At 45.4% G+C, this 243,808-nt stretch overlaps 2 protein-coding genes and 1 long non-coding RNA gene across 10 annotated transcripts; 2 read left to right on the forward strand and 1 right to left on the reverse strand.

The window, feature by feature from the left end:
• The first annotated feature begins 470 nt into the window (after nucleotides 1–470).
• GATM (glycine amidinotransferase) lies at nucleotides 471–36,179 on the forward strand. 2 transcript variants are annotated; one of them, XM_083475926.1, is made up of 10 exons: nucleotides 471–628; nucleotides 12,346–12,570; nucleotides 18,753–18,948; nucleotides 20,448–20,638; nucleotides 23,153–23,290; nucleotides 24,096–24,260; nucleotides 28,643–28,706; nucleotides 28,820–28,936; nucleotides 31,714–34,321; nucleotides 34,562–36,179. In XM_083475926.1, the coding sequence occupies exons 1-9, from the start codon at nucleotides 560–562 to the stop codon at nucleotides 31,824–31,826; spliced, it is 1,278 nt and encodes a 425-aa protein (XP_083332052.1). In that variant the 5' UTR covers nucleotides 471–559; the 3' UTR covers nucleotides 31,827–34,321; nucleotides 34,562–36,179. The 2 variants fall into 2 exon arrangements, with proteins under 2 accessions (XP_083332052.1, XP_083332053.1); XM_083475927.1 differs by having other exon boundaries at nucleotides 34,607–36,179.
• Nucleotides 36,180–54,516: 18,337 nt separating this feature from the next.
• PDE8A (phosphodiesterase 8A) lies at nucleotides 54,517–233,255 on the forward strand. Of its 7 annotated transcripts, XR_014519198.1 has the most exons (25): nucleotides 87,906–90,003; nucleotides 186,464–186,520; nucleotides 189,251–189,441; nucleotides 190,481–190,537; nucleotides 191,296–191,353; nucleotides 193,284–193,372; nucleotides 195,155–195,233; nucleotides 196,150–196,287; nucleotides 201,473–201,561; nucleotides 202,260–202,311; nucleotides 202,611–202,653; nucleotides 206,435–206,512; nucleotides 207,804–207,874; nucleotides 209,155–209,319; nucleotides 212,993–213,041; nucleotides 214,329–214,464; nucleotides 216,386–216,584; nucleotides 219,941–220,158; nucleotides 221,357–221,489; nucleotides 225,038–225,205; nucleotides 226,289–226,418; nucleotides 227,072–227,599; nucleotides 229,853–229,987; nucleotides 231,598–231,660; nucleotides 233,168–233,255. XR_014519198.1 is itself a non-coding variant. In XM_083475682.1 (23 exons), the coding sequence occupies exons 2-23, from the start codon at nucleotides 89,758–89,760 to the stop codon at nucleotides 227,176–227,178; spliced, it is 2,553 nt and encodes an 850-aa protein (XP_083331808.1). In that variant the 5' UTR covers nucleotides 87,962–88,734; nucleotides 88,836–89,757; the 3' UTR covers nucleotides 227,179–228,137. The 7 variants fall into 7 exon arrangements, 4 of the variants coding, with proteins under 4 accessions (XP_083331809.1, XP_083331807.1, XP_083331808.1 ...); XR_014519199.1 differs by lacking the exon at nucleotides 231,598–231,660; XR_014519200.1 differs by lacking the exons at nucleotides 231,598–231,660; nucleotides 233,168–233,255 and having other exon boundaries at nucleotides 229,853–230,064.
• LOC310693714 lies at nucleotides 157,000–163,486 on the reverse strand. Its single transcript, XR_014519356.1, has 3 exons — nucleotides 163,218–163,486; nucleotides 163,037–163,114; nucleotides 157,000–160,606 (listed from the first exon to the last, which is right to left on the reverse strand). It is a non-coding gene; the product is annotated as an uncharacterized lncRNA (long non-coding RNA).
• Nucleotides 233,256–243,808: the final 10,553 nt, after the last annotated feature.

Below are 243,808 nucleotides of genomic sequence, written 5' to 3' on the forward strand. Positions count from 1 at the left end.
CTATTAAAGGGGCTTATATTCCCGGGCACAGGCCAGCAGACTCCCTCATCCATTTTTAAGTGGGGAAACATTCCAGAGAATTGCATCCTCCATGTGGAGTCTGAAGTGGTGCAGTCCGGGGGTGGAGGGGGGGCGAGTGGGGGGGTGCTCTACCACTTCCTTTTGCTGCACGGTGCAACAGATCCAGCCACGGAAAACAAGAGACCTCCCCGTACCCCACACCCCCGTGGCTTTCTTAGAAAAGAGTGAGGGGCGGATCTGAATGGTCGTCTTTAACCCTCTCCCCCATTCATCCCTGCCAGAGAGGCGCCCCTGGAGGCTATAAAAGGCAACGGAGGCGCCTTGGCCGGACGCCGCTTGCTAATTTGGGGCTCTCGCCCACCGCCTCCCTCCGCCCCATCGCTTTGGGCCAGCCAATCGAGAGGCGGCAGCTGCTATAAAGGGTCGCGGCCGCCCCACTGCCTCTCGCTTTTCGCTGTTTAGGTTAGGCGTGCTGTGTGTTCCCCGGAGGGGACGAGAGAGGGATCATTCCTGTCGCCAGAGCCGCGGAGAGAGAGGGATGCTGCGCGTCCGGTGCTTGCGAGGAGGGAGCCGGGGAGCCGAAGCCGTGCATTACATCGGGTCCAGGGTAGGTGCGGAGACCCCGGTGCGCGCGATCTTAAACCCAGAATGACCTGGGCGCTCGGATGGCTCGCTCTGGGCAAGGGGAGGAAAGAACAGTTCTCCAAGGATCGAGGCCGTGCGCTCTATTTATATGGGTGCAACTTTAACGAAAGTATATTTTTAAAATATTTTTTTCTTTAAAAACAACCCCGCCTCACTTTGCGCCATGAAAACGTGCTAGAATTTGCAATGAAATGTTTCTCTCACTTGGGACGGTGTTAATAAATTAACATTCGACTCCTTTCTAGGCAAGGCAAGCCCCCTAAACAGTATTTTAAACCAGAACTTAATTTGGGAGGAAGAAGGACATGATTGGCGGGGAAGTGAATCTGTGCATGTGCAGAGTGCATTCCTCTCGCCGCTGGACGCTTCTTGCTCATCAGAGCAGGACTTACGGAGTAAGAGCGTGACTTTGCTGAGGCTTGGAGACGCTCTTGTCTTCTCCTTTTCGGAAAGGGGCCGGGCTAAGATTAACAGCTTCTCTTAATTCTTCTTTCTAGGGACTGGAAGGAGTGTGCGTGTCTTGAGAGAAAAGTGGAATCTGGCAAAAAGTCAGGACTGAATGTTTGGAATTTCCAACGCAAGCACATTCTTGCTTTTGAAATTTGCATTGGAGAGCTACCCTTGCTGAATATGAATTTTTAAGACCATATATTTAACTTTCGGGTTTAAATGCCTTAAAAAGACCCAAGGCAATGCTTCCATTTTTATAGAACTATTTCCATAACTCAACTTCTCCAACATTCCATAATTTGGGGATGTGTGTGAATTGTTTAAATTAAAATATTGCTTACAAGTTTGGGAAGCAAATCCAAATTCACTTGAAACTCTTCCCCTCCCCCGTCCCATTGTCCAAATTGCTTCCAGCTATTAATTTACTCATCTCTGGCCCTTTGTAGGGTATAAAATATATATTTTTTAACCTGATGCTTATGTGTGCATAAAAGAAAAAACAGCTTGTGAAGATTGCCTAATTTCTTCTTCTTGAGCTGATGATCACATTGCACTAACCTTAACCGAGCCAGTCTCTGCTCGCACTGCAATCCTTGCAATAATCATAATTGCAAGAGTCGGAGCTTCATATTCTGTGGAGTTGTGTATATGTCCGGATTGCATATGCAGGGCAGGTGAGAGAGACAGAGGGGCTGCAGGTGTGTTTTAAAGCGGCTGATTGGGCATGGGGTTCGGTACCAGCTGAACAGCATCATGTATGCTACTTTTACAAAATAATGCATACCCTTTGTGTGCATATATGTACCATTTCACAATGTCAGGGACTGTAAGCTTTAAAAATGGTCAAAGTGGTGGAAAGGGGTGGTCCTCATACAGGCTTAGATATATGCTTCCTGGCTGCATCTGAGGAATTAATACTTTTTGTGGTTGGTTGGTTGGTTGGATGGATGGATGGATGATTCCAGTATGAAAGTGTGACCATGTGCTGTATCCAAATACACAAATTTGTGGCAAGAGCATTCCCATTCCCATGCATGCAGGAGGTGAGAGGGGGAAATGTGTACAGTGGTACCTTGGGTTAAGTACTTAATTCGTTCCGGAGGTCCGTTCTTAACCTGAAACTGTGCTTAACCTGAAGCACCACTTTAGCTAATGGGGCCTCCTGCTGCCGCCACGCCGCTGGAGCCCAATTTCTGTTCTTATCCTGAAGCAAAGTTCTTAACCTCAAGCACTATTTCTGGGTTAGTGGAGTGTGTAACCTGAAGCGTATGTAACCTGAGGTACCACTGTACTGATAAATTGGGGAGAAAACTTACCGCATTTTTCGCTCTATAACACGCACCCGACCATAACACGCACATAATTTTTAGAGGAGGAAAATCCATAGGCATGCCACCCGTAGGCATTCCCTCCATAACACGCACAGACATTTCCCCTTACTTTCTAGGAGGAAAAAAGTGAGTGTTATGGTGCAAAAAATACAGTACCTTTCTCTGGATTGCTAGGTTTCTCACACAATTACTGCAAACAAGCATCTTGCATATCCTTAAAGAAAGCAACATAATCCCGGTATTATCAACCCAGCAGCGGACCCTGGGGTCTTAAACTTCAGCGGCAAAATTCAGTGCCCCCCCCATTCTACATCATAGTTGCGGCACCCCCCCCAAGTCCCCATGCCTCGTGCAATCGAACTGCTCACGCTCCCCTAAATCTGTGTCTGATCAACCCCTTTCCATACCGCTTCCTCGTGGGAAAACCTGCATTGCTAAACAGTAATTTGCTAATGAAGTGCGTGTGTTGTTGGACCCCCGAAAGCAAACCTTTATTTCAGCGGTGGTGGAGTCTGTCTTGATTGAAATATGGAGGAGGGAGGATTAAACTATCGAATGGAGCTGTGAAATGGTGGGTGTGACACAGAGGGTGCTGAAATGGAGAGGGAAAGGTTGGGAAGCCACCCTGAATATATATAATATACAGTAAAGGTTCGTTTCCTCCTGGCTGCAACTCAGTGGTACAGAATCTGCTTTGCACACATGTTCACCTCCTAGTATCTCCAGGTAGAGCTGGGAGAGAATCTTGTTTGAAACCCTTGATTGGCTACTGCCAATCAACATAGACAATGTTGAGCAAGGCGGACCCAATGGCCTGACAGCTTCCTGTGTTCCACTGTTGCTTCCTAGGCCCCTCTCTTGTCATGTAGAATTATAGAATTGTAGAGCTGGTAAAGGTAAAGTGACCCCTGACCATTAGGTCCAGTCGTGGCCGACTTTGGGGTTGTGGCACTCATCTCGCTTTATTGGCCGAGGGAGCCGGCGTACAGCTTCCGGGTCATGTGGCCAGCATGACTAATCCGCTTCTGGCGAACCAGAGCAGCGCATGGAAACGCCGTTTACCTTCCCGCTGGAGCAGTACCTATTTATCTACTTGCACTTTGATGTGCTTTCAAACTGCTAGGTTGGCAGGAGCAGGGACTGAGCAACAGGAGCTCACCCCGTTGTGGGGATTCGAACCCCCGACCTTCTGATCAGCAAATCCTAGGCTCTGTGGAAGCCTCGCTGGAAGCGACCCCAAATGTCATCTAGTCCAACCCCCTGCAGAGCAGGAATCTCAACTAGAACATACATGGCAGGTGGCCATCTTGGTAAAGCTGCTTTGGGAAAGGCAGGTATGAATCTTTTCAAATAAGCAAAGCAATGATGGGTGTTATTTTGTAAGTCCGATTTGACTAAGAATGCCCAGTAGGTACGTGATGTGAACACGCTCAACTGTCTCCTTCTGCGCTTTTGTGTGTACAGTGGTACCTTCGGTTCCTGAACGGCTTAGTTGTCAAACAACTCAGCTCCTGAACACCACAAACCCGGAAGTAAGTGTTTCAGTTTGCGAAAGTTTTTTGGAAGCCCAACGTCCAACGTGGCTTCCGACTGAGTGCAGGAAGCTCCTGCAGCCAATTGGAAGCCGCGCCTTGGTTTTCGAACGGTTTCCGGAGTCGAACGGACTCCCAGAACGGATTAAGTTTGAGAACCAAGGTACCACTGTAATCTGTTGTGAGCGAGTTAACTGAAAGAAGGTTCCGCCTTGTCAACAGGACTTAAATTCAAGTCCTGGAATGTGCACTTTAGCATTGTGGACTATCAGGTAAGAAGTTAGCCCCCAACACGCCTTGTCTTACCAGGGAGGTGTCAAAGTTCAAGGTGTGCCATTCTTCTCAGATTGACACACAGCAGTTGTGTTGACAGCTGTAAGAGATTTCTTCCTCTCCTGCCCCAGACTGTCCATGTCTGCTAGTTGTGAAGTTGGCTATGTATTTCCTGTGGTAAGCAGAGGCGATATGCATCTGAATACCGCTTGCTGGAACATACATTTAGGGAGGCTGCTGTTGCGCTCCTGTCCTGCTGCCTTATACAGTGGTACCTCGGGTTAAGTACTTAATTCGTTCTGGAGGTCCATTCTTAACCTGAAACTGTTCTTAACCTGAAGCACCACTTTAGCTAATGGTGCCTCCTGCTGCCGCCACGCCGCCGGAGCAGGATTTCTGTTCTCATCCTGAAGCAAAGTTCTTAACCTGAGGTACTATTTCTGGGTTAGCAGAGTCTGTAACCTGAAGCATCTGTAACCTGAAGTGTATATAACCTGAGGTACCACTGTACTGAGCTGCTTTATACAGTGGTAGCTCGGGTTAAGAACTTAATTTGTTCTGGAGGTCCATTCTTAACTAGCAACAGCTTGTCTCCCAGCCCCACCTGGAGATGGTCCGGAATGAACCTGGAATCTTCTGCATGCAAGGGAGATGCTACGTGCACTGGGCTGCAGCCCCTCCTAAAAAGCCCAATCAAAGGCGACTCTGGGGTTGTGGCGCTCATCTTGCTTTCAGGCTGAGGGAGCCGGCATTTGTCCACAGACAGCTTTCCGGGTCATGTGGCCAGCAGGACTAAACCACTTCTGGTGCAACGGAACACCTTGACAGAAACCAGAGCGCATGGAAACACCATTTACCTTCCCGCAGCAGTGGTACCTATTTATCTACTTGCACTGGCGTGCTTTCGAACTGCTAGGTTGGCAGGAGCTGGGACAGAGCAACGGGAGCTCACCCCATCACGGGGATTCGAACCTCCAACCTTCTGATCGGCAAGCCCAAGAGGTTCAGTGGTTTAGAACACAGAGCCAACCGCATCCCTCCTAACGTCTGGCTGGCTGCAGAATGCAAGACCAGAGAGGATGTTGGTATGATCTAGAAGAGTTTGTATGTTCCTTAAAGTACAATTACAGCTAACATATTGGCCACATCTGGCCACATGACCTGGAAGTTGTATGCCAGCTCCCTCAGCCAATAAAGCAAGATGAGCGCCACTACCCCAGAGTCGTCCACGACTGGACCTAACGGTCAGGGGTCCCTTTACCCTTTCCCTTTCTTACTGTAGATGCTGCTGATGTCTTCTTGTGTTAGAGCCAAGATCTGATCTGTCTTGGGCGGGGCGGGGGAGGCAACACTTTCAATTGTGTGGCTCCCTTTGCATCTGCCAGCACACCTCACATAAAGGTAAAGGGACCCCTGACCATTAGTTCCAGTCGTGGCTGTCTCTGGGGTTGCGGCAATCATCTTGCTTTATTGGCCAAGGGAGCCAGCGTACAGCTTCCGGGTCATGTAGCCAACATGACTAAGCCGCTTCTGGCGAACCAGAGCAGCACACGGAAACGCCGTTTACCTTCACGCCGGAGCGGTACCTATTTATCTACTTGCACTGTGACGTGCTTTCAAACTGCTAGGTTGGCAGGAGCAGGGACCGAGCAACGGGAGCTCACCCCGTCGCGGGGATTCGAACCGCCGACCTTCTGATTGGCAAGTCCTAGGCTTTGCGGTTTAACCCACAGCGCCACCCGTGTCCCATGCCTCACATAGGGAAGGGTTATTTCCCTCCCGCCGTTCCCTCTCTTTTGCTGAGCCAGCAGTCATGCATACCCCTCCCATATTGGGTCGGGGAATGTTGATCATTAACAGTCTGCAACAGGATAGGGCATATTTGCTCATCCGCAGCTTCGCTGTCTAGCCTTTCCCAACAGCTGGTGTGGAACAACTGCAACCAGCTTCTTTTAAGTGGCTTGGAATGCTCAGCTTTGCAGAGCAGGGAGAAATTGCCCTTAAGCCTGATCCAGTTATTCCAGAGCAGGTTTTTTTGGGGGGGGGAGGGGAGCAAGCCAAGTGTATATCCCTATATGTTGTGCCTTGCATGGAGGTAGATGCCCCAGCTACAGAAAAGTGCCTTTCACTGTGTACACATGGCACTGGAGAACTGAAGCCAGTCCTCTCTCCCTTATATTCTACATTCTGAGTAGGAAGATAAGCCCCTGCAATGTGGCCCTCCAAGCCCCCTATCCGGCCCTTCCCAGCTGCACCCCACTCTCCGCAGGCAGTGTTAGAAACTCAGATATATAAGCTAGGCACCAAATGGCTCCTTAAACCACGGTCAGTGTTGCCAAAACGGAATGCCTAGTTGCCATTTCTGGGCCAAACGGCTCGAAAGTCATATTTTTCAGTGTGACTTTTTGGTTCCTGAAATTCATTCTGATTGTGCAGATGAAATATAATGGGTAGAAAATTCTGCAGGATGTGTTGCTGATGTGTGTGAAGACAGTCAAGGGAAGTTTTTAATGACTGATGTTTTAATGTATTTTTAATCTTTTGTTGGAAGCCGCCCAGAGTGGCTGGGGAAACCCAGCCAGATGGGTGGGGTATTATTTATTTATTTATTTATTTATTTATTTATTTATTTATTTATTTATTTATTTATTTTTAAGATCTCCAGGGACATACCTCCAGATGGTGGAGACATTAGGCCAGGGGTCAACAGACTTTTTCAGCGGGCAGCTGGTCCACTGTCCCTCAGACCTTGGGGGGGGGGGGCGGACTATATTTTGAAAAAAAATATGAACAAATTCCTATGCCCCACAAATAACCCAGAGATTCATTTTAAATAAGATCACACATTCTACTCATGTGAAAACACCAGGCAGGCCCCACAAATAACCCAGAGATACATTTTAAATACTGTAAATAGATTTATATATTTTAAATAAAAGGACACATTCTACTCATGTAAAAACACACTGATTCCTGGACTGTCCAAGGGCCGAATTTAGAAGGCGGTTGGGCTGGATCCGGCCCCCAGGCCTTAGTTTGCCTACCCATGCATTAGGCAGCATTCTGCCCCCCCCCAGGGCATTTTAACTTGGTTGCAAGTGGCCAAAAACCAGGTGCAAAACATGCCTGGTGAATTTCAAACTTTGCACCCTGCTTGTGTGATTTTGCCTGGCTGGAATGAGTCCTTGAGCTGTGACCAGAGGGGATGCATGAGCGTGTCTAGAAACCAGCCTCGTACAAAAGATATTATTTATGTTTTTTTCTGATGACTGTTGCCTCCTTCCACTGCTGACGTGTGGTACCCAGAAGGTTGCCCAGAATGGAACTTGGCCCATGGGCTGCAAGAGTTTCTCCACCCCTTGAGACAAGGTGAAGCAGCCTGGATGAAGAGCAGTGCAAGACAACCGTGGCTGCAATCCTCAGGCAGCGAAGGGAGTTCCAGACCAGTCCAGCATCACTACATAAACATCAGGGGGGATTGTGCCAGACAATTTCCTGCATGTCTCATGTTAATTGGAACAGACCCTCCAGAGTGGCTGGGGAAACCCAGTCAAATGGGTGGGGTATAAATAAATTATTCGTATTCTTATTCTTATTATCCAGGTGTCCCTCTATTCCAGGGACAGTCCCAAATATCCAGGGATAGTCCCAGATTTACAGAAGCCATCCCGGTTTCTAATTTGATCCCGGAATGTCCCACTTTTCCTTAGGACATCCCTATTTTCATCAGAGAAATGAGTTATCCAACTCCATAGCCATCTGAAGGCAGCCCTGTATAGGGAAGTTTTAAAATGTTTAGTTATGTTTTTATATATGTTGTAAGCTGCCCAGAGTGGTTGGGGCAGCCCAGTCAAATGGGTGGGGTAAAAAGAGTAAAATAATAATAATAATAATTAATAATAATAATAATAATAATAATAATAATAATAATAATAATAATAATATTTATACCCCACCCATCTGGCTGGGTTTCCCCAGCCACTCTGGGCGGCTTCCAACTGAATATTAAAAACAATACAGCATTAGACATTAAAAACTTCCCTAAAGAGGGCTGCCTTCAGTTGTCTTTTAAAAGTAAAATAGTTGTTTATTGCCTTGACATCTGCTGGGAGGGCGTTCCACAGGGCAGGCGCCACTACCGAGAAGGCCCTCTGCCTGGTTCCCTGTAGCCTTACTTCTCGCAATGAGGGAATTGCCAGAAGGCCCTTGGCGCTGGATCTCAGTGTCCGGGCTGAAGGATGGACACTGAGTGACTAGTGGGGTGCCACAGGGTTCTGTCTTGGGCCCAGTCTTATTCAACATCTTTATCAACGACTTGGATGATGGACTCAAGGGCATCCTGATCAAATTTGCAGATGACACCTGTCAGGGCTGCCTCAGGTCTCAGCTCACAAAAGACCAACGCCAAGTTCTTCTTATATACAAGGATGTTTATTGCAGTTCATTATTGGTTCCACAACCGAGGCGCGCAGCCCCGTGTCTGTTAGCCTTAGACCTTTGAAGTCCCCTCTGAGTCGGTCCCTCCCCTGCACCAGTTTAAGAAGCTTGCGTTGCTCCACCTCTTCCTTTCTCTCCTCTTCCGCAGGGTCTTCCTGCCCGCCGGGGTTTCGCCCCTCCTGGATTCCCCTGACGCTGAATCCCCAGACTGCTCTCCCTCCCTCCTGCGGGCTTTGGGACCTGGCTCCTCCTCCGGGCTCCCTGTTCTTCCGCGCGCCTGCACATTTGAACTTGGCGCGCGCACCCAACTTCTAACCTTTCTTTTGACAGTTACGCTACTCCCTTCACTACTCCCCTCCCCTTCCAGGAGGACGGCTTGCTCTGACCTCCCCTCCTTTTCTGCTGCCGAAGCTGCTTCCCCCGTCACACTGGAACCTCCTCCCCCTTCGCTGCGCTCTGGCGGGGAAGCTGGTCCTGACTCCCAGCTGCCACTTTGGGATTCCCTGCTGGCCCCTTGCCCTCGCTGCGTCCCCCCTGGGACTCCCCTTGCTCTGACCACAGGCGCCCCCTCCTGGGAATCCTCAGATTCGCTGGAGAGGCTCATGGAATCCTCTGACCCACTGTCATCCTCTTCCTCGCTGTCCTGGGATTCCTCCCCATCGCTCTCCATCTCCTGCCTCCCCTGTCCCTCTGTCCCTGAACCCCTGACAACACCAAACTGGGAGGGGTGGCTAACACCCCAGAGGACAGGATCACACTTCAAAATGACCTTGACAGATTAGAGAACTGGGCCAAAACAAACAAGATGAACTTTAACAGGGAGAAATGTAAAGTATTGCACTTGGGCAAAAAAATTGAGAGGCACAAATACAAGATGGGTGACACCTGGTTTGAGAGCAGTACATGTGAAAAGGATCTAGGAGTCTTGGTTGACCACAAACTTGACATGAGCCAACAGTATGACACGGCAGCTAAAAAAGCCAATGCAATTCTGGGCCTCATCAATAGGAGTATAGCATCTAGATCAAGGGAAGTAATAGTGCCACTGTATTCTGCTCTGGTCAGACCTCACCTGGAGTACTGTGTCCAGTTCTGGGCACCACAATTCAAGAAGGACACTGACAAACTGGAACGTGTCCAGAGGAGGGCAACCAAAATGGTCAAAGGCCTGGAAACGATGCCTTATGAGGAACGGCTAAGGGAGCTGGGCATGTTTAGCCTGGAGAAGAGGAGGTTAAGGGGTGATATGATAGCCATGTTCAAATATATAAAAGGATGTCACATAGAGGCGGGAGAAAGGTTGTTTTCTGCTGCTCCAGAGAAGCGGACACGGAGCAATGGATCCAAACTACAAGAAAGAAGATTCCACCTAAACATTAGGAAGAACTTCCTGACAGTAAGAGCTGTTCGACAGTGGAATTTGCTGCCAAGGAGTGTGGTGGAGTCTCCTACTTTGGAGGTCTTTAAGCAGAGGCTTGACAACCATATGTCAGGAGTGCTCTGATGGTGTTTCCTGCTTGGCAGGGGGTTGGACTCGATGGCCCTTGTGGTCTCTTCCAACTCTATGATTCTATGATGGGGGTGGAGACGCTCCTTCAGGTATATAGGACCGGTATACAGGTATAATAATAATATTAATAATAACGACATAGGACGTCCCTATTTTCATCGGAGAAATGTTGGAGCGTATGTTGGAAGTATGGGGAGAGCCGTGGCTCTGTAGCAGACCATCTTTTGTAAAGATCCCTCTCCCCGGTGAGGTGTGTTGTGTCATGTCCTGGGGCTTGGATACGTTTACAGTAGCAGCTTTTGTTGACTGCTCACTTCCGGTGCTGAAATTCTTACTGCTTGCTGTCCAATTCATGAAGCGCCAGCTGCTGGCCCCGCTCCACCGAATGTTTTCTGGTGATATAGGGCAGTCGGCACAGTTGCTCCCCTTCCTCGAGCGCTTTGCGTTTACTCTCCCTCTGCAAATAGACCCTGCGCAGCTGCCCAGGATCTTGCATGCAACACAGCCCCTCCTGCGGAGCTGCTGAGAGGGTTTGTGGGGCCCAGAGCAAAGCCAAATCGGGTCCCATGCTTCTGGTCTGGGGTGTTGGGGACGGGACTTGTGTAAGCTTTTGTGCCTGCACCTGATTTCACTTACTGCATTTTCAGAAAAACATAAAGTTTCTTGGGGACTTTTTATGAGAACAAGAAGGCAGCAGTGAGAGCCAGTGTGGTGTAGTGGTTAAGAGCGGTAGTCACGTAATCTGGGGAACCGGGTTCGCTTCCCCGCTCCTCCACATGCAGCTGCTGGGTGACCTTGGGCCAGTCACACTTCTTTGAAGTCTCTCAGCCCCACTCACCTCACAGAGTGTTTGTTGTGGGGGAGGAAGGGAAAGGAGAATGTTAGCCGCTTTGAGACTCCTGAAGGGGAGTGAAAGGCGGGATATCAAATCCAAACTCTTCTTCTCTTCTTCAGTGCTTGAGCTCGTTCCTTTTTCCTAAGCTGGGTTTCCTGAACTGGGTCTTTGTGCTTTGAGGCTTGAGAGTTCTCTTCAAGCACAGGAAAATAAATTGCGCTGTTCAGCATTAGTCTTCCGATTTTTGTGCAACTAGCATGAAGGGCTGAAGGCTTTTAAAAAGTGTCTTTGACTGAACGTGCTTTGAAACCTCCCTTCGAACCGGTTCCCTTTCTTTGCTAATTGTAGATCTGAAGAGCAGCTGGAAGACATTTTGGAGGGGGTGGGGGCTTGCAGGCATGCCCACCCCCCACTTTTACTCATTGTGCATTCAGGTGAATGTTCAAGCACTTGCGATGTTCCTGCTCACAGGGAAAAGAAATCACGATTCTGCACATTGCTGGTGCAAGCAATCTCACACACGAGGAGTTCATTTGCACAGATCATGCATGAACCTGCTTGCAAGTGGGTGAGGCGCTAAAATTTACTTTCTTTTTTAAAAAAGAATCTTTCCCCACACAAAAACAAAGATCACTACAGCCAATCACAAACAAACAACTACACCCTAGGCCAACCCCAACCTCTCTCACCACCAAAGAAACACAAATGTACAGCAGAGAACCTGCACGAGCAACGCTGACACCAAACCCTACATACATTAAGCAAAATAGAGCTTAAGCTTTTAATGTTTAATAGATTATTGTATTTTAGTGTTTCGTTGGAAGTCGCCCAGAGTGGCTGGGGAAACCCAGCCAGATGGGCGGGGTATAAATTATAAATTATTATTATTATTATTATTATTATTATTATTATTCATTATTATTATTATCGCCACCCGACCCCCCCCGCACCCATCTCCCCCCCCCCCCAATGTCTCAACAAATGAAACTGATTTGTAAAAATGTTACATGGAAAAAATACAAGAGACATTACACATACTTCTGTAAAACAAGAACATATTTAATAATAATAATAATAATAATAATAATAAAGAATCTTGCCATTCAAAATACTCGTGGCAAATGAAATGGAGAACCTTTGTCTTGGCCGCTGTGAGGATGGAGATTCTTGGATGTATGTGTGTCTCTCTGTGTGTGTGTGTGCTGTCGAGATCATGAGGCCTAGCCCCTTGGCTCCTCGCTTAGCAGAATGATGTTTAAACAATCTAAATTAATGAAGTGACCTCCTCCCCTTTTTGTTTTTTCATTAAAGCTTGGACGCGTCTTCACAGGATGGGTGCAGCGAACTTTCCAGAGCACCCACGCAGCTGCAGCCTCCCAGGCGACCTGTGCTGTTGCTGATGAAAATAACAAGGCCCCTGACCCTGTTCCCGAGGACTGCCCTGTTTGCTCATACAACGAATGGGACCCGCTGGAGGAAGTCATTGTGGGGAGAGCCGAAAATGCCTGCGTTCCTCCTTTCTCTGTGGAGGTCAAGGTAAACCATGTGCTGTTTGCGTCGCAAGACTTTATGCATGCTCTTTGCCAGTGGTGTAGCGTGGGTTGTCAGCACCCGGGGCAAGGCAGGTAATTTGCGCCCCCTAACCCGTGGATTTGCGCCCCCTAACCCTAACCCCCAGATGTTGCGCCCGGTGTGGCCGGCCCCCCCTGCACCCCCCACGCTACGCCACTGCTCTTTGCAGCTTGCCACTTCTGCAAACGCTGAAGAGGTTTTGCAATAACAGGCTTTTACAATTACAGGTAGGTAGCCGTGTTGGTCTGCCATAGTCAAAATAAAAAAATTCCTTCCAGTAGTACCTTAAAGACCAACTAAGTTAGTTCTTGGTATGAGCTTTCGTGTGCATGCACACTTCTTCAGATAAGTGTGCATGCACACGAAAGCTCATACCAAGAACTAACTTAGTTGGTCTTTAAGGTACTACTGGAAGGAATTTTTTTATTTAGGCTTTTACAATGTCTGTTTTGTTATGAGTACCGAAGACTTTTAATAGCATTTGCGGGCTTCTTTCTGTCTGGGTGCCTGCCTGCTATCCCCAATCAACTTGTAAATAAAAGTTATTGCAAGGAAAAAAATGGCTTGCTTCCAATTTCGTAGCTCTTACAAGGAGGGAATTGCAAGCTCAGACAGACAGTCTGCATCTAGAGTAGAAGCCTATGTATCATTCATAGAGTCCTGAGTCGTTTAAGGCTTTATAGGTCAAAACCAGCACTTTGAATTGGGCCCGGAAACTAATTGGCAGTCGGTTTAGTCAGTGTAATACTGACTGTAAAACTATTTTGCCCCGGTGAGCAGCTTGGCTGCCAAAGTCTGCACCGGCTGAAGTTTCTGAACAGTCTTCAGAGGCAGCCCTACGTATAACACGTTGCGGTAATCTAACCTAGAGGTGACCAAAGCATAAAGAACAGCAGTTAGGCTGTCCCTTTGCAGATACAGTAGGGGTGCAGCTGGGCTAATAGAAGGTACTCAGCGCCACGGAGGCCACCTGAGCCTCAAGTGACAGCAAGGGATTCAGAAGTAACCCCAAGCTGCATACCCGCTCCTTCAGAGGGAGTGTAACGCCATCAAGAGCTGGCAATCTCCCAGCCATCCAGTCTGGGGAACTGCCACTCGCAGGGTCTCCGTCTTATCTGGATTGAGCTTCAGTTTGTTGGCTCTTGTTTCCATTTCCGACGCAAGACATTTCCGTCCAGCACCTCCACTGCCATGCCTGCAGATGTAAAGGAGAAATAGAGATTTGTGTCATCAGCATATTGTTGGCAACATACTCTAAACCCCCGGATAACCCTGTAAGTAAAGGGTGGCCAAGTTCTATACAGTGGTACCTCGGGTTACAGATGCTTCAGGTTACAGACGCTTCAGGTTACGCACTCCGCTAACCCAGAAATAGTACCTCGGGTTAAGAACTTTGCTTCAGGATGAGAACAGAAATTGTTCTCCAGCGGCGCGGCGGCAGCAGGAGGCCTCATTAGCTAAAGTGGTGCTTCAGGTTAAGAACAGTTTCAGGTTAAGAACGGACCTCCGGAACGAATTAAGTACTTAACCCGAGGTACCACTGTATTCTTGTAGTGGAGCGGGCTACCTACTCTATGCAGCAGTTGTAAAAGTGTGGGGCTGAAACTTGATTTCACCCCACAAAATCTCTTCTAAGTGCTCAGTAGCCTGCAGTAGTAAGAGCAGCCTTCATCAAGCTGGTTTCCTTCAGATATTTCGGAGTGCAATTTCCATTAGCTCTGGCTGACACACAGAGGGAACATGGAAAACTGCTTTTGAATCAAGCCAGGGATGTGCAGTGAAAACTTTGCCAGATTTTTTTTTTATATAAAACCCACACCCTTGGGGCCATCAGATCCGGCACTCGGGCTGCTGGTTGACAAGCCCATATTAATTTTATTGTATCCTACTTCTGCACTTACTTTCACAGTTTATTTAGAGAGCAAACCCTAAACACGCTTGCTAAGGAGGAAGGATTACTGAGCACAATGAGAATTACTTTAGAGTCAACATTCATTCAGCTGCGCTGTAAGCCCAGCATTCGTTTTCCAGATCTTGTTTGATATTTGCATGCTGCCAGATTAATCTGGCTGCAAAGAACACTATCGCCTGCAGGTAGAGAGGTAAATACACTGATAATATTTGAGTGGCTTGACAGTTGTGTCGGCACATGGAAGCGATGCAGTTTAGCAAGTGAAGCAAGAAACTGCTAAGAGACGGAGCTGCTTCACAGGTCAATTTCCGGAGGGATTGCATAGGGTTGCCATATAAAGGTAAAGGTAAAGGGACCCCTGACCATTAGGTCCAGTCGTGGCCGACTCTGGGGTTGCGGCGCTCATCTCGCTTTATTGGCCAAGGGAGCCGGCGTACAGCTTCCGGGTCATGTGGCCAGCATGACTAAGCCGCTTCTGGCGAACCAGAGCAGCACACAGAAACACCGTTTACCTTCCCGCCGGAGCGGTACCTATTTATCTACTTGCACTTTGATGTGCTTACAAACTGCTAGCTTGGCAGGAGCAGGGACCGAGCAACAGGAGCTCACCCTGTCACAGGGATTCGAACCGTCGACCTTCTGATCGGCAAGTCCTAGGCTCTGTGGTTTAACCCACAGCGCCACCTGCGTCCCGTCTGGCAACCCTAGGGTGGCACAATTTAAAATGGAAAACAGATGCCCCTAAATATTTTCTTGGATCCATGGATCCAAGAAGTGCAACAGCCCTGTTCAGAATGAAGTTTTAGTCATGCTTCAGTCCTTCGTTTATTAGCATGCACCTCTTTTAGGAAACTCGGTAGAAGGAAAGTCCTCTGTGTGGGAGGGATTAGCATGGCTGTATGTGTTTTAGCAGAGGAAAATGCTCTCTTTAGTAAGGCTGATTTGATAGGCTGATAATGGAAAATCAGTTCTCTGCATTGCTTATCAAATATGAACAAATGTCAATGACAGAGAAACTAATATGCATTTTAATTGCATGTAGCTGATTGAGGGTTTAAATCTGTTGTGAACATGATGAAAACAAACAGAGCATGCATTTGACAGTAGCATTAGTAATCATCACCATCATAATCATAGCATTTCTATAGGAACTTGAGGACATTCAAAATGTTCCACATAATGTTACGGCAAGTGGTATTTGTAGTATGATCAGTATTAATGGTAGTAATAGTGTGTAAATGTTTGTTGTGTGTGTATATATATATGCACTCTGGTCTAAACTATTGAGCCTCTTGGGCTTGCTGATGGGAAGGTCGGCGGTTTGAATCCCCATGACAGAGTGAGTCCCCGTTGCTCTGTCCCAGCTCCTACCAACCTAGCAGTTTGAAAGCACGCCAGTGCAAGTAGATAAAAAGGTACCGTTGCGGCAGGAAGGTAAATAGCATTTCCATGCGCTTTGGCTTCCATCACAGTGTCCCGTTGTGCCAGAAGCGGTTTAGTCCTGCTGGCCACAGGACCCGGAAAGCTGCCTGTGGACAAATGCCACAGCCTGAAAATCCCTCAGCCTGAAAGCGAGATGAGCAACACTACCCCATAGTCACCTTTGACTGGACATAACCGTCCAGGCGTCCTTTACCTTTACCTTACCTTTACACAGTATATACCATACTCTGCCACTATCTATCCTCTTAAATCGTAATTTAAATTGTAGGCCTCATGGGGGCAGCAGGGATCTTCCTTTTAAGGGGGTGTGGTATCACCATACTCTGTGAAGTGCTGTGTCCATTGAGAGCACTACATAAATATCAGAAAACGGTGTTTCCAAGCAGACCCCTATAATCTCGTACTTGTGTGGCTTCTGATAAGAGTCTCCAGGCTCCTGGAATGACACCAAGGGAAGTTTGCGACACAGTTTCCCAACAGAGTTGAGAGGGTAGCAAACCGCTTTTATATATTTTATTTTTAAAAGGGTGCTTTTAAATTATTTTTCTAAAGTGCATTTATCACAGCCTGCAATGAGCGGTTTGACATGTAGGTTACTAGTTGCTGAGCTGGCAGTCTCTGAAGGTCGTGCTTATGTTACAGGTTTCATTCCAGGCCATTTCTGAGTCTCCAGGACTGAGTCCTGCTGGCAGAAAATCTCGGGCTGCGTACTGTACATTTGGCTGCCGCCGCCGCAGCAATTCATCTTCTAGCTGTCTAAAGGCCTTCTTAACATTTCCCTACTGAAACTTAAATACAGTCACAGATGTTCAGTGTTGGCTGAGCTCACTGCTCTGCTGACCTCTTTTTTTAGCAGCCGGTGGGGGGGGGCAGTATTTATTTATTTTTTAAAAACCACATTCACTTATTCATTGACTTGTTCAAAGCCTTAATACGTGGCATTCACATATAATGTACTGCATATGTGCAAAGCTTTGCTTGCGTTCTGTGGAAGGCGGCTGGCTGCAACACTCATTCCACTACAGTGGTACCTTGGGTTAAGTACTCAATTCATTCTGGAGGTCCGTTCTTAACCTGAAACTGTTCTTAACCTGAAGCACCACTTTAGCTAATGGGGCCTCCTGCTGTTGCTGCGCCTCGGAAGCACGATTTCTGTTCTCATCCTGAAGCAAAGTTCTTAACCTGAGGTTAGCAGAGTTTGTAACCTGAAGTGTATGTAACCTGAAGTGTATGTAACCTGAGGTACCACTGTACTGAGCTGCCTTATACAGTGGTAGCTCGGGTTAAGAGAGAACAGAAATTGTGCTCTGGCGGCGCAGCGGCAGGCCCCATTAGCTAAAGTGGTGCTTCAGGTTAAGAACAGTTTCAGGTTAAGAACAGACCTCCGGAACAAATTAAGTACATAACCAGAGGTACCACTGTATTGGTATTCTTGCTGCTGCATCCCTGAAACCGGAAGTTTGTTTCAGGCATTTTATACCCTGCCTTTGAAGGAAAAATGACCGTCGGAGCAGCTTAAATAAATCAACTACTAAGGTGGTTTCTGACTTGAGGCTCACCTTCTAAAAAGTCATGACACGTGAGGAAAAAGGAACTGGAGGGAGGAGGAAGAAAGCAGGCTCAAAAAAGAATGTTTGGGTCAGGCACCCCCTTCCCTCAGGCAGCTGACTTAATGGCAGTCACTGCAGCCAATTCCTAACTAGGGATGTTGAACAATTTTGATGGAAACAGGAGTAGAAATTGCCAATGTAATAATGTTCCTATTGTTTTTATATTTTGCTAGAAGAAGCCCAGAGTGGCTGGGGCAACCCATGGGTGGCATATAAATAATAGAGGGGGGAAAGGCTGACGCGAGGTTGCCCAGTTAACTTTGTGCTGAATGGAGATTTGAACTCAGGTCTTTCTAGTCTAAGCCCAGGACTCTATGGAAAACTGTCCGGCAATCCCTCTTGCTCATCTCAGTGGAATTTCTCCAGCTTGCAGTGGTGCCATGTGATTCAGGTGCCATGTGAATAGCAATGATTTTTATTTATTACCCACACATGGCTTGGTTATGACAATTTAAAATACATTATTATTATTATTATTATTATTATTATTATTATTATTATTTATTATATTTACCGCCCTATACCCGGAGGTCTCAGGGCGGTTCACAGAATAAAATCCAAATATAAAACCACAAAATGCATAATCAAAATAAAAAGAACAACCCAATAACCCCCACTCCAAAAAAGCACATTTCAAAAGGGCATAGGATCTTCACAACATTCAAAGTAAGACAATTAACAAACCTAGACAAGAGCCAATCATTGGAAAGACCATGATCTCAGAAATGTTTGCAGCAATATTTATTGGCAACCAAATTATCCAGGTGCCTTTCTGATACAAAGACAAAAAAAGCTTTGAAACAAGAGTGGGAAGGGAAAAAATTAGCTGTGGTTGTTGAGCAGATGTAATACTATTCAAAAATAGTTTTAAAAACTTAGAATTACAGAAAATGCAATCACCTGAATACAGTGGCGTAGCGTGGGTTGTCAGCACCCAGGGCAAGGCAAGTAATTTGCGCCCCCTAACCCGTGGATTTGCGCCCCCTAACCCTAACCCCCAAATGTTGCGCCCGGTGCGGCCGGACCCCCCTGCACCCCCCACGCTACGCCACTGCCTGAATATACAAGTCCTATGAGATTGACATACTGTTGTTAAACTGTTAGTAGATGAATACAGAGTGATTCTTTGCAATGTTAATATGATGCTGGTTCATGTCTGATTTTTCTTTATTGATTACCAGGCGAATACCTACGAGAAGTACTGGGGGTTCTATCAGAAGTATGGAGGCCAGAATTTTCCCCAGGATCACGTGAAGAAAGCAATTGCTGAAATCGAAGAGATGTGCAATATTCTGAAAATGGAAGGAGTGATTGTGAGAAGACCAGAGCCACTTGACTGGTCGACCAAATATAAAACGCCTGACTTTGAGTCCACCGGTAATTGCTCAGTGACTTGGAATGTGCAGAATCGATTTAGAGCATGCCCACATCTAAGCCGTACATGTAAAGCACCTGGGAATCCTGGGAAATGTGGTTTAAGGGTGCCGGGAATTGTAGCTCTGTGATGGGTAAGCTGCAGGATTCTTTGGAGGAAGCCATGATTGCGAATGTACATTGTGGATGTGAACCACGTCTCCGTCTCCTCATTATTTTATAATGTATTGTTTATTCGTTATTGAAGAGATTTGTTTCCTCTTTTTAAAAAAACAAAAAAAAACTTTAAAGTCCTCGTGACAATTCATAAAGGGCAACAAGAGCCTACCGTTAAGCAACTTAGTGTATTGCTAGCTATAGTTTCACAGGGACTTCATGTTGTTTACAGTAAAATAGTACAGTCCCTTCTGTTAATCTAGATCAGGGGTTGGCAAGGCTTACTGAAATATACTTGGAGTCGAGAGTGGATTTCATGCTCTTTATTCAGCTCATAGTGGTGAGGAGGAATGGAAGTTCCCCCAGAATGTCTGCTTTATCTACATTATTTACACAATGGACCCCACATGATTGGCTAATTCCGGGATTCTCCTGTAGGCCAATCAGGTTGCGGATTCACTTCCACCTGGAGCTGGATTGGGTGGCTCCTGTGGACCAATCAGACTGCTGCATTCTGGATCCTATTGTTCTAGGACCAATCAGGCTGCTGCATTCTGAATCCTATTGTTCCAGGACCAATCAGACGGCTGCATTTTGGATCCTATTCAACTCAGTACATAACACTTACCTTGCCTGGGCCGGTTCACTGCCATGGAGACCCCTCCGTGGGCCCGATTGCAGGCGCATGTGAGTGTGCGTGTCCACAATTTTCAGCATCTGTGTCTGTGCAGACGCGATTTCTGGCGCTACTTGGCGAGTCCCCACATCGCGCTGCGCCAGTTTAACGCAGCACGCGGGGACTCACCGAGTGGGTGGCTCGGTTTGGGGGCAGCTCGTGGGCCGGTAAAATTACGCCTGTGGGCCACTTGTGGCCCATGGGCCTTAGGCTGTCGGCCCCTGATCTAGATCTTGCTAGGCCTACATAGACATCACTGTTATGCTGTTGTGATGTGCTTTAGGCACACAGTGGAGCAGCCATGATGGATTAAAATGGATGACACGCTAAAATGTTTGTCTGCCCCATACAAACTACTTGAAATTGAGTGCAGTGTTTTGCTGCTTTTTGATAAAGGCTTGGCATTCTGGTTAAGAGTGGCAGAAACACAGCCATGTCCCCAAAAGAAGGTTGGGTCCTAACACATTTTGGCAAACCGACGTTGGGAATCGAGTTGATTTGTTTCGGTAGCCTGTGGTTTGTTTGTTTTTTCGCTTGATGTGTGGAAGCTTCACTCCCTCTTCCACTGGGTTGCTACTGAGCAAAATCGAACCTTGACTGGGATCCAGTGTGCAGGATTTGTGCCGCTGTTGATTGGATCCCCATATCAAACACTTTGTTCTTTTGGTAGGGATGTATGCAGCTATGCCAAGAGACATTCTGCTGGTCATTGGGAACGAGATCATTGAAGCGCCGATGGCTTGGCGCGCTCGTTTCTTTGAATACAGAGCGTATCGGCCCATCATCAAAGAGTACTTCCGCCGCGGATCAAAATGGACCACAGCACCAAAGCCCACCATGGCTGATGAACTTTATGACCAGGTATTATTATCCGTTTGGCTTTCAAGCAAGCAACTATGGTGGCAGGAGCAAGGGTACCTTCCTGGTGATATTGGAGTACAACTCCCATCATCCTTGACCATTGATTGGCCATGTTGGTGTTGGAAAAACGGCCTGGGAAGGCTGCCAGTGTGGTGTAGTGGTTAAGAGCGGTAGTCTCGCAATCTGGGGAACCAGGTTCGCATCTCCGCTCCTCCACATGCAGCTGCTGGGCGACCTTGGGCTAATCACACTTCTCTTAAGTCTCTCAGCCTCACTCACCTCACAGAGTGTTTGTTGTGGGGGAGGAAGGGAAAGGAGAATGTTAGCCGCTTTGAGATTCCTTCGGGTAGTGATAAAGCGGGATATCAAATCCAAACTCCTCCTCCTTCTCTTCTTCTTCTTCTTCTTCTTCTTCTTCTTCTTCTTCTTCTTCTTCTTCTTCTAACTTCCCCAAGTCTCCGGAGTATTCCCCTGTGGCTCTCTCTGGCTATAAATCTTCTTCAGTCAAGAGCGGCCAGTAATAAACAACTCTTCTCTCCTGAAAAGAGCACACCAGTCTTCTGGCATATCATAGCAGAAGAAAGACTCACTCGTAGTTCTAAAACTACTTTATTTACAGTCTTATATACAGAGGGAGGCAGGTGGCACTGTGGGTTAAACCACAGAGCCTAGGACTTGCCGATCAGAAGGTTGGCGGTTCAAATCCCTGCGACGGGGTGAGCTCCCGTTGCTCGGTCCCAGCTCCTGCCCACCTAGCAGTTCGAAAGCACCCCTAAGTGCAAGTAGATAAATAGGTACCGCTTTATAGTGGGAAGGTAAATGGTGTTTCTGTGTGCGGCACTGGTGCTGGCTCGCCAGTTGCAGCTTCGTCACGCTGGCCACGTGACCTGGAAGTGTCTTCGGACAGCGCCGGCTCCCGGCCTCTTGAGCGAGATGAGCGTGCAACCCTAGAGTCGGTCACGACTGGCCCGTACGGGCAGTGGTACCTTTACCTTTACCTTTATACAGAGGGAGGCGGGTGGCACTGTGAGTTAAACCACAGAGCCTAGGACTTGCCGATCAGAAGGTCGGCGGTTCGAATCCCTGCGATGGACCTGAGCTCCCATTGCTCGGTCCCTGCTCCTGCCAACCTAGCAGTTCAAAAGCACGTCAAAGTGCAAGTAGATAAATAGATACCCCTCCGGCGGGAAGGTAAATGGCGTTTCCGTGCGCTGCTCTGGTTCGACAGAAGCGGCTTAGTCATGCTGGCCACATGACCCGGAAACTGTACGCCGGCTCCCTTGGCCAATAAAGCAAGATGAGCGCCTCAACCCCAGAGACTGGACCTAACGGTCAGGGGTCCCTTTACCTTTTATATACAGAGACTCCATCAGTACATCTGTGCTCTCTGAACACCAGTACAGTGGTACCTCGGGTTAAGTACTTAATTCGTTTCGGAGTTCCTTTCTTAACCTGAAACTGTTCTTAACCTGAATCACCACTTTAGCTAATGGAGCCTCCTGCTGCCGCTGCGCCACCGGAGAACGATTTCTGTTATTATCCTGAAGCAAAGTTCTTAACCCGAGGTACTATTACTGGGTTGGTGGAGTCTGTAACCTGAAGCGTCTGTAACCTGAAGCATACGTAACCCAAGGTACCACTATACAGAACTGCAACACACACAGAAGTGAAACCAACTTCCAATAGTACTCAGAAGGAAGAGATAACACAGACTTCCTTTCTCACGCTCACTCAGACACTCACGTGATGTATACGATAATAATAATTATAATTATAATTATAATAAATTATTTGTACCCCGCCCATCTGGCTGGATTTCCCCAGCCACTCTCGGCGGCTTCCACAAAGACCAAAAATACACTAAGATGTCACACATTATAAAATTCCCTGAACAGGGCTGCCTTAAGATGTCTTCTGAATGTCAGGTAGTTGTTTATCTCTTTGACATCTGATGGGAGGGCGTTCCACAGGGCAGGCGCCACTACCGAGAAGGCCCTCTGCCTGGTTCCCTATAGCTTTGCTTCTCACAATGAGGGAACCACCAGAAGGCCCAAATCATAGTACAAATCATACTACAAATCATAGTACCACTCGCTGGAGCAGCTCGGATGGATAAAAATCCTAACAGTTGGCAGGGGCTGATGGGAGCTCAATGCCAACAATAATATCTGCAGGACCATCCATGTTTCTCGCCCCAGAACTCGGGGTTTGGCCCCAGCATGTCTGCATTGGCAACCCTCCCTGCTAGAACTATCAGCCCTGGAAAAGCTTAGGCCAGGTTTCCTCAACCTCGGCCATCCAGATGTTTTGAGACTACAATTCCCATCATCCCTGACCACTGGTCCTGCTAGCTAGGGATCATGGGAGTTGTAGGCCCAAAACATCTGGAGGGCTGAGGTTGAGGAAGCCTGGCTTAGGCAGATCAGAGGTTGAGAAATGGCGCCGTGTGATTGCCCTGAGTAGTGGGAACAGTCCTAGCGAAGTCCTGTGTGTGTTTTGTTTTTCTGAAACCAGGATTACCCCATTCGCACTGTGGAAGACAGGCACAAGCTGGCTGCACAGGGCAAATTTGTCACAACTGAATTTGAGCCATGCTTTGACGCTGCAGATTTCATACGAGCCGGAAGAGACATCTTTGTGCAAAGAAGTCAGGTGAGCAGATCGGTTCCTTTTTTTTGCAGTATAATTTCTTATTAATTTTTTCAAACATCTGCACCATAATCTTCTTATCAAATAGTTACATTGTTTCATAAATTGACTTCCCACTCTCATTTCTGCAGTCTTTTTACTCAGACTGTCTCTACTGCTTTATATCTTTATCTATTACAAAAGTTTCTCTGGTGCAATTATTTTATCATTTTTTTTCTTCCTCTGCTTTTAGCTAGAATCCAGACTTCAATTTCATTTGGCTATAGTGTTTTTATGAAAAGTTCACCATTTTGATCTCTTAATTTCACTGTCAGCTTTGCCATTTCTGCGTAGTCCAACAACAAAATTACACCCATTATTCGTTTTTTAGTTAGATTTATTTGTTGGTTAGTACCAGCTTTTATGCCGACTTTGAAAAGCCTGCTGAAAACTTTTCTATTCTGCTACGCCTATGCAGACAATTAAGAATACACCCCCCCAAATGCACTATTGATGTTCAATTTAAATATCTGCCTCTCTCTGTCCCTCCGTTGCGTCAAGTTGGCGGAGTTTTGCGCTTTGGGAATACGTTGATCAGAGTTAATGCAGCGTGCGTTTGTTAGTGGCGGAGTTTAGATGAGTGATTTATGTCATCCCCCCTTTAAAAAAGCTCAGCAACTCTGGTCAATCCTCAGTGACAATGGGTAGATCAGGTAGATCACTGGGAGTAGATCGAAGTCTCTTGGGCGTTGGACGGGCCTGATATATGGCTTACTGTTGTTGCAGATATTTCTTCTGAAACAACTAAAAGTCTAAATCTTGCTCTCAGGTTACAAACTACTTGGGTATTGAGTGGATGAGGAGACACCTTGCGCCGGAATACAGAGTGCACACCATCTCTTTCAAAGACCCCAATCCCATGCACATTGATGCCACATTCAACATCATCGGACCGGGCCTCGTGCTTTCCAACCCAGACCGTCCGTGCAATGAGGTAAGGGCTCTTCAGACAAACTGGGGGCAAGAATATAAGAGCAGCCCTGTAGGATCTGGCCAAAGACCCATCTATTATTGCTATTAGTATTATTATTTATTGAATTTATATACTGCCCTATACCCGGGGGGGTCTCAGGGTGGCTCACAGAACGAAATCAAAATATAAAACCACAAAATAGGTAATCAAAATAAAAACAGCAACCCAATAACGCCCCTGCCCATTTTAAAAGGGCATAGGATGTCAAATCAACCAAAGTCCTGGATAAAAAGGAATGTTTTTGCCTGGTGTCTATTGAAGGTGCCAGGTGAACTTCCCTGAGGAGAGCATTCCACAGATGGGGAGCCACTGCGGAGAAGGCCCTGTTCTCGTGTTGCCACCCTCTGGACCTCTTAAGGAGGAGGCACACGAAGGAGGGTCTCAGAAGATGATCTCAGGGTCCGGGTAGGTTCATATGGGAAGAGGCGGTCCTTGAGGTATTGCGGTCCTGAGCCGTTTAAGGCTTTATAGTTCAAAACCAGCACTTTGAATTGGGCCCGGAAACTAATTGGTAGCCAATGCAGTCAGACCAGGATTGGTATAATATGCTCAAACCGTCTTGCTCTGGTGAGCAACCTCCCCGCTGAATTCTGCACCAGCTAAAGTTTCCGAACAATCTTCAGAGGCAGCCCTACGTATATTGCACGGCAGTAATCTAGTCCAGTATCCTGTTCTCACAGGGGTCAACCCATGGGAAAGCAGGACCCCCAATCACAAGAGCGGCCTCCCCCTCTGCAGCTTCCAGCAACTGGTAGTCAGAAGCATCACAGCCTCTGACCATGGAGGCAGAACATAGCCTTTGTGGATAGTAGCCTGTAGTGGTTGGGAGTTACTCGTGCGTAATCCTGCCCCGTTTGAGCATTGGATTGCCTGGTTAAACCCTCCGGACTGCACAGCCCATCTCAGCGTGGCTGCCCTTAGTCACTCGTAGTATCTGTCTGTGGGCGTTTCTTAAAGCGCTGCCAACATAAGAGTTGTTTGACCCCTAAGCGTCTCCGCCTCTCACTGCGCGGGAGTCTCCTGCGCAGGGTGGGCGTGGGCAGCGGGGTGCTTGGGCTCTCCTCGCTAACTTCCAGCGAAGAGTCCTGGAGCCCCTGCACCTCCCTGTCCCGTTGCTCTCCTGGATCCCTGGTGTTACACTTATTCTCTTCCCCTTCTTCCCAGCTGAGTCTCCCCCTAGCGCTGGGACCTTCTCCTGCAGAATCAGAGACCCTCTCCTTCTCCCGTGCCTCTGATGTCAGTTCCCTGACATAGCCCTTGATAGCTTTCTCCTCCATGAATTTGTCTAACCCTCTTTTGAAGCCACCCCAAGTTGGTAGCCATCACTGCTTCTTGTGGAAGCAATTTCTGGTGTATTTCTAGGCCTCTTCCCTGCGGCACTAGATGATTATGTGCAGGGAGTTTGATGCAGGAGAATATTCAAAGATCCTGTTCACACACCTCCATTCTTAAAGTGGTAGAGTCCTGCCAGGAGAACGGAAGAGCCCTGTTGAATCAGACACAATGGCCAGTCTAGGCCCACAGGTGCTTTCGGGAAGTTTGCAAGCCGAGACTTTTCTGAACCCTTTGAACAAGTCGCTAGGTGTCTCATCGGCAATTGTTAACTAAGCCAAACATTATTTAAGCCCTTGTTTTTGCAGCTGACCTTGGGCAATTGCGTGCAAAGGTTGTGGTTCCTTTTTACAGCTCTTAAATTTGTGTGGGCTCTCCCTTGGACTCTTGATCTGTTTTTGCTCCAGCTAACAAAAGGACTGTACAGTGGTACCTCAGGTTACAGACGTTTCAGGTTACATACGCTTCAGGTTACAGACTCTGCTAACCCAGAAACAGTACCTCGAGTTAAGAACTTTGCTTCAGGATGAGAACAGAAATCGCGGCGCGGTGGCAGCGGGAGGCCCCATTAGCTAAAGTGGTGCTTCAGGTTAAGAACGGTTTCAGGTTAAGAACGGACCTCTGGAATGAATTGAGATCTTAACCCGAGGTACCACTGTAGTGAGGGAAGCAGGTGGCACTGTGGGTTAAACCACAGAGCCTAGGACTTGCCAACCAGAAGGTCGGCGGTTCGAATCCCCGCGACGGGGTGCGCTCCCGTTGCTCGGTCCCTGCTCCTGCCAACCTAGCAGTTCGAAAGCACAGCAAAGTGCAAGTAGATAAATAGGTACCACTCCGGCGGAAAGGTAAACGGCGTTTCCATGTGCTGCAAGATGAGCGCCGCTACCCCAGAGTCGGTCACTACTGGACCTAATGGTCAGGGGTCCCTTTACCGCTTCATTTAGCAGAATTATTGCTCTGTTTGTTACCCTGCAGCTTCCTTGGGCTGAAAGATGCATGTGTCCAGTGCCAGATTTACGTATAAGCTAAACAAGCTATAGCTTAGTGCCCCACTCTCTTGAGCCCCCCCCCCAATAAAGGAAAATAAAACTGGATATATATTTCCAAAATAAAAGATAAAAAACAAATAAAATAAAACCTACATACAGCAACAGTGTTTTGTGTTGTGTAGGCTCCTATGATGTAAGTAATGGGTCCCGGCTGCTAGCCTGCTCCCTAAAATATCACTGGTTTGCTATTATTATTTCATGTTATAGCAAGTTTCTAGAGACTAGATTATGAGTCTTTGTAAATTGTGTTTCTAAAGGAAATTCTGTTATTGCCAAATGCCAGTGTGTTTGCATTATTAAGTTTGTTATGAATAAAAAATCATTTTAATTTAGAGCTTAATAATTATTTCACTATTAATATACTTCTTAATTGTCTTTCACTATCAATATACTTCTTAATTGTATTTCAGTTCAACAATTGCTTTGATAAAATACATATTTTGTTATATGCAAATGGCTTTAGATACCTATTAGGTCCATAAATTACCATGTAGCATATACCGGTATTCAACACAAAAAACAGGGACTATTTGTTGTTGACAAAGGACAGCTGGACATATAAAGGGACCCATTCCCTTCAGTAGCTTAGGGCCTCATCCGACCTAAATCTGGTCCTGCATGTAGCATATGGGGAATACGTTTATCTACGTGAGAGGAATGGCCTACAAAAGCTGGCATGAGTGCTAGAGGGGAAGAAATTAGTGTGTGCTCCCTTTTAAAATATCTTGTCCGGTGGGGGTGCTAGAATCATCTGACGGGCCTCTGTGGGGAGGAGAATACATAGTGGACAAGATGGACTTTGGGTCTGATCCAGGATAGCTCTTGATCTTCCTTTGCGGTGGGTGGCCAAAGCAGGATGTGGAGTGTTTTCTAGGGTGCTATCTGCACTATAATTGAAATCAGTACAATACCGCTTTAAACAGTCATGGCTTCTGTGGCAACCTTCCTTAGTAAAGATGGGAGTAAGGTAACATGACCGGATTTTGGGGTGGTTTTAAAATTTAGACTCTCCCTGTCTAAATTTTTAGAGGCCTGCATGTCTAGTCCTGCACTGGTTGCGTGTCAGTTGAGAAGTACAAAGTACAATGTCATTGCATGTGAAATATAATATATTGAAACTGGATCCCATCAGACTGCAAACATTTTAGGAATATTTGAGCAATTGGAAAATATTAGACACCAGTGTCAGCACAATACATTTAGCTCCAGACTGAGATTGCATTCACATGGCAGTCTATTCCATTTTCATAAAATGTTTTCCTAACTGACAATTTCCACATTATTTTTCAGCTTTCACACAATTTAAAAGCCACCTCTGGAGCTATTGTGCTATATAGTAGCACTCGCTTCCATATTATTTGCAAATGGATTCTTTTCTGGAAGCAAATAACATGGACTTGACTGCTAAACTTGAACTATATTTCACTATAGTTACAGAAGGGGCTTTTATGATGTGTGAAAGCTCAGATATAATGTGGAACTTAGGGGAAAGATTGAAAATGGAATGAAGTGCCATAAAAAAGGATGCTCAATGTCTTTCTTTGATGTGCAAGTAGAGAGCCCTCTTGTGATGAAAACTAAGCAATGCAACTTCTGCAAACTATACTACATTTTCTTATAAAGACCTTGGGACCAAACTAGATTTGATGCAGAATGCATATTTTCATTTTAGCATGCATGCATTTTAACATGCAAACGCCAAGAGTAGCAATGGCGATCATAATAAGGATTGTAGGAGGCAAGGTCACGGGTTTGATCCCTGTATGGGCGCACATTCCTGAATTGTAAGGGGTTGGACTACTCGATTATCAATGGAGTCCCTTCCAACTCTATTATTCTTAACCCTTTCCTCTCCTTCTGTGATCCCGCAAGACACACCCTCTTCTGTGGGTGCTTGTTTGCATTGGGAATAAATCCCACAATGGTTTTAAAAAAATCTCTTCAAAATTGAATCTCTTTTAGATCGATCTCTTCAAGAACGCAGGCTGGACGGTGGTTCACCCTCCATTGCCCCTGATCCCTGATGGTATGTTTAGCTTATTCCCAATTTTGAAGACGAGTTTTGCAAAGCAGAAGTCCCAGACTTCACCCACCCAATGGGAGTGCTAAATATTATTTCCTGTTTATATTTGCATCCAGATCACCCGCTGTGGATGTCCTCTAAATGGCTCTCTATGAACGTCCTGATGCTGGATGAAAAACGTGTGATGGTCGATGCCAACGAAACTCCAATCCACAAGCTGTTTGAAAGTCTCGGTGGGTCAAAACGTTTAGGGATGTGTATAGTTGCCAGGAGAGGTTATATTTATTAGATATTATCCTTCCTTCGTTCCTCACGCTTGTGAGTTCAGCAGAATGCATCCCTTTGCAGCTTAAAAGGGGAGCTTAGATAGGTTAGTTTTAGCCTTTTAATTTAAGTAATCCAGGATGCTTTAAGGAGGATTGGATTCTCCTGGTATTTCCTATGTTCTCCCCCCTGAAAACAATAATCACTTACTGTTTTTTTAAAAAACAGTCTTGTAAAAAGTAAAAAATGACATTTACTCATTCAGTATTCCCCATTGAAGAACAGCAGAGTTAACAGCAGCTTTGTTCAGGCAGGCTTAAAATAGTAATCCAGTTACAAATACATTAATTAGTCTAGTTCAAAATGGAGTCGGTGTGGCTCAGACTCAGCATATGTTATACATTGCTGGGATGAGGTGAAAGAGCAAAGAGAATGTGCCCAGCCGGGTGAGGAGATTATATGTGGCTACACTTTCCCACTGTCAGGGCACATTAGGAGTGGCTCTCAAGAGTTCTGTCTAGCAAACTTACAGGAAAACTCTATGAGCTTCAGCTCGTATCATGTGCCTGTCTAGCAAACATGCACTGTTGGTTTGATTGCATTGTAAATATCCCATGCAATGTAGTGTGTAAAGGTAAAGGTAAAGGGACCCCTGGCCATTAGGTCCAGTTGTGACCGACTCTGGGGTTGCGGCGCTCATCTCACTTTATTGGCTGAGGGAGCCAGCGTACAGCTTCCGAGTCATGTGGCAAGCATGACTAAGCCGCTTCTGGCAAACCAGAGCAGTGCACGGAAACACCGTTTACCTTCCCACTGGAGTGGTACCTATTTATCTACTTGCACTTTGACGTGCTTTCGAACTGCTAGGTGGGCGGGAGCAGGGACCAAGCAACGGGAGCTCACCCCGTCGCAGGGATTCGAAACGCCAACCTTCTGATCGGCAAGTCCTAGGCTCTGTGGTTTAACCCACAGCGCCACCCGCCTCCCTAATGTAGTGTGTAAGTGAAGCTTAAAGGAGCAGCTAATTGGCAGGGCTGCAGTGGCATGACGGAGAAGGTGAAAGATATGGCTCTGCCCCAGGGCCTCTCTAGGCCAGAAACAGGAAAACCTGTGACTCCTCTATGCAGGTCCTACCATCCATGGCAGTGGCGTAGCATGGGTTGTCAGCACCCGGGGCAAGGCAAGTAATTTGCGCCCCCTAACCTGCCGCTGCTGCCAGCTTCTTCTTGCTGCTGCCTGGTCTGGTCTGGTGTGGTTCTCTCCCGCGCTCAGCGCTGCGCTGGGCGGCCACTGCACTGTCCCTCCCCCAGATAGTCCCTCTCTCTCTCTCCGAACCGCACGCCTGGCACCCACCCCCTCTACAGTGGGCGGCGACCCAGCGGCTCGGATCGGATTCGCACAGCCAGCACTGCAGTGAGAGAAAGTGAGTGAGCCAGGTAGGGGCAGAGAGCTGCGAGTGCGAGCGCACCCCCCCAGATGTTGCACCCGGTGCGGCTGGCCCCCCCTGCACCCCTCACGATACGCCACTGATCCTGGGTCATGCTGGTTGGAGCTTATGGGAGTTGGAGTCCAACCATCAGGCCACAAATTTCCCCATCCCTACTCTCTGGCAACTCTTAAGGCAGGTGTGGGGGACTTTTGACCCTCCAGATGTTGCTGAACTTCAAAACCCATCACCCCTGGGCTATGCCAGCTGGGGAAGATGCAGAGATATGAAGAACCAGATTTAAGCCTGGAAAAATAAGAAATTTGAGAGAACTGAAATTGTCTGAGCCATTTGGGGGTAGCTTGGCCAAAATGGCCTTGCAGGAGGATCCCCACTGTTGGGAGAGGGGGTTCAAGCCCAAATCTCCTTAAAATATGCCCCAAACACTCTATGACACATGCTGTGTTGTAAAGATTAAAAAGGTAAAGGACCCCTGGATGGTTAAGTCCAGTCAAAGGTGACTCTGGGGTTGCGGCGCTCATCTCGCTTTCAGGGCTAGGGAGCTGGCGTTTGTCCAGACAGCTTTCCGGGTCATGCCTTCTCCTAATGTAATGCCTACTTTTGACAATAATGAGTTAATACCTCTCTCCGGGCATTTGTAGCCTGACAGTGCTGTGACACACATTATTTTTTTAATGAAATTTTTACCCCACCTTTCCTCCCAATCTCATTTTGCTGCATTCACTGGGGGATATCCAACACGAGTCATAATAATTAGTTAATAAGCTATTGAATTCAGTGGGTCTGGGTAAAAAAGGTAAAGGACCCCCGGACGGTTATGTCCAGTCAAAGGCGACTATGGGGTTGCAACGCTCATCTCGCTTTCAGGCTGAGGGAGCCGGCGTTTGTCCACAGACAGCTTTCCGGGTCACGTGGCCAGCATGACTAAACCGCTTCTGGCGCAACAGGACACTGTAACAGAAGCTAGAGCGCACAGAAATGCTGTTTACCTTCCCGCTGCAGTGGTACCTATTTATCTACTTGCGCTGGCATGCTTTCAAACTGCTAGGTTGGCAGGAGCTGGGATAGAGCAACGGGAGCTCACCCGTCGCGGGGATTCGAACCGCCGACCTTCTGATCGGCAAGTCCTAGGCTCTGTGGTTTAACCCACAGCACCATCCGTGTCCCCTGACTGTGTTGTAAATGAAGGAGGAGCTGGCCATGGTACCAGACATGTTTGCACAGCTCCTCATAACCCTGTGTGTAAATCTGAGTCAACCTTCACCAAAGGGTCTTGCTTCGCTTTCTTTTCCTCTGCAGGCATTTCGACAGTCAAAGTGAACATCCGCCACGCCAATTCCTTGGGAGGAGGCTTCCACTGCTGGACCTGCGACATCCGCCGTCGTGGTACCCTGAAGTCTTACTTTGATTAGGCAGGGTGCAGCTTTGTGAAGCTGCACGCGGTTAAGTTTGCATGAGCTAGGCGTAGGCAAATGAAGAAGAGGAGATCGGTTTCATCTTTCTGCTTAAAAAGGGTGCGAGTGCATGGACTGCAATACTTGGGACAGTGCCCACCTCCCCACCCACCCCAACGGAGGTATCATGAACATTGTGCCCTAAGAGCCTATTCACACATTACACAGAGGCAAGCCCAAAATGTGCCTGTATATTCCGTTTGTTTTGTTTTTTGCATTCATGGATATATTTGTTCAGAAGTAAGCTCCACTGTGCTGGATGTGGCTCATTTCCAGATGCACAGGATTGCAGCCTTAAATCACTAAATCCACGTATCTTTTTTAAAAATTCCCTTTTTAGAAGATGCCTACATTTTCAAAGGGCTCCTGCTCCTCTTGGTTTGATCCAGACTGTTAGTTGCTGTTGGGTCCCATCTGAAATCAGTAGAACACTCTGTTGGTTAGAGCATGGTGCTGATATTGCCAAGGTTGCAGTTTCAGTCCCTCAGGGTCCCTTCCATTTCTACAATTCTATGGAAGTGACCTGTTGCTGACCTTATTTCCATAGGACCTCAGTGCCTCTGGCATACTCTGAATCTACAAAGCGCTGCTGAAACTTTTGTTACGTGAATACAATACTGGTAACGACACACACGATGTAACAGACTGTATGTAACTGTGTAACTTCTATTTCAAAAAACAATTCAACATATCATATCACAATATGTAATTCCATAGACCAACTTATCATATGAGCAGAACATATTCTGAGAGATTAAAGTCCAGCGGATTGATCAGGAGATAAGATACAGTCTATTCAGTTCTTATGTTAGGAACATAAGATCCTGATTTGACCTGACTGGAAGAGTCTGTGATCAGGAGAAGGAATACCAGGAAGAATGGATGAAATTCAAAGACTATTTAGCTAAATATGTTAATTGGAAAAGCTTGCAAATATTAGATAGGCTTAGGATTCAAATATGTAAGGATAGGAATTAAGATGTTTAAGGCTAAATTAGAAAGAATGAAAGATGTTAAGTGATTAAGTTATTTTTTTGAGAAAATTGATTTTGGAAAACTGTTAAAATGATATACACTGAAATTCAACCAGGGGGATTTGAGGAAGTCACTTAACAATGTTATCAAGATAAGTTTAATTACGGTTGGGATTTATGTTTGTTTTAAAAAAATTTGGAAAATAAAAAAAATTGGGGGGGGGGGAGATCCTCATTAATCCGCTGGACTTTAATCTCTCAGAACATGTTCCGCTCATATGATAAGTTGGTCTGTGGAATTACATACTGTGATATGATCTGTTGAATTGTTTTTTGAAATAGAAGTTACACAATTACATACAGCCTGTTATGCCGTGTGTGTCGTTACTCTGAATCTAACCTTTCCTGTATAGGTTCTGTAGCCTTTAAAACAACTTGGGTGCGCCCTCAAACCCTGTAATGTGTGAAGTGGTCCTTAGCTCGTCTAGGCCAAAGTTGCAACTCCTCATCAGCAGTACAGGTCTTCTGGCTGGCTTTTTGAAAGACTTCCACCTCCCCGTGAAGTCCCTTCTTACCTTCACTTCCAGGATGCACAAACTTCAACAGTACTTTTCAGCCTCATAGAGGTCAACTGGTTGATACCGCTCTACATCTACCTCTTTTCAAAAAGGCAGCTAGAAAGGTTAGACCTGATTTTTAACAGAAATCTTTCCAGTATCTTTTCTAGTTTGAGTGTGTTTGTGGATACACATCACACTTCATAAAATTTAAGGCAAAATATTTAAATACACAGATCTTATATGGACCTTGGTTTTTACTGATTTTGTATAAGCTATTTAGGTTAGTTTGACTTGTGTTGTTGTTTCGAAAAGGTTAAGCCCCACGCTGATGCAGCTGTAACTGAATTTATTAATCATGTAGGAATAATATAATGCCCTCTGTGGACCTGCCTGACACCCATTCATTGGAGTAGGGGAGCTACATGCTTGCAATCCATCACACAAAGGCTAGGGATCCTCGTGAACTGAATTTGGTCTGCATTTTTAAGCAAACAAGCCTCATTTGGGGGTTCCTGGTTTGCTACACAGATTGGCCCAAGGCTATCCTTCTATTTCCCTCCCTTCTCTGTTCTTTGCAATACACTTCTGGAAGCAGTGGTGCGCTTCACACATTCGCCAAACTATGACATGCATGTCTCCTGATGTACGCTGCCAGAACTGTGCCTAACTCACTCTCCCTTTCCTGCGCCGACAGGAAGCAAACCATTGTGCCTACGGCTTACGGCTCAGTGCAAAATTGATCCTCGAAGTCTGTTTCTTTCCAAACAAACCACAAGAGGGAGAGCTTTTCCCCAGCAGCATGTACCAGGATTGTTGCTTGTTCACAGCACGCCATAGCTTGAGTTTCTTCGATGGGTGAATGCAAAACCAAGTGTGTACCTTGTCATGAAATGCACACCAAAAGAATATGTGGGAAACTGTGTGATATAGAATCATAGAATCATAGAGTTGGAAGAGACCACAAGGGCCATCGAGTCCAACCCCCTGCCAAGCAGGAAACACCATCAGAGCACTCCTGACATATGGTTGCCAAGCCTCTGCTTAAAGACCTCCAAAGAAGGAGACTCCACCACACGCCTTGGCAGCAAATTCCACTGTCGAACAGCTCTTACTGTCAGGAAGTTCTTCCTAAGGTTTAGGTGGTATATAAATATATTAGGTGGTATATAAAGTTATACAGTATTTGCAAAATTTGCCAGACCAGAAAAAGACTGATCTCTCCATCCTTAAAGTTGGCACAACCTTTGCCCTTTGAAATGGGAGATTCCTAAAGATCCACCTTAGGAGGCCAGGCCTTCATATATAACTCTGAACCTCATGCTTTTCCTAGATGACTCAGTTGTTAGAGCATGGTGCTGATAACATCCAAGGTTGCAGGTTCGATCCCCTCAGCTGCCTGTTCCTGCACTGCAGGGGGTTGGAATAGATGATCCTCAGGGTCCCTTCCACCTCTACAATTCTATGATTCTACTTAATATATATAGAATTTTGCACGATGCAGAGAAAATGGGTAGGTAATTCCCCTCCCCCCCCCAGCTAGAACTTGGGGACTTTAAATGAAGCTGAATGTTGGAAGATTCAAGGCAGACAAAATAAAAGCCCTCAAGAATGATGATGATGATGATGATAATAATAATAATAATAATAATAATAATAATAATAATAATAATAATAATTTATTATTTATACCCCGCCCATCTGGCTGGGTTTCCCCAGCCACTCTGGGCAGCTTCCAGCAGAATATTAAAATACAATGATTCATCAAATATTAAAAGCATCCCTAAACAGGGCTGCCTTCAGATGTCTTCTAAAAATCTGATTGTTGTTTATTTCTTTGACATCTGATGGGAGGGCGTTCCACAGGGCGGTGATGGCTATCAATGTGGATGGCTTTAAAGGAATAGACAAATAAACGAATAAACATAAAAGAATAAACAAGTAAGGCTATGTTTTACTTCTGCTGCTTCCGAATGCCAGCTGCTGGAAACCACTGAGAGCCCGTGTGGTGTAGTGGTTAAGAGCGGTAGTCTCGTAATCTGGGGAACCGGGTTCGCGTCTCTGCTCCTCCACGTGCAGCTGCTGGGTGACCTTGGGTCAGTCACACTTCTCTGAAGTCTCTCAGCCCCACTCACCTCACAGAGTGTTTGTTGTGGGGGAGGAAGGGAAAGGAGAAAGTTAGCCGCTTTGAGACTCCTTCGGGTAGTGATAAAGCGGGATATCAAATTCAAACTCCTCTTCTTCTTCTTCTTCTTCTTCACTGGAAGGGAGAGGGGTCTTGAGTTCAGGTCCTGCTTCCAGGTTCCCCTTGGGTCTCTAGTTGTCCACTGTTTTCATGAGGTGGTGGTAATGGCAGGAAATTCACGCACATAGCCCCTTACTCCAGTGGATGGGTCTGCAGGTGGGTCAGGAGATAGGGCATGGTCACCTTCCTACACAATCACATCCGCATAGTGCTTTCTACAGCTCTAGACTTTGCATCTAGTGCCCTGGTTTAGGAAATAGTTCTTATTTCAATGTATCTTCTCTCGATGAACATCACTTCTGGTTTGTTTGTTTTTAAGGTTCCCGTGTGTGCCAACACATTTGATTTTGTGAGCTTGTTTAGATAAAGGAAAGGCTTTTTATTGTTGTTGTTGTTGTTATTGTTAATAATCCTTAGCAGAAATGCCAAATCATGGGATTTTTAAGGATACCCACCAGTGCTGTAAATTAAGTTTTCAATACTGATTTCCTCAATATGTATTTTTATGCCGATAAAACATGTTTGCATTTGTGAACTTTTGGTGTTTCTCGTTTTGAGGGTTGATTTTCTGCCTGGGACAAGAATGGCTGCACCCCGAGCCCCACTCACCCCAGAAAACCCAAATCCTCTGTGTGTGTGTGTGTTTCTGTCTTCAGACATTCACACTAAACATTTAAGGCACATTCAACACACATTTAAAACACATTACTTCACCCCCAAAATACAGTGGTGCCCCGCAAGACGAATGCCTCGCAAGACGGAAAACTCACTAGACGAAAGAGTTTTCCGTTTTGGAGGTGCTTCGCAAACGAATCTCCTATGGGCTTGCTTTGCAAGACAAAAATGTCTTGCGAGTTCCTGTGGGTTTTTTTCCTCCCCCCCCCTTTTTCTAAGCCGCTAAGCCGCTTATCAGCTGATTTGATAAGCCTAAAAGCTGCTAATAGCGCTAATCCGCTAATCCGTCAATGGGCTTGCTTCGCAAGACGAAAAAACCGCTAGACGAAGAGAATCACAGAACGGATTCTTTTCGTCTTGCGAGGCACCACTGTATTGGGAATGAGAGCATAAGGGTGTTGGGAAGTGTAGTTCTGTGACAGAGAAATGATAGTTCCCAGAGTTCTAGGATGTGGGGAGTTATGTGTATTGAATGTGCCTTAAATACATCTGCTCTCTGTCTGCCTCCCACAACCCACAAAACCCATTTTCAATAGGTTATTGTATTTTAGTGTTCTGTTGGAAGCCGCCCAGAGTGGCTGGGGAAACCCAGCCAGATGGGCAGGGTATATATAATAAATTATTATTACAGTGGTACCTTGGGTTACATACGCTTCAGGTTACATATGCTTCAGGTTACAGACTCCGCTAACCCAGAAATAGTACCTCGGGTTAAGAACTTTGCTTCAGGATGAGAACAGAATTGCATGGCGGCAGCAGGAGGTCCCATTAGCTAAAGTGGTGCTTCAGGTTAAGAACAGTTTCAGGTTAAGAGCAGACCTCTGGAACGAATTAAGTATGTAACCAGAAGTACCACTGTATTATTATTATTATATTTACTGTTCAGTCAGCTGTAAGCCTGCAGATACATTTATTGATTTCATAAAATTTATACATTGCTTGGTGGTAAAAACACCTCTAGGCAGTTTACGAATACAGTGGTACCTCGGGTTAAGTACTTAATTCGTTCCGGAGGTCTGTACTTAACCTGAAACTGTTCTTAACCTGAAGCACCACTTTAGCTAATAGGGCCTCCTGCTGCTGCCGCGTCGCCGGAGCACGATTTCTGTTCTCCTCCTGAAGCAAAGTTATTAACCTGAAGCACTATTTCTGGGTTAGCGGAGTCTGTAACCTGAAGCGTATGTAACCTGAGGTACCACTGTACGTGCAAAAGCTGAGAGACTTCCATTTAGACCCATTTAGAGGACATCCTGAAGCAAAGTTCTTAACCCAAGGTACTATTTCTGGGTTAGCGGAGTCTGTAACCTGAAGCGTCTGTAACCTGAAGCGTATGTAACCCGAGGTACCACTGTAAAAGATAAAACAAATAATTTTTTTTCAACCATACTTCACAACATACAGAAGTCAAAATACTAAAATGGATTAGAATTACCTTGACTTTCTACGCACCTGGGCAGGCTTCTCTAAACAGGGATGTTTTTAGCAGGCGCTGACAAGAGTACAGTGAAAGCACCTGCTTGTCTCAAGAGGCAGGGAGTTCCAAACTCCAGGTGTTGCCACACTAAATACCGTATTTTTCGCTCTATAACACGCACCCGGCCATAACACGCACGTAGTTTTTAGAGGAGGAAAATCCGTAGGCACGCCACCCGTAGGCATTTCCTCCATAACACGCACAGACATTTCCCCTTACTTTTTAGGAGGAAAAAAGTGAGTGTTATGGTGCAAAAAATACAGTAATCAAATTCTTACAAATGTGGAATAGGTATGAGCAGTGGCGTAGCGTGGGGGGTGCAGGGGGGGCCGGCCGCACCGGGTGCAACATCTGGGGGTTAGGGGGCGCAAATCCATGGGTTAGGGGGCGCAAATTACTTGCCTTGCCCCGGGTGCTGACAACCCACGCTACGCCACTGCGTATGAGGTAGCACTTGTAGTCAAGAGGACCCATGCAGTCTCCCAACCAGCAGTCCCTTTCTCCATGCAGAGCCCAGTCTACATTCGGTCATTTCTCCTTGTGACAAGCAACACTGAGCTAACCAGGTGTCCTCAGGGCACAGTCATTTGCATGAAAGAAGGATGTTCCTGATCAATTTCATGACCAATCAGGTGCTTGCTGAGAAGTTCCAACTTTGCCCTGCCTTGGTGCCTTCCAGATGTTGCTGGTGTTCTAAGAAAAACGGCTCCCTTTCCCTTATGGGTTATTCCAGAACCTATATGGAGTCCTTAAGTGGGTTCCCTATCGGTAGGAGAAATAATAGAGGCCGGCCAGAGGATATGGGACACGGGTATATACCAGAGTATATAGGACAGAGTAAGGGACACGGGTGGCGCTGTGGGTTAAACCACAGAGCCTAGGACTTGCCGATCAGAAGGTCGGCAGTTCGAATCCCCGCAACAGGGTGAGCTCCTGTTGCTCGGTCCCTGCTTCTGCCAACCTAGCAATTCGAAAACATTTCAAAGTGCAAGTAGATAAATAGGTACCGCTCTGGCGGGAAGGTAAACGGCATTTCCATGCGCTGCTCTGGTTTGCCAGAAGCATCTTAGTCATGCTGGCCACATGACCCGGAAGCTGTACGCCGGCTCCCTCGGCCAATAAAGCGAGATGAGCGCCGCAACCCCAGAGTCGGCCACAACTGGACCTAATGGTCAGGGGTCCCTTTACCCTTTACCTTTAGAGTATATTGAGAAGCAAAGCAGCTGGTAAGCCTGATCTCTATTAACTGTTGCAACAGGGTCCCCACTTGCCACACACAGGAGGGCGGCATAGCTGTCAACCTTTCCCTTTTCTTGCGAGGAATCCTATTCGGAATAAGGGAATTTCCCTTTAGAAAAGGGAAACGTTGACAGCTGTGGAGGGAGAAGGACCCTGAACAATGGTGCACAAGCCCTTATATAGACTTTTGAAATTGTCCACTCTGTAGCCCATGACCCCTCCTCTCCAAAAAAATCATACATACATCACAGAAGGAGGCAGTCTACAGCAGAAATCCTGCCTGCCAGGATACCTGATAATGGTCATTGATTGCTTTACCTGGCCAATCTTTTGTGATGATTAATACTTTAGTTCCTAAATCCAGGTCACAGGCTCACCCTATTCAAACAAAAATATGCCCATAAGACAGGATTTGCAAGCAAAAAGACAATGGGAAGGCTTTCCCCATTTGCCTCCCTTATTGCAGAGGAATATTTGAGGTCACTGGGAGAGTTGAAATGGCTTCAGGATTGCTCTCCCATGGTTCATATATTTAGATATGCATGCATTTATGAATATTTATTCTATATTTGAGACCTTAAAATTCTTATAACATTGGACTACACCTCCCAGCATTGCTGACCATTGGCCGCACTGGCTGGGGCTGATGGGAACTGTAGTTCAACAACCTTGGGCAGGAGTCCCTGTGCTGAAATTTATTTCCAACCAGCACAGCACTAGCAACGAGGAAGAAACTACTAAACCACGATTGGATGTGACCTTTTTTTATTACTGTGTTAAGCTTTTTGTTCGGAAAACAAAGGAAAACAAATTACAAGGAAGAAGAAACGACCAAACCATTCAGAGTAGCTTCATTTACACAAGGGCATTTCCAGATTGCCAATTATTTTTTATTTTTTGCTGGATTCAGTCACATACCAGCAAATCCAGGTTGCACAATTACCATTGATTGCAAGGCTGATTGCACCACACAGACCCTTCTCCAGAAGAACAAACCTTGTGCGTTAAGGAAAGTGATGGGAAAATGTGGGGAAGCATTTCCTTGAATCCAGTGTCATCTAAGCTCCCCACAAACAAATGAGATGGAATGCTCACTCGTAAGTCAACATTATTTAGCCTACCTGCAAAAAAGGAGGATGAAAACTCAATTAAAAAAACCTCACCGTGTGACGTTAACATATGAGAGTGCTGGAGGTGAAATAGTTAAACAGGTTACCCAATCAGAACCCGGGGGTGGAGTCAGAGGGACTATAAAACCAGCTCTGGGAGGGGCAAAGGGAAGAGTTCGTTGGGAGGTTGGTTGGGGTGGGAGTGAATTGGGATAGAGTCTATGGGTAGGTTGAGTTAGTGTAGCGAAATAAGCTGAGTCGGGAACATTTAGGAGCTAGGAAGACGAGTAAATCTCTGAGAGGTGGTTTAGGGAGTGAGAGTAGGTAGCAGAAGTTATAGGTCTGGATAGGCACCCCATGATTGTAATTGGCTGATAGTAAAGGTAAAGGTAAAGGGACCCCTGGCCATTAGGTCCAGTCGTGACCGACTCTGGGGTTGCGGTGCTCATCTCGCTTTATTGGCCGAGGGAGCCGGTGTACAGCTTCCGGGTCATGTGCCAGCATGACTAAGCTGCTTCTGGCGAACCAGAGCAGTGCACGGAAACGCTGTTTACCTTCCCATCAGAGTGGTACCTATTTATCTACTTTCACTTTGACGTGCTTTTGAACTGCTAGGTTGGCAGGAGCAGGGACCGAGCAATGGGAGCTCACCCTGTGGTAGGGATTCGAACCGCCAACCTTCTGATCAGCAAGCCCTAGGCTCTGTGGTTTAACCCACAGCGCCACCTGCATCCCTAATTGACCAATACCATTTATTAAACCACACACGTGTTAAACTGCAATAAATAAACAGAAATTTATTTCCAATTTAACCCTGACTGGGCTCAGTATTGTACCAGGTAGTGCCTGGGTGGTGGCAGCGAAAAATAAAGCGGTGGCACAGGGATCAATAGACGGTGAAATGTCCGGGGACCCTGTGTGGTCGCCACACACCCCACTAGAAGAAAGCAAGGAAGAAGGCAATAAATTGTCTTGCTGAGGACTACCTGCTTGAAAGCTTAGGATTCTTGCTGAGGGATATTTGCTTAGAAATAGTAATCTGATCTTTACACATTCATTTCATTTATATTCCTCAGGTCCAGAGATGCACAGACACTCTAATCTGAGGCCAAATGATAGTTGTATTTTCAAAGCATTTCCTTTTAATACGGGCAAAACCTCAGAGACTTCTGCAAGTGCTTGAAAGGAATGCTTGCAAAAAAAAAGAAAAAAAGCAACATTTCCTGTCTTGTTTTGAAGAGCCGCTTGTGGGAAAACAGGCATGAGGGATGCCCCCACCACAGAACACACTCTTGTTCTCAAGTCTAGCCGTTATCTGCATCTGTTTCTAGAATGCTTCATAATTGTTGTCAAATGGCTTGAAAAGAAAGAGGCAGTAAAAAATTGGGATGCTGCAACGCTAGAGGGCGCTGTGAAAGCAGCAAATTGTCTAGGAATCCGCTTGAGAAAGTAGTTTTATTGGTTAGATTTTATTTCTTAGCTGACTTTTGCGATTATAAGAGACTGAAGTAAGTCCAAAAGAGTAGTGTAAACCTTACTCCCAAGTAAGTATCTTGTAGGATTGCAACCTTCACCGAGTCCCATAGGTGCCAACTCCCCGGGATCCTGGGTGCCCAAGCACCCACAAATTTTCCCATGAAGGGGCCAGGCACCCACAAATTTCGGTGCCATGGCCGTGCACACTGTGTGGCACCCACGGCCCCAGGCACCCACAGCCGCGGGGCCAAGTTGGTACTCCTGCCAAGTCTAGTCCAAATGCCGTTGTTTGTTGAATTCACTATAGCAGGAGTTAGGCATTACAGTGGTACCTCAGGTTACATACGCTTCACGTTACATACGCTTCGGGTTACAGACTCCGCTAACCCAGAAATAGTGCTTCAGGTTAAGAACTTTGCTTCAGGATGAGAACAGAAATCGTGCTCCGGCGACGCGGCAGCAGCAGGAGGCCCTATTAGCTAAAGTGGTGCTTGAGGTTAAGAACAGTTTCAGGTTAAGAACAGACCTCTGGAACGAATTAAGTACTTAACCCGAGGTACCACTGTAGTTTAATGTTGCTAAACTATAACTCCCATCAGCCCTAGCAAGTGTGCCTAAAGGCCAGGAACCATGGAAGCTGGGACTTAAGTAACCATGCATAAAATTAAGACTTCTAGAGCTCATTTTAATGCACTATCAACTAAGCAATAAAAACCATCCAATTAAAGAAATGAAATAGTTCCATCAGAAAAGAGATTGACTGTTAAACCACTTTCAGACCGTCCAAGTGCCCCTATTTTCCAGGGACAGCCCCAAATTTACAGAAGCCGTCCCAGTTTCTGATTTGATCTCGCTTTTACTTAGGATGTCCCTATTTTCATCAGAGAAATGTTGGAGGGTATGGAGCCAATGAGATGAGCAACCTAGACAACCTTTAGAAGACATGAATGGTTTTTTTTAAAAAATGCTTAATGTTTAATTATGTTTTTATATATGTTGGAAGCTGCCCAGAGTGGCTGGGGCAACCCAATCAGAGGGGCGGGGTACAAATAATAAAATGATGGTGATTATTATTATGGAATAGGATGCCCCTATTTTCATCGGAGGAATGTCGGAGGGTATGCACTTTGCAAACTGCAGCTGTGGGAGGCAATAGGAAGGTCTCCTAGCAATTCTTTGCCCCTGTAACAAACTACAGCTCCCATAATTCTTTGGGGGAAGCCATGACAGTTTAAAGTGGTATCCTACTGCTTCAGAGGTCTGGCGCGAATGTGCCTCAGGCAGCTTCCTATGTTCCACAGACACACACACACACACACACACACACACCATCTTTTCCCACACTACCCCTGATGCATACCTTGAGGCTTATCTGGAGGAAAATATTCAGATCTTGCTTCTCTGTTTGCTGACGGCATTAGCATTGTAGATTAACCTGTTCTTGTAAGTCTGTTGACCAGCTCCTGGGAACCCCGAGCTCCTTACTGATAACAGAAAGTAAATCTCCTATGTAAAGGTCCTATATAAATTTCCTGCAGGGAGACAGAGGAATACAAACTTTTGTATACGCATATACTCAAAGTTCCTGGGAAATGGGGACAATTGGAGAGTCTGGATGGTGGTGAAAGGGTTCCCCCCCCATTCACATTAATGTCCCTCTAAAAAGGGAAGCTGGTGGTGCTGTGGGTTAAACCACAGAGCCTAGGACTTGCCGATCAGAAGGTTGGCGGTTCGAATCCCCGCATTGGGGTGAGCGCCCGTTGCTCGGTCCCTGCTCCTGCCAACCTAGCAGTTTGAAAGCACATCAAAGTGCAAGTAGATAAATAGGGACCGCTTTGGCGGGAAGGTAAACAGTGTTTCCGTGTGCTGCTCTGGTTCACCAGAAGTGGCTTAAGTCATGCTGGCCACATGACCCGGAAGCTGTCTGCGGACAAACGCCGGCTCCCTCGGCCTATAGAGTGAGATGAGCACGCAACCCCAGAGTCGTGGCCCAGAATAAGGGGCAAGCTGGGCTATGCACAGCGCACCCCCATCCTGATACTGGCCAGCGTGGGAAGCCCCCGCCCCAGATCCAACCCCGAACCAGTGTGGGGACAGGGTAAAGGCTTTCATAGGGGTCTTCATCCCCTCCTTGAGGGCTCGATCCTGACAATCCGGCTTTGCATGGGTCTTCCCTGCAGCGAAGGTGGTTGCAAAGAAAAAAGGCACATTGAAGAATGAGCATTGAACCTTCCAGCTGGTGAGTGGAGGATTCAATCCTGTGGGCGTCTGCTTCCCAAGTGCGCTCCTTGCTGGGAAGGAACTGACAGCCTCAGACCACTCTGGGCAACTTGATCTAATCCAGGCTGATCTGGGGCTTTGTCTCAACCCAACTTGGCCCAAGGCCCAGATCACACTGCATTGGCCTGATTCAGTTCCAGCTTAGGCCCAAATCACTGTACAGTCCTGGTGGCAATCACTCAATGAAAGTAAAGGGGTATGCTTCATGGTTGAGAAGGGATTCGAACGCAGGTCTCTTCACTTCTAGTCGAACCGCTTGGCCACAATGGCTCTTTACACTGAAAAGTCTGTGTGCCGTTGTGGTTAGAGTAAAGTAAAGGTAAAGGGACCCCTGACCATTAGGTCCAGTCGTGACCGACTCTGGGGTTGCGAACCAGAGCAGTGCACGGAAACGCCGTATACCTTCCCGCCACAGTGGTACCTATTTATCTACTTGCACTTTGATGTGCTTTCGAACTGCTAGGTTGGCAGGAGCTGGGACCGAGCAACGGGAGCTCACCCTGTCGCGGGGATTCGAACCGCCGACCTTCTGATCGGCAAGTCCTAGGCTCTGTGGTTTAACCCACAGTGCCACCCGCGTCCCATGGTTAGAGTAGTAGAATGGCTTTATGAAAATCAGTTTTATTTTATATTTTACATTGATAGCCAGCCCTTCACCACGTGGTCCCAGGGCCAAAATAACTAACCAAAATACAACAGAAAACATGGGAGAATGTCTCATTTTTCCAGTCTTCAATTCAGTTCTCATGAATTCAGCATTGGCTTGCGATTCTTTTAAAATATATATTTATTGACTTTTCAAAAATACAACTTTAAGGAAGTCTAGAGAACGTACAGATCAGAAAAAGAAAAACAGTAACTATGTGAAGTGCAAATTCAGATTAAATCATCAGCGTTGGAAAATAAAGCATTTTCCCCCCTTTAAAAGTCCTCCTGAAAATCCACCACCATTTCAGTGTCAATTCCTGCTAATATACCATTTTTGTTTTCAGTTTCCCGCAACGTGCATTTCTGTAAAACATTTTCCCATAACACAATGCATTTTTTGGTATGTTGTTTTTACTAATATATATGATTACACACACTCTTTACCATAGGAAATGCATTTTTGAGGGGGGAGGGGGTGGCTAAATTCTTTTGAAAAGTTGGAAGTAAATGGGGAGAAAGAGAACATGGAGCACAAGTATTTTAAACAGATGAAAAATAGGCCTTAAAGATATGCAGGATTGCCGCCTGAAATCAGTAAGGGACGTTCGCGAGAGAGTTTTGCTCCGCATGCCAATCCTGCAGCCCCATCACGGCTGGATTCATTTTCTTTCACTGAGGGGAAAGATGGCAAATTGATACATAAAGCGAGCCGCAAGAGCTGCCGCTGACCTTGACAAAGAACCAAAATAAACCGGTTATCAACAACACAAAGCAATTTGAAATTTCGGGTTGGCCGGCTGCCTCCTTCCTTCCCAGAATGAATGAACTCAGTAGGGAATTTGCAAGTGAGTTAAAAAAGCAGATCGCAAGCTCTTTATAAGGAGTGGAAGAAAACAGTCTTCATCTATGGGCAGGTTGGGCTAAGATCAGTATGTGCTGAAAAGAAAATAGAAATCACTATGCTTGGGGGAGCTGGCAAGACGGGGACATCGAAGGACCCCTCCCACTAAGGCCAGACCACAGGACTTTTTTCTCCTGCTGAGCACCAAGGCAGGATTCTGCTATTCCAGTTGCCCCCACTCTGTTCATCAGGCTGCGTAGGAATGGGTGGGTCTGTCTGTTCTGATTTCTCCTTCTTCTCCAGTCTTACTTTCTGCTCATCACTTTTCCACAGCACGTGGCCGGGGGCGGGGGGGGGGGTTCAATTTTTTAAAAGTAAAAAAAAAAATTTGCTTCTGAAAAACGCATCAGCGTTTATGCACAAATACATGCATGCTTCTCCTAAATAGACACATTTTCTGTGCAATTCTGCCACATTTTTGCATGCATTTTTTCCTAAGGAGATGCATGCTTATTTTATTTATTTACGTATTAGTTTTCTATTCCTCCTTTCCTCTAAGAAGCTTAAGGCGGCACTCGTAGCACTCCTCCCCATTTTATCCTCACAACAGCACTGCAAGGCGGGTTCGGCTCAGAGTGAGTGAGGGGCCCCAGGTGAGCTTCATGGGCTTAGGGGAGATTTGAACCCTGCTCTCCCAGGTCCTAATCCAACACTCTAACTTCAGGTTACAGACTCCGCTAACCCAGTAACAGTACCTCGGGTTAAGAAATTTGCTTCAGGATAAGAACAGAAATCGTGCTCCGGTGGTGCAGCAGCAGCAGGAGGCCCCATTATCTAAAGTGGTGCTTCAGGTTAAGAACAGTTTCAGGTTCAGAACAGACCTCCAGAACGAATTAAATACTTAACCTGAGGTACCACTGTAATGTTATTGTTATTATTACTATGCTTACATAATACTTCTCCAGATGTTGGGGGTCTACTGCTGCCTTCTCCCATGACTGTTGGCTATAATGGGTAGCGTAATAATAATAATAATAATAATAATAATAATAATAATAATAATAATATTTTATTTTATTTATATCCCACCCTCCCCAGCCGAAGCCGGGCTCAGAGCGGCTAACAACAGTAAAATGATACAACATTCTAAAATCATTTCATTATAAAATCAGTTCAAATCAGATTAATGGCAACTGAGGGATAGCTCAGTTGGTAGAGCATGAGACTCTTAATCTCAGGGTCATGGGTTTGAGCCCCATGTTGGGTGAAAATTTCCTGCATTGCAGGGGGTTGGACTAGATGGCCCTTGTGGTCCCTTCCAACAGTTCTATAAATCTAAAACCATTGGGCTAGAGTTCTGTGAGGATTGCCAAAGGAGGGGGTCAGGCTGTGCCCTGGCCAAAGGCCTGGTGGAACCAGGAACCAGTCCAAAAAGCATCTATATCTATTTTTATTTTATTGCATTGATATCCCACCTTTTTCTCAAAGGAGCTCAAGGTTCTGTCCCATCTCCATTTAATCCTCACAACGACCCTGTGAGGTAAGTCAGGCTGAGAGACAGTGACTGGCCCAAGGTCACCCGGTGAGCTTCATGGCTGAGTAGGGCTTTGAACCCAGATCTCCAAGGTTTTAGTCTGACTCTCTAACCACTTCTTTCTTCTTCTTCTTTGGTGATCACTCGCAGCCGAGTAAGATTGTCTTCCATAAACACGGCTTTAACAATGAGTCCGTAAGTGACTGTTGAGGCCAATTCTGGACCCACACGTCCTTCCACAGTGGGGACATTGGTTTCTGAGCGGGAGTCCATCAGGGTGTGGATTTGCCAAGCGTGCCTTCCTCTTAGCACGTTTCTCCCTTGCGTTCTGAGTTCGAGTGTCTGGGACATTTGCAGGGAAACCAAAATGCTTGTTTACAAAGCTGTTGTACTACCAACCTTACTGTATGCTTGTGAAACATGGACCACTTACAAACGCCATCTCCAACTTCTCAAAAAATTCCATCAGTGGTGTCTCCAGAAAATCTTACACATTACTTGGGAAGATGGGTGAACTGATATCAGTGTACTGGATGAAGCAAAGATCACCAGTGTTGAAGCAATGATTCTTCAACGTCAACTTCATTGGACTGGTCATGTTGTGTAGATGCCTGATTATCATCTTCTAAAGCAACTACAGTGGTACCTCTGGTTACGTGCTTAATTCGTTCCGGAGGTCCGTTCTTAACCTGAAACTGTTCTTAACCTGAAGCACCACTTTAGCTAATGGGGCCTCCCGCTGCTGCTGCTGCGCCGCCGCCACGTGATTTCTGTTCTCATCCTGAAGCAAAGTTCTTAACCTGAGGTACTATTTTTGGGTTAGCGGAGTCTGTAACCTGAAGCATATGTAACCTGAAGCGTATGTAACCCAAGGTACCACTGTACTCTATTCCAAACTTAAAATGGAAAGCATAATGCTGGTGGTCAACAAAAGAGGTTTAAAGACTGTCTCAAAGCAAATATTAAAAAATGTAGTATAAACACTGACAACTGGGAAACACTGGCCTGTGAGCGCTCCAGTTGGAGAACAGCCTTCTAACCACTACACCACACTGGCTCAACATGGCCTACCCCTGCCGTCCTACAACCACCTGAGTATTCACTCTGGATGTGAGCCCAATAACGTCCGGCAGGCCAGCGGCTTTCAGGTTGGAAGGATTATGGCTCGATAATCCTTCACACCCTCGGAAAGCACCCTCCAAATGTTTCGACGTCACTTCTCAAAATGCAGGAGTCCTGTTCCCCCTTTGTACCCAGCCCTTCTAAGCGGCAGCCCGCATCTCTTCGCAACCTCTTTCTTTCGGAGCGGTTATCAGTTTTATTTCTCCAAAGGGGGGGTTGTTTGGGCTGACGTGGAATGGACCCGGTAACACGTTGTACCATTCTCCCTCCCTGCCTCCCTGCTTGCAAGCTTGGTATTCCGAGTACCTTATCTGAGCAGAAAGAAAGTCCAAGGCGGGAGAGAGGCAGGGCAAGAAGGGAACTGGAGAGACGGGGCTGGCCTCCTCTTTCGGATCTGCTTAACAATCAAGAGAAGCAGAGAACAGGGCAGACTCATTCCGATCCATTTCCCTTTTGATTCGAGCCTGTCAGTCCATCAGTCAGTCCATCAGTCACACAGTACAGTGTGTGATGGCCTGGGATTCAGACTCGGAGGCTGAACCTGAGGGATCCCAGCCTACACAGGATTCCCCGCCTCCAGAACCAGCTGAGCCGGGCTGGGGCATGAACCTGAAGGGTCCTCACCTGTGCTGGGTCCTCAGGTGCAGGCATCAGCTGAGTCTGCTCTGGCTCCTGAGGTGATGGAGGACCCATTGCCTGCAGGTGCTCCACTCTCAGCCCCATCAGGGGAGGCTGAGGTTGCCTCTGGGTCCGGTAACCCTCTAGCCTCTCCTGACCTACAGAGGCTCAGGGCAGAGAGGCAGAGGGAACTAAGTTCCCGCAGGAGGAGTGCTCGCCTCCAGGCCAGGAGAGGCGAGTCACCAGAGGATTGAGGCCGCCCTATACCTTGGGCAGATGAAAGCCGGCCAGCCCCAGTCCCAAGTTGCAGGAGCAACATTGTTGGTTGCTAGTTCCTGCCTGAGCCCTGTCCTGCTTTCCTGCCTGAGCTCCTGACCCGCCCTGGCTCCCTGCTTGCTTGCCTGTTCCTGACTTCACCCGACTCCCTGCCCTGCACCCAGCTTTAGCTACTACGGACTGGCTCCATGTTGCACCTTTGACCATGGACCGGACTTGGACCTTGCCTCTCGGGTAACCCACGGGAGCAACACACAGTGGTACCTCAGGTTAAGAACTTAATTCGTTCTGGAGGTCCGTTCTTAACCTGAAACTGTTCTTAACCTGAGGTACCACTTTAGCTAATGGGGCCTCCTGCTGCCGTAGTGCAATTTCTGTTCTCCTCCTGAAGCAAAGTTCTTATCCTGAGGTACTATTTATGGGTTAGCAGAGTCTGTAACCTGAAGCGTCTGCAACCTGAAGTGTCTGTAACCCGAGGTACCACTGTACAGGGAAGTCATCTAATTGGCTTGACAGACTCCCCATCTGAGGTTTCGAAACAGGTTGCGATGGTGGGAGTAGAGTCTAGTCCAAGCAATTTCTGATCTTGTTCCATTGCCTCTCGTGAGCCAGAAAAAAACAGAACAGAATAAAAGGAATGAAATGATTTATGTTCAGCCGGCTAGCTATCAAAGACGATGTAGGGAAGTCAGAGTGAACAAAGACAGGGCAGGGTTAGCAGAGGTGGTTCCAAAAAGCCGGCCCTACCATTGGGTGGAAGGAAGTAGTCACCTCAGGCAAATGGGCATTGAACTTTGAGGTCTTTTGGCCGCCAGGATAGAAAAAAGCGAGGGCCCTTACCAGAGAAGAATGGCAAATGAAACTATTGGACTACGCTGAAATGGCAAAACTGACCATAAAGCTCAGGAACCAGGACGATCAAAACTTTAATAAGGAATGGGGGAAATATACAATTTTCCTTAAAGACTACTGTACGCAGATGAAAACATTAGCGTGATTGTAATAACACTTGTAATGTAACGAGAAGTATGGATACAATGGAGTTATAAGAAACACACACTTGGATTACAGTGGTACCTCGGGTTAAGTACTTAATTCGTTCCGGAGGTCTGTACTTAACCTGAAACTGTTCTTAACCTGAAGCACCACTTTAGCTAATGGGGCCTCCCGCTGCTGCCGGGCCGCCGGAGCACGATTTCTGTTCTCAACCTGAAGCAAAGTACTTAACCTGAAGCACTATTTCTGGGTTAGCGGAGTCTGTAACCTGAAGCGTATGTAACCTGAAGTGTATGTAACTCGAGGTAAAGGTAAAGGGACCCCTGACCATTAGGTCCAGTCGTGACCGACTCTGGGGTTGCAGTGCTCATCTCGCTTTATTGGCCGAGGGAGCCGGCGTACAGCTTCCGGGTCATGTGGCCAGCATGACTAAGCTGCTTCTGGCAAACCAGAGCAGCTCACAGAGACACCGTTTACCTTCCCGCCAGAGCGGTACCTATTTATCTACTTGCACTTTGATGTGCTTTTGAACTGCTAGGTTGGCAGGAGCAGGGACCGAGCAACAGGAGCTCACCCTGTCGCGGGGATTCGAACCGCCGACCTTCTGATCGGCAAGTCCTAGGCTCTGTGGTTTAACCCACAGCGCCACACGCGTCCCTAGACCCATTGAAAATAATGAACCTGAGTTGGTTAACTTCAATGAGTTTACTCTGAGTTCTAGCACGGGCTACACCCCCATATCTTTCCCCTTTCTTTCTTCGCTTCCGCTGGGCCTCAGAAGAGCAGAGAGTTAATCCGAAAGATTCCTTTCTCCCTATGAAACGCTGCTTCATTAAAGTGATTTTAAATGCATGCTTCACAGACCTGGTTGACCTTTCCAGCTATTTGATCATTTTATTAATCCTAAAAGCTTGAAAGGATCAGTCCAGGGGAAACGGATCTCGAAATCAAAGACCGTTGCCAAAAGAAGGGGCCTGACCTTTTTCCAGGGTGGGCAGGAGAGTTTTGCAACCAAGAAAAATGCCACCTATTTGGGGGACATCGTTCATCTGCAGCCGCCCGAAGATCTCATAGGTAGGCATGACGTTGGCCCCTGAAATAGCCTGAGGCAGGAATTCACTCAGGCAATAATAGAATATTCTGTCTTTCCTGGTAGCAAGCTTCCCTCTGCCCCAGCCATAATAAAAGAGCTGCAACTGAGATACGACGAGTACTAAGCCTCACAGCAGAAATTAGTGGGCCGTGAAGAAGATAAAATTAAAGAATTCAATTAACAGAGCCAAATCTGGATAACTGCGGACTCATACGTGGGGGTGCCAACTTGAATAAAATATTAGGGGGGCCCAGGTATCCCCTGCACCACAAAACCGAGCCCATAGACCATTTGAATGGCAATGCCCATTAGCTTTGTGGGTGGGGGGCTGGCCCCCTCAAATATTTTATGGGAGGGAGGGCACTCAGTCCCTAGGACTTGGCTCCTATGCTCTCATGTTTCTGAAGGGAGAGCAGCCATGGCTTGTTTGTCCCAGAGTTATCTTTGTGGTAGGAACCTGTGGCCTTCTAGACGTTGTTGGCTGCAGCTGATCGGATGTCAGAGACTAGTATGACTCTGAAGAGGAAGGAATGCCATCACAGACAGAGCAGCCTTTAACAGAGGAAGAAGGGGAAGATTTGCCCCCCCCCCCTTACTTCAACATTCCCAGAAGCAGAGAGACCAGCAGATTCAGAGGCCATACAGTTGGGGAAAGAGTTGCACAGTTTTGAGATAGTAGCTAGGCAACCAGGAGGGAGAGTGGGTTGTATTAGCCCTGTCCCTTTCTCTCTCAGTAAAGGTTGTCCACTGGGACAACTACGACTGGGGTTTGAACCCTAACTGAAATGAATCTAGATATTCAGTATCCTCCAAGAAGCTTGAGGCTGAATTACTCTCTCAAACCACTACAGTACTGTACTCTTATTTATCAAAAGAGAGGCTTTTTTCCAGGGGTGGAAATAGCATCACTTGAGTGTTCAGACCCCTGGAATCCCACTTGTGGGGTGCCTCAGGGTTCTGTCCACTCCCCCTTGCTTTTTAACATATGAAGCCACTGGGAGAGATCATCAAAGGGTTTGGGCTGGGTGTTCATCAGTATGCAGATGATACCCAGCTCTACCTCTCCTTTAAATCACAACCAGTGAAGACAGAGAAGGTCCTGTGTGAGTGTCTGGAGGTGGTTGGAGGATGGATGGCGGCTAATTGATTGAGGTTGAATCCTGACAAGACAGAAGTACGGTTTTGGGGGGGACAGGGGATGGGCAGGTGTGGAGGACTCCCTGGTCCTGAATGGGGTAACTGTACCCCTGAAGGACCAGGTGCGCAGCCTGAGAGTCATTTTGGACTCACAGCTGTTCATGGAGGCACAGGTCAATTCTGTGTCCAAGGCAGCTGTCTACCAGCTCCATCTGGTACGCAGGCTGAGACCCAGCTGCCCACAGACTGTCTCGCCAGAGTGGTGCATGCTCTAGTTATCTCCCGCTTGGACTACTGCAATGCGCTCTACGTGGGGCTACCTTTGAAGGTGACCCAGAAACTACAACTAATCCAGAATGCAGCAGCTAGACTGGAGACTGGGAGCAGCTGTAAGACCATATAAAACTGGTCTTGAAAGACCTACATTGGCTCTCAGTACGTTTCTGAGCACAATTCAAAATGCTGGTGCTGCCATTTGAAGCCCTAAACCAGAAGGAGCATCTCCACTCTCATCGTTCAGCCCGGACACTGAGGTCCAGCTCCGAGGGCCTTCTGGCAGTTCCCTCCCTGCGAGAAGTGAAGCTACAGGGAACCAGGCAGAGCCCAGTTACGTCACCCCTTGCCTGCAGAGCTGGCAGCTTCTCACCCTTTTTCAAACACCTTCCTTTGTGGAGTGTTTCCTCAGCCTCCTCTTCCCTCTCCTTGGGAGTCCTCTGGGCAGCTGCTGCTACCGTCTCTGGTCTCTAAGCTGCCTGCCTTCCCACCCCCAAGAGAGGTGCCTCCTCACACTGCCCCACAGGGGCCTGTTCATTCCCAACAGCAAGGGTTGGCTGGGCTCCCTCGTTCACTTGCTTGTTTATCCAAGGCTGCCTCAGCTCTTGGCAACCAGCACCCCTGGACCAGCCCCAGAGGCAGCATTCGTCTGGGGAGTCTGTAACAAGCAGTGCTGTTGCAACAAACAGCTGTGCAAACCTTTGGGAGACAGAGATGCTGTTATGTACTGAAGTTCTCACCCTGGGCCAGCAGGGGAATACTGTAGATAGTTTTCACTCAGGTCCACATGTGCAAATAAGGAAATAAAGTGACGTTCAGTGATTGGATAGTTACAGAAAGTGGTTACTGTTGCGTTGTAGTGGAGCTCTATATAAGCAGGCTGGCTGAACCCTTCAGTTCAGTTCTGTCCTGGCCTGTGAATAAACAAGAGCTGTTTGAAGAATTGCTGTGTCGTCTGATATGTTCACCCACAACTTAACACTGGCGACATGCGATAGGGCATTGGGGAGGGAGGGAAGGAAAGAGGGACAGTGTTGCCCACAGCACCCCTGACCGCCATTCAAGGCACCCCAGGGTGCCACGGCACAGGGGTTGAAAACCACTGCTGCAATCAGTTGGACCACTGCAAGCATTTTGTCTATGTTCTCAGGCCACATAATGCTCTGTTATGAGATGCTTCGGCCCATGTGAGAGGCTCCCATACTGTGGCTTGTCCCCATGAATTAATCTATGGGACTGCAATAATAACACTCTTGTTATTTTGGTTGTACCTACATCCAGGCCATTTTTCAGTCCTTTCCTTCTTGCTTCTCCCAAACAGAACTGCAGTTTCTCTAGATACATTATTCATCTCCAGTTATTGGAAATGGGCTGCACATCCCCCCCCCCTTTTGGTCTTGATGTATAAACTTTGCCTAACAACAGCGGAGGGTTATATTCCTGGAAGATCTCTCTCTTGATTATTTATTATTTAGACTATTTTGGTTCCAGTGTCTCACCAGTGCAAGCAAATTAAAGAGAAAATCCTTCTCCAAAGCGATTTCCTTCCTTCCTTTGCTCAGATAAGAGATCTTACCCAACGGCTCCGCGCCGAGGTTTCGGTTGTGTGTGCAAATGTACCGAAACGTGACTGCTAACTTGATCAATAGTTCAAAAAGCAGGGGATTCTTGTGTTAAAAATTATTTCCATCGGTTGATAGTCATATTTAAAACATAACTCAGATGCATATGGTGAGAGCGACACAAAGAGATTTAGTAATTCATTCATCCCTTTTACCATTCCAAGGTTCTGCTTATCCCAACAACAATATTTACTCAGGCAGATAATAAGGCTTCAATGTAAGTTGACTTTATTACCTTCAGTGACGTGAAAGGATCGGTTGCCGGGTGACCTTGCATCTAGTTGGTGTTTTTTTATTATCCTAGACCATATATCTATATAATCTAGAATAGCTCTGAGAGCAGAGAGGAGGAGCTAACCTGTTGAATTACTTCTGATTTGGGAAGTTGCCCTCCAGGGGAAAAAACAGAATCTGATTTTTATTATTGCTTTGTTTTTTAAAATGCCAGTCTGCAGAATAAGATCAGAGAGGGGTTTGTGCAGGCAACAAGATCAATCCACCTCTGAGAGGGAAATACATACTCTCCCCTGCTCACATGTTGCGTGCTCCTTAACAAACCTATGAAGCGTGATTTGAAAATCTAGGATTAGACCAAGAGGACTTTAGGAGGAGGGAAAGAAACCACAACAACCCTCTGAGCTACTTAACAGAAGTAGCTCAGTTCAGCTGTCCTACTCTTCTGGAGAAGCACTTTTGTCTCCTGGGGGGCCCACTTTGATGTTTACACTGGAAATCCAAGCTTTTAAAATCAAGAGAGCATGGAGGAAAAGGAAGACACCGGAGCTTTGGAAAACAGAAACGTTCTCAATGGCCCTCTGTACAAGGTGGGGGAAATTATGCATTTATTTCTCTTAATTTAGCAGCAGAAGACTCCAGATAAGGACAGGAGGGGTCAGTGAGGGGGGGGGCTGGAGCCTGCCCACTCAAAATTGTGTACAAAGTCAGGGAGGTGAGGAACAAAAGAGGGGGACCAAGGAATCTTGAGTTGGGAATGCTGTGACTTAGAGAGAGGTAAACAGCAGAGTTTTGTTTTATTTGCTGTACTCTAAACTATATATTTTTTAAAAAACGTACACTTTGGAAGCAAGCCGTTCAATCAGAGCCGGGCAGTCTGACTGCGTATATACAACCTCTGAACAAAATGGTGTAAACAGTGCTATTTTAAATAAAAATAAAAACCCACAGAGTAATAAAACTTTAGAAGGCGGGGGAAACTGTAAAAGTGAATGCTGAAGTTGCTGTCACATTTGTGGAAGGGTTATCTTGGAAAAAGGAGCAATATTTCTGTAATTGTGGGTGTGAGTGATTTCCTTAGAATTTTCTTCAGAATTTATGTACTATTTTGTTGCATTTCAGCCCCGCCCACCAAATCATTTGATGTAAAACTGAAGTTCTAACCCCACAGTCAATTTTAAGGATCAAATACATGCCCTGGAGCTTCAAGTAACTCTGAGATTTATAGCTCATTGTTTGATTGTACGAAGAGACTATGACAGAGAAGTGGGATATTCGCCCGAATCCAAAACTTTTTCTTTTAGTTCCGAACTTTGTTCCACTGTATCTCAGGGTAGTAAAATAGTCTAAGAACCGAATAAAGGGTGTGGTGTCAGAAAAAAAAACCATGTACTTCCCCAGATCCATGGGGCAATTCTTATAACCACATGTTTACTCTCATTTACCTTCGCTCAGACCAGAAAAAACATCCAAGTGGTAAAAATGAACAGATTTCTTGGGGCGGTGTTGTTGTCTCAGGTGCTTTGTGAACATTTTGTTTCTGTGTAAGTCAGGGGTCAGCAACCTTTTTTAGCCGTGGGCCGGTCAACCGTACCTCAGACCATGTGAGGGGCCGGACTCTATTTTTTTTGGGGGGGGGGAGAACAAATTCCTATGCCCCACAAATAACCCAGAGATGCATTTAAAATAAAAGCACACATTCTACTCATGTAAAAACACGCCGATTCCTGGACTGTCCGTGGGACGGATTGAGAAGGCGATTGGGCCAGATCCGGCCCCTGGGCCTTAGTTTGCCTACCTCTGGTATAAGTGGATGAACTTAAGGGGCACTGTTTACTCTTCTTGTGCAAGCGACAATTTCCTATGCGTCTCTCTCTCTCCGTGTAATTTCATCCCTGAAAGTCTGTGTTAGCAAACCTCTTTCTGTGAGGGTAATCCCAATGACGTCGGTGAAACTACTTCAGAGTTATAGGGTTTGAAGACACCGGATTAAGGAACCATCATCAGGAGGGCAGCTGGATTGTACCTGTTTATTCAACGGTGCTGCTTTGTGTGCGTCGCCCTGGGTTGTGTAACTAGAATTGCCACCTGCCTGGTTGCAAAACTGCAAGTAGCCGTTCAAAATGTGCATGTGAGTTCAGCGATGTTGCATCTCAAAAGAATTAGTGACCGGTTCCTCCTTGTACGTACCTTTGGGAGAGATGGTCAGCCTGGCGTTCTGTGTTTCTGCCAAATCCTTTTTCTGTGCTTGGCTGTGCTCCTAATCTAATCCGGCTGCTTATAACAGCCGTGTCCTCAGCTCACCTTTGAGTGGCAATTTTGACAGCTAGTTAAAAAGAGAAACACGCCAAAAGGTGGCGTGTGAAAAGAACCCCTCCCCGAATTATTTCCTATGTGAGAGACAATTGACAAATTGCCAGTTTGGGACAGGTTAAAGTGTTTCTGTTAATCTCATCCTGTTACATGACTTGAAAAGATTGAGCTTGCAAGAACGTATGATCTTGTCTAGGGGTTTTTTTCTTGTTCCCCTGTAAATAATAATAATAGTCATCGTAATAGATTTATTGCTGAATGAAATGCTATAACTGCAAAGATGTGGGGCTAGTTATGCATTGATCCCCCAGGTATAGCAGTTCAATAATACAGTGGTACCTCGGGTTACAGACGCTTCAACACTTCAGGTTACAGACTCCGTTAACCCAGAAATAGTACCTCAGGTTAAGAACTTTGCTTCAGGGTGAGAACAGATATTGCGTGGCGGCGGCGCGGTAGTAGCGGGAGGCCCCATTAGCTAAAGTGGTACCTCAGGTTAAGAACAGTTTCAGGTTAAGAACGGACCTCCAGAATGAATTAAGTTCTTAACCTGAGGTACCACTGTAATGTGTGTGTTGTACTTCTTGGAATTAAAACTGGTGTTTCCTGAAGACAGCACTAGAAACAATGTTTATTTCCTCTTGGGTAACCAAGTTTTTCTCTCATAAGCAATGTGATCCAGCATCCACAACTTGAACGTAATGGCTAAGGATGATCAAGTCTCTGGCTTCAGATGACGCCTCAGCCGTGAACTTGGCGAGGTTCTGTAATTATAGGCACATTTAGGACTCCACGTTTCTTATTGCCCCATGCTTTCTAGGCATGGGTCTGAGTGGTTTTGACTTTACGCATTGCTTTCCCCCAGAAAACCCGATTGCTATTTGTTCTGATTCAGTGCTAAACTGCAGGTTTGCCCAGGGGAAAACAGGGCAAATGGAAGTATTAAAGAGCCCTAAACTGGGAGGACAATGACGACAGGATGAATTTGTCAGTTCTCCCACTGACAGCCTAAGACCTTCCTATTCACGAAGGTGAATACGATGCTGTCAACTGGGCTGCTGTCGGGCCAAACTATGTCAATTGCTGCTTCGAAATGAGCTTTGACGTATTTTAATTATTGTTTTTAACTAGTTTGTTTCTGCTACCTTGCATTTTATAATGTTGCTCTTCAATTTTGTCAGCCGCTTTGACTCCCAGCATGGGAGAAAGGTGGGCTATAAATATGTTTTAAAGTAATAATTTCAGTTTCTCTCGTTTTCTATATTTTTACAATCTTTAGTTTGGTTCTCTCCATCAGCATTCCCCTCACCCCCAAGTCCTCAGGAAAATTCCTTAGCATTTAACATCTCCCCTTTAACATACTTGTTTTCACAAGCAATTTCCCCAAATATAATCCACTTTTTTGTATGCTATTCTCGCTTCAGTGAACACTTCCCCGACTTGTGCAATTTTGTACCCATTACTTAGTTGGAAAATTGCGGTGCCAAATCCGGAGAAGCACAAATTTCAAAGGATGGTGTGTGCGTTGTTTTGAAAATCGTAGGTTAGGCTGGTTTGCATTAAAATGAGAATCAAATCAAATTTCACCCCTAGTCTTGAATAATCTCCACTGAATTCATTGGGGCTACTGTGTCAATAGGCTTCAGTTTGTGCTCTCGGTTTATTCGGACAAGCCGTTGTTCTTCTAGCCATTACTACTGCATAGAGGACCAACAGTTTACATATCAGCGGGGATGTGTGTGAATGGGATTCTGATCGAGGTTTAAATTAGGGTGTGGTTGCAGATGTGTGCTTCTACATGTGCGAAAGAGAGAGATTTAAGATTGGGGGAGGCACAATTCAAGGTTCAAAGGCCTGCTGTTAACATATTCTGCCCTGCTGGCTGAAACTAGTGGAAGCAGAACTTCATCTTCATAAATACTGAAGGCGCTTGTAGATTGTTTAGATAAGAGAGTTAGTGATTAACCTCCTGAAATATCTGATCCTGAAGAATAACAAACAAAATGCAGTTCCATTTCCATGGCTTACCGGAGAATTAATGGTTTAGATGTCCAACTGTGATGTTTTGATATGGATTTCAAAGCAGACACCTCCCCCAACATCCTCTCCCACCCATGATTGAGACCTTGGCACAGGGACAGCTCTCCAGTGTTGCTGGACTGCCGCTATTGGCATCCCTAACCCTTGGCAGTGCTATCTAGGGATGATGGGAGCTGTAGTCAACAACACCTAGAGAGCACCCCCTTGGCTATCCCTGCCTTAGAACTTGCTGGGGCCTACTGAACAGCTCAGCACTGCAATACCTCAAAGACCTCTTTCCATATGAACCCTGATATCATCTTCTGAGGCCCTCCTCCATGTGAGGTCTGGAGGGTGGCAACACGAGAACAGGGCCTTCTCTGCAGTGGCTCCCCATCTGTGGAATGATCTCCCCAGGGAAGTTTGCCTGGCACCTTCATTAGACACCTTTAGACACCAGGCAAAAATATTCCTCTTCAACCAGGCCTGTGGCTGATTGACATCCAATGCCCTTTTAAAATGTGTTGGGTGGGTGTGTGTAATATTGGGTTGCCCTTGTTTTTCTTTTTAATGTGCATTTTGTGTTTTTATATTGTGATTTTATGTTGTGAACAGCCCCCGGTACCTGTGGCTATAGGGCAATATACAAATTTAATCAATCAATCAATAATATTGAAAACCGTACCAATCCCTCTTTGTACAGTCCTATCCAATATTCTGCCTCTCTCGGTCATGCAACAGTAAAATGGAATATTTTACACAGTTCACCTCCACAATGTTTCACAACACCTTTCATCCGGGTTAATGTCCAACTCCTCGTCAGGTACTTTTATCAAGGTTTTCAATCTTTTTCATTGATTTGGTTCTTAATTTGACAATGCTGAAAGGCACCTATTAAACAGAGCTTGCAAAACAGAGCTTTTCATAGCTTGCTGTGTATGTTGCTCCTTTCTGTAAGGGCTGTGTTTTCTCATGAACCTCTTAGGCCTGGTTTGGATAAAATGTTAAACCATCATTTAGCACTACAGGAACGAACCTGCTTGAACCCTAGATGTAAGGGCTCTCTTCCCTTAATCCAGGCATAGGCAAACTTGGCCCTCCAGATGTTTTGGGACTACAACCCCCATCATCCCTGACCTCTGGTCCTGTTAGCTAGGGATGATGGGAGTTGTAGTCCCAAAACATCTGGAGGGTCGAGTTTGCCTATGCCTGCCTTAATTCCACACAAAAACGAGGTGGAGATGGGAAACATCCACTTCCTCATTTCAACTAATCACAGTTTCTAGTATGTCTAACACAAGAACGGTGGTTAGTCTAAACTACAGTCTATTGAAACATGTATAAAAATCGCAAAGACTTTCGTATACAGGGCTGCCTTCAGATGGTTCGGGGGTTGCATAACTCCATACCCTCCAATATTTCTCCGATGGAAATAGGGACATCCTAAGGAGAAGCGGGACATTCCGGGGTTAAATCAGAAACCGGGACGCCTTCTGTAAATTTGGGACTTTACCAGGAAAAAGGGGGCACCTGAAGGGTCTGATTGGCAACCCCTGGGTTGTGATATAACAACCGCAAGTCTGACCTAGCTGTGCCCCAGAGATTCTGGTACCAGCTCCAGGTGGATGCAAGCTCTGCACAGCCTTGACACAACGTTCTCCACATTCCTGTGCTATCCAGCCAGCCAAGGATTCGTGGCTCTGAATCTTCTTTGCATTTGAAAGATGATGCCCCGACCCCCACGAAAATATCCACAGTGGGGCCTTAAAAAAAAAGAAAAGAACTGAATTGATGTTAGCGTTCTGTTCCACAGTTGTTTGAAACGTCTGCTTTTTGTGTTTGAAAGGATGAGGTAGCTTGGCCCCTTGAGAACAGAGCCCAGAGCAAACAAGGTGATCTCACCCAAGAATACACAAGGCTACACTGGCAGGTGGAGAACCTGGACAGAGACTTCAGACAACCGAAGGAATTTCCCCACTATGCCTGTGTTGTCCTAAAGGGCCTTTGATGGCTTGTTGTTGTTTAGTCGTGTCCGACTCTTCATGACCCCATGGACCAGAGACCGCCAGCCACTCCTGTCTTCCACTGCCTCCCGCAGTTTGGTCAAACTCATGCTGGTAGCTTCGAGAACACTGTCCAACCATCTTGTCCTCTGTCATCCCCTTCTCCTTGTGCCCTCCATCTTTGCCAACATCAGGGTCTTTTCCAGGGAGTCTTCTCTTCTCATGAGGTGGCCAAAGTATTGGAGCCTCAGCTTCACGATCTGTCCTTCCAGTGAGCACTCAGGGCTGATTTCCTTCAGAATGGAGAGGTTTGATCTTCTTGCAGTCCATGGGACTCTCAAGAGTCTCCTCCTACTTTTATGGCTACTCTGTCCTATTTATTCTAAGAGCACAGCAGGAAGGCTTCAAAAACAGCTTCCCTTCAGCTTGATCCAGTAGCTGCAGTTGGTGCAGAGCACTGCAGCACAACTGCTGACAGGAGTGAGATATAACACCTGCGCTCAGAGATCACCGCTGACTGCCGACTTGCCACCAGCCCGAGCTCAATATGTTACCATTAGAACATAAAGCCCTTAACAACTTCGGACCAGTTGACCTGAGAGATCGCCTTTTCCCATATACGCCCACATAACTGCTTTCATCTGTCGAACAGACACTGTTGCAAGTGCCGCATTGTAAGAAATCAGACTTTTAGTACGGAAGCACCTGCACTTCATGGGACGCGGGTGGTACTATGGGTTAAATCACAGAGCCTAGGGCTTGCCGATCAGAAGGTCGGTGGTTCGAATCCCCACGACGGGGTGAGCTCCCATTGCTTGGTCCCTGCTCCTGCCAACCTAGCAGTTCGAAAGCACGTCAGAGTGCAAGTAGATAAATAGGTACCACTCCGGCGGGAAGGTAAACAGCGTTTCCGTGAGCTGCTCTGGTTCGCCAGAAGCGGCTTAGTCATGCTGGCCACATGACCCGGAAGCTGTACGCCGGCTCCCTTGGCCAATAAAGCGAGATGAGTGCCGCAACCCCAGAGTCGGCCACGACTGGACCTAATGGTCAGGGGTCCCTTTACCTTTACCTTTACCTGCACTTCAGAACTCCCTTCTTATTGACACCAGGCAGGTGCCTTCACTATCCTACCTTCAGTACCTGCTAAAATCATTTCTGTTTACTACCCAGACATGTAGAATGCTGGTGTATGTTTCAATCTGCTTTTGGTTTGCTGCCTTTGAAAAAAATACAGTGGTACCTCAGGTTAAGTACTTAATTCGTTCCGGAGGTCCGTTCTTAACCTGAAACTGTTCTTAACCTGAAGCACCACTTTAGCTAATGGAGCCTCCTGCTGCCGCCACACTGCCGGAGCACAATTTCTGTTCTCATCCTGAAGCATATGTAACCTGAAGCATATGTAACCTGAGGTACCACTGTATATGTTTCAAATAGTTGTTTTTAACTGTGTTTTTTAAACTGACAACAGTATCGTTCCATTTTCTTTGTGAACCACTTTAATAGGTTTTTTTGTACAATCAAGCAGTGTATAAATCTTATTTAGCCTGTTTAGCTCAGTTGGTTAGAGCGTGGTCCTGATAACACCAAGGTTGCAGGTTCGATCCCTGTATGGGACAGCTATCCTGTTCCTGCCTGGCAGGGGGTTCGACTAGATGACATTTGGGATCCCTTCCAGCTGTACAGTTCTGTGATTCTAAGGTTGCATCGTTGTTTTAAACAGTTTCTAATATTGTGCTTCAGTGTTGCATGAAGTAAATAAATGAAAGGTCATCCAGTCTAGCGCCCCCAACTGCCCAAATAGGAGATAGCCAATCCATCAACTATCCACAAATCAGTAAATACAGTCATACCTCGGGATGAATACGCTTCAGGTTGAGCATTTTTTAAAAAAATAATATTTATTACTTTCCAACAAATTGAACATACATAAGAAAAGAAAAGAAACAATACAATACAAAAACAATACCTAACACTAAACTAACAAAAACAATTTAAACTAAGAAAACAAAACAAAAACGATTTAAACTAAGAAAACAAGACAGAAACAATTTAAAACACATCAGATAATTTCCATCTTTCATTCACTTATTTCCATGACCTCCTCACACCTCCCTTTTTGTATTCCACTTCTATTTAGTTGTTTCAGCAATTCCTTTCCATCTTCCTCTGCTTTCCATCCTATAATTATCATAACACATTTTAACCTTATTTTCCCCTTTAATTCTCTATTAATCTATTTATACTTAATTCCTTATAACATTTCTACTGAAGCCATATAACGTCATTCCAACATTTTTCTAACATTCATTAATTTTACAATATTTCTGTAAATAGTCTTTAAACTTTTTCCAATCTTCTTCCACCGACTCTTCTCCCTGGTCTCGGATTCTGCCAGTCATTTCCGCCAATTCCATATAGTCCATCAACTTCATCTGCCATTCTTCCCGGGTGGGTAAGTCTTGTGTCTTCCAATACTTCGCGATGAGTATTCTTGCTGCTGTTGTAGCATACATAAAAAAAGTTCTATCCTTCTTTGGCACCAGTTGGCCGACCATGCCCAGGAGAAAGGCCTCTGGTTTCTTCAGAAAGGTATATTTAAATACCTTTTTCATTTCATTATAAATCATCTCCCAGAATGTCCTAATCTTTGGGCATGTCCACCAAAGGTGAAAGAATGTGCCTTCAGTCTCATTACATTTCCAACATTTATTTTGAGGTTGAGCATTTTCAGGTTGCGCTCCGCGGCAGCCCGGAAGTAACAAAACGGGTTACTTCCAGGTTTCGCCGCTCGTGCATGTGCAAACGCTCAAAATGACACCATGTGCTTGCGTGCAAGCGGCGAAACACAACCCGCACATGCGCAGACTTGTCTTATGTTCCTTTCAGGATGTGAATGGGGCTCCGGAACAGATCCCATTCGCATCCAGAGGTACCACTGTACAGCTAAGACAACAAACTATGCCAACACTGAATTGCATATTCAGATATTGCAGGTTTGCTTCTTAGATAGTGGGATGCATGGTGTGGCATGTCACAACTTAGCAGTGGGATGTCTGGTAAAGGTAAAGGTAAAGGACCCCTGGATAGTTACGTCCAGTCAAAGGTGACTATGGGGTTGTGGCGCTCATCTGGGTTTCAAGCCAAGGGAGCCAGCACTTGACCACAGACAGCTTTCTGGGTCATGGGGCCAACATGACGAAACCGCTTTTGGTGCAACAGAACACTGTGACGGAAACCAGAGCACATGGAAACACCATTTACCTTCCCGCCACAGTGGTACCTATTTATCTACTTGCACTGGCGTGCTTTCGAACTGCTAGGTTGGCAGGAGCTGGGACAGAGCAATGGGAGCTCACTGCATTGCAGGGATTTGAACCGCCGACCTTCTGATTGGCAAGCCCCAAAGGCTCAGTGGGTTAGACCACAGCGCCACCTGCGTCCCTTTTTGGGGGTTCAGGTTGTTGATTTTTTTCAGACAGGAGGTAAAATGTTGAGCTTTTTTCAGGGGAGCCACAGTTGTTCAGCTTCTTTGGAGGGAGCCAATGATCTACCACAGACGTCCAGTGATCTTCCTGTTGGACATGCCTGGAGATGAACGATGGTCGACGGCTGGCAAACCTTTATTGTCCACTGATTGTCTCCGTTGCAAGCTGCTGGGGACAATTACAGGAAGCAATGGTTGCATCAACTGTATTGTCCTGATGCAATTGTGCGTGGCTTTCCCTTTTGAGAGTGTCACCAATCTCAAAACGCCTTGGCAGCTTCTGAAAGCGTTAAGAGAGATGGCTCATCTGTTTGGACACAGCCATGTGGCAGCTTGGAATGGGTGTGTGTCCAAGGCACATAGATTGCCTTACCTCGTTCCTTATGCACAATGAATCCTTGCATTGTAAGGTTGCTATCTTAGGGCTGACATACGTCCGGATTTTCCAGGACATTATCAGGATTTCAAAGGCGGAATTGGCGTCGACGGGTGGGTGGGGATTTCCAAAAGGCAACACTTTGTCCTTAGGCAAATATATATATATTGTAAGCTGCCCAGAGTCTCAGGGGGGCAACCCAGTCGGATGGATGGGGTATAAATAGTAAAATGATGGTGAAAGAATAGGATGTCCCTATTTTCATCGGAGAAATGTTGATTATGAGCTACAATTCCAGAGTGGCTTAACGGTCAATCCCTCTTCCCAGGGAATTTTGGGATTTGTAGCTATTCGTGAGCAGAGAAATTGGTGGGAACATTGTCCCTGAGGTTCTCCAGAAGATGAAATTCTCCAACGATTTCTTGGAGATGGGTACGGACTGCCTCTTCGCAGTGGCACAACTTTTTCACTTCTCCCTGAAGTTCCCCCCCTTCTCTTTTTCCATTTCTGTTGCTTCAAGTGGCAGCAGCAACAACTATCTTGGCAGCCTGGACATCAATTTACATATTTTCCTTTTTTTATATAATCTTTATTAGTTTAACACATAAACATATATACATAGATATCAAGTCATACAAAGGAAAAGCGAAGAAAGAAAGGGAAAAAAGAAAAGAAAATACAGTGTATTACAATTAAATAAAAAGTTATGAACGTAAAACTTCCAATCATTCTCATTATACTGCTTATATTGTCTATGTTTTCTCGCACAGATTTATATAAGTCCATATTATTTTTGTATAGTCCGATAAGATATCTAATATACTTTTTGCTTACAAGTATCAATCTAGTTCTGCAAGTATATTGTTGTTTGTACAATACAATTTTAGATATTCCTTAAATACTTTCCATTCTCCATATACTTTCTGGTTTGAAACTCCTCTGACTCTTCCCGTCAGTTTTGCTAGTTGTAGGTACTCTATCATGAGGGTCTGCCGCTGTTATTGTTGGTAGTGTTTCATTTTTCTAGTTTCTTTTTTTAATATAAAATATTTATTAGAGTTTCCAATTTTTTACAAACAAAAAGAAAAAAGCAAACATAAAAAACATTAAAAACACATAAATTTCACAGCTTATTTTCTCATAACATATTTCCCTGACCTCCTCATACCTCCCCTTCTTGTATACCCAGTTCAAATTATTTATGCAGCAAATCCTTATCTCAAAGCATTACAGCTTAAAAAAAGAAAAACACCTTATTTTCTCTCCAACATCTTAGGTTATTATAACTTTAAATGCTTACTTATAAAAAGAAAACCATTTTATCATATTCCTTTATACCATTACAGCTAGAAACCACTTAATTTCAATCCAACGTCATTCAACATTCCTTAATTTTACAGTATTTTTGTAAATAGTCCTTAAATTTTTTCCAGTCTTCTTCTGCCGACTCTTCACCCTGGTCACGGATTCTGCCATCATTTTTCTAGTTTCTTGCCACTATTGTTCTAGCTGCCATGATGGCATATATAAACAATGGTCTTATACTTTGTTTTAATTCTGTTGCTAGTGGCAGTTGCAACAAATATCTTGGCAGCCTGGACACCAATTTACATTTTTTCCAATGCCCTGGACTTAAGATAATTCTGGAGCATAGTGGGGAGAGAGGCAGTCACCCACCCCTCCAAAATAGTGGGAAAAATTTGCAAGGAAGTTGCAGCTTTGCAAATAAAATCCTGCAAAGTGGCCTTCTTTTTCTTTTCTTTCTTATTTCATTTATGATTTTCAATTTTACAAGTTTTCTGCCTTCACAGTCACAATATATTTAATATCAACTTCCCTCCCTTCACCTTCCATGGTTCAGTTTGTTTATCCTTTACTGGTGCATATTCTAAATATTCCATTTTCTGGTCTCTAGGAACTTCCAAATTAGATATTCCTATGAGAAAGGCTTCTAGCCTTTTTACAAAGGACCTTCTGAACATTTTTTTTCATCTCATTGTACAGCGGTACCTCGGGTTAAGTACTTAATTTGTTCTGGAGGTCCATTCTTAACCTGAAGCTGTTCTCATCCTGAGGTACCACTTTAGCTAACGGGGCCTCCCGCTGCTGCTGCACCGCCAGAGCCCAATTTCTGTTCTCATCCTGAAGCAAAGTTCTTAACCTGAGTTCTGGGTTAGCGGAGTCTGTAACCTGAAGTGTATGTAACCTGAAGCGTATGTAACCTGAGGTACCACTGTATATCATCTCCCAGAAGCCCTTAGCCATTTTGCATGTCCACCACATATGGTAGAAAGTACCTTCCTTCTCTTTAGATTTCCAACATGCGTCTGATTCTGATTTATACATCTCAAAGTGGCCTTTTTTTAAGGGGATGAAAACAAGAAAAACACCAGAAATGCTCTCAGAAAAATGCCATCTAAGAAATTTCAGCTCAGCTCTAATTATAGAGCACTCAAGATGTCCTGGGGTGCTCTTCGCTAGAATCATAAAATCACAGAATTGTATGGTTGGAAGAGATCCACAAGGGTCATCGAGTCCAACCACCTAAAAGGCAGACTCACAGCTGAAGAATCCTTGACATATGACCATCCAACCTCTGTTTAAAAAAATCCTGTGAAGGAGAGTCCATCTGAGGTAGGCTGTTCCACTGTTGAACAGCTCCTACTGTCAGAAAGTTCTTCCTGATGAGAACATGTTTCAAATAAAAACAACAATGCCGAGGTGCTTAAATTTTTTTTAAAAAAAATAATCAGCTGCACAGATTTGGCTCTCACACACAAAAAGCCCAAGGAATGTCATTTGGCTCGAGATCAAGCATGGAAAGTTCCAATAAAAGAAAAAGGAATTTGTCTAGGGAAACCGTCAGCGAAGGGAACCAGAAGTGGACACACACACATACAAACACACACACTGATTCATAAGGGAGATTTAGAGCTTGCAGTAAACCCAGAATCCTTGCAAAAATGGATGGTGCGAAAATGCTCATCTCTTCGGATCTAACAATGGAATCCCAGGTTTTGTTGCCATTCCAGTTTGTCTGGTTGGTGGTTATTCATAATCTAGGCATGGGGAAGCTGTGGCCGTTCAAATGTTGGACTGCAACTCCCCTCATCCCTGATCATTGGCCATGCTGGCTGGGGCTGATGGGAGATAGAGTCCAACCCCCCCCCCCAGTATCCCACCTTTCTGCCAAGAAGCTCAAGGTGGTGTGGATGACTCTCCCCCTCCCCATTTTATCCTCACAACAGCCCTGTGAGGTAAGGTAGGCAGGGAGACTATGATTGGCCCCAGGTTACCCAGTTAACGTTGTGGCTAAAGCGGGGACTCGAACGCAGGCCTCCTTTGTCCAACACTCTAACCACTACACCACATTGCCTGTCAAATTTGATCATCTAGCTCATGGGTAGGCAAACTAAGGCCCAGGGGCCAGATCTGGCCCAATCGCCTTCTAAATCCGGCCCACAGATGGGCGAGGAATCAGCATGTTTTTATATGAGTAGAATGTGTCCTTTTATTTAAAATGCATCTCTGGGTAATTTGTGGGGCATAGGAATTCGCTCACCCCCCTAAAATATAGTCCGGCCCCCCCACAAGGTCTGAGGGACAGTGGACCCGCCCCCTGCTGAAAAACTTTGCTGACCCCTGATCTAGCTGTTAGGGAAGAATAATCTACTTTAATGGTCTGGAATTGTGGGCCACTTTTTGGATTGAACATCAAAGCATTTCCACTTTCTTCGTTTAAAACTGGCAACCTTTTTTTTTTTAAAGCCTATCCATGCTTGTAGATTATTAGTTACATAACAATTGTTCTTCCAATTTGCTAATGTGTTCCTAAAAACTGAAGCAACAGCAGAAATAGTTGTGCCCCATGCTCCCTGTTGCTGTATTTAGAATACTGCACGAAGTCTCTTTGGCTACATCAGGTTGTTGCAGGATAAATCCCTGACCCACAGCATAATGCTATCCTATGGGACCCTACCATGGTCAACCCTCCCTTAGGGCCCTTAGTGAAGCTTGCCTGCATGCGACAGCCATGATATCCTTCCTACAATGTCCCAGAAGTTGAATTGAGTTCTGGGTCATCATGGTGGGGAAAACATAGCTGTCAAAAGAATATGGGATGGCTGCCATGCTTTCCTCACCACAGTTTGCATGCATTGATTTACTTTCTGGGAAGCTGTCACAGGTCTGTCATAGGAGCGCGCCCCTCAGTAATCACGCAGTTCAAAGATGGAGTTAACTCTTTAGTAGCAGAAACACAACCTCCACATACTTGGTTGAGTGTCAGGCCTAATAGGCAGAGCAGCTCGTTCCTGGTGGTCTTCCTCCATGATAAGGTAAAGGGACCCCTGACCATTAGGTCCCGTCATGACCAACTCTGGGGTTGCGGCGCTCATCTCGCTTTATTGGCCGAGGGAGCCAGCGTACAGCTTCCGGGTCATGTGGCCAGCATGACTAAGCCACTTCTGGCGAACCAGAGCAGCACACGGAAACGCCGTTTACCTTCCTGCCAGAGCAGTGCCTATTTATCTACTTGCACTTTGACGTGCTTTCAAACTGCTAGGTTGGCAGGAGCAGGGACCAAGCAAAGGGAGCTCACCCCATCGCAGGGATTCGAACTGCCGACCTTCTGATCGGCAAGTCCTAGGCTCTGTGGTTTAACCCACAGCGCCACCCGCATCCCTCCTCCATGATAGGTAAAGTTAAAAGGCAAAGGACCCCTGGACAATTAAGTCCATTCAAAGGTGACTATGGGGTAGCGGCATTCATCTCGCTTTCAGGCCGAGGGAGACAGCGTTTGACCACAGACAGCTTTCCAGGTCATGTGGCCAGCAGGACTAAACCGCTTCTGGCAGAACGTAACACCGTGACGGAAACCAGAGTGCACGAAAACGCTGTTTACCTTCCCACTGCAGCGGTACCTGTTTATCTACTTGCACTGACATGCTTTTGAACTGCTAGGTTGGCAGGAGCTGGGGCAGAGTAAAGGGAGCTCACTCTGTCGTGGGGATTTGAACCACCAACTTTCCGACCGGCAAGCCCAAGAGGCTCAGTGGTTTAGACCACAGCGCCACCCATGTCCCCCTCCATAATCAGTTGCCGAGAATGAAAGCCCCTGCCTCTTCTCCAGGGCTTTTCCTGAGCAATCAGAGACTACGCCGACATGAAGCCAACCTCTCCTCTGCCCTTTTCATTCCTCTTCTGGTTCTGGGAGACAAGGGGAGGGGAGATTGTTGCAGCAGGAGGGGAGACACCTGCAACTCTTCAGCAGCCTGACTCACCTCTGCTTCTTTGCTTCTGCCTCTGCATCTGAATCTGGACTGCTCTCTGTTACAGACTCTCCCAGCTCACTAAGCCCTGTGATCTCTTCATTTTCTGGCACCTCCTTTCCCCAGTCTTCTCCCTCTCTCCTCTCATCCCTGGGTCCTGAGCCGCCTTCTCTTGGTGGCTCCCCAGCTGGTTCCTCCCACCATTCCTCTGTGTCCAACCAGTCCATGACAGAGGCGTTGTCAAAAACAAAGATGGCGGCTGGCTGGTTATTTTGGGGTCTGTCTGTTGTGAAAGAAGGCCCGAGGCAGACATCTGTGGTGAGCCCTGGGCAGCTGCCTGTGGATGCCAGTGTCCAGTGTTGGCCTTGCACTGTTGCAGTGTTCTCTAGTGCAAAGTCTTGTGCGCTAGTGGACAGGTGACTTTTAGTGTTGTGCAACCGATAAACCCAGCATACCTGTTGCGCTGGCAGAAACTTTTTGCACAGACTTACCAGCAGGCTGTTTATGCACCCTCTTGTGCAACAAACTGCCTCTTTCCATATGAACCAACCCGGACCCTGAGATCATCTTCTGAGGCCCTCCTTCGTGAGCCCCCCTCCTTGAGAGGTGCAGAGGGTTTGCAGCACAAGAACGGGGCCTTCTCTGCAGTGGCTCCCTGTCTGTGGAATGCTCTCCCCAGAGAAGTTCGCCGGGCGCCTTCTTTATATACCTTTAGACACCAGGCAAAAACGTTCCTTTTTAACCAGGCCTTTGGTTGATCTGTTTGACATCCTATAACCTTTTAAAATGTGGCTGGTGTTTTTTTGGGGGGTGAGGTTTCTTGGCTTGTTTTCATTCTGATTATATATGTTGTGATCTTTTCTGTGAACCGCCCTGAGACCTCCGGGTATAGGGCGGTATATAAACTCAACTAATAACTATTATTATCATTATCATTATCATTATCATTATCATTATCATTATCATTATTATTTTAAAAAGTATACCGCTAAGTGAGTTAGCGCTGCATTGGTTATAGCCCACTGAGTTCTTATCCTTTAAGATCCAGGAGCTTTTCTCAGGTCAGACCTGAGTTTCTCAATAAGTGAGAAATCTTGTTTTTTTTAGGCAGATTTCACAGTGGATGTCAACATGTTTCCCTGTGCTCTTTGGCCCTCTAGATTCAGAGAACTTTTCCAGATCCATGTGGCATCAGATTGTGTTAGTTTTGTGTGTGCTTCATGACTGTTTGTGTGTGTGTGTGTGTGTGTGTGTAAGTGTAAGTAACCCCTTTGCCCCACCGCAGGAGTCCCTTGAAGTAGGGAACAGAATGAACCGCTTCACCCCTAGCAATTTTCTCTCTGGTAGATTATTAGGCAGCAGAGATCTGTGCTCTGTGGCTTTTGGGGAGGTTATGTTGCAAGCCGAGTGTGTTAGTTGCATAACCCTTTGGATTTAGGAGGCATAACCAAAACTGTCATTTTGCTTTTGCTGACAAAATAAGATTGCCGTTCTACTAAACTTTGTTCCGTTACAAGAACAGTGGGCAGATGCATGCTCCAATTGCTCCCATTTAGCAGGGGCGGCCCCTAGTTTCTGGTATTCCAACCCCTGCAGGTTACTTTTTTCAAGAGGTACTCAAAGGTACACACTACCAGCACCTCTTTTTGTTGTTGTTAAAAAGTCTGGCTCTTACTGCAACATGGTGAGTACTGGCAACCCATTTTTCTAGGGGGGGGGGAAGCAGTGCTAGTCCCAGTTTTTTTTCTTTTTTCTTTTGGGGAGATGTCAAATGTTCATAACCAGACACTGGAGAGACCTGTCAGGAGTAAGCATGGACCAGTGGTACCAAATAGTATGGGAAACAGCCCTACTAGAAAAATTAACTAATAAACTGAAACTGACACGGGGACAAACAGAAGAAGACGCCTTCACCCCGGTATGGCTCCCCTTTATCACACACACAGCCCAACAGGACAGTGACAATAATCCACCAACAGCATACAAATCAATATGGCTAACCTGATCCAAAACACCCACCCACCCCACTCACACACGAAAACAAAGATCACCACAGCCAATCACAAGTAAACAATCACACCCTAGGCCAACCCCAACCTCTCTCACCTCCAAAGGAACACAAGTGAACAACACAAGCAACGCTGACACCAAACTCTACATACATTAAACATAATAGAAACACCGCCACCCGACCCCACCCCTATCCATCTTCCCTCTCTCCACCCCCTCTCTTTTTTCTTTTTTCTTTTCTTCTCCCCCTAATGCCTCAACAAATGAAACGGATTTGGTAAAATGTTACATGAAAGAAGAAAAAAATACAAGGCACTACACTTCTGTAAAACAAGAAAATCCTGAATAAAATATATATTTTTTAAAAAATGTTTCTTTTAAAATTGGTGGTTAGTGTCAGTTCCTAGAGATCGCTCTGTGCTGAACTCTGCTTCAAGAGGGCACAAGTCCTCAACGGATGGGTCAGGATCTACTAGTGAGTTGGGGCCTGATCCATGGTGGGTCACCACAACAGCAAAGGTGTGGCGATCTGTCGTGGAACAATCCCACTGAAAAAGTTAACAGTGGTTTACCCAGACCTTGTCGCTGCTTGCGAAGGGTCCCCCATGACAGTTCAAGCTTCAGTGTCCCCCAAAATATAAGTCTGCCACTGGGTCAGGGAAAGCCTGGCAGGAATTCAACAGGTTCAGCTTTTCTGCCCATGAAAAGAAAACCGCTCAGCGTGTTCTAGGCTTTGCTGGAAAATATTGTAAAATATTCAGCTGCTTTATTTCCTGCCTTCGATAATGACATGCCACTAGACGGCCTGTGTTTGGAGGGTGGTGGGAAAAAGTTATTAGAGGCTTCAGTTTCCACTCCCACCACCCTTGTGGATACAGTTCACACTTTATTCGCCTCTCCTCACACGTATACATCACCCGTGGTGGTAAATCTCAGCAGCCCCTGGCTGAAATTTAAACGTGCTAAGTGCATGCATCACAATAATGGAACAGTTAGAACCCAAGAAGCTTAGTTTTGCTACAGAAGCCAAAGCTGGTGTGCATCGCATATACTCTTAAGACAAGGAGAAGCCGTTCAGAAAGAAAGAACCTCGCAAAAATAAGTACAGTGGTACCTCAGGTTACATAACGCTTCAGGTTACATACGCTTCAGGTTACAGACTCCGCTAACCCAGAAATATTACCTCAGGTTAAGAACTTTGCTTCAGGATGAGAACAGAAATTGTGCTCATGCGGCACGGCGGCAGCAGGAGGCCCCATTAAAGTGGTGCTTCAGATTAAGAACAGTTTCAGATTAAGTACAGACCTCCGGAATGAATTAAGTACTTAACCTGAGGTACCACTGTATAGGAATCGAGGGCGCCTTGGCACAGTGCAATGCGAGCCCGATTCTCCCTTATGAAGAAGGACGGTTGTTTCGTGGTAGAGCCCCTGTTCTGCAAGCAGTTCGATCCCTGGTATCTCCAGGCAGGGCTGTGGAAGGCCCCTGTCTGTAACCCTGGAGAGCTGCTGCCAGTCAGTGCAAGCACAACTGGGCTAGATGGACCAGCTTTCTATGTCCCCTTGTTTGTACGCAGACTCACAGCTGACTCGAGGATTCCCTAAGAAGGTCCTTTGAAGACGCAGCGGCTGGTCCTCAATAAGGCCAGCAGCGCCCATCCCACAATCCATTCACGTTACAGTGGTACCTCGGGTTAAGCCCAGAGACTTGATCACCCTTAGCCATTACGTTGAAGTTGTGGATACTGAATTGCATTGCTTATGAGAGAAAAACTTGGATACCCAAGAGGAAATAAACATTGTTTCTAGTGCTGTCTTCAGGAAACACCAGTTTTAATTCCAAGAAGTACAACACACACAGTACAGTGGTACCTCAGGTTAAGAACTTAATTCATTCTGGAGATCCGTTCTTAACCTGAAACTGTTCTTAACCTGAGGTACCACTTTAGCTAATGGGGCCTCCCACTGCCGCCACCGCGCCGCCGCCACACAATTTTTGTTCTCATCCTGAAGCAAAGTTCTTAACCCGAGGTACTATTTCTGGGTTAGCGGAGGCTGTAACCTGAAGCGTCTGTAACCTGAAGCGTCTGTAACCCGAGGTACCACTGTACTAAACATCTTCAGGGCTAGGAAGCGAATGCCTTAAAGGGGTTAACTCAACATGCCGCATGTCGCAACATCAGCCTCTCCCACCCTTCCCTTCAAATTAAGCTTTAATTATATGGTTCTCAGAGAAAGTACTTGCCTCCAAAACCTTTCCATCTGTGCTTGGTCTCATTTCAAGGCACTTGCTATGTTCACTGGCCTGCATGAGGTAGGCTGACCACTTATGTGTCGCTGAAAAAGAAGGTCCGGATTTGCATAAAATTTGCGTGCATATATATATATATATATATATATATGCAAATTTAGGAATGATTATTGCAATTTAAAGATAAACAAGACATTTTACCCAGATGCTTACTGGAAGTGCAACAGCAGACATCATTTGGTGTATAACTTAAGGGTTAGTTCTGTTACCGTTAATGTCCGCTAGCCAAGAGGGCTATGGAGTAGAGATGTCGCTCAGAAACCAGGCAGAGTAGCCTGATCTTCACAGAGGCAGGACGCGCCCTGATTGGCCGTGCATTTATGAGGGAGTTTTTCCAATGTATGTTTGGCTGAATGTCTCCCTGCTATTTACAAAGCCTGAAGCAAGCAAGAAAAAGCCCTTTGTTCCTTTCTCCTCAGACTAGACATGCTTTTGTTCAGTTTTCCTCAGGAAAGCGTTATCGGGCTTTCTTTTCTCTCTGGGCTCATTCCGCATTCTTTAAGCGACTTTGATAACAATGCCAGCTGTTGATGGGCAACTTCAAGGCTCTCCCTTCTCATAACTCTTTATCTTTAAACTGCATTCTGAACCAAGCAGTCCTTCAGACAGGGGATGCCTTCAGACGGAGGACTATCTCAAAATAAAGCATTGTACTCTGTAAACTGAGGCACGTGGGCACCCAGCTATGCAGGTGTCTGACCTTGGCACTCTAGCAATCAGTAGCCCAGGAAGCTGTGCATTTTAAAAAATGTGACCAGGGTGCAATGATAGCTTAAATGGGTTTTCTCTGTGGCCTGGAAAGCAAAGTAGTTCTCTCAACTGCCCACGTTCCAGAAGGTGTAGAAGCAGTGATCACATTTTATTGATTTCTATCGTAAGCTATCTTGGTGATCCTTTGGGGAGGAAAGAGAGAAATCAAATCAGTAGCTTCTACTCTAGACTGAGGCCCCATCTGTACTACACATTCAAAGTGGTTCCACACCACTTTAAACAGTCATGCCCTGGGGACCGCAGTTTGTTAAGGGTGTAGAGCAAGGCTGTTTTTCAGCCGGAACTTGCCGGAAGTCAGTTCTGGCACCTGTCAGTTGGGCGCCATGGCCATTCTAAGAGAAAGAAGGAGGTGTTTTCGGTGAGTTCTGGCACCTCTTTTTCCAGAAAAATAGCACTGGCGTTGAGTATTGTGAAAGGTAAAGGGACCAGTTATGGACGACTGGGGTTGCGGCGCTCATCTTGCTTTATTGGCCAAGGGAGCTGGCGTACAGCTTCCGGGTCATGTGGCCAGCATGACTAAGCCGCTTCTGGTGAACCAGAGCAGCACACGGAAACGCTATTTACCTTCCTGCCGGAGCGGTACCTATTTATCTACTTGCACTTTGACGTGCTTTCGAACTGTTAGGTTGGCAGGAGCAGGGACCGAGCAACAGGAGCTCACCCCGTTGTGGGGATTCGAACCGTCAACCTTCTGATTGGCAAGTCCTAGGCTCTGTGGTTTAACCCACAGCGCCACCCGTGAGTATTGTTAGGAGACCTCTATTCCCCTCACAGAGCTACAGTTCCCAGAGTGGTTTAACAACCAACCCTCTGTGAGGGGAATAGGAGATCTCTCCCAGCACCCTTAACATACTACAGTTCCCAGGATTCTTTGTGGGAAGCCACAGCTGTTTAAAGTGGTATGGAATTGCTTTAAATGGATAGTGCACGTGGGGACTGGCTGAGGTCCAGCTAACAAAGTCTGGGAGTTTTCTTTGCCTTTGGATTGACACCACTTTCAGCTTCAAATGTGCACAAAGTTCAGACATAATGTCTCGAGCCCCTGTTCGGTTTACAAGTTTGGCTTGCTCTGTATTTACTAATGTTCTGCTCTTTCTGTCCTTTCTCCCTCCTTCTCCTCCCCGTTGTCTTGCATACCTGTACTTTGTCCCCAGCAAAAGCGGGCAGAATTCTTTTGAACTTCTTAACTCTGTAGGAAAAACAACCTCCTTACTGTCCTTGGGAGAAAGGTCTATGCATGATAATACATTTCTGGAGCCGTTTAAAGCACTAGAACTTTTTCCTGCCCCTCCTTCGATGGAATGTGGTGTTTGTGAGCACATGCAGTGCTCTTGAGGTCTTCCCCTGGTCCCCACCACTCACGGCTCCCTTCGTCATGAGATGGGGAAGGTGGCTGCCTTATAATCCCTTGAAAAGGAGTTGTTGTTGTTGTTGTTGTTGTTGTCATCAATAATAATATACTGCCCATCTGACTAGGTTGCCCTAGCTCAGGGGTCAACAAACTTTTTCAGCCATGGGCCAGTCCATCGTCCCTCAGACCATGTGGTAGGCTGGACTATATTTTTTTGAGGGGGGGGAATGAACAAATTCCTATGCCCCACAAATAACCCGGAGATGCATTTGAAATAAAAGCACACATTCTACTCATGTAAAAACACCAGGCAGGCCCCACAAATAACCCAGAGATGCATTTTAAATAAAAGGATACATTCTACTCTACTCATGTACAAACACGCTGATTCCCGGACCGTCTGTGGACCTGATTGAGAAGGTGATTGGGCTGCATCTGGCCCCCGGGCCTTAGGTTGCCTACCCCTGCCCTAGCCACTCTGGTTGGCTCCCAACAAAATATTAAAACCACAGTAAAACATCAGCCATCAAAAACTTCCCTGAAGTTCTAAAAATCAAAACATTGTTTATCTTTTTGACATCTGATGGGAGGGCATTCCACAGGGCGGGTGCCACTACCGAGGAGGCCCTCTGCCTGGTTCCTTGTAGCTTCATGTCTCACAGTGAGGGAACCACCAGAAGGCCCTCCGAGCTGGATCTCAAATGTCCGAGCTGGATGATGGAGGTGGGACACTCCTTTGGGTATACTGAACCGAGGCTGTTTAGGGCTTTAAAGGTCAGCACCAACACTTTGAATTGTGCTCGGAAACGTACTGGGAGCCGATGTAGGTTTTTTTAGGACTGGTGTTATATGGTCTTGGTGGCCACTACCAGTCACCAGTCTAGCTGCTGCATTCTGGATGAGTTGTAGTGTCTTAGTCACCTTCAAAGCTAGTCCCACATTGCACTAGTCCAAGCGGGAGATAATCAGACATCGAGCTGAAGGAGGAAGTTGGAAGCATGCCACTCTTTCCTACTTCCTGTTCCAGCTCTATGTGCTTTTCAAGGCTCAGCTTCATTCTCCCTTGGGAAATCAAAAATGTGTGCATGTTTTATCTCTCTCTGGATGGGGCTAATTTGGGGGCAATGGGAGAAAGGTGTCCAGAGGAGAACCCATGGCATTTTCTCAAAAATCCAAATTTGCTCACGGGCCTAAAAAGTTTGCCACCCCCTTCTTTAAATCTTCTGGTATCCCCTGCATGCCCTACAATGCCAGTATTTTCATTGCCTTCTATAAAGAAGGTAAATAATTATCCCTTTCCTTTACAACTTTATTGGATAGGGACAAGAAAGAAATTAAATTTTGGCAAGCATTTAGGGTACACAGAGGCTGCAATCCTAAACACACGTACTACGGAGTGAGCGTCATGGAACACAGTAGGATTTACTTCTGAGTAAACATGCAAAGAAATGTGCTGTATATATGATTCTGTATATATGATTAAAGGCAGCAAAGCAGGGGGATTAGTGAGGCGGCATGAGTTTATAGTAAGTAGATGACAGGAGTAAACAGAGTAGTTTGCATCAACGAAATCAAAAGCTTTATGGCATACTTTAATTATGAGACTCCAGAGTGAATTCATGTGTGTGTGTTTTAAAATACATTTTCGGGATGTGGTTTATATAAACTAATTGCATGGGATATATTCTTCTGAAACTGTGTAGAAATGATTATTTCTGTAGAAGTGAGTCCAGGATTTGGGGTGTCCTTCAACCAGTGCTTTTTCTTGGGGGTTCTCAAGGGTACATAGTACCAACATCTTTTTTTCTAGAAGAAAAGCACTCCCTTCAACTATTGCTGGACCCAGCAGAATGTTGCTATGTTGTAGAGATGAGTGAATCAGTGTATTTCCAATTCTTGTCATTTTCATATGTATAAATTTCACTGCATCCCATTTCCAACATCAAGCTGTGGTTTGTTTGTTTTTTTAAAGCAGTGGATTTGCATTTAAAACTCGGATTTTTCCTAAAACATATTTTGATAATGTTTCAGAGCCAAGAGCTGGCTCAGAACATTCAGGAAGAGTTATAAAATAAATACTGTGTACATAAATAAAAGGGCTGGTACCCATTGCTTTCTTTCTGGGGGTACTCAAAGGTACCCAGTACCGGCACTTCCCCCAAAGTACACGTACTGTAACAATGGTGATTACTGGCACCTTTCTTTCTTTCTTTCTTTCTTTCTTTCTTTCTTTCTTTCTTTCTTTCTTTCTCTCTCTCTCTCTCTCTCTCTCTCTCTCTCTCTCTTTCTCTCTCTCCTTTCTTTCTTTCTTTCTTTCTTTCTTTCTTTCTTTCTTTCTTTCTTTCTTTCTTTCTTTCTTTCTTTCTTTCAAAAGCACTGCTGGTATCAGAACAGGAGCTCTCCATGCTGCAACATTTTGTTGCAGGTCTCATATGATCCAGGTTGGAATGTACAGGAACCCCGTCTCTTAAAGTGACTAAGGACCATGTTAAGGAATTGCATTTACTCTTAAAACTTCATGTGCTTTTTGTTTTAAACTGCTTTTAATATTGTATTTTTAAATTGCTGTGATCTGTCCTGGGACCTTGAGCTTTTATTTATTTGTTTAGCCCCTCCTCTAAGGAGCTCAAGATGACATATATATATATATATATTATATGAATGAATCTCTGCAAAACAAAATCCCAAAGCAAGTTAACAACAAAAACATATATAAAAACAATTTCAATACAGGTTGGGAGAAAAAGCTCCACTTCAAAGGCTTGTTTGAAAATGGAAGGTCTTATCAAAAGATAATAGAGTCAACTCCTATCTGATATGTGAAAGGAATTCCAAAGGGTGGTTGTCCCATTTTTTTTATTTTTAAATAATCCTCACAACTATCCTTCAAAGTAGACTATATTGGTAGCCTTTTCTGATCCAGGATCCAGCTTGAACCCCAACCTGCAACACAGAATCCACTTAACAGTGCAAAAATAAAATATATTACGCTGTTGTCTTTTGCCTTTTCTTTCTAAGGTGATGCCTGTTCATTTGGTTAGAAAGCAGGCTATGGAGGCACATGAAGCAGGAACCTTGTTGAAGCTAAGCAGGCCTGGCTCTGGTCTGGGCCCTGGAAGGGAGACTCCCTGGGAACTCTGCCCCCTTGAGTTCCACAGAAGAAATGCAGGATGGAAATCGAATCAATCCTAATTTCAAGTTATTAATTATGTGTGCATGCATTAAAGCAGGCATGGCCAAACTTGGCCCTCCAGCTGTTTGGGACAACACCTCCCATCATCCCTAGCTAACAGGACCAGTGGTCAGGGATGATGGGAATTGTAGTCCCAAAACAGCTGGAGGGCCAAGTTGGCCATGCCTGCATTAAAGGATTCATACCCTGCCTTTATAGTATTAAAAAACCACTTGGGGAAGCTCACAGTTTTACTGTTCTGTATAACAACATACTGCATAGGAGAGGGAGGGTTGGTTCTGTTGGAAAACCAGTGGGACAGTGATTTGCTCAAGGCCACCCTGATGAGTTTCCTGTCCGAGGAAGCGTCTGAAACTGTGATCTAAACTGATCCAGTTCCAATGCTTTCAGAAGGAGGCGGGGAATCTGGGACTCTCCAGAGGCTGTTGGACTCCAATGCCCATCATCTTTTTTAAAAATAATAATAATTTTGTTATTAGATTTTCCACAATGATAACACAAACCACAAAGCAAAATGATACACAAAAACAGAAGAAAAAAGGGAACAATAAACAGATAAACAATAACAACAAACTTAATTCTTCACAAATCCAACCTTTTAAACATCTTGGTTGACTTCCTCAAATCCCTCCCTTCTGAGTTTCCTTGTAACTAAAAGTAACAGCTTTCCAATATCATTCTTAAACTAAAACAATTTCCAATTATAGTCCATCTTATTCACTTTCCTTAACATTCTAAATCCCATTTATTTAATTATAACTTAGTTTAATCCTAGGCCTATTTGTTTCTTTCAAGTAATTTCTATTTTTTTATCTTACAGTATTGATTCAAATAGTCCTTAAATTTCCTCCAGTCCTCTTGAAACTCCTCTTCTTTCTGGTCGCGGATTCTTCCAGTCAGGTCAACTAGCTCCGAAAAGTCCATCATCTCCAACGCCCATCATCCTTGGACATCAGCCATGCTTTGCTGGGGCTGATGGGAGCTGTAGCCCAGCAGCAAGTAGAGGGCCACACGTTCTTCACTGGTTGCTCTATCCTGATCGGCGCAGCTCTTCTCCTTTGCCCTGGATAACACCCCTTCTTTCTGCATTGTTTGTTCCACCTTCCTTTTCCTTAAATGCAGCCTATTACAGCTTTGGATTTCAATGGGTTGTCCTGCACGCCCCAAAGACCACTTCGACAGCGTTTGTGTACACTATAATTATGCAGGCTTCCCCAGGGAACATAACCACAAGTACCTATCGCTATCACTAATCAAAACATTCAGGTAGGTGGCAATTATCCCTGGGAAAAGAACAGTAAACCCAGCAAGGTTAAATTTAGAGGACGTTTCTAACCACTTCAGAAGATGCCGGATGAAATTGGCAACTTTCCTGTCGACTGCTGGGCACTTTCTGAGCTGTCGGAACAGTGTGTGTTGCCTGCCCTGCCCTGAGCTCTCCATGCTGACCTGTTGGCCTCAGGTGTGGAGGGTAGGGGCAGAGGACGAATTTGCATTTCACTTTGTGTTTTAACTCACCAAGTCCGCAATTCCTGAAGCACGTGAGCTAGCGCAACAGTTATCCTTTGAAATTTGCACTTCCCTGAATTTTGTAATTCTCATGCAAAATGTGTATACTAGGGAAAAGTGTGCATGGGTATATTACAGAAAAAAACATGGAAAAATGCATTCTATTAGGGTGGTTTGTGTGTGTGCAAAAATGTGTATATTAAGCAAAATTGCAGAGAACTGTTCCGTATTATGTAGGAATCAGGCCTTTAGTGTGCCAGCACTTATCTTCTGGAATACCATCAGAAAAGTGATTGTTTGATCAGACTCGATTTTCTTTCTGTTGCCTATTGAAGACCTTCCTTTTAAAAACAAAACAAAACTGAAGCCTTTAAACTAGAGATCGTTATTCCAAACTGTCTATGTACTGGATTCATATCTATGGTTTTTATATATGTTTGATGTGCAAATTTCTCCCAGCCTACACATTTTTGTGTGTCATTTCACCTAATATACACATTTGCAAAGTATATCTCCCCTAATATTTACGGTATATTCTCCTTAACATGTATTATACTCTATACACTAATATACAGTGGTGCCTCGCAAGACGAAATTAATTCGTTCCGCAATTCTCTTCGTCTTGCGGTTTTTTCGTCTTGCGATGCACGGTTTCCCATAGGAATGCATTGAAAATCAATTAATGCGTTCCTAGGGAAACCGCCTTCAGACCAGGTCCGGGGACAGTCTGTCCCCGGACCTCTTCTGAAGGCTGGGGGGGGGGACAAGGGCTTTTCTTCCCACCCCCAGCATTTTAAAAAACCCCGGGACAGCAGAGGACTTCTCCGCTGTCCGGGCGATCTTAAAATGCTGGCGGGCGGCATTTTAAAATCGCCCCGGGACAGCGGAGGACTTCTCCGCTGTCGGGGCGATTTAAAAGCCCCTGGGAAGGCAGGCAGGGGGGACGAAGACTTTCGCCCCCTGCCCGCCTTCAGAAGGTGTTCCCCCCCACCCTGCTTCGGGGCAGCGTTCCGAAGCGGGGTGGCTGGGGCAGGTGTTCCTGCCCCCCCGCCCGGCTTCGCAGCACCGCTCCGAAGCTCGGCGGTGGGGGCAGGTGTTCCCGCCCCCCACCCCGCTTCGGGGCAGCATTCCGAAGCGGGGTGGCTGGGGCAGGTGTTCCCGCCCCCCCGCCCGGCTTCGCAGCACCGCTCCGAAGCTCGGCGGTGGGGGCAGGTGTTCCCGCCCCCCCACCCCGCTTCGGGGCAGCGTTCCGAAGCAGGGTGGCTGGGGCAGGTGTTCCTGCCCCCCCGCCCGGCTTCGCAGCACCGCTCCGAAGCTCGGCGGTGGGGGCAGGTGTAACCGGGACCTCTTTTGAAGCAAGCGGCTGCGGAGAGAAGCGATCTCCCTGCAGCCGCTTGCTTCAAAAGCTGCCCCCGATCTCTTTTGAAGCAAGCGGCTGCAGGGAGATCGCTTCTCTCCGCAGCCGCTTGCTTCAAAAGAGGTCCCGGATCTCTTTTGAAGCAAGCGGCTGCGGAGAGAAGCGATCTCCCTGCAGCCGCTTGCTTCAAAAGAGGTCCGGGACCTCTTTTGAAGCAAGCGGCTGCGGGGAGAAGCGCAGCAGCTTGCTTCAAAAGAGGTCCGGGGGCAGCGGGAAGCACTTCCCGCTGCCCCCGGACCTCTTTTGAAGCAAGGGGCGGTGGGGAGAAGCGATCTCCCCGCCGCCCCTTGCTTCAAAAGAGAAGACCCGCTGTCCCCGGGGCAAGCTTCGTTTTGCGAAGCAAGCCCATAGGGAAATTCGTCTTGCGAGGCAACTCGAAAATGAAAAAACCTTTCGTTTTGCGAGTTTTTCGTCTCGCGAGGCGTTCGTCTTGCGGGGTACCACTGTACTCCTTATTAAGTGCATATCACCTTTGCATTTGCACATCACATGACTTAGATGGAGGACTGCACTGCAAAATCTGGAGATGCGTGGATTTCTAAAGAAGGGTGTATTTTGGTTCGCATAGCTTTTCAGAAAGCATAAATTAGACAGATTCATATTCAGTCTGAATCATATTTCTTCCCCCATCCCAAGAGTCTGCTTTGTGCTTTGTGTTAGCTGCCACTACTTATGTGTTTATTTTCTTGTTTTCGGTTTTAATCACATGACGGGTTTTCTTTTGGCCTGTGGCTAAGAGAAAAGGACCCAGCCCTTTTAATACAATCTTGCTTCACATCTGCCTCTTTCAAAGAGGAGTCATGAGTGCCGAAGGGAGGAGAGCTTCTAAATGGGTGCGATGACACATAGCTCCACTTCTCCTTTACATCTGTAGGTGTGGCATGGGATGTGCTGGACCGTTTTCTTGCCTCGGTAATGGACTGGATGAGAGCCAACAAACTGAAGCTCAATCCAGATTAAGGCAGAGGCACTGTTAGTAGGGGGTTCCCTAGACCAGATGTGTGGGAGGTTGCCTGCTCTTGCTTGGTTTACGCTTCCTCTGAAGGAGCAAGTCCATAGCTTGGGGTTATTTTGGGATCCCTTGTTGCCCCTTCCTTGAGGATCAGGTGACCTCAGTAGCATGGAGTGCCTTCCATCAGCTTTGGTTGGTGGCCCCTTTCTGGACAGGGATAGCCTAACTTCTGTCACTGTGGTAACCTCCAGGTTAAAAGTAAAGGTAAAGGGACCCCTGACCGTTAGGTCCAGTCGTGACTGACTCTGGGATTGCAGCGCTCATCTCGCTTTATTGGCCGAGGGAGCTGGCGTACAGCTTCCGGGTCATGTGGCCAGCATGACTAAGCCGCTTCTGGCAAACCAGAGCAGCGAATGGAAACGCTGTTTACCTTCCCTCTGGAGTGGTACCTATTTATCTACTTGCACTTTGACGTGTTTTTGAACTGCTAGGTTGGCAGGAGCAGGGACTGAGCAATGGGAGCTCACCCCGTCGCGGGGATTCGAACCACCGACCTTCTGATTGGCAAGTCCTATGCTCTGTGGTTTAACCTTAACCTCCAGGTTAGATTACTGCAATGTGACGTACGTGTGGCTGCCACTGAAGACAGTTTGGAAACTTCAGCTGGTGCAGAATTTAGTGGCCAGGTTGCTCACCGGGGCAAAAAGGTTTGAGCATATAACTCCAATCCTGGCTGACTGCACTGGCTGCCAATTAGCTTTTAATACAAAGTGCTGCTTTTGACATAATAAAGCCCTAAACAGCTCAGGACTGCAAAACCTCACAGACCGCATCTCCCTATATCAGTGGTGGCCAAACTTGGCCCTCCAGCTGTTTTGGGACTACAACAACAACAACAACAACAATATAGCTAACAGGACCAGTGGTCAGGGATGATGGGAGTTGTAGTCCCAAAACAGCTGGAGGGTTTGGCCACCACTGCCCTATATGAACCAACCTGGAACCTGTGATCATCATCTGAGGCTCTTCTTTGTGTGCCTCCTCCACTAGAGACCTGGAAGGTGACAACTTTTCTGGGCCTTTTCTGTGGTGGCTCCCTTCTTGAGGAACACTCTCCCCAAAGAAGCTCTTCTGGCGCCTTCATTACATAGCTTTATAGACGGCCAGGCAAAAACATCCCTCTTCTCCCAGGTCTCTGGGCAATTAATCAATATGCAGCCTTTTAAACCGGGAGAGGTGGTATTTTGTTTATTATAGTACTCATTTTTGTGTTTTTATATTGTAAACCACCCTGTGATCTTTGGATGAAGGGCAGTATAGATAATAAAAATAAATAATAATCTGGAATAATTGAATGAAGGAATTGAGCCTACAAAATCAAGGGACCAAGAGGTGGATGGTGGTTGCCAACTTGCCAGAAACACAAACAAACAACACCCAGCCTGGTTTGCTCCCATGGGCCTAGCCAGGATTTTTGCCAGGGGAGGCAGGCCTTTTGTTAGGGGGGGAGACAGAACCTCAGTTAGCTATGTATTTTTACTAATTTTATTGATTTGCCCCTCCCTGGCTATACCCATATCTGCTCAAGTGCCTTTTAAGGAGCAACTTGATCTGTAGAGATCAGCAAGTAAAGCAGAACGTAAGAGGCCTGCTGGCTCAGCATAAAGGCAGTGTGTTCTCCTAGTGGCAAATCAGATGTCTATGGGAAGCCCATAAACAGGACCCTTCCCTCTTGCGATTCCCAGGAATTGGTTTTCAGAGGTATAGCGCCACTGACAGTGAAGGCACAACACAGCCACTGTGGCTAGCAGCCACTGAGAAGTCTTATCCAACATGAATTTGTTGAATCCTCTCCCAAACCAAACCAAGTTGGTAGTCATCACTGCCACCAGCGAAGTAGGGAACCTCCAGACAATTCTGGACTCCAGTTCCCATCATCCCTGACCACTGGACAGGTTGGCTGGGATTGATGGGACCTGGAGTCCAACAACATTTGGAGGGTGTCAAGTTCCCCATCCCCAAGTAAAGCTTTTTACACTGGCAATCTCTGCCAATTAAGCTGTTTTAAAAGGCCAGGGGGCTCGTGTATGTGTATGTAGATATATATGAAAATCTGGCAATACTATTCCACACCCCTAAAAATTATATTTAAAAAAATATTATTGCTGCAGGCTGCAAAACAGCAACATCCTATAAGTCGCAGCGAATTTAACCTGGTTTACTCCCAGGTATTCAGAGTATTGAAACCAGTAGTGCAGTGAGACAATTCTAAACTCTGGATATCTTTTTTTTGGGGAGGGGTGTCTTTAGATCAGGGGTGAGGAACCTCAGGTCTGGGGGCCAAAGGCCACTTCTCTGTCTTTTGAGACTCTTCCTAGGCCACAGCCCTTTCTGGCTTTGTAGCGGGGGTGTTTTTTGCCTGGCTGGAATTTGTCCTTGAACTCCAATCATGCCTCTTGCTTCCTGGGTTGGAGGGTCCAGAGGGTTGTGGAAATGTGTGTCAAAACCAGCCTATTATAAGAAGCTAAAATTGGCACCCACTGCCCTCTCCCCACTGGCATACAACCCTCAAAAGGTTCCCTTCAAGGGAATGTGGCCCCAGAAAGAAAGAAATTTCTCCAACTCCTGCTGCAATAACTGCTAAGATGTAAGAACATTTCTGTTTCTGCAGGCCTATGACCGGCTATGTTTTCCTGCATTTCATGGTGGTTACGTGTTTCAGATGGGTGTTTATTGTTAATGGTATTTTTATTACAGATGTACTCACTGCCTGGGGCTCATTTGAGAGGAAGAGCAGGATAGCGATGCGACAAAAGTTTCTTTTATTTTTTATTACCCACCCTTCACCCCAAGCTCCAGGGCAGGTTACAACACCCAAGCACAATACTAGAAACTGTTTAAAACAATTATACAACCTTAGAATCAAAGAAATGTAGCGTTGGAAGGGACCCTGAGGATCATCTAGTCCAACCCCCTGCAAAGCAGTTTTCCCGTACAGGATCGAACCTGCAACCTTGGGGTTATCAGCACCACGCTCTAACCAACTGAGCTATCCAAGCTCAGTCTTCTTCCAGTTTTCTTTATTTCTATCCCTTCCTTCTTTTTCTCTTTCTCTTCTCTCTCTTTAACTTTTGTTTTCCTTTGGTGTCCTCTGCTCTGGGCCATTCTGAGCGTCCACAGAGGAAAGCGATGGTTCATTCTGAGCGTCCACAGAGGAAAGCGATGGTTGATGAAGGACCCTGAGTGAGAGGCAGGGAAGGGAAAAGACGTCTGCAGACTGAGAGAAGAAAGGAAAGCTGCCAGGTGAGAGCTGGGAGGGTCCACCACTTTTGGTGTCAGGCAAAGGCAGACCCTCCCAGTGTCCCTATTTTCCAGGGGCAGTCCCGGATTTGCAAAAGCTGTCCCGGTTCCTGATTTGATCCTGGAATGCCCCACTTTTCCTGAGGACCATAGCTGTCAACATTCCCTTTTTTTGCGGGAAATTCCCTTATTCCAGTGCTGTTTCCCACTGCTATCCCGGATTGTTAGATATCCCGTAGACTGTCCCCGGGACAGGTGAGGCTGCTGATCCCTTATTTTCGAGGCTGCTGAGCCCTTATTTTCAAATCTGAAAGTTGACAGCTATCCTGAGGATGTCCCTATTTTCACTGGCGAAACGTTGGAGGGGATGGAATTATGTGATCCCAGAGCGAAGGAGTATACAACCTTTCGAAGCCACCTGAAGGCAGAACTGCTTCAGGTTAGACTCCGCTGACCCAGAAATAGTACCTTGGGTTAAGAACTTTGCTTCAGGATGAGAACAGAAATTGCACAGCGGCAGCAGGAGGCCCCATTAGCTAAAGTGGTGCTTCAGGTTAAGAACAGTTTCAGGTTAAGAACGGACCTCCAGAACGAATTAAGTTCTTAACCCGAGGTACCACTGTATAGGGAAGTAGTTTTTTACGCTTATGGTTTTAAAAAAATATTTTTATATATGTTAAAAGGTGCCCAGAGGGCTGGGGAAGCCCAGTCAGATGGGTGGGGTATAAATGAACCCAAAATTATGGAATAGGACCGCCCTATTTTCATGGGAGAAATGTTGGAGGGTATGGAAGGGTTAAGCGCTCACCCTGGCCAACCAGCCACCTCTCCTGGGAAGCGACGCATTTGATCCGCACTGATTTCAAGCGCGGATTTCAACAGGCAGGGCCTGCTGCTCGCTCCGCTGAGCGGGGTCAGGATGGGGACCCCCGGGCGTTTACCCCAGCAGCCCTGCCCCGGGGGCAACCGATCCCCGCCCTCCTACAGGCCGTGCGTAAAAACCTCTCCAGCAGGGCCAGCTCCGCCTCCGCTTCCTGCGCTTTGCTTTGCGCGCGAGAGGGCCGGCCGGCCGGACAGCCAGCCCACCCACCCACCCCCAGGCCGGGCAGGCAGGCAGGCTGCCGATCCGAAGCAGCAACGGCGGAGGCGCGGGCAGGAGCGAGTGCAGAAGGAGGAGCCGCGCAAGGAGCCGGTTTGAAGTTCGCTCCTTCGCCGCCAGCCGGGCGCGCCGCGCCACATTGGCCCTCTCCGTTCATTTGCATTGACGCCAGTAAAGGCTGGAGGTCAGCGCTGGCGGGGCTTTTATTGGCTGCGACGCGGCGGAGCCTGCCGGGGCTGTCAAACTCCCGGGCAGATCTTCTTTTTTTTACCCCTTCCTTTTTTCTTCTTCTTTCCTCCCTCCTTTTCTTCTTTTTCTTCCTGGAGGTGTTTGGTTCTTACGGGAGGGAGGGTGCTGAAAAGGGGGAGATCGTGCAAGCCGGGAAGCCTCGCTCGCTACTGGGGAGGAGGAGGCGAGGCGAGTGCGCGGCTGGGCTGCGGAATCGGCGGCAGCTGCAAAGATTTCGCCGGGAGCGCCGCCGAGAGAAGCAGCAGAAGAGGGAAAAAGAAGAGGCGAGCAGCCCCCACGCCCCTGGGATTTTTTTAAAAAATATATTAGAAAAAGAACCCTCTCCGCTTCCCTCCTTTCTCGCCATTTTAATTCATTCCACGCAGATCGGAACTCCCCGCTCTCCTTTTTCTGCTTTCATTTTTCACTCCTTTTTTTTTTAAGGGGGGGGAGCGCGCGCTCCGTTTTGGCGCAGAATAAAAGCCACATTTCAAAAAAACACACAACCAAAATGGAAACGGAGGAGGAGACCTCGGCTACCGGCTGGAGAATCTCGGTTTTTTTTCCTTCCTTGTGAAAAACTTAACCTTCTCTGTGTTTGTTACAATTCCTGCTGCTCTTCTGGGGGAAGGGAAGAGAAGAGGAAAACGGAGAAATCCTCGCTCCTCTCCTGGGCTTGACCCTGCCCCTGCTCCACCTCCCCCCCCCCGCGCGCGCCTTCTCCCAAGGGTGCAGTTATTAAGATGCTCTCCATTTCTACGGGTCTGCTTTTGCATCGGCGCTCGTGCCTCGGGTTGATGCGCTCCGTTTGCAAGCGTCCCTCTCGCCTCTTTTTGGGGTGTGTGTATTTGGGATAAAGGGGGGTTCTCGGTGCCCCTTGAATGGAAGGCCGTCGCTGGGTTGAAAGAAGCGCCTTATTTTTTAACCCTAACCTTCCAGGAAGAAGAGTTAGTCCGGAAGAGAAGCCCTTTCCGAAGAAAAGAGAGGAAGTAACGTGTGAATGTCCGTAACGCGTTTCCAGGTTTTCAAGCGCAGCTGTTGCGAAAGAGGTGGTGGAGGAAGAGGAGGGGGAAGCGTTTGGCTAGGAATGTGAATTTGATGGGCGCTTCATGAGGTTCCCACGATAACATCAGAGGGGGCTTTATTCGCCCCCACCCCCCGTCCAGGAAGCCCCACTTGGGAACTGATTTATTTTAATCTTTTGGGTGGAAGGCAATATCCGACCCACTTGTGGGGGGCCTGGAGGCGGGGGGGGGGTTGGGGTGTGGAAGGGTAGGGCTGGGGGGGAGAGCCCCCACCTACTTCGATGTAATTTCCAATACACTAGGAATACAAACGTGGGGGAAAATACTTTGGGGGGGGGGAGGTTCTAAGGAGGGAGCCGAGAATTAGTACATTCTGGCATGGATCTGGCTTCTAATTAAACAGGAAGACTGAGGAGGGGGGCTGGGGATTTTCCCCAATTTTCTATCTCTCTGCCCCCCCCCTTCAACTGACTTTTTTTTGGTGGTGGTGGGGTTTGCCAGTTAAACGCTGTTCCCTCCAGTCCTTCTTTTTAACCCACTTTCTGAGGTTGAGATCATCAAGACAATCAGTTTTGTAGGGTCAAAAAGAAGGGGGGAAAGCCCCTCCGCGCGCCCCCCACCCCAATTTCTCATCCGCCACCAGCCATGCGCCTTTGGGTTTGGGGTTTCTGCTTAAGGAACAGCTGACGATGTGGAGTGAAGCCGTGGATCAGGAACCAGATACGAACTATTAAGAGAAAGGAGTCACCAAGGAGCCCGTTTTCCCAAGAGGAAAGGAGGGAAAGAGAAAAAGGAGACGAGGTAATCTTGAGCACTAGCGGCTTGAAACCGCCACCATGGGCTGCGCTCCCAGCATCCACATCTCGGACAGCAGGGTGGTTTATCACAGTAGCAAAGAGACGGAGGACTCGAACTCGTCGTCGCAGCAGCAGCAGCAGCAACAACAGCAAGGCAACCCTGTGTCTGGATTATTCATTAAATCTTCCAACACCTCCACGTACAAGTTGAGGACTAATCCTTCCAAGAAAGACAAACAGGACAACATGGAGGGGGAGTCTCGCACCAGCAGATCCAGTGTTAAGGTAATGGAAAAAGTCGAGTCGTTTGGTGGAAGGGGGACGCCTTGTGGGTTCTTGTACTTTTCTCTTATTGATAGATATATCGAACAGGATATTGGCCCCTGTCCATGGAGTTGGTTTTAGGTTGGTTGGGGACCTGTTTATCTGAAAATGGCTACTTTAGCGGAGTTATTTATCCCCCCCCCATTCATCCTTTTGCAAACAGAATTAAGTTTTAAGGGTTACACACTATGCCTTGTAGCAAGAGGTGCAGAAAATCTATCTATATATGCCAATTTCATATTGTTTGAACTTTCTTGGGCCTGCATGTATCTAGTAGTGTAAGAATGTCACAGTAGCAAAGCTATTATTATTTTATCCCTGCCACCCCCTGGCCCCTTTTAAGTTACCAAGTTTTTGTGGATTTAAGCAAAAGTTTGTTTTTAACCCCCCCTCCAACCTGAAACATAATGGATTAGAACTGTTGATTTAAGACACTGATTTTTTTCACACGCAAACGAACACAGAGGACGCTGGCCTTCTGAACTTTTGCAAGGATTTGTCAGCGTTCTTGTGCAGATCAGGAACAAAATTCACCAAGGTTAACGATAAAGGTGGTCAGAAGGGGAAACCTGTAAAAACCCGGTTGGATTTTTGCAATAAATGTGTGGTTGCCTATTGTAAGATGTTCCAGGTGAATTCACTATGTAGAATTTACAAGCAAGTTTGTTTAGGATTAGGGTAATCAAAACCACAAAGGTCATCCCACAAGAACCGAAAGACAAAAAGGCACTAGGAATATTGACTCAGCTAAGAAAATAAATATTTTTAAGGATCAAAATAGACATACTAATGCCTGCCCTGTTCAAGGTTTACAGCCCAGTTAAACTGCTATGCTCAAAATAATAAAATGAATTATACTAAAGCTTGAAATATTGATTTCAGTGAATACTTGATTTCAGTGAAACCTCATTATTCACTTTTTAAAAGCTTATTTAATATATACCTCACCTTTTCGCCAAAGTGCTCAGGGTGGCGTATACAGCTGTGTCCCATTTTTATACCTGCAACAGCCCTGACAGGTAGATCAGGTAAAGAAACTGGCCTCAACTCAGGCCTAGGGGAAACGGTGATCTAAACTAAGCAGATATTAGAACTTGGTTGTATTTGAGCTAAACTGAGCAGCCTGGGTGCTGCATTGAACTGGATTTAACGTGTGAAGGAAGATGCAAACTGTCTTAATTTCAACTGCTTCAAGCTGTTTGCTGAAGTCTAGGTGGTTTGTTTACCAGGCAATTCTGTAGGGACCATTTGCTGTCAACATCCCCTTGTGTGTTTTCATACTTTAGGGTATTCTGTTGCAATGATCAGTTGCAATAAAACAAACAAGAGCTAGAGATGTCCGTGAAATTACGTACTGATTTTAATTCTAGGTGTGCATACTAGGAAGGGAGGAAGAAGGTGGTAAGCTTAGATTATGAAACCTAAATGCAGTGCTTTTTTTCTTAAATATTTTTTTAAGGGGTACTCTCATTTTCCTACTCATATTGAAATACTGCCCATCAATGAGGCCAAACTTAGATTCACAAAATGTTTAGGGGTATGTGTACCGCTGCGTCCCCCCAGGAAAAAAAGCATTGTCTAAATGTAACGCCTGTTGCTTTTTCCCCATGTACGACGAGCCAGGTGGCTGGTTTTATGTTGAGCAAAGTGTGTGTGTGTGGAATGGCTAAAATCCTCATGCCCAGCTCCTCTCCTGCAGTGTTCAAAATTTCCCAGGCACCAGGTGCATTTAGCTACTGGTGTGGGACCAGTTGCGACTACATGGAGATTTCTGGGTACTTGATTGGTGGTCACTAGAGGTGCCAACTTGAATAAAACGGGGTGTGTGTGTCCTAGGTAAGCCCCGCCGTTCATAATCAACCACACGACACAATTTAAATGGCAATGCTCATCAACTGGGGGGGGCAGCTCCCTCAAATATTTTTTTCGGGGGGGACGGACGGGACTAAAGGACCTAGGCCCCTAGGAGTTGACTCCTATGGCAACCACAGTTTTAAAACCTCTGCCTTTCGATTTCCACTGTGTGTTTTTCTCCCTCTTGCATACCGGGCCAAGTGAATTGTTAGCCACAGTCAAGCAATGTTGTTGAGATCATAGAATTGAGCCTTGGAAAGGGACATCTTGTCATCTAGTCCAATCCCCTGGCGAGTAGACATTCCGTTGCGGCTCTCACAACCTAGGTTTAAGGTGCTCTTTGGCACCTAGCTTGTATATCTTGAGTTTCTAAGACTGCTCTGCTGTACGTAATCAAAACTGAAGCCCCACCCCTCCACCGCCAAAACCAGCTTTAAAGTAAAGGTAAAGGGAACCCTGACCATTAGGTCCAGTCGTGGCTGACTCGGGTTGCGGCGCTCATCTTGCTTTATTAGCCAACTGAAGTGGCATACAGCTTCCGGGTCACATGGCAAGCATGACTAAGCTGCTTCTGGCGAACCAGAGCAGCAAATGGAAACACTGTTTATCTTCCCGCCGGAGTGGTACCTATTTATCTACTTGCACTGGCGTGCTTTCAAACTGCTAGGTGGGCAGGAGCTGGGACCGAGCAAAGGGAGCTCACCCTGTCACGGGGATTCGAACTGCCAACCTTCTGATCAGCAAGCCCTAGGCTCTGTGGTTTAACCCACAGCGCCACCCACATCCCTAGCGTTAAAGTATGTAAAGCAAAAAACATTAGGTGATCCAGTCTCAGGGATCACACTTCCATGGAATTAAGTTCCGATTAAATCAGTGTGGATTTGTTGTGACTTTTAAGCAAGGCTCTGATCCGCTGCATCTGAGTAAACCCCATCAAACACAGTTGTACTTGCTTCTGAGTAAATGTGTAGGGCCAGAGCGGCAATCCTCTATGCCAATGAGGTTGATCAGAACTTAAGCCTAAGATTCATGTGTTGCAAACTCTGATCTTGGCATGTGAAAGGGTCAATCTTTTTTTCTTATTCATTTGTTTATTTATTGAGGGGATAAAATAGTTCTCAGGCTTCTTGCGAGATCGCCAAGGATTTGTGTGGCATCTCTTAGCATTTTTGCTTTTCATGGATGGTCACTGAGTGATCACGAGAAGCTCTTAACGGAGAAGTAATATAGTTGTGTGTAGGTGACTTTTGAAGTGTATTTTTGTCTCAGTTTTACTCGCTTTTCCTATAAGCCTTCAAATATATGAAGAAAGAAGAAAAGATAGCAAATATTGATATATGACAGACATACAGTTGAGTGAGCGATGGGTGGACTGGACTTATATATTATAAACGTTGCATAAAACATCTTTATCTCTTGTACTATTTCCAAGTCGAATGGTGAAATTGCAACCACTGTGGTAAATGAAATCAAATTAGGTATACGACCCCAAAACTCTGAAATGTGTGTTTAATTCCCACCCGCCACCTCTCTTATTCAGTATAGGATTGAGGATTTAACCGTTTTAAAGATTGCAAAGATCACCAGGGCAGATGCGCACCACACATTTAAAGCATATCACTCCACAGCAAATGGCTTTCCTCTAAAGTATCATGGGAAATGTGGTTTGCTATCTCACTGGGAATTGTAGTTCACTGAAACTATAGTCTCCATGATACTTTGGGTGGGGGGCGGGCGGTCATGTGCACTTAATGTGCTTTAAATGTGTGGTGTGAATTTGCAGAGACTGTAATCTTGCAGTAAAATTTAGAAGGGGCTCTCTGGTTGATTTCAGTCTGAATTCAAGATACTACCTCTTAATGGATTTAAGGCAGAGATAGGGAACCTGGTCAGGGATGATGGGGGATGTAGTTCACCAGAGGTTGCAGGTTCGATCCCCGAATGGGACAATTTACATACTCCTATATTGCAGGGGGTTGGATTAGATGATCCACTCTACAATTTTACGATTCTATGACTACCGTATTTACGTGAATCTGATGCGCCATCAAATCTAATGCGTGCCTCAGTTTTCAGAACCTTGAAACCAAGAAAGTATTTGCCATTCCAGCGGTGTTTTTCAAGTTTGCAACCAAATCTGATGCACCATCATATCTAATGCGCACCCTAATTTTCGCAAAGTGATTTGGCCAAAAAAAGGTGCGCATTGCATTCGAGTAAATATGGTATGTCTATATCTATATATGCTGCCTCATGAATTGGGAGCACCTTTTAAGTAAGATGGGACACGGGTGGCGCTGTGGGTTAAACCACAGAGCCTAGGACTTGCTGATCAGAAGGTCGGCGGTTTGAATCCCCATGACGGGGTGAGCTCCCGTTGCTCGGTCCCTGTTCCTGCCAACCTAGCAGTTCGAAAGCACGTCAAAGTGCAAGTAGATAAATAGGTACCGCTCCGGCGGGAAGGTAAACGGTGTTTCTGTGTGCTGCTTTGGTTCGCCAGAAGTGGCTTAGTCATGCTGGCCACATGACCCAGAATTGGCCAATAAAGCAAGATGAGCACTGCAACCCCAGATTCGGTCACGACTGGACCTAATGGTCAGGGGTCCCTTTACCTCTACCTTTAAATAAGATTGGTTAATTGATTAAACCTTGAATCTCCAGAGATGATACCTCTGTCGGTTCTTTGACGAGAACAAGCAAGGCTAACATACTCCTTTCCTCTCCTCTCTTTAAACAGAATGGGTTTTACTCATGAGCTAAGTAGGAGAGTGTGGACTTTATTTATTTATGAATGGTGCATAAAATGAGTTTGCTCTTTATTCTGTACTGCATTCACGTTGTGCTCCTTTTCGCTGCAGTTGACATATAATGTACACGACGGTGTCTAACTTGACTGCATGCATCAGTGAAAGGACTTGCAGCCTCATCTCCTGCTGTTTGCCATGTCACCGGCAGCTGAAAAGTAAAAAAGAACAAAGGGTCTTGTGGCACCTGAAAGACGGGACAAATTTATTGTGCCATGAGCTTTCGTGGGGAACAAGCACAATGATTTGGCTTTAAAACCTGGCAGAACCCGTGCAATAACTTGAGCCATAAAAAGAGAAGGAGTGCATAAATAACATATGTGAGCCAGGGATTGTGATTTATTCTGTATCTATTAATTTGATGTGTCTGTTGTCAGATAATCCATCCCAGACCAAATGGAAGGGTGGCTGTGTTTTTTAAATGCACATTGTCATTGCAATCTGAATGCTGTTCCATGTAACTTCATAACCTTTATTTTATTTCATTTTTAAAAAGCTCATAATATTAATACTCTAATAGCAAGGCCTATTATTATTACTATTTCGCCGTGAACGGTCGGGAACCAAAATGTCAAGTGTGGGGTCAGGAAGGCGTTCCTCTCTGTCTGAGCGCTCGTCCGTAGACCGGCCTGCAAGGGCCCTCCCCAACATGACGATATCGAACCTATTTACAGTGGTGCCCCGCAAGACGAATGCCTTGCAAGACGGAAAACTCGCTAGACGAAAGAGTTTTCCGTTTTGGAGGTGCTTCGCAAAACGAATCTCCTATGGGCTTGCTTCGCAAGACGAAAATGTCTCGCGAGTTCCTGCGGGTTTTTTTCCTTCCCCCCCCTTTTTCTAAGCTGCTGAGCCGCTTATCAGCTGATCCGATAAGCTGATAAGCCGCTAAAAGCTGCTAATAGCGCTAATCCGCTAATCCGTCAATGGGCTTGCTTTGCAAAACGAAAAAACCGCTAGACGAAGAGAATCACAGAACGGATTCTTTTCGTCTTGTGAGTCACCACTGTAATTATTTTAAAAAATAAAATCATTCAAGGTTAGCAAGGAACAGCTTATTTGGGTTTGGTCCATGCATCAGTCAAGTTTCTACAGTGGTACCTCAGGTTACATACGCTTCAGGTTACATACACTTCAGGTTGCAGACTCCGCTAACCCAGAAATAGTGCTTCAGGTTAAGAACTTTGCTTCAGGATGAGAACAGAAATCATGCTCTGGCAGTGCAGCGGCAACAGGAGGCCCCATTAGCTAAAGTGGCGTTTGAGGTTAAGAACGGACCTCCAGAACGAATTAAGTACTTAACCCAAGGTACCACTGTATTTTAATACACAGAAAAAAATGGGTCTGCAGAGTCTCAAGCTGCATCTTTTTCCCCTGTCACCTGCTACCGGACTCTTCCGACTTGCCACGTCAAAGAATGAACCTGGGACCTTGCGCATATATAAAGCAGGCACTCTGCCACTTCGACAGCCTTCCTGCTGCAATCGTCTGTTCTCTTGACACATGGTGAAATCCAAATGGCACACATTAGACCGCCAGGTGTGTAAATGTCTTTGGCACTGTCGTTCTTGGCATCGTGAAAGCCAGGTTAGACTGGATCGACGTGATCTGGCTCCCCAGTCAAATATATATTTCCCCACTAAAGTGCAGTCTTTTATTTTACCTTCGCGCTGGCTATAAAGATTCAATTTAATTATTACTGCATTTCTATCCCACATTTTGGCACTGTGGTCTAAACCACAGAGCCTAGGGCTTGCCGATCAGAAGGTCGGCAGTTCGATTCCCCGCGACGGGGTGAGCTCCCGTTGCTCGGTCCCTGCTCCTGCCAACCTAGCAGTTTGAAAGCACGTCAAAGTGCAAGTAGATAAATAGGTACCACTCTGGCGGGAAGGTAAACGGTGTTTCCGTGTGCTGCTCTGGTTCACCAGAAGCGGCTTAGTCATGCTGGCCACATGACCCGGAAGCTGTACGCCGGCTCCCTTTGCTAATAAAGCGAGATGAGCGTTGCAACCCCAGAGTTGGTCATGACTGGACCTAATGGTCAGGGGTCCCTTTACCCTTATCCCACATTTTACTGCAGGGAGCTCAAGGGGGCAGAATGGGTTCTGTCCCTCCTCGTTTCATCCCCACAACAAGCCTGCAAAGTAGGTTAGGCTGAGAGGCAACGACTGGCCCAAAGTCACCCTGTGACCTTTGTGGCCAAGTGGGGATTTGGTTTCCTAGTCCAACACTCCTGCTACTGGCTCTCTAGTGTGGTAAAACCAAAAGAACAGCTATCTAGCAAAGATGTGAGGAAGCTGCTTTCAGATTACAGTGGTACCTCGGGTTACATACGCTTCAGGTTACAGACTCTGCTAACCCAGAAATAGTTCCTCGGCTTAAGAACTTTACCTCAGGATGAGAACAGAAACCGTGTTCTGGCGGCGTGGCAGCAGCAGGAGGCCCCATTAGCTAAAGTGGTGCTTCAGGTTAAGAACAGTTTCAGGTTAAGAACGGATCTCCGGAACGAATTAAGTACTTAACCCAAGGTACCACTGTACCTGTTTTTGTGAGCATTCATTCTGATTTGTTTGTAGGGAGGTGTGACAAAGTTATACGTCCCCACCCTTTGTGTCGCATTTCCCGTCATTTCCTTGATCTCAAGAAGTCCAATTTCTTCCCTTTTTTGGGGTGAGGGTGGGGGAACACATCTGTCATGCAAAAGTTCCGAACCAACTTTAATGGTGGGACTTGAGTTCACTAGCATGTGATGCAATTCTCCATTCTCGTCCACGAATGGTTGTGGGTCGGGCTTTCTCGCTGGTCTGAGCAAGCAAGCCGCTTCCTATCCCTGTTGTCAGAAATCCCGTAAATTAAATCATGCGTTCTGTGATGTGCCTGATAGTGGTGGTCCAGGTGGCTGAAAGTTAGGTCAGGTACAAGGCAACTTTCGATGTTCTTACGGAATTGCATGATGACTGGAATCCTGATGGTATGTCCGTATGCAGTCTTCATAAATTTGACTCATTACCAGGGCGAATGGTATGCCTCACACCTACTTACCCCCAATTACAGATAGGTAGCCGTGTTGGTCTGCCGTAGTCAAAATAAAAAAATTCCTTCCAGTAGCACCTTAAAGACCAACTAAGTTAGTTCTTGGTATGAGCTTTCGTGTGCGTGCACACTTCTTCAGATACACTGAAACAGAAGTTGCCAGATCCTTCTATATAGTGAGAAGGTGGGGAGGGGTATTACTCAGAAGGGTGGTGGGAATGGGAGATTGGCAGATAGCTGAGATGAGCCTGTTGACGACTCTTAACGACTGCAATAGGTCTTACAGGAAAAGGCAAGGGGTGAGAAGGTGAGAAATGGCTTAGTCATGTATAATGAGATAAGAATCCAATGTCTTTGTTCAGACCAGGTCTCTCCATGGTTTTAAGTTTGGTAATGAGTTGCAATTCAGCAGCTTCTCTTTCCAGTCTATTTCTGAAATTCCTTTGTAGTAAAACAGCTACTTTGAGATCTTGTATAGAATGTCCTGGGAGATTGAAGTGTTCTCCTACTGGTTTCTCTGTTTTGTGATTACCCCCAATGTTATTTTAATTCGAACTGTGGGATTTTGGCCATGGTAGGCACAGAGTTAATTACTTGGGCATGACAACAAAAGTGGCAAACATGGGTGGCAGATTCACGAATAAAATAAATCCCAGTGTCACCAGGACTGCAGGAGTAAAGGTGATACGTGGAGAGGCTGGGTGCGCTTGTCTTTATATAGCACCAATGAAAAGTGTAGCAAACTTTGCTGAGATTCACTGTTAGACTCTAAGATCCCTTTAAACCCTGTGCTCATCTAGCTCCGCCTCCTGACAATGGGGCATAATTGGTGACGGTTCAGCCTCTGTTTAAAAACCTTCGGAGGCTGTCTGCTCTTTCACTGAACTGCTCATACTATCAGAAACTTCCTCTTAATGCTTAGCTGAAATTCTTTCCTTGTCGGCTGAAATGCTGTGGCAGGGATGGATGGGAATTGCACGTCAAAGTATCTAGAGGTCGTCAGATCAGTATCAGCTGATGTAAGCAGTCCATAGCAAGGATATGAACCAGGGCCAATTTTTGCCAACCTGTTGCCTTCCAGGTGTATTTTGGGGGCTGATGGGAGTTGTAGTCCAGTAACATCTGGAAGGCAAAGCCTGGTTTGCAGCATTCAGATTAACCACACACACACACACAAAATATGCCACTCCTTTTTGAAAAATGGCAGTGTTCGAAACTCCCATTGTTCTAGGTGCCTTTTGCAACAGGGAATTTCATTAGCGCGAGCCGTTTCTCATCTCTGGGCGCAGTGCTGCGTCTAAGATTTCAGATTAAAACTGCAGAGTGGAAGGAAAGGAGGAGCTTCTTCTGCCTCCCCACTTCCAGCTACAGTGGTACCTCGGGTTAAGTACTTAATTCGTTCTGGAGGTCCGTTCTTAACCTGAAACTATTCTTAACCTGAAGCACCACTTTAGCTAATGGGGCCTCCCGCTGCCGCCGTGACACGGTTTCTGTTCTTATCCTGAAGCAAAGTTCTTAACCTGAAGCACTATTCCTGGGTTAGCGGAGTCTGTAACCTGAAGCATATGTAACCTGAAGCGTATGTAACCCGAGGTACCACTGTACTCTCTGAAGACTGGAGAAGAGACCCTCTTAAGAATATTAAGGGGGTGGGCAGGGTTATGACTATGAAAAAATGAACATAATATTTTAGCTATAGTCCATTCATTTTCGGCTTTGTATTCTTCTTATTTTAAAAAAGCGCCTAGACATTCCACTGTTGCGCCCATCACCTAGGTTTAAGGTGCCCTTTAGCTCCTAGCTTTCATATCTCAGTTTCTAACACTGCAAACAGGTGGTTCTGGTGATGGGTAGAACCTCTAGATTCCGTCCTTTGAACTGATAAGGTCCTTCCTTTGAAACTCTCAACGGACACTATAAACAATGGCTAGGCTCTGCCTGCACAGCTGAGAGGCAGTTGCTGGAAACCACAGGAGAGCTGCTCTTGAGTTCGAATGCTGCTTGCAGGCTTCCCACAGACCTCCCTCAGCCTGGTGGGCTGGATGGGCCTCTGGCCTGATCCAAAAGGGGCTCTCTTTCTGTTCACTTTGGGGCGGGAGAATCTATGACACACTCGACTCTTTCTATTTCCACATCAGCCACCCTCCCTTTTCTTGACTGTGGTTGTTTTGTCCTTGCAGCCGATGTCATTGCTCTGAACCCTTCTCAGCCTTTCCCTCCCATTTCCATTGACGTCAATCATCTTGCACAAAGATTTGGCTTCCCACAATGAGACATTCTAAATTTTCCCCAGTGCTCCTGCTGCCTGTCTCTAAGGCCAAAATGTTTTGCTACGAGAGATGACGGCTTTTTTATTGCGTTTTTGGTTGACCATAGTGCAGAGAGAGTTCCCCGCCCCCCACTTATATTGACCTGAAGTAAACATTTTATTTTTTTTATTTAACCGAAGAAATATGCGAAGCTATAAGGCAGAGATGTTGCTTTAGACGAGGGGCTTCATTCAGATAACACTTCATCACATGTCCCTGACATTTCCTTACCTGATAATTTCCACGTTACGTGTGATTTTTCATGGGATATAAAATCCTCTTCTGGAAATCCATGTTGATTTCTTCTGGGGGAAATCCGTTTACAACCATGTTAACCTGGGAAATTGTGGTGATTTTGTGCTGTGATTTCCCCATGGTTTTCGTGGATCGTGCCATGTGATGAAATCTGGGGTGATATTCCTCATACAGTCCTCTCCTGCCTTTTTCATGAGTAAATCATAGGGGAACAGAAGCATGCAGGTGGATAAAGGGGAGCGACATGTCCGATAGCATCGGCTGCTGTGTCACACCCCAGCCACTGGTGTGAATTAAATTTAGCTTGACATGGTGATATATTGACCATAGTGCAACATAGTGCAATGCAGCGTAAAAGGAACGCTGGAAGCCAGGACAGAAGTGCGAGTGTAAACAGGAAAACTAACATAACAGTACCTATGTCTGAAAATCAGGGTGGGGAACCAATGGCCTTCCAGATTCCCCCCCCCCCCATATCTTTATTGAAACTTAACATGTATACATAATAACCAAAATTCCCAATGATTCCCTCACATAAAATATAATATCGAAATTACAACAGTTGCATAATTATACACTTAATTATAAAACCCATCACCCACCCTCTACTTCCCTCCACAGCAATTAGACTTCTTTATATTTCTTTCTATCTTTCCCCCCTTGCATTCTATAATAAATTATTTTTGTTAAATTCTGATTTTACTTTGTTTTGTTATTGCTTACATGTGGTATGTCTTTGCCAATGGGCTTCCAGATGTTGAACTAAAACTCCCATCAGCCCCAGCAAGCATTTGCTAATAGCCAGGGATGATGGGATTTTTAGTTCAGTAGCATTTGTTTCATTTATGAATCGCTTCCCATGAAATGTCCCAAAGTGATCGGCAATAAAACAATTAAAAGCATGCATATTTCAAATCTGATAAAGATGCAGGCCACAAGACTCCACAGGTGTCACAGGAGCGCGCCGGTCAATAACCACGCAGTTCAAAGATGGAGCTATTAGCAAAAACATGAGCTCCAAAGCAGAGGTCGGCAACCTAAGACCCATGGGCCAGTTCCGGCCCATGAGCTTCCTGGAACCGGCCCACGGCCACAGGGCGGGTGCCACTACCAAGAAGGCCCTCTGCCTGGTTCCCTGTAGCTTCACTTCTCACAGGGAGGGAACCGCCAGAAGGCCCTTGGAGCTGGACCTCAGTGTCCAGGCTGAATGATGGGGTGGAGGCACTCCTTCTGGTTCAGGGCTTTAAAGGTCAGCACCAACACTTTGAATTGTGCTCAGAAACATACCAGGAGCCAATGTAGGTCTTTCAGGACCGGTGTTATATGGTCTCGGCAGCCACTCCCAGTCACCAGTCTAGTTGCCACATTCTGGATTAGTTGCAGTTTCCGGGTCACCTTCAAAGGTTGCCCCACGTAGAGCGCATTGCAGTAGTCCAAGCGGGAGATAACTAGAGCATGCACCACTTTGGCGAGACAGCCATTGCAACATCTGGAGGGCCACCAGTTCCCTATCCCTGTAATAAAGAAGAGCTCCTCTTGAACCCATAGGACCCTCTCACCAAGAAGGCTTCTCTTAAACCTCTGTAGCTGCAATCCAACTTACCTGGGAATAAGCCCCGTTTAAATCTGTGGGGCTCACATCCGAGGAAATATGCATAAGATTACACTGCAAATGACGCGTAGTAAAAGCCTAACATTGAGGTTGGCGAAATTTATTCCTACCCATCTTGGCTATTTGGACTTTCCTGTCTCCCTCTGTTTGGGAAAAGTGTTGTGGAATGGAACATTTCCCCACTACTGTGTTTTTATGTGGAAAATGTGCCACTTTTAGAAATGGCTTGTTTAATAAAAACATTAACATTATATTGAGCACAATATAATTCAAGTTGGGAAACCGGGATGAATGCGGCGGCGGCGGCGAAATCTAAAAATCAACTTTGTAATTAGTTGTTTAACAAGTGCGTATATTTATGAGCTTGGCTCTTCAGGCTCACTGCGACGAAGTACGTTGTTTCCTCATTTCTCCCCTCCCCCAATCTAAAGGATGGCTGAGGTTGTGTACACACAGCGTTTTATTCTGGACTGAATGGAGGCTGAGTACTTGAGCTGAGAGTCTGTGACCTGGGCTGGAAGCAGGCAGAAGCCCAAGAGTGAGAAAAATGCTTGATTTCTGTTTCAATCCAAGGCTGTGGCTATGGGAGAGTCAAGACCTCTTCTGGGGTGTTAATGTGTGAGCCCTTGCATTGTAGGCTCAGGCTGTATATATGAGTAAATAAACCATATATCAGAAAGACACAACAGTCTCCGCTGTCTTAGGAAACCAAACTCTAGGTAAGTGTCTGGAACCCCTGGAATCTTGCACCGCTTGGAAATTGGGTTGGCATGCAATAATATTTAAGAGTGTTCCCATAAAACTGATTTCCAAGTAAAACAGGGATGAGGAGTGTGTGACCCCCCCATTCAGTGTTTCCCAAACTCCAGCTGTTTTTGGACTACAACTCCCATCATCCCTAGCTAGCAGAGCCAGTGGTCAGGGACGATGGGAATTGTAGTCCCAGGTGGAGACCCAAGTTTGGGAAACAGATGTTGCTGGACTCCAGGCTCCAGCAGCAGATAGCATGAACTATGATCAGGGATGATGGGAACTGTAATTCAACAACATCTGGAGGACTGCAGGTCCCTCATCCCTGAAATAAATTTTTGAATTAGTTTTGAGTAGAACATGTAAACCGCAGGAAGTGCACTTCATTGCTTTTTTGGGTAATCACAAATGTCACTTCAACAATTTCAGGCTATTGAAACAGTTCCAGATGTTTATGCAGTGTGTCAAATGAACACGACATACTTTTTGAAGTTTTGTTTGCTTCGTGTAAGTCTAACGCGATAAATCTGCCCTCCGTTGATTTAGGTCAGTGGAAAACTTTAAAGGAATGTTTCCAAAAAGCCCACATTACAGGGCAGAGGGCTGGTGGTGGATGGTTTTACGTTTGTTGTACCGAGTGTGATGGAATCACCGAATCACTACCCCATACCAGAGAAAGTGGCTGGTTTGGACTGTCAAGTCAGCTGAGATAGCCTGCTCACACATGCCCCTTGTGCAATTTGTGATTAGACCAGGATCAGTTCATACAACTGAGAAGCAACCGAGAAACTATGCTACTAACTGCACTTTGTTACTTCTGTCGCATTCAGCGTTAAAATGTGAAATCAGCATGTTATGCTTCATGCTCAGGGGAATATTATGATGGGAAAATATTCATTTTATGTGAAACCTCAGGTCTGAAAAATAACACCCCCCCTCCAAAAGGAAGTATTGTAGAAGAAGCCTGAGCACACTTTTAGATACTAAGTCCCATTGAACTTAATGGGTCTTGCTTCTGAATAACCTTCCAGTGGTACCTTGGTTCTATAGCGGCTTAGTTGTCAAACAAATTGGCTCCTGAATGCCGCAAACCCGGAAGTAAGTGTTCCGGTTTGCAAACATTTTTGGAAGCTGAACGTCCGACGCTGCTTCCGCTTGAGTGCAGCAAGCTCCTGCAGCCAATCGGAAGCCGCGCCTTGGTTTTCGAACAGTTTCGGGAGTCGAATGGACTCCGGGAACAGATTAAGCTTAGGAACCAAGGTACGACTGTATTGCCTGACACTGAATGTCTGGCAATTCATTTCATGGCTCTAAACTAGTTAGTGATAGGGGAGAATTTTGACTCAGTTCACATTTCAGGGTGAACCTGCCTAATTTGTACTTTCTGAAGCAATATGAGAAACACAGCCATCCTTCACAATTTGTGCTTTTGCAATATATTTCTCCAGTAGTGTAACATGCCCCAAAATAGGTGTACGAGGGTAAAATGTCCATAAAAACGTATACATTAGAGAAAAGAATGTATAGCAAGCCCACAACTTATGCATATCAAAGTTGTGCACATTTGGGGGGTGGGGTGGTGGGCGTCAGGGATAAAAAGATTTTGACAATCCCACCTGCCGTTGAACCCCAATGCATTTTGACTATATACGATTTTGGCTTTAGGCGCTATCCTCAGAAACATAACCCCCATGTCAGTTGTGGGCTTATTGTACAAAAATGAATTGGAAAGTAGGAAATTGCTGTGCAAAAAAAGGTGCATATTAGGAGCATTGCACTAAAATGATGTTCAGTTTTACAAGGACTGTAAAAAAGAAGAAGCCAAGTCATAGCAACGGCATGATTTGAAAAATAAGGAGACACACACGACAAACCAAAATGCACAGAATCGCCCACAACTAGCTCCATTTGTAATAAAATGATTATTACAGACCCTGAGATCAGCATCTGAGACCCTTGTTTGTGTGCGTTCTCCACAAGAGGTCTGGAAGCTGGCAACATGAGAACGGGCCTTTTCTTTTCTTTTTTCAAAAAGTACATAATTATTTCTTCACTAAACATTGTGAGACATAAATAAAAGAGAGAAAGAGAGAAGCAGGGCCTTTTCTGTGGTGGCTCCCAATTTGTGGAATGCTCGCCCCAGGGAGGCTTGCCTGACACCTTCGTTACAGATCTTTAGGTGCCAAGCAAAAACATTCCTCTTCTCCCAGGCCATTGGCTAATTAAACAATCTAAGGCCTTTTAACTGTGTGTGCGTGTGATTGCTTGTTACTGTGGTATGTATTTTTGTGTTTTTATATTGTAAACTGTCTTGTGACCCTCTGATGGAGAGCGGCTTATAAATTTAATAAATGAATGAATAAAACGAATAAATGAGGCTGGGATTGTATGCACACTCACTTGGGATTTTTCTCTTGAGCTTAGTAAAGCATACTTTTGAGCGTATCTGATTGGGAGTAAATGTTTTGCTCCTTTGAAACCACTTCTTCCCACGTTCGTTTTAAATGCTGATTTCTCAGCCTCATCTAAGCTGCAGTTATTTCGATGAAGCAATTGGCTGTACTTTGTCCTAACGACCTAAGGGTACTTGTAACAAGTAAACACTACAGGGTTGAATCCACTTCCCTCAATACGCAACACAACCAAAAGGGCTGTATCTTCTTTTCACTTACACACCCCAAATCTCGACACTAGCATTGAGATTGGTTCTCTAGGAAAAAAAACTAATAGCTGTGGAGAAGAAAAAAGTTATTGGGGGGGGGGAGTTTGCATTAGGTTTTCTGTCTTTTGTGGAATGAAAATATAATAGAGAATCAGAATATTCAAAAGTGCTTTTTTATTATTATGAAAAAGTATTGGTTTGGGCACCAGTGCTGCTTCTGTGTGTGAGTGTGTACAGACACATCTTGTAGCAAGCTGTGATTTCTGCCCCACTCTCTCCAAAGCTGTGTAGAAAAATCTGTCAGTTATGATCGCATGTTACAGCTTCCCGAAGGTATTTCCTTCAGTTCTTGCAAGGCCTAAACTATCCATTAACTTTGTTGAACTTCTGCCAGAAAAGACTTCGCTCTGTGATATCTTCTCTCTGTGTGTTTGTGTGATATGGTGTAATAAAACGTACTTGGTGAAGAATTGTTAAAAGCATCTTTGATTTGCTGCTTATTTGCAAAGGAAAACTAAGTCAAGCAAAAAACGCATTATTATTTAATTCAATATGGATTGATTCAGTTTTAATGGTAAAGAACAACTCCTCCTATCCTAATGGGTTTCCAGGTGGTGGCAGCGCCTATAGAAATGTGGTTGTAAATATGGGCTTGGTCTGGTGGATGGGTGGCCGCGAGTCTACTGTCTTTTCCTTGTTGCTGTGCTTAGGCTACTTTCCTTTCCTTTGGCAACTACTTCCTCCAGGATTGTTTGAGGGGAAAGGCCATAGATTATTTTTTTAAAAATATTTATTAATTTTTCACAAACAATAAAAACAAAATCCAACATTTAAACGTTTAAACATTCAAACTACAAAAACAAGACAAATAAAAATACACAGTAGAAAAACAGTTGATAGAAGAAAAATAGAAAAAAGTAAAAAGTAAAAAATGAAGAGTAAAAAGAAGAGAAAAAACCACAAAACAAGGCTAAAAATGGATTGATATTTTCAAATCTTATGTTTTCTTCACTAATTTCTTGACCTCCTCACACCTCCCATTTTGTATTCCAGTTCAAATATTAAATTCAGCAAATCCTTACCCTCTAGCATTTTATCCTTATTCCATATATTAACCTATTATTATAAATATCCATTTCCAATTGTCATTCCCTATTTACATTTTCATAAGCATCTCTTTACCAGTACCACTTATTTTCAATCAAACGTCATTTCAACATTCCTTAATTTTACAGTGCTTCTGCAGGTAATCTTTAAACTTCTTCCAATCTTCCTCCACCGACTCTTCTCCCTGGTCACGGATTCTGCCGGTCATCTCTGCCAATTCCATGTAGTCCATGACCTTCATCTGCCAGTCTTCCAGTGTGGGTAGCTCCTGTGTCTTCCAATATTTTGTGATAAGTAATCTTGCTGCTGCTGTAGCGTACATAAAGAAAGTTCTATCCTTCTTTAACACCAATTGGCCGACAATGCCCAGGAGAAAGGCCTCTGGTTTCTTCAGGAAGAAAGGCCATAGTTTAAAAACTTCCCTATACCAGGATGCCTTCAGGTATCTTCGAAAGGTTGACTAGTTACCTATCTCCTTGGCTTGAGGGTCACAAACTCCATCCCCTGCAACATTTATCCAATGGAAATAGGGATGTCCTAAGGCAGGCATAGGCAAACTGGGCCCTCCAGATGTTTTGGGACTACAATTCCCATCATCCCTTACCCACTGGTCCTGTTAGCTAGGGATGATGGGAGTTGTAGTCCCAAAACAACTGGAGGGCCGAGTTTGCTTATGCCTGTCCTAAGGAAAAGCGGGGCATTTTGGGATCAATTCAGAAACTGGGATGGCTTCTGTAAATCCAGGACTGTCCCTGGAAAATAGGGACACTTGGAAGGTTTGCATGTGTCCCTGGCAAATTTCAGACCAGCAGGTTGTTCAGGCCTCCTGTACAGGTTGTTGTCTCAGCCACACTTCAAATGAAGAAAATGAGCAGTAAATTGATTTTTTGTTTTTTTGCATTCCCTGATGCTCCTTTAACTAGAAGGAATGAATGGAGCTTTTATTCATTTTACCCACGAAAATACCCTCCCTTCACTATTGGGTCACTTATTTCCATGTCAGGAGGAGCATATTGAAGGATGCATTCTGTTTGTCTTCTAACCCCACTTGAATTCAGTGGGGCTTCTTAGTCTCAGTGCACGTAGGCAAGCTCTAACGATGAGTAAGTTATGTAAATAAGGCGCATCATAAAGCAATCTGCATATCTATTTATGTAGAGCGTGCACTTGCATTGTAGAGAAGTAATGTGGAAAGCATTCATAGTAGGAGCCTGTGCCATGACGGGGGTCAAACGGTTGGACAAAAGGAAATCTGTGTGATAGTCCATTTTCAGTGGGTTCCACCAGCATCCCTAAACCAGGCTAGGCTCTTGGTCCATCTATCCTTGTCCTATCTAATCTGACTGGCAGCAGTTCTCTAGGTGCTGCCCAGAGGTCTTTCACCACCTGTCACCTGATTATCCTTCTCAGTGCTGTTTTTCTAGAAAAAGCGATGTCAGAACTCACCATGAACATCTCCCTTGTTCTCTTATAATGGCAATGGTGCCTACCTGAGAGGTGCTGGAACTGAGTTCCAGTGAGTTCCAGCTGAAAAAAGCCCTGATTATTATATAGTTAATTATTTGCATACAGTGGTACCTCTGGTTGCGAACGGGATCCGTTCTGGAGGCCCGTTTGCAACATGAAAAGAATGCAACCCGCAGTGGTGCGTCTGCGCATGCACGGGTTGCGATTCGCCTCTTCTGTGCATGCGCATGATGTCATTTTGCGCTTCTGCGCATGCACGAGCATCAAAACCCGGAAGTAACCCTTTCCAGTACTTCCGGGTCGCCACGGGATGTAACCTGAAAGAACGTAACATGAAGCGGACGTAACATGAGGTATGACTGTATGTTATCGTGCAAACTGTCCTGGAACCAATTCTGGTTATGGGTGGTATTTATTTATGCTCTTTCTTTCTTTCTTTCTTTTACTTCTAGCCCACCCTTCACCAAATATTCCCAGGGTGGGTTACAGAAACGTCGCCATTGAAATAAGTACAGTGCACAGTAAATTCGTAAGATAAAACCACAAAACCACCCACGGGCAGAAAGTAACAAAACAGCAGCAGAGAACAGCAGTGCAGGAGAAGAGAAGACATCCACTCAGCCAAAGCCCTGGGTAAAAAAGTGTGCCTTGACCAATTGTCAGAAAACATATAATGAATGTGTAGGACACTCATTCCATAACCCGGAAGCCACCACAGAGGAGATTCCATTTTGAAGAAAGGAAACGAAGATAGCAAGCTAATAACGGTTCTTAACTTTTCTTTGCTTGCATAGAGATAGAGATAGAGATAGATAGAAATAGAGTGTCTTGTGTGCATCTCATTGTGTTAATTCTGAAATACAAATATTTATTTTAAACTGGAGATGGCAGGGATTTAATCTGGGAGCTGACTTTCGCTGCCACTGAGCTGTGTCGCCCTTTCTGCCTGGACAGCTTTGTTGTGTGCACCTCTCCTTGACCACAACAAGGTAATGGGACGTGGGTGGCGCTGTGGTCTAAACCTCTGAGCCTCTTGGGCTTGCTGATCGGGAGGTCGGCGGTTCGAATCCCCACGACGGAGTGAGCTCCCGTTGCTCTGTCCCAGCTCCTGCCAACCTAGCAGGTTGAAAGCACGTTGGTGCAAGTAGATAAATAGGCACTGCTCTAGCGGGAAGGTAAATGGCGTTTCCATGCGCTCTGGTTTCCATCACTGTGTTCCGTTGCGCCAGAAGCGGTTTATTCCTGCTGGCCACATGTCCCGGAAAGCTGTCTGTGGACAAACGCCGGCTCCCTCGGCCTGAAAGCAAGATGAGCACCGCAGCCCCATAGTTGACTTTGACTGGACGTATCTGTCTAGGGGTCCTTTACCTTTTTACCTTTACCTGATCACAGCACTCCAATGCAGGTGTGCAAACTGCATAACTGGAAGGACTGCCCCGGTGAAACCAGCAGTAGTCATTTGCTGTGTGGGTTGGGGAGATGGCGAGTTGCCAAGGGAGATCACGTGGCGATTTGGTCAATGTAACATGTACATTCTTGGCAACTGGTACAGGCAGGACACAGTATTCTCCTGTGTCAGTTGAGAGTGAGGCTGCCTGGACAGTTGCGGCTGGAATTGACTGATTTATTATGGCTCTTTTCCTTGTTCAGTTTTGGGGAAATAAGCAGCCTTGGTGCATCATAAATTCTGGCTGATAGGAACATTTGCTGAAGAGGACGTAGTTAAATAGCAAAATCTAAAGCGTGCATTCTTCCAGATCTTTCTTCTCTGCTGAACTTTTGGTCTCAAATTAAAACTCCCAGGCTTCTCCCCAACCCCCTTTCTTTTTCCCTTGGAAAAATCTGCATAGCTGTGTCACTCTCCGTTATATGAAAGCTTTGTGGTGTTGTTTTTTATTATAAATGAGACATTTTTGGCTTTTGCATGTGCCCTGTCTGTTTCTAATGCAAAAAAGAAAAACCCGTTTAACAACATTGCTTCTTATTTGAGTTCATCGATGGATGTGAGCTTTATTTTAGTCTTTTGACAACTAAATCTGCCTTGCAAATAAGTTTGCAAACTTTTTTTAGCCTCCTTTACAAAACAACAGCAGCTTGTCTGCCTAACATCCCATATGTAGTTACTTTGTGGCCTGAGAAAGAGTGAGCCAACTTTTATCAAACTTCCTGTCTTGGTTGCCAGAATACAATTCTTTGCTCAGCATAGGTGAGTGGTTATTTAATAAACCTGAACTAAACGTCTTCTTTTAATTATTTGGCTGTGCCAGGAGGAAGAGAGGGGAGGGGCAGTGTGCAAGTTGAAGGCTCACTACACAATAGACCATGGTGCCCATCACAATACAGTGGTGCCTCGCAAGACGAAAAGAATCCGTTCTGTGATTCTCTTCGTCTAGCGTTCTTTTCGTCTTGTGAAGCAAGCCCATTGACGGATTAGCGTATTAGCGGCTTTTAGCGGCTTAGCGGCTTAGCGGTTTATCGGATCAGCTGATAAGCGGCTTAGTGGCTTAGAAAAAGGGGGGGGGAGGAAAAAAAACCGCAGGAACTCGCAAGACATTTTCGTCTTGCGAAGCAAGCCCATAGGAGATTCGTCTTGCGAAGCACCTCCAAAACGGAAAACTCTTTCATCTAGCGAGTTTTCCGTCTTGCGAGGCATTCATCTTGTGGGGCACCACTGTACACCGTGGTTTATTGTGACATTCAAATTGGCCCCCTGTCTCTTCTGACAAGTAGTGGTGTATTTTCTTGAGTTTCAAAGCAGAGAACAAGTATTGAAAGTGGGGTTTAAATATTCTCTCTGTAGGCACAATTTTAGGCACACCGAAACCTGCTGAACTTAGTAAACATTATTCACTCCACCCCAAAGGTGTAAAAATAGCTAACTTACTTCAGAATTTACAAACCACTTCTCAACAAATGTTTCTGAAGCAGTGTATACAAATATAAAAACAACATATATAAAGTAAAAAAAAAAGTATTTATAATGGTGTAAAAAACAAATAAACAGATAATGAAATTATAAGATTCCATACGATGTACAATATAAAATGGCAGAGTCACTCTTTCAGGGAAAGCCGTTTAAAAAAATATAAGCCCATCACTAATTTCACCTGGAAGCTGATTCCATAGAGCTGGGATTGCACTTTCTAGCTTGTCAGACATCCCTCTGGGGCATGTTTCACAATGTCCCATCAGAGGGACACAATTGCCAGACAGAAGTACTGTATATGGAATAAGGCAGTCCTTCATATAACCTGTTTAAGATATGACGGGCCAGGCAGTGGGTGTTCAGTATTCCCCTGAAGTAGACCAGATATATTATATTATGGAGTCTGCTCCCTAAGCCAGAAATGTCATGATCTGAGATCAAGACTTAGCCGAGTTAGAACTCTCTGTGAGCTCAGACTTTGGATTGCCCTTTGGATTCGGAAAGAAAGAAATGGGCAACATTGCCCCCTGCAATGGGCAAGCAGCAGGGGCACCCACATTGACGGACCCCTGGCCAGGCCATGTGATGTGTCACATGACACATCACGTGATACTGCCCAGCGTGCAGAGGGCGATCTTCGCCCTCGCTTGTCCCAGCCCCCTCCTGGGCGGAGGTCTGGGCATGCGAAGGGATGTTGGCTCCCTCAATATTGGGGGGGGGCTGAGCCCCCTGGGCCAAAATATTGAGGGGGCTGAAGCTCCTTTTGCCCCCTATTCCCGGCGCCCCTGACAAGCAGTAAAACACCTCTGGATTGGCCAGACCTTTTAGGAGACATAGGAGGTGGGCTTTTGGCTCCTGCGTCCATTTCTCTGATTCAAGAAGTCCAGGAGCTCTAGGGAAGTTGTTGCTTCATGAGTCAGGAAAGTTCATAGGAGAGCTGGAAGCTCCACCTCATCCGCTCCTTCCTGGCTCTCCGTCGGGCCCTGGTCCAGGCAGAGGCTCACATGTGCTTTCTCCTCATGCAGCAAGCCAAACATTTTGTTGGTGACTGCAAAGCTCTTGCCTGGCTCAACATCTCTGTGCTTGTGACCCTGGATGTGGTGAGAGGTGAGGGTGAATCCAAGAGTTTTGTTGATCTGCTGGTCCTGTTTCCCCTGCTCTTCCTTTGAAGAGACCACATATTCTAGGATTGGACAGGGTTGAGGCCTGACATTTGCCCGGTCCAACAGAGCAGGGTCTTTTTACCTGTTGCCCCTCAGACTTCGGTTTGCAGTCCAAACCACTGTCTTTGCGGAGATTCTGAGCTGAGGAATTCATCCTCTCTCGCGAGATTCAGCTGTAGCTACCCACAGTCCTGTCCTGGCTGCAACAATGGAGCGATACCGCTGAGCCAATAACCATATCCCCACTCTAACAGAACTGCATGTTTACGCTGGTGAAATACTGTAACGTAATGAAAGAATAACAGGCAAGCATCTCATGTCGAAAGAGCACGCAGTGTCTCAACCTTGACATCACTTAATTTTGAAATTAGTTATTGCAGTTTCCGAAACCACTCTGGGCAAGGAAAACACAGATGACATCCTGTTCGTTTTTTTTGTTTTGCTTTTACACCCACTTTAATATTGACCTTTCACTCTCTCCTGGGATGCAATAGAACCAACGTAAGGCTCCATTGTTCTTGCTCCAGAGATGGCCTTTCCCTCTCTTGTGCATTTTGTACAGCTTTCTGTCTCGTTCCTTTGTGCCGGTGATAATTAGAGATGGAGTTTTCTGAAAATGTCTGTGTCAAGTTGATCTGCACAGATGTTTTCTCATGTCTTTCCTGCTCTTTGATCTCAACAAGAAGCGAGTTTTTCTTCCTTTCTATAACTGGTTCTGCTAGAAGTACCATTCTATCATATTACATGCATTATTGCATGTATAATATTAGACCCATATTATACACACATACATTCTAGGTTTCCCAGTACAGAAACAGTTTCATAGATATAATGCATATGGCAGTGTAAAAATAAGTAAAGGTAAAGGTACCCCTACCCGTCAGGGCCAGTCGTGACCGACTCTAGGGTTGCGCGCTCATCTCGCTCAAGAGGCCGGGAGCCAGCGCTGTCCGAAGACACTTCCAGGTCACGTGGCCAGCATAACGAAGCTGCTCTGGAGAGCCAGCGCAGTACATGGAATGCCGTTTACCTTCCCGCTAGAAAGCAGTCCCTATTTATCTACTTGCACTTGACGTGCTTTCGAAGTGCTAGGTTGGCAGGAGCTGGGACCGAACGACAGGAACTCACCCCACCGTGGGGATTCGAACCGCCGACCTTTCGATCAGCAAGTCCTAGGCTCTGTGGTTTAACCCACAGCGCCACCCGTGTCCCAGTGTAAAAATACTTGTGCATTAATACTTACAAAATTATGCAGCTGAAATATAGGACCACATGGGGATTGACTCTTTTATATTTGTACTATATGTATTTTCTACATGTAATTTTGCACATTATTTGTGAGGCTTTTTTAAAAAATGCGACAAATGAGTAACTTAGGCATAAACGGATGTTTGAGGCAAGAAGCGAAAGGTAGCCTAATGCAAGCAAAGCTTGAGCAGGGTGGAACCACCAAATTCTATGTATAAATCCATTTAAAATGGATCCCTCCTTCATCCCTAGTGATAATTAATGACAATGTCTCCTCAGATATGCGAAACAAGGCACAAAAGAGGCAAAAAGAACATTTTAAGAAATGTCATTGTGCCGGAAGGTTTTAAAATCTTGCATTTTCCTGTCATTTTTAGAACATGTTAAAAAGCAGTAAGAAGAATAATTAAATATCAGGAGCTTACCTCTTTCTTTCATTAAGAATGCAGTATTATTCAGAGCCTAGCTTTTTTCAAGATTGGTTTTCTCCCCCAAAATACAATGCATGCACTAATACCCCACATATGATATATAAGTGATGAAATTTAATTGAATGCAGGAATCCTTATAGCATCCGTGCATTCAACAGAGTTCTTCTGAAGTTGCTGGTGCCCATTTCACAAGCCCTAGCCAAATGGCGTATCTCAGGGGAGGACAGCAAATAGATTGGGCAGATCGAACGGTAAATCTCTGAGTGACTTGAAGCAGACTGAGGAATTAAGGCGACGGGGTGGGGAGGAATGGTAAAAAAAAAAAAGAGGTCAAAAGGAAAGGAAATGCAGAAAAGTGCAGACAGTGATGATTACCATAATAAGAGGGACCATTCATAAAAATAACAGTAGTGGCTAACACAGACATCCTGGCTTGGGTAAGCTTCTTGCATTGAAATTCCTTTATTTGAGAATGGCATGGCCACCTTAAGGTTGGTGAGAGAGTGTCGCGGATAAAATTTCTCCTCTACGTATTTGTAGCCTCCCCATTTTAAAGCTATCTAAGCTTCAGACCATCCCAGTATCATTTGGCAGCAGATTTCTCGAGCTAACCTCACTTTGCATGCTGAAAGGATTTTTGGGGGTGTTTACTCATTTTTTGTGGCACTGACTTAAAACAGGACATCTTTCTTTCTTTCTTTCTTTCTTTCTTTCTTTCTTTCTTTCTTTCTTTCTTTCTTTCTTTCTTTCTTTCTACTTTGAATGAAACTCAGACTGCTGGTTAGAATTGTGTTACGTTTGTGTCTCTCCTGTGCCTGCCTTTCCTTAAATGTAGGCTGAGATAAATGCCATTAAACATGACACTTGTTTTCTTCTAGACAACTGCTTTTGACAGATTTCATAGGGAACTCTTAATGAGTGTTTGTAACGCTGGCTTTTCAAAACATTTTTTAACAGCCACATTAGTAGCAATAACGTAGAATGAATGCCTGCTATTCTGACTATTGATTTCTACCAATATCTGTTGATAGACGTGGAAATGGACAGTCTGTAGTGTTGCACAACCCACCCACCCCCCAACAATTCTGATTTTTAGGGTTGTTGAATACAAACCAGTTCTTTCCAAACTCTGTGTTAGGACAAGTTAGTGTGTCAGCTGTGTAGGTGTGTGATGTGAACTCTCCCCACGTTCTTCCCGGGCCTGGAAAGGGGTTAGTTTAACCTCCGGTTTGCTAGTGAAACTGAATTACTGTGTCGTGAAATGATCTGTGTATAAAAAGTGTGTCACCAGCATGAAAAGTTTGGAAAGCTCTGATATAGACAGTTCAGCATGTTCTTTCCGTTGAGAATACTGTGATTCATCCCTAGGGATGTAAGCAAGCATTTTTTCTGTTGCATGCGGCTCTGTTTCCATTCCCCTGCAGCTCACCTTCCACCATAACTAACTTCATTCGTCTTGCTGTCTGCTGCGGCAAAATTTATTGCATAAATCCTCATGTTATTCCACCCCTTTCATTCAGTGCAAATGAAGCACTGTGTAATGTGGGATGTGTGTAATCAATTGTCTAACATTTGTGAACTGAAAGGAATTACAGTGGTACCTCGGGTTACATATGCTTCAGGTTACATACGCTTCAGGTTACACACTCCGCTAACCCAGAAATAGTGCTTCAGGTTAAGAACTTTGTTTCAGGATAAGTACAGAAATCGGGCTCCGGCAGCGCGGCAGCAGCAGGAGGCCCCATTACCTAAAGTGGTGCTTCAGGTTAAGGACAGTTTCAGGTTAAGAACGGACCTCTGGAACGAATTAAGTACTTAGCCCGAGGTACCACTGTATCATGAATACTGATTGTGTTCACTGGATTGATTTCCTTTTTTTATATTAAATCTTTATTGGTTTAAAATACAAAGAGACAAGCATACAAACATATAACGAAAGTAAGTATTTCAGATTTAAATACAAAAGAAGAGGGGGGGAGGAAAATTTTGAAACAAAGACAAAAAAAGATTTTTTTAAAAAAGACCAAAGATTTATACGACATTATAACTATCAATTTTTTTATTTTTATTTTTTTTGCAAATCAATTGTAATCAATTGTCTAACATTTGTGAACTGAAAGGAACTACCATGAATACGGATTGTGTTCACTGGATTGATTTCCATTGTGGACATAGGACGAATGAATGAACATTGGCAATTTTTGCCCTGTTTCCTTTTCCACTGGAATTCTCCAGCAACTCTATTATCCCTTCTGAATCATGTGCCACCAACTATGGCTGAATGTGTCACACCCAAAGTGTTGAGACATTTCAGGCCAAGTTGCTGTGTGCATGGATAGGGCCTGCTTCCTAACTGAGGAAGATATTCTACCCTGACCGTCAGCTAGGCTGACTTGGATAGAAGATGAAGTCTAACAACATCTAGAGGTCACTAGATTGGAGAAGACTGAATTAGGTGGACTTTGCTCTCCTCCTCCCTCTAGGGCATTATATCCATTTCAAAGTAACTCAGGCACCGTATTTTTCGCTCTGTAAGACGCACCAGACCATAAGACGCACCTAGTTTTTGGAGGAGGAAAACAAGGGAAAAAAATATTCTGAATCTCAGAAGCCAGAACAGCAAGAGGGATCGCTGTGCAGTGAAAGCAGCAATCCCTCTTGCTGTTCTAGCTTCTGGGATAGCTACACAGCCTGCATTCGCTCCATAAGACGCACACACATTTCCCCTTACTTTTTAGGAGGGAAAAAGTGAGTCGTATAGAGCAAAAAATACGGTAACTGCATTTTAGGACTGTAGAAACATTTTGTCTCTAGCGGTGGTGGTGCTCTTCTTACTGGATTTCTGTGCTCCAGCACTGCTCAGAGAAACAAACATAACAAACTACAAGAATGTTTAACTTTTGAATGATGCTAAAATAGTCAAGGCCACTTGAGGGGTTGTCTGCCTAGTAAACGATAACAGGCTTCGGTGCAAGGACTCCTTGAATTTGTTGCAAAACCACAGCACATTTAGACTAAATTTAAAGTCATCTTGGATGCTTACTGAACTGGTATAGCATCGTGGCTAAGGCGCTACTGGCGCATGAGGCATTTTGGGTTCAAATCCTGCCTTAACCATGAATCTGCTCGATGTTCTTAGGCAAGGAGCTTCCATTCAGCCTCAGCCACCCTCACCTGCAGCGCGAGTGACGCTGTGGTCTAAAGCACTGAGCCTCTTGGGCTTGCCCATCAGAAGGTCAGCGGTTTGAATTCCCACAACAGGGTGAGCTCCCGTTGCTCTGTCCCAGCCCCTGCCAACCTAGCAGTTCGAAAGCACACCAGTGCAAGTAGATAAATAGGTACCGCTGTGGCGGGAAGGTAAATGGCATTTCTGTGCGCTCTGGTTTTCGCCACGGTGTTCCATTGCTCCAGAAACGGTTTAGTCCTGCTGGTCACATGACCCGGAAAGCTGTCTTTGGACAAACGGCGGCTCCCCAGCCTGAAAGTGAGATGATCACCGCAACCCCATAGTCATCTTTGACTGGACTTAACCGTCCAGGGGCCCTTTACCTTTAAGAGTCTAATACTAGCATGAATCACAGCATGCCTGGGCTGTCTTTTTGTACAGTGGTACCTCAGGTTAAGGACTTACGGTAATTCATTCCAGAGGTCTGTACTTAACCTGAAACTGTTCTTAACCTGAAGCACCACTTTAGCTAATGGGGCCTCCCACTGCTGCCATGCCGCCGGAGCACGATTTCTGTTCTTATCCTGAAGCAAAGTTCTTAACCCGAGGTAATATTTCTGGGTTAGTGGAGTCTGTAACCTAAAGCGTATGTAACCTGAAGCGTATGTAACCTGAGGTACCACTGTATTGTCTGCTTGCCCCCTGTCGTTTCACTTGGAACTGCCACAGTCTTATAAATCATTATGAATGGCTAGGACTGTAAGCTGCTTGCCATTTTCATTTCTCAGAATAGCTGCCATGTAGTAGTTGTACGCAAGTGTTCAGAAGAGAGGGAGAGCAGGGATGCACTTCCTGTTTCTCCACCCTCTCTCAGGCCCCCATTCCCTGGTCTGGGGTGGGAAGCACGGTGGATAGATGGAAGCTTTCTGTGCAATTTAGGAGGTCTTTGTAAATAAACCCTCAAAGCGGTTTACAAAGAGAATTTGCAAACAAGCAAATAAATTGTATGAAATGTGTAAATTTTATTTATGAAATAAGTAAGGTCAGAATGAGGCCACTACAAGGCTGTCAGCATTTTGCAGGAGAGATTCCAATACATACTGGAAATGCAGCTTTGTGCAATTAAAGTGGATTAAAGCGCTTCATTGCCCAAGATCAATACAGTGGTACCTCTGGTTAAGAACTTAATTCGTTCTGGAGGTCCGCTCTTAACCTGAAACTGTTCTTAACCTGAAGCACAACTTTAGCTAATGGGGCCTCCCGCCACCACTGCACGATTTCTGTTCTCATCCTGAAGCAAAGTCCTTAACCCGAGGTACTATTTCTGGGTTAGCGGAGTCTGTAACCTGAAGCGTCTGTAACCTGAAGCGTCTGTAACCCGAGGTACCACTGTATATCGCCTTTAAAAACTAACTAACCAACAGAGAAGTTTTGCGGTTAGGAAAGTGGGGGGAAACCCCAGAAAAATGTGGAGCGAGTGAATGAATAGTTAACAAGAAGATGCATAAACACCGTATCAGCAAATCAGGAAGAATGTTCAGTGCTGTGTAACCTCCCTGCAAGCAAATTAGAAAATATGCTCAGAAAAGACCCGGCATAGTGTAATCTTGGCGTACATTTGGGGTGACTAGATCAAGACAATTGCTTGATAAACGGGTTTTCTGGAGTAGCCCTGACTGGACGGGTCTAGTGGTGATCCAGGGCGCTTGTGAGTAATTAAAATGGCAGGCCAGTTGCATCACTGCTGCTACTGTTCGCAGGGTGGAGGGCAGGGAGACCAACAGGAAGTGGAGACAGAGCCAGTGATGGATGTAGCAACAGCCAATGGCAGGCATGGATCCATTGTTGGGGGTGGGCCTTGAGAGGGCCCAATCCGCTCCCCACTTTCACATCTGAATGTTGAACGGTTTGTCCAGAGTGTTCAAAATGTGGCTCGCAATCTTAGTTTGCAGCCAAGTTACCCCCCTTAACTTAAGACATGGTTTGATTCAGGTTGAAAGGCAAATTTAGGATCACACCTTCCACGTTTCCCCCCCCCCCCGTTATGTTTTCGTCTTTCTGAAGGAAGAATCAAACCAAGCAAGTTGTCTGCCCGACACTTGTTCTGAATGGACTTTGGAATCTCTGCTTCCAGCTGTAGAGCTTTTATTCCTACTTTCTCTCTGGAGCAAGGCAGTGTTGCCCTCTGGGATTAAGTTTTGGCCCAGGTGCCTGTTTGGAAAAGAACTGCATGACTTCTTGGCCTTTGCCTCCAATTGTGAAGCCCTGTGGGAATCATGAGAGAACAGAAGAGTAAGCAAAATAATATTCAAATAAGATACTGGGAGTTTGAGGTCGCCTCCCCACAACTCTCTGGGAGCCTTTGTGGCTCCTGGGCTCAAACTGTAAATGGGGAGAGTCTGATGTCGCAGCAGTTTCCTAGCCAATCATAAACGTGCGACTCCTCCTTTATTTGGCAGTTTCTACAAACTTGGTCAAAGTAGAAAGATCATGGAAGCTGTTCAACAGTTCCAGTTTCCCTCTTCCCCCCCATTTGAGGATCTTAATTTTTAGAAGCAGAGCAGTCGAGAAAATTCTGCTTTTGGGGTCAGCTCTGTTGAAATAACAGGTTTTGAAGTTTTACAAGTGGATAGGTTGACAACAATATTCCTTAAGAAATAAAGAAGTCATACAGTGCAGCTTTTGTGTTTTGCTTTTTGCAATGAAACGGCTTCCTTTTTCTAATCTGCTTATCACCAGATTCGAGGGATTTCATCTGGTAGGCACTGGCTCCATTCATACAGCAAGGAATTATATATTTCATAGAATTGTAGAGCATAGAATTGGAAGGGAGCATGAGAATCATCAAACCCAATGCAATGCTGGAAGCATTTTGCCCAATGTAGGCTCGAACCCACAGCCCTGTCAGGGATTGGACTCAAGAGGGTGAGATGGAGGAGGAGGAATGGTGGAGACAACAACAAAAACAACTTATTATTTCTACCCCGCCCATCTCGCTGGGTTTCCCCAGCCACTCTGGGTGGCTTCCAACAAAATATTAAAAATACAGTGGTGCCTCGCAAGACGAAAAGAATCCGTTCTGTGATTCTCTTCATCTAGCGGTTTTTTCGTCTGGTGAAGCAAGCCCACTGACAGATTAGCGGATTAGCGCTATTAGCGGCTTTTAGCGGCTTATCAGCTGATCGGATCAGCTGATAAGCGGCTTAGCGGCTTAGAAAAAGGGGGGGAGGGGAAAAAACCCGCAGGAACTCGCAAGACATTGTCGTCTTGCGAAGCAAGCCCATAGGAAATTCGTCTAGCGAAGCACCTCCAAAACGGAAAACTCTTTCGTCTAGCGAGTTTTCCGTCTTGCGAGGCATTCGTCTTGCGGGGCACCACTGTACATTAAAACATCAGTCATTAAAAACTTCCCTAAACAGGGCTGTCTTCAGATGTCTTCTAAAAGTCAGATACAGTCATACCTCAGGATAAATACACTTCAGGATAAGTATTTTTGGGTAGTGCTCCGCGGGGACCCGGAAGTAATGGAGTGCGTTACTTCCGGGTTGCGCCACTCGCGCATGTGCAGACAGTCAAAATGATGTCATGGGCATGCGCGGAAGCGGTGAAACGCGACATGCGCAGATGTGCAAACGTGTCTTGCGTTCTGTTCAGGATGTGAACGGGGCTCCAGAATGGATCCCGTTCGCATCCCGAGGTACCACTGTAGTTGTTTATTTCCTTGACATCTGGTGGGAGGGCATTCCACAGGGTGGGTGCCACCACCGAGAAGGCCCTCTGCCTGCTTCCCTGTAACTTGGCTTCTCACAGCGAGGGAACCGCCAGAAGGCCCTCGGAGCTGGACCTCAGCGTCCGGGTTGAACAATGGGGGTAGAGACGCTCCTTCAGGAGATCACCCCCCCCTTCTCCTGACCCTGCATTGAATTACAACAGGGGTTTGAAGAAAGTCACAGCTCAGAGACAGATGAACAGAAGAGTTGGGAATTGTTAGAAGAATGGGCACAGCAGCCAGCTGACATGTTGTCACTGGAGAGTCTTTCTATTATTATTATTTTCAAAAATTTTATTGAGTTTCCAATTTTATATAACAACAATAAAGAAAAAAATAAGAAAAGAAAAAAGAAAACATTACATTAACAAGAAAACAGACAGACAAACAAATGTTTGTCCTAACTGTTAAGTATCCATTTTTGTTACCATTGTTATATGACTTCCTCAAATCCCCCTAGCTGATTTTCCAAGTTATTCATTGTAGCAGTTTTCCAACGCTATTTTCCAATAATAGTTACTTAGGCATTTAACATCTTTCTTCCTTTTCATATTGACTTCAATGCATAATATTATGTAATTTAACATAGTAATCTCCTAGGCCAATCACTTACTCACTAGTAGTTCTACTTATATTAACTTAACATATTTATTTAAATAGTCCTTAAATTTCTTCCATTCATCTTGATACTCCTCCTCCCTCTGATCGCAGATTCTTCTGGTTAGGTCGGCCGGCTCCAAAAATTCCATCACCTGGAGAGTCTTTCTAATCCTCCTTCTCCCAGAATTCAGCATTTGCTAAGAGTGCAGGAATAACGGATCAGAGACATTTGACCACAAGTGGCCAACGTAAAGGGAGATTCTGTTGCTCGAAAGGAGGCAGGAGGAGCCCAGTTTGGAGCAACGCCATTGTTAGGCCTTGCTGCGTTCTTTGGTCTCTCGCTATTATGATTGAATAAACTCGTGAGAAAGGACTCTACCTTGTTTTCTCTGCTCTTGCTGCAACCGGGGGAGGAATAGCTTTCCCAGAGCCTTGGCAGACCTTGAGATTAAGAGTCTCATGCGCCACCAGTAAAGCTATTGCTCTACTATTCATTTGTTATTTAATATATTTTTATACCGCATTTAAAAGGTAAAAAATGGTCAAGGTGGTTTAAAAAACGTGTTCTTTTATATACATGTATAATGAAGTTAGCTAAATTGGTACTGAAACAATGTCAAAATAAAAATATGTATAATAGTTTAAATCATAACTTTAAAATAAATATATATATATATCAAACTGGAACGTGTCCAGAGAGGGCAACCAAAATGGTCAAAGGCCTGGAAACGATGCCTTATGAGGAACGGCTAAGGGAGCTGGGCATGTTTAGCCTGGAGAAGAGGAGGTTAAGGGGTGATATGATAGCCATGTTCAAATATATAAAAGGATGTCACATAGAGGAGGGAGAAAGGTTGTTTTCTGCTGCTCCAGAGAAGCGGACACAGAGCAATGGATCCAAACTACAAGAAAGAAGATTCCACCTAAACATTAGGAAGAACTTCCTGACAGTAAGAGCTGTTCGACAGTGGAATTTGCTGCCAAGGAGTGTGGTGGAGTCTCCTTCTTTGGGTGTCTTTAAGCAGAGGCTTGACAACCATATGTCAGGAGTGCTCTGATGGTGTTTCCTGCTTGGCAGGGGGTTGGACTCGATGGCCCTTGTGGTCTCTTCCAACTCTATGATTCTAGGAAACCAGCACCACTTAAGATCCCAGTGCACTTATGGGTTCTCCATTGTGGATTTGTGATCTTCACTCCCACTTTTCCTTCCCGTCTTGCTTAGTGTTGCATCTGCTGCCCCATTTAGGTTCCTGATAAGGGAGGTTTTGTCATGGCCAATGGCTGGTACAATAAAGTTATTTGGATGTGGATTAGGGAGGTGAGAAGGCAGTGGTATCTGTTCCAATCTGCTTTTGTCAGAATAAGCGCTGTTTTCATTCTGCTGCAGTTCAGTCTACATCCAGTACTACCTTATTTACCTTGCTGTCTGGCATTTAACATAATCTATCCAATTATTTCTTTAATTGATGTAAGTTAGAAATTTAATGTAATCATTGATGTGATTAATGGTGTAATTTATGTAACTGTATGTGCAATTTATGTGAGTTGTGAATTTAATGCAATTAATGACGTAACTATTTCCATGCTACTCATTTCAATGTAAAGGAAATCTCAACCCAATGGAGGGGGCGGGAGAGCATTAATTTAAATTAAAAAAAAACCAAGAATGTTGTAAGTGAATATCCATTGTATTCACTGAATATATTTCCATTTTGGACCTGTCTCAGCCTACAAGGCTGATGGTCAGGAAGAGATCAGTGTTGCCCAACAATATCTAAAGGACCACAGGTTATTCTTCCTAGCTACAGGATGAAAGCAGGAAAGAGAACTAAGCACATCAAGTATAATACGATCTAGTCTTGGCTCAGGACGTTTTAGGTATTGATAAGGTGACCCATGCCTCTGGGTGAATCTGTCAGTCTCAGTTTCTCTGTTATTTCCTATTTTACGACTCCTGTTATCCACATTTCCAGATCCCTAAAAAATAAAATAAAAGACCTTATGCGAATTTCTCCTAACATACACATTTTTACAAAGCCATTTCCCGTAACATAATGCATTTGTGTATGTTAGTTTCATTGTGTGCATTTTAATGCGTCCTTTACCCTGGTATATACAGTGGTACCTCTACTTACGAACGCAATCTGTTTGGGAGTGCCGTTTGCACCCTAAAAAGTCTGTAAGTTGAGTGCCGCTAATGCGCGTGCACGAAGCGTGATAGAGCACTTCTGTGCATGCGCGCAGATCGCATCTGCGCATGCGCAAAGTGCTCAGATCGCGTCTGTGTGAGCGCATGGTGAAGTAAACACTTCTAGGTTTGCTGCGTTCGGAACCTGAAAAACTGCAACGTGAAGCAAACGTAACACAAGGTATGGCTGTACCTGCAAAGCACACTGCAAAATTCAGAAAATTGTAAATGTCGAACGACAGCCGTGTTTCGTTTTGCGAATCGTTTCACAAAGTGTGCGTTTGGTAGGTTCACCTATAAATGCAAACCGAATAGAATTTCTTCCCCTGTCTCCTCCTACAAACCTACAAGCAGTTCACCACCCAACTCAATGACAGCAGCTTAGAGGTTTTTAAAGGTTTCATCTGAAATTCAAGTTGCCCCAGAGGTTTGAAGTTTTCCCAGGCTCAAACAGAGGCTTCTTGGCGTTTGAAGAAGCTGGTTTGTGTTAACGGAAAGCTTCCTTCGTGGAGGTAGGGATGTCAGACAGGCTCCCAAAGATGAAATAGCTGCTACTCCTCGAAAGCCAGCCATCCTGACAAGAAATGCAAGGTTTTCTGTCCCTTGCGAAATGTATAAAATGGCTGCAGGCTGAATGCTCTTGTTTGTGTATGTGGCTGGTTTTAGTATAAGCCTGTGTACCTCAAGACTGTGTGTTCTGTGTCAATCTCGCACACATCTAACAAAAAATGGCATTCTGTAGCCAGAGCCGGGTTTCTGATGAGTCACTTGGCTGAGTGGAAAGCCAAGATATGTACCCTTCAGCGACATGAAAAGCCACAGATATTTTGCGGCAGAAAAGGAGGGATCTTTCCCTCGATGTACAGTAAGTGTTGCAATTTGGGAGCCTTTGTAAATATACGGTGCAACCCTTGACTTTCCTTGGCCTTAAATAGAGTAAGGCCCATGCCAATGAGATGCCTCAATAAGTCAGTCATTATTCTTCAAAGCTGCAGCATGAGAGAAAATACGTCCGACTTTGAAAGGATCTTTTTCATTGAGAAGGCGGCCTTCTTAAGTTAGGAATTTCTGGAAGGTGAAAAGTGTCCGAAACCATTTTTTGACAATCCAGTCCAATATATTCCAGGGTGGGCAGCCTCCCTCCTCCTGCGTTGAGGGCTGAAGAACTTGTGGTTGGACGACAACTCCCATCAGCTTCAGCCTGGTCCTGCTAGCTAGGGATGATGGGAGTTGTAGTCCAACAACAGCCAAAGACCCACGTTTGAGAAACATTGAGCATGTGGGAACCCTTTGGAAGGATCAGATGTTGGCAAGAACAAAAACCTGGTGCCTATAGACTTGAGAAGAGTCTAATATGATGGCTCCGACCTGGTGGAATGCTCTGTCTCAAGAGGCCAGGGCCCTGCAGGATTTAACTTCCTTCCGCAGGGCCTGTAAGACAGCTATTCTGCCTGGCTTTCAATTTGAACTTAGCCTGATCTTTTATTCGGCCTAGGACCCTTGTACCTACGGGACCACCTCTCCTGGTATGCCCCGCAGAGGACCTTAAGGTCCATGAATAATCATAGTTTAGAGGTCCCAGTCCCTAAGGAAGTCAGATTATCCTCCACCAGGGCCAGGGCCTTCTCAGTGATGGCTCCGAGCTGGTGGAATGCTCTGTCCCATGAGACCAGGGCCCTGCAGGATTTAACTTCCTTCCGCAGGGCCCGTAAGACAGAGCTATTTCGCCTGGTTTTCAATTTGAACTTAGCCTGATCTTTTATTCCCCTTCCTTCCCTCCCCCTCCCCTTTTTATGAAGATTACCCCCTCTGGGATCCCACAGCTAATTTTCCCCTGGTCTCCTTGCTGGCCCAATAGGACTAACTTAGCCAGCTAGCCCTGGTGATCATCTAATGTTTATTGGATGGATTTCCCCCCTAGTTTGATTTTTGAATTCAGAATTTATTGTTATTCACGTTTCATACTGTATTTTATGCTGTTTTTTGTTGCATCAATTAAGTGTTTTAAATTTGTTGTTAGCCGCCCTGAGCACGGCTTTCTGAACCGGGAAGGGCAGGGTATAAATAAAAATTTCGTATTTATTATTATTATTAATATGGACCAGTGACTTGCAGGACCAGGCATTGGACTTCCCATGCCCCAACCCGTATTGAGAGACCAAGGAGGCTGGTTTTGGGTCAAAACAGGCCACAACTTTATTGAATACCAATGAAAGAGGTTTGGCTTGGGCATGGGGCAATCTAAATACTTCCGGCCTGCTAGTGCCCCCTTCGCCCATCAGGGAGGGCTCAGCCAGGTTGAATTTCCCCTTTGGGGCCCCAGGGAAGCCGCCTCCATCCTGCAATGCCACCGCACGTGAAAGGGTGAGCGGGTTTGTGGAGTGTAGAAGCATCAGCGAGTATCAGCATCCAGCCCCTGTTTGGTCAGTGAAGCCAACCGCCATCTTAACTTGGCTGCTGTGCCCAATGTGGCCTCATTGTGGAGCATTTTAAGAAAGGTAAAACTCAGAGGCACAACAGGACCTGACTCAATTCACGGTGGTTCCTACCAGAAAAGGGCCCACTGCAAGGCTGGGGAATCTGTAACATACTATAACCAAAACAGTGTTATTATTATTTTTAATGGACAAATGCACACTTAATTCTCAGTCACACGGATGTGAAACTTACTCTGAGCAAGGCGTGCAGCCGCAGTGTCAAATGCAGGCTAGCTCTTTAAAGCGAAACATAGCAGTAGCGTGTTCAGAGTTTATTCCCAAGCTTGTTTGTTTATATTTTAATTTGAAACTCCATGTATTCTTTTAAAATGTTGACTGCAACATTTTAATAATTGGGAAGGAGGCTAGCTAGATAAACACAGACCTTTTTTATCGAGGATTCCTCTCTGCCAATGCCAAGCTGTGGATGCACATCGTGTCAACTGGCTGATGAATAGAGCCCTTGCTCTGGGTGAGGTCCAGTTGGAAATATTTGAGGTTTTGAAAGCCGTCCAAGTCCTGGAAGGGTTTTATATCTTAGTTCACTGGCAGGCTGACTTATACTGGGAGGGGAGGTGGAGATGGGGCATAGTATGACCCAGCACTTCTGTCTCCTTGCATTTTAATCTTGGTGCTTTTAAATTTTAGTTTCGTCAGCAATGTACTTTCTCTAAAACGGTTCTGTTGTGTTTGGAAATCCAAGCAGAATGGAACTCCACAGCCCCTGTGCATTTATGCGCATGGGCTTAACCTGATTATTTTGCATGACTTTATATGGGAATTTTTGACACAATTTATTCTGATTTTGTTAGCCACTGGGGAGCGAGGGAATTGCCCTGCCTTCTGAAAATCTTTTTTAGCAGTCTCTCGGGTTGCTGTGGTTTCCATAGGCATTGCTGTCACACTTTCAAGCATACCTTCATGAGGCCCTGGAAACTTGCTTGGGGAAGGAAACCCCTACAAACTATGTAAGCAGATACTGGCTGCATTCAGACGTAATGGCAAACCACAATTTAGTGTTATGTGCAGTAGCAGCAGCAGCAGCAGCAGCAGGAGGAGGAGGAGGAGCAGGCCTCAGACTCTTGTTTTCCCCCGGGACACAAGAGGAGAATAGAAGCTTCTGGTTCATTCCTGAGAAACCATAGTCTGGAATTGCCTACAAACCAGAGCTCCTGAGCACAGCAGAAGTTTTTAATCTCCCATCATGCACAGAGAAAGGTGGGGGGAACGTATACACTGCTGCTTTGTGCACATTATGGCAAGCCATAGTTTGCCCCAACATCTGAACCATTGTCTGAAACAGAATTCTATGCCTGATACAGTGGTACCTCGGGTTACATACGCTTCAGGTTACAGACTCCGGTAACCCAGAAATAGTACCTCGGGTTAAGAACTTTGCTTCAGGATGAGAACAGAAATCGAGTGGCGGCGGCAGCAATGGGAGGCCCCGTTAGCTAAAGTGGTGCTTCAGGTTAAGAACAGTTTCAGGTTAAGAACGGACCTCCGGAACGAATTAAGTACTTAACCACTGTACTGCAGTCTGGTTTTTTTCTCTCCACCTGAGCTTGCATGAAATCTTGGATTGATTGATTGATTTAATATGTTACCCGTCTGACTGGGCTGCCCCAGCCACTTTGGGCAGCTCCCAACAAAATATTAAAAATGCAACAAAACATCAACTGTTAAAAACTCCCTGAACAGGGCTGCCTTCAGATGTCTTCTGAAAGTCAAATAGTTGTTTATCTGTTTGACATCTGATGGGGGGGGGGGGCATTTCACAGGGCAGGGAAGGCCCTCTGCCTGGTTCCCTGTAGCGTCACATCTCACAGTGAGGGAACCGCCAAAAGGCCCTGGGAGCTGGACCTCAGTGTCTGAGCTGGACAATAGAGGTGGAGATGCTCCTTCAGGTATACAGGCCTACATTCAGCCCTGGGGATATTTGGAGAAGACCTAGTTCTGACATAACATTTTGAACCTCCAGATATTGTTGGGCAATGGTTAGGGGTGGTGAAAATGGTAGTTTAGCAACATCTGGCTGGCCATTCTCACTCCAATCTAGAAGGAAAATATGAAGCTGTTTATATCAAATCTGACTGTTGGTTTGTCTAGCGCAGGCTTGTCTTCTGTGTGCCTGATGGAGGCACTCTGTGGTCTCAGATAAAAGTCTTTCTCATAGAATCATAGAATCATAGAGTTGGAAGAGACCACAAGGGCCATCACGTCCAACCCCCTGCCAAGCAGGAAACACCATCAGAGCACTCCTGACATATGGTTGTCAAGCCTCTGCTTAAAGACCTCCAAAGTAGGAGACTCCACCACACTCCTTGGCAGCAAATTCCACGGTCGAACAGCTCTTACTGTCAGGAAGTTCTTCCTAATGTTTAGGTGGAATCTTCTTTCTTGTAGTTTGGATCCATTGCTCCGTGTCCGCTTCTCTGGAGCAGCAGAAAACAACCTTTCTCCCTCCTCTATGTGACATCCTTTTATATATTTGAACATGGCTATCATATCACCCCTTAACCTCCTCTTCTCCAGGCTAAACATGCCCAGCTCCCTTCTCACCACCTGCTCTGTTAAAGTAGACATTTTGGGAATTAAACTGGACACAACCTTCATTTGTTTTGCCACTGAGCTGTGGGCCCTCTCAAAATGGGCTGACTTTTGTGGATTTCTGCAGACCTGGATGCTTGTTTTTTGGCTTCTAAGAGTTCAGTGCGGGCAACTTGTTTCCAGGCAGCCACATGAATGGCATCTGCCCCAAATCATGGGATTTTTCTATGAACCAATTAAGCAAAGGACCCCTTTGGGCAAGACCATGTGTTTGCATGTGTATGCATTCAAGCAAATAGTTTCAGAAGCAGTTCCACGAATGCAAAAATGCCACCTGGGAACTGGCCCAACCAGAAGATCTGTGCTTCGGGGGAAATATTTTTGAAATCTTAGAAGATGTTTACTTAAAAGTCTAAATATGAGCAAGTTATAATGGGGGAGTTTGTAGCTGTTTAATAGTGGCATGGATACTGTCACTTTGTAAGGTGACAGTTAGACCAACTGACCTTTTAAACTGTGTTTGTGGGGTTATTGTTTGCTATTATGGGATGTTTTGTGGGTTTTTGTAACCAACCCCGTGATCCTCGGATGAAGGGCGGTACAGACATTTAATAGTAATAATTTTATATGTTGTTTTTACTAATATATGCCTTGTGTGCATGCTATCCCATAATATTATTATTATAAAATGTTGTTGTTGTTGTTGTTGTTGTTGTTATTATTATTATTATTATTATTATTATTATTATTATTATTATTATATACACATATTTGTACATGCTCTTAGGTTGGAGAACTCCATCACAAGATTCAGAAGGATAGTTGTGTTTCGGAAAGCAAAATTAGGTAGGCTAATTTCTTCCCAATCATGACCCTTATTTCTGTTATCCGTGTTCTGGTGTGAGTACAGTGGTACCTCAGGTTACAGACCCTTCAGGTTACAGACGCTTCAGGTTACAGACTCCGCTAATGCAGAAATAGTACCTCGGGTAAAGAACTTTGCTTCAGAATGAGAACAGAAATCACACGGCAGTGGCAGGGCGGCAGTGGGAGGCCCCATTAGCTAAAGCGGTACCTCAGGTTAAGAACAGTTTCAGGTTAAGAACGGACCTCCAGAATGAATTAAGTTATTAACCTGAGGTACCACTGGTCCCCTCCTCTCCTGGGATTTTTCCAAGCAACCTCAGACAGCATCTATGTGCAGCCTGATGCTGCTCTGCCCTTTTCAGCCCTCTTCTGCTTCTGGGAGATCAGCGAATAGGGGAGCTTGTTACAGCAGGAGAGGTAGACACCCATGACTCTTTACTAGCCTGACTCCATTCTGCCTCTGCTTCAGCTTCTGCCTTTGATTCTGGACTTCTCTCTGCCACCGACTCTCCCAGCTCACTAAGCCCTGTACCCTCTTCAGCTTTTGACACCTCCTCTTCCCCCTCTCTTCCCTCTGACCACCCATCGTTGTCCCACCACCAATCCCCAGGCTCTGAGCCTTCTTCACTTGGTGGTTCACCAGCTGGTTCCTCCCACCGTTCCTCTGCTTCCAATCATTCCATGACAGCCAAGATAGTTTATACAGTCGTACCTTGGTTCTCGAATGGAATCTGTTGGGCTTCCAAAAACGTTTGAAAACCAAGGTGTGGCTTCCAATTGGCTGCAGGAGCTTCCTGCACTCAACTGGAAGATGCGTCGGATGTTCGGCTTCCAAAAAACGTTCGCAAACCTTGAACACTCATTTCTGGGTTTGCGGTGTTGGGGAGCCAAAATGTTTGAGTCGCAAGGTGTTTGAGAACCAAGGTATGACTGTATTGGGGAAAACAGTCTTTTAGGTGCTTGTTTCCATTCTGTTATCCATGCAGCTTTAGAGCAGTGTTGGGGAACCTGTGGCCTTCCAAATGTTGTTGGACTACAACTCCCATCACCCCTTGCTATTTATCATGGCGCTGGGGTGTGCTCTTTTATCTATGGATTTTTAAAAAAATATTTGTCTGTGTTACACATGGAATTATCTTTAGTTGTTCTTGCGAATGGGGTTGTTTTTAGTTGCTCTTATTGTCGAGTTGTTGTTCTTACTGTGCAATCACTTCGAGATGTTGTATGGGAGGGAATTCATAAGCGGAATCAAATAAATAAATATTCAGTGGGTTGAATGGCATTCCTCAGCTTTTATCCTGGAACCTCGAGAACAGTCCAGACAGTTGGATATTAAACCAATAAAACACTCAGAGCAACTGTAGAAGACAGAAGTAAGTTTAACAAAACACGGGTTTGGGTTCAAATGTGTGCTGGGGTTGCCTTAACCCAGATGAGTGTGAAGAAGAAAAGGCTTTGAGATCCTTGTGGGTTGGAAGACCAGTAACGCTGGACAAATTTCTCTGAGCGACATGTCTGAGCTGTCACATTGCTGCCAATGTTCTTCTCCAATGTGCAATGCTAGGGGAGGGCTTTTGGTAGACTCTAGGGCAGAGGTGGACTGGCTGCAGTCTGACATGTTTGTATTTTTACTAGGATTCCTGTGGTCTACTGAACTGGATGTACAAAGCAAGAGTGCAAACTCAGACTCTCTCCACTATGGGGAAGATAAATCTGTCTATCTCCAGGCTTGGTCACCCACGCGTGTGTTCGCCCATAAATCTGCCCCATCTCGTTTCTGCATAATAAGCCGAGAACCATAGAGATGCGCATCTAAGCTGTATTTAAGCATGCGTTTCCAAGCACACTTCGGTCCCTTCCGCATATAAAATCTTTGGGGCTCAGAGCTCTCGCTGCAGTGACTGGTGGGGCGTGAGAGCAACTTGAGGGAAAACCAACCCAAGACCCTCAGCTACAGGTTCAGCCAGTGACCTGCCAAACCCACAGGAATCCTCTCTGGGGTCAACTGCAACTCCCCTCAGGTCCCCTCTGTGTTGTCCTTCCTCAGACCCATGTGCAGGTCAAAGTTCTAAGTGTGTTTTCTTGTTGATGCTGTTCTGAATTCTGTTGCAGTCATCCTCCCCCACAAAATAGGTAAAGGTAAAGGGACCACATCGTGATCTTTTCCGCCTGCTGTAACAACCGTAACATGCTGTGCCAGCTGCTGTACAATTCCTAACTGAATCAAGATGGAACTTCTTAATTCTAGTAAAAGGCAAAGGGACCCCTGACCATTAGGTCCAGTCATGGACGACTCTGGGGTTGCGGCGCTCATCTCGCTTTATTGGCTGAGGGAGCCAGCGTACAGCTTCCGGGTCATGTGGCCAGCATGACTAAGCCGCTTCCGGTGAACCAGAGCAGCGCATGGAAACACCGTTTACCTTCCCGCAGGAGCGGTACCTATTTATCTACTTGCACTTTGACGTGCTTTAGAACTGCTAGGTGGGCAGGAGCTGGGACCGAGCAATTGGAGCTCACCCCGTTGCGGGGATTCGAACCGCCGACCTTCTGATCGGCAAGTCCTAGGCTCTGTGCTTTAACCCACAGCGCCACCCACATCCCTCCCCCACAAAATAGTCAGTGGTAATTGAAGTAATTATAAGAATTAGTCTCAAAGTTTTGCACGCTGCATTGGGTTAAGCAGTTCTAAGTGTGCAATGAACTCTGACAACGTCAGAACGAATGCTGGCGTCAGAGTTCCATTTTCTCTTATTTTCTTCAGCGGGCTTTGAGCAAACAAGGAAGGCAAACTGTTCTTTTGATTCTCTACCACACCTCACCCCAGATTTTGCCAGACTAGCTCTGTGCATCCAAGAAGGAGCTGTAAAATGCAAGAATGGGATCCTGTCCCTCCGTCCGTCCCCTTCCCTTCCCAGGTTTTCTTTTCATACGAAAGGGAAATTATGTATGCTTCATGTTTGGTTCCAGGAAAGGGAATTGTGTCCATTGGATAAACTAGCATGATCGAGCTGGAAATCTGAGAGAATGAGAACAAAAACTTAATGAGGTGGAAAAAATGAGGCTGTGTACTGGTTTGAGATCCTGTCCAAGATAATTTGGGGTTGGAAGGCTGAGCATCTGATCTGCATGCAGGTAATGGGTTCAGTCCCTGGCATCTCTAGGTGAGACTGGGAGAGACTTCCTGTCTGGTATCCAGCAGAGCTGCTTCCAGTCAGTGTAGGCGATACTGAACTGTTGTTGTTTAGTTGTGTCCGACTCTTCGTGACCCCATGGACCAGAGCACGCCAGGCACTCCTGTCTTCCACTGCCTCCCGCAATTTGGTCAAACTCATGCTGGTAGCTTCGTGAACACTGTCCAACCATCTCGTCCTCTGTCGTCCCCTTCTCCTTGTGCCCTCCATCTTTCCCAACATCAGGGTCTTTCCCAGGGAGTCTTCTCTTCTCAGGAGGTGGCCAAAGTATTGGAGCCTCAGCTTCAGGATCTGTCCTTCCAGTGAGCACTCAGGGCTGATTTCCTTCAGAATGGAGAGGTTTGATCTTCTTGCAGTCCATGGGACTCTCAAGAGTCTCCTCCAGCACCATAATTCAAAAGCATCAATTCTTTGGCGATCAGCCTTCTTGATGGTCCAGCTCTCACTTCCATACATCACTACTGGGAAAAAACCATGGCTTTAACTATACGGACCTTTGTTGGCAAGGTGATGTCTCTGCTTTTTAAGATGCTGTCTAGGTTTGTCGTTGCTTTTCTCCCAAGAAGCAGGCGTCTTTTAATTTCATGGCTGCTGTCACCATCTGCAGTGATCATGGAGCCCAAGAAAGTAAAATCTCTCACTGCCTCCATTTCTTCCCCTTCTGTTTGCCAGGCGGTGATGGGCCCAGTGGCCATGATCTTAGTTTTTTTGATGTTGCGCTTCAGACCATATTTTGCGCTCTCCTCTTTCACCCTCATTAAAAGGTTCTTTAATTCCTCCTCTCTTTCTGCCATCAAGGTTGTGTCATCTGCATATCTGAGGTTGTTGATATTTCTTCCAGCAATCTTAATTCCGGCTAGGGATTCATCCAGCCCAGCCTTTCGCATGATGAATTCTGCACATAAGTTAAATAAGCAGGGAGACAATATACAGCCTTGTCATACTCCTTTCCCAATTTTGAGCCAATCAGTTTGTTCCATATCCAGTTCTAACTGATACTGAGCTAGATGGACCAATTGACTCATTCAATATAAGGTGGCCTCCTGTGCCCTGCGCCCAGGCAGCAAGCTGGCCTGCAGCAGTTTGTGAAGCCCCTGTTGGGTTTGTGTGGAAGAATAACTGATCAAAGTGGTACCTCCATGACTCTGGAAAATCGCTGCCAGCCAGTGTGGCGAATACTGAGCTGGATGCATCAATGTTCTGTGTTCCTTTGTATTGCTGCGTCTTCGCAAAACTGAAAAAGCTCTACAGCGCCACCCATAAATTGTTGGTACGCTAAGCTGTGGGAGATAGCAGCAGCTGAGAAGTTTACCCATCAGCCAAGAGCTGTCAAAGGGCTAGCGGAACTCGAACCGTGCTTCACCGTGGAATGACTTGAATCGTTATTTTGTGGAAAAGGAAACAACAAAATTCACCCCTCGCCAAACTCTAAAAAGTCTACCACAGTTTGGAAACATGGACAGTGGGAAAAGGTAGTTGCGTAGCGTGGGGGGTGCAAGGGGGGCCGTCCGCACCGGGCGCAACATCGGGGGGGGGGGCGCGCTCGCTGCCTCCGGAGTCGCCGAAGAGCCTCGGGCGCAGGCTGTAGCAGAGCCCCATGTCTCGCGGAACCGACGAGCTGTGCACACGCCCGGGCTGAAGGCGTCCAGCAGGCAGCGGCTCTCAGCGCTCGTCGCGGTCCCCGCACGTCAGGGCCGCGGAGGACGCGCCAGGCAGCCCCGCCTCCGCCGCCGCTGCTGCTGCAGCGGCTGGGCCATGTTGCATTTTCCTCGCCTCTCTGCCCCCCTCCTCCTCTGGGCAAGCGGCGTCGTTTGGGCGGCAGCGCCAGCGGCAACTCGCCTCAGATTGGCAGGTTAGGGGTAAGGGGGGGCGCAAATTACTTGCCTTGCCCCGGGTGCTGACAACTCACGCTACGCCGCTGGGAAAAGGTCCCAAAGAGAAAATGGGAATTGTAGTTTGTTATGGATGCTAGGGAAACCAAAGTTTCCATTCTTTTTTTTTTGGAAGTCATTGTGTTGAATGTGCTTTAAGGATCTGCTGACTGCATTAGAATCTTGCATTTTCTGGGATTATTTTTAGGGGGAGGGGTGTACTTTAAACTCTGTTGCATTTCTACCCCAGCTGCATAAACTGAGACATGAAAAACCCTTCTTTCGCTGCGTGCACAGCCTCTTTGCGTGAGTCTGAAACAATCCGGGAAATCTTCCATTAATATAATTTCCTTCCCATTATGTCTTCCTGCTGTTTGAAGTTGCTTTACGATCCTGGCTTGTCCTGAAGCTCTTAGCTGGAGTTTCCCAGTTTGGACACAATGGGAAGCTGTAGTTAATGGAGGACTTCCTGCTATTTTGTTTGCTGACTCACAAGAAGACAGACTGTAGGGGCTGCAGACTCAGGCAAATGCCTTAGTAAGTTTATTAAACTGAGATATGGTTGCCCTCAGAGTAGAAAAGGGCAAATCTGTCAATTTCAGTTCTTCTCAGTTCCTCATTTTCCCATTCTTCAGTCCTCCACACTTCCACATTAGTTTGGATTTATTTTTTAAAGTCCTCACAAAAATTCACCAGAAGTTTCATAGGAATATCTCCTAATATACACATTTTTGTATGTAATTTTGCCTTATATGTCCTCCACTTAAAGATGCATTTTGTACATAATTTACCCAAGTATATGCATGTTTGTACTTATTATTTGCCTGGAGAACTGCACTGCAAACTTTGGAGAAGTCTGAATTTTGAAGGATGCCTTATGTTTTGCCCATGTATTGTTTTTGGAAACAACGATCAGGTTGGTTCACCCTTAGATTCGGACTGAATTGAAATTCTCGCCCATCATTTCACGTGCCACACAGCAACACATTTAAAGGACTACATCTTCCCAGACTAGGGATGGAAGATAACTTTGGTTCTGTGTGTGTTTGAAGCCAAACTGAACAAGTTTGCACTTTGTTAAAAAAAAAGTATGCAAATGTGTATTTTAAAAAATCCACAAACTGCTGCAAAACGTGGAGAACTGAATTTCAGGTTGGAAAATGAGAAACTAACAGAACGGAAATAGAAAGATCTTTCTTTCCCTATCCCAGATGAATGTTTCTGTCTAACCATGGTCTCCTTGAACCTGCCCTCTCCCGGGCAGAGATGAGGAACCTGTAACCATCCAGATGTTCTTGAACATCAGCTCCCATCAGCTGCCATGGCTTTGCTGGCAGAGGCTGAGTTCCAAAACATCTGGAAGTGTACCAAGCTGGTAGAGATAGGCATAACAGCTATATATTCCTTTGTCCTTCTTGGCTTAATTTCCTGAGAGTTTGCATAAATTTCAGTATGGTTCTCATTTCCTTTACTACAGTTCTGTATTGTTTTGAATTTTTCTTCCCATTCGTTTTTTCTTGAGTGCTGTAAAGGGATTGGCTGTAGCCCACACATAAAGAGTGAGAGGAAACTGTCTGAAGATGCAGAATCTGTTTTTTGGAGATGAACAGGAGCTTTGAAAGACCCGATAGTAAATTATTAATATTAGCAGGAGGAGATTGATACAGTAATGGATTTCTCACGCCTTTGTTCGTAATGCGTGAGCCTCTGCTAAGTGGCATTATGCATGTCCAATCTGTGCTGCTACTGTTTCCAAGAATTTTCTGCTTCTTGGCTCGAGTCTGGTTTCTCTTTATAAAAGAGTTAGTGAATGAGATCAGACAGTGATGAATGCAGATTGGATGTGTTTCCAGAACTCTTAAGGCCCATGGAAGAAATGAATGCTTTGCAGATACAGTTGTACCTGGGATCCCGAACACCTTGCAAGTCGAACGTTTTGGCTCCTAAACACTGCAAACCCGGAAGTGAGTGTTCTGGTTTGCGAACGTTCTTTGGAACCCGAACGTCCGACGGGGCTTCTGCTGCTTCCAATTGGCTGCAGGAGCTTCCTGCAGCCAATCAGAAGCCGTGCTTTGGTTTCCGAATATTTTGGAAGTCGAACGGACTTCTGGAATGGATTCCGTTCAACTTCCAAGGTATAACTGTACTTTGTACCGGTTTTGTCCTTGCCTGACGATGATTAGATTTATAGCTCCACCCTTCAATCCAAAGGTTACCTGATTGGCTCACAAAAATCTCTTTAAAATACACACATAAACCATGAAACTGACAATATGCATAAAACCAAAATCAAAAGATCACTTTCAGAACTTAGTTGCTTAGATTTTTTTCTGAGGCCCCCTTCTCCAGGTATGCCCCCCGAGAGAGGCTCAAAGGGGGTGACAAGGAAGAGTGTCTTCTCAGCTGTGGCTCCCCATTTGAGAAATGCTCTTCCTGTTGAGGCCCACCTGTCACCTTTGTTGACAACTTTTGGGCACATCTTTTTGTATTTTGCCCCCAGGCTTTTGATAGATTAAGATGATGTTGTTTGTTGCTAGGGTGCTGCCAAAGCTTCATGTGGCTATTAGGTAAAGGTAAAGGGACCCCTGACCCTTAGGTCCAGTCATGACCGACTCTGGGGTTGCGGCACTCATCTCGCTTTATTGGCCGAGGAAGCCAGCGTACAGCTTCCGGCTCTGTGGTTTAACCCACAGTGCCACCTGCGTCCCTCATGTGGCTATTAATGGGGCTTATTTTGCTCTGCTTTACAGTATAATGCAGGGGTTGCAAACTAAGTCCCATGGGCCGGATAAGGCCCGAGGGGCTCTTTAATCCGGCCCGAGGGCCCTGCCCCCACCCGGTCATCCCCCACGCTAAACCGGCCTGACAGCGACTCACTTCCATGACGGGTGCGCAGGGGGGTTCAGATTGGCTCCAGGAAGCTCCTGCAGCCAATCCAAAGCTGTGGACGCCTCTGGGCGGGCGGCGATGCTGGCCAATTAAAACCGTGCCGGATTTTCTCAGCGCGTGGGGGGCGAGGCTTCGGATTGGCCAGCGTCGCAGCCTTGGATGAAGAGGACGGTGGGCACGCTGCCGGGCTTTAGCCGGAGCTTGGCATGCCTGCTGGCCCCATGCCTGGTGCCCAGGAAAGCTCTCCCAGAAACGAGGCACTGCCACCGCTACCGGCTCCCAACCACCACCAGAGGAGGTAGGAAAGCAGGGGGGAGGGGCTGGGGGAGAGAGAGAAGTCCCCCTCCGCCGGTGTGTATGTGCACGCGTGAGTGTGTGGTCCTGCCCACCAGAAGATTTGAGGGACAGTGAGCCAGCCCACTGGTAGAAAAGTTTGCTGACCCCTGGTATAATGTACCGTATTTTTCGCTGTATAAGACGTACCTTTTCCCTCCTAAAAAGTAAGGGGAAATGTGTGTACATCTTATGGAGCGAATGCAGGCTGCACGGCTAAGCTAGAACAGCGAGAGGGATCACTGCGCAGCACTCCCTCTTGCTGTTCTAGCTTCTGGCTTAGCCCCTCTGTCCCTTCCCCCTCCTCCTGGAAAAGCCCCCAAGAGTCACGCTCCCTTTCACGAGCCGCGCGGGGAAAAGCCCGCAAGCGCCGCACACATGCTCTGCGCGGCTCGTGAAAGGGAGCGCTGAGCAGAGCCTGGGATGCATACAGGTTCTGCTCAGCGCTCCCTTTAAATAATATTTTTTTTCTTGCATTCTCCCTCTGAAAACTAGGTGCGTCTTATGGTCAGGTGCGCCTTTATGGAGTGAAAAATACGGTATTTATATTTTAAATGTGTAAGTCACTTGGCGTTCTTAATGAAACAAGTGACTAACGAGTCTAATAAATGACAGCAATTGGAAATGAGATCAGACTTTATGTACTGGATCTTGTGCACATCACCCCTCACATTGTCTTGAATTGGGGTGTCTAAATGCAGAAGAGGACAGACCATTTAATAGTTTGGTGGAAGATGGAATTTCAACAGCTTTTGCTGCCATTTGGCCCTTTTACTCAATTTTTGAAGGGACAATGTCACTGTGCAGAGTTAGTCTGTCTTTGACTGCAGCGAAGAGCTGCACTGCAAATTTAAAATGTAATTATGTAACAGATTGTTTCAGACTTTATTTCATATTTGACTGACTTATTTAAAGAACTCGCTGAGAGATGTTATAATCTGTAATAGCTTCTCTCTTACAGAGGAGAAAGCTGTATAAAATTATTTCCTTCCAAATGTAGAGTGAACTTGACCTCGGAATAATTAGTATTGCTTGTCAGTCGCCAAAAAGAACATTTGCAGTCTGGTTTGCTTGTGAGTAAGATTTTGTCTTGATTTCACAGTGAAGTTTCACACACGTCTGCAACTTAGTACTTAGACCAATAACACATTGCCTCAGTTTTCCATGAGATTTCACTGTGCACATGAGCTGAGGATAGGGAAGAGCGAATCTCCCAGTTTCTCATTTTTCTAATCTTCAGTCTGCTGTATATTTTGGAAAGTGGTTTGTCTGTTCATCTGTCCTCCGCAGGTTCAGCTGCCTAGGTGGTTGTCGTTGATATTTGGACACGGACTGACATTCTGAATTGAGATGGTGGACCAATATTTCACTTTGCCATGCCTTTGCCCAGTTTTTATTTTTTGGCATAGGTTCAGCCACCTCTTGAGATATTGTTGCCTAAATTGGCATTGAGCATCCCAAGGTTGGGGCAGCAGCCTTCAGTGATGTTTGCACACCAGACACCAAGATGGTGGACCGAAATGTGAATTTGGTGTGACACCACCTGATTTTGGTGTGATGGGCCCAAACTCACAAACTACACTATCCATTTAAAAATTACAATTTTTCATGGTTTCTACAAATTTCCAGGCAGCACTGGGTACTCCCTGCAAGTTCTCCATACCTGTGCATCACTTAATGATGAAAATTCTTCAGCAACCTTAGCGCAAATTTCTTCTAATAGACACATTTATGAAGGCCATTTTGACTAATGTACACTTTTTTTGCAAACCAGTTTTGTATAATATAATGCATTACTTAACTGAAGAACTGCAATGCTAAATTATCTTGCTGAACAGTATTCCTTCAACTTGATTTAGGGAATAATAAAATGTTTTTTTGAACCAATGTAATACACAGATGATGGCAGTACTTGCTACCAATCCTGCACATATTTGCTGAACTATCCTTCCTCACTGCACCCAGTTCTCACTTCAGTGCAAACCTATTTAATTCACTCTATTCGAAACAGAACGTGAACTGAAATTCAATTACCCTTCAAGGTTAATGATTTTGCAATGTGGTTTTCCAATCAAAATGGTGATATTAGAGGAAAGTATGGACAAAAAAATGTGTAAATTAGTGAAATTAACAAACAAAAATGCATTATATTGAGGACATTACAAAAATACTAATACAGTGGTACCTCGGGTTAAGAACTTAATTCGTTCCGGAGGTCCGTTCTTAACCTGAAACTGTTCTTAACCTGAAGCACCACTTTAGCTAAAGGGGCCTCCCGCTGCCACCGCAATGCCAGAGCACAATTTCTGTTCTTATCCTGAAGCAAAGTTCTTAACCCGAGGTACTATTTCTGCGTTAGCGGAGTCTGTAACCTGAAGCGTCTGTAACCTGAAGCGTATGTAACCCGAGGTACCACTGTATAGTAAGAATTGTACATGCAAAGACGTGCAAATTTTCATTCAGACTTCAAAAACACACCCCAAAACCAGTTGCAAGCTGAAGCAGAAATAGTGGGGTCTGAATTTAAGATTGGAAAAATGAGAAACAGAGACAACAACAACCTCCATATAAAAATACTGTTGGGTTTTGGGTTTTTAAAAATAATTGTCCCACATTTCCATATATCATATGATGTTGGCCAAAGTGCTTATTTGGAACCTATCTTGTTGTATTTAACAGCTTATCTTATGATATGTGGATGACCAGAAGTAAACAGTGAATTAAAGCCTTCAAATATCTGAGGCATCTTGATTTGCTTGCTAGGTTAGCAAATTCAAATTAAGCAGCAATAAACTATGGTTTGTTTCACTGGCAGATGAACAAACTGCAAAAACCACGAAACTCTCACCCCCCTTTTTTTTAAATGATGAGAGAATTTTTGCCTGCTGCTTAAGGCAAGTATTGCATTATGTTTTCTGCCAGGGATGACTCAGCTTTTTCAATAGCGCTAAGCTGTGCAACAGAATGCTGCGGTACAGAACACTCCTTTTTCAGGTTGCCAGCCGGCCAGCCAGCTCTGCCCTCTCACAGGAGACTCCATTCCATTCTCCCTCTCTGGTTTTCCACCTTGCCCCCCCCCCAACTAACAGTCAGGCGGCATTCTATGCTCACTCAAACTGCGCAATTCCTGTGGGACTATTTTTTCAGGCCTCCCCTCCGCACTTATAGGATTTTAGTTATAAAGACTATTTTGTTACTTCTGCAAACATAGGGGTTCCCCCAGTTCTACTCTTGCACATCAATGGTGCCCTTTCTATTTATTTTACATATTTATAACCAAGGCGCACCATAAAAACCTAATATTACATAACACGGATACAGGTTGCTTGGTACAAAATTCACATTCCAAAGGCCTGTTTGAGCAATACTGTACAGAGGTACTTTGGTTCTCAAACTTAATCCCATCTGAAAGTCCGTTCCAAAACCAAAGTGTTCCAAAACCAAAGCGCACTTTCCCATAGAAAGTAATGCAAAACGGATTAATCCATTCCAGACTTTTAAAAACAACCCCTAAAGCAGCAATTTAACATGAATTTTACTATCCAACGAGAGCATTGATCCATAAAATGAAAGCAATAATCAATGCACTGTACTATAAAAGAAATAAGACAGTATTGTAGATGATAAAAATCAAATTTAGTTCTTTTTCTTACCTGCACTGATGATTGTTTGGATGGGGGGCTTTTATCCATTTCCGCAGTCACACAATCAATCAATCAATCAATCAATCAATCAATCAGTAGCTGAACTGGGTTCCACATAGTCACAAAAACAAATTAACCAAAAAAAGCCTCAAAAACGCAAAATAAATAGCAAAAGTGCCAAACTCAATCTGTTCCGGAAGTCCATTAGACTTCCAAAATGTTCAAAAACCAAGGAGCAGCTTCTGATTGGTGCAGGCGCCCTTGAAACAATAGCCAACAGCCACGTCGGACATTCAGCTTCCGAAAAACGTTCGAAAACTGGAACACTTACTTCCAGGTTTTCGGCGTTTGAGATCCAAGGTACCACTGCACATCTCTGCTGCTTCTATAGGCTTCATGGAATAGAGATGCTCACTGGTGGGTTATGTGGCTCACATCTGGCTAATTTTCCAGGCTAATTTTCCATGAAATCATTCAGCCACCTCTAACCATTCATAGCTGGTTTCTCTACCATTGAGGGACCCTGGTTTCTAGGTGCCTTTAGGTGAGTTTCCCTGGAACAGGAATGAACGTGTTGTCAAGGCAGCACCAGGGAACGTGTATCACCATTGTTCATTTGGCATTTGCTTCTTGTGAACAAAGAGCCAAGCGTGGCCTCTCTAGCTACCACCTTGGAAATAGACTGTAGAATGAACTAGAGAGAGAGAGAGAGAGAGAGAGAGAGAGAGAGAGAGAAACCACTTTTCTGCATTGCTTTTGCTTGTGAATTGATAAATCAGAACCCATCTGCCTAAACTTTAAACCGGGGTAGGGAACCTCTAGCTTGCATATGAAAAGATTCCTGCATTGCCGATGGTTGGATTAGATGACCCTCGTTGTCCCTCTAAAGTTCTATGATTCTACGCAGGAAGCGGGTGGCGCTGTGGTCTAAACAACTGAGCTTCTTGGGCTTGCCGATCGGAAGGTCAGCGGTTCAAATCCCCACGACGGGGTGAGCTCCTGTTGCTCTGTCCCAGCCCCTGCCAACCTAGCAGTTCGAAAGCACACCAGTGCAAGTAGATAAATAGGTACCACTCTGGTGGGAAGGTAAATGGCGTTTCCGTGCGCTCTGGCTTCTGTCTCAGTCCTCAATGCACCAGTAGCAGTTTAGTCCTGCTGGCCACATGGCCCATAAAGCTGTCTGTCGAAAAACGTCGGCTTCCTCGGTCTGAAAGCAAGATGAGCTCCCCAACCCCATAGTCGCCTTTGACTGGACTTAACTGTCCAGGGGTCCTTTGCCTTTACCTCTACCTTTACCTTTTACGATTCTAAGAAATAGAAATAGAAAAGTGAAATAGAAATAGCAAAATGAAATAGCAAAGTGGCTCACAAAGCATAGGGCTGCCAATCCCCCTTGTGCTGAGGTTCCCAAGCTTGGGAAACTCCTCTCAAAAGATTTTGACGGATAAGCAGGACAGCCCACCTGCCAGTCACGTGATGTCATAATGACATCATGCAATAGTCTGGCTTGACCCGCCCACCTGTGAAAGTTGGTCCCCTCTGGAGCCAAACAAGGGTTCCCACCTAAAGCTTTCTGCAAGGGTGAGGGAATTCGATCCTGCTCAGTTTGGCCACTGGTGTCAGTTCCCCTCAGGGAACTGGCATACACAGTGGATAATTTTAGAAAGTAGGATTTAACAACCTACTTTGATGATGGGAAAGAGTGTTCAGTCCTGCTTGGTCACCATCTCTGCCCTCACTAGGGACCAATTTCGGCAGGTGGTTGGTTTGGCCTGCCTGTCAAAGTAGGCCCACAGGGGATGGAGTGGGGAGATCTGACCTGCCAGGTCAATAAGAATGGTTGTAAAGGTAAAGGGACCCCTGACCATTAGGTCCAGTTGTGACCGACTCTGGTTGCGGTGTTCATCTCGCTTTATTGGCCGAGGGAGCTGGCGTACAGCTTCCGGGTCATGTGGCCAGCATGACTAAGCCACTTCTGTCGAACCAGAGCAACACATGGAAACACTGTTTACCTTCCCGCCGGAGTGGTACCAATTTATCTACTTGCACTTTGACATGCTTTCGAACTGCTAGTTTGGCAGGAGCAGGGACCAAGCAACAGGAGCTCACCCTGTCGTGGGGATTCGAACCGCCGACCTTCTGATCGGCAAGTCCTAGGCTCTTTGGTTTAACCCACAGCGCCACCCGTGTCCCTATGGTTAGGATTTCCCTATTCCCCTCACAGAGCTACAATTCCAGGGTTCCCTGGGAAGAGGGATTAACTGAGAATTGTAGCTCTGTGAGGGGAATAGGGGTCTCCTCAGACGATCATGAGCCAAGAAAGGAAAGAAGATTGTGGCAACTGCTTATCCATTCGAGGCAGGCTCCCAACTGTACTTCCCTTGATCAGTCTTGCAATAAAAGTTTACAGCTCTTGTGTATTTGCCACAAAGCCGCTAGCTAAAAAGAGGAATAAGGATTCGGAGCTGAACAGGAAAGTAATTTTCAAATTAACAAACCACCCTCCGTATTCTTGCATGCATTTTAGACGCTTCAGTGTTTAATGCCACCTCCTGCTCTTTAACACAGAGAATTGTTTTCCCATACATCATAGAAAGGATTCCTCTTTCTTTCTCTCTTTCAAAAATTTTAACGGATGATGTTTTCGTCAAAACAATTGGGCAATGTTCTTGTGGCAATGCCAGCTGTATTACCACAGGAAGAGCTGTGTCCTCTGGAAATATCACCAGAAGCACAGAACCCGCAGTATTCTCTAAAAAAAACCTGCAAAGAATAACACACAGTCATCTCCAGTGACATAGGCTGTTTATGCACCATATATTTAAAAGCAGATTTAAAGCCAATTATATTTGTTTCTTTGTTTATTAAATTTCTATACTATCCTTCATCCAAGGACCACAGGGTGATTTACAGTGTAAAAACAGAAAAATGCATAATGTAGTAGCAAACAAAACAATAATACTCTCCACGGTTTAAAAGGCCTTAGATTGCTTACTTAGCCAAAGGCCTGGGAGATGAGGTACTGAAAGACAGGTAATGAAGGCGCCAGGTGAGCTTCCCTGGGGAGAGTATTCCGCAAATGGGGAGCCACCACAGAAAAGGCCCTTTCTTGTCTTGCCACCCTCCGGACCACTTGCAGGGGAGGCACACCGAGAAGGGTCTCAGGTGATGATTACAGGATCCTGATCGTTTCAAATGGGGAGAGGTGGTCCTTGAGGTATTGCAGTCCTGAAGCACATGACTTCCTCCAAAGAATTCTGGGAACTGTACTTTATCCGTTGTGGAGCTACAATTCGCAGTACCTTTAACAAGCTACAGCTCCCAGGATTCTTTGGGGGAGTAATCATTCACTTTAGATGCGTCTTAGAGGCATGGTGCGTACATAGCCTTACGTTTTGGGTTTCTTTAGTTTTGCCTTGCGGGGAGCAGGTATTCCAAAATTCTCTTTAAATCGCTGTTTTTTCTCCCCCACCCAATTACGTTTTCTTACCAAAATTTGTGATGATTTGGAAATCGGGTGAAAGGGTTTCCCTGGCTTGTATACATTCATGGTAGGGTGTTTTGTTCTGTTTTGGGTTTGTTTTTGTTTTTGTAGGGAGAAGGTTTTGCTGTCCATCTCACAGCTAGGACATCTGCACTGAATGAGGACCACCTCACCAAATAAACTTACATTTGCTTTATGACTTTATAATATCCTGCCACCGTCATCACAGAGGTGTCTGTGGAGGGGATATATTGATTGAAAATGTAACTGTTTGAATATGTGTGTGTGTGTGTGTGTGTGTGTGTGTGTGTGTGTGTTTGTTTTTTAAAAAAACATTTGCTTTGCATCTAGGAAGTACGAACCTTTTACAATGTTATCCCACCACACACACACACACACACACACACAAATGAGTAAACTCGTTTTTATAAATATAATGAAAGGTAAAGGGACCCCTGACCATTAGGTCCAGTTGTAGCCGACTCTGGGGTTGCGGCACTCATCTCGCTTTATTGGCCGAGGGAGCCGGCGTACAGCTTCTGGGTCATGTGACCAGCATGACTAAGCTGCTTCTGGCGAACCAGAGCAGCGCACGGAAATGCTGTTTACCTTCCCACTGGAGGGGTAACTATTTATCTACTTGCACTTTGATGTACTTTCAAACTGCTAGGTTGGCAGGAGCAGGGACCGAGCAACAGGAGCTTACTCCGTCACGGGGATTCGAACCGCTGACCTTCTGATCGGCAAGTCCCAGGCTCTGTGGTTTAACCCACAGTGCCACCCGTGTCCCTGCTATGTAGGATAATCAGGGGCAATTAATTACCATTAGACCTTATTGATTTGCTTCTTAACTTCCTAATTATAAAATCATCTGTACTTAGATACCTGCCTTTATGGTTGGAAGGGTCCTCAAGGGTCTTCTATTCCAACCCCCAGCAATGCAGAAATCTCAACTATATCATATATGACATCATCCAACCTCTACTTAAGAACCTCCATGGAAGAAGAGTCTACCACCTGTAGGATAGATAGTAGCTGGGTGGTCCATAAAATATTGTGTTAGACTGTCCAGCCATAATGAACACTAGCTTTCTTCCTGTTAAAGCTGCTGCTGCTCTTGTCATTAATTACATTATTTCCTTCCAACGAGGAGTTAACAGTGTTTATTGCAGTGAGGAGAACAGAGAGTCTCTGGGGCGGATGCATCCCAGGGCTCCAGCTGATGCTGTAGGCCATTGGAGGACAGTTGAAATGGTACCCAAAGAGCATCTTCTGGATACAAAATCTCTCCAGGGCCCACTTGTGTTATTGGTAACAGGAGAGACGCAACCAGATTTCCACTAGTCAGACTTGCAGGTTTCAAGAGAACAGTGAAAGATATCCATGGAAGAAGATATCAATGGAACACTCATCTGGCATAAATATGCCCCCCCCCCCCCGGTTGAGAGCCTATAGGGGGAGAATCAGCAACTGAAGGCTCATGGGGCAAACTTGGTTCCCTGAGCATTCACTAGTTTTCCTTCCAGTGGTTGATAGAAGAAGAGAGAGATGTTTTGTGGAAAGGTTTGGGCTGGTCCACTTTGCTGTCTGAAGTGGGGCGACAAATAGCACCCCCCCAAAAAAAGCCCCGAAGGCCAGCCAAGTTATTTTGATATCTCATGCTGAGTATCCCACAGGTAGGGGTTTGTGCAACTCCTCCCAAGCCATAAATATATGCAACAATAATAAATCAAATAGATAATCATTTGCTTGCCCTTTTATGACACCCAAATCAGCTTCCTAATGGTAGGGTCTACCCTGAGAACGATGGGGAAATGAATGGAAAATGCTTGAGTCCTCTAGTGCATCTTTTGTAAAACCAGTTGCTGACCAAGGCTATAGAAGTTATAGCATCTTAATTCATTTCTTAGGCTTGGGTGCAATTAAATGTGAGAAGGCAGGGAGGAGAAGGCTGTTTGTAAGCTCCAAAAGTGGCCTAGTTGCTCAAACAAGCAGTAAGCTTAACCTGGAAACCCTTATAAGAACATCATAAGACTCCTGCTGGATCAGTCTAATGACCCATCTAGCTCTGTGTTTCCCAAACCTAGATCTGCAACTGTTGTTGGACTACAACTCCCATCATCCCTAGCTAGCAGGACCAGGGGTCAAGGATGATGGGAGCTGTAGTCCAACCACAGCTAGAGACCCAAGTTTGGGAGACATTGACCTAGCCAGAGCATCAGTTTCTCATAGTAACCAACCCCATACCTATGGGAAGTCTGCAAATACGACTTGATCACAACCATACATGCCCTACTAGTGATTCCTAGCAAGCAGCATTCAGAGGTCGAGCAGCAGAGGGAACCATGGATAGCCTCTGCCTCCTCCATGAATTAGCCTAATCTTCTTCAAGGGTGCCATGGGAAGGATGGAGAACCTGTGGCTAATGGCCATGCCATAGCTGTCAACCGTCCCTTATTTGGCGGGAAACTCCCTTATCCCAGCGCCGTGTCCTGCTGCTGTCCCTTATTGATGATGTCCCTTAAATTTCCCGGGTTTCAAAGGAAGCAGCTCCTCTCCCTCCCTCCCTGCCGGCCAGGGAGGAGGGAGGCTCCAACTGTGTTGCTTGGTTGCCCGGCCCGCCCCCCTCCGGCCTCCTCTTACCAGCCTCTGCCCCTGGGAGCCCCTCCCCACTGGGACTGGCGGGAGCCTCGGGCCCTTCCACTGCCATCCTCCTCGTGGCTGCCAAACTGAGCATCTCTGCCTGGGGTAGCATCTTCGTAGCTTGGACTTCGTTTTGCACGAAAAGTGGTTGCTGCTTGTAGTTATTTAATTGCAGTATTTCATCAGATTGAGCAGCAACCTCTGGAAACAAAGGGCTAAAAACCGGTGCTTCTCTCCAAAATTATCTGGTCCCTTTTAACTTCGTATTTCAGGTGGTTGACTAAAATCCCTTATTTTGGCTGCTGGTCCCTTATTTTCAAATCTGTAAGTTGACAGCTATGGGCCACGCTGGCTGGAGCTGATGGGAGTTGGAGTCTGACCCAACAACATCGGAAGAGTCACAGGTTTTCTGCCACTGCTTCATAGAGCTCTTGGTTATCACATCAACTCTTTTGGCTCAGAGGCTTCCTCTGTAGGTGTGGCTGATATCCTTACCATTCCCCTCTTTGACCAGATGTGGAAGGTGGCGCACAGGTCAAAACCCCACCCAGGTTCAAGATCCAGTCTGGGCTCTAGTACTGACAATACATGGGCATTGTATTCACAAATTCTTTGCACTGAAGAGTGAGCAATACCTTCTTTTGCAGTGCAGGCCTTCAAAATACACCACGAGCTGAAGATCTGGGCTAGTGTGCTGTGTTCATTGCAGGATATAGGCTGTCATTATGCTGCAATCCAAAGCTCCCTTTGTTTTGCTCTGCCTGGTGGTTACCGGAACAAGCGCCAAACTGATTTGTGGGGATCTGGAGAGCTCTGTTCAGCCAGACTGGAATTTATTTTCTTTCTTAGCCCAGATCGTGGGGCAGTCAGAAGCCCTCTCTTATATCTATGTGTATTTATAACTGGGTCCTCTCCTGCTTGTTTGCTTTGCACATGCAATTGTATCTGGCAGCCTAAGTTTGCTGGAGCTGTGGTTAGGCTTGAAAAAGCAACTCCAGGTCTTTAAATCTCCGACAAACGTCCACTTCAAAGTGTACCACACTTTGCTTTTTTTCAGTGCCGACTTTTCTGTTGCTCCGTGTCCTGATGTTATTTAGCCGACCTTAGATTGGATCCACTTAAGCAAATGAAGCAAAACAAAAAATTAGCTACAAATTTAGTCATGCCCCCATCCTGAAGCAAAGTTCTTAACCCGAGGTACTATTTCTGGGTTAGCAGAGTCTGTAACCTGAAGCATATGTAACCCGAGGTACCACTGTATTCTACGACCCTGTGGGAAGCGCTACATTCAGATAGCACAGAGGTCGGCAACCTAAGGCCCATGAGCCGCCACTGAACTGAGCTGCCCACTCGGCGAGTCCCTGCACACTGCGCTAAACTGGTGTAGCACGGCGTGGGGACTCTCTTCCATGGCTCCGGAAATGGCTTCTGCACATGCCCAAAGGCTTGAAATCGTGGCTGCACATGTCCGCGGCACCAGAAATTGCTTCTGCGCATGCCCAGATGCCAGAAATCACACCTGCGCAGGTGCGATTTTCGGCATCTGGGCATGCGCAGAAGCGATTTCCGGCGCCATGGACATGCCCAGACGTGATTTCTGGTGCCGCGCTGCGCTGGCCCGGCCTACGGAGGATCTCCGTGGGAGTAATCCGGCCCATGCCCAGTAAGCCTTGCTGACCCCTGAGAGAGCACTTCAGATGACCAGGCAGTTCAGCAATATGGTGGGGCGTGTGTGTTTTGGGGTGAGGCTGAGGGCTTCTTAAGTGATTCTCCATATGAGATTGGGATGTTGGAAGTGGAGGACATGCATGAAATGTCAGAGGATCTGCAGACCTGATAAAAGTCAGTTCTGTTGGGGTTATTTCCAGCATTTTCTAGAGCTGAGGACAGGTGTTGGAAACAGCACCCCCCATTTTGCATCAGAAAGCTGTGCTGGAGAATCTGGCTCCTTCTTCTTCTTGGATGGCCACCAAACAATCCTGCAAAACAAAAGCCGCCTCCTTAGTGCCTTGATCAGGATGCGGCTGATTACATCTCTGCTTGGTCAGGTTCAATCATTTCGATAAACAAATTGCTTCAATTGGGCAGCTATTCTGCGATAATAAAAAAAAAGTCTTGCAAGGGCTGCATTTATAACTCTGCAGAGAACTGAGCCTGCTTGCCAAGCCGATTGCTTCATTTTCTCTGGCATTTTATAATCGGGATAATGAGCCACCTTAATAACAAGCAAATTATGTTAAAGGGGAACGGCAGCCGCGTTTGTATAACCAGGGTAAATCAGCAACTTAAGCCGTTGCCTAAAAAAACCATTGCAGGGTACACATTAAAAAGGCTTTGGGACATTATACTCATTGGCAATCTGTTAAAATTTGCTCTTTTGTTTTTTGGTTGCTCAACTAGGAATCCTTCCTCACTCCCCTCCACCAACTGAAGCATTTAACACAGAGCTGGTTGTGTTGATCTAGGATCTTGCAGATCTTGATCAGGGCCATGGTGAGGGTGGGTTCAGTGAGTTCATCATCATCATCATACCTGGAGTTAAAAAAAAAACCCTTCCAGTGTTGCATAATTCCCTTACCCACACTGCAAAGCTTGTGTTCATGGTTGTGGCATCACAGATGTATCAGGTCAGGAGCAGTGGCAGAAGTAGAAATGCAACAACTGTTTAATTGCGCTCTTGCACAGAGAATGCAAGTTGGGGTGGATCTGGGATCCGTTGTAGAACGGACTGAACTGCTTCAGATTCTGGCAGTGTGGAACTACATTTTTGAATGATCCACAACCTGAAAATCAAACCAAACACCTTCCTGCAAGGAGAACACTAGCACAACAGGGAGTTTTGCTAGCTTTCTCCTTTCAAGGAACTATGCCACTCTGGCGGACTATTGAAACATCGTATCTCCCAGCTGTTGCCTTAAGTCAGAGCTTTCCAAACTGTGTGTCACGACATGTGTGTCAGTTGCGGTATGTCACGCGAACGCTCCCTGTGCTCCTCCCGAGGCTGGAAAGGGGATAGTTTAACCACCAGCTTGCTAGTACAGTGAAACCTCGGGTTACATATGCTTCAGGTTACATGCGCTTCAGGTTACAGACTCCGCTAACTCAGAAATAGTACCTTGGGTTAAGAACTTTGCTTCAGGATGAGAACAGAAATCATGCTCTGGCGGCACGGCGGCAGCGGGAGGCCCCATTAGCTGAAGTGGTGCTTCAGGTTAAGAACAGTTTCAGGTTAAGAATGGACCTCCAGAATGAATTACCACTGTAGAACTGAATTACTGTGTCGCGAAGTGATACATATCTAAAAAGTGTGTTGACGACATGAAAAGTTTGGAAAGCTCTGCCTTAAGTGCTTGCATTCTACCTTGCCACCTGTTTCTGCTAAATCCCATAGTTATGCCCTGTGTGAATAAGTACTTTCTTTCATCTTGTCTGAATCTTCCAACATTCAGACTCGTTGGATGGCTCCACGTTCTACTGTTGAGGTAAAAAGGAAAAGGTAAAGGACCCCTGGACGGTTAAGTCCAGTGAAAGGTTACTATGGGGTTGCGGCGCTCATCTCGCTTTCAGGCCGAGGGAGCCGGCGTTTGTCCACAGACAGCTTTCCAGGTCATGTGGCCAACAGGACTAAACCGCTTCTGGTGCAACAGAAGCGTGCAAACAGATTTCTGTGACGGAAATCAGAGCGCATGGAAACACCATTTACCTTCCTGCCACAGTTGTACCTATTTATCTACTTGCACTGGTGTGCTTTCGAACTGCTAGGTTGGCAGGAGCTGGGACAGAGGAATGGGAGCTCACCCTGTCGCAGTGATTCAAACCGCTGACCTTCTGATCGGCAAGCTCAAGAGGCTCAGTTGTTTAGACCACAGTGTCACCCGCATCCACCCCTTTTACCATGGGGGGGGGGGGACTTCTCTCTAGCCACCGTCTTCATGCCATGCATAATTTTTATACTTCTGTCATGCCACTGCTTACTTGTTTTTTCCCCTCTAAGCAAAAGATCTCCAAATGTTGTAATCTTTCCTCACAAGGGAGCAGCTGCAGACCCCCTCCTTTTTGGTTCCCTGTTTATGGACCTTTTTTCAGCTCTACAATATCCCCCCCCCCATTTTTTTCTTTTTTCACTCAAAACTCACAGGCTGACTTTCCAAATTGCCTTGTTAAGCCAGGGCCGAGTTGCAGGGTGTCTGTCTTTTATTTTCTAACTGTACTAAAAGGAAGACGAGAGCCAAAGTCAATATTTTTTATGACCTGTTTAATGCCAAACATCAGCCCAGGAGGCCTGATCCCCCAACCCTGCTCCATATTTCCTTCCAAGTCAGAGGTTTAGATTAAGACCACGCTGCTCACAGTATACCACATCTGCGCTGTAAGTTAATGCATGTCTTGCTCCGAGCAGCTGAGTTCACCGAATTTTACTCCAGGGTAAAGTATAACGCCTTGCTCTGTATGGTTTGGCACATCGCTCCTTTTAGATTAGTTTTCCCTTTCCCTCCACCGTGAAGTGTTCTAAGGCTTACTATTTCTGATAGTTGTGACAAACCAATAAGCTCTATGCATATATTAAAGCGGGGTGTCTTTTAACAGGAAGTGACTATTTTATGTCTGTTTGATTTTTGTGCATATTTCAGCAGCCAACAAGCCTGTTCAAGCCAAAAATGAGTGATGGCTGCTAGTTTGGGGAAGTTTTTAATATTTAAATGCTGTACTGTTTTTAACATTTGATTGGGAGCCGCCCAGAGTGGCTGGGGAGACTCAGCCAGGTGGGTGGGGTATAAATAATAAATTATATTATTATTATTATTATTATTATTATTATTATTATTATTATTATTATTATTTTATATTAAGGGACGCGGGTGGCGCTGTGGGTTAAACCACAGAGCCTAGGACTTGCCGATCAGAAGGGTGAGCTCCCGTTGCTCGGTCCCTGCTCCTGCCAACCTAGCAGTTCGAAAGCACTTCAGAGTGCAAGTAGATAAATAGGTACCGCACTGGCGGGAAGGTAAACGGCGTTTCCGTGTGCTGCTCTGGTTTGCCAGAAGCGGCTTAGTCAGGCTGGCCACATGATCCGGAAGCTGTCTGCGGGCAAACGCCAGCTCCCTCAGCCTATAGAGTGAGATGAGCGCGCAACCCCAGAGTCGGCCACGACTGGACCTAATGGTCAGGGTTCCCTTTACCCTTTACTTTTTATTATTATATTATTATATAGTGTGTGAAGATAAACTCATTAAATAACCACAGGATCCTGGGAGTCTTATTTGTAAAAGAGGGTGCTCGCTGCATCTCTGCATGATTCAGTGTTCTGGCCTTGCTCCCCTTTGCTTGTCTCCTTGGGAGCAGGTGCTTGTGCACACGCATTTTTCCTGGCACATCTTTGCACATTGCTCTGAACAGATTGCTCACAATGCAGAACGGCAGCCTCCTGCCTTCTGAGGCTGCTTACCGTTGCCTTTCTGCACAAGTGAGAGCCCAGAGCAGCAATGCAGGAAACACTGCCTGATCTGATTTGTGAAGATACATGGGGCCGGTTTTAGGTTCAGGGGAACCTCAGCAAAGGGTCCTGGTGAAGTTGTCCTTGGGCTGGAAGATGCAAGGAGCTGGGAAAGGTTTTCCTCATACTGACTGGGAAACTGAGCAGAGCACTTGCAGGCAAACTGGCCTATGAACACAAGCTTAACTCTCTGTCTCAAACACATCCTTGTGGCTGCAGAGCTCTTACGGAAGCAGCATTTTAATTTACCACCGTGGCGCAAACTCTGGGGCATCGTGGGAAACCAAAATGCTGCAGGGCATTCTGGGAATTGCGGTGATGGCTTCCTAGCACAGCTGCCTGCTGCTCAGATCAGAGCACGGGTGAAAATGGGGAGTGGGACCCTACTGGGGTACTGAGGCTGTAGCAGCTGCCTGGAGAGGCTGTCTGTCAGTGCTTGGCTGGTAGAAGCACAAATGGATTTCCCTCCTACAAATGGTGTAAGGATAATCCTTACTTTTTCATAATCTTAGAAAAGGAAGCACTTCTCTTTCACCTCACAAGGTGTTCAGTGTGAACAGTGTCTTCACACTGAACACAGGTACAGGAAGTTCTCTACACATGTACAAAGGTTTTTGTGCAGGGTAGATTTGATTTAAATCACGATTTAAATCACTAGTTAGTAAGACTTGTGTTAATTTTTTTTTTTTTACAGAAAGACTCATTCTTGCTGGTATAATCTTAATATTTACAACCAGAGGAAGGTTTCGTTTTTGGAGTAATACATTTTCAGAGTAGTTTTTACAGTGATATCAAAAATTACTGATTTGGTTATACTATTAGAAATACATTGACAGATAATTATGAAATTATTGTGAGGTTTAATAAGTTAACTGTTTATATTTGGACAACTTTTCTGCTGTACTTTATTGGAAGGAGAAAAACAATCATTTCTTTAATGACAATTTAAACAATTTATTTAACTGAAACAATAACATTGTAGCATATGTATCCATGTTTGTTAACTGATGTGGTTAAACAATTTTTTAAAAAAACAACAACCTTAGACTGAATTTTAGCGCACATGGAAAACTTAAAACAAATCCTTATTTCCTGATGAATAGCCTTTGGACTATAATGTAACTTAAATAGAAAAATAACTTTAGAAAAATTCCCCCCCCAAAGCATTTTATTTTAAAAATCCAATTTAAATTAAAAAACAATCCATTGTTTAAAAAATAATTGATTTTCATGCACCCTGGTTTTGTGTGAAAGAGTGTATACTTGTTGATTCGTTCTGATCCACTATTTGTGTGCCCAGGTACACAGAGTGTACACTTGTTGATGATCATATGTGAACAACTGTACAAGTGTACAGCTCAACTCTTTAGCTTGCTCACACTGAACACAAGTGTTCATTGGAAAGAATGTACATATGTTTGTTTATACAGCTCAACTAGTGTGCACAAGAGCTGTACACACATTGACTGTATCATGTGAACGCCCCTGGTGTCTTCTGTCACAAGTTTGGAAAACACTAGAGCAGTTTGATCGCTGAGAGAGTTCTCATCTTGAAAATTTTACTTTTTCTGGACTTTAGTATATTAATATTTTCCAATAACTTCCTTGGTTCAGGTTATTCCATACATTTCGGGGGGGGGGGGTTTACACATCATGTCAGACAGCTCTCTTTACAGTTGCTACTTCTAAATACATTTCCTATTGTTTTGTTTTCCTTCCATCTTTAGCTTCAAATTGGGACTATACAGTTTCATGGCATTGTTTTTGTCATACTACTTTTTTTCTGCGTCTGTCTCATTACTATGGCAATTACAAAATACAAACAGTGCGGGCGATGAGTAATGGCGATAAGGAATTGTGAAATGGCCTCAGAAAAAAAGATGTGTTTCACGCTTTCAAAAGATTTATGTTTGCTGATAAATAAGGAAGGAAAAGTGCTTCCTTTAAATCCATCTCCAGAGCGCACATTTTCTATGAAACCTCTGTCACAACCCCTTTAATCCACCTCACTGACTGAAATTTATTTTTACCTATTTATAAAAGTATTTTATATCATCAAATATTGGGGCGGTGTACACCATAAAAGATAAAACACCATTAAAAACAATACAAATGATCATTAAAGTGTCTGGCTAGTTAAACAGCTGCCAAGGTATGCCAACATAAAAAATGTCTTCAAAAGACACGTGGAAGTCAAAAGTGAGGGTGCCTGCCACATCTCTGGCAGAACATTGTCCCACAGCAAGGGATCAGAAATACTAAATGCCTAAATATACTTCCGCGTTCATCCATTACTACCCTTGAGGGAGAGGCCTGCCTTTATACTTTTATATAACACCGTCAGTAAAGCATTGTGTAATTATTATATTATATTATATTATATTATATTATATTATATTATATTATATTATATTATATTATAATATCGGGTCCTCCCTTAAAGAGGGCACGTATTGCGGTGAGACCTGGAGAACCGACACCCTGTGTTGTGGGTGGGTACAGTTGGTCAGCCACAATACCCGATTGTTAGGTCCCTCGAAGTGGGGTACAATCTGGCCAATGGGACGCAGTCCAAACGGTTCGAGGGACCTATTTATGCCCACGCACGTGACCCAGAGCTTCCCCTTTTGGCACGTGCATTTGGAACACCCGCCCACCTCTCCCTATTTTTAGGGCTGTGCGCTTGACCTTGCTATGCCCTTGTGCGTCGTCTGTCGTTGGGACAGGGGCACGGCAGGAATTTTCCCCACTTGGTTGATTGGCCGTTGCCATTTGGGTTTCACCTGCCGCTTAGCAAATCATCACAACTTGTAAGCTTGCAGATAGGCTCTGGTTCAGGTGATAGGAGAATGCTCTCGCCATCCCTATGTGAAGGGTATTGCATTAAAGGAATACAGGGACTCAATGGTATGGTCAACCCCTGAGAGGGGGTTGTGCCCGTGCTTGAGTCCAGGGGGGCATTTGGGTGGCGGAGATAGCCCGTTCCCGGCTTTCCACTTCTCCAGGTGTTCACCCTTGGCTGACCTGTGATGGAATGTGTTCCGATTCCTGTTGAGTGTGTTCCATTTGTAAATAGAGTCCCCCGCTGCTATGGGGAAGCACGCCTTGGTTTAAGAACGCTTTGGTTTAAGAGAAAATGATCATTAATAGGTAAAAATTTAATGTCACAATATTTTAAAATTGAAGTCTAAGATGAATAAAGAGGGGAGGGATTTGCTGAATTAACAATCTGAACTGGAATACAGAAAAGGGAGGCGTGAGGAGGTCTGGGAAATAAGCAAATGAAAAATATGTGACGGAAAGATTGAATTGTTTTTAACCATTTTTATTTTGTATTTTCTTTTTCCTTTTTGTTTTGTAATTTTCTGGAAATCTTAATAAATATTTTATATATATAAAAAAATAAGAATGCTTTGGTTTAAGAACGGATTTCCGGAACGGATTAAGTTCGTAAACCAAGGTACCACTGTACAGTGGTACCTTGGTTCTCAAACTTAATCCATTCCAGGAGTCCGTTCGACTCCTGAAACTGTTCAGAAACCAAGACGCAGCTTCTGATTAGCTGCAGGAGCTTGCTGCACTCAATTGGAAGCTGCGTCAGATCTTTGGCTTCCGAAAAACGTTCAAAAACCAGAACACTTACTTCTGGGTTTGCGGCATTTGGGAGCCTATTTGTTCGACAACTAAGCCGTTTGAGATCCAAGGTACCACTGTCTGTGGTGAAGATTAGGCTTGGGTCTCTCACATTTACCCCAAAGGATATCTTCCTTATGAGTACAGTGGTACCTCTGGATATGAACGGGATCTGTTCCGGAGTCCCGTTCACATCCTGAAGTAAACGTAAAATGCGACTGCACGTGTCGTGTTTCACCACTTCCGCCGATGCGTGTGACATCATTTTGAGCATCTGCGCATGCGTGAGCATCGAAACCCGGAAGTAACACGCTCTGTTACTTCCGGGTCGCCGCGGAGCTCAACCCGAAAATATTCACCCCGAAGATAGGGCCACATGGAGTTAGTCCACAGGTCACATGAAGGCCACAGGTCCACACACCCCCACTCCCAAAGTAAAGGCATTTTTATTTTGGGAACTGATTTGCCTGGCTAAAGGCTACATTTAGCTGTTCCCATTCAGTTCTACTGTGTCCTTGAGATTTGTCTGCTTCACAAAAGAGAATTCCAGCACATTTGGTATAAGAGCTTTTATCACAAGATGACGTCAATGTAGAAGAAATATATTAGCCTCCAAATCTGCTGTAAAAAGTGAACAGATCCATAATAAACCTTTGGGTGGGTGGGTGTGTAAGGAGGGGTAGAATTGGGGGGTGAATGCAAGCAAAGAGTGATACAAAAGCCTTGACAATCCATTTTTCAAAAAGTGAAATGGATTATCTTAATTTAGATGCGTTAATTTTAGGCGCACTTTCAGCACTGCTGAGGCTTAATTTGCGTCATCAGGGATCTTCAAGGTGATTGACGCAGGATTGTTGCCTTCTTGATGAAAGGACCCTTGGTTACCAGAATTTTTTTATTTTGGGGGTGAGGTGCATTCTACAAGCGCACAGCTTTGTCTGGTACCTCAGGTCACAATTTTTGTACCCCAGATTAAATTCCTGAGAACGGATCGCACAGAAGTAGGAGGGCTGACTTCTGGTTTCGGGAAGCACTTGGGCACAAGGTGCCAGTGGGCCCCTTTGCCCCCTTTCCAAGGGACACGGGTGGTGCTGTGGTCTAAACCACTGAGCCTCTGGGGCTTGCTGATCAGAAGGTCGGTGGTTCGAATCCCTGCGACGGGGTGAGCTCCCATTGCTCTGTCCCAGCACCTGCCAACCTATTAATTCAAAAGCACACCAGTGCAAGTAGATAAATAGGTACTGCTTCGGAGGAAAGGTAAATGGCGTTTCCGTGCGCTCTGGTTTCCGTCATGGTGCTCTGTTGCGCCAGAAGCGGTTTAGTGATGCTGGCCACATGACCCGGAAAGCTGTCTGTGGATAAACACCGGCTCCCTTGGCCAGAAAGCAAAATGAGTGCTGCAACCCCATAGCCGCCTTTGACTGGACTTAACCGTCTAGGAGTCCTTTGCCTTTTACCTTTGTCCCCTTTCTTTCCCTTTTAAAATCACACTCCTCCTCCACTCTTGGCACGACACCTTACCATTTGTTCCCTGGTTCGTTAAGTTCTCAAATATTTCTCTTCTCCCTCCTTTCAGCTGGTAATATTTATTTATTTATTGTTGCGTTTACAATGTTGCGTTTAAGAACAGTCCAATTTAATAACGATTCAATTTACAAACTCTGCAAAACCAGAAAGAGTGTTCCGGTTTGAGGACTTTACCTCGGTCTACGAACGGAAGCTGAATGGTGGAAGGGCACCGGCGGCGGGAGGCCTCATGAGGGAAAGGGTGCCTCTGTTTAAGAACAGTTTTGTTTTAAGAATGGACCTCCAGAACAGATTAAGTCCGTAAACCGAGGTATCACTGTATATCCCACTCTTTTTCTCCGTGGCTTACAGGGTTCTCCCCCCTTCTCATTTAATCCCTGTGAGGTAGGTTAGGCTGAGAGGCAGCGACTGGCCCAAGGTCACCCAGTAGGGATTTGAACCCAGGTCTCCCAAGTCCTGGTCAGACACTCTAACCACTGCACCACACTGTCACTTGCTTGCCTTTTCATCTTCTTTGGAGCTCCCTTTTCAGGGTGCTCCCTTTCTTCCGCCTGGTGTTGCCTTCCCTGCCAATGTAATTCACATCTCTTGTTTCTTCTCCCCACCCCCAGGCCACAGTCGCTGCATGAGACCACTTTAAAAGCCACGGCTTCCCCCAAAGAATTCTGGGAGCTGTAGTTTGTTAAGGGTGCTGAGAGCTTTTGGGACACCTTTGTCCCCTTCACAGAGCTACCATTCCCTGAATGGTTTTAACAATCAATTGCTCTTTACAGGGAACTCTGGGAATTGTAGCTCTGTGAGGGGAACAGGTGTCTCTCAAGAAGCCTGCCTTTGTGCATAAATCACAACGTTTTCTGTCAAAATACACACATACATGGGGGCTAGGAAAGGATTGGGTTTTGACTTGCAAAAAATGTTGTGGTGTTGTTACTTTTATTAAGTCAAGGTTTACGATACTACTTTAAGTCGCTTTGGAAACTATAATCAACGCATGGGCATAGCCGGGGGGCAGGGAGGGGCAGCTGTCCCCCCTCAAATCAATACAAATCTGAGGTTCTGTCCCCCTAACAAAAGCCTGCCCTCCCTTAACAAAATCCTGGCTAGGACCATGACATTATCTAAAAAACTCTCATCATATTGAAGATGTTCCTTGCTGTACTGGAAAACTGGGTTCCTAAATAAATACATTATTATCTTGATTGATTATACAATACCCTACATTTGCACATCTGCCAGGTGGATTAAAAACAAATCCTGCAGTATAAGTAGCATTTCTTTTTTTGCACGAACCCGCTGCCCCATCTAATCTAGTCAATCTGAATTTAGTCCCTTTGAAAACAATGGGTTGAAGTTTGCGGTTGCTACTTAATCTCTTCATCGCTTTCCATGGGATTTGGTCAAATATATATACAGTGGTACCTCGGGTTAAGTACTTAATTCATTCCGGAGGTCTGTTCTTAACCTGAAACTGTTCTTAACCTGAAGCACCACTTTAGCTAATGGGGCCTCCCGCTGCCGCTGTAGTAACATGGGGCAAGTAACATTCTTGCCGCTGTAGTTGCGTACATAAATAAATTTCTATACAACTTGGGTAGCTCTATCCCTAGAATTCCCAGTAATTCTGGGAATTAGTGGTTTATGTTATTAGGTGATATCCTGTATTCATCATCCTCAGAGTAGACTTGCTGCAATCAGAGACAGTGGGTCCACTCTGTGGCTTATTTGGACATCCATTAATAATATTAATACTAATGTATTCTACCATTTTGCTACTAATTTACCATAATGATCATAAATAACAACAACAATATCATCTAATAGAAAGATCTATCCCTTTTCGTAAAAAATGAAATCATTCCTCAGCTATTTTAGACACACATTCTCGCTGGATGACCCTGTTCCTTAAAATTATACAAAAGCAATAAAAGGAAATGACATATATAGATAAAAAATGGATGGGTCCATAACAGGAGCTTTCTTCACTTTGAATACACTATTCATTTCTACAAAAAGATCAGTGCTGGGTTTTGGTTTTTTTTAAAGGGAGTCTTCTAATTTAAGAGTCTACAGCCATATGTCACAATCTCTGTGGAAACAAAGATGGCCACTGTGATGAAATTGCACAAGCAACACACTCCTCTTTGTGGGGAAACATATGGTAGGTGCAGCTAATCCTAGCAGGCTGAGCTCTCTCCCACCCCTCGTTCTTTTCATATTGGAAAAATATTTCTTTGCAACATACATTTGCTTCTGAAGTGGAAATTTCGGAGCATGCTCTAAAAGGTTTCAGCTGATAGCTTGTGGGGCTGGCTCTAAAGATGACCAGATCTGTCAATTTTGGTTTCCCGCCATTTCTCGTTTTTCCATTCTTAAATTCAGTTCTCCACATTTCTGCAGCAATCTGCAATTTTTGTTTGAAACCATACTGAGGTGGATGGAAACCCAGCCAGATGGGCGGGGTACAAATAATAAATTGTTGTTGTTGTTGTTATTTCTGACTTAGTACAACGCAGCTTCCTATGTTCGGGTACAGAATCTGAATCTTGAAGTTGCAGTAAATCAGCAAGGATGGTTGAGTCCCAAATGTTTCGCGACAGCAGTTGTGAAAAGTATCCTCAACCTGTAAAAACTCAAATGTAGATTGGTATGTGCAGGTTATCCCACTGTACGTGCATCAAATGATGCAATACTTCATTGGTCCCACTTCCTGGACCACTATTATGAACTTGGCTGGAGTTCATAGAATCACAGAACTGTAGAGTTGGAAGGGATGCCACGCTTCATCTTGTCCAACTCCATGAAATGCAAGTAGACCTTGGGTTTTTAGTGGTGATGGTGGAGAATAAGCAGATCTCATAAGAGCTCGCAAGAGCTCTAACTCATATTGTAGAAGCATTGGGGAAAGTATTTGCCCTCTTCTCTGAGTGGTTTTCTTTCCATTTAGATGTATGCATAATATTCTACAGTGGTACCTCAGGTTACATACGCTTCAGGTTACATACGCTTCAGGTTACAGACTCTGCTAACCCAGAAATAGTACCTCGGGTTAAGAACTTTGCTTCAGGATGAGAACAGAAATCGTGCTCCGGTGGCGTGGCAGCAGCAGGAGGCCCCATTAGCTAAAGGGGTGCTTCAGTTAAGAACAGTTTCAGGTTAAGAACGGACCTCCGGAACGAATTAAGTACTTAACCTGAGGTACCACTGTACCTCACAAGGTTGAGTGTTGAGTTGAAAATATGCAGTCTGATCTTCCTCACATTCTCTCAGGGACTCACCACTGTTGTCTCACAACTGCCAGGGTTGGGCAGAGCCAGAGTCAAAAATGAGCAGAGCATCGGAGGTCAGTTTTGCATAGTTGGTGACTTTCTTTCACACTCAGGAATCCCTCTTCCTTCTCCATCCAAGGCCAGCAAGAAGCATAGGTGGATCTACTATGAAACTAATGAAGGTTTAGCTTCTGGTCCCCTGATCCATGAGGGGCTTCAAAAGCAACTGTAGACCACATGGCTTTGAAAGTTTGAATCTAGTAGACCAGGCACCCCCAAGCTGAGCCCTCCAGATGTTTTGGGACTACAACTCCCATCATCCCTAGCTAACAAGACCAGTGGTCAGGGATGATGGGAATTGTAGTCCCAAAACATCTGGAGGGCCGAGTTTGGAGGTGCCTGTAGTAGATCCAATTAAGTCTCAAATTAATTAATTTTCCCCCTATATATTTCAACAAGTTTGAGAGTCAGTAGCACAGACGTTGTAAAGGATTTTGTAAACAACACTACTGAAGAAGATAACAATGGTTACCCAAACCTCATTGCTGGTTATGGAGGCCTCCCGTGGCAGTTCAGGCTTCATCAGAGCCTCAAAAATGTAGGTCCGCCACTGGCAAGAAGCTCTATCAGAGTTTGAGGACCAATTCCCGCCATGTGAAAGCATTCAAGGTGGTCCAAAAGAAGGCTAATGAGTAGGGCTGCCATACCTCCTTGATTTTTTGGACATATCCAGGATTAATTCATCGGAAATAGCGCCCAGACGGAATTTCCAAAAATGTCTGGGGAAACCCGGGCGAATCTGGTACGCAGGCTGAGACCCTACCTGCCTGCGGACTGACTCGCCAGAGTGGTGCATGCTCTAGTTATCTCCCGCTTGGACTACTGCAATCCACTCTACGTGGGGCTACCTTTGAAGGTGACCCGGAAATTGCAATTAATCCAGAATGCGGCAGCTAGACTGGTGACTGGGAGTGGCTGCCGGGACCACATAACACCAGTCCTGAGAGATCTGCATTGGCTCCCAGTACGTTTCCGAGCACAATTCAAAGTGTTGGTGCTGACCTTTAAAGCCCTAAACAGCCTCAGTCCTGTATACCTGAAGGAGCATCTCCACCCCCATCGTCCAGCCCGGACACTGAGATCCAGCGCCGAGGGCCTTCTGGTGGTTCCCTCATTGCGAGAAGTGAGGTTGCAGGGAATCAGACAGAGGGCCTTCTCGGTAGTGGCACCCGCCCTGTGGAACACCCTCCCTTCAGATGTGAAGGAAATAAGCAGCTATCTTCTCTTTAAAAGACATCTGAAGGCAGCCCTGTTTAGGGAAGTTTTTAATATTTAATGCTGTATTGTTTTTAAGACTTGATTGGAAGCCGCCCAGAGTGGCTGGGGAAACTCAGCCATATGGGCTGGGTATAAATAATAAATAATTATTATTATTATTATTATTATTATTATTATTATTATTATTATTATTTATTATGGAACTGTTGATTTTTTGGGAAATTTAGCTAAAAACTTCATTTTTTTGGAGATTTTGTGGCAGCAACTTTTGTGTCCGGATTTTCACTTTTTGAAACAATTTTTGAGGTGTGTGTAACGTGGGGAGAATTCCCATCTAGAGAGCTGTGGAGTGCTGGATTTGCTGTCTGGACCTACGTAAGTTGCCCCACTCCAATACAGAAGTTGACTTTCACACCAAACCCAGCAAATACCCCACAGTAACCATGGTGGTTCCTCAAGTCTGTTGCTCTTAGGAAGCTGTTTATTCCATGCTGACGTCTGCTCACCCTACGATGTCATCAAATTTCCTGTTTTTGAGGGGTCCTCCCCCACCTTCTGCTACGGCAGTGTTTCAGGGAGCTGTGCTAAAAACAAGAGACATTCAGAAATTAGAACATGTGGTTAAATGCAGCGTAGCTAAGTAAATAAAGTAGGTGTTCAGCGGTGAACGGTTAGATCTCTGCTCACCATGGGAAAACTGACAGCTTTAAACGTTGAATGGAGTCATTTCTTTTTCTGTTAGGTTTTCTTTTTCTTTTTTAAAGAAAGATCCACACTTGTGTCGTTTTGTTTTGTTTTTAAACACAAAATCTTGTCATCTTTTTCTTCTGTTTCTCTTTCGTAGAGAAAAACAACACAGGGCACTGAGATTTCCTTTTCCTCCTCCGATTTTGAACATGCGGAAAGTATTCTCAAAATAGTTCCTTTGCAATGATACTTTGCAATTTCTTTGCAATTATAGCTTTGCTATTTTATGTGCTCCATTAAGAAAAGAAAAAAGATTTTTAAGAAAGAAAATGTCTTTAAAGTAACCTTGGAGTGTTATAAAGTAACCTTGGAGTGTTATCTAACACTTCATAGGTTGAGCAAAATTAGCAGCCAAAATATGCAATTTCTGGAGATGTAAAAAGCAGATTATATGCATATATAATGGAACTGCATAAAAATAAATAAATAAAAATAAAATCTTTCTGGGCTGCAGTTTTGAATGAAATGCAGAAAATGACAGGTTGCACATTATCCAGAAACCCCAAAACAATTCTTCTCTGTGTGCTTCAATCTGAAGTTTTAAATGTTCAGTCTTCAAAGGTTAGCAACTCCTGACAACAGCAAAAGTTTGTATAGTTCAGCAATGGAAAAGTAAACATCCCTCAACAATTACAGAATGGCTGAGGAAAACTTAAGGGAATGTTATGGTGGTAAAACAGACCTACATCTGACACACCATTAAATATAACTAGCAAACCAACGTTAATGTGAAAGAGGAGCCTTTTTCGTTCAATTCAGAGTTACATAGATAAAATAGCTTATTAATTTGACACACTATCATTATGGAGAGTCTCATTTCTCAATTTTTAACATTCTCCTTTTTCACTTTTTAGATTTTGTTTCATATTCTATATTAGTAGATTGTAATATTTAAAATTTGAAAGTATAAATAAATTCAAATACATCTGGAGGGTTACAGTTTCCCCATCCCTGCTATGCAACTTTTCTGCCTTATCCATGTAGTGTATCAATATTCAGATACATACATCATGTCATCCTGAACTCTTCCATAGCTGATTTTGCCCATGTACGTAGTCTTTTTGCATGTGCTGATGAAGAAACCAGGTAACTTTCCATCAACTATAGCTTCCCATTTTGGCTGAATCAGGAAACTGTAGTTGCTTCAGAACATTCCAAGGGACGCGGGTGGCGCTGTGGGTTAAACCACAAAGCCTAGGACTTGCTGATCAGAAGGTCGAGGGTTCAAATCCCCGCGATGGGGTGAGCTCCCGTTGCTCAGTCCCTGCTCCTGCCCACCTAGCAGTTCGAAAGCACATCAAAGTACAAGTAGATAAATAGGTTCTGCTCCGGCGGGAAGGTAAACGGCGTTTCCATGCGCTGCTCTGGTTCGCCAGAAGTGGCTTAGTCACGCTGGCCACATGACCTGGAAGCTGTATGCTGGCTCCCTCGGCCAATAAAGTGAGATGAGCGCCGCAACCCCAGAGTCGGTCACGACTGGACCTAATGGTCAGGGGTCCCTTTACCTTTACCTTTTACAGAACATTCCATCATCTTAAATCATGCCTTGAAGTTTTAATATTCTGACTTATTCTGAAGCTACTAACCATGGTTTCCTGGTTTGATCAATACTTGACTGAATTCTTTGCTGGGTCACCAAAAAAAAAAAAAAAGGAATAAACACTGGGGTCCATGTATGAGCAAAAGGCTTGTTCCTTTCTTGGCTTATTAAGCCAAGATTTGATCGTAAGTAAAATGCTGAGAGAGAGATGCCATATACATGGAAGTTTGGTGCAGAGAATGGCTTAATCTCAAACCTTTGATCCCCGCCGGACACATCTGCTCTTCCAGAACAGATGTAGACCATACAAGCAGCTTATTTGAATACTTAGCCAAAATATATTATTTTTATTATTGTTGTAGCAATGAAAGCCTGGGAAAAGAAACGAAAGTGCTCAAGTGATCCACTGTTTGTTTGGTCTCTGAAACAGAGGACAGAATGAGCAGAGCAGAACAGCTAATCACATCGTTGTGAATGTGGGAAGAACATTTCTCTTGGGTGAGCAAGTTGTACAGACCAGTGAAACAGAACAATAGACATTTTGCAGGTGATTGATTAAAAAAAGAAAACAGAATTCTGGGGTAGTTATGGTAACATCCTATGCCGTGCTCTCCAGGGATGGGCATACGTGTCAATTTTTATTTCTCTCAGGTTCTCTTAAATCCTTGTGAAAATTCCTCAGTGAGTTTCTCTGGATATTCTCTATACATTTTTACAAAGTGATTTGCCCCCGAAAACAGTGCATAATGTTATCAGCCTTACCAATAATTCGTCTTGTTCTACTACACAATCCTCTCAGGGCAATGTACAGTAAAAATAGTTTTGTTTATTTTTTAAGGTAAAGGGACCCCTGACCGTTAGGTCCAGTCGTGGCCGACTCTGGGGTTGCGGCATTCATCTCGCTTTATTGGCCGAGGGAGCCAGCGTACAGCTTCCGGGTCATGTGGCCAGCATGACTACGCCGCTTTTGGCGAACCAGAGCAGCACACGGAAACACCGTTTACCTTCCCGCCGGAGTGGTACCTATTTATCTACTTGCACTTTGACGTGCTTTCGAACTGCTAGGTTGGCAGGAGCAGGGACCGAGCAACGGGAGCTCACTCTGTCACAGGGATTCGAACCGCCAACCTTCTGATTGGCAAGCCCTAGGCTCTGTGTTATTTCCACTATTATATGCATTTAAACTCGTTTGTTTTTTTTACCCTAGTACTTGCATTTTTGTACTTGGCTGGAGAACTGCACTGCAAAATTTGGAGAAGTGCACGTTTCAAAGGACAGCTTTTGTTTTGCATTTTGTTTTGGAAAGTTTAAATTAGGTACGTTTGCCTTTAAAAGGAAACTTATTCAATTCCCCCCCCCCCCACCATACCAAGTATCTCTTAATACTAAAAAGAGGTGTGTGATATCCCATCTGTCAAAGTGATAGGAGGACTGTGTTTGACCAGAAAGCATGCAGGAGAAAATAGAAGGACTTCTTCCCTGGGTAGCAAGCCCATTCGCTTCTCGATAAAGTCCTATGGCTCTTCTATGGATGTCTGAATTGCTTCTCCAATGAAATAGCAGCTGAGTTAATTCTAGCATTTTTGTGAAGTTCGTAATAATACTGCCTTTGTGTAGGTACTAATCACAAGGCTGGGCTTGGCAGTTGTGGGGAGGCAATTAATTTTATCTCCGAAACATGTATGTACTGGGGAAGTCCCCGAGTATGTGAACATTATTTTTAATTTTGGTTGTTCCCATTTTCCTTCTGAACTGACAGGCACTCAACCACCTGAATTTGCTATTTTTTGCTTAGCATTTACACCATGCTGCCCACGACCTGGTGCCTTGCAGATGCCTTAAGAGTACAACTCCCATTGGTTAAGATTTGAAGTTCACCTACTTACTGTCGCTGTTACACTGCTGTTTGTGTAGGATGAAGGCTGTCAGTTGGGTAAGAAGGCCCTTAAAATCCACCTGATCCTTTATATCCCTGCCTAGTCACTGAGATACCGGAGAGAGTTGCTGCTAGTGGTCTCCCATGGCTCAGACGTGTGGCTGATATCCAACAGGAGTCGTGTGTTCAGTATTGTAGGCCCAATTTTGTGAAACTCTCTTCCAGTCACCTTAGGTGCTTACTGAAGAATTGTTTTATTCCAACAGGCACTGTAGATGAATTCTGATTTTATTATTTTAACTGAGTTTTATTTGCATTGTATTGAGCTTCTTGCACGCCACTTAGAATCATAGAATCATAGAGTTGGAATAGACCACAAGGACCATCGAGTCCAACCCCCTGCCAAGCAGGAAACACCATCAGAGCACTCCTGACATATGGTTGTCAAGCCTCTGCTTAAAGACCTCCAAAGGAGGAGACTCCACCACACTCCTTGGCAGCAAATTCCACTGTCGAACAGCTCTTACTGTCAGGAAGTTCTTCCTAATGTTTAGGTGGAATCTTCTTTCTTGTAGTTTGGATCCATTGCTCCGTGTCCGCTTCTCTGGAGCAGCAGAAAACAACCTTTCTCCCTCCTCTATATGACATCCTTTTATATATTTGAACATGGCTATCATATCACCCCTTAACCTCCTCTTCTCCAGGCTAAACATGCCCAGCTCCCTTAGCCGTTCCTCATAAGGCATCGTTTCCAGGCCTTTGACCATTTTGGTTGCCCTCCTCTGGACACGTTCCCGTTTGTCAGTGTCCTTCTTGAACTGTGGTGCCCAGAACTGGACACAGTACTCCAGGTGAGGTCTGACCAGAGCAGAATACAGTGGCACTATTACTTCCCTTGATCTAGATGCTATACTCCTATACTCCTAATCACTTAGAGATGATTGCAATTCTGTAATATATGCATTGTCAGAATATGCAAATAAATAAATAAAATCAGAATATTGGGTTGTGCTTTAAGGTATTCTGGCAGTGATATATTTCTTTTTTTAAAAAAAAGTGTGTGTTTGTGTTGATCGTATCAGGGAGAGGGAACAACTCTCTTGTTTTCAGGCTTCTCTTCTTCCCTGAGGGCAGCTTCCTCAGAGATGAGCCAACTGCACTGTGAGCCTCTGGGGCCCAGCTCCATCCCTCATCTTGCGATTCGGCTGTTCCCTGGATACAGACCAGAATGAGTTCCTACAAGGAAACGGTTCTTCTGCCATACTGATTATGCTCCGTGAGGATCAGATAGTAGTTTGAGGGAGGAAACAACCTCCTGTTTGGTTGGCGTACTGGGTTGAATGTGTCGGAAGCTTGTGGTTTTCCTCCTCAGATGCCTTGTAGAGAGGGGGAACCATCACTCTGCAGCACAGGAAATACAGTGGTACCTCAGGTTACATACGCTTCAGGTTAAAGACTCCACTAACCCAGAAATAGTACTTCAGGTTAAGAACTTTGCTTCAGGATGAGAACAGAAATCGTGCTCTGGCGGCGCAGCAGCAGCAGGAGGCCCCATTAGCTAAAGTGGTGCTTCAGGTTAAGAACAGTTTCAGGTTAAGTACAGACCTCCGGAACGAATTAAATACTTAACCTGAGGTACCACAGTACTTGCATGTAGACGGCGCCTGGCATCAATCGCTAGCATTTCCAGTTAAAAGAATCTGGAGAAAAACCCTTCTCTGCTTAAGACACCGGACAGCCACTTCCTGCCAGCCAGTGGATGCTGGTCTATTCGAGCAGACAGGACTATGTCCCTCTGACTTCAGCCTGCCCACAGCCAGCTACCACCTGTATACGTTCTTTCTTGCAACATGCTCTTGGCTAGAACTGCCAGCCAGCTTTTGTCCTTGTGCAACTCAGCAGGGAGGAGGATGTGAGAGGCTCCATCTGTCATTGGCTCTGACGCTGCCTATCATTGGCTCTGGCTCCGCCTACTGTCAGTCTCCCTGCCATCTTCCATTTCCAGTGGGCACCAGCCAGAGTAGACAAGACTGGGAGAGTATAGCAGCAAATGGACTCTAGCCACATTCAGACCATAAATTTAAAGCACTACGGTACTGCTTTAAACAGGGACACGGGTGGCGCTGTGGGTTAAACCACAGAGCCTAGGACTTGCCGATCAGAAGGGCGGCGGTTCGAATCCCTGCAACGGGGTGAGCTCCCGTTGTTCGGTCCCTGCTCCTGCCAACCTAGCAGTTTGAAAGCATGTCAAAGTGCAAGTAGATAAATAGGTACCGCTCCAGCGGGAAGGTAAACGGCGTTTCCGTGCGCTGCTCTCTTCTCCAGAAGCGGCTTAGTCATGCTGGCCACATGACCCGGAAGCTGTACGCTGGCTCCCTTGGCCAATAAAGCGAGATGACCTACGCAACTCCAGAGTCAGCCACAACTGGACCTAATGGTGAGGGGTCCCTTTACCTTTACTACTTTAAACAGCCATGGCTTCCCCCAAAGGATTCTGGGAGCTATACTTTATTACAGGTCCTGAGAGTTGATAGGAGACCACTGTTCCCCTCCCAGGGATGCGGGTGGCACTGTGGTCTAAACCACTGAGCCTCTTGGGCTTGCCGATCAGAAGGTTGGTGGTTCGAATCTCCGCAATGGGGTGAGCTCCCATTGCTCTGTCCCATCTGCTGCCAACCTAGCAGTTTGAAAGCACACCAGTGCAAGTAGATAAATAGGTACCGCTGCGGTGGGAAGGTAAATGGCATTTCTGTGTGCTCTGGTTTCCATCAGTGTTCTGTTGCGCCAGAAGCAGTTTAGTCAAGCTATCTGTGGACAAATGCCAGCTCCCTCGTCTTGAAAGCGAGATGAGCAACCCCATAGTCACCTTTGACTGGACTAAACCATCCAAGGTTCCGTTACCTTCTACCTTTTTCTTCCCCTCCCAGAATTCCAGTTTGCAGACATCCTTGTGAAAAGGTACTGGCTGTTCAACCACTCTGGGAACCATGGTTATGGAAGGGGAATGGGACCTCCTAGCAACTCTCGGCACTCTTAACAAACTGCAGTTCCCATAATTCCCGTATTTTTTGCTCTATAAGACTCACTTTTCCCCTCCTAAAAAGTAAGGGGAAATGTGTGTGCGTCTTACGGAGCGAATGCAGGCTGCGCAGCTGTCCCAGAAGCCAGAACAGAGGAGGGATTGCTGCTTTCACTGCGTAGCGATCCCTCTTGCTGTTCTGGCTTATGAGATTCAGAATATTTTTTTTCTTGTTTTCCTCCTCCAAAAGCTAGGTGCGTCTTGTGGTCTGGTGCGTCTTATAGAGCGAAAAATACGGGTATTTCTGGGAAGCCACAGCTCTTTAAAGTCATGTAGTGTGAATGTGGCCACTAGTGTTTTTTTAATTGTGCACCCTCAAATTTTAAAAATCGGGCCTTCGGTACCTGGTACCCAACTGGGTATTTTTGGGATCACAACCCCCATTATCTGTGACCCAACGAACGACCTTCTGGTTAGGACCGATTGGAGTGGTAACATCTGGAAGTCACCAAGTGAGGAGAGACTGCTTTAAGCGCACATGAAGTTTTAAATAGGAGTCTGACCTTTCTCATGCATTTTACTTGTGGTGTGGCCTTCATCTCACTTGCATGAGCACGTGGCGCTGGTAAACATATCCTCATGTATATATAGGGAAGTTTCCATTCCAGTGACGCATGTTGCCGGTGGGAACTGATGCTAAGAAGCAGCCACCACCCCACCCCCCCGGACGAGGATGGGGGACATATTCACTGACCCTGCAGAACGCACTGCTGAAGTGTGCTATCACATGGAAACATTTCCACATGATCTAAGTTTAAGATGTAGAGAAATGTGTGGCTCTCCAATGTTGCTGGAGACCATCAGCCCCAGCTAAGCGTGGCTAGCAGTTAGGGATGATGGGCGGTGCAACCCCGCAACATCTTGGGAAGACCACAGGTTTCTCAACCCTGAAGGAAAAGGACCTTTAGCATGGAGTGGAGCGCATTAGAGGACTCTTGGTCTTTAGCGGAGTTTATTTATTAAGCACGATTGCTGCCAGCGGGGTTGTTGTATGACATGTTTTCCTTGCTCATGGTTTGTTTACTCAAAACGAGAACTCCCAGGAGGAAGCAGATCTTCCGAGAGCTCAGTTGCCATAGATGCTGCTCCTTCTGCAATGCAGCTTCTTCATAAGGATGGCAGCATATAGGCTATGGATATATTTCTGTTTATTTTGCTTTTAAAGAGACATTAGCTCTCTTCTTGAGATCATTTACAATTTAATCAACCAACCAACCTTGCCATTAGTTGTTAAAATTGGGCCTTTAGTCTTTTTGCCGTCTTTCCCTAGGATAATAAAGCACAAGAACCAAAAGAGGTTTTTAAAAAATGAACCAATGTGCCCTTAACATTCGGATTAGCAGATTCAAATCTGGCCTCACTAACTGAAATGGACTCTGCCTATTTATTTATTCAATTTCTAAACCACACTTTATCATATATTATCCCAGGACAGTTTTACCCACAAAAGTGTACACTTTAAAAACGATAACTTTTTAAAAAAACATTGTAAAACATTGTATAGTCGTACCTTGGATCCTGAACACCCAAGAACTCAGACGTTTTGGCTCCCGAACGCTGCAAACCCAGAAGTGGTTGTTTCGGTTTGCGAACGTTCTTTTGGAACCCTAATGTCCGACGGGGCTTCTGCGGCTTCTGATTGGCTGCAGGAATTTCCTTCAGCCAATCAGAAGCCGTGATTTGGTTTTCAAATGTTTTGGAAGTCGAACGGACTTCTGTAACAGATTCCGTTCGACTTCCAAGGTATGACTGTAGAGTACAGTACAGCAGGTGAACAATAACAGATTAGTCAATTACAGTGTTATTTAAGTAACTTGTCAAATGTAAATCAACCTGCAGCCCTGGTAAGTTGGTTTAAGATGATCAACTCTGCTCTCCCGTAGCCTCAGAGTAAACCTGTCAAATAACAGGTGTGCGAGAGCAATTGTTCCTTCAGCAATGAATTAAAATAATGCATAAATTGAATTTGAAAAGAGCAAGTTTCTGAGAACACAAAATAGTGTTTGTGGCTGTTTAAAATTCTATTATTCCAGATAATATTGTTTTGGCTTACAGAAAGACCATATCGCTGTCAAAGGAGGAAGACTGATAGAATCACCTTCCTTATGTTTTTATAATCTAGAATCATAGTTGTGCTGCATAGCTACTATGCCTTTAAAGCACATTTGAATCACATGGTTTTCCTCAAAGAATTCTGAACCTTGTAGCTTGTTAAGGGCTGTTGGGAATTCGAACTCTCTGAGGGATAAACTACCGCGCCCAGAATTCTTTGAGGGAAAGAATGTGCTTTGGATGTGCTTTCAAGGCAATGTGTACACAACCTTGGTCTTAATAATCTGGAATCAATAGGCTTCAAAAATAACCTAGCCACCCCTCCCCCAGCTGATACAGAAAGCCCATTTTTACAACATCTCTTCTAGGTGGCCATTATGACTCTGCTTAGATACCTCTCTTGAAGAAGAGTTTGCCAGCTGCTTGGGATTGTAAACTAATTGGCCCTAAAACTGTTGGGTCTAAACCAGTGGTGGCCAAACTCGGCCCTCCATGTGTTTTGGGACTACAATTCCCATCATCCCTGACCACTGGTCCTGTTAGCTAGGGATAATGGGAATTGTAGTCTCAAAACATCTCGAGGGCCGAGTTTGGCCACCACTGGTCTAAACCAAAGGCGAGGCTTTTTTTCATTCAACCTTACGGAGGTGGGGGAGATTCCAGATCACCTGGAAGATGAAGGCCATATCCACACAAGATATTTAAAGCACTTTGATACCACTTTAACCTTCCACCAAAGAATCTGGCTATCTATTAAGGGTGCTGAGACTTGTTAGGAGATTCCTGTTCCCCGAGTTCCCAGGGAAAAGGGACTGACCGTTAAATCACTCGAGGAATTGTAGCTCTGTAAGAGCCTAGGGCTTGCCGATCAGAAGGTAGGCGGTTCGAATCCCCGCGACAGGGTGAGCTCCCGTTGTTCAGTCCCAACTCCTGCCCACCTAGCAGTTTGAAAGCACGTCAAAGTGCAAGTGGATAAATAGGTATCGCTCCGGTGGGAAGGTAAACGGCGTTTCCGTGTGCTGCTCTGGTTCGCCAGAAGCGGCTTAGTCATGCTGGCCACATGATCCGGAAGCTGTCTGCAGACAAATGCCGGCTCCCTCGGCCTATAGAGCGAGATGAGCGTGCAACCCCAGAGTCGTCCGTGACTGGACCTAATGGTCAGGGGTACCTTTACCTTTACTTTTAAGAGGAATACAGGTCCTCTCACAACTCTAAGCACCGTTAGCAAACTCCTGGGTTCTTTAGGGGGAAGCTGTGACTATTTAAAACGGTATCATAGTTCTTTCAGTGTGTATTGTGAAGGTGTGTATTGTGAAGGTGAGACCACCCCAGCCAAATTGCTGTCTCCTTTTTGCTCTCATTTCACAATACAGGCAAGAATATTATAATCCAAATTCTCCCGTCTACATGCTGCCTGGTGACTGTCACACATGATTATCCGCCTGCGTCACCACTGCTGACTTCTGAAAGTGTTGCAATGATGCAGCAGGCCTTGAAATCCTGGCCCTGTGTGTGTGTGTGTGTGCAGGCACATTTGGACATGAGAGTCGCTGCCTGCCTTCGAGACAAGGACAGCTTTCTAATATAGAACAAAGACTACACGTATTTGTCTGGCTCGCTGGCAACTCTTGGCCTGCTGCAGTGCGTCCGTTTGTATGCCAGGTCTCCTGTTTTGCTCGCTCTCTCCCACCCCACCCCTTCCTGCTTGTTGCAGAAATGGATTGGGTGACGCAAGAACCATTTGCATAACTACATTATAAAGGAACCGGTGGTGCTGGAAGTTTTCCTGAAAAGAGCTTAGTAGTCAGAAAGAACCTGTTGATGTAGTGAAACAGGTGTTTTTCAGCCATGGCTCTCCCCCCCCCAAAGAACCCTGGGAAGTGTAGTTTAAGGGTGCTGAGCATTGCAGGTATTCCCTTTGCAGAGTTAACAAATTTCAAAGTTACGTAACGATCAGTCTTCTTTCCAGGGAACTCTGGGTATTGTACCTCTGTAGCGGGGGCAATGGGGCTCTCTGGACAGCACCCATAACAAGCTACGGTTTGCCGATTATCTGGGGAAACCCATGACTGTTCAAGTGGTATAATATTGCTGTAAACTTATGGTGTGTATTTAGCCTAAGAAAGCCTCGTTTTCACAGTACAGTGGTACCTCCGGTTGCGGACGGGATCCACTTAGGAGCTCTGGTCGGATCCTGAGGTTTCCACAACTGCAGGAACCACTTCTGCACATGCGCAGGTGGTAAAAACCCGGAAATATACTGGTACTTCTGGGTTTGCTGCTTACGTATCCCGAAGTTTACGTAACTGGAGGGATACGTAAGCGGAGGTACGACTGTACAGTGGTACCTTGGAAGTTGAACAGAATCCATTCCATGTCTGTTTGACTTCCAAAACATTTGGAAACCAAGGTGCGGCTTCTGATTGGCTGCAGGCAGCTCCTGCAGCTAATCGTAAGTCGCAGAAGCCACGTCAGATGTTTGGCTTCCAGAAAAAAAACGTTCACAAACCGGAACACTCACTTCCAGGTTTGTAGCGTTCGGGAGCCAAAACGTTTGACTCGCAAGGCGTTTGGCTTTCAAGGTGCGACTGTACATTGAAAGTACTATGATACCACTTTAAACAGTCATGGCTTCCCCCAAACAGTCCTGAGAACTGGGACAGCCTGTCTTGCTTCACTACCTGAGGTGAAACTGGAATGTGCTGCTTCCACCACCTCTAAAGAAGCTTTGCTTACCTTTTCAGCCGTGAGTTCCAGGTTCTGGGGAGATCTTATGGGGTGCAATCTTGCCACAAAGGATCTCACCAGAAGCCACCACTTCTCACTTCTCTGGTGGTAGGAGTGCCTCCGCTTGATATTTCACTGCCCGAAACGGCTGCCTCATGGGCAGGACAGTTCCCTGCTGGAAACTGTAGATTGTTAAGGGTGTGAGACTCTTAGGTGTGAGACTCCTTAAGGGGAGTGAAAGGTGGGATATCAAGTCCAAACTCTTCTTCGGGTTGCTATGAGACCCCAATTCCTCTCATGGAGCTACAATTCTTGGGGAGAAGGATTGATTGTTAAAACTCTCTAAGAATTGTGGTTCTGTGAGGACCAGCACTCTGATCCTGCACCCTGGCTCATCTGGAACACTGCTGGTTTATTCTGGGCTCAGCCATCAGAATTTAAATTTGTGTAATTTAAGCTGGCATAAGTCACCAAAAAGGTTGGGATGGGGCAAGGAGAGACACCTATAACCAAACCCTATTCATCTTGGGCACGTAACTCTGGGCCCAATCATTAAAGCGTGCGCCCACACTCACATGCCACACGAGAGGCTCCTAAATGGAGTTTGGGATAGGTGTAATTTCGATTGGCATGAATTATGCCAGCCTACATTGCACCAGCTTTCTATAGTTAGGGTTGATCTGTTAATTTGAGCTGGATTTTCAGAGACCTGTCTTTAACAAATAACCGACAGCATTCAGTATGATTTATTTGAGAGCTCTTACCTTTGTCCCTTTTTAATCTGGAGAGTAAAAGTCAAAACATCTTAGGGACGCTTTGTTCCTTGGCTGTTCCAACTTCTGATTACCCTTGGCTCCAAATTGCCGCAGGAGTATGAGCAAGGAGCTGGTTTGTACTCTTCTTTACACTACTCTATATCAACAGAAAGCTGTAAACCCATCAGTGTTAATTGCGCTGCTGTGGTTTACCCGCTGTTGTAAATGAGGTGAGAAGCCAGATCAGGAACTGTAAAGTGCTCAGTGTATAGCAGCAGTAGTATTTGAAAACAAGCCAGAAACAGTGTATTACTTTGACTGATGCTTTGTGTATGGCTATAAAAAACACACACACAAACCCGTAATGAAATAAGATACTCTCAAGGATTATCCTGTGAGCTTGGTGGTGGTTCCGTTAAATGCTTGTGATGACAAAAATAACAACCCAGATTTCAGTATCTTTTAGGCATTCCTTCGTAGTTCAGTGGTAAAGCAAATATATTGCAGGCAGGCAGAAGGTCCATGGCTTCTCCAGGTAGTATGGTCTCATATGTTCCTCTTAACAGAAGACAGCCCTCTGTCTCAGGGATGGCGAGCCTGATGTTGCTGAACTTCAACACCCATCATCCCTGACCGCTTGGCCATATTGGCTTGGGTGGCTGGGAGCAGAAGTCCAACAACATCTTGAGGGACACTGATCCCCCATTCTTGCTATTCTATGAAGGGCTGTAAGAGGACAGTTCTCTCTTTGAAAGGTTACCTGGTTTAAAGATGGCTTAAAGATAAAGAACCATAAGAAAGGAGGAGAGCAGTGGCTGACTTTTTAATCTCCCACAGTGTCTTGGAGCGACTCTGTCTTGGGGCATTATGGGAAATGTAAATGGCGGTGTCCCAACTCAGCAGCTTTGTTGTTCCCCAGCACTGCCCCCTGGGGCACATGAATATACGTGGGGGTCCCATCAAAAGTCAACTTCTGTATCTTTTTCTCCCCCCTGCTCCAAAAAAATCTAAACTTCCCCTCAGTCAAGATGGCAGACTGAATCATTCCAGAGTTTACTGACTGGGACACCTCAAAAGATATTGTCACACCATTTGGTGTGATGGTTGCTGAGCTGGAGGAGGCGGCTTGGGTCTATATTTGTATAACAGCGGACTCCAGTAGGTATTCTCTGTAACGTATCCATGCTTATATATCACATTTGCAGAATTCCATATCCCCTCCAACAGTTTCAGATACCAGGAGATATGTTATTTGCTAAGTTTAAAAACACACACACATTGGAAAGAATCCTAAAATAGACAGGGCCAAAGGAGTGTGACTGATCGGAATCAAAGGGCAAACAAACTAGAGACTGACCTGGCATAACCCACAAAAGCACTTCAGGTTTCTCCTCTGTGCCATGAGTCATTCCGTGTCACTCAGTCAGAGCGCAAGCTCCTGGAGGAGGAAAAATTCAGCTAATGGTTTCTCTTTCCACAGAATAAAAGCCTTCAACAAGCTTGCTCGTAGGATCCTTAATAAGTATGGGGGGGGGGTGCATGAAGGATGGAAAAGTCAACGTTGTTGTGGGGAAAATACGTGACATGGTAAGAAAGTTGGAACAGACCAAAAGGGTTGATGTGCTAGCAATTCTGGAAAAGTCTCCTCCCAGACCAGAAATCCTTTAGGTGAAGATTCCAAGAATCAAACCTGGACCTTCAGACATAGAAGGTATTCCTCAGTTTAGGGCTGGCTAAAAGTTCCCCAAAGTAAGTTCCCTTTTGAAATATACTCAGAGTCGCAAAGTGATTTCATGTTCTTTATTCAGCTCATAGTGGTGAGGAGGAATGAATGAATGTCCCCTCAAAGTATCTGCTTTATATACATTATTTACACAATGGGCTGCACATGATTGGCTAATTCTGGAATTCTACTGTAAGCCAATCAGGTTGTGGATTCACTTCTATCTGGAGCATGATTGGGTGGTTCCTGCCAACCAATCATACTGCTGCATTGTTCTAGGACCAATCAGACTGCTGCATTCTGAATCCTATTGTTCTAGGTCCAATCAGACTGCTGCAATTTGGATCCTATTGTTCTAGGACCAATCAGACTGCTGCAGTTTGGATCCTATTCAACTCAGTACATAACACCTTTTAAAGTAAGGAGCAAAATAAAACTCCACTCATTGCATGGGGCAAATTTTGAAAACTGGGGGCTGGGGAGATGGGACGACGCTGACCACAGCTCACTGGCCTTTTCCCCAAACCAGTTTGATGAGGCTCCATTTTGAATTCCCTAGAATGTGCCACGTAGGGTGATTCTGAGGATTTCAAAATGGCCACTGGCAACATGGATGAGTCGGAAGGTGCACTGTTGAGTTTTGGAAACGCAAAGACACCTCTTCTCTAGGAACTAGAGCTGGCATGGGGCTGGGGATCCCTTCTATGGGCGGCAGAACTCTGTATCTTCTTGTGTTGCTCCTCTTGGGTGCATGAGCTGCCAAGGAGCGTCCTAGGGCTCCTCCAGATTTATTGACCATTCATCCTTATTTGCTTGCACAAAGCTTATGCAGAAATTAGACCATGTCCAGCCTTTGCATACACACCATACATTTAATGCACCTTTCTAGCTTCCCCCAAGGAAGCCTAGGTACTGTATTTTGTTCAGGGTGCTGGGAATTGTAGCTCTGTGTAAGGGGTTAACTACAGTTACCAGGATTCTATACAGGAATCCATGTGCTTCAAATGTATGGTGCATGGGTAGGCAAACTAAGGCCCCAGGGCCCGGATCCGGCCCAATCACCTTCTCAATCCGGCCCACGGCCGATCCAGGAATCAGCGTGTTTTGACATGAGTAGAATGTGTCCTTTTATTTAAAATGCATCTCTGGGTTATTTGCGAGGCATAGCAATTCGTTCATTTTTTCCCTTCAAAATATAGTCCGGCCCCCCACAAGTTCTGAGAGACAGTGGACCGGCCCCCTGCTGAAAAAGTTTGCTGGCCCCTGGTATGGTGCGTACACAGACTTTATGGACCATTCATTCTGATCTGCCTGTGAGAAGGTTATATAATAATGAACATTCATCCTGATTTCATCTGATTTGTTTGTGTGGTGGACGGATACATGTATTGCCATGAGGCGTTTGTCCCACACTGTTTAGTGTGTTTACACATCATTTTCCCTAAGTTTAAAAAAAACCCAAAAGACAAACAAACCATGTTTTTAAAAATAAAAATAAAAGTAGATTTGTTGCACCAGAATGCTTTAATCCGCTTTGATTGCACAAACCAAAATTTCCGGTATGCAATTGCAGCCCTACCACATAATACTGGCAGTCTGGAGATGACTCAAGACAACAGGCTAAGTGCACCCATTGACCAGGCCAGCTCAGCTTGGCATCTTAGAAAAGAATTAGGAACAAGGCAAAACCAGAGCAAGCCTGCAAAACCAGTCACTGTTGAATTCAAATGTCAGACAGACCAAATATAAACTCGGATACATAAGTATTTTGGGGAGGTTCTGCTGTAGATAGGGGACTGATATTGTAGAGCAACAAAGATTTCAGAAAATTTCACTGGTCAGAAACGATGTTGCATCAAAAGAGTACAGTATCCTTATGCCAAATTGGCTGACTCTGCCAATCTGGTAACGCAAGTTGTGTTTTTGTTTTAAAGCATCACATAAGGAAAAGTTATAGGGACCCCTGACCATTAGGTCCAGTTGTTGCCGATTCTGGGGTTGCGGCGCTCATCTCACTTTATTGGCCGAGGGAGCTGGCGTACAGCTTCCGGGTCATGTGGCCAGCATGACTAAGCCGCTTCTGGCGAAACCAGAGCAGCACACGGAAATGCCGTTTACCTTCCCGCTACAGCGGTACCTATTTATCTACTTGCACTTTGACGTGCTTTCGAACTGCTAGGTTGGCAGGAGCAGGGACTGAGCAATGGGAGCTCACCTCATTGCGCGGATTTGAACCGCCGACCTTCTAATCAGCAAGCCCTAGGCTCAGGTTTAACCCACATTGCCACCCAAGTCCCATCATAGTTAACATCATTTAGGTCAAGTTGTGTCTCCTGTTTCCGGGTCTCTTTCACAGGAAGTGATTGGCTAACTCAGCCCCCCTTTGTGTTAGGCAGGGGTAATAAAAGATTTATTTCACAACCTTTAGATCAGCAGCAAACTCATCTTCCTGCAGGAATAAAAGAAATGGAGAGTTTTGTTGTCGTCTGAACAAAAACTGCTTTGGGGATTGTTGTTGCACTGCAAAGCCTTGCTGTGAATTCAGCAATAGTTGTGTGTGTAGAGGAGGAAGCAGTTTGGAAGCCAGCTTTCTAAGCATAACTTTTTAGCATAACTGGTGACAATTGCTGCGATTTTAAAGGTAGCAGCTAGAAAAGGTTTGTCAGAGTACTGAAAGGAAATTCCTTAAAGAGTTAAGTTCAATCCAAATAACTTTATTGTGCTAGCCATTGGCCATGACAAATCTGAATAAAAAATAAATAGAAGCAAAAGGGATGCCGTGCCACAAATACAGTCGTACCTTGGATCTCAAACACCCTGACTCCTGCACAAATCGACTGCCGAACGATTGAAACCCGGAAGTGAGTGTTCTGGTTTTTGAACGTTCTTTTGGAACCCGAACAATCAGAAGCCATGCTTTAGTTTCTGAACGTTTTGGAAGTTGAACGGAGTTCCAGAATGGATTCCGTTCGACTTCCAAGGTACGACTGTCATAGTCTCTCTTTAGATCTTTGCGTTTCTCTTACAGTTCACTGCTATATTGTCCAGTTGGCAACATATCTGACACCACATCTGTCAACTATGGCACTTAAGTAGGCTCTCACTGTCCATACACCATACATTTAAATTGCATTTAAAGCACATGGCTTCCCCCAAAGGTTCTTAGGAACTATAGTTCACCCTCTCACAAATCTACAGTTTCCAGCACCTTAAAAAAACCATGCTGCAGGGTTGACCCTGACTAGGAATGAGTGAACGTGTCAGTATCGGTTTCACTAATTTTTCCACTCTTAAAGTCAATTCTCGACACCCCACATCTTTCACTGGGGGAAAAAACCCATGGAAATCCTGCATATGTATTCTCATAAACGTTACTTGGCTAGAGAATTGCATTGTAAATGTGAAAGAAGTGCAAACCAATTTTGGGTTCTCATATTGTTTTGGAAATTGTTAATTTTCTTTCAGTGCTAATTGAATCTAATTTCTCCGCTGTCCTTAGCCCTGACCATCCTTCAAACCACTTTGTGCTTTACACATGAAAGAGAGTAAATTACACCCAAACAGGAGAAATAGCTTAGTTTCCTCAATTTAGACAAGGAACAGAATCCATTCTTTTTTCTTTTGCCACAGAATTGAGGTCACCTTTGTGCAGATTTTTATTTTAAATACGAAGTGCGCACAGCCCCGTGAATGCTTTTCTCCTTTTTCCTTCCTCATGACTTTTGCTGACTTCCCTACCCATCTTACCACTCCCCTTTCTCTTTTGGAGCTTTGGTTTAAATTTAAAATTAAATGGGTGATATCCAAAGTAATAAATTAAAGGGAATCTGAGGAGTCTTAAGGACTGAGCTTCGAAGCAGTAGAGCCATGGAGAAACCATGTAATTTTCAAAGGCCTTTATGTGGCGTGTGGGGTAGGCTGCTGGCTCTTTAAAATTACTCACTGGAAGAAATTCTGGATGGCTGAGGATTAAATCTGATCATAAAGTGTGGTTTTACTGTGAAGAATAACATTGTAAAAATGCCACTTTCATAGTCATCAGAATCTGTTCATTATGTGTGTGTGTGTGTGTGTGTGTGCGCGCGCGCGTAAAGACATCTGTTAACAGCCAGGCCAAAATACTTTTCTACAGTTTCATTTTCAAACAGAGCTAAAAGGCAAATATTCCTAGCCTAGGCCAGCTTGCTGCCTGAGGTAGATTGTGCTCCCTCAGGGTGACCATAGACTCAGCTACCTTAGTCAAAAAGCAACATTTTGAATGTGTTATAAACATGCAACACCAGATGGCGCTGGAGAGTAAAAGAAAATTCAATGCGATTTTCCATAGCGGGTTTTTCCCCCTTTCATTATCACAGTTTAATTTTTGACTTATTTATAGGGTCGTTCCACCCCCCCCCCCCATGATGAGCAGATCCACCCCATGTTGCCTTTCTTACACAGAGAAGTCCTCTGGTTGCAATGGTTGTGACTTTTTAGTTTAGAGAAAAGGCAAGAGTTGACATGATACAAAAGAAATTTATAAAATCGTGCGTGAAAGTAAAACCAAATTATGTGTGGCGTGGATCGGAAAAATAGTGGGGTTTTTTCTCCCTCTCTTATAACGCTAGAACTCCCCGTTCAGGGAAGTTTTTAATATGTAACGCTGTACTGTTTTTAACACTTGATTGGGAGCCGCCCAGAGTGGCTGGGGAAACTCAGCCAGATAGGCGGGGTATAAATAAATTATTATTATTATTATTATTATTATTATTATTATTATTATTGACACCCAACAAAGTTGAAACATTGGAAGATTCAGGGCAGATAAAAGAAAGGGCAGTTAAACTATGAAACTCCCGCAGGAGGCAGCTATAGTCACCAACTTGGCTGACTTTAAAAAGAGAATTTGACAGATTCATGGATGATCAAGGGCTGCTAACCCTCATAGCTATATTCTGCCTCTATGGTCAGAGGCAGCAATGTTCCTGAATACCAGTTGCTAGAAACCACAGGAGAGGAAAATGTTGTTGTGCGCAAGTACGGCTTGCAGGTTTCCTCGGTCATCTGGTAAGCCACTGTGAGAACAGGATAATGGACTAGATGGGCCACTGGCTTGATCCAGCAGGCTCTTTAAAAAACAACAAAACAGAATGGAATGATTTATTAGAATCCTTTTAGCAGGAAAAAAAAATCACACACTGCTATTTCTTCGAACCCCATCATGTGATAAGCCACCAAAGTTACAGATAGGTAGCCGTGTTGGTCTGCCATAGTCAAAATAAAAAAATTCCTTCCAGTAGCACCTTAAAGACCAACTAAGTTAGTTCTTGGTATGAGCTTTCGTGTCCATGCACACTTCTTCAGATACACTGAAACAGAAGTTGCCAGATCCTTCTATATAGTGCCTTTTCCTGTAAGACCTATTGCAGTCGTTAAGAGTCGTCAACAGGCTCATCTCAGCTATCTGCCAATCTCCCATTCCCACCACCCTTCTGAGTAATACCCCTCCCCACCTTCTCACTATATAGAAGGATCTGGCAACTTCTGTTTCAGTGTATCTGAAGAAGTGTGCATGCACACGAAAGCTCATACCAAGAACTAACTTAGTTGGTCTTTAAGGTGCTACTGGAAGGAATTTTTTTATTTTAAGCCACCAAAGGTTCTCATTACCTGATAAAACCATTTTGCATATATTCTGTCAGCCCTTCCTTCCCCACAAATCCATTTATAGCCATGATTTTATTAGCAGCAAAATTTTCTTACCATGAATCCCATCTTGGTGCAAAATGTTTACCAAGGGCCAAGACTTTAATGGAGCTCTTGCAAATAGTTTTTCTTTTTCTTTTGAACTACAGTGGTACCTCTGGATGCGAACGGGATCCATTCCGGAGCCCTGTTCACATCCTGAAGCGAACGCAACCAGAGTCTGCTTGTGAGCGGGTTGCGATTCGCCACTTCTGTGCATGTGCATGACGTCATTTTGAGCGTCTGCGCAAGCGGGGCGAAACCCGGAAGTAACGCGTTCCATTACTTCCGGGTCGCCGCGGAGTGTAACCTGAAAACGCTCAACCCAAAGCTACTTCAACCCGAGGAATGACTGCACAGTGGTACCTCAGGTTACATACGCTTCAGGTTACATACGCTTCAGGTTACAGACTCTGCTAACCCAGAAATAGTACCTCGAGTTAAGAACTTTGCTTCACGATGAGAACAGAAATCGTGCTCTGGTGGCGCGGCAGCATCGGGAGGCCCCATTAGCTAAAGTGGTGCTTCAGGTTAAGAACAGTTTCAGGTTAAGAACGGACCTCCAGAACGAATTAAGTACTTAGCCCGAGGTACCACTGTATTATTGCTTTGAGTCGGAAGAAAATAAAGGGGAATAGGAAGGACTGGGCATTCTCTCTTTACAATGGTGAGAATACCTAGCTCTTTCTTTACCAGCAGGCTCTTCTTGAAAGACTGTCAGAAGCACAGGAGTAACTTTTCTGCAGGGCCGGCCCACCTGTGAGGCAAGCTGAAGCAGCTGCCTTGGGCAGTGGAATTCTGTGGGTTGGCACTCCACTTGCACCTTCGGCCACTACTGGGGCCGTGTGGTGGCTTTTTCTTCCGGCGAGATCTTGCAGAACTCTTGTGAGATCTCATGGAGCTCCATAATGTCTCACCAGAAGAAGCCGTGATCACTGCCGCCACATGACCCTGATAGGCAAGGCAGTGGGGGAATGGCACCTGCCCGTTTTCCCTCAGGTGGCGAAATGGGATGGGGCCCTGGTTTAAAGGGAAAGAAGGGAGAGTGGGGAGAGCAGTGGCTTGAAGTTGTCCACAGTTGGAGACACAAGATTTACCCACTCTGGAAGAATGGCAGATGAAGGTGATTGACTATATGGAATTGGCAGAAATGACTGGCAGAATCCGAAACCAGGGAGAAGAGATGGTGAAAGAAGACTGGAAGAAATTTAAAGACTATTTACAGAAATATTGTAAAATTAATGAATGGTAGAAGGATGTTGGATAGAAACTAAGGGGTTTCCAGCTGTAATGCTTTAGGAGATACGGGGAAAAAAAGGTTTACAAATGGGTAAAAGCTTAATGGTAAGGATTTGCTGAACTAACAAATTGAAGTGGAATACAAAGAAGGGAGGTATGAGGAGGTCTGGGGAAATAAGTGTAAGGAAGATATGTTATGGGAAACTATTTGTTTTTTAACTGTTTTTATGTTGTATTTTGTTCCTTTTTATTTTTCATTTTCATTGTTATATTTTTAAAAAAAACCTTTAATAAATATCTTTTTTTAAAAAAATGAAGTTGTCCACAGTTGGCCATTGTGGTACCCTTCAGAGCAGTGCTCTTTTTCCAGAAAAAGAGGTGCCGCAACTCACCACGAATGCCTCCCTTTTGTATGGCAAGGTCCTGTCCCCCCCCCCAACGAGGTTGAATAAGACACCTGACGCTTTGAATAAACACTCACAAACTTTTTATTGATACAGTGGTGCCTCGCAAGACGAAAAGAATCCGTTCTGTGATTCTCTTCGACTAGCGGTTTTTTCGTCTTACGAAGCAAGCCCATTGAAGGATTAGCGGCTTTTAGCGGCTTTTAGCGGATTATCTGCTGATCGGATCAGCTGATAAGCGGATTAGCGGCTTAGAAAAAGGGGGGGAAGGAAAAAAAACCAGCAGGAACTCGCAAGACATTGTCGTCTTGCGAAGCAAGCCCATAGGAAATTCGTTTTGCGAAGCACCTCCAAAACGGAAAACTCTTTCGTCTAGCGAGTTTTCCGTCTTGCGAGGCATTCGTCTTGCGAGGCACCACTGTAATAACCAGTTAGACAAATTAAGGATTTATACAGTTTTGTAACATGCAGAGAATAGCATTTATAGTGAAACAAGAGATTGGAACTGAGGGAAGTGGGGGTGGTGGTGAGGAGGGGGGGTTGTTTTATGGGAGGGGAATGGGGGGGATGATGTGGTTTAAGATAATATGCTCTGTCTAAATTCCTAATTAAAAAATTCGGGGGGGGGGGAGAATAAGACACTTGACAACAGTATTTTAGGTTAATGGGCTAAAAAAGGCCACAACTTTATTGGTCACAGATTGTGAGCAGTATTGACTTAGGCATTGGACCTAGCCGACTATATCTGACTCCTGCCCGTCTGTGCAGAGTCCAGGAAGGGTTAACCACCAGTAGGGGGAGTCCTGCTGATGCACATCAACTAGGAACTCCCCCCGGGCCACCGATAGGGGTCGTGCCTTAGGCCCTAGCCTCCCCAGACTTCGGACAGGGCCACCCCCCCGGAATCCTTTAACACAGTGGTTCTCGACCTGTGGATCCCCAGATGTGTTGGACTACAACTCCCATCATCCCTGAGCTGTGGCCTTGCTAGCTAGGGGTGATGGGAGTTGTAGTTCAACAACATCTGGGGACCCACAGGTTGAGAAAGGCTGCTTTAATGGAATACCCTTCAATGTGCAGGGGAGGTGATGGCGCTAGCTCCCCTCCTCTCTTCTCCTCTTCTTCCAATGCCTAACCGCCCAGCTGGAAGAGCGAAAAGGGGTGAGGCTCCCGCTGCGTCCTGCTTAAATCAAGCAGGCCACACCCCCAGAGCTTGGTTGCCTGGGCAGTGACGCAGCTGGGAATCCCCCCCCCCCAATTGCGCAGGGCTGACCACACCCCTGTGCATGTGAAGGGGTCGTGAGTGCCCACAGCTCCATCTCCTCCTAAGGCGGAAGTGGCTTTCTCCTAGAACGGCGATGGCACCCACCTGAGAGGTGCCTAAATTGAGTTCCAGCGTGTTCCCTCCTGAAAAAATGCCCTGCTCCAGAGCATCAAAGAGCAAATCCAAATTGTAAATCAAACCCTTTGTTTACTCTGTTTGGAAGTGGTTCTGTATCCTTTACTTTTTTTTAAAAAAAGTCACTACAGTAGTACCTCAGGTTACAGACGCTTCAGGTTACAGACGCATCGGGTTACAGACTCTGCTAACCCAGAAATAGTACCTCGTGTTAAGAACTTTGCTTCAGGATGAGAACAGAAATCGCGTGGTGGTGGCACGGAGGCAGCAGGAGGCCCCATTAGCTAAAGTGGTGCTTCAGGTTAAGAACAGTTTCAGGTTAAGAACGGACCTCCGGAACGAATTAAGTTCTCAACCCGGAGTACCACTGTATTCAGAAAGCTCTCATCCAAACAGTGGAGTGCTGTTGCTGAGAGTGCAGAGCACGTTTGCAAGAAATGGCAAATAAAAATGCCTTGGAGATCCATCAGTTCATTTGTCACCTTGTCATTTCTACGCTGGTGGTGAATTCCCATATGCAGTCTGACATATAATGCCTACACTGTTTCTCTGAAATGGGGGGGGGGCATTCCCCCCCCCTCTTTTCCTGCCAGGAAAATATGGAAATTTTTCTTCTCTGCCCACATGCAGTATAGAATTGTTTAAAATGCCCATCTTCTTGTTTCTAGGCAGTGGGAACAGATGTGCAGTTTGGGCCTATGAGACTCCACCAAGATCAACTTCAGGTAAGACGTGCCAACCAAAAATCTTGTTTATTTCCCACATATATAAACTGCAAATGCTGCCCAAGGCTGCTCATAGCAGGTCACAATGACAACAAACAGACCAAGGCCAAATACCAATGCATGGAACTGTGAAACTGAAAACTATCCTAACGTTGAGCTATTGTGGCCAGGTGGTCAGAGCAGCTAGTGGTTAGAGCACCAGACTAAAACTGAGGAGACCTTGGCTCCAATTTCCCACACACTACCCTTCACCACTGTAACCCGATTGCTCGCTTGCCTCTTGCTCAAAAATTTAACATATATACTTCAATACGATTCAATTTTGTATTTTCTCAATTTCCTGCCCCATTTTCATGATATTTTTAATTCTCCCCCTCTGTTGCACATGGCATTCTGTTTCTTATACCAACATATCAATACTGCATTCTCTAATTCCTTCTGTTGCTTATAATTAAAATCCTCCTTGCTATATAATGTTTCTATTATAATATTTCCTCAAATAGTTTGAAAATTCTTCCACGAAACAGTCCATGTTAGATTCTCTTATTCTGACTGTTAACTTTGCCAATTCTCCATAATCCATCATCTTATCCATTCTTATTTGGTGTGAACTTCTTCTTCCTTCCGTTTTTGTGTGTAGGGAATCCTAGCTGTTGTTGTTACACAAACAACAAAAATATTCTGAATTGTTTCTGGTGAGTGCCGGTCATGGGTGCCTGTCATATTTCAACAGGGATGCTTTTTTGCAAAACAGGGGCAGCCATAGCAAAGCCCCTGCTCCGAGTTACTGCAGAGTGAGCTCCTGAGATCTTTGAAACTTTTAGGAGACGCTCTCTCAAAGAAAAGGGATAAGGCAGTCTCTCAAGTTACCTGCTCTTGAGCTGTGTATGTTCATTCAGAAACTTTGCCAAAAGTCTGCCGCAGAGCAGCGTTCCCCAGGCTTCCATGTTTCTGCTTGGTGGGAGGGATTTGGTTGGGTACCAAAATGCTCTTCCTTCATCCGATTTGTCCTAAATTTGCTTCACTAAATATAGCTTAAAGTGCAGCATGATTCCGGGTGGGGTTTTCTTTCAACAAAGAGTTTTTCCCCCAATTGCCCTCGGAAGCTATAAATGGAAGCCGGGCTTTAAATAAATTCGAAGTCCCTCTCTCTTTCTCTTATAAAATTATGCATTAAATACAAACAGGAAGATTTAGTGAAAGGCATTCCGCTGAACCTAATCCAAAGGGTAAGCACCGTTGGAATGCCTGGAATTGCTCAGAAGGGTAAACCGAAGTATTACAAGGGACCGTATTTAATTACAATTGCTAGATGTCGAAGGTTATTAAGGGGGAAAGTGGAGAGCAGCCATAGGTGCATGAGAAAGTTGGCTCAGTTAACATTTAAACCTTCACCATCTGCACTTTCAGAAAAAGCCCACAAACCAAAATACTGCCATCCTTTGGAATTTGCATTTCTCTGAATTTTGCAGCTCAGTTGGACTATATAAACCATCCTGGACTCTGCTTTCATCATCTGAGGCCCTTCTTCGTGTGCCTCCTCCACGTGAGGTCTGGAGGGCGGAAACAGGAGAACAGGCCTTCTCTGTAGTGGCTCCCCGTTTGTAGAATTTTCTTCCCAGGGAGGTTCATTATATATTTTTAAGTACCAGGCAAAAACCAGGTCTATGGCTGATTAATATTCTACAGCCTTTGCAATGTGTCTGCGGGGAGTGTGTGTGTGTGTGTGTGTGTGTTTTGCTGTTTTGTTTTTAATTATTTACTTGTTTTTATCCTGTATTTTATTCTGTGAACTGGCCTGAGATCGTACGATGAAGGGCGAGATATAAAACGAAACAAAATTATATATACAGTGGTGCCCCGAAAGACGAATGCCTCGCAAGGCGAAAAACTCGCTAGACGAAAGGGTTTTTCGGTTTTGCGTTGCTTCGCTAGACGAATTTCCCTATGGGCTTGCTTCTCAAGACGAAAACGTCTTGCGCTTTTTTTTTTTAAAGCCGCTTGAAGAGGCGCAGTTGTGACGGACCGTGCTTCGTAAGACGAGAAACATCGCAAGACGAAAAGACTCACGGAACGAATTCTTTTCGTCTTGCGAGGCACCACTGTAAAAGGAAAGACGAGGAAAAACTAAGACCCGGAAGGCCAGGGTTCAAATCCCCACAGAGCCACGAAGCCTTGGCCAGTCACTGTCTTTTAAGCCCAACCTACCTCACAGGGTTGCTGTGAAGATAAAATGGGGAGGAGAACTATGTCTGCCACCTTGAGCTCATTGGAGGAAAGATGGGAAAGAAATGTAGCTCACTTTACAATGAAATCCTGGAGCTGTGAATGAGTTAGTTAAGCCTGTGAATCTTTTATACTCCAGTTGCTTACGCTCTCTCTTTTCCTCTTTCTCTCTCTCTCTCTGTGATGTGATATACAGTCGTACCTTGGAAGTCAAACAGCTTAGTTCTGGAATGTTTTGGCTCCCGAAAGTCGCAAACCCAGAGGTGACTGTTCCAGATTGCAAACTATTTTTGGAAGCCGAACATCCGACGGGGCTTCCGCAGCTTCCGATTGGCTACGGGAACTTCCTGCAGCCAATCAGAAGCTGCTCTTTGGTTTTCGAATATTTTGGAAGCCGAACTGACTTCCAGAACGGATTCCATTCGACTTCCAAGGTACGACTGTATATATGTGTTTGTGTGAAATGAAAGACGCTCACTCCCCTTCTCTTTTCCTTGAGCCTAGGTACTTCTAGTGTTTGCCAAAGAAGACAACCAGAGTAATGGATTCTGCTGGGCATGTGAGAAAGCTGGATTTCGGTGTAACATTGCCAGGACGCCGGAATCTGCCCTTGAGTGCTTTCTGGAGAAACACCACGAAATCATCATTATTGATCATAGGCATTCAAGATATTTTGATGCAGAAGCTCTATGCAGGTAAGTGCTCTGCCCTAGGTGCTTGGTGTGTGTGTGGGAATATATTGATACATTTCAGCTCCAAGTTTAATAACCTTCAAGACTGGACTACTGCAATGCACTCTATGTGGGGCTTCCATTGGGCTTGATCCAGAAGCTGCAACATGATTCCTGACAAGACTGAGAACTTGTCAGCATACAGTAACACCTCTTTTCAGAGATCTGCAATGGTTGCCAATTTGCTACTGGTCTACGTTCGAGGTGTTACTACTAGTATAGTATAGTATAGTATAGTATAGTATAGTAAGGGACACGGGTGGTGCTGTGGTCTAAACCACTGAGCATCTTGGGCAGTTCGAATCCCGGAGACAGGGTGAGCTCCTGTTGCTCTGTCCCAGCTCCTGCCAACTTAGCAGTTCGAAAGCACACCAGTGCAAGTAGATGAATAGGTACCGCTCCAGCAGGAAGGTAAACACTGTTTCCATGCGCTCCGGCTTCTGCCACAGTGTTCTGTTGCACCAGAAGTGGTTTAGTCCTGCTAGCCACATGACCCGGAAAGCTGTCTGTGGACAAACACCAGCTCCCTCAGTCTGAAAGCGAGATGAGTGCCGTAACCCCATAGTCGCCTTTGACTGGACTTAACTGTCCAGGGGTCCTTCACCTTTAACTTAGTATAATGTATTTTTATATTATGATTTTTTTCTGCCTATGCTGTTTGGGTATATTAATGTTAAACTGTCTAAAACTGTTGTTGAAATAAATTTAAATTAGCAATCTTCATTTTCAAATATGTGATTATGTTTTGATGATATTTGATCCTTTTATTATGAATTAGTGGCTTTTATGACAGCTGTGCTAATTGGGGCTGATTGGAATTGCTTTCCAAGTTATCTGGAGGAAACCAAGTTGAGGAAAGCTTTTCCAATCAATAGTTAAGATTCAGTTTGGGGGGGCTTTTTTATTTAAACATCTGTTAACGGAAACAAAATAAACACTGTCGTGCTTACTTCAATATGTATTGTGGAATTTATTGTTCTGATTTCCCTCCTTGTTTTTAAAGGTCCATTAGAACAAGAAAGCCGTCCGAAAACACTGTTATCATTGGTGTAGTGAGGAGGTAAATAAGAATTCCCATAATGTTTTTTGTGTTCACATGTAAAATAATACTTGAATGCAAAGTTTGTGGTTGTAAGCCAGGGGTCTGCAACCCGCGGCTCCGGAGCCGCATGTGGCCCTTTTACATCTTTGCTGTGGCTCCGGGGCAGATACTAGCGAGGGGAGGAGGCGCATTGTGCGCCCCGACACTCCACTGTGGCGGGCGCTGTACTGGCTGTGATGTCGCATGGGGGCGGTGCGTGCGTTAGTCATGCACCGTCCCGACGTCACCTTCCCGCCCGCTGTCAGATCGTGGCTCCGGAGACATATTTGTTTTAAATGTCGCAATGGTTTTGCGGCTCCCAGTTGTTGTTTTTTCTTCGGAAATGGGTCCAAGTGGCTCTTTTTGTCTTAAAGGTTGCAGACCCCTGTTGTAAGCCTATAGTTCTGAAAACCAGCGTGGCCTACAACCCTAATCACACTTACTGTTTGTAGCATGTGTTTTTTTACAGCTATGGTTGTAATAATGTTCTTTCAGACTTGCAGAAGGGAAGCAGGTTGCGCATTTTTAGATATATATGTAGATTTAAAAAACATGAAGTTCCCATGGAATCCAGTAGGAGTTATGCCTATGTGACCTTTGCTGGAGTACGGCCGTGACAGACATCCCATGCACCTTATTTGCAAAGTGTCTTTTGACAGCAGACTGCAGATGCTAACATTTTTAGCTGGGAGGAAAATAAATGTCTGACATCTGTCCATTCTTCCTCTCCTTTTAAGGCATGCAGATCGTGAAGAATCCTCAATATTACCCTTCATTTCTGCTGGCTTCACGAGGGTAAGTATGGCGTTTGAAGTTGATATTTGTAGCCCATCTATATTTAGTTGACCTCTGAATACTGATACTCTCAATTCATTTTGTGAATGCCCAGGAATATAGATACCTGTTTGCTCCTACTTTGGGGACAAACCATACTTTTCCGTATATAACACTCCCCCTAATTTTGGGGACTCAAATGTAAGAAAATGGGGGGAGGGGGCCCAGAGTTGTTGACCTTTTTTACGGTGGGGGTGTGTGTCATAAAATCACCAGACTGACAAATGCTGACTATCGCTTGCGTCGCAGAAGCGACAGCCGTCCCAAAGCAACAATTGCCGCGGCGACCAATCACCCACCCACCCAATGCAGAAGCCAATCCAATCAAGCGCTTCACACAGCCACCAATCACCAACAAAATCACCGATGACAAGCTCCTGCTCGAGCCTGCAACCAATGACCTGTCTCCCACAACGCACTGTCCGTGTATAAGACACCTTTTTAAACATTATTTTACAGTAAAAAAATCCTTGTCTTATACACGGAAAAGTACGGTGTGTGTGTGTACACACACACACACACACACACACACTTATTGAGGGCACTTATATACTGCTTTATCATTAGCCTTTCGAAGTGGTAACCATGCAGAGAGTAAAACAATAAAAGCCACCCTAGATGTCCGCTGGGATAAGAAAGTCCTTCTCATGCCTGGATAGCACATTCCGACTGAAGTTGAAAAATGTCCCCATATTCATCGAAAAAAATCTGGTAACCTTAGTCTAGGACAAAGGAAGTCTCAGTGTGAGGTGAGGCAATAAACAGGGGTCAGCAAACCTTTTCCAGCAGGGTCCGGGCTATATTTTTTTTGGGGGGGGGGATAATGAATTCCTGTGCCCCACAAATAACCCAGAGATGCATTTTAAATAAAAGCACACATTCTATTCATGTAAAAACACACTGATTCCCAGACCGTCTGGATCCGGCCCAATCGCCTTCTCAATCCAGCCCGTGGACAGTCCGGGAATCAGCGTGTTTTTACATGAGTAGAATGTGTGCTTTTATTTAAAATGCATCTCTGGGTTATTTGTGGGGCATTGGAATTCGTTCATTTTTTATTTTTATTTTTCAAAATATATCCAGCCCCCCCCCCCAAGGTCTGAGGGACAGTGGACTGGCCCCTTGCTGAAAAAGTTTGCTGACACCTGGAGCAAATGAATGCTGACAACTTTTTGCATGCCATCCTATATGCCAAGTAAATAACAAGTAGGGCATGCGGCAAAATGTTGCAGTATATTCCCCTCCCCATAAAAGTAGTTCTTCCTCTCAGAGCTCCTGCCAGCATGCATAAAAGGTGCATACAAAAATGCAATATATTGGAGGGGGTTGCTTTGCAAAAGCGTGTCTGTTAGTCAGAGCTGCAAACAAAAATAGGTTTATTAGGAGAAATCTGTACTAAAATGCTTCTGGATTTTAATTGGGATAATTTCCCCCCCAAAGCACAAATTTCTGCATAAATGTGGAGACCTGAATTTAAGACTGGAAAAATGAGAAATTTGGGGAACCAAAATTGGCAGATTTCTCTATCCCCAGCTGCTATATAGGCTCATTGAACCTAAGTGGAAGTCTCAATGGGACTTATTTTTCTGTAGACGTGTTTGCCTTGTTAGGTAACTGCTGCCAGCATTGACTGATACACCACTAAATATATTAACAAGCATGACAAGTGTGCGCATGCGCCCAATGACATTCTATCCCATATCCAGTAAGTGTTGTATATCTGCCCTTGTCAGTAACCTGTTCATAGTTGAGCAGACATCTGGGCAGCTGTGGGGTGCAGAATGTCTTTCCTCAGGAAATAATTTGCTATTTGCAAGTAATTTGCTACCTAAATCACATCTCTATTTAGAGATAATCCATGCAGATATTGCACTTTTTTCTTTTTAAACAGAGATATGTAGAAAATCCCAACATCATGGCCTGTTACAACGAACTCATTCAGCTGGAATTTGGAGAAGTGCGGGCACAATTCAAACTAAGGTAATTTTACCTAAGTTAAACATCATTAGCATACAGTGGTGTAGCATACTGTGTCATTCCAGATGTTGCCATCCTTCTTGGCACGAGAACCGGAGCAAGATGGTTTGAGCATATGAAACCAATCCTAGACTGCACTGGCTACCAATTAGTTTCCGGGCCCAATTCAAAGTGCTGGTTTTGACCTATAAAGGCTTAAATGGTTCTGGACCACAATACCTCACGGACTGCCTATTTCCATATGAACCTACCCAGACCCTGAGATCATCTTCTGAGGCCCTTCTTCATGTGCCTCCTCCTTGAGAGGTGCAAAGGGTGGCAACACGAGAACGGGGCCTTCTCTGCAGTGGCCCCCCGTCTGTGGAATTCTCTCCCCAGGGAAGTTCACCAGGTGCCTTCATTATACACCTTTAGGTGCCAGGCAGAAACGTTCCTTTTTAACCAAGCCTTTTGTTAATTTGGGTTGTTGTTTTTATTTGGATTATATATTCTGTGGTTTTATATTTTGATTTTGTTCTGTGAACCTCCCGGAGACCTCCAGGTACAGTCAAACCTCGGGCTGAAGTAGCTTCGGGTTGAGCGTTTTCAGTTTACGCTCCGCGGCGACCCGGAGGTAACGGAACATGTTACTTCCGGGTTTCGGCGCATGCGCAGACGCTCAAAATGACGTCATGCGTGGAAGCGGCGAATCGCAAGCCGTGCAGACACGGGTTGTGTTCGCTTCAGGATGCAAACGGGGTCCGGAACGGATTCCATTTGCATCCAGAGATACTACTGTATAGGGCTGTATATAAATTCAATAATTAAAACGAAAATAAAAAACCCTCTGTGTGTGGAAGCTAACCTGTTGGTAAGAAGAGATCATTTCCCTAAGAAAGAAGAGGCTTTTGGGTCCAGCCAGTGACCCACGTGGTCTAGCATCTGTGTGCTCTGATTTCCGTCACGGTGTCCCGTTGCGCCAGAAGCGGTTTAGTCCTGCTGGCCACATGACCTGGAAAGCTGTCTGTGGACAAACGCCGGCTCCCTCTTTTTAGGAGGGGAAAAGTGTGTCTTATAGGGCGAAAAATACGGTATGTCACGAGCGGCCACAGCATCTGCTGCCCTGCCGTCTTAGAACCTTGAGGTCCATTCGGAAGGTGAGCGGGATGGATCAGAAGTGATGTTGGGGAGAAGACACTTGGGAGGACAGGATTCGTAGCGAAGTTAGTGGGAGCCTAGAATGAAGAAGTTCCATCTTGATTCAGTTAGGAATTTACAGCAGCTGGCACAGCATGTTACGGATGTTACAGCAGGCGGAAAAGATCACGACGTGGTCTGCCGAGACCCTCAGCAGTTTCCAAGTGGTCAGTGAGGGGCAAAGTTTGGGAACGGATGGTAGAGCTGAAATAAATAAATGAATAAATGTTCTCACCAGGCTTTTACCCTCTCTCTGTTTCCTTCTCTTTTTTCCTGTTGTCTCTCAGATGTTACATTTTAAAGTGTAAGCCCCTGGGGACAAAGACCTGCTCTCTGGTAGTTTGAAATGCAGTGAGTTTACTGATGACACACACTCTCTTTTTGTGTAAATAAGTTAGCCTCTATACAGGCCAACTTTCTCTGTTTGCTGGGCTTGGCAAAAAGCCAAGTGGCCCGTCTAACTTCCTACTACTGTTCTTCAAAGCAGAACAGTCTCTCTTGAATGTATTGCTCTGAGGTGGTGGTGGGTTTTTGGGTCATTTATAGCCCTCAAAATTGCAAGCCGTGAAATTCGAATCTAATGAGTCCACTCCTTTCTTTCCTTTGCAGGGCTTGTAATTCAATCTTTACAGCGTTAGAGAAAAGTCAAGAAGCCATTGAGATTACAAGTGAAGACCATGTAATACAGGTTTGTTCTGGGTACTTTTACGAGTGTCAAATGCTGTTCCAAGGCCTTGTGTGACTCAGTTCCAGTTCATGGTGTTATAGCCATGTTATTGTATTGTAAATACAGTAAACTCACCATTTATGCGGGGGCTACATTTTGGAGACTGAGCCTAAAGCCAAAATAGTGTACAGTGGTGCCTCGCAAGACGAAATTAATTCATTCCGCGAGTTTTGTCGTCTTGCGATTTTTTTCATCTTGCGAAGCACGGTGTTGGGAAAGTTTTGGAAAAGCTTCAAAAATCACCAAAGTCTTTAAAAACCTCAAAAAAGGCTACCACGCCACGTTCTATGAGTTGCTCCTCGAAGTCAAGTCGCAACTGTATTAATGGTGTTAAGAAAAAGGAAACAAACTTGCAAGACGTTTCCGTCTTGCGAAGCAAGCCCATAGGGAAAATCGTCTTGCGAAGCAACTCAAAAAACCAAAAACCCTTTCGTCTAGTGACTTTTTTGTCTTGCGAGGCATTCGTCTTGCGAGGTACCACTGTATAGTCAAAACCCATTGGGTTCAGTGGTGGGTGGGATTGTCAATGCCATTTCCACCTATTTTTAATTTGTTATAAAACTGAATGTGCACAAGTTAAATGTGCGTAAGTTGCAGACCTACTGAACAGCTGTTGGTATCCAGTGCTAATCAGACCTATTTAAGTTAATGGACCTGCCTTAGGTTTTTTTTATTGTTCCTTTGAAGCCATGCCTGTACCCACCCTGTAGACCTGACATTGCATATGACACCAGATGCAGTAGGCTGGGTTGATATGGCCCCTCCTTGTATAGAGGAAGTACTGCTTTAGAAATGCACAGCAGAATTTAAAATCTGCCGGCTGACGACCATGCCTTTCCTTTTGGTTTGACTGGAGTGCTTTATTTAAATCTTGCAGTACGTAAACCCTGCGTTTGAAACCGTGATGGGCTATCAGAAAGGCGAATTAATAGGAAAGGAACTAACAGAAGTGCCTACAAATGAAAAAAAAGCTGATTTCCTTGACACTATTAATTCTTGCATCAAGATAGAAAAGGTAAGCGCATGCCTTGGTTTGGCACCTGAGCGGCGAACCTCACGGGGTGGTGTTTTAGGACTGGGCTGCTCAGTCACGGAGCTAACTCTGAGGCCTTTGGGAAGTCACGATCTCTCAGCCCCATTTATTTGACAAGGCTGCTGTGAACATAAAATGCATCGGCCCCACGGAAACTGATCTGCATTGCATGCAAATGCAATAAATAAATAAGACAGGATGAGCATACATGCCTGTTGAAGTAATAATAATAATAATAATAATAATACTTTATTATTTATACCTCGCCCATCTGGCTGGGTTTCCCCAGCCACTCTGGGCGGCTCCCAATCGAATATTAAAAACCCAATACAGCATTAAACATTAAAAACTTCCCTAAACATGGCTGCCTTCAGATGTCTTTTAAAAGTAGGATAGTTGCTTATTTCCTTGATATCTAATGGGAGGGCGTTCCAGAGGGCAGGCGCCACTACCAAGAAGGCCCTTCTTTGCCTGGTTCCCTGTAACTTCACTTCTCGCAGGGAGGGAACTGCCAGAAGGCCCTTGGAGCTGGACCTCAGTGTCCGGGCTGGACGATGGGGGTGGAGACGCTCCTTCAGGTACACTGAAGTGGTATACTGTTGCTGTAAATGCACGGTGTAGATTTCGCCCTGGACAACTCAACAGGTTCAACCAAGTGCAAATGATTGCGCCGGCCTCTCCTGCGCCTTCCAACATGCGAACAGAGCATTCATCCTCTGAAACGATAGGTATGTGGCACGTTCCCTTAGAGACAGCCTTGCCCCTCCTAGGACACCAAACAAAGTTTAAGTAGCCACGGAGGAGGGAGATAAGCCGTTGCTGTGTGGGCACGAAAGGCTGGCAGATGGGTTGCCGCTTCAAAGACATGCGTACGTCACAGCTTACATGCTGCCCTGTGTGAGTCAGGTGAGATGAATGGGCGGCAGTGGGTGCCACGTTCAGAAGTCCCAAGCCGTTGACGCTGCATTCGATGAAGATGCTGCAGTGAATCAGAGGCCCTACGGACATTAATGCATGCAGGAGTGGAAGGAAGAAAGAAATGAGTCATGCTGTGCCTGCATCAAAAGCCCAATCTGGAAAGGAAACGCTGTGGTTGCCGTTTGCATCTGGCCGTGAACGTGTGCCACAGCGTTCCCAGGAGGACTTTCAAATATGTCAAGTGGGGGGGGGGGAGCTAAAATGGCAGGTGTTTTTTGCACCAACTGAAATTGCATTTGATTACAACTCTTTTTATTTGTTTACATTGTTAATACACCGCCTCCAGAAACAAGAACATTTATCTTTTCTTTTTTCTTTTTTTATAAAATTTTTTATTGGTTTTACAGATTTTTTAAACACAAACAAACACATAAAAAGACATACAAACACGTATAATTTCATAGCATTTTTTCATAAACTTCTTTTCCGGGACTCCCCCATACCCCCCCTTTCTGCATCCCAATGACCAAAGTATTTTTTAGCAACTTCTAAATATACTTTTCCAACCTCTGTCATTTTAATCTTTTCTGTAGTCTTATCTCTTAACACTGTATCCCTTTCTTCCTGAAAACCTCAACATTCTAACATTCATCAAGTTTATAATAGTCCTTAAGGTAACTTTTAAATTTTCTCCATTCTTCTTCCGCCGTCTCTTTTCCCTGATCACGGATTCTGCTTGTCATCTCAGCCAATGTCATGTAGTCCATCACTTTCATCTGCCATTCTTCCAGAGTGGGTAGATCTTGTGTCTTCCAATATTTTGCGATAAGTATTCTTGCTGCTGTTGTAGCATACATAAAGAAAGTTCTGTCCTTTTTTGACACCAATTGGCCGACAATGCCCAAGAGAAAGGCCTCTGGTTTTTTAGGGAATGTACATTTAAGTACCTTTTTCATTTCATTATAAATCATTTCCCAGAAAGCCTTAATCTTCGGGCACGTCCACCAAAGGTGATAGAAAGTACCTTCAGTCTCTTTACATTTCCAACACTTGTTGTCGGGGAAATGATAAATTTTTGCCAGCTTAACTGGGGTCATGTACCACCTATATACCATTTTCATAATGTTTTCCTTTAAGGCATTACATGCCGTAAATTTAATACCGGTGACATTTATCTTTTCTGGTTAAAATAACTAATTTTACAACAAGGAAAAAATGCAGCATGATCTTAAAGCAACTTCATTTGTTTGTTTGTTTGTTTGTTTGTTCAGCTTACATTAGGCCCCATCTGCGTTATACCTTTAAAGCAGTAGCAAACCACTTTAAACAGTCCTGGCTGCCACCCCATAGAATCCTGGGAGCTGTTGTTCGTTCAGGGTGCTGAGAATTGTCAGGTCATCTGTTTTCTCCTCACAAAGCAACATTTCCAGAGTGCTTTCAGAATCAATCCGTCTTCCCAGGGAACCCTGGGAACTGTAGCTCTGTGAGGGGAGAAGGAGATATCCTAACAGTTCCCAGGATGCAGAGTGGCAAATACATCAACAATAGAGGGTTTTTAAAAATAAAAACAGTTTTAAACATTCTAAAAAGTGATCTCAGAAATGCCAGGAACAATGTTTTTCAGGTATCAAATGCCCATATAAAGCAAGAATACAGTCAAACCTCAGTTGTCGAACGTAATCTGTTCCAGAAGCCTGTTCGGCTTCCAAAACGTTCAACAACTGAGGTGTAGCTTCTGATCAGTTGCAAGAGCTTCCTGCACTCAAGCGGAAGCCGCGTTGGACATTCAACTTCCAAAAAACTTTCGAAAACTGAAACATTTACTTGCGGGTTTTTGGCGTTCAGGAGTCGAAACGTTCCAAAACAGAGCTGTTCGGGAACTGAGGTTTGACTGTATTTTTAAACTTATCCTGGGAGGCAGGCAGACATCACCAGTTCCACAAATGGGGAACTGCCACTGAAAAGGCCCTGTCACAGGTAAACACCAAGCAGAGAGAGAAATAAAACTCCAACCGAGTAGAGGAAGCAGAGAATAAAACTTATGAAAGCTAAAGCAGGCCTAAAAGCTGAGTTTAAAAGGCCCGGACGAAGGACGAGGGAGGCTTGGCCTGGTGCAAAAGAACATTCACAACTGTGGCCCTCCAAATATTTGTTGGGACTACAGCACCCATACTCCCTGACCCTTCGATGGACATAAAGGGGCCAGAACCCTCAAAAGAGGTCAATGAAGGCTTAGTAGGATTGTGGCACTCATGATAAATGCCTTTTTTGATGTGGCGGGTTGCCCATGGAATCCTTCCACCAGCAGCTGCTTTGCCTGTGCCTCCTGTCACGAAGCTCAGACGCGATTATCTGGGGTGAAATTGGCAAATCTGCGCGCTAAATCGGTGAGCATGGCTGTTTGACATGCTCAGATCAGGTCATGGTAGCGACCTCTCTCCTTGGTCATAAAATGAGGAGCTCAAGCTTTCTTTAAATATATGTGGACCTTTTTATTGTGGGGCCACGATTCAGACTTGGGGCCAAATTAAGCGTGCCGCTTAGTGTTTTAGCAGTCTTCCTTTTCTTTTTAAAGAAAGGACTAGCTAGGAGAGGCAGGGAGACAACCCTAACCCTAACCCTTTCCTCATCCACTGCCACCCATCATACTGTGAGGCTCAGACTGGGTCTCAGACAAAATAAGTCTCTTTGTGAGGTGAGGCAATAAGAGATTCAGGCTGGCTTCAGTGCAAGGTTGCGGCAGATTCAAGGTACAGCAGAGCTCAGACTGGGTTCAGGGCTCAAGATGTGTTAGAAGAGCAACACATAACTGACGTTGCTTCAGCAAGGAAAAGAGACAGAGCCCAGTACACAAGAAGTCACATCAGCTGAATTACTAGCCTTGGGGAGCCACTGGACTTGCAGGGTGGGCCTTCAGCAATGGAGTCCTCCGAGTCTAAGGAAGGCAGTTCCACATCCTCAGGCTGGAGGCCTCTGTGGGTTTGTCTGATATCAGCACTTCTAAGGCAAGAAAAGGGTGGCGCTGTGGGTTAAACAACAGAGCCTAGGACTTGCCGATCAGAAGGTCGGCGGTTCGAATCCCCGCGACAGGGTGAGCTCCCGTTGCTCAGTCCCTGCTCCTGCCACCCTAGCAGTTCGAAAGCATGTCAGTGTGCAAGTAGATAAATAGGTACCGCTCCAGCGGGAAGGTAAACGGCATTTCCATGCGCTGATCTGGTTTGCCAGAAGCGGCTTAGTCATGCTGGCCACATGACCCGGAAGCTGTATGCCGGCTCCATCGGCCAATAAAGCGAGATGAGCGCTGCAACCCCAGAGTCGGCCACAACTGGACCTAATGGTCAGGGGTCCCTTTACCTTTATGGCAAGAAAAACCTTCCTTCCTCTCTTGCTTCAGAGCCCTTGATCTCCTGACAAACTGGAATGGACATGTGGGGAACTGAACTTCAGAATGGAAAACGGAGAGGAACCGAAAATTACAGATTATCCCATCCCATAAGAGCGGCTCACTGTGGAGCTAGTTATTTGTTGGTTGATTTGCTTCCCGCCCATCTTGACTGGGTTGCCCCAGGCACTCTGGGTAGCTCCCAGCAAAGAAATAGCAAAAGCAGAACCCAACATCAGACTCTAAAAACTTCCCTGATGTCTTTTAAAAATCACATAGCTGTTTATCTGTTTGACATCTGATGGGAGGGCGTTCTACACGGAGGGCGCCACCACCGAGAAGGCCCTCTGCCTGGTTCCCTGTAACCTCGCTTCTCACAGTGAGGGAACCACCAGAAGGCTCTTGGAGCTGGACATCAGTGTCTGGGCGTGGAGGCACAGTTGCCTTTTAGAGGCATTAAAAATAATAACCAAAGGCCCCATGTGCCCTGTACATTTAAAACAGTATCATACCACTTTAAACAGTCATGGCCTCCCCCCAAAAATCATGGGAACTGTGGTTTGATAAGGATGTTGAGTTGATAAACAATCAAACCCCCTTCTCAGGGAACTTGGAATCATAGCTCCATGAGGGGAACAGGGCTATACTAACATCTCTCAACACCTCTAACAGCCTACAGCTTCCCAGATTCTTTTAAAGTGGTATGAAGCTGCTTTAAATGTATTGTGCAGATGGGGCCTAAAGGCACAAATCTGAAGTCTTATGTGAAAATAGTTTTAATGAGAAAGAGAGAGAAAGCTGGGGGGATTTGTCCGTGAGCTCCTAAGTCGAATGTCCTCTTTACTTGACCTTGATTCCCATCTGCAGGAATGGCAAGGAACCTACTACACTAAGAAGAAAAATGGAGAGAGTATACAACAAAATGTGAAGATCATACCTGTCATTGGACAGGGAGGGTAAGCCTCGAAATCAAAACTGAATATTGATATTGTCGTTGTCGTCTTAAAACGAACTACTCATAATTGTGGGGAATGGCTTGCTATGAAGTGCATGATCAGGAATCCTGAGGACTTTAGCCATTTTTTAAAATAAAGTTTGTAGTCCTCATGGTGAAGACTAAGACAATAGAATGAGACTTCCTCTGGTCAGGTTTCTCGTCTACCTCCCAATGCAAAAAGCAGAGTCAGACCACTGGTCCATCTGGCTCAGTTTTGTCTACTTGGATGGGCAGCGACTCTCCAGGGTCTCAGTCTTTTCCCATCCCTACTTGGAAAAACCAGGACTTGAACCTGGGACCTTGTGTAGCCAAGGCAAATACTTTGCTACTGAGCTATGATCCTTCCCCAAGGCTCCTGCTCCTGCAGTGTTCCTTTAACCTGGGGTGGCTCACCTGGAATTCTTCAGGTGCTTCATAGACTCCGCCTCCCATCATCCCTGACCCTTGACCACTCCAGCTGGGGCTAATAGGAGTTGGAGGCCAACAACATCTGGCTTAACACAGGCTGGCCACCTCTGCTGCAACCCACCAAACTAGGATAGACATTTTAGGCTAAAATGTATTTTTAAAAATAAATAAATAATCAGATCTTAAGAGAATCGAAATCTAAGAAGCCAAAATATATAACTTGTCCCGTTGCTTGTCTTTCTTTTACAGAAAAATTAGACACTATGTGTCACTTAGTAGACCATGCAATGACAACAGTAAGGTAAGCAGAACAGGTATTCCAGCTTAACTAGAAGCGGGGAGGGGATGCGTGATAGGAAGGGCGAGGAAATGTTTCGGCCCTCTGTGGGCCAGTTCTTTATCTTCCTACATCCCTGCAGGCCAACTTTTTGACAGGTGCAGGGGTCTGCTTCGCAGGATTGAACTGCAGCCATGAGCCAACTGGGAACCCTTGGCAGGCCAGATTTGGCCCAGAGGCTCGAGGTTCCTAACCCCTGCACCAAAGGTTGATCCTATTGTTCTGGCTAATTTCTCTTCCCCCCCTTTTTTTTTTACTTGCAGGCTGAAAGGGTCTGTGAACGTGTCCAAGCTGAGTCCCAGACAGGTACGGCACTGCAAGTTTTGTTTTGAGAAAATCTCTTGCATTTTAATAACAACAGCTCAGCCTATTGCCATCCACCAAGACATTTCTTCATAATAAACAGGCATAACCCAAAACACATTTTAGATATGCGTTTACTTGGGGTGGGTAAGAGGAATGATTAAAAACAGAAGGAAAATACACTGTCTGATCTAAAACTCCTAAGATATTTGCACAGCTCTGGTAAGGACACCAACATAGGTCAAATAGACCTAATTTCAAAAAATCCCGTAAGTGCTCAGTTCAGACGTCGGACCAGAGTGATCCGTCTTTCCCCTATCAGCCCACTGCTGGGGTTGGGGGGCAGTGCAGATGTAGCAACAGATGTGACCCAGATGTGTACAGTTGCCTACACTTCAACTGAGCAAAAGTCGGAGGACAAAAGCAGCTGAGTCGGGTGTGGAGGTGAGAGGCGTGGCCTGGGGAGATTCCCAAGGGCCATATAGGGGCTTCTGGGGGCCACATTTGGCTCCCAGGCCTGAGGTGCTCTACCCCTACTCTAGAAGGCCATGTGCTACGATATGATTGTGGTTGTTGTTATTTACCTAATCTCACCTCAAGGCCCCAGGGCATGTTCCAACATCAAAACAAAATATAAAAACGGTTTAAAACAACTCAGAGGTCCAGCTCCAAGGGCCTTCCGGCAGTTCCCTCCCTGCAAGAAGCGAGGTTGCAGGGAACCATGCAGAGGGCCTTTTCGGGAGTGGCGCCCGCCCCGTGGAACGCCCTCTCACCAGATGTCAAGGAAATAAACAACTATCTGACTTTTAGAAGACATCTGAAGGCAGCCCTGTTTAGCGAAGTTTTTAATGTTTGATGTTTTATCGTGTTTTTAATATTCTGTTGGGAACCGCCCAGAGTGGCTGGGGAAAAATAATAAATTATATTATTATTATAACTTGAAATAATAGGAATAAGGTGGGTCCTAAAAATAAACACCTTGTGTGAAAAGAGGTGTGTTCAGCACTTACTGAAACCTGTATATTATTACTATTACTGCATTGGCCCGAATATAAGCTGCACCTGAATATAAGCAGCACCTTTAAAATTGGGGGGGGGGAGGGAGAAAAAAAATACCTGAATATGAGCCGCTCCATTCCTTGCTGCTCCTGGCTGTATACTTGGGGGGGGGGGCGTGCTGCGTTGCCAATGGCCTTTCCCCTTCCTCACTCTCTCTCTTCTCAGCCTAGGGGGAGAGGACAGGGGACTACGGTTTGCCACGCGCCCCTGGCCACATACCGTAAGGTCGCAAATATAAGCCACACTTGAGCTTTTCACTGTTGGCATTGGGGGGAAAGTGTGGCTTATATTCGGACCAATACTGTATTATTACTATTAATTATGATGAGGTTGATGAAGGTGACAGCCCCACCTCCGTGAGGAGGGAGTTCCCAGTACGTTTCCGAGCACAATTCAAAGTGTTGGTGCTGACCTTTAAAGCCCTAAACGGCCTCGGTCCAGTATACCTGAAGGAGCGTCTCCACCCCCATCGTTCTGCCCGGACTCTGAGGTCCAGCACCAAGGGCCTTCTGGAGGTTCCCTCATTGTGAGAAGCAAAGCTACAGGGAACCAGGCAGAGGGCCTTCTCGGTAGTGGCGCCCGCCCTGTGGAACGCCCTCCCACCAGATGTCAAAGAGAACAACAACTACCAGACTTTTAGAAGACATCTGAAGGCAGCCCTGTTTAGGGAAGCTTTTAATGTTTGTTGTATCATAGTATTTTAATATTCTTTTGGAAGCCGCCCAGAGTGGCTGGGGAAACCCAGCCAGATGGGCGGGGTATAAATAATAATAAATTATTATTATTATTATTATTATTATTATTATTATTATTATTATTATTATTATTAGGATCTGCCTCAGAGAATGCCACCACCACACTGAGCTTCTGAGGGTGGAGGAACAACCATGCCAGCCCCCTCCACTGATCTTAACACCCGAGGGGTGGTATGTAGGGAAGGAAGTGGTCTTTCAGGTAGCCATCTATAGTGAAAAAGCCTCCATGCAGGCAAGCCTGTGTCCCGATCGCGTCTATGTGTGAACTGTTCCCCACTTCTCCAATGCAGGCCACGAAACCAACCTGTGGGTTTCTAGAGGTGGAGTAACATGTGCCACTGCTGATCCTCTTGGCAGAATCGCAGGCGAGGTCCCATTCCCCAGTAACTGTGCGCCTGCACCTTTCATAGGAAGATAGAAACACAGGGAGCTGCCTTAAACAGAGCCAGAGCATTGGTCAGTCTAACACAGTTTTGTCAACACTGACGCTTGGTGGGTCTCCAGGGTCTCGGGCCTCTCCTAGCCCAATAATAATAATAATAATAATAATAATAATAATAATAATAATAAATTATTTATACCCTGCCCATCTGGCTGGGTTTCCCCAGCCACTCTGGGCTGCTTCCAACAGAATATTAAAATACAACAATCTATTAAACATTAAAAGCTTCCCTAAACAGGACTGCCTTCAGATGTCTTCTAAAAGACTTCTAAGCCCTACTTAGAATCACACAATTGTAGAGTTGGAAGGGACCCTGAGAGTCATCTAGTCCAGCCCCTTGCAATGCTTGGAGATGGCAGGGATTGAACCTGGGACTGTCTGCAAGCAAAGCAGATGATATGCCACTGAAGTGCGAGTCCTTCCCCAGAGGTTAGCATTTTGCATGTGAAGGGGGCACTGAGCATCTCTGCTAGGCAGGCTCAAGCACAGAGTACACCACACTAGGCAACCCATAATATTTGCAGAGCAATGAAACAGTTCTCTGGGAAGGAGACTAAATAACAGGCCAACTATCTGCACCAGGCAGCTGTGTTTCAAAGCGAACAAGGAATCAAGGCAACCTTGACTATTTAGTGGGCTTGTAGGAGAAGGAGATTCCAGTTTCATTTCCTACTCCTTGGGAACAGTAGCTGATACAGCTTCCTAAATCTAGATTTAAATGTGTCAAGGACGGAGTCTTGAGTGTTGTCGTGGCTGGGATGGAAATCTCCCAAGGACATGTTTACGTGGGTTCCTCTGCAGCGGTCACAGGTGTTTGGGAATCCACAAGGCACAACTTGCTATAGCGTTGAGGTAGAACAAAACAGCAGATTTTGCTCCCTGTCAAAGTTCAGCTGACTGTCACCAATTGGATTTATTGATTTATCGTTAACTGTTGTTGGGAGTAACATTGAGGCATCCCAGAATACGGTTTGAAGTAGGGGCTAGGCAGTTCTTCCTTGGCAAGGAGTTCCAGCACTTGAGAGCAGTACGTTTCCGAGCACAATTCAAAGTGTTGGTGCTGACCTTTAAAGCCCTAAACGGTGTCAGCCCAGTGTACCTGAAGGAGCGTCTCCATCCCCATCATTCAGCCCGGACACTGAGGTCCAGCGCCTAGGGCATTCTGGTGGTTCACTCACTGCAAGAAGCAAAGTTACAGGGAACCAGGCAGAGGGCATTCTCGGTAGTGGCACCCGCCCTGTGGAACACCCTCCCGTCAAATGTCAAAGAAATAAACAACTATCTGACTTTTGGAAGACATCTGAAGGCAGCCCTGTTTAGGGAAGTTTTAAATGACTGCTGTTTTGATGTATTTTTAATATTCTGTTGGAAGCCGCCCAGAGTGGCTGGGGAAACCCTGCCAGATGGGTGGGGTATAAATAATTTTATTATCATCATCATCATCATCATCATCATCATCTGAGAAGGCTCTCTCACCTTCCTAAATGGGGACGTCCTTTTTCACAGCTGCAATTTCTTGCCTCTACAGATATCCAGAGCTGCAGGCACAAAGACAGGCGGAAAGGCTCTTTAGATGTCAGATCAACCACTTCTCGGGGCAGTGATGGTATGTTACATGAGTCCATCTGTTTCCAATGTGCGGGGGGATCGTGCCATTGCTTATGTAGCCAAAACTGAACCACCCCCCATAGAAAAGAGGAGTCTCAACAAGCTTGAGAGAACCCCAAGATTTGCAGAAGTACAGTAACATCTGGGGAGGGGATCTTTCGGGTAAGAAAAACCCCAAGAACAGCCCAATTCAGTCTCCTTACTGGCTGCTTGCAGGAAGAAATACAACAGAGGGGGCACAAAATGGAATGGAGCAAGTGGAACCGAATGCAAACTTTTATTGCAGGCCCAATTTGTCATTATTGGTATTAATATTATTTTATTTGTTTATATCCCACTATATCATAGAATTGTTGAGTTGGAAGGGATCCCAAGGGTCATCTAGTCCAACCCCCTGCAATACAGGAATACGCAGCTTTCCCATACAGGGATTGAACCTTACCGTTACCAGCACCACGCTCAAACCACCCCAGAACCAGGATTCATGACAGCTCAGAAAAATTAAAGCAAATACAGAGAAAAGAGCCTTAGCTTAAAAAAAACTTATAAAAATATTAAAAAGGGATTAAACTGTTTATGGAATGGAAACAACATAAGACCATATCTGTTAACATGCAGAAGGGGGAAATACAGAAAAGAGCCCTTTCCTTAAAAGCAGTCAGTTCCCCCAAAGCCTGCCAGAATAAAACAGTCTTCCGCCTGCTGGTGGAAGGACAGCAAGGAGGGAGCCAGTCTGGCCTCTCGGAGAAGGGAGTTCCGAAGTCTGGGAGGAGCCACTGAGACGGCCCTCTCCCACATTCCCCTTAAATGTGCCTGTGAAGAGAGAAGGGTGTGGGCAGAATATGACCCTTCAGATATTTAAAATATTTGTAATTGCTTTATAAATTTGGCACCTTTATACCCAAAACAAATATTCTGTTTGTGAGCTTCAAGTTCTCTCATTTCCCCCCTCTAACCTCATTTGTTTAGTTCATGTGAAACATGATCGTCTAATTTTGAAAAAATAATAATATATATGTGTTGAAGAAAATGGAAAAATTGGGTTATCATGACATCTCAATGCAGCCTCTTTGAGGAAGGCAGTAAAACATACAAGCTTTTATGCTGTAGGTTGCTGGATGTGTGCGTGAGTTATGTACTTTATGTGCCTTTGATGCTAAATGTTAATAATATGTTAATATTGTTTCTATTGCATGTAAGCTGCTTTGGAGACCTTCTGGTTCAAAGAAGAAGAAGCTTGTGATAGGTTAACATTGTCCACTAATTTTATTCCACTTTATTCTGCATAGGCAGTTCACAGAGAAGGCATTCCTCTATGGCCAGAATACATTCCATGACTATTGAAGCACCCATTACCAAGGTGAGACACTACCGTTTGAGTTTATTGAGATCCAGTGGCTTCATTTTCCCCTAGGAATTTGCCTTTCCCCCTTACAAAACTACCATGCTCCTACACAGGCCCCCCACATATTAGCATGGGTTTACATGGGGAAAATGTTCTGCTATGTGCAACCAAAGGCTACACAGAAGTAATAGGAAACCATGGTGTCCTGTCCTGGTCCAGACAATGAACCCATGTAGCATGATGGAGGAAGACAGGCCTGTAGTTGCAGGACCAAGGACAGCTCCAAATGAGCAACGTGCTCTGAGGGCTGGAGGCGAACTAAGGCCTTTTGAGCCTCTGTCTCCAAAACGTCTGTCTTATGCTCTGTCCTCCTGGTTGGAGAACTGCAGGCTCAGGGCAACCCTTTGGCCTGAAAGTGGACATTTCTCCTTTACTCTCTAGCTTGGTGTGCTGCCTGCACCATTGGACCAGCGCCATAATGTAGGAGACACACTGTTCCTTAGACTCTGGGGAAGGGGGCTGTGGGCATACTTAGTGTTAGGAGACCCTGAACGTGGTCTTCAGTGGGCCACTGCCAGCCTTCAGTGCACCCTGATAATCAGCACCAACCTCAGAGCCAAGCACCTCATCCAGATATTCAAAGGATGGCCTTGGAACTCCCCCTCCTTCTCCTCCAGCTCCAAGACCAGGACCAGGACACATGGGTTTTTTTTGCTACAGACAAGAGCAAGCCTACATGAGCCACACAGTCGTGTCTTCTATTACAAGTGCAAAATGAACTACTTTTGCAGTTATATTTTTTGTTACCACAAGTTAGTAAGAACTCAGAAGTTCAAAGTTACGACAAACAATCATTAAGATGAAACACACTTTGAGTTTTGGCATAACGCTAAACTGCTGTTATTTAAAAATGGAAGGGAAAGCTTCTGATCTTGTGGGTGAATCAGAGGAGAGCAGAAAACACTGAGATTGATTCAAATAACTAAACCAGCATGCGCCAATGTGATGACCTCAATATATTTTGGACTACCGCTCTCATAAACCCTGCCCATTGGCCATATTGACTGGGGCTGATGGGAGTTGTAGTCCAAAACATCTAGAGGGTTCCATTTTGGGGGGAAGGGATACTTGTCTAAACCATAGTTTAGCATTACGTCTGAATGAGGTCACTATAGCCAATATAGAGCTAGATGACCAATCGTCTCTGACTCTAACACAGCTTCCTATGTTCCTGTGCTTTTGACAGTCAAATCTGACTTCTTGAATTGCTTGTTGAAATCTTTCCTTCAACCTAGGTAATAAATATTATCAATGCTGCACAAGAAAGTAGTCCCATGCCGGTTGCTGAAGCCTTAGATCGGGTTCTTGAGATCTTGAGGACCACTGAATTGTATTCTCCACAACTTGGGACGAAAGATGAAGACCCACATACGAGTGACCTTGTTGGAGGTTTGATGACAGTAAGTAGAATCTGCTTCTTGATTAATGTTGTCTGAACCTTAAGTGAGCCAGTGTAGTGGCATATGGTATTTTTTTATTTTAAAAAAAAAACACTATACAGTGGTGCCCCGCAAGACGGAAAACCCGCTAGACGAAAGAGTTTTCCGTTTTGGAGGTGCTTCGCAAAACGAATTTCCTATGGGTTTGCTTCGCAAGACGACAATGTCTTGCGAGTTTCTGCTGGTTTTTTCCCCTCCCCCCCTTTTTCTAAGCCGCTAAGCCGCTTATCAGCTGATCCGATCAGCAGATAAGACGCTAAAAGCTGCTAATAGCGCTAATCCGCTAATCCGTCAATGGGCTTTCGCAAGACGAAAAAACCGCTAGACGAAGAGAATCACAGAACGGATTCTTTTCGTCTTGCGAGGCACCACTATATTATGGGAAACCCTGGGGTGCCTCAGAAATCCTTTGGAACTTCTTCAACTAAGACAGCCATGACAGATAAAATTCGTGGCAGATAAAAAACACATGACAGTGAGGCCCAACAATCCTGAAGAGCCTAACCAGGTTAACTGTCATGGCTTTCTCACAAGGAAACCTTGGGGAGGTGGGTGGCTTGGCAGGTGGTGGTTAGGGGAGATTACCCAGCAACCTCACAAAACTACAGTATCCAGGATTCTCTGGGGGAGGTAATGACAGTTAAGCTGGTGTGAAATGGGGTTTCAGGTTTTAAAGCAGATGTATCCTTTATTGTTTGGTTGTTAGTAAAGGGTAAAGGGACCCCTGATCATTAGGTCCAGTTGTGGCCGACTCTGGGGTTGTGGCGCTCATCTCACTTTATTGGCCGAGGGAGCCGGCGTACAGCTTCCGGGTCATGTGGCCAGCATGACTAAGCCGCTTCTGGCAAACCAGAGCAGCGCACGGAAATGCCGTTTACCTTCCCGCCAGAGCAGTACCTATTTATCTACTTGTACTTTGACTTGCTTTCAAACTGCTAGGTTGGCAGGAGCAGGGACCGAGCAAAGGGAGCTCACCCCGTGGCGGGGATTCGAACCGCCGACCTTCTGATCAGCAAGTCCTAGGCTCTGTGGTTTAACCCACAGCGAATGAATAATTTTTTTTTAGCATGGGTTCTTTTCAAATGTGTTCACACGTAAGTTGGTGGGGTCCTGTTTCTGCATTAATCCATGATATTTATATATATATATATATATATATATATATATATATATATATATATGCAGGTTTTGGTGTCTTCGGGTGTCTTCCCGTGTAAGAGTTGGGGTGTCTAGGCGACGTTTCGACGAGGTCTCACTCGTCATCTTCAGGCTGGTGCTTTCGGCTTCTTGTTACTGGAACAAGAAGCCGAAAGCACCAGCCTGAAGATGACGAGTGAGACCTCGTCGAAACGTCGCCTAGACACCCCAACTCTTACACGGGAAGACACCCGAAGACACCAAAACCTGCATTCCTGTACCCGTGAAAATCTACGAAAGCAAATATATATATATATATATATATATATATATATATATATATATATATATATATATTTTTTTAAAACACATGCATGTAAAGTTGTGTTTGAAGATTTGTTTTTGAACACATCTTCTCATAAAATACACATTTCTTGATGAATTTTCTCTGGAAAAATGCATTTTGAAATGTGTTTTGATACGTTATTTGAGCTGAGGACTGTGTCCAAAGATTAAGGAAGTGTGAAAGCCGGTGGGTAACAATGTCAAGCATGTCTCCTCAGAGGTAAAACCTACTGAATTCAGTGGGGCTTTCTCCCAAGTAAGTGGGGCTGGGTTTGCAGCTTTGGTTCCAACCTGCACTGTTAGTCTTGGGGTGGTTGGGGTGTGCACAAAGAATTACGTCAGCTCACACCAGAATGCGCTAAGATTGAATTTCGCAGGCTTCTCTAGTGAAACAAGGGCTTCATAAGAGAGAGGACTGGCTTTCAGTGAATGAGGAGTGCATTCATGTTAAGCGTGTTAATGGATAACAAAGTGCTCAAGAAACTGTTTTTCATGGTGGTGGATCAAGTCTACCCCCCTTGTTGATTCTGGAAGGTGCACAAGAGCTTTGTTTTGCAGTCATGTGCTTTTGGAGGAAGTGTCAAGCAGCTGTTAAGAGCCAGGCAGCTGTCCCCTCTTAAGTCACAAAGCTCCAGACTAATTGATTTATTGTTCTTAAAATAGAAGCCAGATGCAGACAGACCAGCTGCAGCTTCCTGCAGCTTGAGTGTATTACCTTTGCACTCAGCTTGAAGTCTGAAGGTTGGGTGCACATGTCGTTAAGGTCCCTTTGAAATCGATGGGGCTTGTGTTAGTCACGAGGCATATAAGCCCCAGTGATTTCAGTGGGCCTGGAGTGCAGAAGCAACTCACCTGGTGGGGTTCAAACCACAATGCTAGTTTCTAGGCTGCCTCATCCCTTGCCCAGTCCCACTGTCAGGAATTTCACACAAGGGACGGGCTCCTTGAGCCACAGTGTGACTCTGGGGAGAAGGCGTTGTTTCAGTAAGCATGGCAGCGCTGTGGTCTGAACCACTGAGCCTCTTGGGCTTGCTGATCAGAAGGTCGGTGGTTCGAATCCCCGTGATGGGGTGAACTCCCATTGCTCTGTCCCAGCTCCTGCCAACCTAGCAGTTCGAAAGTACACCAGTGCAAGTAGATAATAGGTACCACTGCGGCGGGAAGGTAAAACGGCATTTCCGTGCACTCTAGTTTCCGTCACAGTGTTCCGTTTCACCAGAAGTGGTTTAGCCCTTCTGGCCACATGACACAGAAAGCTGTCTGTGGACGAACACCGGCTCCCTCGGCCTGAAAGCGAGATGAGTGCTGCAACCCCATAATCGCCTTTGACTGGACTTAACCATCCTTGGGTCCTTTACCTTTACCTAAGCATGGCTAAGTCCGTTTGCAGCTTTAAAGCTTAAATTCAACATTAGGGATGGAAGGATCTGACCATTTGGGTTCTCTTGGTTCCTCATTTTTCCCTGTCTTCAATTTAGTTCTCTACATTCCGCAGCCGCTTTTTGAAAAAAAAGATCCTCATGCCTTCAGCATTTTAGCACAAATTTCTCCTAATGGACACATTCTTGTATGCAGTTTTGACTAATGTCTGCGTCTTTGCAAGCAATTTCTCCTAATGTAAAGCATTTTTGTATGTCTTTTTCACTAATACATTCATTTTTTACGCACACTTTCCCCTAATACATGCATTTTTCTAAACATTGTGTGGTTGGAGAACTCCCTTGCAAAATCTGGATTAAGTCTGAATTTCGAAAGATGGCTGTGGTTCGGCTCTCATATTGTTTCAGAAAGTGCAGATCTCATAAATTCAGCTTTAAATGCCAGCTATATCGAATTCCTCCCTCCCCAGCATCTTATATTGTACCCATAAATCAACTGATGATGAGCATACCTCTTTTAGGACCAGTGAAATATGGCCAATTCAGCCAGAATGACTGCTCCACTCCATGGGTTTCAATCCCAAGGTTTACACAAAATAGCTCCATTAAAATTGAGGTCATGTCTACTTATTTCATTGGATCTACTCTGAGTAGGGCTAAGATGGAATATAACCTAGTACTCCAAGAACTTTCTTCCCCATGTGCATCTGGAACAGTAAATTTATATATAATAATTCCCCCCCATTTGCTGTTTTCAACTCTTTCTTAAATAGGATGGCCTACGAAGATTATCAGGGAATGAGTATATATTATCAGCAAAACGTAAGTCTTCTCATCGCAAAGTATGCATTTTCTTTATCTGTTCTAGAATTGGTGACTTTTATAAAATACATTTTATAAACTTTTATAAAATACAACCAAATATTATTTTAAACAAAGAATTTGTGTAGTTGATTGTACAGTGGTACCTCGGGATGCAAACGGGATCCGTTCTGGAGCCCCGTTCACAGCCTGAATGGAACGTAAGACGCAACGGCACGTGCGCAGGTCGCGTTTTGCCACTTCCGCGCATGCGCGTGACGTCATTTTGAGCATCTGCGCATGCGCGAGCGGCGAAACCCAGAAATAACGCACTCCGTTACTTCCGGATTGCCGCGGAGCGCAACCCGAAAGCGCTCAACCTGAAGCACATTCAACTTGAGGTATGACTGTGCAATTACTGCTATAACTAACAATTAGGAAAGTGGTTGCACACAATGAGCTTATTCCAGAAAGCCTATGGACGCTTTATCAGTTAAATCTGTATTGGTTTTATTCATTCATTCATTACTTCTGAAGCACCTGTGCTGAGATTAAAAGTGATTTGCAGGCTCACAATCTGTAGATAGGAGACAAAACTAGAAAGGCACCCATTTTTGAGGGTTGCATAATCTCAGCTGTTTACAAAGTATACACCAGGGGCTGCCAACATGGTGCCCCTGAATGTTGTGGCTGCCTTGTAATCTTCCCCTGCTGCCCACATGGGCTCTGAGATCTCCACTCCCTTCCCCCTTCTCCCTTGAAAAATACATAGAGAAGGAAGTTGCAAGAGGGACACTCTTTCCCACTTCCTCTTTCAACTCTTATGTGATTTTTACCCAGACCCATTGGAAAAGTGGGGTTTGTGCGCACTATCTGTTTCTGTCTCTTGGCGGGGTTGGGTTGCAGGGAGCTGATCTAGGGAAACAGAGAGGGAAATTCTCAGAGGGGTTGGAGCTCACGACACTCACTCCCAAAAAACCAGTTGTGCTCAGAGGTCCAGAAATAGTTGGCAGCCCCTGAAAACCTTGCAGTCCTGAGCTCTTCTGGCTGTCAGACAGATACAGAGGTTGCTTCTTGTCAACTCTGTGGTCTGAAGACAGCCAGCAGCTGGAGGGTGGAGGGAGCAGAGTTCCCTGCAGATGTGCCTTCTCTGTTTGTTGGATGGGGTCAGGTTTGCCTTCCTCTTTCTCTCAGGGTTTTTTCATTTATTTAGAGGAAGTAGGAGGTGCAGCCTTTGATCCCCAAGCTGATGCCAGAGGCCAGTTCATGCTTTATAATTTCCTCCCACTGTCTTGTTTTCTCCCATAGAAACTCATCAGGTCCCAGGCAGTTTAATTTCGCCCATCTCCCTTAATGACATACCACCAAGGATAGCAGAAGCAATGGAAAACGAGGAATACTGGGACTTCAACATCTTTGAATTGGAAGCAGCAACCCATAAAAGGTTTGTTGTCAAGCAAGTAAAACAAAAAGAACAGTGTTTCCCAAACTTGGGTCTCCAGCTGTTTTTGGACTACAACTTCTGTCATCCCTAGTTGGCAGGACCAGTGGTCATGGTTGATGGGGATTGTGGGGCCCAAGTGTGGGAAACACTGTTCTAAACTGCTTTGGAGTCTGAAAATAAGTAATCTGAAACATAAAAAAGTGATGCTCGATGTGACTTTTAAAACCCTGGCCAACCTAGTCCCAAAGAAGTACGGGGAGAACATTTGCTGTGCTGAGACCCTGTTTTTCCTCTGCTTCCCATCCAGAATAGACACTTCCTGCCTTGGCTTAATTTAATGTGCTAGAGACATGTTGTCAAAGGCTGAGGCTGCCCAAGATGCTTTGGTGCTTGAGGCAGAAATCCAAGCTGGCATCTCCCTAGTTCACCCTGGTGGCAGGAATACAGCAATAAACTTTTTACAGTGTTTAAGATTTTCCAACTGAGGCAGGCAATCTCACTCTGCTTAATGGGAGCTCAGCGCTTGACCCAGGGCTGTCTGATAGCATCCTATAGGCCAGATTTAGCCTGCAGGACCTTAGTAGTTAGTGCCTACCCTAAAGTTTCATTTATAAGCCCTTTGCCAGTCGTAGCACAATGGAAGTTTTATTTCAAGATAGTTGCATTATTTTTGAGACTAAGACTGTATTCATGCAGCAACTTATTCCATTTCTCCAACACCTCCCTAACTGTTCATGTCTGCATTATATTTCAGTTTTCACATGATGTAAAAGCCACTTCTGGAAAACTTGTGAAATGTAGTGCATGTTTAGCGCTCATTTCCATATCACTGGATTCCAGAAAAAATCCATTTGTAGCCCCCTCAACCTGGAAAATTACAGGAGTAAAGTGATGAAATTTGGGGCATTATACCAGCATGTAGTTTTTTCCTGCTGTTTTTCATGGAGGAACAGAAACACACATGTGCAGAAAACACAGGAGAATAGCGACATTGTCCAGTGACATCCATTGCTGTTTTGCAGCGCACCCACTGCTATCAGTGAAATTTAGTGCATCATGCTGGTATCTCATTCAAAAAGCTGCAGTTCCACAACAGAACAGGTACTGCAATGGGTAAGGAATGTGAGAAAACAAGACGGAAGCCCTAATATTACAGTCAGAAAAACTAAGACAGTATTCCCCACGTCTGAATAAAATGTACATGAACAGCAATAGTTCTCTGGCTATTTCTGCCTTTAGACAACAGCTGGACAGAGGCTGCTCTCGTGTTCTGATTTCACTTCTCACAGCCTGAATAGCAGCTGTTGGGGAATCACAAGTCAGAAGAATGCTCTTTTGCTCAGATCCTGCTTTAAGGTGTCTCATTGGCCACTTTGGGAACAGGATCCTTGAGATACAGATAGGTAGCCGTGTTGGTCTGCCATAGTCAAAATAAAAAAATTCCTTCCAGTAGCACCTTAAAGAGCAACTAGGTTAGTTCTTGGTATGAGCTTTCGTGTGCATGCACACTTCTTCAGATACACTGAAAGACCTATTGCAGTCGTTAAGAGTCGTCAACAGGCTCATCTCAGCTATCTGCCAATCTCCCATTCCCACCACCCTTCTGAGTAATACCCCTCCCCACTTTCTCACTATATAGAAGGATCTGGCAACTTCTGTTTCAGTGTATCTGAAGAAGTGTGCATGCACACGAAAGCTCATACCAAGAACTAACCTAGTTGGTCTTTAAGGTGCTACTGGAAGGAATTTTTTTATTAGGATCCTTGAGAGTAGACAGGCCATCAGCCTGATCCTGCAGGGTTCTCTTTATGTTACCATCCCCAGCTTTTACCATTCTGATAATGTTGACGGCGATTCTCCTTTCAGGGCAATTTCGTTGATCTTCTTTCTTTCTGTTTCTCTTCCCACCCCACCCCTTCAGGCCTTTAGTTTACCTTGGTCTCAAAATGTTTGCCCGCTTTCGGATCTGCGAGTTCCTCAATTGCTCAGAGTCGACCCTGCGATCATGGTTGCAAGTCATCGAAGCCAACTATCATTCGTCCAACTCCTACCACAACTCGACTCACTCTGCTGATGTGCTGCACGCCACGGCCTATTTCCTTTCCAAGGAAAGGGTCAAAGTAAGGACAGGTTCTCAGGAGAGAGGTGGAAGGAAGGGGGAGCAGTGGTGGCTGGTGCCCATGGGGCTGGTGGGGCGGAAGGCAGGCAACCCACCTGTAGGCGGAGGCAGAGCTAACAACAGACAGAGGCAGAGCTATCTAATTCCAGTTTCCCCTCCATCCCGACTTCCACAAGGGAAGACTTAAGGAGAAGGCAGCTGACAGGCAGAGCCACCACCCCGGGCTAGATGTAAGTCAGAAGACAAGCAGGTGTGGGGAGCAGATTGAGGTTGGTGGGGCAGCGCCCCACTTGCCCTGATGTGCCAGTCTTCACTGATAGGAAACCATCAGACGCTGGAGTCTGGTGTAGGTCAACAATAAAGCATCCAATATCAGCAAAGTTAACTCCTTATTCAAAGAAACAAAACAGCTCAGTCCTGGTGGTCACAGCAACCCTTCCCAGTGGGTCTTGCCCCAATGAGGCAGTTGCGAGAACTGCCTTCCCACTGCTCTCGTAAGACTCCTCCTTTCCCAGGTCCTTCCTTAGCAACCTGAGGCTCCTTCGTCTTGTATCTTGTTGCTCTGCTCTCTTCGTTTTCTCTGCTCTGCATGTTCTGGGAGACCAGCAGGGAGGGGAGCTGGTTGCAGCAAGAGGGGAAGACTCCCTGGACTCTTCAGCGGCCTGTCTTATCTCTGTCTCCTAGCCTCGCTCCTCTCCTGCCTCTGAGTCTGGGCTGCCCTCTGCCACAGCCTCTTCCCGCTCACTAAACCCTGTTGCATCTTCAGCTTCCGACACCTCCTCTTTCCAGGCTGCTCCCTCTTCTCCCTCGGATCACGCATTGTGGTCCTACCACCAGTCCCCGAAGCCTTCTTCCCTTGGGGGATCCCCAGCTAGTGCCTTCTTCCACTGCTCTGCACCCAACCAGTCCATTACAAGAAGAGACCAGACCAGTTTGTGCAGGTGCAGAATTGGCTGATAGTGACTCTCTAAGGTCTCGGGCTGAGAAGGGGCCTCCCCATCATCTGTTATTTGGTTCTTCTGATTGGAGATACCAACTTTGACATGCAAAGCCCCAGTGTTGCATAATTCACATACGTATGCACACATGCACACTAGACAGCTTGCGTTCATAATAATAATAATAATAATAATAATTTTTTATTTATATCCCGCCCTCCCCAGCCGAAGCCAGGCTCAGAGCGGCTAACAGCAATAAAAGTAACACAGCATTCTAAAATCAATATTCTAAAATCAATTCAAAATCAAATGGCAACCACGGGGCCAGAGATCTACGAGGATCACCAAAGAAGGGGATCAGACTCTGCCTTGGCCAAAGGCCTGGTGGAACAGCTCTGTCTTGCAGGCCCTGCGGAAGGATGTCAGGTCCCGCAGGGCCCTAGTCTCTTGTGACAGAGCGTTCCACCAGATCGGGGCCACAGCCAAAAAAGCCCTGGCTCTGGTTGAGCCAGCCTAACCTCTCTGCGGTCCAGGACCTCCAAAATATTTTTATTTGCAGACCGTAAGGTCCTCCGCGGGGCATACTAGGAGAGGCAGTCCCATAGGTACGAGGGTCCTAGGCCGTATAGGGCTTTAAAGGTAAACCAGCCCCTTAGACGTGACCCTCCACCGGGAGCCAGTGCAGCTGGTATAGCACCGGGTGAATGTGATCCCGTGGCGAGGACCCCATAAGGAGTCTTGCTGCGGCATTCTGCACCCACTGGAGTTTCTGGGTCAGTTTCAAGGGCAGCCCCACGTAGAGCGAGTTATAATAGTCAAGTCTGGAGGTGACCGTCGTGTGGATCACAGTAGCTAGGTCAGGGTGAGAGAGGTAAGGAGCCAACTGCTTAGCTTGGTGGAGATGAAAAAATGCTGCCTTTGTTATGGCTTTTGACGTGGTTTTGACACTGTAAGAACACCAGAGGAGCATGTTGGAGGAGGCTATTGGCCCATCTAATCCAGCAATCTGTCCTCACAGCAACCACTAGGATGCCTATGGGAAACCTGCAAGCAGGACCTGGCACATGAACACTCTCCCCTCTTGTGGTTTCCACCGACAGGCAGACAGGAGGGATACTGCCTCTGACAGTGGAGGAAGAGCATAGCTATGCAGTTAGCAGCCACAAACAGCCCTATCTTCCATCAATTTGTCCAAATCTCTTTTAATGCCATCCTAGCTCATGGGCAGGGATGCGGGTGGTGCTGTGGGTTAAACCACAGAGCCTAGGGCTTGCCGATCAGAAGTTCGGCGGTTCGAATCGGAACAAATTAAGTAACCTGTAGGTACTGCTCTGGCGGGAAGGTAAACAGCATTTCCATGTGCTGCTCTGGTTTGCCAGAAGCGGCTCAGTCATGCAGGCCACATCACCCGGAAGCTGTACGCCGGCTCCCTCGGCCAGTAAAGCAAGATGAGCACCGCAACCCCAGAGTCGGCCACGACAGGACCTAATGGTCAGGGGTCCCTTTACCTTTTTAAAGAAAAGTGGGACATTCTGGGATCAAATAAGAAACTGGGACAGCTTCTATAAATCCTGGACTGTCCCTGGAAAATAGGGACAGGTGGAAGGTCTGAGAGCTACATTTCTCAGAGTGGTTTAGCAACCAGCCCCTCTTCCCAAGGAACTTTAGGAACCGTAGCTCTGTGAGGGGGGAAAGGGGTCTCCTGATAACTCTCAGCACCCTTAGCAAACTAAAGTTTCTAGGATTTTGGGGGGGAAGCAATCATAGAATCATAGAGTTGGAAGAGACCACAAGGGCCATCGAGTCCAACCCCCTGCCAAGCAGGAAACACCATCAGAGCACTCCTGACATATGGTTGTCAAGCCTCTGCTTAAAGATCTCCAAAGAAGGAGACTCCACCACACTCCTTGGCAGCAAATTCCACTGTCGAACAGCTCTTACTGTCAGGAAGTTCTTCCTAATGTTTAGGTGGAATCTTATTTCTTGTAGTTTGGATCCATTGCTCCGTGTCCGCTTCTCTGGAGCAGCAGAAAACAACCTTTCTCCCTCCTCTATGTGACATCCTTTTATATATTTGAACATGGCTATCATATCACCCCTTAACCTCCTCTTCTCCAGGCTAAACATGCCCAGCTCCCTTAGCCGTTCCTCATAAGGCATCGTTTCCAGGCCTTTGACCATTTTGGTTGCCCTCCTCTGGACACGTTCCAGTTTGTCAATGACCAAATCTCTTCTAAACAGCCTTGTGTGGAAAGGCTAAGACGGTTAGAAGTAAGCATTTCCCCTACGACTTAGCTTTCTGCAAGCTGGGAGAGTTTGACATAAAAGTAGAAACATTCATTCTAGATGCAGGATAAGCCCAGAGGTCTCTTGGGAACCTTACTAAACATCCTTCTCATCTTTCTCTCCCCCCCCCCAGCAAACCTTGGATCCCATTGATGAAGTTGCTGCTCTGATTGCTGCCACTGTTCATGACGTGGATCATCCGGGCCGAACAAATTCCTTCCTGTGCAATGCAGGAAGTGAGCTGGCCATTTTGTACAACGACACAGCAGTGTTGGAGAGCCATCATGCCGCCTTGGCCTTCCAGATCACCACACGGGACGATAAATGCAATATTTTTAAAAACATGGAGAGGTGAGTTTTCAAAACAGGGGATCTGCCATGCTTAGGCTATAGTCTCTACATACAGTGGTGCCCCACAAGACGAATGCCTCACAAGACGGAAAACTCGCTAGACGAAAGGGTTTTCCGTTTTGGAGGTGCTTCGCAAAACGAATTTCCTATGGGCTTGCTTCGCAAGACGACAATGCCTTGCGAGTTCCTGCGGGTTTTTTTCTCCTTTCCCCCCTTTTTCTAAGCCGCTAAGAAGCTTATCAGCTGATCCGATCAGCAGATAAGCTGCTAATCCGCTAATCTGTCAATGGGCTTGCTTCCCAAGATGAAAAAACCGCTAGGCGAAGAGAATCACAGAACGGATTCTTTTCGTCTTGCGAGGCACCACTGTACCTTGAAGTGATGTTTTCGAAAAGGAAACGACAAGGAAACGCACCAGACCTTAAATGGCATTGTAGGGTGATACACATATTGGAGGTCTACTAGGAAGGGTTGTGAAACAGCTCGCTAAGATCTCATAAACCTAAGGGCTGATTCAGATGGTCAGGAAAAGCACTTGGGTACAGACCTTTAGGGGCTATGCCACTCCCTAATGAAGGTGGGGATCACATATTTTCCCAGTGAAAAACACTGCCACCCTTGCCTGCATGTGGAAAGCTAGAACATCAGGAAAAGGGTTCTCCCCATGTTCTAACTTCCCACATGCAAGGAAATTTTGATATGGCGAGAGAGGCATTCACACATATTCCCCACCTGCATTCTGGAGTTCTGTAGCCTTGAGAAGTCTCCTTCATTGATAGCTCACATTTAAGCAGCAAAATTTAGTTTTAGATTTATCAATTTTATAGTTTTCGAGTCATCCACTAAAATTCTAGTGGATGGATCAAAAGGGGTCAATTTCAGGAGCATTTGAATTTGAATTACTGGTGCTGTTGTTCTGGTTCTGTTGTTGAAATAGGGCTTAAAAATAAAAAAAACTATCCGGAGAATTAGTTAGAATGCAGTTCCTTTTAAAGTCAAATCAGTTGGTTAAGTGGTTCAAAATGCAAAGGATTAACAGACTGAAATTTTTTTAATTGGTTGACAGCTCTAGTAAACTATAAAGCTCTGCGTGTTGTTCGGATTGTTCCCAAGTTTCCAATCAGAAACCTTTTCAGTCAGAATCTAGACAAGATGGCCTTGAGCCCGTGCATATCCCACACGTCCCTTCTTTACGCAGGAATGAATACCGAACCCTCCGGCAGGCCATTATCGACATGGTCCTGGCCACAGAAATGACCAAGCACTTTGAGCACGTCAACAAGTTTGTCAACAGCATCAACAAGCCGCTGGCAGCGCTTGAAGAGAACGGGGTAAGAGGCTCTCCGGGGAAGGCAAGGAGATGCGAAAGCTGCAAGTGGATGTTAATTTATTACTTAATTTGGGAGCTAATTGGCCTGCAAATTTCACGCTGCTTCCTGAGGAGCAGAATGGCATCTAGGCAAATCCTTTCTCCTATACATCTTTCAGGATTTCCCCTATTTCTAGCCCAAGAGCCAGTGTATTATTATTATTATTATTATTATTATTATTATTATTATTATTATTACAGCGGTACCTCGGGTTACATACGCTTCAGGTTACAGACTCCGCTAACCCAGAAATAGTGCCTCGGGTTAAGAACTTTGCTTCAGGATGAGAACAGAAATCGTGCTCCGGTGGCATAGTAGCAGCAGGAGGCCCCATTAGCTAAAGTGGTGCTTCAGGTTAAGAACAGTTTCAGGTTAAGAATGGACCTCCAGAACGAATTCAGTACTTAACCCAAGGTACCACTGTATTATTATGCAAAACAAATGTTGTTTTTTAAGCGAGAGAGAGAGAGAGAATAAACTGGTACAGTTTCCAGGGGACTTTAACTGCATCCTAGAATGAAGGTGGTTTGTGCCCCACTCAAAACCATGCCCACGGGGTTATGCCCCCACCATTGCTTCGCCCCTGTCCCACCCTTCTTGGCATGAGAGCGGACACTGCCGCTGAATGACCCATCTAGTCCATCATCCTGGAAGTAGGTTTGTGAATGGCCCTTATCTAAATGGCCATGTATTAGCTTGTGGAAAGCTAGCCTGTTGGTAAGAAGAGATCTTTTCCCTAAGAAAGAAGGGGCTGCTGGGTGGCCCATCTGGTCTGGCGTCCTCTACTCCCAGGGGTCAGGCAGATGCCTAAGATGCACGACTTGAGTGCAACAGCTTTTCCTCTCTTTGAGATTCCCAACAACTGGGATTCAGAGGCATACTCTGCCAGTGGAGATGGACTATAGCCATTGTGGTTAGTAGGTAAAGGTAAAGGACCCAAGGATGGTTAAGTCCAGTCAAAGGTGACTATGGGGTTGTGGCACTCATCTCGCTTTCAGGCCAAGGGAGACGGCGTTTGTCCACAGGCAGCTTTCTGGATCATGTGGCTAGCAGGACTTAAACTGCTTCTGGCGCAACAGAACACTGTGATGGAAACTAGAAGACACAGAAACACTGTTTACTTTCCCGCCACAGTGGTACCTATTTATCTACTTGCGCTGGTGTGCTTTCGAACTGCTAGGTTGGCAGGAGCTCGGACAGAGCAACGGGAGCTCACCCTGTTGTGGGAATTCGAACCGCTGACCTTCCGATCGGCAAGCCCAAGAGGCTTAGAGGTTTAGTCCACAGCTCCAGCGATGGCCTTATTCCTCCATGAATCTGCCTAACTCTCTTTTAAAGCCATCCAACTCAGTGGCTACCAGTAATTTCATTGTTTTAACTATGCACCCTATAAAGAAGTGCTTTATTTTATGTCCCCTGAATTTTCCAACATTCAGCTTCAGTGGACATCCCTGAATTCTAGTATCATGGGAGAGGGGGGGAAACTTCTCTTCCTCCAGGGCCGTGAATAATTTTTGCACACTTCCATCATGTTGCCTCTTGTCCTTTAGAGAGAGCTGTAAGTTTCACCTTTCCTCCATATATAAAACGTTTTTTTGTATGCACACATTTTAAAAGGGTAAGGGTACGACGCAGCCGTTGGATAAGGGCAAATAAATCACATTTGCTGCTGGGTTTTTCATGCCTTTTAATAAAAAAGTCTTATTTTCTTTTCTGTACCACATTCTCTTATAAGTGCCGTTTTAGGTCTCTCCTCGCTTTGCAGTTGCCCTTTTCATTTATTCACACCTCCATCTGTCTTCCTTGCAAAGCGGTTGAGAGGAACAGTTTCGGGATTTTGAGAGCAGAGATTTGGCACCTCCCAACAAATAACTTGCCAGTTCCAGTGGGTTGGTTTTGTTGTGGTTTGACAACTCACACACACAAACACCGTGCACCCTCCACCAAAGGAAAGCACTTTCTCCTTGCAGTTAAGAAGGACATCTGTGCTACTAAAGGACGAAAAAGCTGGAAACTGAAGTCCCCGGCTACTCTGCTCGTCCCTTAATGTGTTTACTTTTACATTGTGGGTTGGAGGCTTCCTCCGAGTCTGCTGCCCTTTGTACACAACTGTGCAGGAGGTGGCTGTTTTTAGCTTCTTCACAAAGGGCTCCTTTGAGCTTCCCTTGAAATCTTTCCATTCATTCAGCGAGAAGTTGGATCAGGCCCAAGTATTTTGAAGTCAGCGCAACGAGAACTGAAGCCCCAGTTCCTTTGGTCATCTCAGCAGTTGGTCCTTGATGAACAATGGGGGTCCCATTGAAGCGCCATTTGGAAACTTGATCAAATGGCAGTGCCGCGCAGAGGGCCAGACTCTGGACTCCGGGCTGAATGGATGGGCTCTTCCACGCAGGATCAAAGACTTTTTCAGTGGCTAAATTGGCCAAAAACAGCTGCCTTTCCTAATTCCATACTCATTGGCTTCATTTGAAATCACACTTTCCCCCCATAAGCTTTCATGGATAAGAGTAGGGGTGAAAGCCATCCTTTAACCATTTGAATTTATGAAAGGGGAGGGAAAATATGGGGGGGGGGGAGTAGTTGCCAAATGAAGTTTGGATGATCGGGGGAGGGTAGATGTTTGATTGACAGTGATTGACATAACTCTTAACATATGTTTTTACTTTTTTAATGTTTCAGATAGTTGTTTTCTACTGACTATTTTATTATCTAAGCCACCATGAGTTTTATCACAATCAAAGGATGCAGGTGGCGCTGTGGTCTAAACCAGTGAGCCTCTTGGGCTTGCCGGTCAGAAGGTTGGCAGTTCAAATCACCATAATGGGGTGAGCTCCCACTGCTCTGTGCCAGCTCCTGCCAACCTAGCAGTTCAAAAGCACACCAGTGCAAGTAGATAAATAGGCACTGCAGCAGCGGGAAGGTAAATGGCGTTTCCGTACGCTCTGGTTTCCGCCATGGTGTTCCGTTGCACCAGAAGTGGTTCAGTCATGCTGGACACATCACCCGGAAAGCTGTCTGTGGACAAACACCGGCTCCCTTGGCCTGAAAGTGAGATGAGCGCCGGAACCCCATAGTCGCCTTTGACTGGACTTAACCGTCCAGGGGTCCTTTACCTTTTTACCTCAATTACAATCAAGCAGTATATCAAGCTTGTGAAATAAATAAATTAAAACTAATAATAATAGTTTATATGCCATGCATCAGACTGGGTTGCCCCAGCCACTCTGGGTGGCGTCCAACAAATTAAAACACAATACATCAAACATTGAAAACTTCCCTGAAAGTTTCATGACGTCTTGAGCTTACTGTTCATGCAGGTTCCTCTCCCCGTCCCTCAATACTCATGTGTGTGAAAGTGTGTTCATGCATCCGAAGCAGATTTTGATCCTTTAAAGCTGCTATGAATCTGTTCATGTTTAAGGTTCCCACAAGATTCTTTGTTTATACGTGATGCCTTTGAAGTTCCTGCACAGATGCTGATGGTACATTTTTGTCAACTTTTCGATAAGGGTGCAAACGGAGATAGCGATTCTATCAAAACCGTCCTCACGTCTCCCGAAAACCGGATCCTGATCAAGCGCATGCTTATTAAGTGTGCTGATGTTTCCAACCCATGTCGGCCCCTGGAGCAGTGTGTCGAGTGGGCAGGCCGCATCTCTGAGGAATATTTTGCACAGGTGGGTGAGATACGGCCAGCTGGAGGAATTTCAGCTGAGAAAAAGAGAGAGAGAGAGAAAATTCAACAGTGCTTAGTTTGTTTTTGGTTGTTAGTTTGTTAATTTCAATATCGTTTTGTGGATTAGGAGTGCTGTAATGCTTTGTGAATTTTATAATAACTTTATAACACGGCTTTTCTTGTGGCTGTGCTGTTTAATCTATTTTTAAGTTGTTTGGTTAATAGTGTTCTATAGAAGGTGGTTGTTTTATGGATGATTTGTTAATTGTTTTATATAATTTGTGTTGCAATTGTGATGTTCTACTCTGTTATTATTTATTGTATGAAAGCCTCTTTGTGACACGTGTGAGTGGCATAGAAATTGAATGAATGAATGAATGTTGATACACAATACAGTGGTGCCCCGCAAGACGGAAAACCCGCTAGACGAAAGGGTTTTCCATTTTGGAGGTGCTTCACAAAACGAATCTCCTATGGGCTTGCTTCGCAAGACGAAAATGTCTTGCGAGTTCCTGCGGGGGTTTTTTTCCTCCCCCCCTTTTTCTAAGCCGCTAAGCCGCTTATCAGCTGATCAGATAAGCCGCTAAAAGCCGCTAATAGCGCTAATCCGCTAATCCGTCAATGGGCTTGCTTCGCAAAACGAAAAAACCGCTAGACGAAGAGAATCACAGAACGGATTCTTTTCGTCTTGCGAGGCACCACTGTACATGATTTTCATAGGAGGTTAAGGGTATGTGGAGGTGGATGTGTCTTTCTCCCCCTTCATTTCTGACCCTAGCTCAGTATAATATCCTCCATGTTCTGAAATCACCCCCAAATGAAAGCAGTCAATCTATGTGTACTCTCAGACCAGGTCACAACCACAACCCATCTTAAGATTCTGCAACTTTCTAAGATTATGCAATGATCTTGATTTTTCATATGCTTCGGTATACTGCTTCAGGTGCTGATTTCTTTAGCCAAGAGAACATCTTATAAATGCTCAAATAAATAAATAAATAATAAAAAGTTGAGAGCTCATTAACAATAACAGACAAAACAGTCATAACAATGGGTTTCTTTTGGGCGGGGGGGTGTTTTTCAGACAGATGACGAGAAAAGGCAAGGATTGCCTGTTGTGATGCCTGTTTTTGACCGGAATACTTGTAGCATCCCCAAATCTCAAATATCCTTCATTGATTATTTCATCACCGACATGTTTGACGCTTGGGATGGTAAGTAACCTCTTATCCTCTTGACAGTTGCTCAGTAGGCAATCCAGAATACTATTAAGATTTGCTTAGAATAACAAGACTGTGTTGAAAATCTGTGAATTAATTGAACCCAAAGAAGAGGCCTCTAGCATGCAATGCTCAGAGCCATTGGACACTGTAGTGGTTCTAGGGGTTGCTCGTGCATAAGCCGGTGCAAACAATTGGCTGGGTTGCCTGAGTGAACCTTTTCGTCCGGACAGCCACTCATCCGTGGCTGTCTCAATCGCTGGCAGAATCCGTCAGTGGGCGTTTCTTAAACTTCTTCCAGCAAAGAAGCTCTTTGACGCCTAGTCTCCTCCTACTCTCTCTGCGCGAAAGCCTTCTGCGCAAGGAGGGTGTAGGCAGCGGAGGAGCTCTACTCTCCCCGCTGGTCCCCGGCAAGGAGTCATGGGACCGCCTCGCCGCTTCCCCCATCTGCCCCCCCTTCTCCACTGGTGCTACGCTGATTCTCTTTCCCAGAAGATGGGCTGCCTCTCCCTATCCCGGGACGCTCTCTGGAATCCCTCTGGATCTTGCTCTCTCCCTCCAGCACTGATGGCAGTTCCCTGACAGACACCTTCCCCATCTGTCTTATTCCGCAGGAACGTAAGCACTTTGTTTCCTTTCTCCTCCAGCCTTTGCAGACCTTCCAAATCTGCTGCAGCATCTAGACAACAACTTCAAATACTGGAAGGGGCTGGATGACAGGAAGCTACGGACCCTCCGACCGCCCCCCGAATAGCAACCGGGCCTCTTGGTGCTGTGAACATTGCCCATCCGGAGGCGTTCCTACAAACATGCATTTGAGAATGCATTTTCAGATTTGTTTTGGTCTCTTCAGTATTACAGCAAGGCCTTCCTGTACACAGCTTCGGAGAACTTGAGCGTTCTAAGAATGTCTTGAGGTCAGCGGTGGACTCTTGGCAACCTCCCACCTAGGGACTCTGTGTTGAGTGAGCCTTTCAAGTTGAATTACACTGGACTGCTGCGATGTCTGTACTGAAGAGGGTTTGTAAGCGAACCTTTTTTTGGTTTTGTCTCACATTTTTGGCATTCTCTTCATGCCAGATTTCCAAAGCTTGAAGATAGCCTCCTCCTCATAAAAGAGACAATTTTAACACATTAATCGGATCTACAAGTGAAGGCGAATGTCTCCATCGGTGGTATTGTCTCGACAGTTATGAGGATACTTTTTAATGAGCACTTAAAGGAAGAAAAAAACCCCAGTTACATTGAACAATATTTGACATGCAAACCCTTTATGAAGGATTTTGGGAGGGGGGGGAACTTCTGACAAATGGACATAGCTCTATTTTTTTGCATTGCAGAAGGCGCAATCATTCACTTCTGAGCACTACTGAGAGCCAGATCTCTTTAAAATGAGTTTAGTAGCAAATGTAAACAAACGAACCCACCCAACCTGCAAATCTTTTGAAGCTGATCGTTAGACATCTTTGATTAAAATATGTTTTATTTATTTTGTTAGATGTTCAATATTTTCTATGAATTTATAAAGACTTTAAAAGCCAAAGCCAACTTTAGATGCATTACAGATTTACATGATTCATACTCGTTACGCATTTTATTTTCATAATGCAAAACGCCGTACAATGAGGATACATTTTTATTGCACTGTAAGGATAGATGTGTATGTTGAAATATTGTTCAATTTTATGTTAATTAAAATAAGTTTTTATCAAAGGTCTCATTGGACAGCCGTCAAGCGAAATGACATGGGTCATATAACTTGTACTGTGACTGTAGCTGGAACTCCCCAACACTGGAGTTGGGACAGTGATCCTCAAAGCCCTGGTTTAGTAGTAAAACCAAAAGCAACAGACTCAAAGTGCCCCCATCATTCAGCCGAGACACTGAGGTCCAGCTCTGAGGGCCTTCTGGCGGTTTCCTCCCTGCGAGAAGTGAGGTTACAGGGAACCAGGCAAAGGGCCTTCTCGGTGGTGGCGCCCGCCCTGTGGAATGCCCTCCCACCAGATGTCAAGGAAATAAACAACTATCTTACTTTTGGAAGACATCTGAAGGCATCCCTGTTTAGGGAAGTTTTTAATGTTTTAACACCCAGACATCGTGTTTTTTATATTCTATTGGGAGCCGCCCAGAGTGGCTGGGGGAACCGAGCCAGATGGGTGGGGTGTTCTGAACCCCTGGTCTACCTGGCAGCAAGTCAGTATGCCAGGTTCAAAGTTTGAGGGTCGATCCGCACAAGTGAAGTCCAAAACCCAACGCCTGTGAGGGTCAGGAAAGGAGGTTCAGGGCCAATCCAAGTAGCAAAGTCCAGCAGTCAGGATACAATCCAAAGTCAAACCCAAAGCACAGCCCTGGGGAGGTCCAGGAACGTCCAAGTCAAGGCCTATCAACATGGGCAGTTGAGCACACACAATGCCTCAGCTCTGCTGCCTTTTCTACTTTGCATTCTGATTGCAGCATCTGGGCTTGAGGAGACATCATCATCAAATCTTTTATTGGCATTACATACAAACATCCAAAACAAATCAGTACAGAATTTCCACTTCCCCAGTGGCACAAGACATTTGCTAAAAGAAAGGAGGCAGAGCAGTCTATCGTCACATCTCTAGGTCTCCAGGGAGATCAGATGTCTTGTTTGAGCATGCAGATGTTTCAAGGCAGAGATACTGCTTCATTTCCAATTGCTACATGTCCTGTTAGCTTCGTCCTGAAATCCTGTAACTTTTTATACCCCAAATGTTCCAGGGTGGTGGTGGTATTATCCTGCTTTTGTTGCACTATGGTCCTCCTCCAAATGGCAACAATGGATGGACACCAGAGAAGCAATCCAGAACAATGAATAGAGTGGAATGATGCCCAGTATAAATCCACCACTGATGCCTTATTATTGCATCAAAGACATGTTGCAGAAGACACCCACAAAAAATGCCCCACCTGTCTGGAGGGCCTCAAAGACAGGAGTGGCTGTCTCTCTCCCACCAATCATGATGGTGGTTTTGAACTGGTCATGGCCTCTAAACCTTCCCCCAATTGTTCTGAACAGCCCTCAGAGCCACCCCAAACCACTTTTGGCCCTACTCTTTTCTCCTTTCCCCTTGAGAGAATTCCTAGTTCTGCTACCTGATGTTCTGTCAGCTTCAGCAATTCAAGCACAATAGTATTGTTGACCTCCCTCATAGGGTTCTAAGTAAGGACAACTGAGATAATGACTGTACCAGGTGAATTTGAACAGTTCTGAAGTGTATTTTGACGACGAAAAACCAAATAGAGATATTTAGCCACTAACTTGGTGGGCTCCTGATCATTCCCCAGTAATAGAAAATGTATGACTTCTGACTCTGGTTTCCATTTGAGGATAGAGTTGATCTAGAAATTGCTGGCAGAGATCAGCATGTAGTTTACAATTGAGAACCATATGTGGTTTCCACCAGGTGGTCTTCACATGGGCAAGTTCTTTCTCCTTCCACCCTGCCAGAGAACCGTCCCCAAAGGAGGTTTGATGGATTTGAATTAAACCTGGCCAGCGACAATGCCCTTCTTTCTTGAGGGTTAAGCAGAAATTCAAGGTAATTGTGGTTAGTTTCATGTGCCCAAGAAAGTTGAAAATAAAGAGGGGAACATGTTTTCTCTGCTGCTACTGTTAGTTCTCGGTGTTCAATATCCCACAACCTACCGTATTTTTTGCACCATACCACTCACTTTTTTCCTCCTAGAAAGTAAGGGGAAATGTCTGTGCGTGTTATGGAGGAAATGCCTACGGGTGGCATGCCTACGGATTTTCCTCCTCTAAAAACTACGTGCATGTTATGGTCGGGTGCGTGTTATAGAGCGAAAAATACGGTAGTTTTTATTATAGCCTTGACAGATGGTAGGGACATCGATGGCAAAAGTTCCACTGACAGCCCGAGTTGCTGTACCTTCTTGTTAGACTGTTGTTGAGGAGACATGTGACCTTCTCCTGTTTTGAGCCTATTCTAGCTGAGGAATCACAGAGCTAGTGATTCCCACCTGGCCAGCTAAGGAACTGGGTTGTGGGCCCTTGGCTGCTTCAGCCTTCTGGATTGCCTCACCTGCTGCTTCCTTTGCCCCAGAGCCTGTCATGATCATGAAGACAGGGACCCCTCTGGTGATGGGGCCTGGTGCTCTGGTTCCTGTGTACTGGTCCCCAGCCCCTCGTCATCCTCCGTCACCCTGTAAATACTTCCAACACCAACCTCTCCCAAACCCCAGCTTGCTCCAGTGTCCCAGTCCCAGTTACACCCCTCACCGGGTGTAATCTTATTCCTCTTCCTCCCCGTTATCCTGCCAGTTCATGACGCCAGGTAAATGGACACGGTGATGGCAAATACCTTTTGCAGCAGACCAGGGCTGCAAAATTTGCCATCGATACCTTCAGAGGTATACAAAATGCACAGTAAACAGATGATAGACTTTCCAAACTGTATAGTACAGGGGTCTGCAACCCGCGGCTCCGGAGCCGTATGTGGCTCTTTTACACCTTTGCCGCGGCTCCGGGGCAGATACTAGCGAGGGGAGGAGGCGCATTGTGCGCCCCAACACTCCCCACTGTGGCGGGCGCTGTACTGGCTGTGACATCGCATGGGGGGCGGTGCGTGTGTTAGTCACGCACCGTCCCGACGTCATCTTCCCGCCCGCCCGCTACATTGTAAGGGCATGTACGCTGGTCACTGCATTGTAAGGGGGCATGTACGCTGGTCACTGTTTTGAAGGGGAGTGAAGAACACACACACACAAAAGGTAACTTGTTAATTTAACGTTTATTTCTATGAGGAGGAGTAATTCTGAGGGGTCAAACAAAGAAATAATTAAAAAGTGACAAAAAAGTTATTTTTATAATGACGAGTTTTGCGGCTCCCAGGTTTTTTTCCCTTCGGAAACGGGTCCAAGTGGCTCTTTTTGTCTTAAAGGTTGCAGACCCCTGGTATAGTAGATATGGTTTCAATCTGCCATATCTTTTCCTGTCCAAGTTTCATTTGAGAAGAATAAAAGGGACATCCCAGTGCACTCGGCACAATTCTCCATAATTTGGGTGTCTCTGGTGCAGGGAAAATGTTCCCAGGTGGAATGTGCTTCAATATGTCTTTTTCCCACCCACTGTGCTGGAGAAGAAAACTAAAATAGCGACTTTAAAAAAAATAATGTTTTAATTCCCCAGTGGTTTGTAAACTTTCCATCCCTTTGACATTTGGAGGAAGCATTCTGGAAGATAGCAGAAGAAGTATGTTTAAACGTATATCTTGCAAAGTGTCAAACATTTTAGCCTATTCCTCTGAAACATTTTCTTTTATTTATTTTTATGCCATTCCATAGACCTCTGAAACTAAATCCTTTCTTGGGGGCAGGGGGTTTAAAATACACCATGGAGATGCTTGTTTCTTTGTTCTCAAAATGTCAAAGTGTCTTCTGACCCAGCCTGACTTTTTGCTAATGTTTGTTTATTCTTAATCTCCATTCCTTGGGTGAAAAATATACAGGAAATGCAGTTTGATCACGTCAAGGCGCCCATTGTGGTGAAAAAGCCAAAAACTTCCCATCTCTCTAGAAGTTAATGTATATTAATAGCACCCAAATGCAAAGGGAGCTCTGGGTTTTATAGATACCCAAACAGAAGGGGGGTTTGGGGGGCAATATATTTCCATTCCTCATTATTTCCCTTCCCCCACAGCTATATTTTAGCTTGGGAGATGCTAAAACAGATTTTAACCAATTTATTGGTTAGATTAATCAAATGTTGCCCCTTTAAATTGATTTTTTTAAATTAAAAACCCTGATTATTCAGAGCATCTTCTTATACAATCCACGGGTTTGGTTTTTTATGGATATATAAAAATTTAACTGTTTTGATCTAACCTTATAAATTCGTCAATACAAGTTCCCATGAGAGCAACTCCCTCTCTGGAAACTGAGCCACCTGTTGGGAGTTACCCAGAGTAGCTGGGGCAAGACAGTCAGATGGGCAGGGTACTACAGTGATCCATGCAACAGTCACCTCCAGGCTTGACTACTGTAATTCGCTCTACGTGGGGCTGCCCTTGAAGCTGTCCCAGAAACTCCAGCGGGTGCAGAATGCTGCGGCGAGGCTCCTTATGGGGTCTCTGCCATGGGAGCATATTCACCCAGTGCTTTTCCAGCTGCACTGGCTCCCGGTGGAGTACAGGGTCAGATTTAAGGTGCTGGTTTTAACTTTTAAAGCCCTTCATGGCCTAGGACCCTCGTACCTACGGGACCGCCTCTCCTGGTATGCCCAACAGAGGACCTTAAGGGTCCATATATAGCAACACCCTAGAGGTCCCGGGCCCTAAGGAAGTTAGATTAGCCTCAACCAGAGCCAGGGCCTTCTCAACACTGGCTCCAGCCTGGTGGAACGCTCTGCCTCATGAGACCAGGGCCCCGCAGGATCTGATTTCTTTCCTCAGGGCCTGTAAGACAGAGTTGTTCCACCTGGCCTTTGGCTTGGAGTCAATTTGATTCCCTCACCCTCTTTCTTTTTTTCTTTTTTTCTCCTCCTGTGATGAGGCTGTATTTTAATGTTTTAATGTTGTATTTTAATCTTGTTTTTAAGTTGTATTCATTCAACTTATTTTTATTATTGCTTGTTAGCCGCCCTGAGCCCGGCCTTGGCTGGGGAGGGCGGGGTATAAATAAAAAAATATTATTATTATTACTACTAATACTACTACTACTACTACTACTAATAATAATAAATTTTATTGTTGTTTTTGCAGTGCCATTCTCCAGCCAAGTAATGGGCACAAGCATGCATCAACTAGGGTAAAGTGTGCATTAAAACATGAGTGAAATCAACAGGCAAAACTGCATTACATTAAGGAAAATGACTGCCAAAAAAAAAGGTGTTTATTATGCAAAATTTCATACAAAAATGTGCACACTAGGAGAAACTAGTGCTTAAATGCTGATGGATTTTAATGAGGGCATTTTTTAAAACAAAGAGATCACAAACTCGTGGACATGAGGACTGAAGTTAAGATTGGAAAAATAAAAAAGGGAGACAAACTGAAATTGACACATTTTCCCATCCCAAGGCAAGGGTCAGCTTCCAGCCCTCAAGCCCCCTTTAACCTGGAAAAAGCAGTGTGTGCAAACTGGGCATTCCTGAGCTCTGTCTCAGACTTTCCTGGACTGTGCAATGTGAGACTGAAGCCCCGAGAAAACTAGAAACTGCATGACCTCCCCGTCTTCATGATCTGCCCCTGGAGACAGTGAGGTGGCTATATAAAGCTTGCAAATGATTTGTTTTCCAGGCAATGTGACATCATTTCCCTGAGCAAATTAATCTGTTAGAGCCTTTTTGTGACACATGAGCTCATTTGGGCGACGGAATGAAAGGATCCTGTCATTTCTACATTAGCCAAATGATTGCTTGCTGGTCCTCCCGACATCAAAAAGTATGAGATGGGATTGAAAAACATGGAGAAGAACAAGTAGCCCGGGTTTTTTGGACGGTGGCGGAGTGTGTGTGTATGTCATTGGAGAGACGGCTAATATTTTAATATCAAAGGATCAAAAGTTTATTTCTTTGTACAAATCCCTAAGAGGCTTAGTTGCAAGCATGCAACTTTCGTGATATTGTGATATAGGAAAGGTAGGTCTGATATATACTGAATTCCCTCATATTTTCACTGCGTCATTACTGTTTTTACCTTCTTTGAATGCTGACCAGCGCATGTGACCAGGGTGATTTTCAGCAACATCGATGCGCAGTCATTATAACTTTGAGTACTCCATCACAGTTATACAGACTCCCTATTTAGCTTAAAGTCAAGAGAGTTATAAATCCATTAAAAGGATTATAAATCCATTGGAATCAATGGGCTTAAACAGCCTTGAATACAGCTTGGCTTGTCTAACCCACTGGTGTCTTCTCTCCCCCCCCCCCAAAAAATAATTTTTATTGGGTTTTACAAATTTAAAATTATAATAATACCACAACACATCCACAATTAGAAGATTCCTCCGAATCTCTGGACTTCCCACCTTCTCTTCCATGGTTTCTGTTGTTAAACTTTTCCTACGGCATCTTTTTTCAATAATCCAAGTTTTTTTTTATAACTCCATTATATCCATAGCTCTCGCTACATTACAAGCGTTCTTGCAATCCTGTTAATGTTTTCAATTGCTTACAGTGGTCTCCAAGGTAAATTACAATTTTTTCTCATTCCTTATTTAAGTTTTGGTTTCCAGGTTCCTGAGCTTTCCAGTCAGTTTTGCCATTTCAGCATAGTCCAGTAATTTAATTTGCCATTCTTCTCTGGTGGGGACATAAACGTCTTTCCATCTGTGGGCTAACAACATCCATGCAGTTGTCGTTGCAGACATAAAAAGTCTTTTCTGCTCCCTTGGAATGTCAGCACCTACAATTCCTAATAGAAAAGCCTCTGGGGTTGTTGTTTTTTAAAATAAAAGTTATTTAAAACATTTTTTTTCAATTCATTATATATCATTTCCCAGAATGCTTTGATTACCTTACACGTCCACCACATATGATGAAAGGTGCCTTCTTTTTACACTGGTGTCTTCTCTAGCAGGAGTTCTACGGAGTATCAGGCATGGGATCTCTTCATACTCTTATTCCTGAGATTCTTTTAACCTGAGATGCTGAGGTCTGAACCTGTTGTTAAGTTGTGGGTGAACATATCAGACGACACAGCGATTCTTCAAACAGCTCTTGTTTATTCACAGGCCAGAACAGAACTGAACTGAAGGGTTCAGCCAGCCTGCTTATATAGAGCTCCACTACAACGCAACAGTAACCACTTTCTGTAACTATCCAATCACTGAATGTCACTTTCCATCCCTTATTTGCATATGTGGACCTGAGTGAAAACTATCTACAGTATCCCCCTGCTGGCCCAAGGTGAGAACTTCAGTACATAACACCTGTGACTTTCTGTTTGCCAAGCATGTGCTCTACCACCGATAGCTTAATGGTGACAGGCAAGCGAGAAGCTTTTTATAGCAGGGGTTATTGGCACCCATCTGTCTTGAGAGACACTGGGGTGCATCTCTAGAGGTGAAGTCAAACTGCTACATTAGCAGCACCGAAGTGATCTCACTGGGGCACAAGTTTGGGCAGAGGGTATGGAGGTCCTCTGCTGCCCGGACTAGGCCTCGCTGATGTCCAAAAGACAACAGAGCAAGACCAACTTGGCTGCAGGAGTTGCTGGAAGGAGGCGTACAAGGAACCACCCGGCCATCTTAGGGACTCTGCTCTGGATTTGTTTAAGTCTTGCTCCTTAGGTTTTTCTTCTCCCGAAGGTAAGGTAAAAGGTAAAGGACCCCTGGACGGTTAAGTCCGGTCAAAGGCGACTATGGGCTTGCGACGCTCCTCTCGCTTTCAGGCCAAGGGAGCCGGCGTTTGTCCACAGACAGCTTTCTGGATCATGTGGCTAGCAGGACTAAACCGCTTCTGACGCAACAGAACACTGTGACAGAGGCCAGAGTGCACGGAAATACCATTTACCTTCCCTCCACAGTGGTACCTATTTATCTACTTGCACTTTAACATGCTTTTGAACTGCTAGGTTGGCAGGAGCTGGGACAGAGCACTGGGAGCTCACCCCTTCGCTGGGATTCGAACCGCTGACCTTCTGATCAGCAAGCCCAAAAGACTCAGTGGTTTAGACCACAGTGCCACCCAAAGATGTCCTGCGAGGCAGTGGAAGTTTAGGATCAGACAGGGAGGAAGGAGGGGAAACGCAAACTCAGAAGCCAGTTCTTAACCAGCTGGGATGGAAACAGTGTTTAGGTAGCCTGGGGAAATTTAATGAGCAACCTTTAACTTATGCTTATAATGAATGCAGAGTTGATTCAGATGAGAATTGCAGACACTTGTAAAAGTGTGTTAAGTGGGAGGAGAATTCACCCTGGCATTGTGGTCGCAGAGACTGATATCTTGGAGAGCTGCTGTCAGTTAGTGCAGGCAGCACTGAGCCTAAATCGATGATAGTGATTTAAATTTGTATACAGTGGTGCCTCGCAAGGCGAAATTAATCCGTTCCGCGAGTCTCTTCGTCTAGCGGTTTTTTCGTCTTGCGAAGTAACCCTATTAGCGTATTAGCGGTTTAGCGGCTATTAAAGGCTTAGCGGCTATTAAAGGCTTAGCGGCTAAAAGGCTATTAGCGGCTTAGCGGCTTAGAAAAAGGGGGGAGGGGAAAAAATCGCAAGACTCACAAGACTTTTTCGTTTTGCGAAGCAAGCCCATAGGGAAATTCGTCTTGCGAAGCGCATCGAAAAACGGAAAACCCTTTCGTCTAGCGGGTTTTTCGTCTTGCAAGGCATTCGTCTTGCGGGGCACCACTGTACTGCCCTCCATCCGTAGATCTCAAGGCAGTTCACAACATAAAAATGCAATATAAAAACTACAAAATAAGAACAATAGCAAACCAATGAACTCGCCTCCCACAACACATTTAAAAGGGCATCAGATGTCAATCAGCCAAAGGCTTAATTGAAGAAGAACATTCTCTCCTGATGTCTAAAGTTGTATAATGAAGGTGCCAGCCAAAACTCTCTGCGGATTGTTGTTGTTGTTTAGTCGTTTAGTCGTGTCCGACTCTTCGTGACCTCATGGACCAGAGCACACCAGGCACTCCTGTCTTCCACTGCCTCCCGCAGTTTGGTCAAACTCAAGCTGGTAGCTTTGAGAACACTGTCCAACTATCTCGTCCTCTGTCGTCCCCTTCTCCTTCTGCCCTCAATCTTTCCCAACATCAGGGTCTTTTCCAGGGAGTCTTCTCTTCTCATGAGGTGGCCAAAGTATTGGAGCCTCTGCTTCACGATCTGTCCTTCCAGTGAGCACTCAGGGCTGATTTCCTTCAGAATGGAGAGGTTTGATCTTCTTGCAGTCCATGGGACTCTCAAGAGTCTCCTCCAGCACCATAATTCAAAAGCATCAATTATTCGGCGATCAGCCTTCTTGATGGTCCAGCTCTCACTTCCATACATCTCTACTGGGAAAACCATAGCTTTAACTATACGGACCTTTGCTGGCAAGGTGATGTCTCTGCTTTTTAAAATGCTGTCTATGTTTGTCATTGTTTTTCTCCCAAGAAGCAGGTGTTTTTTAATTTTGTGACTGCTGTCACCATCTGCAGTGATCATGGAGCCCACGAAAGTAAAATCTCTCACTGCCTCCATTTCTTCCCCTTCTATTTGCCAGGAGGTGATGGGCCCAGTGGCCATGATCTTAGTTTTTTTTATGTTGAGCTTCAGACCATATTTTGCACTCTCCTCTCTCTGCGGATACCATTCCACAAATGGAGAGCCATTGCAGAAAAGGCCTATTTTCATGTTGTGTTGCCACCATTCAGACATCTTGTGCAGGAGGCACAGGAAGTAAAGACCCCAGATGATGTGTAATTGGTCCAACTTGGTATAAGTCAGCTCCCATGTTTAAACTTTCAGGCTTCCTGTAGGCATCTAGTTGGCCATTGTGTGAACAGGATCCTAGCCTAGATGGGTCATTGGCCGGATCCAGGAATGCTCTTTTTATGTTCCTAAAGGCTCACAATGTTTGCATGTGATTTCCTATCTCTCTGCCTGTGAAATAAAAGCACATTCCTTCCACACCCCAGAGTCGAACTTTTACAAGAACTTTTGCATGAGCGGAAAGTGTGTCGCAAAAAGGACTTGGAAAGCCCAGGGAATTGGAGGCTGCGAGTTGTGGACTGTACTGGGGAGCATCTCCAAACAAATATGAAATAATCCCAGCTGATTCATCATCTTGGGTGGGTGGGAGAAAGCAGGAGAGCAAAGAGGAATACAGTCCAAACTAAACTGTTTGATAAAAAAATATATACTTTGAACCACATCTGAGTCCAAGCCTAAGCTAATTAAACATCTGTGACATATTTAATACCGACTCAGTAAACATTGACAGTGTGGAGTGTATTCATGAGACTTTGCAGTACCGTTTAGAGAGCAGAAAGGTCAAACACTGTGCATTAAGCACTTGCAACACAAACGCACTGGCCCCATTTGCCCTATACATTTACATTCTGATAGCTTCCTCCAAAAACCCTGGGAACTGTAGCTTGTTATGGGTGCTGATAGTTGTTAATAGGACCCCCTCCCCAATTCTTTTTACCAAACTGCAATTCCCAGAGTGGTTTAGCTATCAATCCCTCTTCACAGAGAATTTTTATATGCAGTTTTGACTGATGTACACATTTTTTACACACACTAACCCCCCCTAACATAATGCATATTTGAAACTTATTTTTACTAATCTTTGTAACTTTATATGCATTTTTGTACACATAACTTGGCTGGAGAACTGCATTGCAAACTTCAAAGAAGGGCAAATTTAGAAAAAGGGATCCCAAAGAATCATGGGAATTGTAGATTTGTAAACTGCAGTTCCCAGAATTCTTGGTGGTGAGCCCAGTGCTTTAGAGATACTGTGTGTGTGTGTGTGTGTGTGTGTGTGTGTGTGTGTGCAACCTTATTTTATTGTCTTATTTATTAAATTTATATTCTGCCCTTCCATCCCAAAGGGATCCCCAAGTCTGATTTAAGATCACTGGGCACACTGGGCAAAATGTGGTTTCACACTTCTTCTCTTTTATACAGGGAGATAAGCTCAAGTTAGCGGAGGGCAAGCTTGTCCAATGTCTCTGGTTCTCCACCTGCTGTTGGTCTCTGAAGAGAGACATACAGTGCTTGGCATTTACCTCCTGACGTTCTGAGCTTGCAAATGTCAAAACTGAATAACGCTTGTGTTTTGATTACCCCAAGGACTGATTCACAAAGCCAGCGAGACAAAAGGGTCGCTTCAAAACGACAAGCATAAAACCTTCAGAGCCACACATTAACAAGAGGCGTGCGTTCACGTGATAATAAAGCTATCAGTTCTGTGTCAGGTGTTCACTTAGCCAGGTTATTACATGACATTTGTAAGTAGTCCCTGATTAATATGCCCAGAAGGGGAGGAAACGCCCCTTGAAATGGCATTCCCGGCACTTACGATGTGACAGACTAGTATCAGTGCAGCATCATAAACAGAGATGCCATGTCACATTTCAATTTGAAGATAGGAAGTGAGGAAACTTGAGCGCAGACCCTCCAAGTGTCCTTGTTTTCCAGACACAGTCCTGGATTTAAAGAAGCCATTCCAGTTTCTGAACTGATCCCAGAATGCCCTGCTTTTCTTTAAAGGTAAAGGGACCCCTGACCATTAGGTTCAGTCGTGGCCGACTCTGGGATTGCGGCGCTCATCTCGCTTTATTGGCTGAGGGAGCCGGCGTACAGCTTCCGGGTCATATGGCCAGCATGACTAAGCCGCTTCTGGCGAACCAGAGCAGCGCACAAAAATGCCGTTTACCTTCCCGCCGGAGCGGTACCTATTTATCTACTTGCACTTTGACGTGCTTTCCAACTGCTAGGTTGGCAGGAGCAGGGGCAGAGCAATGGGAGCTCACCCTGTCGTGGGGATTCGAACTGCTGACCTTCTGATTGGCAACTCCTAGGCTCTGTGGTTTAACCCACAGTGCCACCTGCGTCCCTCCTGCTTTTCTTTAGGACAACACCATTTTCACTGGAGAAATATTGGCGGGCGTGTGAGTGAACTTTTCAATAAAGTCCAAAAACGTACTCTTGATTTCTTAAAAACTGGAATGGCTTATCTCACGGGTGGAAAAACCTCAGGCCTGAAGCCCAAATGTGGCCCTCAGAGCCTTTCTACCTGGCCCTTAGAACACTTCCTAGGCCACACGCTTCACTGGCCTTCCTATGAACCCCAAGTGTGTTTGCCTGGCTGGTAAAGGTAAAGGACCCGTGGAGAGTTAAGTCCAGTCAAAGGCGACTACGGGGTTGCACCGCTCATCTCGCTTTCAGGCCGAGGGAGCCGGCGTTTGTCCACAGACAGCTTTCCAGGTCATGTAACCAGCAAGACTAAACTGCTTCTGTTGCAACGCGACACTGTGATCAAAACCAGAGTGCCTTCCTGCCACAGTGCTTTTTTCTGGGGGGGACGCAGGGGTACGCATACCCCTAAAGATCCTATGAATGTAAGTTTGGTCTCATTGAGGGGCATTATTTCAATATGAGTAGGAAAATGAGAGTAAAGTGGTACCTCAGGTTAAGAGCTTAATTCGTTCTGGACGTCCGTTCCTAACCTGAAACTGTTCTTAACCTGAGGCACCACTTTAGCTAATGGGGCCTCCTGCTGCCGCCACGCGATTTCTGTTCTCATCCTGAAGCACAGTTCTTAACCCGAGGTACTATTTCTGGGTTAGCGGAGTCTGTAAGCTGAAGCGTCTGTAAGCTGAAGCATCTGTAACCTGAGGTACCACTGTACCCCTAAACATTTCTTTTTAGGGGAAAAAATCACTGGCGCTACCTATTTATCTACTTGCACTGGTGTGCTTTTGAATTGCTAGGTTGGCAGGAGCTGGGACAGAGCAATGGGAGCTCACCCCGTTGCGGGGATTCGAACCGCCGACCTTCTGATCAGCAAGCCCAAGAGGCTCAGTGGTTTAGAGCACAGCACCACCCGCGTCCCTTTGCCTGGCTGGTATGTGACCTTGAGCTCTGACCTTGCTTGTCTGGAGGGAGAATTGAATGGGTGTCATTGAAGGCAGTGCACCTTTTAATACCATCCGCTGGGAACTGCAAGCAGGAAGAGGTCTGTTGCACTCAGGTGCCCAATTTGATGCCCATGGCTTGCCACTATGAGGTTGGCCACTATGAGAATAGATTGCTGGACTAGAAGGGCATGATCCAGCAGGGCTCCTCTAATGCTCTTGAGTATTCATTTTTTTAAACTTGTTTGGCTTGGCCTTGCAATGACCAACACACATTTCAAACATGTATCTGACTACTTGCATATCATTTAGCTTTATTTTATTTATTTATTGGCTTTTATTACATTCGTACACTGCCCAGCTTTAAGGTTCAGGTTTAAGGCTAAAGAAATGACCCCCAACCCAGACAACAGGTTATAAGTGTCAGATCTGGTAGGTGTTTCCTGTGCTATAAGATGGTGCACCACATGTGCTGTTGATTGTAAGTCACAGATGAGCTAAGAAGGCATTTAAGCTCAGCTTCTTGCAAGAGCTTTTTCCCATCCGAAGGGTTGTTTCTGAGAATACTCAAAGGATTGCTTGAAGCTTAGTGGAATTGGCTAGCACCAAGGTGTTTCTCTTAAGCGGTGGACACTTCCATGTATGGAAACGGGAGAGCTGCCACCTTTTCCTGCATGGGATGGGGTGTTTTCCAAGAACAAAGTTCAAGTTCTGGCAGGATCAAGGTGCAAAAGTTCAGCCATCTCTTCACTTGAAGGTCAGCCCATGAAATCTGGTGGAGAACCCCAGGTTTTGCAGTAGAAGTAGGGGGGGGGGGGAATGCAGAAGAAGGAAAAATATACCTAGGCAGTGATGTCCCCCCTAATAATAATAATAATAATAATAATAATAATAATAATAAGGATCTTAGTCCAGTTCAAGGTTCCTACACCGTACTATTGCAATAAAAGTTCCCATTTGAACCAATGGAAACAAAATTGCAATGCACATAGCACACATGCCTCCCAAAAATACAGTGGTACCTCGGGTTACATACGCTTCAGGACAGACTCCACTAACCCAAAAATAGTGCTTCAGGTTAAGAACTTTGCTTCAGGATAAGAACAGAAATCGTGCTCCGGCGGCGTGGCGGCAGCAGGAGGCCCCATTAGCTAAAGTGGTGCTTCAGGTTAAGAACGGACCTCCGGAACGAATTAAGTACTTAACCTGAGGTACCACTGTATCTGGATTAGGACAATAGTAGAGGACAAAGGATTAAAGCCCCAGTTATGACCTTCCAAAGTAGGATCCTTTTGGCAAATTAAGTAGGATCCAATTCTCCTCGAACAGGGGTACTAACATGGTGCTGTCCTGATGTTGTTGGACTACAGCGCCCATCATCCCTTTTGGCCATGCTGGCTGGAGCTAATGGAAGTTGTAGTCCACCATATTGAGGGCATCACTTGGCCTATAACCCCTGAACGACCTTGTTCCTCTACCATTTGATTTAGGAGGACCCTGTTGTTTTCTTAACTGACGAACCACCTTCCACATCTGTCTCAGGGCAATATACATGAAAACAACTAAAGACAGGTTTAAAAACGGCACCAAAAATAACAGTCCAAGATGGGTTTAAAAATAATACAGAACAAACACCTCAGGAAGAGACCTGGAAGATCTCGTTGAGGAAAACGGTCTCCAGTTGTTTCTGGAAAGTGGAGATTGTGGTTGACAATTGTATCTCAACAGGAACGAGGGCAGCTGCATTGAAACCCCTGCCCCGAGTCATTGTAAAATGGGTTTCTGGTGATTGATTTGACTGCTTCAACTTTTTTAGTCCTTCAAACTATGCGTTTCAGTTAATTTGCTGTTTTTCCTGCATTTTAATGTTCTGTTGTGTAAGCCGCTCTGGGTTCTTTCTTTCTTTCTTTCTTTCTTTCTTTCTTTCTTTCTTTCTTTCTTTCTTTCTTTCTTTCTTATGACATGTGAAATAAATAACTCAGTGCCGTGGGACCCCTGGCCCTCCATATGCCATGGGACTCCAACTTCCATCAGCTCCCACCAGCATAGCCAATGGTCAGGGATGATGGGTGCTATAGTACAGCTAGGAAGGGGAGCACCCATCAATTTCAATTTCTCCCCATTTCCAATCTTAAATTCAGTTCTCCACATGGCCACATCAGTTTACTTTTTTTTTTTTAAGACAGCATGAAGGTTCATCTGATTTCCTCCAATGTACATACAGTGGTACCTCGGGTTACATACGCTTCAGGTTACATACACTTCAGGTTACAGATTCTGCTAACCCAGAAATATTACCTCAGGTTAAGAACTTTGCTTCAGGATGAGAACAGAAATCGTGCTCCGGCGGCGCGGCGGCAGCAGGAGGCTCCATTAGCTAAAGTGGTGCTTCAGGTTAAGAACAGTTTCAGGTTAAGAACGGACCTCCGGAACAAATTAAGTACTTAACCCGAGGTACCACTGTATTTCTGCCTAATATGCTTATTTTTGCAAAGCAGCATTCCCTAACACAATGCATTTCTGTACATTATTTTCACGAATAGATGGGTTTTTATGCGCACTTTATATGGATTTTTGTTCACGACGCTTGGTTGGAGACCTGCATTGTAAAATTCGGAGGTGTGTGGAATTTGAAGTACATCTGTGTTTCGGTTCACATATTGTTTTGCAAAGTGCAAATTATGTAGGTTCACCTTGAAGCGTGCAATTAATTGACTCTCTCCCCATGCCTAAATAAAGCAACATCTGGAGGACCATAAATCAATTAAACTATGTACCTACTGAACATCAAGTTTGGCCTTAAATCAACCTTAGAACAAGCTT

Source organism: Podarcis liolepis, assembly GCF_965112155.1.
Source record: "Podarcis liolepis genome assembly, chromosome: 14".
Lineage (NCBI taxonomy): Eukaryota > Metazoa > Chordata > Lepidosauria > Squamata > Lacertidae > Podarcis > Podarcis liolepis.

Bases quoted from the DNA above. Each gene is read 5' to 3' on its own strand.
- PDE8A (XM_083475681.1), top strand. From the start codon at position 89,758: ATGGGCTGCGCTCCCAGCATCCACATCTCGGACAGCAGGGTGGTTTAT. The intron at 213,042-214,328 runs GTAAGTCTTCTC...TTTCTCCCATAG, and splicing joins GTATATATTATCAGCAAAAC to AAACTCATCAGGTCCCAGGC. The intron at 226,419-227,071 runs GTAAGTAACCTC...TTTCTCCTCCAG, and splicing joins CATGTTTGACGCTTGGGATG to CCTTTGCAGACCTTCCAAAT.
- GATM (XM_083475926.1), top strand. From the start codon at position 560: ATGCTGCGCGTCCGGTGCTTGCGAGGAGGGAGCCGGGGAGCCGAAGCC. The intron at 20,639-23,152 runs GTATTATTATCC...TTCTGAAACCAG, and splicing joins CTGATGAACTTTATGACCAG to GATTACCCCATTCGCACTGT. The intron at 28,937-31,713 runs GTGGGTCAAAAC...TTTCCTCTGCAG, and splicing joins CAAGCTGTTTGAAAGTCTCG to GCATTTCGACAGTCAAAGTG.